Raw genomic sequence first — 222961 nt, 5'->3', positions numbered from 1 at the left:
TTAAAGGCTGTAGTGTGATTATCATAGACGGACAGACACATTTACATGGTTAAGTCATCTTTAGGTTTTATGACGATCAAATAGATATACTTTGTAGGCTCGAAAATGGATGTTTCGATGTATTGCAAACGGAATGACAAAATTAACATAAGCCTTACTTTGGTGGTGGGTATGGTTAAGTCATCTTTAGGTTTTATGACGATCAAATAGATATACTTTGTAGGCTCGAAAATGGATGTTTCGATGTATTGCAAACGGAATGACAAAATTAACATAAGCCTTACTTTGGTGGTGGGTATAAACATATTTTTTAACTTCAGCCGCCCTTTTCATTGATAGCGGAAAATAAGTACTTTTTGTTTCACCAACAATATCTATTTATACCTGTTTGGGCAGCCATAGAAAAATAAATATGTTACTCTCTTTTTTTCCTTATTCACTTTCACTTAATTTCTTTGAAAAATGCCAATACTCACTCGTTACAGAAACTGTTTCCTACTTATTTATACGCATTGAATGTTAAAAAACGACCAAATGGGTGCATTTAGTTGCAACTGTGCACGTCTTTAGTGTGGAGACAACAATATGCATTCTTTTTACGAATGGTTTCATAGGCAATGAAAATGAAAACCGTATATTAAATGTCTTTGTGCCTTTTTCTGTACACTCAGTGGTATGAGTGTTATTATTTCAATAAATTTTATATTCATTTTCACAAAATTCTTCCCAAATATTTGAAACTATTTGATATGGAAAATCAAAAAGCCTTTTTTAACTAAGATGGAATCATACTTTATAAATTATCTTTATTTACTCATGTGTGCATTGGTATGGCGATTATAAATGATAAAATGCCTATATGTTGTTTTTAGTTAAATATTATTTTCACTAACATTCTCATCGTTATAAAAACTATGGTACGGTATACATTTCAAAGAGGGAGTGTGAAATAAATATTGAGTTGATATATTTTTTATATAAAAAAACTGAAAAGTATAAATATTTTTTTTTAATAATATTTTTGTGTTACTAATGAACACTTAGAAATTGTATGCAATTAAACTCCAAGAGTAAAATCACAAGATGTGTTCATAAAACACAAATTTAAATTTATTTTCAACATTTATTTTTTTCTTTTTTCTCGAATATATTTCCATAGAGATTTTGTGTTTTTCTTTGAATTTTAAAAATCTTTTAACCCATAAGTCATCGTAACAGTTTTGTTGTGTTTTTTCATTTTATATGTTTTAGTTATATTTATTTGTTTTTATGTTTAATTATTCTTATAATTTTTTCAATTTCCAATGAGCAAATGTTTTTTTTTGTTTCCTTAAATTATATTTTCTTTTTAAATATTTACAGCTGTCTTTTTTAATATTTTCAGATTTTTGGAAGATTTTTTGTTTTTTTTTTTATTTATTCTTTTTAAATTCACCAGGACTTTATTGTTCCTTTATATCGTATTTTTTATATTTTTTGTATTTGTTTTTCTCGTTTAAGCTATAAAATAAATGCCAAGATTCTTGAAGTAAATGCAATTATTTTTTATCAAAAAATTAAATGCACATTTTCTTGGAATGGTTTGAATTGTGAATAATTTTTCGAATTGTTTTTTTTTTTAATAAGTGTCCTCTATTATCTATAAAATTTTTGTATAAGTAAAATTATTCGAAAATAATTTGAAAATAATTGTAAAACTTAACAACTATATCTGTGTAAGCATAAGTAAAAATGATGAAAAGTTGGTTAATAGAACAAAATTTCATAAAATTTGTTCTATTGAAAATTGTATGATTGATTTTAATTGTAATAAAATGAAACTTAACTTAATAATAATACGGAAAAAAACAACAACAACAGATTTTCTGTTGTTACAGATCACATTTTTGCTGGTTTACAAAAATGTTCTTCTCAGTGTAATAATGAAAAATGGTGCTCGCACGATCTTTCCCCGACACAATCTTAACGAACAAGCAAATTATGAGAAGCTTACCGCTAAAATACTCCCTCTCAATCTGATAAGTAAGGGAAATGGTGATATCGCAGCCTTATGTTCATGCAGGACACTGCTGGCGAGCTGTTGGAAATGCTAATGAAGCTACGACTCCAGGACGACATCTTTAAGGAAGGTAGACTTAAAGGGAGACAAAGCTGGAACTGATACCACGACCTCATCTTCATATAGGACAGCCTGTATGCTGGACACAGCAGGCTATCTGTTGGAGATAATCATTTAGCCACGACTCAAGTACGACATGTGACTTACACAGACGATATTATGCCAAGACTTCTTAACAAATAGTTTAATTTCGATCCTGATTGATGGTTTCGGTAATGATTTCGTGCCAATGAGCAATATTTCAATGTTACAATTTAAGTCGCCATATACTAATGGGCAAAAATTTTCATTTCGATCGCAGAAAAAACGTTAATTTGTGGAATGCTATGTATACGGAGTAGCAGAAACTGACGGTATCGAGTGCCTGTGATACTTGATATGACATTTAAATAACCGATAGCCATAACGTTCCCGTGGCAATCGGAACGGAACAAGCTATCTCTTCACATATATGTAGACATATGGCTACAACAACAATAACAACATCGCTGACTGACACTCATTTAATGACTCGTCAATTTCAGGATGTATTGGAGGTAGCATACCCTGTGAAGGCATATCAATTCTGGAATGTGGAAAATTGTCCAGTATGTGTGAAATTAAAAGAAGTTCATTATAATCGACATTTCGTAGTAGTAGCGGGTGTTGATAATAGTGTTTCCATCTCTCATTTCGGCCAAAAAATTGTGTCGGGCCTACAAAAGTTGGAATTATAACGTGTCCGTAAAACTACTGGTTTAACTAGTCTGAGAATAGGCTTTGAACGAAGTCAAAATTCCTGGAACATAGTATGGATTTGTAGATAGTAAACGGGAAACAAGGCATGTCTGAGATTGAAGGCAGCCCTTAGGCACCCAAGCCACCTGCTGTAAGTTCCACGGTGAATATTTCCGAACGATCAGTTTAGCTTATAATTATTATAAAAATTTTCATCTTTGTTGCTTTCCTTTTTTATTTAATGAATGAGCTCATCGAGGTCAACATTAGAACCTTGAACATTAGGATGTAATGCAAATTTTCCCATGAACATTCCACTAAGCAACTGGGCCGCAGTGCGATACCTCTTTGGGGAGAAGTTTTAACGCAGTACCTCACAAATGTTGCCAGCATATGGAGGGGATAATCACCGCATAAGGAGGGGATAACCATCCCAGGCGTTCAGCGTCATGTGCGGACACGATAATCTCTGCCCTACAGTGGCCTCCGACATTAGGATGAAGCTTGTAGCATATTTGTTATTTAATTGTAAATATAATGTTAATATATAATATTTATTTTATCTAGAAGGTTTAAAAAGTTAGTTTTATGGACTCCCGCTGTATTTAACAATGGGCCGTCTACCCCATAGATGCGCAAAAACACACATTCACACATAATTTCCTATTCCCGCGGGCACATGAACAGAGCACAGGGACAGTGTTATCAACTCGTTTGCCATCGTTCGGTCGGTGTAGTGTGCCCATCACTGGTCTTCTCCAAATTGAAGGCTGAAATCCATAATATCTATATATTGTAGTTGGCTCAATTTAAAAAAGAGTACTAAGGGTTTTATGAACATTATTTTTATAATGCTTAAAATAATTCATCATACGCAACCATGTTCATAAATGAGTGCAAAATCACTGCAATTCAGCATCGAAATTTATCCTCCAAAGATCAACATTTTAACATTTTAATTTTTGTAGCCAGTTTTTAGGTTTTCAAACTAGAGATGGCAAAATATCGATGACGCTATCGATATTATAGTTTTTGACTCAATATTTTTCCTATCGGTACTATTGCTAAAGTTCCACTATTTGCCAAATTGAATAAAAAAACAGTAAGGAAAGGCAAAAGTCGGGCGGCGCCGATTGTGTAATACCCTACACCTACCCTATAAGTGCAAAATGGGAGCTAAATCTAATTCTGAGCCAATTTTGATGGACCTCGCCGGATGTTTTCAAATGGGTTATTAAACAATCCTTATCAAATTTGGAGCAAATATGTCCAAACTGTAATAACTACAGACTGAAGGTTGCAAGCAACGACTTTTGCAGAAGCTGTGAGGACATCGAAGAAGAAGGGACCATAGAACACCTTCTGTGTGTGTGTCCCGCACCAACAGTCAGAAGGAGCTCCATATTAGATTCTCATTTCATCGAGAAACAGTCTGATTTAGCGGATGTGAGTTGGAGGCCACCGTAGCTCAGAGGTTAGCAAGTCCGCATATGACGCTGAACGCATGTGTTCGAATCCTGGCGATACCATCTGAAAAAATTTTCAGCGGTGGTTTTTCCCTCCTAATGCTGGCAACATTTGTGTGGTACAATGTCATGTAAAACTTTTCTCCAAAGAGGTGTCGCACTGCAGCACGCCGTTCGGACTCGACTTTAAAAAGGAGGCCCCTTATCATTGAGCTTATACTTGAATCGGACTGCACTCATTGATATGTGAGAAGTTTGCCCCTGTTTCTTAGTGGAATGTTCATGGGCAAAATTTTCATTTGCAATAAAAGAAACAGATTTGCAAAAGTTTAGCCAAATCGGCTGAGTATCGGGCCCTCTAGAGGCTCAAGAAGTGAAGATCGGTTTATATGAGGGGTTTGTAAAGATATATTTCGATTAGACGGCGATCAAGAATATATATAATCGAACTTGAATATTGCTTAATGTTATAAACGTAAGGGCAAAAATAATATGTATTTCTCTTGCCCTATGAAGCTGTGAAAAATAGTCAATATAATTATAAAGGAGCGGGAGCGGAGCAAAAAATAAATTGACGGAGCGGAAAAATTTTTGTCGCAGCGGGAGCGGAGCGAAAAAACGGTACACGCTCCGGATCCCTGTTTTGGATTATCGATTGTATTGTATCGATCTATTGTAAACCTCGAAGCATTTTTTTTGACGATGAAGACTCTGTTTTAGAAACAGTGGAAGATGGTTAAAAAATTGCTCAAAACTGAGCTCAAAATACAATTAATGTATATATTTTTAAATAAATTAAATATTTTTTTTTTTTGATAAAAAATATTGTTTTAATGTTTTATGACTATTGGAAGCCAAAGTGGGGAACTTTAAACCATGTTAAGGAGTTAAAAAACAATTCAAAATTTTAAATCCTGGAAGATTTGCTTAAAGTGGTTTCTCTTAGCTTTAAATTATTCTCAAATTATTTCCATATATTTTTTTTAAGGATTTTCTTATGTAAAATATCGTTTCTTTCGGGAATAATTTTTATTTTGAATTTCGTTTAAAAATTATCTCTTTCACTTTTTGTAATGTTTCAAGAAGTTTTCTCAACTTAATATTTCTTCTTTTTCTTATGTTATTATATCTGAATAACATAAAAACATAGATGTTTTGTTTTTCGTTTTTTTTTTTATTACAATAATAAACTAGCTTATAGTTTATTTTCCAGTTTGTTTCTTGTTTCTTTTTCCATTGAAAAACACTTACATAAAAACAAAATTAAATTTAATCCCTGTTTATAAATTAGGAATATTTTTTTGTTTTTAAAATTACAAAATTTATCCTTTGGTAAGATTTTTTTTATTATAATGTTTAATGTTTTTAGAAAACAAAAATTAAAATAAAAGTAAAAATAAAAACAGTTCACATACTGTTGCAGTTAGGAAAGAAAATACAATAGAAACTAAATTTAATAACTTTTAGTTTAATCACTTTTAATTAAATTATAGACAAACAAAGTTGATAGTTTTTTCTTAATTTAAGGTTAATGGAACCATAGAAAACCTTTAGGTATAGGTTATTGTTTTTCTCTTTGTATTTGTGTTTATTTTGTTTTTCGTGTTTTTTTTTTGTTTCTTCAGAGTTTCTCTAAGGGAAACCATTTAAAGCTGTTAAATGTTCTTTGAGACGCAAGTGTAAATTCAATAAACAAAAAGATTGGCAACACTGCTTGCTAGAAATTGTATATAGCGGTGCAGAGTAATGTGATTCTTCATTTTTTTCTTCATCTGCTTCTTCTTGTTCACAATTTACATATAATTGTAAACCGTTTGTTATGCTATATCCCTTACAATCTCGATTTTATCAAACATATCCGAATCGGGTGGTATAGTAGTGAAATGTGTTCGATCACTGCGAAATGTATTGCGTTCATTCGAACTCGTTTTCAGGGAACGCTCCGAGGGCGTTTCGGTGCCACTCAATTGTATGCGTTTTTGCAAAGCCGATACAAAATTCTATAAAAAAAACAAAAACCATAGGAATTCATTCACAAGACTTAAGCAATTTGTAAGTAGGTTTATTTATCAAATAAACCTTCCTTAAAGACGAATTAATTTTTGGAAATATGTCCTACAAAGAGTATAATTGTTGCTACACTTACCTGTGATATTATATCACCCCTGGCCGTACGCACTTGATAGAGATAACGGAATTTCCTTTGTCGTGCCTCTTCGCGTGTCTCTCTCGGTCTTGACTGCATGCGTGCCAATTGCTGATGACGTTTCTGAAAAACTCTCTTGCGATGATCAATGCCCCAGGCTGTGATGAAACTTTGTATCATTAGGCCTATTATAATGCTGACTGGCCAGGCGAATATCAATATGCCGCCATAGCAAGCTGGAGGATTGGGATGGGGTTTCATATTAAAAATCTGCCAAAAAGAGAATAAGGGAAAAGAATTAAAAAATTAAGAAAAATAATGAAATAAAAGTGCATTAACAGCTGATCAGAATTAATAGAGCTGCTTTTTTAGAAGTTATTAGCTCTGTTCGCGTACTTTTCCATTAAAAATTTGCAGGAGAGTTAGAGCTGCCGTTACTCTGTTTTACTATTCATTTGAATTAAACAGCTGGTTTTCTTAAAACAGACGTTCGATGCTGCAAATTGCTACTGGGAAAAGAATATCGAGCAGATATTTGCAAACTCTCAACATATTGTTTGCCCTCACACACTCTCCCGCTCTCTTCTACTGGCAAATAAAGTACGCGAACTATTTCCAATAAAAAAAATTGTGCAAATTTGCGCAAATATAAGTCTGTTCGCATACTTCCGATTTGCTAGTTAAAATTTGCAGCTGTTCGGTTGTACGTACCGGATAGACCCGATGGAGTCCTTCATTGGCAAGGGCTGGCATGTCAGTGTAAACTACACTGTTACAACAATAACAACACACTGGCGCTGCATAACTTACCACAGACCTGACAATTGCTTTGTACGTGGTCAACAAAGTTTCTTTGTCAGTACACCAAGTGCTGCCGACATGGTACTTGTGGACCTTGTTTCCGCTTTTGTTGTTGTTGTGTAATCACATTTGCATGTGGAGGACGCGCCCAGTAGCTCCCAGCTCTGCTTCCCGTGATAACGATGACACCACACAGATCGGAGCTCAAAGTTTCAGACCGTGTGGTGCTAATTGTTATTCGGTACCGGGCCCAACACTTTGGATGACTTGGCGCCATGGATGACTTCGTAAATTGTGATGGCTGTCCAGCGGCACGGAGATCACGGATACGATGAATGACTTCTCTTCTAGTCTTGTCACTCTCGGGTCAATAAATTGACGTTTATCTAAGGAAAATAACTCACAAGTATAGCCAGCACTTTTTATTTTAAAACAATTGTTTTCCTGGGCAAACAATTAAAAAAACAACCAAAACAGAAATCAGCTGTTGTTTTGCAAATTTGCACTGGAAGTTGTTCGCGTACTTTTGAAAAATTTTCAAAGGGAGTAAAATGGCTCTTACTCTCCTACAAATTTTTACTGGAAAAGTACGCAAACAGACCTATTACTTGTTGTGTTTTATTTCAATCCTATCCAGTGCAAGTCAGATGTTCTGGATAAAATATCAGTGCAAAGTTGTTATGGTAATTTATCGATAACATGCAATAACAAATAATAAGAAACGATGAATCGTGATTTGCACTACAAATAAAGCACTGTAAATGAACAGCTGATTATTGCGTAATATTGCCATATCATTTAAATTACCTTGAAAGTGTGCGAAAAAACCAAATTTGTTAACAGGAGACTTATCCCCTCAATAAATTAATGTACTGGTAAGTTATCAAAATTTTGCAAATTTAACTATAAACATGCCATTGAGGAACAGTGCTGTCCGATTAAGTTTATGTTCAATAATAAGGGGCCTCCTTTTTACGGGCGAGCTCAAACGGCGTGCCGCATTTCGACACTACTTTTGAGAGAAGTTTTAACATGGCATAGTACCTCCTAATGTCGCCAGCGTAACGAGGTGATAACCACCGCTGATATTTTTTTCTGATGCTCACGCCGGGATTCGAACCCGGCCGTTCAGCGTCATAGGAGGACATGCTAACCTCTGTGCTACGGTGGCCATCGATAATTTACCACTAACTTTATTTTTTCTATGAGTAACCGGTCCCTCGACAATTTAAGTCCATTGTGTTGCCACAGACCAAAGCCTCTGATGTGAATCGAGCTCACAACCCCCGCACTGGTAATCCGAGCATGCTATAAAATCGGCCACCAGGACGATCTCTATCTTGTTACAGCGGTCATATAAATCTACCCACTAATTCTGCATTAACTTAAGGAAAATCCATTGCGTTGGTTGTTCAAACTTCAGTCTGCTTGTTTTATAATACATTTTTGTTTTATTTCCTTACCCATGTGGTCAATTGTAGACCATGCAGAAAGAAATCCACCGAACAAATGATCATTGCCGAACCCACAACACTGGTAGTCAAAATCGTTACATATTTCGCACTGCACAGAGTGAGTACCGAACAGATGATAGCGCCACCAATCAAGGCTACCGCAATCTCTATTTGCTGCAATAAAACAAAAGGGGAAATATAATTAACACATAACATAACCAAGTACATATGTAATTTATTGAGGAGAAACCTCACAAGCACTTACCCCAAACTCATTGTCCGGCATGGTGGCCACACATACTGCCATGGCAGCCCCAGCTAATATTACACCAGCAAAGGCGCTAATGAAAAATGTAGCCACCGGATATGTGGAGCCCAGCACTGCACCCACCAAACCGCCCACCAAAGAGGAGGCGGCATCGGCTGGTTCCCCCAAATAGCCAGTGATATAGATACGCATCATGGCCACGGCCTTGATGCCAATAAATGCTCCCGTCAGAAAGCCAACGGCACGAAGGCAACGATAACCTGAAATAAGGAAAAAAAAACAAAAGACAAAGATTTATACAGATGTCACATAGCAAACAACAATGCTGCCATCATGTGCCTGCTTAATTAAATGTCCCACAGAACATAGGTGTACTCTCTAACCATTAAGGATTAAATTAAATCACGCCATTCTACTTTGGCTACACCACTTCATCATATACAAATATGGGCCAAAACATAATGTGGTGTATGTGGTTGATAATCCAACGACAAACCCTTTGTTCGTTTTGTGTGAGAAGAGGCTTGATGAACATCATAATGCTTGCCCAACTGCTAAGGTGTCAAGAAACGACCTTCAGGCAATTGTTTTTCGCTTTCCACTCCTTCCTAAGCCATGTTTATGGGAAATAGGTGACTTTCATGTGTATATGTGTGTGCGTGAGCACATCACATGTACATATGCATGAGCTGGGGAGCATGTTGTATGTGCCAAATTACTTACATAGATTACCTAGCCTGTATGTATGTAGCATACAGGCATGTTTCGAAAAAAAATCTATAGCACAGAAAATATGCTTATGATACAGAAAGTTGGTTTAAAAAACACATGCCTCAAGATTGGTTGCCCGATCTGTCCTTCAAACACCTTCCCAAAGCCCGTATCGACATGTGGTTATACCTCTATCAGCATATTTATCAGATATCGAAATCTTTGTGAAGAGACAACTTGGGTCCTCAAATTGGTTCACCTTTGTCTTCCTCGAAAACTGGCAGATCTCAGTATTCAGAGCAACAGTTGGCAAAGTGCTCCGGCTGTGTTACACAAGAAAGCCAATCGCCCGCCGTCCGCCAGACCACAACACCATATAGTAGTATAGGTCTGACAACTGCAGTACACAGCGAATACATGGAGCAGGTGTTAAGGCCAAAGATTGCATTTTCCGTTCTTTCCAAAAATGTTGAATTTGAAGTCCGGGGATAATCATCGCTGAGATTTTCTGGAATTACTCGCCAGGATTCGAACATAGGCATTCAGTGCAATAAACAGACATATGCCACCATGACCTACCAAGCAAACTTTGTTTTTGTCAACTCTATTAAATGAAGGAAGTTTTATTTTCTTTCCGTACATCCCAATACACCAACATCACTGGCAAACTTCCCAAACTACCCATGTTCTATGTTGAATTGAATTTATGAACCCCATTTATGTTCTGCGTTGCTTTGCGTTATAAATCCTATTTTCTTTTTTACTTACCTAGGAGCACAAAAACAATACCAAAGACCGCACACATAGACCATAGGAGTGCATACATGGTGTCTGGTGGTGCACTGGTGCAGGGATGATCATCAAGGAAACCCTAAAAAATATTAAAACAACATAGAGTGTAAATAAAAAGGTGTTATTATACATTTGTGAGTGTATGTGTGTAGATATGGGGTCTTTAACAGTCATAGCATGAACATCTTTTAAAGGCAAAAATAAAATCACATGGCAAAAGTGTCACTTGAAATTTCATCTAAATGTCCTAATTGGCATGCCTACGGGAAAATGACTCTAAGGCATCTTAAACAAAATTCGGTATGGTGTCTTTTTAAACTGCATTTTGTGCTAAAATATGGGCAAGGATTTTATTACGAATTAAATTTGAAAAAAATTTATGTAAAAATAAAATTTTGGTAAATGTTTATCCTCTTTAGCTAAAATTCTGTGCATGATGGCAAGACCTCCAACATACTTACCAGTTAAGGGTGGAATAAGTCTATAACCTGACAAAACTTTCTTAGAAATCGAAATTTCGATTCGACTCTTTGAGGCCTCCAAGAACTCAATTGTTATGTTATACATGTTCCCATATAGCTCCCATATATAAATCTATATACGATTTCGCGTTCTTTTATACCTAATGGTGCCATTTTCAAACGAATTGGGTGCAATTTTGCATATGGAGGATTGCTGTTCTAGCTTTCAACATCAACATCCTTCTCATACATTACTTATGATTCAGGCTATATAAGTTTCGACATGGCCAAACCTCAAGTGTTTTTACTTGTTTTTATTGCCTCTTTTACGCTAACAAATACTTTTTCCATATTCTAAAAATTCTCCAATCACCATTCTAAAATGCTTTTAATAGTTAATACAATGCAAAATAATGGCTTTGTCATCGAAAAACATATCAAAGTTAACTAACCATCAATTTTCCTTGGTTTCAATAGGTCAGGTCAAGCAGATTGTCATACTACACATGTAAGCGTAATACAAGGACCCACAAACATACAAAGCCTCTTGCCAGCAGTGCTCGTATGCGATGCCATCATAGCGATCAAGATTAAAAAAAAACTCGACAGCAGAATAAATAATCGCATAAATTTTTAGCCTGCTTTTTTATCATCATATCGTCATACAAGTGTGGCCTCAAACCAAAAACGATTACAATCGCAACTATTTTTTTATGAGTATGACAGCAACAAATTATGACACAATGCTTTCAAATTAAATTGCAACCCCAATAGAGCAAAGATAAAACAATATTTTTTGTATTAAAAAAATCTATACAAAAAGTAATCTAGCAACAACTTTTCTATAGCAAAAGTTGTCTAGCAACAAAAAAGTTTTCGACAACATATAGAAAAGATGTTGCTAAACAACTTTTCTTATCGAAAAATGTTTGCTTAACAACTTATAGAAAAGTTGTTGCTAAATAACTTTTCTTAATGAAAAGTTGTTGATAGATAATTTTTTTCAAAGAAAAGTTCTTGCTAGAAGTTTTTTTCTTTTAGAAAAGTTGTTGCTAGACAATTTTGCTTACAGAAAAGTTTTTGCTGGACAACATTTCTTATAGAAAAAATGATGCTAGGCAATATTTTGTATAGAAATGTTGTTGCTAGACAACTTTTCTTTTACAAAAATCATTGCTAGGCAACTTTTGTTATAGAAAAGTTGTTACAATGCAACTTCTCCTATAAAAATTTTGTTGGTAGACAAAGTTTTTTTATAGAAAAGTTGTGGGCAGACAACGTTTCTTTTGTAGGAAAGTTGTTGCTAGACAACTTTTCCTGTTGAAAAGTTTTTGCTAGATAACTTTTTCTCTATAGAAAATTTGATGCTAGGCAACTTTTCCTATAGAAAAATTGTTACTTTTCAACTTTTCCCATACAAAAATTATTGCTAAACAACTGTTTGCATAGAAAATTTGTTGGTAGACAATTTTCGTATGGAAAAGTTGTAACTTTTATAAAAAAATTTTATAAAAATTTTGTTGGTAGACAATGTTTTTTATAGAAAAGTTGTGGGCAGACAACGTTTTTTTGTAGGAAAGTTGTTGCTAGACAACTTTTCCTGTTGAAAAGTTTTTGCTAGATAACTTTTCCTTTAGAAAATTTTTTGCTAGGCAACTTTTCCTATAGAAAAATTGTTACTTTTCAACTTTTCCTATACAAAAATTATTGCTAGACAACTGTTCGCATAGAAAATTTGTTGGTAGACAATTTTCGTATGGAAAAGTTGTAACTTTTCGTAAAGAAATGTTGTTGCTAGACATTTCTTATAGAAAAGATGTTGCTAGACTTTTCTTATAGAAAAGTTGGTGGTAGACAGATTTTCCTTTAGAACAGTTTTTGCTAATTAACTTTTCTTATAGAAAAGTTGTACACAACGCTAGATATTTTTTCCCTGTTGAAAACTTGTTGCTAGACAACTTTTCCTATAGTAAACAAGATATAGAAAAGTTGTTGCTAGACAATTTTTCTTATCGAAAAGTTGTTGCTTGCTACTTTTCGTATAGAAAAGTTGTTGCTTGACAACTTTTCGTATAGAAAACTTGCTGCTAGACAAACTTGTTTCTAGACAACTTGTCCTATAGAAAAGTTGTTTGTAGACAACTTTTCCTATATAAAAGTTTTTATTCGACATCTTTTCCTGTGAAAGATTTGTTACTTTACAACTTCTCCTATACAAAATTTATTATTCGCATAGAAAATTTGTTGCTAGAGAATTTTCGTATGGAAAAGTTATTGCTTAACAACTTTTCCCATAGAAAAGTTGTGCTAGACAACTTTTACTATAGAATAGAGGTTGCTAGACAACTTTTCTTATAGAAAAGTTTTTTCTAGACAACTTCTTCCAGAAAGTTGTTGCTAGACCACTTTTTTAAAGAAAAATTGTTGCTAGAGTCTTTTCTTATAGAAAATGTTTTTCCAGGCAACTTTACGCAAAAAAAGTTGTTGGTAGGCAACTTTTCGCATAGAAAAGTTGGTATTTAGTTAGAACAACTTTTCTGAAAAAACTTTTCTAGCAACAACATTTCTGAAAAAACTTTTCTAGCAACGACTTTTCTATATGAAAAGTTGTCTAGCAACAACTTTTCTATATGAAAAGTTGTCTAGCAACAACTTTTCTATATGAAAAGTTGTCTAGCAACAACTTTTCTATATGAAAAGTTGTCTAGCAACAACTTTTTTATATGAAAAGTTGTCTAGCAACAACTTTTCTATATGAAAAGTTGTCTAGCAACAACTTTTCTATATGAAAAGTTGTCTAGCAACAACTTTTCTATATGAAAAGTTGTCTAGCAACAACTTTTCTATATGAAAAGTTGTCTAGCAACAACTTTTCTATATGAAAAGTTGTCTAGCAACAACTTTTCTATATGAAAAGTTGTCTAGCAACAACTTTTCTATATGAAAAGTTGTCTAGCAACAACTTTTCTATATGAAAAGTTGTCTAGCAGCAACTTTTCTATAAGAAAAGCTATCCAGCAACAACTCTTCGATACAAAAATTAATCGAGCAACAAAATTAATTTAGAAACAATTATGAAAGGTTGTCTAACAGCAACTTTTATTCACGAAAGTTTGTTAGCAACAACTTTAAAAAAAAGTTGTCTAGGAACAACAATTATTCACGAAAATTTGTTAGACAAATTTTCTATACGAAAACTTGTCTAGCAACAAACTTCCTATAAGAAAAGTTGTGTAACAACAAAACTTGTCTAGCAACAACTTTTCTGTACGAAATTGTTAGTTACAACTACTTTTCTATACGAAAAGTTGTCTAGCGACAAATTTTCTATAGGACAAGTTTTTAGCAACAACTTTTCTATAAGAAAATTTGTCTATCAACAACTTTTTTATAAGAAAAGTCACCTAGCTACTACTTTTTTTTAAAAAAGTTGTCTAGCAACAAATTTTCCATACGAAAAGTTATCTAGCGACAAGTTTTCTATACGAAAAAAAGCCTAGCAACATATCTCCAAAATACCATAAATGTTCTATAAGATAAGCTCTATAGCAACAATTTTTCTTTAAGATAATTTGTTCATAGCCACAAATTTCTATAAGAAAGATGTCTAACAACAACTTTTCTGTAAGAGAAGTTGGCTAGCAACAATTTTTCTTTAAGCAAAGTTGTCTAGCTACAATTTTTCTATAAGAAAAATTGTCTAGCAACACTTCTTCTATAAGAAATTTATCTATCAACAACTTTTCTATAATAAAAGTTGTCTAGCAGCAACTTTTCTATAAGAAAAGTTGTCCAGCAATATCTTCTCTATAAGAAAAGTTATCCAGCAACAACTTTTCTATACGAGAAGTTGTCTTGCAACAACTTACAACAATTTTTATACCCACCACCGAAGGATGGGGGTATATTCATGTTGTCATTCCGTTTGCAACACATCGAAATATCCCTTTCCGACCCTATAAAGTATATATTGTATATTCTTGATCAGCATAGAAATCTAAGACCATCTAGACATGTCCGTCCGTCTGTCCGTCTGTCTGTTGAAATCACGCTACAGTCTTTAAAAATAGAGATGGGCTATATCGGACTATATCTTGATATAGCCCCCATATAGACCGATCCGCCGATTTCGAGTCTTAGGCCCATAAAAGCCACATTTATTATCCGAACTTGCTGACATTAGGGACAGTGAGTTATGTTAGACCCTGTGACATTCTTCGTCAATTTGGCTAAGATCGGTCCAGATTTGGATATAGTTGCCATATAGATCGATGCTCCGATTTAGGGTCTTAGGCCCATAAAAGCCCCATTTATTATCCGATTTTGCTGAAATATGGCACAGTAAGTTGTGTTAGGCCCTTCGACATCCTTTGTCAATTTGGCCCAGTTCGGCTCGGATTTGGATATAGCTGCCATATAGACCAATCCTCCGATTTAGGGTCTTAGGCCGATAAAAGCCAAGTTTATTATCCGATTTTGCTTATATTTGGTACATTGAGTTGTCTTAGGCCCTTCCACATCCTTCTTTAGTTTGGCCCTGATCGGTTCAGATTTGGATTAATCTGTCATATAGACCGATCTCTAGGTTTAAGGTTTTGAGCCCATAATAGGCGCATTTATTGTGTGATCTCGCTGAAATTTGAGACAGTGAGTTAAGTTAAGCCCCTTGACATACTTCTGCAATATGGCACAGATCGGTAAAGATTTGGATATAGCTGCCATATAGACCAATCTATCGGTTTTAGGTTTTGGGGCCACAAAAGGCGCATTTATTGTCCGATGTCGCTGAAATTTGAGACAGTGAGTTGTGTTAGGCTCTTTGCAACTTGGCCCAAATCGGTCCAGATTTGGATATAGCTGCCATGTAGACCGATTAAAGGGAGAATTTATAATCCGATTTCACTGAAATTCAGATCGGTTTATTTTTTAACGCCTTTTTACTTGTTCTATACTAAAAGCTTTCTAGCAACAACTTTTCTATAAGGAAAGTTGTCCAGACCTTTTCTATACGAAAAGTTGTCTAGCAACAATTTGGCTATACGAAAAGTTGTCTAGCAAAAATTTTTCTATAAGAAAAGTTGTCTACCAAGAATTTTTTTATAAGAAAAATTGCCTAGCAACATCTTTTCTATAAGAAACGTTTTCCAGCGACAACTTTTCTGTAAGAAAAGTTTTCCAGCAACAGTTGCTCTATAAGAAACGTTGTCCAGCAACAACTTCTCCTTAAGAAAAGTTGTCCAGCAACAACTTCTCTATAAGAAAAGTTGTCCAGCAACAACTTCTCTATAAGAAAAGTTGTCCAGCAACAACTTTTCTATACAAAAAGTTGTCTTGCAACAATTTTTCTATACTAAAAGCTTTCTAGCAACAATTATTCTATAAGAAAAGTTGTCCAGACGTTTTCTATACGAAAATTTGTCTAGCAACAACGTTTCTATACGAAAATTTCTCTAGCAACAACGTATAGAGGAAAAGTTGTCTGCAAACTGGTTTCTATAGGCAAAGTTGACTAGCAACAACTTTTCTATACGAAAATTTCTCTAGGAACAAATTTTTATGGGAATTTTTTTTTTTTTTATTTTATTATTTTACTTTACAACATTTTTTTGTTAACTTTGCCTTATTAAAAACTTTTAAGCTCTTTATTTATTGCCAAGGTTGCTATTGAAAACAGGTCAACTTGTTTGTACCAATCGCAGAAGAAATTTTCTCCAAATTTCCATTTGAATAGTTGCAAAACACTTGAGGCTTGTTTTTTGCAGCAACAAAATGCTTTGCATGGAAATACCAAGTTTCAAGAGTGTTTGTTGTAAAAGGGTTGTTTGTAATTGAGTTTTCGCCCAATGCATTTCCTCCTACTTGTGATGCATTGGCATGATAAAACCATAGCTTTGACTTTTTGCTTTCGAATGCCACACAACGACAATAACGACATACATTAACTACTACCACAACAAAGTGGGTCAATCGCATAAAAAATGCCAGGCGATTTGTATTTTGTTGTTGGCGAAAGGAACTCTAATAGATGACTTACAGCTGAGAAAACAAAGCGTGTAAACTTGTACCTTCAATCTTTCCAATAACCAGAACAAACAAACCAACAAATAAAGAAAAAACAGCCAACTAACCCAAGACTTTCATGGTTGTTTGTTTCAAAGAAAGCTGGAGATTTTTTCTTTTGCCTTTTGCTAAGTTTGCCTGAAGGCTATCCTATGGTTTAAAGTGCATCTAGTGTTAGTTGCACCCCAAGGAAGATGGTCCTCTTTTTTGTGTATAGAAGTGCAAAGTTCTTTTCATCCTTGCTAGTTTCTTTAAAAACTCTTTGCTTTTTTTTGGCCTTTGCTAAAAGCACCTTGGGGAGAACGAGGAGAAGATGATTTAACAGCCATAGGCATTTGCGTTGTATGAGTAGAAAAGCATCGAAATGTTGAAAAGTGTATGGCAAACAATGATTTCAAAAAATTGATGGTGGGAAAGTGTTGTTGGATTTCCTGTATGTCATGTTTTATATAGAGGAACAAGGGGAATTTCTCTTCTTCTCAAAAAGGTCCGCCCTATTCATATGCTCGAATGCATATGAACATGATACTTTCCAAAAAATAAAGATAAGAGGGGTCTTGTGGTCTTCTCTTGCGATTTCTGACAAGTTTGAAGATGTCTGCCTTTTGCAGAATTTCCCCCACACACTCCCTATTAAGAAAATGCAGGGCGATTGCTTTCTCTCTCTCTCTTTTGACTAATGGAGATTGCTCTCTCTCTCTCCACTACTCTCTCTTTTGGCTAATGGAGTTCGAAAACCGTACCGCTGAGCGACTCTTCTTAGTAGAGTAGTTCTATGCAGACGTCGCCAGCTTAAGTGAGGGGATGATTATCTTATTTTCTAATTTTATCGTCAGTACTCGATTGCAGTCTTTCAGCGTTATAGCGTCTCTGTCTATGTGATCATCTTTGTCTATGTGTGGAATTCTAATTTACGAGGCAGCTTAGGGTGCTTAACTATTTAAGGAGCATAGAAGATATTAATGGCAAGGTCAACAGGATTACGGCTGCAATAGTGGAGGTGAAGATAGTTGTCCGCTTCGAAAAATTAAATCAGCCCAACAAAAACATTGGATGAAAGGTCCGCAGACTTTATTACAGCAAAAATCATAAAAGATGACTGACGCAAAGAATACATTAAGATGACCAGAACGGCGAAATATAACTCCTGGTAGGTTTTTAGCGAACAGTTCGATAGCGCTAATACGAGTTTCTTTTAAAAGCCCATGTCCAAACCAGAGAATGACAAAGTGTATGGATTTGGATACCACAAAAATATTTTGGTCAATGAGTATGGTTGCTAGTCTATTGTGCCGGCTCATACATATCATGAGGCATGTATTTGTAGACTTTGTAATTCTCTGGTTCAAACCGAGATCTTAGTAGACGACATGGGAATAAAAGTAGAGACCATGAAAGACATAATGAGGCTTTTGATCAAAACATGGATAAGGTTGTGTATAAAATAGAGGATCTTAAAAGGCCAAGATGTAGATGCTGGAGGTATGCTTTGACATCGAAGGGGCTTTTATAATTGCCGTGTTTGTTTTAGTACTATCCAGTGAATGTCAAATGTTCTGAATACAATTGCAGTGCAAAGTTGTCCTGGATAGTCATCGATATCAGATAGTTACAACCCATTTCTCTTTTTCTTTTTCTTTGCACTATATACCGATACAATGACCCAATTCTTAGCCCCGTACTAAGTGGACCGGGTCCTAAGAGACCGGGTAAGCCATGGGCTAAGTAAAAGGGGGACATGACATAACATGCAAGGTGGTAAGATTCTGAATTAACTATGGAAGAACGACGAAAGGCACTTGAAGATGGCATACGACTGGGCTAGATCTTGAAGCCTGAACGTTATCTGAGGAAAGGATAAAATCTGCTACGAGGAAAACCAATTTAAGAAGCAATTTCTTAACAGAATGGTCTCGATATCCAATAATATTTAGGAGTGATCTTGGACAAGAAATTGAGGTGGTAGAGTCATATTCGAGAGCGTACCGAGAAGGCTCACAGATGTTGGGCACTGTGTAGACGGGCCGGCTCGAAATGGGGTCTGAATCCGAGGATTGTCCACTAGCTCTACAGGAATGTCATTAAACCAGTAGTTTTGTGGTCTGCGATGGAGAATAGTGGAACGTAAGGTTCCGGTTCAAAGAGTATGTTGTATTGGCATGGGCGGGGAGATAAGGACTACACTAGGGCACTGAGACTATTTTAGATATCTGACCCATAGACATACAGATTTAGTGTGAGGCAGACACTGCGGCTATGAGACTTAAGGCAATGGCAAAATGAATAGAGGATAGGAGCAGGTCATACCATCACTGTAAAATCGAGGCGGCGATAGAACACTTTGATATATACAAGGAGGACGCCAGCGGCACAGTTATGTGTGGATGGAACTCTGGTAGAACATGCTTCGCGAACGGATCGAAGCTAGAGAACAGAAGCGGTCAGGGAAACTACATTAAAGACTGAATACTGTTAGTGGCTCCTTGAAATAGTTGATGTTGTAAAAATCTTTAGGGCTATACAAATTCGTCATTAGGGCTATAAAAACCAGGGTCACTGACGGTGTTGGAGTGTAAGAAGATAATAAACTTCTTCTATGAGGATGGCGGGATATAGCGGAGTATAGGGGAACAAGAACCAGAGGGTTGCCATCCGCTAAATTGCTAAATTCGAAAAATTCCAGGGTGTTGTACTGTGGGATGGAATCGAAAAAACTAGTAAAACATGTGCCGTTTGAGAACAGGTAGAGATATCTCTTTGAAATTTTTAATGGTTAAAGCTGAGGTGTAAACGAGTGGTTTGGGCACTACTTGGCAACACCATTTAATATTTCCCGTTCTCAAGCGGCAGATTTTTTAATAGCTATTTTCGATTCTATCTCACTGTGTGTTGGCATTCATCGCCTACGAAATTTCTATGGTGGAATCCGAATGGTGAGAAAATGAGTTTTAAACTGAGGTAAAGTAGTAAGAGTTGGGTTATTGATATCAGTACGGGGCACATCGGACTACCGTTGCACCTTTGCAGAATAGATGCGGCAAAAGACTACGTGTATATGGCATATGTAGAAGATGGTGAAATATTGGAGCATTTGCTTTGTCAATGTCCGATTTTTGCAGCTAACAGACTCTGGCACTTAGGTGACGATGCGGTACCAAACCTAAACCAACTTAGGATCCTAGAATGAAGAACGATTAAGGACTTTGTTAGCCGCATGGAATTTCTGACAAAGATTTTTTCCGGATAACTTTTCGGTATTTAGTGCGCAAAATAAGCCGATTGTTGGTATAAGCGTATATCCATAACGGCATGGGGCGGTTTTTAATTCACACACTTTTTCTTCAACCTTCCCTAACCTACGGCACTTCACAGCGTGTGTAGGAATTTTGTAAGCAACACGGAATTCCTAACATGGATTCGGTTTGCGGCGTTACTTTTCGATAATTAGAGAACACAACAAGCCGAATGCTGGCTTAAGTGTTTGCCCATTACCATTGTCCCACTCTGTAAGGAATTTTTATTTTGGAAATAGGAAAACGCATAGTTCTGAACCGACATGGATGAAATTTAGCAGAGGCTTTCAGATGGGTACTAAGACATTCCATACCAAATTCCGTGCAATTCGTTGAAAATCGTAGTAACTACGTCCTTATAGGTGTAAACCAGACGAATTATATGTATGGGAGCTATATCAAAATCTGAACCGATTTCTGCTATAATTCGTGGCGCTTGCGTGAGGTTTGGATAATAAATGCGATCTCCAACATGATTACAAAAAGCGACAGACAGTACAGAGACCCGGACATGGCTAAGCTGAATCAAGAAGAAATTCTGAGTGGAGCCGTATATTTTATCACATCCACAGTAGTGGCACAGCGTACAGTTGAATTTTTATTTGTTTGTTTGTTTGTGTAGGTAGGTCTGACAGGAGCAATGGGCTATATAATTTTTTGATATCGGAAGGAATCAACTCATATATTGGCATATTGGACGATCATGCCAATATGGGTCTCGAATGATTGGTAATCGCTAATAAATTACGAATATGGTATGGAGGGAGGAATATTTCATATAATTTGTTGATAGCGGAGGGGAGCGGACTCTCCCCCGTTATCTCAAAAAACACCACCAAATATCAAAAGAGGACCGATGGGATAATATGGGTATCAAATGAAAGGTATTGGAGAGTAGAATACAAATTTGATCGAAGTACCAAGGAGGCCGCCCCAGTTTGGCAAAAATAGGCTATTTAATTTAGTGATATCCTCGAGGGGGGGGGCGAACACTCCTCCTAACCCCAATTCTCAAAAACGTCATATCCATTTATGTAAGCGAAAATTTGTATGCCCCCTTATGGTAGCCCAAATTGACACAAAATTGATATAAAACTTTGGGGTCAAATAACCGTGGGGGACACCCTACTCCGAAACCCACTCAAAAAGACATGTTCACCGATTGGGAGAATATGGGTATCAAATGAAAGGTATTTAAGAGTAGAGTACGGAATTTATATAACAAATTGACCCCATGTGTCGATGCGGCCGATCCCCAAAAAAAGCTCGAAAATTACTTGTTTACCGATTGAGGCAATATGGGTATTAAATGAACCGTATTTAGATGTAGAATACGAAATTTATACAAAAATTTGGGGTTAAGTCCCAGGGGGCGCCCCCATCCAAATGGATATGTAAACCGTTCGAAATAGTAAGAAATTCAAACGAAAGGTACTTGAGAGTAGAATACGAAACTTGTGTATATACAAATTTGGGTCAATTCCAGAGGGGCACTCCAGTCCAAATTTATGCCCCAAATGCACATGTATACCAAACGGGACAATTAGGATATAGCGAAGAACACCGGGCCAGCTATTTTCATATAAATATGTACTTTGCTTACGTATTTCATGCTAGGGCCTAAAATCCTCAACTGGTTTCCTTAAAAAGTGAAAGGCACTGGTTATTGTAAGCCAATTGTCATAATAGTTTGTATTTTGCTTTTTGGGATCAAAAGAAAAAAAAATGGAGGGCAGGAGTTTAAAAAAAAAGTTTTTATGGACACTCTAAAGTTTACATTTGCATGGGTCGTATTATAAACCGCACTTTCTTTTTAACCTAACCTAACCTAGACAAATCAGCTTTTTTCACCACCATAGCGGTACTGATTTATTCCTTGGTTAGTGCCTAGACATGCAGACAAAAGCAAATTGTGCAAGACTTTTAGATCCTCCTCCAGTTTATACTTCCTTTTCACGTCTTCTAGGTAAAGCTCGGTACAATGTGTACTGTAGGTGAGTGTTTATAAAAATTTCACCCACTTTTGTCCCACTGTTCCTGAAGTTGTTGTGCACAAGTATTTGCTCATTTCTTGGTTTATTTTGGAAAAGAAAACAAGACGAGAAACCAAGAAAAACTTAATTTAGAACAGAAATGTGCACAAAAAGTCAACAACTCTGCAATGCATGAATAACTCATGTCCTTGGAAAAGTTGTGCTATGAGCAAATTCTTCTTACATGCACTTCCCCTTGCCAAGACCCTTCCACCACCAGTCCTTTATCAAAATGAGGAAAAATGCACTCAAATCATGTCGTCATACTCAATTTATTCATTTATACGTATGACAGCTTTAATATCCACTGAAGGACCTTTATCCTAAGCATTCGCAAGTTCCACAACAGAAAACGAATGCGGCAACAAACGCAAGCAAGCAGGCGGCAGAGGGCTGAATATCGAATTTCAAATAAAAAGGTAGACCAAGAACCATTTCGTAAGGAGCTGCTTTATGATAAACCACAAAAAGCTAAAAAAGAAAACCAAAGACCAGACAAGCATTTCATTTCCTCGCTGCTTCTAATACCTTCTTATTTGCTGGGCTGGCGGCTATCCCCCTCCAAACTCGCAACGGAAGTGGTCTAATGCATTTGTTGGGCTTGAACCAATGCTGCCCATTCCTTTTATCCTCACCATTCATTGCAACAACGAACCCAGTTTGAATTCACTTTGGAGGATATTTTTCTGACTGCTGTTTCACTTTGAATAGAATTCAAAAACAGAGCATGGCAAAAGTAGAATAAGGACATTCTGTTGCAATGTAAGTGACTGATAATTAGAAATCGTAGACAAATACACACAAACGCACATGCATACATACATTTACTTACAAACGTATGTAGGTGTGCGTGTGTAACTTTGTATTAATATGGGGAGTTTGATAAACTCACCCATCATCATAGTGCTCGTGCAATGGAAACATCCTGTGGTTAATGACAATGTGCTCGTTGCTCCTATTTTGCAAACATAGACTTTGGGGTTTGGTTTAGTTTGGAGACGAAAGTGAGATGGTCTTTGCTTAGAATGAAAACAAAATGGGACACTAGTACGAGTATATTAAAAATATAACGCAAAGCATGGATTTTAATTAAGCTTAATAGTCACTCAGGATAATACTAAATTGTTTATGGGTAGGGGCATAAAATAGGGACACATGCCATAGGTGGAAATATGTTACGATGAATTATGTCATGTGTCGTCCTTTAGATGGTTCGGACAGACAGACAGTATGGTGACAAATAGTGAAATGAAAAAAAAAAAAATTGCTGCACATATTTTGTCCCGAACGGGTACCGTAGGTACTAAGGAGAGAGAGCAGGAGGCATTTAATAAGACCAAGAGAGAACACGGCAGAGAGCTGTGACGAATATCGCGAAGACCTTGGCAAGTTCAAGAAGGAGAAGAGGAAGGCAAAAAGGAATCCGGGGCAAATTTCTGTGGAGAATTGGAAAGCAAAAGTGAATCATCTGAGTTGCGCAAAGTGCACTTGAAGGATCCTAGCATACCTAACTCCCTGAGGTGGGAGGACGGAACTTTAACCGAGAGTGGTCAGATGCAACTTCTGATGGAGACGAATTTTCCGCGCGACCAGGAAAAGATCAGCGATCAAGGTATCGCAACACCTTTATATGGGGGCTTGGTGGATGACCTCATCAGGGACATCATTGACGAGGACAGGGTAGTGTCCGCAGTCCGCACTTTTCGGCCACTGCCCCAGCAGTCCCTTGGAGTGACCCTACTCTGGCTAGAACGGATTTTCCGGGCGAGCCTGGCATGGTCCTACATACCAAGGGCATAGAGGGAACTTTAATGTTACCGACTATAACCCTAAGGCGGAAACAATAAACCACAATACGCCGAAGGATTATAGGCCCATTAGTCTGTCATCGTTTTTGCTCAAAACACTAGAAAGACTGATAGACATTAAGGTCAGAGAGAGGGACTGACGCCAGAGAACTTCAGTGGGACACAACACGCATACCTCAAAGGCAGGTTGGTGGTGACGTCCTTTCACGAAGTGGTACGAGAGGTCGAGACGCCCCTCTGAGAGAAGGAGATGACGGCATTCTTGCATATTTAGGGGGCCTTCAATTACTTGAAGATAGGATCAATAGTCGCCGTACTGGACCGCATTGGGGTTTACCCCATTATCTCCCACTGGACTAATAATATGCTGTGTGGCAGGATTATTAAGGCCAGCCTAGGAGATTGTATGGTCAGAAGACGGCTGAGAAGAGGAACGCCACAGGGTAGGTGTCCTCGCCGATATTGTGAAACCTCGTGATAAATGAAATCCTGTTGGATCCGGCGGAGACGGCTAGAAGATAATCGCTTATGAGGATGACGTCGTGTTGCTAGTCCAGGAAGTGCTATGGAGTGGACAGAAGTACACATTTTTGAGGCCGGAGCTGGAGTCGTAGTACGGTTCGGAATTTAGCATACTTGCCCTGATTTCAGAGTCTGACCCTCGAACGGAGTGTAGCCCTGGGTCCGAGGCAGTTTTCTGTCAACGATCAGCGAGAGAATGGAAGGGTCACTGAGGAAATTGTCGCGATAGGTTCCCTGCGTTCATCCCCTCCCCTCATCCTCCATTCCTTCTGCTTCTTTTATTCGTGTATAACCTCCGGATATGGTCTGAGGTCTTACATTTTCTTTCACTATCTCTATGGGACACTATGGGGCAACCCATTCAACTTAACCTTAGCTGTTTCAAATATGGTATCGTACCCGCACCTAAGTGCCAAAGTCTGTTAGCCGCAAGAGCCAGACTTTGACATAGTAAATGTTCAAAAGTTTATCATCTTCCCCATATGACCAATACACGCTGTATCTTGCTGAACCTATTCTGGAAATAAGTGCGTCCTATATATGATTTGAAAGCCATACAGAACTTGTCCCACTTCACATTCAGTAAGAGCCTCGTATTCTCACGATCATCTGGCCCCCATAGAATTTTGGACGTCCTGCCGACCGTTTTACTGCTCCGCAGTGTTACATGCGAGTTAGTCGCCAACATCTTTAATTCGGACAGCGTCACTTTAAAAGGCTTCGCATTCATCAAGTTTATTTATTACAGCGCTCTGGCCATTACAGCCAATTCGTTTGCCCTCTCGTTTCCCCCAACTATGCACTGGCCCGGCAACCACACGATATAGTTCGTGTCATTCTCAGAGAAGGCGTAAGTCTTCTTGACACACTCAAGACCGTCCTGTCACGTACATCATCCTCTAGGTCCTCAATGAAGATGCCCAGAACTATTCCGTCCTCTAGCTTTTATCATCCCTGTAACATGAATTACCAGATAGCAATATCAGAGTTCTGTCTTGTATTGATACGCAACCTCTTTTAATCCATCCAATTCAGATATCTAGAATTGTTTCCTTGTTCCCTTAACCTGTAGTAATGTCCGAAGGTTTCACTTCTTTTTCATCGCCGTCCACAAAACTACCGGGATGTATGTTAGTATTGGTGCCCCTGTGCCACATTATCCTTAGACGGATGGATCAAAGGTAAAGGAGAGAACGAGTTAGGGGTTCTACATTGGGAACCCACAGACCGAGTTCTGTTCCCGGCTGTCTGACCATAAAACGGTCCCGTGGCGAGCGGACACGGATCACGTCACCTGGTACAGTGTTAATGCGAAGACGTCGAGCAGGAACATATTTACGGACACTTACTTGGCAATTAGGGCAAAAACCCCATGTTATAAGATAACGAACGGTCTTGTAATGTAGGAAGGAGGTAAATACCCTATCTGAGTATGACACCATCCACATATAGCTTGAGTGCCAGCTTTGGCGGTGAAGCTCCATCAAGGACCAGTGTTTATCGGTGGTATGGTGAATTAAACCGAGGTCGTAGTTCAGTCCCAGACGAATTTCGTGAAGGTCGTCCAAAATCGGTTATTGTTCCTAAAACCATTGATGCTTTGCGCTAACTGATATTGCAAGATCGTCATGTGACCTTTCGTCAGATTGAGACAACCTTAGGGATTAGTGGGACCAGCATACATTCAATATTGCATGAACATTTGACCGTCAAAAAAATTTGTTCGCGTCGGATTCCATACAATTTGTCAATCACTCAAAAAAGGCTCGTGTCGATTGGTCGAAAGAAATGCTCCAAAAATACGAAACAACTGCATTTTTGGGCACTCAAATCGATCGATTTGATGAGTCATCCGCCGTATAGTCCTAACTTGGCCCCGAATGACTTCTTTTTATTCCTGTATGTAAAAAATAAAATGAGAGGTCTACGTTTTTCGACACCTGAAGATGCGTTCAGAATACACGTTTTGGAGATACCTCAGAGTGGCGGAGGCCACCATAGCGCAGAGATTAGCATGTCCACCAATGAAGCTGGGTTCGAATCCTGGCGAGACCATCAAAAACAATTTTTTTCAAATGTGGTTTTCCCTCCTAATGCTGGCAACATTTGTACTATGCCATGTACAATAAATCTTCTCTCCAAAGAGGTGTCGTACTGTGGTACGCCGTTCGGACTCGGCTATAAAAAGGAGGCTCCTTATCTTTGAGCTTAAACTTGAATCGGACTGCACTCATTGATATGTGAGAAGTTTGCCCATGTTCCTTAGTGGAAAAAGTGACAAAAGTGCTTCGACAATTGGTCCAAACGCATGGAAAATTGTATAGATTTTAATGAGGAATATTTTGAAAAACAAAAAATCGATTTTCAATGATTAATATTTGTTTTTGTGTTCTCTAATCCCGAAATATAAAAGGCAACCCTAGTATTATGTTTTTATTGAGATTTTTGTAGTGCTTCAAAAAAGTAAGCGTGAGAATATGTGTTTTCAACTGTGAAAAACGAATATAGTATTAGCCTTAATAGGGTTCCATATACGCAAGATCTCAGGGCGTATGTATAAATACGCTTTGCAACACCCTATAACCAATCCCCACTCACTTTTGCGCTATTTTTGTCTTATTATCCAATCTTATCCAATATTATTTCTAATTGAAACCATTTTGCTTATATTAGCAACCATTATTTAGGTGTAGCAAAGGGGAGTATGGGGGTTCCCCCGGTCCTTGTCCCAAAAAAAGAATTCATATTCGTGTTTTTGGGACATACAATTTAAGAGGGCTTGCAAAAAATTTTACTTTTTTGCAATTATTCTCATAAACTGTACTTTAGGCTAGTTCGGTGAAACTCCAAAATTTACGCTTTTGGACTAAAAAGAATGCTGGGTCCACTTCACTTAACCTATGTAGACAGATCGGAGCAAGTCAAACCTCCCATTTTCTTAAAATTTACTTTTTTGCTGTACCGATTTTTTTGTTGATTTTCTCTTATCACATAATTGTTTTTTTTTTTTTTTTTTGAAACCTTATCGAGTAACAAGAAAATATCATCCCTGTTTGCACTCAGGTGATTTGACTTCATATTTTGTTGTTATTTATGTAGTACATGTCAGCTGCTGTCAACCGTGTTGCCACTGTACATAAATTTTGTTTACGGATATATGAAATTATCCTTGACCCTGTTTTTATGGCATATTCTTGCTTGCATGCTCTCCGTCGTTTGCAGGCTTCTCTCCCAAGAGTAATAGACTAGCTGTCACTCGATAAGAATGACAATGATGATGATGAAGATGCTAATGATCATATATGTACATACATATACATATTGTGTCTTGTTGTTGTTGTTGTTCATATTTATGCTTACTTACCTTTATGAAAAATTGCCAATCCATTTTATGGATTTCAGGATATTCCGGGTGCTCGTAAACAAATACCGAATCCATAGTCATGTTGAAGGGTTGTTGGGAGTTGATTTTGCGTTTGATGTAGTATATTTCTTTGTTGCTATTTTGTTGTTTTCTTTTCAACTGCGAGTTCAAGTTTTCATTTATAAGGAACTTAAGACGTTATGCCCTTTGACATTTGCATTGCACTAGGATAAAGGGGATATATTACGCTTTACATTTCACATACTTATTTAAAGCTTTTCATTCTCTTTGAGGTTATATTTTGTTTTTTCACCGATTTTATTTAAGGTTTGTTGACTGCCACAATTATTTTTTATTTATTCACTAACACCATTGTTATTATTAAACATACTCCAGGAAATGGCAAAATGAAACGAAGGGACTAACACAACATGTAAAAAAATAACAACAACATTAGCAGGAGAACGGTGACGGAGTTATGCTGCTCCAGTGCTAGGCAGGAGTTTCAATGGGGGAGAATAAACAACAGCACTGATGGTAGTGGCAGCGTAGTGAGCATAGACAAGCCACAATTACTGTGGGTACGGTCAGTGGCACATTTTCACCCACCCTCTTTTCGGCGGCGGAGAGTGAACGAACAAACAAAAGCGAAAATGCAAAAACAAACTTAACGAAGGATTCGCATTCGAAAAATTCCTTTGTAACTCGTGCTCATCCTTTCATTGTTGTGTGTGGAGAAAAAAATTTGTTGACACCTTTTTTCCTTCTACTGCACACAAAAGAAGAAGTTTTTTTTATGAATTTTGGTTTTCACTTTAAATTATTTTCATCTCTTGCTATATGTTTCAATTCACTTCATTTGTATTTCTTTCAGCTTCAGTAGGATGTTTTAAGGAAAGTTTTATTTGTATGTGTTTTGTATTTTCTTACTAGGATATCTAAAATACACTTTGCCTTAAACAACACTCCGCTATATTTGGTTTGTATGTCCTTTCTCCATTGTTTGCTCAACATAACTGTGTATTTGGGAAAATGTTAGTATTGCTGTAAAGGATAAAGGATGTAAAGTATATCGAAAGAAGAGGTGTGCACGTGAGTTGTCGTGTCACGCGTTAGTCAAGCGATTCGTGAGCGAGATCGAAACCCAATCACAAGACCGTGCTAAAGGCGCTATTACGCTATTATGTCTTATGACATTTCACCTTTTGTATTCACGTGTAATTGAAAATGTTTGTCAAGATTGTCAATTTACATACGATTCATCATTTTTGCTATCATACCTGTATTTTATTTTCGCATGACATAAACAAAAAATTTAAGCTAACATGTCATAAGACAACTACATGCGTGTAATACAGCCTTAAAGCGTGCGTGTAATACAGCCTTAAAGCGGGAGATATTGAAACCATACTCACAATACTAATCACGACTCACAAAAATATCACGGCTCACGAGAAAATATATTGCACGACATTTTAACGTACGATTGGGAATGTATAAAACGTATCACATAGACACTTATTTGTATGTTTCCTTTCTCAAGAGTATCACTGTGCCTGAATGTATACCTTTATGTCTCGTGAGCTTGCCTGAACGTGAGTCAAAATGAAAATTCAGCGTTAGTGTGTGTGATAAGAATGTTTTTTGTCGTGAGTGAATTTTTCACTCACACTCACGTGCACATCTCTATTCAAAAGCTATGCAACAAAGGTAAATGTCGCCAAACGGATAAAGCTTCGTACTTATCGATAACATAACGAAGAGTTTGAAAAGAGTTATCAGCAGCTCTGGTGTTATCGATATTGTATATCGAAGTATAACTGACAAGCTAGATTTGAATTGTAATGATGGTTGGCTAGTATTATTTTTGCGCATGGCTCTATAATTTAAAGGCTATCTCACGCGAACAGCTGTTAACAGCCGACCATACTTGGCAGTATGTATTAAGATGTCAAAGATATCACTTGATTTGAGACAATCTCCACAACCCGTTTACATTACGATTCAAGTGATTTGAGAGAATCCTGTAATTCAGCCGTGATTTTTGCGCTACAAAGGGCAATTGAGATGTTCTATATTCACATCCAATATCATAGAATATACCAATATACCAGTCTGCTAGCTTATGGATTTAAACGTTGGCATAACTGATGCACATCCAAAATAATCAAATAACAATAAAACAAACAAAATAAGTCATCTTAAATTTTGTATAAATGTTTCTCGGAATATCATAAATGTAATTTAATTAAAATTATAAGCAGGTTTTGCATTCCAGAACGTGTAATCATTGAATAAATATGTTGCGTTCTTCCTCTTTTAGTTGTGCTAATCGGGGATAGCATTTTTTCCCGTACAAATTAAGCGAGAAAATCCGATTAATGGGTACATAAAACACAGCAAATAACCGAATAACTATATAATAATCGGTTATTTTTATCTGTTTCCACACGATAGCAATGCATAGCTAATATATATAATGCTATAACAGATAATTGCTGTTTTATTTTATTTCCTTCCAGTGCAAGTCAGATGTTCCATTTAAAATATCGGTGCAAGGTTGTACATGTAAGTTATCGATATCATGCAACAGGTAATCGTAATTTGCACTAAAATAAAACACATCAAATAATGACCTATAAATAGTGATTTTCACTAAAATCAAATCAAAATTAGGACTAAAATTAAACAAAAAATGCTGTGTTTTATTTTGCAAGTCATATATTCTGTATAAAATATCAATGCAAAGTAGTAGTGGAAGGTTATCGATATCATGCGTTGATAATAAGAAACGATATAACAAGGTTTCCGCAAATAGCACGTTTACATTGAAATTTGTATGATTTGGATTTAACTAAATCTAAAAACAAATCCTATCCGTTTACACTGCGTTTTTGGGCATTTAAGTGACACCCACAAGCGTATATGCGTGTGCACGAATGTGCATATCACACACATATGAAGTACATATTGGTACTTTTATCGATTATTCAGCCATGAAATCGGGTTTGTTTAACAATGAGGTCATTAGTCACTGCTTACACCTAATAATATTCGATTAGTCCTAATAACAACCCTGTTATTTTAGCATTTACATTTGCTGCAATGCCATCCCTGTTCAATCATATGTTTACCCAAATTTTAAAGTTCTATTTCTTTATGCAACTTCTTTAGGTTTTTGAGAAAAGTTAAATTCCAGCTAATTTATAAAAGAAATTTCAATTAATCACCATGAGCTTTCCCACCAAAGAGGAGCGAACACAATGCTGGAATAGTCGTGATGAATATTGGAAATGTCTTAGTGAAAATGCCCCAAATCACAGTTCAACTTCAGGTGAAAAGATTCCGGACGCCTGCAAAAAGCTGAGAAAACTATTCGAAACCAGCTGTCCCAAAACGTGGGTGAAACACTTCGATCGCAAAAGGACGTATGAGCAATTTAAACAAAAAATGGATCAGGGCATTGATCCACTGAATGAACCAAAGAAGTAACAAGGGAGGAAGAAAAGTCAATTGTACAAAATATAAAGCTTCTTTCTACATAGTGTTCATAGATTTTGTTAATGTACTCTTAATTAAAAAAAATATGTATGTATTTTGTTATTTTAAAATAAACTAAAAACTACTAAGACATGGGTTTTGATGCATATACCTTATCGGCGGGCATATCTACAGATACAGAGACTATATGTTTACCGGGAATCATAACATTTCCTAAAATACGGGCATCCTGACCCTCTTCCAAGTATTCGGCACACATGGACAATACTATATTAGAATCTTTGTCGGTGCAATTGAAGAAACCAACTAAAACTCGGCCATCCGTTATCACAACTCGAAAAGGTTTTCCCAGCCATTTTCTTAGATTTCGTATGCCAGGACTTAGATGTTCATCGTTGATTTTGGCATTGTTGGTAATGACATTATTGAGCAAAGGGTTCTGTAGAATATACGAAATGAAACTAAAGGCTTTGAGAATATGTTTGGAAATTTTAGTTCCTCACCTCATATTGTTTAGGATTTGTTAAATCGTTCATTTGTTAGTTTATTGAAGAGCTATAAGGGGACTTTGGTGGACTTTAGTTGTTGTATAGAAATTATAATTTGTGTATTCCTAAATAAAAACACAAAACAGCTGATTGTCATTATATGTCAAAGCCTATATGAATTAAAACAGGGTTGTTTTCCCGCATTTGAATAAAATTTGTCTCTGTTATCAGGTTTATTTTCAGCATCACATAAAGTAACAAGTTTGGAAGTTATCGCCAATTTATTTTAGTGCCTTTTCTTGTACTGCTGCATAAAGATGTCTGAAACTGTGTTTGCTGTTATAACAGGTAAGCTGGAAGCATGCTATGGCGAAGCCAAAGTGCCAATTATGAAGTTATGGTAGTTAGTGCTCAATTATTTCCAATTTTATTAAAGTATCTGTGTCAGTTAATTTGTTTAGTTTTGCAAATCATCCATAACATGCCGTTTGTGACCAAATTATTAGAAAATTTTAAATAGTTGAGCTCAGAGCGGAACAGAAGATCTATTTGTTTTCACAAAAACCCCATTTTTAATGTGTTCTACAAACGTTGGAGTTTACCGAGGAGATTACCATGTCCACTATAACGCAGAACGCATTGGTTCGAATCTTGGCCAGAACATCAGAAAATTTTTCAGCTATGGTTATCCCCTCCTAATTCTGGCGAAATTTTTAAGGTATCATGCCATGTAATTGACTAAGTAGCCTTCTAAATGAATTCTCCTCAAAAAGAGTTGTCCTCCTTCGGCACGCTGTTCGCACTCGGCCATTGAAGAGAGATCCATTGCCAAAGAGATAAACTTGAATCGGACAGCACTTATTAATATGTGAGAAGTTTGCCCCTCCGGTTTCTTAATTCAATGTTTCTAGGCATATGGCTGGTCTCACAATATTTGTTGGACAAGTTTCCCCAACGGGAGCGCAGGAGATTTAACATAGTATCGATCTATATATCCACCTTAGCACTGACATTGTAGGAGCGACTCAGTTCGACCTGTGATTTCGGCATCGGAAAATCGACCTAGGTTTTCACCCAGCACCCATAACGATGTACCGATGAAGTTTTTTGGTGAATCCTATATACCGTTATATCGGTATCGGCTATCATTTTTCTAGCAGTCAAACTATGCCAAAATTATGGAATTTTTGATTATTTTCCCCATTTTCTGTTTTTTTTTTCTATACAGCGAAACATTTTTTTTTAACATTTTCTCTCCTTACAGTAAGTGTTACCTTCCACAACAGATCTGGGTAGTTATGGCTCCATTAGGCTGGTATTGATTCCAATTTCGCATGTGTCTCGATTGTAACCAGGGACCTGGGAGACATGAGGATTCCTCCTGAATTAAGTTCATACGATGTTGATGCGTATTATAGCAATGGGCTCAAATAGGAATATTGTGATTAGAGCTCAATCACCTCAAGGACGGTGTTTGTATCCCTATTGAGGCTCTTGGATATTGGTGGGATTTTCAGGTCATTTGAAAAGGAAGGGTAAAGGTTGTTGGCTACGAGGATAACGTTTCCATCTTGGTGTGTGGCCGTTCAGTGTGCATATAGTATGCTGCCAAAATTGGCCAATGGGCTTAACGTAAAGATAAAGTAAGTGCTATTCGCCAATATGAGGTCACTTGTTGTTATCAGGGGACCTCCCATTGCAGATAGGATCCGGAAAAGCAATAACAAAGTGAGCACTTTAACGTCACGCTGGATATATTGACACATGACGCTTGATTTGTGAGGACGACGGTGGAGCACCTTTTCTGGCACTGCCCTGGAATTTTGGGGGGAGGTGCAGGTTTATGGCTTACCGAATACTATTTTTCCAGTCTAAATTATCTTCAGGCAAATAGCCATTTCGGCATTCTTGCCTTCAATAGGGGCTTGATATGGGAGATTAGGGGGAACTTCTCTAGCACGCCTGGTCCCCATTTTTGTCATGCATGTTGGCACTTTATCATTCTAATATCTGGCATTGTACTGCAGTCAATTTTGTGTGAGTCCTTCTGTGCTATTTGAATCACAAAATAGATCAAAGTTCCCCGAGTGAATTTTTTCGATTAAGGTTGCCAGACGCGTGCCATAATATAACCCAAGTTTAAGAACCATAACAGCAGTGAACACAAAAATCAATTTAGGTATTAAATATATTTTTAAAGTTTATATTTTTGTAAGGCGAATTCAAAAATGAATTGGCATATCAAGTTCCCTTATCTGTGCCGTTGCGGCAACCCTAATAAAACGGCTTGGGCAGGCATATCTACAGATACAGAGACTATATGTTTACCGGGAATCATTACATTTCCTAAAATACGGGCATCCTGACCTTCCTCCAAGTATTCGGCACACATGGACAATACAATATTAGAATCTTTGTCGGTACAGTTGAAGAAACCTACTAAAACTCGGCCATCCGTAATTACGATTCTAAAAGGTTTTCCCAGCCAGTTTCTTAGATTTCGTTTGCCTGGACTTAGATGTTCATCGCTGATATTGGAATTGTTGGTAATGACATTATTGAGCAAAGGGTTCTGTGGAATATACGAAAGGAAACTAAAGTCTTTGGGAATATGTTTGGATATTATAGTTCCTTACCTCATATTGTTTAGGATTTGTCAAATCGTTCATTTCTTAGTTTTTTTGTAAACTGTAAGGAGACCCGAATGCTTTTGTTGGATTTTGGTAATATAAAAACACAAAACATCTGATGGCCATTATATGTATGTCAAGCCTGTATGAACTAAAACAGGGTTGTTTCTCTGTTATCAGTGTATATTTTCAGCAACAAGTTTGGAAGCTACCGGCAGTTTTTTAGTTCCTCTTCGTATACTGCTCCATAAAGATGTCCGAAATAGTGTTTGCTGTTATTACAGGTAAGACGTGAGCCTAGGTATGGCTTAAAAGCAAGCCAAAGTTCCAAATGTTTCACCAGAAATTGAAGTTGCAATGTTCCAATTACAGTTCCAGTTAGTGCACAATAATTTTTCAATTTTATTAAAGTAACACGAATGTTAATTTGTTTAGTTTAGTCATAGCAAATCGTGCAAGTAATCCATAGTATGCCATTTGTGACCAAATTTTTGGAAAATTTTAAATAGTGGAGCATAAAGCGGCACAAAAGACCTATTTGTCTTCATAACAACCCCATTTTAAGTGCGTGTTCTACACCGTTGAAGGCCACCGAAGAGGTTAGCCTTTGCTTTTATTAAGCTGAAAGCCTTGGTTCGAATCCTGGCGAGATCATCAGAACAAATGTCAGCTGTGGTTATCCCATCCTAATGATGGCGAGATTTTTTAAGTATTATAGCTTCTCCTCGAAAAGAGTTGTCAACCTTTGGCACGCTGTCCGTACTCGGCCATTAAAGAAAGATCCATTGCTATAGAGATAAACTTGTATCAGACAGCACTTATTGATATGTGAAAAGATTGCTTCCAGTTTCCTTAATTCAACGCGCGTAGGCATAAGGCTTGTCACACAGTAGTTGTCTTGAAATTAAAGGACCGATTTCCTGGGCGGTGCAAGGACTACGGCCACTGTGTGGACAAGTTTCCCCCTATGGGGCGTAGGATTACCAAACTAGCAGATTTAAAGAAGTGTCGCGATAGATATCCACCGTAGCACTGAAATTGGGATACCGACTTAGTTCTACCTGTGATGGTTAGGTAGGTTAGGTAAGAGTGGCAGTCCTTTACAGACTCACTTAGACAATTTTAAGTCCATTGTGATATCACAGTTGCGACAGACCAAGGCTTCTGGCGGGAATCGAACCCATGACTCCTGAACTAGTAATCCAATCACGCTACCAACTCGGCAACCGGGGCGCCCACCTGTGATTCCGGCATCAAAAAATGGACCTAGGTTTTCACCCAGCACCCATAGTACCGATGAATGTTTTTTGTGAATCCTATAATATCCAATTCTTTTCATTGTTCGGGATCGAAGAATCGAGCCAGCCGTATTATCAGAATTTAAGATTTATCTATTGATCAAAATCTGACCAGCCAAAAATATGGTATTTTTACTTATTTTCCCTATTTTTAGTTTTTTCTATACAGCAAAATTTTTTCTTAATTTTTCCGATTTTCGTTTCTTACAGTTAGTGATACCTGCCACCAAGATGCTACACGCGATCGCAGTGGCCCTCGCCTTGTAGAACTTATCAATGAGAACTTTGAGAATTTTCGCGTACTGAAGGAAATACTGCCAGATGAAAAGGAGTTGATTAAGCAAAAGCTTTTGCAGTTATCCTCACCCGAAGTGGCTGTAGCTTGTATTTTGACTACCGGTGGCACAGGCTTTGCTCCACGTGATGTTACACCCGAGGCCACCAAAGAAATGTTGGACAAAGAATGTCCTCAACTTTCCCTGGCTATAGGCATGCATTCATTGCAGAAGACCAAGTTTGCTATTTTATCACGTGCCATTTGTGGCATAGCTGGACGCACTTTAATAATAAACTTCCCAGGCAGTGAAAAGGCGGTGACGGAGTGTTTTGAATACATCAAGGATTTGCTGCCTCATGCCTTACATTTAATCAACAATGATTTGGATTTGGTGCGTAAGACTCACGAGCAGCTGCAAAGTCCCAGAGTACCAGGGCCAACTCGTCACGTTTGTCCTCACAAGACGGGCAAAGGCGATGCCAATGATCGCAATTCTCCTTTTCCCATGTTGCCTGTCACTGAAACCTTAAATCTTATAATGCAAACTGTGAAACCTCAGGCAACTTTGCCTCATCTTTTGAAGAATTTCAAGTCACCAGTTGATATACCTCCCTTTAGGGCTTCCATTAAAGATGGTTATGCCATGAAATCTTCAGGATTTTCGGGTACCAAAAAAGTTATAGGCTTTATAGCCGCAGGAGATGCCATTATCTCAGAGGACTTTGAGGAAGATGAATGTTATAAAATCAATACGGGAGCACCGGTGCCTTTAAAGGCAGACTGTGTCATACAAGTGGAAGATACAAAATTATTGAAGACCAAAAAGAATGGTCTAGAAGATTTGGTGGAGATTTTAATAGAACCTACTAAAGATTTAGATATAAGGTAAGAAGTAAAGTAAAAAAATATCATATAATCTACAAAAATTCTTTGTTCTAGGCCAATTGGCTGTGATCTAGCCAAAAATTCTCCCTTGTTTCCTAGTATAGATCTCTCTCCTGTGGTTGTCAAATCCATAATGGCCTCTGTGGGGCATGCCGTGCCTTTGCATAAGCCTCTGGTGGCTATAATTTCTACAGGCAGCGAGCTGCTAGATCCTCAGGATTACCCTGTCGAAGGAAAGATCTATGATTCCAATACCACCATGTTAAGACAGCTTTTGCAATACTTTGGATTTGAGTGCTACGTAACAAAGGTCTTGTCCGATAAGTATGTTATAGGTGTGTGTGTGTGTGTGTGATGAGTCAAATATGATTTTTTTTGTTTTCGATTTTTTTAAGTTTTGATGAAATCACCCAAACATTAAGCTCCATTTACGATGAAGTTGATTTTGTTATATGCAGTGGTGGCGTTTCCATGGGGGATAAGGACTACATTAAGGGAGCCCTAGAGAAATTAGGTTTTAATTTGTTGGTGGGACGTGTCAACATGAAACCAGGGTGAGTTTTAAAAAACTTACGACCTTATTCACAAAACATAAAGAAGCCTTAATAGGAAATCTGTCAAATCAAATTTTTTCAAATCTACATTTAGTTTTGTGAATAAGTTTAAAATAACTTAATAAATATCATTCATATATTTATCTTTTATTAATCCTTTAAGCAAGCCTATGACTTTTGCCGCCAAAGATGATAAATACTTTTTTGGCTTGCCTGGAAATCCGGTATCTGCATTCGTTTGCTTCCACTTGTTTTCTTTGCCTGCCATAAGATGGTGCTCTGGCTGGAGTCAAGAGAAATGCACTTTGCCCATCATTCAAGTTACGGTATGTATCATTTGCATTTTTTTTTGAATATATGACAAACAAAGAACAATCAAATTAAGATACTATAGAAAAGTCCAACCTCATCTTTAGTCTGAACAAAAACAAGCCTTGAACTTTTGCTATTAGGTTTTGATAGAACCAAAACACGATTTTTTTGTAATTAATAATTTGCTTATCTTGTTCTGAGAAGTCGGCGCCAGCAAGGTTTTTGCAAAGCTATAAATCTGCTGCAATTTTCTGCAACAAAGTATGCCTTAATGGTTTTGCGGTTATCACAATGTTGTCAAATGATTCTGTAATTTTTTTTCTTTTTTTTTTTGACACATACAAAGACACACCAGTATCAATAATTCAGTCGAAATCAGTGCAAACCCAATGGGAACTGGTTCTATGTGTTGTTTGGAATCGAGGGAATTATCATAGGATAGGGGCTGTCACCTAAGTGTTGGTGTTTTATCCTCTTGTCTTATAAATATAATAGTAAATTTTTGTCTGGTACCTGTATTGAACTCCTGACCCTGATTTTATTCTATTAACCGGGAGATCGTTTTTTTTAGAAGCTATATCCAATAGGTTATCGACCTATTCGAACAATACATGGCACGAATGTTAGAGGTTATAGAAAAAGACACTGCAAAATTCAACCCAATCGGATCAAAATTACGCCCTCTAAAGGCTAAAGAAATAAAATCGGAAGATCGGTTTATATGGGAGGTAAAAAAAATGCACAACGAACTGATTACTGGCTTAGGTGTATGTCCATAGTGGCATGGGGCGATTTAATATCTGCACCCTCTTTTCAACCTCAACCTATATGGGAGCTATATCAGGTTATGGACCGCCTCATACCACCTTTGGCACACTAGTTGAAGACCATAGAAGAAGTCGAATCAGACAAAAAATGCGCCCTTAGGGGCTCAAGAAGTGCATTCGGAAGGTCGTTTTATGTAGGAGCTATATCAGGTTTTAAACCGATTCAAACCATAATTGACACGTACGTTAGAAGTCATAGAAATAGTCATAGTCATAGTCTCTGTGGAAAATTTCAGCCAAATCGGATAAGAATTACTCCCTCTAGAGTGTCAAGAAGTATATTCGGGTTTATATGGGAGCTATATCAAGTTTTACACCGCTCTCTAGAAACTCAAGAAGTGTAATCGGGAGATCGGTTTATATAGGAGCTATTACAACCAGTAAGCTCGAGATTAGTATAAACCCGACTTGACTTCTTCGATATAAACCCGATTTGACTTCTTGAGCCTCTAGAGGGCGCAGATTTCATCTGATTTTGTTAAAATTTTGCACATAGTACTTTGTTATGAATTTTGATTTGGAACAAAATTGCAATGGGGTTTTTTTCTGACTTTCAATATCTATGCCGAGTTTGGTTTAAATCAGCCCATACCCAGATATAGCTGCAATATAAGTCGATTTTTCGATTTGAATTCTTGATTCGCTAAAGGGCGCAATTATTGTCCAATTTAGATGAAACTTTGTACTTGGTGTATTGATATGATTTTCAATATTCACATCAAGTATGGTCCAAATTGGTCTTTAACCTGAAATAGCTTCGATCTCATGATTTGACTTCTTGAGCCTCTAGAGGGCGCAGTTTTCATTTGATGTTGCTGAAATTTTGCACATAGTACTTTGTTATGACTTCGAGTATCCATGCAGAGTTTGCTTAAAATCGGTCCATAACTTGATATAGCTTCCAATTAAACCGATCTCCCGATTTGACTTCTTTGGTTATTAGATGGCGCAATTATTGTCTTATTTGGATGAATTTTTGTGCGTGCCGCATTTGGTTTATAGATGCCGAGCTTGGTTTGAATCGATCCATAACCTGGTATATCTGCCATATTCGATCCGGCACGGGTTAGCTGTTAGCACCACACAGGCCGGAACATTGAGGTCCGGTCTGTGTGGTTTTTATTGCTGATTGTTGTCACGAGAAGCTTGGTTGAGAGCTAGCGGGGGCGTCCACAGTTTGGGGACAGTGGAATGCTCCATACGGAGTAGCTGCAGTCCCGGCCAATCAACGGTATAGAGCGGAGAGTCTCAGCAAGAGGTCGGGCGGAACCGGCTCTTGCACAAATACTGAGTGCCTATGATGCTTTATATGACAATGCGGTTTAATTGTGCTTTTAAATAACAAATGGCCACCCTGTTCCCGCGGCGATCGGTCCTTTGCACTGGAACGAGCTTACGCACCTACAGGAGCTTAACGAGGATCGCTAGCTCCACAGGAAACTGTGGCTACAATAACAACAATAACGTTATTGTTCGATTTGCAGCTTTGACATGGTGTTTTGTGACGACTTTTAACATCCACACCCATTACAATCTAGGTTGGGCTTTGCCCTTATAGAGCTTCCAAATAAACCGATTTCTCGATTTCACTTCTTGACCAGTTAAAGGCCAGAATTATTGTTTGATTCGGATAGTTTAGATATTGCTCCCCTATAAGCTGATTTTTCGATTTGAATTCTTGAGCCGCTAGAGGGAGCAATTTTTGTCCGATTTCAATGCAAATTTGTACATGGTGTTTGGTTATGACTTTAAATATGAATTTATTGCTAATTTGGCCCATGAACATTCCACTAAGGAACTGGGGTAAACTTCTCACATATCAATGAGTGCAGTCCGATTCAAGTTTAAGCTCAATGATAAGGGGCCTCCTTTTTATAACCGGGCCCGAACGGCGTGCCGCAGTGAGACACCTCTTTGGAGAGAAGTTTCACATGGCATAGTACCTTACAAATGTTGCCAGAATTAGAAGGGGAAAATCAACGCTGAAAATTTTTTCTGATGGTCTCGTTAGGATTCGAATCCAGGCGTTCAGCGTCATAGGCGGACATGCTTACCTCTGCGCTACGGTGGCCTCCATGAATTTAAGTAAGATCAAAATTAATCTTTTATGCGAAATAGTTCTCATATAAACTGATCTTCCGATTTGACTTCTTGAGTCGCTAGTGGATGCAGTTTAGCTCTGAATTCGTCAAATGCTGGTTGAGGGTTATTATTAATTTCGGTCCGGCCGAAATTAACGCACTATTTCTGTTTTTATACCCACCATAATAGGATGGGTGTTTTACTAATCTACCCATTCCATTTGTAACTCGAAATGTTGATCTATGATCCCCTAAAGTATATATATTCTGGATCGTCTGGACATTCAAAGTCGATCTAGTCATATGTGTGTCCTGTCTTTCGAAATCACGATAGCGTTTGAACGCGTCAAGCTAGCCGCTCAAAATTTTGCATAGATATTTGTTGTTGAAGTAGATCGTTGTGGATTGCAAATGGGCCATAATGGTTTAGATTTGGATATAGCTCCAATATAAAGAGGTCCTTCGATTGGATTTCTTAAGCCCCTAGTAGCTGGAATTTTTATCCAATTGTGCTGAAATTTTGCACATAATGTTGCTTTAGGACTTCCAAAGATCGCGCCTAGTATGATCCAAATCGGTGTATAAGCTGATAGATCTAACATATAAATTGTTATCCGATTGGTTCGAAGTTTTGCATGTAGGGTTCTGTTATGACTTGCAAGAATCATGACAAGTGTGGTCCCAATCAGTATATAATCTGATAGAGCTCCCATATAAATTAAATCCCAGAATTCACATCTCGAGACCTTTAAAGCCACATTTGTTATCCGATTGGTTTGAAATGTTGCATGTAGCGTTCTGTTATGAATTCGTGGGAAGTATGGTCTGAATCGGTGTATAACCTGATATAGTTACTATATAAACCGTTATCCAGATTTAACAATATCCAGATTTAACGAATGAGCTGAAATTTTTCTTGATTGATGTCTTTAAATTGTTTTTTATTTATATAATCGATTGCATATGACATGTTGAATCACACCTTTAGAGACTGTAATCTGAGGCTAATTAAGATGCAGCAATTCATTTGGAACAATATTTTATAGGCCTTTTACGCTGTTTCTTTATTTTTTTTTTTGGTATTGCAGTTGGAAAATCAAAGCATACCATTGGATCCACGGCCTGAATATATGCGTGCTGCAATCACCAGCAGAGATGGTCAACTTTACGCTTCAATTACAGGCAATCAGGTTTGTATTAAGTCTTGCCCCATCAGCCATACTAAAACCATAATAGTAGACTTGATGGAGTTTGAAGGTAGCTCTCTGGGCTCCCTTTCTGTTCATACACCTTTAATTAACTGCATATTTAACACTTTCGCTTTATGATATTTTTTTTGTAAACACATGCACTGCCACGTACCGGACAACAGATGAGTAGCCGTTTGCAAAGTATCGTTGGAGCCGATGTACTTGTGCATTTTCCAGCACGCAGTGAAAACAAAACTGAAGCCAAAGCTGGTGATATATTGCCAGCCAGTGTATTGCGTTACGATTTCATAACGAAATATGAATGAAAGTTATTTGCTGTCATCGTGGCCAAACCACCGCCCATGATCGGCACTTGATCAGCCAAGCATGGCTGAGGTCTGCCTCCCAACCCCACCCCCCAAAATGCAATGAGTAAAACATCACCAGGGTTTTGTTTTTCTATATCTTGTTAATTAGATTAAGTTTTAAAAAACAAAAAAGTTAATCATGTTCAATTTATTGTTCATTTGATTGGAAATTCACATCATCATTTTTCATCAAATTATTATAAATGTTATTACTACAAGAAATACAATTTCTTTTTAAGGTTCTTTTCACTTTTTTATAAACGAAACTTAAGTGTATGTACAGTAAAAACAGAAATGAAACAGTTGTTTAAAAGAAATAGAAAAAAGGGTTGTGGCCAATTTATAGAGCTTAGTTGTTGATAAAACAAATTATATATAAAAAAAAAATTAAAATCAATCTGTTAAACACAATACGATATATATATGATATTTGTTTATTTACAAATCTAAAAAAAAAGTATGTGAAAAAGAATTTGTTTGCTTTTGCATCGAAATCGCAAGCTTAAACGCCAACGCTTTCGCTACCTCTCATTACAACTAAGTTTTTCTGGTAACAAAATCCTTTTGTGCATTTTTTTGAATAGTTGTTTGTCTATCTTTGAAAAAACATAAAAGAAATTCAATCAATTCCTTGTTATTGCAGATGCAAACAGAAATTTCCACATTCTCTGTTTCGTTGGTTGATTGGTCGTTCAGACGCGTTGTACACCACCGATTGATTGATTTTCCAAAGGCTTCTTATTGACGTTGTTGTCGGAGTTGCTCTTGTTGGACAATGAACGCAATGAAGAACGGCATGGCAACGCGAATTGATATTTGTTGGAGGCCAATAACGAGTAACGCTCATGAGGTGATTGATCCCACAAAGCTCTCTCCACCACACTCAAAGCACTGGGACATAAAACATTGGCCGTGTAGGTTGTCGGGGCACCGCTGGAAACTGTATTTGAATGGAAAAAAAAACACATAGACACACAGAGCAAAAAAAGTCAAATTGATATAAAAAGAAAAACAAAATGCATTTTGGACCCATGGAGCCAGCCACATTTTCCTCTTCACCGGCCCATGCAATCTCACTTACTTTGTGCAGTTGGTGGTTTATAGAGCGTCTCGGCATGCAAACCACAAGTATCCAAACAGACCACACTTACGCCAAACGGTTGCAATTCACGACGTACTTCTTGTACACATTTATCTGTGGCCACACGCGATACATTGTAAGCGATCAAACCATCGCCATGACCTCCGCTGGCAGCACCCAAGTAAATCAAACGGCCACAAGTGGGTCTCAGGAAATCAACAAAAGCCTTGGCTATACGCAAAGATCCCAAAATATTTGTCTTAAACATCTGTTCCATTTGATAGAGTTCCTGGCTTTCAATGCGTCCCCGATAGAAAGTGCCACTGGTGTTGATGACAGCCGCTATGCCTTGTTCGCCAGCACTTAAATGCGAGCCTATAGTTTCAGTAGCCTCACGCAGAACATCATCCTTGGTAACATCCAAGAACATGGGTATTATGGTACCCGATACAGGGGCCTCGGTAAACTCACGCATTTTCAACCATCCAACAAGAAGTTTGGCAGGCAAGCTATCTACACCATCTTTCATGCCGGCCACTACCCGACAACCCTTGCTAGCCAAATGGGTGCACAATTGCAAGCCTAAAGCGGTATCGGCACTGGTGACCAAAACGGTATTGGATTTAGGATGTTCGGCCTTTTTGACATCGTCATCGCGAACTTTACAAATCAAATAGATAATAAGGGCACCAGCAATGGAGAATAGGGCCAATAGTTGAAAGGCCAATACTAGAGCTGTCATGGGTTCCATTATGGCATTGCTGAAAGAAGAGAAACAAAGAGATAACAGGAAACTTAAAAAAATGTCATGCAAGAATTCGTAACAAATATTTGAAAATTCATGGAAACACAATCAAAAGGCGAGTATTCTCTAAAACACGAATGTTGTTTGCTTTTTTTGGTCAATATTGATTAATTAAGTTTTTTTTATAATTTTTCTACATAAAAAAATTTAAAGAAAAAAAATTTAGACAAAATTTATGGTAAATGTTAAACTTTCACAAAATTTGGAAGGAAATTTAGTAATAACAAAATTTTTTTTCGAATGAACCTTCTTTTTCGTATAAATTTTGGTGTAAAAAATTTATACGAAATTAAAATAAAAATCTAACGAAATATATTAAAATAATATTTTGTAAAAATAACTTTTCGATGAAATTTTCTTTAAAAATACGATTTCAGTAAAACTTACCTAGAAAGTAAATTTTGATAAAAATTTTCAATAAATAATATTTAATAAATTTTTCCGCTTAAGGAAAGTTCGACTAAATTTTCTACAAAAATAAAAAAATTCAAATTTTGAACGAAATTTTTATAAAAATAAAATTTTAAAAAATTATAAAAATAAAATTTAGACTAAATATTAAAATAAAAATTAAATTTTCTACAAAACATGCTCTTATATAAAAAATTTTTCGGTAGAACTTTTTAAAAGGAAAGTTAATTTATATTAAAAGTAGTATGCCAAAAAATTTCTAAATTTTTTGTAAAAATTAAATTTAAAAAAAAAATTTTCCACAAACAAGTTTTGGCACAACAAAAATAAAATAAAAAAAAATAAATTTAAAAAAATTTTTCTATAAATATAAAATAACGGGCTTTTTTTGTAAAAATAAAGTTTCTACAAAATTTAATATAAAAAATCAAAATTTCGACAATATAAAAAAAAATTTTCCATAAAAATAAAATTTGTACATTTATTTATTTTTATAAAATAAAACCTTTAACAAAATTTTTTCTTTAAAATAAATTTTTATAAAAAATTTCCATGGATAATTTTTGATAAATTTTCCCATTAAAAGTTCGACAAAATAATTAAATAATTTAACCATGAATCTAATAACCGAACAACGCTTGCAAATTATTGAATTTTATTATAAAAATGCATGCTCTCTAAAGAAATTCATTGGGCGCTTCTTAAATTTAATGGGTAGTTTAATCGACCCACTGAAGCAGCTATTCGGGCTATTGTGACTAAATTTGGCACCAAATTTACATTGCTGGACATTAAAACCACCAACACGCTTATGTAGAATGCGAACTGAAGAAAATGTCGCAGCTGTATCGGCCAGTGTTAATGATGATCGTCAATTATCGATTCGTCGCCGTTCGCAGCTATTGGGCCTCTGTTGCTCAACAAGATTGAAAATTTTGCTGAAGGATTTAGGTGTAAAGCCTTTCAAAATACAGCTGGTGCAAGAATTGAAGCCGAATGACCTACCACAGCGCAGAATTTTTGGTGAATAAGTTCTTGGAAAGTTGGCCGAAGATTCACTTTTTTATGGAAAAATTGTGTTTATCGACAAAGTTAATTTTTAGCTCAATGGATTTTGGAGCGAAGATCAGCCAGAAGCATAGCAAGAGCTGCCAATGCATCCAGAAAAAGTCACAGTTTGGTGCGGTTTATGTGCTGGACGCATCATTGGACCGTACTTCTTTAATGATGATGCGTATCGTAACGTAACTGTGAATGGTGAGCGCTATCGTGAGAAGATAACCATTTTTTTTTTGCCAAAATGCATGAGCTTGATTTGCATGGCATGTGGTTTCAACAAGACGGTGCCATATGCCACAAAGCACGCGTAACAATGGACTTATTGAGAGGCCAAAATGCAAGAGCTTGATTTGCATGGCATATGATTTCAACAAGACGGTGCCACATGCCACATAGCATGCGTAACAATGGACTTATTGAGAGGCGAATTCGGTGAACATTTTATTTCATGTTCGGGACCTGACAATTGGCCTTTAGATTTTTTTTTGAGATACCGGCCGAAATGTTGGAAAGAGTGTGTAAAATTGGACTAAGCGGATGGACCATTTGAGGCTCAGTCACAGTCAACATTTGGATGATATAATCTTCAAACATTTAATTATATGGACGGTACTTTCGATTCAAATATGGTTAGGTTGGGTTAAAGTGGCAATCTGCCATCAGACTCACTTAGACGTTTTCTTTCATTTTGATACCACAGGAACCGATTCAAATAAACATTTCATGCATTTTTCTGAATTTTATGTGTTTTTCCTATAACTTTCACGAAATCACCCTTTATAAAAAACAATTTTTTTACTGATTTTTCTATAAAAATTGAATTTTGACAAAGATAGAAAATTTTGACGAAAAATTTTTTACGAAAATATTAGTCTACATTCATTCATACTTCTAATGAAAATTGCTGAAATTTGCAGACATTTTAATTTAATAGGAAGTTATGTTGACATTTTATTTTTAAAACTAAGTTTTAATAATATTTATCTTTTTTTTATTTTTTCAAACTGGTTTTTATAGAAAATTTCCAATAATTTTTATGGAAAAAATAAAAATTTGTTCTTATTTTTTTTAAAGAAAAACTTGCCAATTCTTTTCTATTATTAAAAGTGTAGAAAAGTTTGGCAACAATTTTGTTGTTGTTGTAGCAGTGTATTGCACTCTGAGGCGACAATCCTTGTCGAGGAAAGACCCGTGCCAGTCACATACAACCGGCCTCCATGGGATTGGAAAATAACAACAACAAATTAAAGCCAATAATTTATCGTATGGGGGTTTTTTTTTCAAAATATAATTTTTATGGAAAAATTTTGTCAACATTACTTTTTTTTGAGAAAATTTAGTCAAACTGTTAAATAAAAAAATGTTGTCAAAATTTTCTGTAAAATTAAAAATGTTAATAACATTTTAACAAAAATTTTTATAAAAATGGAATTTCTATGAAAATAATATCTGCATAATTTTATCAAATTAAAATTTCGACAAAATCTTCTACAATCCAACAAAATCTGTATGTACAAATAATTTCAAGGAAATTATCGATAAAAATTTTTCTTGAGCGACTGTTAAAAATTTTAATAACATTTTAACAATAATTTTTATAAAACTTGAATTTCTATGAAAATAAAATCTGCAAAATTTCGACAAAATCTTCTACAATCCAACAAAATTTGTATGTACAAATAATTTCAAGGAAATTATCGATAAAAAATTTTCGTGAGCGACTGTTAAAAATTTTAATAACATTTTAACAAAAATTTTTATAAAACTTGAATTTCTATGAAAATAAAATCTGCAAAATTTCCACAAAATCTTCTACAATCCAACAAAACTTGTATGTACAATAATGTACAAGGAAATTATCGATAAAAAATTTTCTTGAGCGACTGTTAGGCAAATTCTACGAAAAAATATTCGACGTAACTTTTACGAAACTAAAATTTAAATGAAGGGTTTTTATTTTGCTTTGTTATTCTAAATAGAAATAAATGCCATTGGTCTTAGCTCGACACTATTCCAAGCACAAAAATAATATGCCCTCGTGATTTGACCAAATTGGTATGAAAATGATTTTTAAACATGTTTTTTTACTTTTGTTTTTTTTTCCTTGAACATTTTTCTTCTAAACTACTACAACTTTGCCTTACTATGAAAAAATAACCCTTTAATGCTTTGCTACTGTATTTCCGTTTTACTATCTTCCAAAGTTTCACTAATCCATAAAGCCTTTTCCTTAAAAATTTCCGTTCCTCGACCAAAAAAAAAAGCAATTTTTCCTAGCAAAAATGAAAAAAGGCCCTCATTTATTATATTTGATTGTGCAAAACCATGCTATTTATGTGCAACGAACCAAGTTATGTTTCAAAAAGAAAACAGAAAAAGTATGTCTGTATGACGTTAAAAATTGCATAGGGGCTCCTCCATAAGAAATCAAGTGTCCATGCAAAGGCATGAAGCATGCCAGCAACACCAACTACAACAAGTCGGAAAGGTATGTGGCTACGCAATGCCAGCAAGTACTATGACGAAGTAAATTGAAAATGCAACAGAAGAGGCAAAACTTTCTTTTGTTGGCCAAAAAAGTTTAGAAAAAAAAAACAAGAAATGTGTTATACAAAACCAAAACAAAAAAAATGGTAGTTTGACGTATTACGCTGGAGTGAGTACAAGGTGGCTGTATAGTTTCAAATTAGATTTTTTTTCATTTAACCCGGAAAATGAAAAGCTAATTTTACAAAGCAGATGGTGACGCGATGGCATATTTAAAGGAAAAGTAATTTTTTAATCTGGGTTTAAACTTTGGTCTGGGGTCATCCCCCTAGGTAGCTCACTCAAGTTATTCGCTTAGGTTGATATATTTTTGAAAATACAGCTTGCATTAATGTTTCACATTCGATATGATCACTGAGTGGTGTAGGGTATTGTAATAGATAGGTGGGCGGTAAGCCCGATTTTTTTTTTGTTATAAGAAAAATTTTTTTTTTTCAAAATTTTCTTATTTTTTTAATTATATAAAATTTTTTACAATTCCCGTATGCCAATATGAATTTAAAAAATACTTAAGCAAGATATTGTTTTGTTAACCTATAGCAACCACAATAAACCATTAAACAACCCCTTTAATAGCACCCAAAACCCCCATAGCCGCAATCAATTTTAACAAATACTACCCGACTGTCTGTCTACTTTGGCCCTCTACCTCCTTCTCGATTGCTACCAATTAAGTAATGCAACCAAACGTAACGCTAATACTAATTAGCTAAAAAGACCAAGAAATAAATGTATATATCTAAAAAAAAACAACAATAACAACAACCTGTCTATAGTACATATAACTTAAATAAAAAAACACAAATACTAAGTTAAGCCAAGCCAAGCCATTCATATACCTTCAAAAAATTTATCAACTTTTGAAGGTGTTTAATAATTTATACCCAAATACTGCGCACCATTGTCGCTGGCATTGTTAGTGTGCGCATGCCTTATTGACTCTCTAGCTTTGGGTATTTAGAACGTGACTAAATTGTTGAAATATTTCTTGGCATAAGTTTAATTGAATTTTTTCTTTAAATACTTTAATTAACAAAACACAGGCCAAACAAAGGATTTTCAAGTAGGTCTAGTCAATAATTATCGGAATAATAATTTGTAGCAGAATTGAAACGAAGAAAAAAAAAACAAACAATGACAATGAATTGAATAAATTTTAATATTTTTAAAATTATTTTATATATTTTCATATGAAATTGCACCATTTTTTATAATTTTTAAAAATTTTTTTTTTAAATTTTTTTTTTAATTTTTTTTTTTAATTTTTTTTTAATTTTTTTATATTAGTATACCCTACAGAACTACTATGGTACAAGGTATTATAACTTAGTGAATTTGTTTGAAACACCTCAAAGGAAGAGAGATAGAGCCATAAGTATTCCGATCGACTCAGAATCACTATCTGATTCGATTTAGCCATGTCCGTCTGTCCGTCTCTCCATGTTAATTTGTGTACAAACTACAGGTCGCAATTTTAATCCGATCCTCTTCAAATTTGGTACAGGCATTCTTTTCGGCCTAGAGACGAAGCCTATTGAAATTGGAAAAAAATCGGTTCAGATTTGGATGTAGCTCCCATATATATGTTCGTCCGATTTGCAGTAAAAATGAAACAAAATGGTAATTTACTAACCGATTCTCTTGAAATGTGGTAGGAAGGATTTTCCTATAACTCTACACATTATTGGAGAATTTCATTGAAATCGGTTCAGATTTGGCTATAGCTTCCATGTATATTTTCGTCCGATTTTGCAATAAAATGGTAATTTGTTCGCTGATTCTTTTGACCCATTATAGTGTTGCTCATGGATCATCATCTTTAATAGATTTTATGCTCGTAAGTGATGGCTCAATGATCTGTTACTCTAATCAAGTTCAGTGTCCATCCATATCTCACCACGCACTTATTTTTTCATCTTTTAATATTATTTTGGCGGCTTTTGAGGACATAATAGAGTACCGGGACTATGGAAATATTGACTGGGACGGTTTGATGCAGTGTTTATCTGCCTTTGATTATGCAGCCTTCTTTAACACTTCTGAAGTCGATGATTTGGGTGCTCGTATCACCGTGCTTTTTGATTATCTTTTTGCGTTCGTGCCTGTTGTAAGAAAAAGGATTCATAATGACGGCGGTGATTGGGTGAAGTGCAGAAAGATTTTGTCTGCTCAGAATCTTAGAGATTTATCATATAGTGCATATCAAGAGCATCGTACTCCTGAGAATTGGAAGACTTTTTGTAAATATCGGAACAAGACCAAATCCGTTATACGGAAGGAAAGTAATAGATATTATTCTGAATCATTTGGTAGTTTAGATTCCAAGGGCTTTTGGCGTATTCTTAAGGGTTCTGGTTGCTTTGGCGATGACAGTCTAGTCTATGATGGTGATGTTGATACGGTTTTGGTTCCGGTGTTCGAGCTAACCGACCTATTAATGTTGATTTTGAATCATTTCCTGATATTGGAGACTCGGTTTCCTTTCCTTGTGTAAATATTGATGATGTTGTGGTAGCTTAAGGAAAAATTAAGGCTAAGTCTATTGGTGTTGATGGTATTCCTATCAAGTTTCTTAAACTTTTATTTCCCTACACTTCTGATTTGATTTCGCATTTATTTAATTCTATTTTGACTTCTTCTGTGTTTCCTGATGTATGGAAAATTTCGCGTGTAGTACCAATTCTTAAGTCTTCTATTATTCGTGGTCCTGATGATCTAAGACCTATTTCAATTCTTTCTTTCTAAAGTTTTCGAACATATTCTTAAAGACCAGATAATGTAAAGTGTTGGGCATAAAATAGTTGATTCCCAATATGCGTTTCGATCAGGTCACAGCACAACAAGATTGTGTTCTTTTGTCTCTTGACTTGACCAAGGCATTTAATTCTATTTGCTTTGGTACTATGGTTGAGAAATTAAGGGATAACTTTAAGTTTCTAGATCTGCTTGCAGGCTTATTATGTCGTATATGTGCGGTAGATCACAATTTGTTGATCGGTCTTAGAAACTCTTCTTTTTATACTCTACAATAATGATTTTTCTGAATTCCTTGGACCTAACTTGTGTGAAACTTCAATCCTTCAAAAACTAAGGCATTACAGTTTTGGATCCCAGATGCAGCCTGGATTTGATATTTTTTTTGGGAAATTCTAGAGTTAATTTCAATTTTTCGGATATTTTTGATATTTTTGTGGGAAATTCTAGAGTTCATTTTGTTGATAGGATTAAATGTTTGGGGATAGTGATTGATAAAGACCTTAATTTCGGTTGTCATATTGACTCTCTCCATTCTCGTGTATATGGTATTTTGCGTCGGTTGTATTCGGCAGGTATTTATTTCCCTTCGTGGGTGAAAGTCAGGCTTGCTCACGCTCTGTTAATGCCTCAACTTTTATATGGCTTGGAGATAACGTCAGGAACATTTGACAATAATCTTCTTAAACTGAAACGAGCTATGAATGCAGTAGCTAGGTTTGTATATAATGTACGTGTTCGTGACAACATTTCAGGGTATGTCAAAACCTTTTTGGGTACTTCTTTTGGCCGTTTTATTGATCTACGAAATATTTTATTATTTTTACAAAGTTATAAAAAGTGGAACACCGGCTACACTGCGTAGATACTTCAATTTTTCTCGCTCGAGTAGGAGTACTCAGATAAACTTGCCCCGTATATTTAGGTCTGTTTTCGAAAGATCATTCTGTATTCGTGTGACCAGGAGTTGGAATGTATTGCCCGCCGAGTTAAGAGTCTTTTCACACTCGAATAATGTATTTCGCTTAAAACTTATTAACTTCTTTTCTACAGATCAAACTTAGTGTTGTTGCTTGAATCTTTTTGTATTGCTAACATGGGACTTGTTAAAAAATCCAACAGTTTAAATTTTTGCATAATCTTGTTATGGCTGGGGAGCCGATTAAAATGAATTAGGCTAAGAATCTTACATCTTTATGTAACTGTGAAGTATTTTATTTTTTTCATGTTTATTTAGGAATATATATCGTTTTAATACGTTTTTTAGCCGAGGTGGCTTATGTATTACTATTAAGAAATAAATAAATAAAATAAAATAAAATAAATAAATAAATAAAATAAATTAAATAAATAAATATAAGTAGAAAGGATTTTCTTATGACTTTCGATAATACTGATGAATTTCATAGAAATCGGTTCAGTTTTAGGTATAGCTCCCATATAAATGTTGGTCGGATTTTGAGAAATGTTTCAATAAAGTGCTCATTTATTAATCGATTCTCTCAAATTTTAGCTGGGAAGATTTTCTTATGACTTTCGACATTACTGATGAATTTCATAGAAATCTGTTCAGATTAAGATATAGCTGTCATATATGTATATCGCCTGATTTTCTCTTCTCGAGCCATTACAAGCGCATTTATTGACCAATCTTGCCAAAATTTTGCATAACGCTTTCCTCGACGTTTGCCACAATATCTGAGTTTGCTCCACATCGGTTCAGATTTACATATAACTCTCATATATATGTTTGTCAGGTTTTGGTTAATTTGCATTTGTCAACAAATTGAACATACTTGCTACAAATTTGATACGAATTGTTTATTAACCCATCTGAAAGCATCCGCCGAGGTCCATCAAAATGGGTTCAGAATTGGATATAGCTCGCACATTGTATTTATAAGGTAGGTGTAGGGTATTATACAGTCGCCACTGCCCGACTTTTGCCCTTCCTTACTGGTTTAAATATTATTTTGATTTTATGGCAAATCGATTTAACAAAAAATGTTTTTAATCCAAATTTTATCTTCATTCTTTACTAAAAAAATCAGTTCTTCCTAACACTAATCCATATCTTCGAAATTCTCTCTTTATAAAACAAAAGACTTAAGACACAAACTCTCCAGTGTGTTAAAGCAGTCAATTGCAGATGCTAAAAAAACCACCATCACTGAATCGCTCGTTTGGCTTAAGGAAAATTTCATTGCAATTCTATTGACCCTAATCTTGTAAAAAATTCTGTATAGAATTTTAATTTAAATTATAGTGTTTTTCACACACGCGACATAATTTGACAGCATACAAGTGTGAATATGAAGAAAACATAGAGTTTTTTGTTTTGCTTTTTTTCCCATACGCTAAAATTGTTAATGATGCTGCTTGTTTTTTAAGCCTAATGCTGAGCTAAACACAAAAATTAGCTGTTAGCTAACAATACCTAAACAAAATTCTTTAAATACACCAAAACAATAGGGTATAGGTTGGATTTTAGTTTACACACTTAGCATAACATAAGATTCATTTAGAGAAAAAACCAAATAAAACAAACAAATTATTGATATTTTGTATGCTAATCCATCTTCCGTGTTTTGGTATGCTGATGCGTTGGTAGCAAGTTTCGAAAAAAACATGTTTATTCAGATTTCTTTTGGGGGCCAGTTGCGTCCCACTTTCAAGAATTGCTGAATTGTGGTTTATAATCAATCTTTATTCGATTTTTTTTGTTAGTTTAATCTTTAGAATTTTTGATATCATTAGCTAAAAAAGGGAGTTTGAAAAGCTACTTGACAAAGAACAATGACATTTAATTTATCTTTTGAAGATGAAAGTTAAAAGAAGAATAAAAAATCTAAAAAACTTGTAAAGATTCGTTAAGTTCTCATATTGTAATATTTTTATCTTTCAAACGACTCCAAATGAGGTTTTTTTTAGTCATGGGAAATGGGAAAAGGCTCCGAATACAAACTTTATGAACATGATGTCTTAAACCTGATTATGACTACGACATTTTGGGGCAAAAAAGCTAAGAAAAATCAATAATGGGTTAGAAAGTGCAGGGGCTAAATGGCAGTTTTGCGGGATAAAAGTCACAAACAACTATAAGGAACTATACTGGGACCCCAACTACCCTTGGTCCACCCTCATGATGTGGTGCCGAATATTGGTAATGTGATACTCACATTTTGAACTCATGTCAAACACAAATATGACAAAAATTGGACTTCAACGTGATGCGGAGAATCATTTAGAGAATTTTTAATCCTATTTTTGAACCCTTTTTCATCTTTCCGTAATAATGCTGGTTGAAGCAATACTTCAAAGTTTCTTAAGAAAAAATCATATAAAAATTGATTTATTTTTGGCCTAACATTTTCAAGGTCCTTCTTAAGTTCGAAAACGCTGTAACACCTTCATTTTTTCAAATTTTGAAAATTTTCAAGCATTCCGCAGTTCGAAATTCGAAGAAGAATCGTAAAATAATCAAATTTCCTTAAAATTTAACAATTTATTTTATTGGAAATTTTTTGGCAAAGTAACCTTGCTAAAATTTTCAATTTTTGATGTGAAAAAATTTTTTTAATTGAGTATGCAGCATTGAAGTTTAAAGCGAAAAAAGAGGTTTGTCGCAACTCCCGTGTTGTTTCCTCAAAAAACAACCTCAAAATCGCATAATTGAAAGTCTATGCTAGTTCGAAATTGCTGTAACTTCCTTAGCTTTTCGAACTCCGAAAATCTGAATACACCATTGGATTCGTGTCGCAAAGCTCTTTCCGTAATGATGCTGGTTGAATCAATACTTCAAAGTTTTTTATGAAAAAATCATAGAAATCGATTTATTTTGGGCCTAACATTTCAAGGTCCTTCTGAAGTTCGAAAACACTGTAACTCCTTCATTTTTTCGAATTTCGAAAATTTTTAAGCATTCCGCAGTTTGAAATTCGAAGAAGAATCGTAAAATAATCAAATTTCCTTAAAATTTAACAATTTATTTTTTTGGCTATTTTTTAGCAAAGGGGGTAACCTTGCCAAAATGTTAAATTTTTGATGTAAAAAAAAATTTTTAATTGAGTATGCAGCATCGAAGTTTATAGCGAAAAAAGAGGTTTGTCGCAACTCCCGTGTTGTTTCCTCAAAAAACAACCTCAAAATCGCATTATTGATATCCAATAACTACAAAAAAGTCTATGCTAGTTCGAAATTGCTGTAACTTCCTTAGATTTTCGAACTCTGAAAATCTGAATACACCATTGGATTCGTGTTGCAAAGCTCTTTCCGTAATGATGCTGGTTGAAGCAATACTTCAAAGTTTTTTATGAAAAAATCATAGAAATCGATTTATTTTGGGCCTAACATTTTCAAGCTCCTTCTTAAGTTCGAAAACGCTGTAACACCTGCATTTTTTGGAATTTCGAAAATTTTCAAGCATTCCGCAGTTCGAAATTCGAAGAAGAATCGTAAAATAATCAAATTTCCTTAAAATTTAACAATTTTTTTTGGCAATTTTTTAGCAAAGGGGGTAACCTTGCTAAAATTTTCAATTTTTGATGTGAAAAAAATTTTTTAATTGAGTATGCAGCATTGAAGTTTAAAGCGAAAAATGAGGTTTGTCGCAACTCCCGTGTTGTTTTCTCAAAAAACAACCTCAAAATCTCATTATTGATGTCCAATAACTACAAAAAAGTCTATGCTAGTTCGAAATTGCTGTAACTTCCTTAGGTTTTCGAACTCCGAAAATCTGAAAACACCATTGGATTCGTGTCGCAAAGCTCTTTCCGTAATGATGCTGGTTGAAGCAATACTTCAAAGTTTTTTATGAAAAAATCATAGAAATCGATTTATTTTGGGCCTAACATTTTCAAGCTCCTTCTTAAGTTCGAAAGCGCTGTAACTCCTTCATTTTTTGGAATTTCGAAAATTTGTAAGCATTCCGCAGTTCGAAATTCAAAAAAGAATCGTAAAATAATCAAATTTCCTTAAAATTTAACAATTAATTTTTTTGGCAATTTTTTAGCAAAGGGGGTAACCTTGCCAAAATTTTAAATTTTTGATGTGAAAAAAATTTTTAATTGAGTATGCAGCATCGAAGTTTATAGCGAAAAAAGAGGTTTGTCGCAACTCCCGTGTTGTTTCCTCAAAAAACAACCTCAAAATCGCATTATTGATATCCAATAACTACAAACAAAGTCTATGCTAGTTCGAAATTGCTGTAACTTCCTTAGATTTTCGAACTCCGAAAATCTGAATGCATCATTGGATTATCGTCGCAAAGCTCTTTCCGTAATGGTGCTGGTTGAAGCAATACTTCAAAGTTTTTTATGAAAAAAATCATAGAAATCGATTTATTTTGGGCCTAATATTTTCAAGGTTCTTTTTTAGTTCGAAAACGCTGTAACTCCTTCATTTTTTCGAATTTCGAAAATTTTCAAGCATTCCGCAGTTCGAAATTCGAAGAAGAATCGTAAAATAATCAAATTTCCTTAAAATTTAACAATTTATTTTTTTGGCAATTTTTTAGCAAGGGGGTAACCTTGCCAAAATTTTAAATTTTTGATGTGAAAAAAATTTTTAATTGAGTATGCAGCATCGAAGTTTGTAGCGAAAAAAGAGGTTTGTCGCAACTCCCGTGTTGTTTCCTCAAAAAACAACCTCAAAATCGCATTATTGATATCCAATAACTACAAAAAAAATCTATGCTAGTTCGAAATTGCTGTAACTTCCTTAGGTTTTCGAACTTCGAAAATCGGAATACACCATTGGATTCGTGTCGCAAAGCTCTTTCCGTAATGATGCTGGTTGAAGCAATACTTCAAAGTTTTTTATGAAAAAATCATAGAAATCGATTTATTTTGGGCCTAACATTTTCAAGGTCCTTCTTAAGTTCGAAAACGTTGTAACTCCTTCATTTTTTCGAATTTCGAAAATTTTTAAGCATTCCGCAGTTCGAAATTCGAAGAAGAATCGTAAAATAATCAAATTTCCTTAAAATTTAACAATTTATTTTTTTTGGCAATTTTTTAGCAAAGGGGGTAACCTTGCTAAAATTTTCAATTTTTGATGTGAAAAAAATTTTTAATTGAGTATGCAGCATTGAAGTTTAAAGCAAAAAAAGAGGTTTGTCGCAACTCCCGTGTTGTTTCCTCAAAAAACAACCTCAAAATCGCATAATTGAAAGTCTATGCTAGTTCGAAATTGCTGTAACTTCCTTAGATTTTCGAACTTCGAAAATCGGAATACACCATTGGATTCGTGTCGCAAAGCTCTTTCCGTAATGGTGCTGGTTGAAGCAATACTTCAAAGTTTTTTATGAAAAAATCATAGAAATCGATTTAATTTGGGCCTAACATTTTCAAGGTCCTTCTGAAGTTCGAAAACGCTGTAACTCCTTCATTTTTTCGAATTTCGAAAATTTTCAAGCATTCCGCAGTTCGAAATTCGAAGAAGAATCGTAAAATAATCAAATTTTCTTAAAATTTAACAATTTATTTTTTTGGCAATTTTTTAGCAAAAAAATTTTAAATTTTTGATGTGAAAAAATTTTTTTAATTGAGTATGCAGCATTGAAGTTTGTAGCGAAAAAAGAGGTTTGTCGCAACTCCCGTGTTGTTTCCTCAAAAAACAACCTCAAAATCGCATAAATTATATCCAATAAATACAAAAAAGTCTATGCTAGTTCGAAATTGCTGTAACTTCCTTAGATTTTCGAACTTCGAAAATCTGAATACACCATTGGATTCGTGTCGCAAAGCTCTTTCCGTAATGATGATTATTGAAGCAATACTTCAAAGTTTCTTAAGAAAAAATCATAGAAATCGATTTATTTTGGGCCTAACATTTTCAAGGTCCTTCTTAAGTTCGAAAACGCTGTAACTCCTTCATTTTTTCGAATTTCGAAAATTTTCAAGCATTCCGCAGTTCGAAATTCAAAGAAGAATCGTAAAATAATCAAATTTCCTTAAAATTTAACAATTTATTTTTTTGGCAATTTTTTAGCAAGGGGGTAACCTTGCCAAAATTTTCAATTTTTTATGTGAAAACAGTTTTTGAATTGAGTATGCAGCATTGAAGTTTATAGCGGAAAAAGAGGTTTGGCGCAACTCCCGTGTTGTTTCCTCAAAAAACAACCTCAAAATCGCATAATTGAAAGTCTATGCTAGTTCGAAATTGCTGTAACTTCCTTAGCTTTTCGAACTTCGTAAATCTGAATACACCATTGGATTCGTGTCGCAAAGCTCTTTCCGTAATGATGCTGGTTGAAGCAATACTTCAAAGTTTTTTATGAAAAAATCATAGAAATCGATTTATTTTGGGCCTAACATTTTCAAGGTCGTTCTTAAGTTCGAAAACGTTGTAACTTCTTCGAAGGGGCAACCTTCGAAATTGCTGTAACTTCCTTAGATTTTCGAACTCCGAAAATCAAAGGAAGTTACGGCAATTTACTAAAATTTCAAATTCAAACTTACAAAAATTTAAATCAACCAGCACTATTACGGAAGGAGGCCACTGCAGCACAGAGGTTAGCATGTCCGCCTATGACGCTGAACGCCTGGGTTCGAATCCTGGCGAGACCATCAGAAAAAAAAAATTTCAGCGGTGGTTTTCTCCTCCTGATGCTGGCAACATTTGTAAGGTACTATGCTGTCCGAGTCCGAACGGCGTGCCGCAGTGCCTCTTTGGAGTGAAGTTTTACACGGCATAGTACCTCACAAATGTTTTTTCAGGAGGAGAAAACCACCGCTGAAATTTTTTTTCTGATGGTCTCGCCAGGATTCGAACCCAGGCGTTCAGCGTCATAGGCGGACATGCTAACCTCTGTGCTGCAGTGGCCTCTTTCCGTAATGGTGCTGGTTTAAGCAATACTTCAAAGTTTCTTATGAAAAAAATCATGGAACTCGATTTAATTTGGGCCTAACATTTTCAAGGTCCTTATTAAGCTCGAAAATGCTGTAACTCCTTAATTTTGTTTAAATTTAGAAAATTTTTAAGCATTCCGCAGTTTGAAATTCGAAGAATAATCATAAAATAATCAAATTTTCTTAAAATTTAATAATATAATTTTTATTGGCATTTATTAGCATCTTTTCTATATTTTCAATTTTTGAAGCAATTTTTTTATGAGTTGAGTTCGCAGCATTAAAGTTTATGGCAAAAAATTAGGTTTGGCGCAATTCCTGTGTTGTTTTCTAAAAAAAAAGAAAATTTTTGCAAAATTTTATTTCTATAGAAAATTTTTTCAATTTTTTTCTTGCTACCCCTTAGTGAATATTTGTTGGGTAAAATTTTGAGTTTTTTTTTGACATTTGTTATGAAAATTTCATATGTAAAATTCAGATCTAAAATGCTAAAATGACTCACCAACGCTTTGTTTTTAGATTTTTTTTCTAAATATTTCTACGTAAATACTGCCATTGTCTTTTGGAAAAATTTATTATGAAATTATATGAATTTGCTTTGGATGACCATATTCACGTATGCCCATAACTATGCACATGTTTTTCTATGGCTAGGCTTATTTATGTTATTTTATTTAAAAATTATTATTATTGTTGTTGCTATTGCTGCTGCTGCTGCAGTTTCTCCTTATTATTCCTATGGCATTACCATAGCCTCCTTTCCTATGGCCACTTTGTCCATAATATCAAAACATCGTTTCCAATACACCAAAACAAAACTGACTGAATGCCTGACGCTTAATGGTCAACATTCGTTGCTCAGTTTGCAGCCATAGTGGCATTTGAAATAAGACACATGAAATGCTTCCGCTGTCAATGTTAGTTTTTTTATTTTTCACTTAAAACCTCTACTTGTCATAACAAAAAAAAAAACTTTTTTGCTATGGCTATATGGATTTCTGGACCTGAACATTGCCTTGTCTCATGGCAGTAAATACAACACATCGAATGAACAAACGAATGTTTGCTTGAATGCTATGGTATGCATTCATTGTATCCTCCAAATTTGGTTATTGAAATTGCTTTCGTTAATATGTCTACGTGTTTCTTGTTTTCAACTCCTTGCCACAACAAACAGTTTGTAAGTGAATTTGCCATAGCTTACCTAGCTTAAGCCGTAAAATGGTGTTTTGTATCCCCTTGCAATTGGTTTATTAAGGAAAATATGCGTGTAATAACCCTCCTTCTGGTTGTTTTACAATATATTAGCAGAAAAAAAAATTGTGAGGAAAAGAAATGTTCGGTTTGGCATTTTTAACTTTTTTTTCGTATATGAAATTTCACTTTCATGGCAGAGTCTTGGATTTTTTTTATACTTTGTTGGATGATGTTATCGATGAATGGTTTTATGTGCGATATTTAAAAAAAAAATTGCATTACCATTGTTTTTATACCCTCCACCATAGCATGGGGGTATACTAATTTCGTCATTCTGTTTGTAACACCTCGAAATAAGCGTCTAAGACCCCATAAAGTATATATAGCCATGTCCGTCCGTCTGTCTGTCGAAAGCACGCTAAGTTTCGAAGGAGTAAAGCTAGCCGCTTGAAATTTTGCACAAATACTTTTTATTAGTGTAGCTCGGTTGGTATTGTAATGGGCCAAATCGGTCCATGTTTTGATATAGCTGCCATATAAACCGATCTTGGGTCTTGACTTCTTGAGCCTCTAGAGTGCGCAATTCTTATCCGATTGGAAATATATTGTGCACGACGTGTTTTGTTATGATATACAAAAAACTGTGCCAAGTATGATTCAAATCGGTCCATAACCTGATATAGCTGTCATATAAACCGATCTTGGGTCTTGACTTCTTGAGCCTCTAGAGTGCGCAATTCTTATTCGATTGGAATGAAATTTTGCACGATGTGTTTTGTTACGATATCCAACAACTGTGCCATGCATGGTTCAAATCGGTTCATAACCTGATATAGCTGTCATATAAACCGATCTTGGGTCTTGACTTCTTGAGTCTCTAGAGGGCGCAATTCTCGTCCGATTTTACTGAAATTTTGCACGTGGTGTTTTGGTATCACTTTCAACAACTGTGCCAAGTATGGTTCAAATCGGTTCATAACCTGATATAGCTGCCATATAAACCGATCTGAGATCTTGACTTCTTGAGCCTCTAGAGGGCGCAATTATTATCCGATTTGCCTGAAATTTTGTACGACGGATCCTCTCATGATCATCATCATACGTGTTTATTATGGTCTGAATCGGTCTATAACCCGATACAGCTCCCATATAAATCGATCTCTCTATTTTACTTCTTGAGCCCCCAAAGGGCGCAATTCTTATTCGAATTGGCTGACATTTTGTGATTTTACACAGGTCTCCAACATATAATTTAATTGTGGTCCAAACCGGACCATATATTGATATCGCTCAAATAGCAGTGCAAATCTTTTCTTATATCCTTTTTTGCCTAAGAAGAGATGCCGGGAAAAGAACTCGACAAATGCGATCCATGGTGGAGGGTATATAAGATTCGGCCCGGCCGAACTTGTTTATACTTTGTTGGATGATGTTATCGATGAATGGTTTTATGTGCGATATTTAAAAAAAATTGCATTACCATTGTTTTTTAATTTGTTGTTTACTACTCTGTGTTTAACATACCATGTACATGTTGCTTTAAGACGGGTTTATCTTTCATTTGGCCTTTAAATATTTCTGCCAAGCTGTTATACTTGAAGCTATGTATAATGCCCCCTAGCGTTATGATTGATTGAATTTTTATATTGGACATAGTGTATAAAAGTTATTTGAGATTATCTGTTGAAAATATAACTAGCATATGATGATGACAAGAAAATTTTATATTGGGTTGCCCAAAAAGTAATTGCGGATTTTTCAAATGCATTTTTAATAAAACTTAGAATGAACTTTAATCAAATATACTTTTTTTACACTTTTTTTCCAAAGCAAGCTAAAAGTAACAGCTGATAACTGACAGAAGAAAAAATGGAATTACAGAGTCACAAGCTGTGAAAAAATTTGTCAACGCCGACTATATGAAAAAAAAAAAAATACTTTTTGGGCAACCCAATATATGAGCAGCAAAACTTTAATCGCATGTGAATGTCAAAGGGGAAGCAATCAATAAATGGCTCAGTTGCTAGAAAGACTATACAGCAAAACGGTTGTATAGTTTTAACCCATTGGCATCTAAAGGGCAGAAAAATACCCAAGAATAGAGCTCCAGTTAGAAAAAGAGATATCCTATAGAAATTTGTTCCTCCACATAAGGTCATGTTTCGGGGGAAAATTGCAAATGCAAATTTTGTCAAGGAACATTCCACTAAGGAACAGAGGCAAACTTCTCACATATCAATGAGTGCAGTCTGATTCAAGTTTAAGCTCAATGATAAGGGGCCTCCCTTTTATAGCCGAGTGCGAACGGCGTGCCGTAGTGCGACACCTCTTTGGAGAGAAGTTTTACATGGCATAGTACCTCACAAATGTTGCCAGCATTAGGAGGGGAAAATCACCACTGAAATTTTTTTCTGATGGTCTCGCCAGGATTCGAATCCAGGCGTTCAGCGTCATAGGCGGACATGCTAACCTCTGCGCTACGGTGGCCTCCTTCGGGGGAAAATTGGCTAGTCAAAAATTGAAAATTTTTTATATCCAAAAAAATTAAACAAAAATTTTTTTTCTCAAAATACTTAGGAGTAAGTTTTCTGGCAATCGTTTAAGTGTCTTGTTGCATTTGGTGGTTCCTATATTAAACCCAGTAAAGAAAGGCAAACGTTGAGCGGTGCCGACTTTATAATACCCTACACCTACCCTATAAGTACAAAGTGGGAGTTATATCTAATTCTGAATCAATTTTGATGTTCTAATTTTATTTTCTTTTTATTATGATATTTCGCAACTGTTCCGCTATTAAAACTACTTCAAAAGCCTCGAAAAGATTATGCTTATCGGAATGATGATGAAGTTTTGTTCAGCTTCAAAATCGCGATCTCCGTAGCTTGCCCAATGCATTTGCAGCACACCTCGTTTTGTCTTAACTTTTTAAGAAGTGTTTTTTTTTGGCTTTTCTATTCTAAATAGAAGCAAAATCAAAGTCTATTGGTTTTAGCTGAATAAGGAAATCCAACAAAATAAAGTTTTGACAAAATGTTCTATAGAAATAAAATTTTTGAATATTTTGCAAACTTTTCTAAACAAATAAAATGTTTAAAATTTCCACAATATTTTCCATAGAAATAAAATACTGTAAAAATATTCTAAAACATAAAATGTTTATAATATTTTCCAAAAAAATAGAATTTTGAAAAAAAAAATTCTATAGAGATTAAAAATAAGTTGGCAAATTTTTCTATATGCCAGGTGTTACAAACGAAATAAGTTAACGCCCCATCCTATGATGGGGAATATAAAATTAGTGAAGACTGACCCATAAGATGCTATCTGCTGAACTTTGCTATCTTTAATTAACAACATTTTTGGCAAATGATAAGTTCAAGTTTGTGTCTTAAGTCTTTTGTTTACTTTATATGATCACCATGCCTAAAGGAAAGTTCGTGTCTCAAATCTTTTGTTTTATATAAAGTTCCTTAGTCTTTAACAAATTCTGGAGTTATATGAACCATTCGATTTCCAATATTTTCCTTGTACTTTGATAAAGTTAAGCGTTTTTTTTTTGTTGTGTATTTACATTATTTTCATATTTAACATATTGCGACACAATTGTTTCTTCTTTGCAGTTATGACGACATTGTTCATACATCCTCCGATATAATATAATAATCAAACAAATGCTTTTACTTCCTTTGCTATTGTATTACCCAATTAAAGATAAAGTGTCACTCATACACACACATAATGTAACACAATGTGTCACAATTCCGTGTCAATAGATTACGGAACAGATCAATTACCTGTGCTGTTGCAAGAAATGCAAATGCAATTCAAAAAGCCTATCACATTACCCTCAATGCAGGGTAATTTATCAAAAGACACCTCTTGCCCACTTCGATATGGTCTTACAATGTTTGCAATCGCCAGACTATGTTCGTTGTCTGGCTAGCTGACTTGAAGTTAATTGGTGCTGGCCAATTTGCCCATAAAGTCATGCGTAAAATTTTAACCTACTAACCCAATTAGAAGAGGCTCATTCACCAGTTGCCATGCGCCATATATATGCAGCATAATAATGCCTTCACTTGGCATAGAAGAGAACACACCTTTTATGGATCACTGCCACAGCGAAAACAAAATGCATTCTAACGAATGCATTGTTAGAATGGTGCATATGAAATGGTCACTCCACAGAGACGAAACATGTTAGTTGGCTCTTGGGTGACTTGTCGTTTTTCTTCACTTCTTCTTCATCGTCTACTTGACGATCTCTTCCTTCATGGATCATAGCTTGTACAGCATGTTGCTTTGAAATGTTTTCTACTTTGGTCGGTTTGTTTTTCTTTGCATTGAAAGAAAATCTAGTTGGCCAACTAGTTTTCGATGCTGGGCATTTAAGTCTTAACTGCTTGGCTAAGAGAAATTCAGTGGCATTATCATATGTAGGCCAGGATGAAAGAATTTGTGTTATTACTTGTTGTAAACAAAATAATTTTTTTCCGCAAACTTTCAGCTTGATAGCATAAAAAAGTCTCAAAACTGAACTTTTAACGGATGGAGACAATAAAAAAAATATCTATCGAAAAATTTAAAAAAAAAAATAAAACAAAATATAAAAAAAAAAATAAAATTTTGAAAAAAATTTCCTATAGAAATAAATTTTTGATAAAATTTTGTATAAAACTAAAATTTTGCTAAATTTCTATAACAAGTAAAAAGGCGTTAAGTTCGGCCGGGCCGAACTTTGGATACCCACCACCTCGGGTATATATGTATACCACCTTTCATCAAAATTCGGTGAAACTTTCATACCTTATGCCCCATATCAGTTATTGGACCGATTTTGACCAAATACTAATAAGTACAGTAGCTATATTTAAAAATAAACCGATCTGAACCATATTCGACACGGATGTCGAAAGCCTATCATAAGTCACTGTGTCAAATTTCAGTGAAATCGGACAATAAATGCCTCTTTTATGGGCCCAAAACCTTAAATTGAGAGATCGGCCTATATCGCAGCTATATTCAAATCTGGACCGATCTGAGCTAATTGAAGAAGGACGTCGAAGAGCCTAACTTAACTCACTGTCTCAAATTTCAGCGTCATCGGACAATAAATGCGTCTTTTATGGCCCCAAAACCTAAAACCTAGATATCGGTCTATATGGCAGCTATATCCAAATCTGAACCGATCTGTGCGATATTGCAGAAGTGTTTTAAGGGGCTTAATTTAACTCACTGTCTCAAATTTCGGCGACATCGGACAATAAATGAGCATTTTATGGGCACAAAACCTTAAATCAAGAAATCGGTCTATATGGCAGCTATATCCAAATCTGAACCGATCTGAGCAAAATTAAAAATGGACGTCGAAGAGCCTAACTAAACTCACTATATCCGGCTATATCCAAATCTGGACCGATCTGGGCCAAATTGGCGATCGATGTCGATGGTCCTAACACAATTCACTGTCCCGAATTTCAGCAAAATCGGATAATAAATGTGGCTTTTGTAGGTCTAAGACCCTCCGATCCTCCGAGGATCGGTCTATATGGCAGCTATACCCAAATCTGAACCGATCTGAGCCAAATTAACGAAGGATGTCGAAGGGCCTAACACAACTCACTGTCCCAAATTTCAGCGAAATCGGATAATAAATGTGGCTTTTTTGGACCTTAGACCCTAAATCGGAGGATCGGTCTATATGGCAGCTATATCCAAATCTGAACCGATCTGAGCCAAATTAAGAAAGGATGTCGAAGGGCCTAACACAACTCACTGTCTAAAATTTCAGCAAAATCGGACAATAAATGTGGCTTTTATGGGCCTAAGACCCTAAATCGGCGGATAGGTCTATATGGGGGCTATATCAAGATATAGTCCGATATAGCCCATCTTCGAACTTAACCTGCTTATGAACAAAAAAAGAATCTGTGCAAAGTTTCAGCTCAATATCTCTATTTTTAAAGACTGTAGCGTGATTTCAACAGACAGACGGACATGTCTAGATCGTCCTAGATTTTTACGCTGATCAAGAATATACAATATATACTTTATAGGGTCGGAAATGGATATTTCGATGTGTTGCAAACGGAATGACAAAATGAATATACCCCCATCCTTCGGTGGTGGGTATAAAAATAAAAATTTTATTGTTTGTTCCGAATAGACTCAAAAACGACCGAACCGATATCCATGAATTTTTCACAGATAGTAGAGTTTGCTGACCGGTAAAAATAGGCGAGCCAAACTATATTTATGATAACTGGGAGGGGGTCGGACCCTCACCCTACCCCAATTTTCACAAACGCCACGAAACACACACAAAATTGGTTTTAAACTTTGGGATCAAATAACCGTGGGGGACGCTCTACTCCAAAACCCACCCAAACGGAAATGTTTACCGCTTGGGATAATAAAGGCATCAAATGAAAGGTAATTGGAAGTAGAATACGAAACTTATATAAAAATTTGGGGTCAAATCCCACGGGGGCCACCCAAACCCAAAAATTACTCCCAAATGGACATGAAGGCAGATCGGGACAATATGAGACTCAAACGAAAGATACTTGAGATTGGAATACGAAACTTATGAAAAAATTGAGATCTTTTTCGCTTGGGTCGCCCCAACTCAAAATTATGCACCAAATTTACATGTACTCTGAACGTAGGACTCAAACGAAAGGTATAGGATTGAAGAATACGAAAATTATAAAAAAAACCAGTAAGGAAAGGCAAAAGTCGTGCGGTGCCGACTTTACAATACCCTACACCTACCCTATAGGTACAAAGTGGGAGCGATGACTAATTCTGGACCAATTTCGATGGACCTTGCCGGTAGTTTTCAGATGGGTTACTAAGCAATCCGTATCCCATTTCGAGCAAATATATTAAACTGTAACAAAAACGGTTCACAAATATCAACATTATTGCAAATTACCCAAAATTTGACGATATGGGAGCTTTACCAAATTCTAAACCGATTTTGAGCAAACTTCTCAGATGATGTGGTACTCGTCGAGAAAAGCGTTGTGCAAAATTTTGGCAAAATTGGTCAAAAAATACGCTTGCAGTGGCTGTAGAAGTGAAAATCGGGCGATATACATATATGACAGCTATATCTAAATCTGAGCCAATTTCTATGAAATTTACCAGTGATTTCCAGAGTCTTAAGAAAATCCTTTCTGCCAAATTTTGAGTATACGGTTAACAAATGAGCGCTTCATTGGAATATTTCTCAAAATCGGACGAACATATACATGTGAGCTATACCTAAATCTGAACCGATTTCGACCAAACTTCTCAGATACTGTGGCTGTCGTTCAGGAAAGCGTTGTGCAAAATGTTGGCAAGATGGGTCAATAAATGTGCTTGATGTGATTCTAGAAGTTAAAATCGAGCGATATAAACCGATTTCTATGAAATTCATCTATTGTAGTTCATAATGTCAAGAGTCAAGAGAAAATCCTTCATGCAATATTTCCAGAGAATTCGATTAACAAATGACCATTTGATTGCAATATTACTGCAAATCGAACGAATATATATATGGGAGCTATGTCTAAGTCTGAACAGATTTCTAGCAAACTTTACAGACATTGTGAAAGTCGTCGAGGAAAGCTTTGTACAAAATTTTGGGAAGATTGGTCTAAAAATTCGCTTGCAGTGACTCTAGGAGTGAAAATCGTGCAATATATATATATATATATGAGAGCTATATCTAAATCTGAACCGATTTCCATGAAATTCACCAGTAGTGTAGAAGAATCGGTAAACAATTAACCATTTTTTTGCAGTATTACTGCAAATCGGACGAATATATATATGCGAGCTATATCCGAATCTGAATCGATTTCTATGACATTCACCTGGAATATCGGAAGTCAATCTTTTCTGCCAAATTTCGAGAGAATTATTTAAAAAATGGCTATTTTACTGTAGTATTACAGCAAATCGGACGAACATGTATATGGGAGCTATATCGAAATCTGAACCGATTTTTTCCAAATTCAATAAGCTTCGTTTCTAGGCCGATAAAATTGCGACCTGTAGTTTGTACACAAATTAACATGGACAGACGGACAGACAGACAGACGGACATAGCTAAATCGAATCAGAAAGTGATTTTGAGTCAATCAGTATTCCTATCAATGGATCTATCTCTCTTCCTTTTGAGTGTTACAAACAAATTCACTATCTTATAATACCCTGTAGCACAGTAGTGGTGTAGGGTATAAAAATTGGGTCATTTCCTCGCCTCATCCCAAAATTAAGGGCCAAATTATTTTTGACACAATATTTTATAAAAAAACTTATAAAATTTTCTATAGAAATAAAAATTTTGAAAAAATTTTCTATAGAATTAAAATATTGACAAAATTTTCTATAGAAATAGAATTTTGACAAAATTGTCAATAGAAATAAAATGTAGAGATTCCATTACAGGATATTGTCCGGCTTTAGACCATTGTTTAGTGCTTTCTATTCGAAGAATAGTTTCTAGCAACAACACACTTCTTGCTGACTTTTTATATGTTTTTTTTGCTATACTATACTGCAATGAAATTTCAATATGATTTTAAGACCAAAAAAGAAAGCGCCAACAGACGAATTAAAATTTTGACAAAATTTTCTATAGAAATAGAATTTTAACAAATTTTCTATAGAAATAAAATTTGACAAAATTTTCTATAGAAATAAATTTTGACAAAATTTTCTATAGAAATAAAATTTTGACAAAATTTTCTATAGAAATAAAATTTTGACAAAATTTTCTATAGAAATAAAATTTTGACAAAATTTTCTATAGAAATAAAATTTTGACAAAATTTTCTATAGAAATAAAATTTTGACAAAATTTTCTATAGAAATAAAATTTTGACAAAATTTTCTATAGAAATAAAATTTTGAAAATATTCTCTATAGAAATAAAATTTTGACAAAATTTTCTATATAAATATAATTTTAACAAAATTTTCTATAGAAATAAAATTTTGACAAAATTTTCTATAGAAATAAAATTTTGACAAAATTTTGTGTGGAAATAAAATTTTGACAAAATTTTCTATAGAAATAAAATTTGGACAAAATTTTCTATAGAAATAAAATTTTGACAAAATTTTCTAAAGAAATAAAATTTTGACAAAATTTTCTATAGAAATAAAATTTTGACAAAATTTTCTATAGAAATAAAATTTTGAAAAAATTTTTTATAGAAATATAATTTTGACAAAATTACATTCTAACAAAATGTTTTTAATCAAATATATATAACTAAATAGGAATCTATGTAGCGGGCTTACTTCTATTAAATCCATTTGTTCTCCATTCAAAAATCAAAGGCTTGTTATTGCTGTATCACTATAACCCTTACGTTTTTCTTTTGTAGTTAGGAGCTTTTTTGTGTTATATTACATTAATCCATGATACCTAGCAATATTTCATATTAGTTTCCCTTTTACTTTAACAACTTTGAGGTGGAGTTAATGTTATTAGCTTGATAAATAGTAGATCATTTGTAAACTACCAACTACCTGTAAATCGAATAGCACCTTACTCAACAGTGAATAGCATTTCAATTCAATTTCCTTGGTTAAAGTCCATTAAGTTTCTGCCTTCACTGTGGCTTATGCTTTGGTCGGTCTTAATTAAAGTTTAATTAACCAAAACGCCAATTCGCACCATAGGAACTTGGGGAATTGCTATTTGGCATTTTCGAATTTCAAATAAAATACTTTCAAAAAATCATGTAAAATATTTTGCCTGTAAATCTAACACTATGTGAGTTAAGGAAACCCGCTGAAAAATAAAAATCCATAGTTTTTATTCTGCTTTACGCTTATTTTGTTTTTACAAAGTGTGTTAACCATGCCATAGTTTAATTCCATAAAGTATTTTGATCTTATTTTTTGGCTTCAGTTTGCTCAAACACTAGCAAATCTTGTATAGACATTAATGACATTTGCTTTATTTGATAGTCTTGTTGCAAGGACAATTGCAAGCTATTTATTTTGAAAAAAAAAAGATTTTTAATTGAATTGGTCACACAAAATATAACATTTAATGACAACAAATAAAATGTTATAATTATTGTAAAACCAAATACACAAGAAACAAACAAAAGACTAGTGACAAAAAATTTTGCTGAAATTAGCAGGAGTGGCATTTTTCTAAATAAAAATTTTGCCAAAAATGTTTGTCGAAAATTTTATTTCTCTAGAAAATTTTATCAAAATTATATTTTTTAACAGAAAAATTTGTCAAAATTTTATTTCTATACAAAATTATATCAACACTTTCTTTCAAAAGAAAATGCTGTCAAATTTTCTTTAGAAAATCTTGTCAAAACTTCTATAGAAAATGTTGTCAGAATTTTATTTCTATAGAAAATTTTATCAAAATTTTATTTCTATAGAAAATTTTGTCAAAATTTTATTTCTATAGAAAATGTTGTCAAAGTTTTATTTTCATAGAAAATTTTGGCAAAATTTTATTTCTATGCAAAATTTTATTTCTATGCAAAATTTTATTTCAAAATAAAATTTTGTCAAAATTTTGTCAAAATTTTATTTCTATAGAAAATGTTGTCAAGGTTTTATTTTCATAGAAAATTTTGGCAAAATTTTATTTCTATGCAAAATTTTATTTCAAAGTAAAATTTTGTCAAAATTTTATTTCTATAGAAAATTTTGTCAAAATTTTATTTCCATTGAAAATGTTGTCAAAATTTTATTTCTATAGAAAATTTTGTCAAAATTTTATTTCTATAGAAAATTTTTCCAAAATTTTATTTCTATAGAAAATTTTTCCAAAATTTTATTTCTATAGAAAATTTTTCCAAAATTTTATTTCTATAGAAAAATTTTCCAAAATTTTATTTCTATAGAAAATCTTGTCAAAATTTATTTTCTATGGAAGTTTTGTCAAAATTTTATTTCTATAGCAAATTTTTCCAAAATTTTATTTCTATAGAAAATCTTGTCAAAATTTATTTTCTATGGAAATTTTGTCAAAATTTTATTTCTATAGAAAATTTGTCAAAATTTTATTTCTAAAGAAGAACTTGTCAAAATTTTATTTCCATAGAAAACTTTGTCAAAATTTTTTTTCCAAAGAAGATTTTGTCAAAATTTAATTTCTATAGAAAATTTTGCCAAAATTTTATTTCTATACAAAATTTTGTCAAAATTTTATTTCTATATAAAATTTTGTCAAAATTTTATTTCTATATAAAATTTTGTCAAAATTTTATTTCTATAGAAAATTTTGTCAAAATTTTATTTCTATAGAAAATTTTGTCAAAATTTTATTTCTATAGAAAATTTTGTCAAAATTTTATTTCTATAGAAAATTTTGTCAAAATTATATTTCTATGGAAAATTTTGTCAAAATTTTATTTCTATAGAAAATTTTGTCAAAATGTTATTTCTTAGAAAATTTTTCCAAAATTTTATTTCTATAGAACGTTTTTCCAAAATTTTATTTCTATAGAAAATTTTTCCAAAAATTTTATTTCTATACAAAATTTTGTCATCGTGAAATTTTTATTCCATTAAAATAATTGTTAACGAGTTCGTGTCTTAAGTCTTTTGTTTCCTCTAAATGTACATGCATTATTTTCAAGTTGCCTACCTCGCAACATGTTCGTATCTTAGGTCTTTGGTTTTATATAAACAAATAGTATTGCAATAACTTAGCCCTAAGCTAGTTCCTGTCTTAAGTCTTTCGTTTAGCTATTATTTACTTTCCTACACATAAATGAACATCAATTTGAAGTTAACTACACCAAGTTTGCAGTACTATTTCTAGTATTTATTGGGTTGCCCAAAAAGTAATTGCGGATTTTTCATATAGTCGGCGTTGACAAATTTTTTCACAGCTTGTGACTCTGTAATTGCATTCTTTCTTCTGTCAGTTATCAGCTGTTACTTTTAGCTTGCTTTAGAAAAAAAATGTAAAAAAAGTGTATTTGATTAAAGTTCATTCTAAGTTCTATTAAAAATGCATTTACTTTCTTTTAAAAAATCCGCAATTACTTTTTGGGCAACCCAATAGTTGGTAGCAGTTTCGTGTCCTAGCTTATCCCTTTCCTCCAAGTAAAAGTATTTATTCAAGTTTGTGTCTTAAGTCTTTCATATCCTTAAAACTAATTACCCTATTAATTTAATTCGTAGCAAGTTCGCGTCTTAAGTCTTTCGCTTTATAAAACAAAGTATTTATACACCATTTTCGAGTCTCCTAATACTTGATAGTCTATCGTTTCCTAACAACTAAAGGGTGATGTTTTAAGAGCTATAGGATAGTTTTTAAAAAAAAAAAAAACAAAAAATTCAGAATATTGCATGAAATCTTTATTTGAATTGATAGTACGGTTCATATAATTTAATGTTTGAAGATGCAAATGTTCACCGTGATTGCGCTTAGGCCGGTATCTCACGATTAAATGATTCAATGTTGTCTTCCAATGCGTTAATTGAAGCAGGCTTGTCTATTTAGACATGAGCTTTAACCTAGCCCCATAAGAAATAGTAGAAATAGTCTAAAGACGTTAAATCGCACGATCTAGGCGGCCAGTTGACCGGTCCCGAACGTGAAATAAAATGTTCACCGAATTCGCCCCTCAGTAAGTCCATTGTGTGTGCGTGCTGTGTGCCATATGGCACCGTTTTGTTGAAACCACATGTTGCACGGTTTCAACAAAACGGTCAAGCTCTTGCATTTTGAGCAAAAAAAAGTTGGATATCATCTCACAATAGGGCTCACCATTGACAGTTTCGTTACGATTGGCATCATCTTTGAGGAAGTACGGTCCAATGATGCCACCAGCCCATAAACTGTACCAAACTGCGACTTTTTCTGGATGCATTGGTAGCTCTTACAATGCTTCTGGCTGATTTTCACTCCAAAATCAACAATTATGCAAATTGGCGTATCCATTGAGACAAAAATGAGCTTCGTCGCTGAACTCAATTTTTCCATAAAAAAGCAGATCTTCGGCAAACTTTCCAAGAGCGCATTCACCAAAATTTCTGCGTTGCGATAGGTCCTTCGGCTTCAATTCTTGCACCAGCTGTATTTTGAAAGATTTTACACCTAAATCCTTCCGCAACATTTTCAAGGTTGTTGAGTAGCAGAGGCCCAATTGCTGCGAACGGCAACGAATCATCATCATCAACACAGGCCGATAAAATTGCGATATTTTCTTTAGTTCGCACTCTACGTAACCGTGTTGGTGGTTTAATGTCCAACCATATAAATTTGGTGCGAAATTTAGTCACAATAGCCCGAATAGCCGCATCAGTGGGTCGTTGAATTTATTCATAAATTGAAAAAAGCGCGCGATCAACTTTCTTAACAGAGCACGCATTTTGATAATAAAACTCAATAATTTGCAAGCGTTGTTTGTTTGTAAGACGATTCATGGTTAAATTATAGACCAAACTGAAGATGTTTGGCAGTGAAACAAAACACGAAACGTGCGTGAGCTATTTAAACCAGTGTTGCCAAAAAGATAATAGCTAAACAATCAGCCTTTATTAGATATCCTGCTTCATTGACATAATCTTTAGGAAGTTCGTGTCTTAAGTCTTTCGTTTTCAACAAACAAATTAACACAGTTTTCAAGTTTATTCCATCATAGCATTTTTGCATTCGAAATCTTTTGTTTGCAGTACTATTACCATAGTTCGCAATAGGTTCGGGTACTAAGTCATTATTTTCCTCCAAGGAAATATTCATCTTTACTAAGTACCTAATTCGTAGAATGTCCTACAATCTAATATACAGCCTGTTCCTCTAAGTTCGTTTCTTAAGTCTTTTGTTTCATGGAACGAAAAAAAATTATCTTTCAAAATTAACTTACTTTTCTAAGGTCTTTGGTTTCTTTTACTATTTTTTTTATTTTTTCATAACTTTTTTGGATCTTCAATCTATCGCTTGCCAACCATAAATATTCTTTTATCTCACTTTAACTAGGGTTGCCCAAAAAGTAATTGCGGATTTTTCATATAGTCGGCGTTGACACATTTTTTCACAGCTTGTGACTCTGTAATTGCATTCTTTCTTCTGTCAGTTATCAGCTGTTACTTTTAGCTTGCTTTAGAAAAAAATGTAAAAAAAGTATATTTGATTAAAGTTCATTCAAAGTTTTATTAAAAATGCATTTACTTTCTTTTAAAAAATCCGCAATTACTTTTTGGGCAACCCAATATTTAGAGTGTTGATGAACTCACCTTAGATTCCAAATTCCATTTTTCTTCTCTTTACCCAAAACGCTATTCATTTCGACCTAATAATCTCAATTTGCTTGCTTGCATAATAAAATTTGTTTACAAAATTTTTTAGCTGCTGTTTAAACTAAACGCTTAGGTAAGATTTTTGGAGAACAAATCATTTCTTTCGATTTTCTGTTAAGCTTTTGCCATTAACTCTTCGTCACCATAACAATATAACTAACAAATTATGGTAAGAGAAATTTTAGCTTTTGTCTTTTCTTTTTTGAGGATGTTTGTATTTACTCATTCACACCTCATCCAACCATAAATGTGAAAGATTTATGTACGCCGCTTTTGAGCACTCCCTCAATTTGAGACTATCAAAGACTTTCTTTAACGTGTCGTGCAAAAGAAATCCCAAACAGATGGCCAAATGGATGGTTAATGGAAAAAAAAAATGGCAAAATCAACTTGGCTAATAAAGAAATTGGCATTAAGCTGTAAACCACCAATCTGAATAACAACACGCACATTTGGATTTTTTTCTCTTTTCGAAAAAAAACAAAAACTATCGCCCAACTATAAAACAATAAAGCTTACAAAAACAACAATATAAAAAAAATTTAAACAACTGCTGCAAAATTTATGATTAGTTGTCGTTGTTGTTGTTGCTATTGGTTTAGCGTTTGTCTTTTTTGAACATTTCAATGACCTTTTTCTGGAGTAAATACTATTGAGTGCGGTATTTGGTTGCTGGCCAAGCCGTGATATACCTTCAACGGTATTGCTCCCAGCACTTGTTTAGCCTCATAAGCAGCTCCAAGTGTATGTATGTAAATGTAAAATTAAATGATATTGATGGCGGCTCTGGTGTTTTTTGTGTTTTGGGACATTTGCATTTTTATTGGTTTTTTCACTTTACGTTTCGAACTATTTTTACGCATATGAATATTTTGTTGTTGCCTGCCATTTCGAAATCTGTCTGTTAGCCAGTGCTGGTTTTAAATTCAAAATTGATTTTATTGAAAAAACTTTAAAGTGATTTGACATAAAAACCAGCAGAAGAAGTAGCGAACCATTAAAAAAATGTGAAATGTTTTTGATATACGATCGAATGTAAAATTGTTATGCAGAAATTTAAGTAAATCTAAGGTTGTCTATAAATCATTGTCGATAAATGCAATCAACCTACGCAAAATTATAAACAAAAAAAGACTAGCAGTCATTTCAACTTTGACTAATAAAAATGTCACAAAATGTTGTGTGAAAATTAATTAAAAAAATCGTTGATTAATTAATGTTTTTTTTTATATCTAAAACAGGGCTGATGTCGATGAGATTTAACACATAAACTAAGACGTAAAATCAAACACCTCATACAAAATTTGGTAAAGATCGGACTAAAATTGTGACTGCGGCAGCCATAATAGGCCATTTCGGATGTGAACATATATGGAAGCTATTTCTAAAATAGGGCCGAGTCTATAAGATTTTATGCGTAAATTGAGACGTAAAATCAAACACCTCATGTAAAATTTTGTAGAGATCCGACCAAAATTGTGACTATAGCAGCCATAATAGGCCATATGGCATGAAAGATATATAGGGGAGCTATATCTGAAACAGGGCCGATGTCGATGAGTTTTAACGCATAAATTGAGACGTGAAATCAAATACCTCATGCAAAAATTTTTAAAGATCGGACTAAAATTGTGGCTACTATAGCCATAATAGGTCATATCAGATGAAATATGTATATAGGAGCTATATCTAAAACTGGACCGATGTCGAAGAGATTTAACGGATAAATTGAGATGTAAAATCAAGCACCTTTTGCAAAAATTTGTAAAGATCGGACTAAAATTGTGGTTACCATAGATATAATAGGCCATATCGACTGAAAGATATATATGGGGGCTTTATCTTAAACTGTACCGATGTCGATGAGATTTTACGCATAAATAGAGCCGTAAAATCAAACACCTTTTGCAAAAATTTGTAAAGATCGGACCAAAATTGTGGCTACTGCAGCCATAATAGACCATATTGGGTTGCCCAAAAAGTAATTGCGGATTTTTTAAAATAAAGTAAATGCATTTTTAATAAAACTTTGAATGAACTTTAATCAAATATACTTTTTTTAAACTTTTTTTTCTAAAGCAAGCTAAAATTAACAGCCGATAACTGACAGAAGAAAGAATGCAATTACAGAGTCACAAGCTGTGAAAAAATTTGTCAACGCCCACTATATGAAAAATCCGCAATTACTTTTTGGGCAACGCAATATATATATATATGGGAGTTATATAAGGTTTTGAACCGATTTAGACAGTACTTGTCATAGTTGTTGGTAGTTACAACAAAACACTTCTTGCAAAGTTTCAGCAAAATTGAATAATAATAATGAACGACTCAAGAAGTCTAATCAGGTGATCCGTTTATATGGCAGCTACATCAGGTTATGAACCATATTTGGCACAGTTGTTGGAAATCATAACAAAACGCAACGTACAACATTTCAGCCAAATCGGATAAGAATTGCACCATCTAGGCCGTTGGGGATGGAAATGGGCCGTATAGGTTCGAATTTGGGTATAGTCCCCAAACAAAGCGATACCCGGATTTAACTTCTTGACTTCCTAGAAACAATTTTCATACGATATGGCTGAAGTTTGGCGCAAGAGATTGTGTTATGATTTCCAAAAGCCGTGCCAAGTATAATCCAAATCGGTTTCTAAACTTATATAGCCCCCATGCAAACCGATACCTGCATTTGACTTCTTCAGCTACTAGAGACCTAATTGTTCATCTGATTTGGCTGAAATTTGGCATAAGGACTTCTGTTCTGACTTTAAACATCATTGCCGAGTATGATACGATTATATAGCCGATCCCCGGAGTTGGCTTCTTGAACTCCAAGAGACCTCATCTGATTTGGCTGAAATTTGACACAAAGACTTCTGATATGACTTCCAGCGTCCCACAGCAGCGTCGGAACGAAAAACAACAGGGCTTTTGTGAACGGATGCAAATAACTCCCTGCAACGATCCCTGGATTTGACTTCGTGAGTTCCTAGAGACCTTAATTTTCATCCAAATTGGATGAAATTTGGCACAAATACTTCAGTTATGACTATAAGCATCCATGCCAAGTATGATCCGAATCGGTCTATATACTAATATAGCCCCCATATAAACGATTTGACTTCATGAGGCCCTAACAGCCTCAGTATTCAACCGATTTGAGTGAAACTTAGCACAAGGACCTATGTTCTGACTTCCAACATCATTGCCGAGTATCATGCGAGCCCCCATACAAACCGAATCCGAGAGCCCCTAGAGATCTCAATTTTATTCCAATTAGGCTTAAACTTTGTAGAAGGACTTCTGTTCTGTATTTCAACAGCAGTGCCGAGTATGATCCGAATAGGTCTATATAGCCCCTGTATAAACCGATCTCTAGTTTTGACTTCTTGAGCTTCTAAAGCCTCAGTTTTCATCCGATTTGGCTGAAATTTTGCACAAGGATTTCTGTTCTGACTTCCAACATCATTGTCGAGTATGATCCAAATCGTTCAATAAACTGGTGTATGGCCCTTATAAACCGATTCCGGAATTTGACTTCTTGAGCCCCTAAAAGCCTCAGTTTTCATCCGATTTGGCTGAAATTCGAAACAAGAACTTCTGCTATGACTTCAAACTTCCATGCCAAGTATTATTCGATTATATAACCGATCCCCGGAGTTGGCTGCTTGAGCTCCAAGAGACCTTATCTGATTTGGCTGAAATTTGGCACAAAGACTTCTGATATGACTTCCAGCGTCCCACAGCAGCGTCGGAACGGAAAAAACTGCGCTTTTGTGAACGGATGCAAATAACTCTTTGAAATTTGAAATCGTTAAAGCTGATCTGATAACACAGGATCATGTGATAATTAGAAAAAAATTGCAAGAAAGAAACGAATAGTGCTATCTTAAAATTCTTCTTGAAGTTTGCAAGTGTCTTTGAGAAACCAAAAATAAACGCAGTGCTAATATTTTCACAAAAATCTCTAATATCGCCTTTGGGGGAAAAGTTTGTTTCGAAATCGGCATTTTTTAGAAAATTTTCTGAGGAGGCTACAAATATTGTTTGGTGCAAAATACCCATGTAATGTATACATGGACTCAAATGAGAAATATGCGCTTTGCATTTTGACAACTCGCGGGGTTTTGCCAATATTTAGAAAAAATAGCCTATTTTGAAGTATATATTGCACCCGTTTAAATTGACATTTCCTGTTCAAACTTCACTTACTACGCATCTACAATATGTCCTCTTCATAAAAAAAGAAAAAGTTAAAGTTTGAAGTCAATGCACAAATTTCTTCGCAAATTGCAAACTAGGAAGCCAATATCGGCCAAAATTAAAAAAAAAAAATTAAAAGTCAAATATCCCCAAAACCAGTGGAGATAGAGTATAACATCAAGCAAACTTTTTTGTTCTTATTCATCTGAGAGAATTATTCTCTGTTCCCTAATCGAATGTTAATATGAAATGTAGTGTTGGTATACTGTTACAATCTCTTCATTATGTAATTCTATTCCTACCATGTTTGAGGACATCTTCTTAATTAATGACATGTTTCGGGACATTTTCTATATTATCAGCATTTTTAGGCATTTGTGACACTTTTGAGGATATTTCCTTTATTCACAACATGTTTGGAGACATTTCCATACTACAATTCTCTATTTATAAGCCCTTCATAATGTTTTTATACCGTTTCCTCAGATATTTTAACAAACCAAATACAATGCCTAATTCAAACTAGAGATTATAACTAATTTGATTTCTACCATCAGCTAATAGTAGTTGATCGTTTGTCGTTGTCTTTTTGTTTCACAAACAACATCTAAGCCATGCAAATTATTGTTGTGCCTTTTTTTGTATCTAGTCTAAGCCTGTTGTTGATAAAGTTAATAACAATGATTATATTGAAGTGCATTAACCTTTTCCATGCTTACAATGAAGTTGAAATTGTTGTTGATGTTGACGAAGAAGCCAGAGATACCATCCAAGGCATTACCCACCATACGAGTACCACCTGTATCAGTATCACACAATCAATTCAACACAATTTGCAACAAAAACAAAATCTATTCAAGGTAAAGAAAACAATATTGAAATGAGGCGCGCGTGGAAACGCATTGTTTTATTTAAAAAAAAAAAAACACTACAACACTAAAGCCGCCGCGGCAGTCAAAGAAGTTGGAAGAGCGAAGAAAAATAGACATTAACAATTTTCAAGTTCACCACAATTCAAAAAACACCAACAATTACATTTACATAATAAGAGATAATATGATGTATTTTGATTGGTGCGCCGGGCAAGAGTAGCAAATTAACGGAAATCTACGCTAAATTAAAGTGCTTCCAACTTTTATGTGATTGAAAGAGACTTTGACATCTTAGAAGTGGTATCTGATATAAAGAAAAAAATGTTGGCTAAGATAGTTTTTGATTGTTTGTAAAAGTTATCAAAGACAGAGAGTTTAAAATAAATTGTCTGAACCAAAATTGCGTTAGATGACAAAACCAGCTTTACGATTTGTAGATTTATGTTTGAGGACATTTTCATTTTTAAAGATATTTTTAATTTTATGACATATTTTTCTGTTAATGAGTTAAAAGTATGAACTAAAGTAACATAAGATACCAAAACCCAATTTACGATTTGTGAGATTAGGTTTGAGGACATTTTCATGTTTGAGGAAATGTTCCCAAATATGAAAATATCCCCAGGCATTAATGAAAATTTGCACAGGTGTGAAGAATCACCAAACTAAGCTCTAAAACAAAATAACGTGAAAATTTCCCCAAACAAGAAAATGTATTCATAAAATGAGGAAATTCTCCCAAAAATGAAAATGTTCCCAGAAATGTATGAAAATTTGCACAGGCGTGAAGGATCTCCCAACTAAACCCTAAAATTCCCCTAAACATACAAAACGTGAATAGGTTACCAAAACTTGAAAATTTCCTCAAACATGGGAATGTCCCCAAACAGGAAAATGTCCCAAAACAAGAAAATTTCTCTAATCTTGATTGCGAATGTTTCATGTTTGAGGATATTTTATGTTTGGGGATATTTTCAAGCTTGAGCACATTTTCAAATTTGGGAAATTTCGAGTTTAGGGAAATTTTCATGTTTGGGGACATTTTTATGTTTTGGGACGTTATCATGTTTGGGGACATTTTCTCGTTTGGGGAAATTTTCATGTTGGGGACATTTTCATATTTGGGGATATTTTCACATTTTTATGTTTGGAGGCATTTTAGAGTTATGATTGGGATCCTTCATGCCTGAGAAAATTTTCATAAATATTTTTACATTTTCATGTTAGAGTAAATGTTGCCAAGCATTAGAGAAAATTTGATCAGGCATCAAGGATCCCCAAACATAGCCTTGAAATGCCCACAAACATAAAAAATGTTTTTCCAAACATAAATTTCCCTAAACTCGAGTGAGAATGTTCTATATTCTGGGACATTTTGTGTTTGGGATCATTTTCACATTTTTAATGTTGGTGGGATTTTAGGGCTATGTTTGGGGATCATTTATGCCAGAGATAATTGTCATTATTGCTTGCCGATATTTTGATATCTGGGGACATTTTCATGTTTTGAGGAAATGTTCCGTATTAAATCCCCTCAAACACAAAAAACGTAAAAATGTCCCCAAATATGAAAATTATTCCAAACCTTAAAATTTTCCCAAACATATAAATGTAGCCAACGTCGATTGTGAATTTTCCATGTCTGAGGACATTGGGGGAAAATTGTCATTTTGGGGACATTTTGTATATGTAGGGAAATTTTCATGTGTGGGGACATTTTTACGATTTTTATGTCTGGAGGCATTTCATTCATTCCTCAGAAAATTTTAATTAATACTTGGGCATATTTTATGATTGGGGATATTTTCATATTTAAGCAGATGTTAATTTTTGAAGACTTTTTTGTGTTTAAGGACATTTTTAATGTTTAAGGGCACTCTATGTTTTGGGACAATTCCATGTTTGGAGTCATGTTCATGTTTGATGTCATTCCCAAATTTAGGGAAATCTTCATGAGGAAATGCTTCTGTTTGGAAAAATTTTCAAGTTTTTTAGTTTTAGATATATTTTAGGGTTACGTTTGGAGAGGCTTTACGCTTAAACCAATTTTCTTTTATGTTTAGAGTTTTGTTCATAATTGGGAAATCTTTCATGCTTGAGGAAATGTTCAAGTTTGAGAAAATTTTTGTTCAAGTTTGAGGAAATTTGCGTCAGGTTTCACACGTTTGAGCAAATTTCCCTGTATTCTTATACCGCTTATATTGTTGCTATACAGTTTCATCCGTTCTGTTATTCTGCCATTTTTGAGGACATATTCTTTTTACCCAAGAAAAGAGCTGTCTTAAAAAAAATCGAAATCGAGTTTCGAAAGAGGTACTATAATGAAATTTGGATTGGCGTAAAGTGGACAAAATTAGCCTATCGAAAGTCGGCAATTTTTTCTCAAAATTATTAGGAGTGCGATTTCTAGAAACCCTTTTAGTGTCTTGTTGCACTTGATTAAAAAAATAAACTTATTCCGATAAGCCTAGGACTTATAACAGCAGGTGCTATTTTTTGTAAAGTCATTGAAATTTAATTTTCTTCTCTAAATAGTCATAAAATATTAAGAAAAAGATTTATTTTGTTGTAAAAATACAGTTACCTAGGAAATAGAAATATTTTTTTTTTCTATTTTTTTTGCAAAAATTAATTTTTTTTTTCGTTCGACAAATTAATAAAAATATTACGTCAACACAAATGCTTTAAATAATGAAGAGATGACATTTTATCCAAATCGGACAAGGAAATCGGTGGTTAAGCGTCAAATGAAATTTTTGGGGAAATTTGCTATCGCTTGAGCAAAGCATTTATTCATGCTTAGGGATATTTTCATAATTGGGGATATTTTCAAATTAGAGGACATTTTCATATTGGTGGACATTCCATGGCTAATGTCATTTTCATATTTGAGGACATTTTCTTATTTGAGGTATGTTCTAAAATTTTTGAGGACATTTTCATATTTGAGGTATTTTTGAGGACATTTTCATATTTGAGAACATTTTCAAGTTTGAGGATATTTTTATATATAAGGATATTTTCATGTTTGGGGACATTTTCATATCTCTTGGTAATGCCATTTGAATGTATCAAAGTATAAGATTTTCATTGGCACCAAGAGAAGATATAACACTTCTCTCGAAGAACTGTTTAATGAACTTTTTTTGCTACAATATATGCGTGTTGCCATCTAGACAGAAGTTTCTGAAGAAAATCTGGCGTGAGATATGTACTGCTAAATAAAGACCATTAACAAAAATTATTTCATACCTTCCTCCAATGCACAATTCCACATTGTCTCCGTGCTTTTGCATTGTCGTGTTAAGTTCGTTAAAAAAAAAACTAAATTTTCTCAATTTGCTTTATAACACTTATAAAGTAATTTTTCATTTTTTCCATTGTTGGCAGCGTTACTATTTTTTGCTAAGCTTCATTATTGCATTGTCTTTGTTAGGCTCTGGCGGCTAAAAGCCAGCAAATTTCTGGGGGTTATTATCAATGTACATAGTTATTGTATGTATTAGTTTTTTGCATTTTTATACAGGTTTGTTGACTCTTTTTTTATGTAGCAAACTCACTTGTAGATTTTCGCTGGCCTGGCCAAAACAATAGTTTTTTGAATCAAAAGAAATGTGTCTTCTTCTTTGCTGCTAGGCCATAAGACAGTTATGTAATTAATAAACTACAACTACAACAATGGCAACAAGTATTGTTATATCATAATTTGTTAATAAATAAAAATTATGCATGTAAGCCTTAAGTCTGCTCTTTGCATATTTTTATTCATTTTTTTTACTACTGCTGCCACTTGGGCTTTGCTTTGATCTCACATTCGCATTCGCAAAATGTTAAATGATTAATTAGTTGAAATATTTAAAATTATAAACATAATTTATATACCACCTCTCTCTTCCTCTCTCTTGCAAGCTCTCTTATCTCTTCCATTGGTTTCATTCAACCAAGAGCTTTGTTTATTTGTTTTAAAGGGCATACAAGTATGCTTTGGCTTGTGTGCAATGGAATTACCTCAAAATTCATTAACATGATCGTTAATAAAGTTATTAAGTCATACATATGCATATCCATATGTTAACATATTTGTTTTGTTTGGTTTGGTTATTTTTGCTCCCCATTTGGACGATCAAAACAGCTCGCATCGTATTAAGTCGAATTTTAGGTATTGGTTCGTTAAATGGCAAAAATGCCTTAAAGCGCTATTGACCTCGATAATCATACTTTCGTTGAGCATTATACGAAAATAAAGTTTTTTTTTTAAATGATAGCAATAAATTGTGTCTGATAATGCATTAAATGAATTTAAAATTAAAGAAGTGAAGGGAACACTGCAAAAACAAAAAACATTGCCAAATACTTTGCGAGGTTCGGATTACTGCTTAAACTTTTCTCACCCTTAAGGCACATTGGAAGAAGTTAATAACATAAAAGTATTTTGATGTATTTATAAAATGTCTCCAAATATGAAAATAAAAAAAAAAGAAAGACATGTGCCCAAACATTGAAATGTTTGGCAAAATTCCTCTAGATATAAAAATGGCCCCAACAATAAGTTATTGCAAAGGTAAAACAATTCGCATGAAAAGTTGTATCCCCTAAGAAATATGTAAGTTGAAAAGGATTTATAACATGGTACAATTCCCAATCGTGGAATGTAATCAAACATGGAATAATTAAAGTCATGAAATGTTCTAAAACTTCGAAATGTGAGGATTAAATGTCCCCAAACAAAACTATGTCAAATTTAAGAACTTCTCAAAAAACATTAAAATTTTTGCAATTAGAAAAACTTCCACAAATTTGAAAAAATGCCGAAACAACATGAAAATATACAGAAATATGAAAATGTACTCAAAATTAACATGAGATGTCTATGTTTAGAATTTACCTTAAAAATTAAAAGGGTAACAATATGAAATATCCTAAAACATAAAATGTCCCGAAGGATTAAATGTCAGTAAATATGAAAAGTCCATAAATCCAAACTAACCTCAAAAAATGAAACATGAAATGTTATAAAACATAAAATGTTTCCACAACATGAAATTTCCCATACACGAAAGGTTCCCAAAACATAAAATGTCATCCCATATAAAATATCTCCAAACATTAAATTTTACCAAGATTAAACTGATACCAATCATGAAATGTTCCCAAACCTGAAATGTCCCTAGACCTGAAATGTCCCTAAACCTGAAATGTCCCTAAGCCTGAAATATCCCTAAACATGAAATGTCTTTAAACATGGAATGTCCCTAAACATGAAATGTTTCCAAAGCGGGAACATCCTTAAACATGAAAAGTCCTTATACATGAAATTAGAGCAAGCATGAAAATGTCTCCAAACATAAAAATGTCCCCAAACATAAAAATGTCCCCAAACTTTAAAATGTCCCCAACATGAATATGTTCTTAAATACGAAAATGTCCCTAAAAAGTTTTCCCAAATACGGTATATTTGCAATATAAAAAATAACCCCCAATATAGAAACAACTTACAAAAATATTTGAAAACATAAAAATGTCTCCAATTCGGAAATGTCATGATTACCCCCTATTCATAAAACGTCTCCATAAATAAAATGTCCCCAAACATGAAATGTTCCCCAAGATGAAATGTTCCCTGAAATGCCCTTATACCTAAAATGTGTCCAAGACATGAAAGTGCCTCAAACATGAAATGTTCCCAAACATGAAATGTCCCCAAACATAAAATACCACCAAACATGATATGTTACACAACATATAAATGTCCCCAAACTTGAAAATGTCCCCAAACTTGAAAATGTCCCCAGGCATGAAAAAGTCCCCAAAGACGAAAAAAAAGTTTTCCTAAATGTGGAATATTTGCAATAAAAATGGGAGTACAATCACAATATGATTACATCTCTAAAAAATATCCCATAATATTGAATCATAGTAAGCTATGAAAATATTTGAAAACATGAAAATGTCTACAATTACGAAATGTCGACAAATATAAAATGTACTCAAACATAAAATGCCCCTAAATATAAAATAGCACTGAACATGTAATGTCTCGAAATATCACATGGCCTTAAACATGAAATGTACCAAAACTTGATAACCCCTACTCATGAAATGTCTCCATAAATAAAATGTCCCCAAGCATGAAATGTTCCCTGAAATTTGCATAAACATAAAATGTCTTTATACCTGAAATGTGCCCAAAACATTAATGTGCCTCAAATATAAAATGTCCCAAACATGAAATCTCCCCAAACATAAAATATCACCAAACATGAACTGTTACCAAGCATGAAAATGTCCCCAAACATAAAAATGTCTTCAAAAATGACCTCAAACACGAAAACTCATCAAGATTTCACTTATGTGGAATATTTGCAATAAAAATGAGAGTACAATCAAAATATGATTACATCTTTAAAAAATATCCCTCAATATTGAAACATCGTAAGTTACGAAATTAGGATATGTTACCAAATATAAAATGTCCCAAAACATAAAATGTCGCTAAATATTAAATAGCACTAGACATGTAATGTCTAGAAATATGACATGACCCTAAACATGAAATGCATTAAAACATGATAACCCAATGTTTTCCCCATTGAAATGTTCACAAGCAAATTCGTATTTTGTAAACCCATTTTCTATTTTCATACCCTCCACCATAGGATGGGGGTATACCTATTTCGTCATTCTGTTTGTAACTACTCGAAATATTCGTCTGAGACCCCATAGAGTAGATATATTCTTGATCGTCGTGACATTTTATGTCGATCTAGCCATGTCCGTCCGTCTGTCCGTCCGTCCGTCTGTCTGTCGAAAGCACGCTAACTTTCGATGGAGTAAAGCTAGCCGCTTGAAATTTTGCACAAATACTTCTTATTAGTGTAGATAGGTTGGGATTGTAAATGGGCTATATCGGTCCAAGTTTTAACATAGCTGTCATATAAACCGATCTTGGGTCTTAACTTCTTGAGCCTCTAGAGGGCGCAATTCTTATACGATTGAAATGAAATTTTGCACGACGTGTTTTGCTGTGACTTCCAACAACTGTGCTAAATAAGGTTCAAATCGGTCAATAACCTGATATAGCTGCCATATAAACCGATCTTGGGTCTTGACTTCTTGAGCCTCTAGAGGGCGCAATTCTTATCCCATTGGAATGAAATTTTGCACGACATGTTTTGTTATGATATCCAACAACTGTGCCAAGTATGGTTCAAATCGGTTCATAACCTGATATAGCTGCCATATAAACCGATCTTGGGTCTTGACTTCTTGAGCCTCTAGAGGGCGCAATTGTTATCCGATTTGCCTGAAATTTTGTACAACGGATCCTCTCATGACCATCAACATATGTGTTTGTTATGGTCTAAATTGGTCTATAGCCTGATACAGCTCCCATATAAATCGATCTCTCTATTTTACTTCTTGTTTCTTACTTAAACTTTCGCATAATTTAAAGCTGATGCCAACATAAAAAATGTTTCTTACGCTTGTTGCAACGACAACTTCCAAACTTGCTTAAAATATTATTTAAGTCTGTATAACACACATTTCTCCTATCAACATAACATGCATTTACAACCCATACATTTTTTCTCTGATAAAAAAATACCCAAATTCACCCTAATCCATAATGTATGGGCATTATATTAGGCAGCTATGTTAGGAAAACACATATTGTGTAAACATATTCATAATATGTACAAACATGTGTCTCTCACAAACAAAAAAAAAAAAAAACAATAGCAGCAACAACAACATTGGTTCATAATGCAGTTTTGACCTAAATTACTTAATAAATTATTATTTTTTTAAGAGAAGAAAAAAAGCTAAGAAAAAGCCCCCATTGAAGTATTATGCTAGCTTAATCAGCAATTGTAGCAATAGCTATTTGAAAAACAAAGCAACGGACATTACAATTCAAAATGTTTTAATGTGAAACACAAACATATGAAAAGAGCTATAAGTTTAAAGTCATACTTCAAACAACACATTTTTTGTAATTAGTTTGTTTATAGCTAAAAAGTAAAAAACGAAAATTAAATCGTATGGAATTTTGTGTTCATTTGTTTTTATTTTTATTTTTCAACAAAATTTTATGCAAAAAAAATTCAATAAATTCGTTCAAATAGCTTATACGTTGGGGTGGGACGAATTCTAAGAAAATTTGCCCAAGGAACCATGGGTCTAAAATGAAAATCGAGCTTCCGGCTTTTAACGAAAAAGTCCGCCCATCGTCCATTTTAGCCCATCCTCACTTCTCTTTTAATCAAAGTTTCCAAATTAAATTTTATTAACAATTAACAACAACAACAACAACACACCTCAGAAGTCACTGTCCATTACAGCCACTTGAGTCACCAGGCAAATGCAATTAAGAATTTTTGTTATAATACTTAAAAAAGAGACAAAGCATTAAAAAATACAGCAACTGTAAACCTAAAGACCTTAAAATTCCACAACGAAAATGAAACTACAACAAAACTGTGTCACTTGAAACACACACTCTTGAAATGTTAAAGTGTTTGTTTTCATTTTTTGTTCGTGGTTGGTCTCTTAAAGACAAAAATTAACATAAAAATGTTAAAAATAAATGACAACAAAATTACAAAACCAAAATAAAAAAAAGAAACAGAATATTTTCAAACAATTGAAAAAAAAAATGTTAAAAAAAAACAGAATACTTGCAAACAATTGAAAACATTGTTAAAAAAAAACAATCAGAGACAGACATACAGCAAGTCAATCAGTTAAACAGAATTTCTGCTGCCATTCCAAATTCTTTCAATAAAGCCCCCTGCATGCCTTAGGCCATTAAAAATCACTTTCTTTGTCAGAGATTGACAAGGCGTTTCATTTTAAACGAATATCTATGAAAACATTAAGAGAGGGAGAAGTTAATGTAGCAAAATGAATAACAAACAAACTAAGCTTAATTGTATTCAATTTTTTGTTTTTTTTTTTTTTGTACAATAAAAACTTTAGTCTTTTTAATGAACTAACAACGTACAGCAGCCCCACACCACAAAACTAAAAATCCCATTAAAGCATAAAGCCACATTTGACAGCTCTCCACAAACTTGACATTTGATCTTCATTTAGCTCTTTGGAAGGTTGTATTGTATATTCTCGCTGATAATTCTTTGTTATACCCTACACCGTGGGATAAACTATGCCTCAATCGATGGTTTACCACAAATATGAAGTCTTTTTTTATTCTTAGTCTTCTTACAGCTTTTATTTACATGCAGATAAAAACATATGTATTAAACGCATTTAATTAAGGTCGCACGGTAAAAAGTAGTTGCTCATATGGAAAATTAAAGGATCAGTGAAAAGTACAACCATATTAAGAAATGGTCGTATGGACGATTAGGGAAATTGCCCAAAGTACTCTCGAAGGATCCCAACACGCCACGTTCTCTGAGAGGACGGAACTTGCATCGAGAACAACCAGGAGGTGGAACTACTGATGGAGACGCAATTTCCTGAAGGAGGTAAAACACCCCATCAATAAACCGTACAGAAATCCGAGGAAGTCTTATTGGGATGTTTCAGGGAACATATGCAGAGGTTTAGGTAACCTGGGAGATTGTATCGGACGCAAGGGTATGGAGTTGGTATTGTTTCTATACAATCGTTGTACAAACAAGTACTCAGGAGAAAACCAGAAGGCTCTTTAGCAAGGCGGAAAAAAAGAACACAACGGAGGGCTGGGACGAATATAGTGGAGAGCAAGGGGGGCGGAGTTTTAGAGAGAATTGGAACTCACAAGTGAGGTATCTAGGTTGCGCAAAGCTACTCAGGAGGAAAGCAAGAGCCTGGGATGAATATCGTGGCGCCAGCAAGTTCAAAAAGAAAAGAGTACTAAAACTAACCTTTCCAAAGGGAAAGGGTACTAAAACTACCTTATACCAAAGGAAAGGAACTAAAACTACCATTTCGCAAAGGAAATGGTATTAAAACAAGCCCTTCGTAAAGGAATTAGTATTAAAACTATCAATTCCCAAAGTAAAGGGTACCAAAAATACCCTTTCCCTTTCGCAAAGGAAACGGTACTAAAACTAGCCTTTTGTAAAGGAAAGGGTACTAAAACTACCCTTTGGAAAAAAAAGGGTACTAAAACTACCCTTTCCCAAAGGAAAGGGTACTAAAACCACTTATTCACAAAGAAAAGTGTACAAAAACTACCCTTTCCCAAAAGAAAGGGTACTAAACCCATACATTCCTTTTGTAAAGGAAAGGGTACTAAAACTACCCTTTTGCAAAGGAAAGGGTACAAAAACTACCCTTTCGCAAAGGAAAGGGTACTAAAATTACCCTTTTGCAAAGGAAAGGGTACTAAAACTACCCTTTCGCAAAGGAAAGGGTACTAAAACCACCCTTTCGTAAAGGCTAGGGTACCAAAAGTACCCTTTTCGCAAAGTTAAGGGCACTAAAACTACCCCTTCGTAAAAGCTAGGGTACCAAAAGTACCCTTTCGTAAAGTAAAGGGCACTAAAACTACCATTGCGCAAAGGAAAGGGTACTAAAACTACCCTTTCGCAAAGGAAAGGGTACTAAAACTACCCTTTCGCAAAGGAAAGGGTACTAAAACCACCATTTTGCAAAGGAAAGGATACGTAAACTACACTTTCGCAAAGGAAAGGGCACTAAAACTACCCTTTCGTTAAGGCTAGGGTACTTAAAGTACCCTCTCGCAAAGTAAAGGGCACGAAAACCACCATTTCGCAAAGCAAAGGGTACTAAAACTACCTTTTCGCTAAGGCTAGGGTACTAAAACTACCTTTTCGCAAAGGAAAGTGTACTATAACTACCCTTTCGCAAAGGAAAGAGTACTAAAACCACTGTTTTCCAAAGGAAAGTGTGCTACAAACACCCTTTCCCAAAAAGAAAGGGTACTAAAATCACACTTTCGCAAAGGAAAGGGTACTAAAACTAGCCTTTTGTAAAGGAAAGGGTACTAAAACTAGCCTTTTGTAAAGGAAAGGGTACTAAAACTACCCTTTGGAATAAGAAAGGGTACTAAAACTACCATTTCGTAAAGGAAAGGGTACTAAAACTTCCCTTTCCCAAAGGAAAGGATACCAAAACTACCCTTTCCTAAAGGAAAGGATACCAAAACTACCCTTTCCCAAAAGGAAAGGGTATTAAAACTACCCTTTCACAAAGGAAAGAGAACTAAAATTACCCCTTCCCAAAGGAAAGAGTACTAAAACTACCCTTTCCCAAATGAAAGGGTACTAAAACCACTGATTCACAAAGAAAAGTGTACAAGAACTACCCTTTCCCAAAAGAAAGGGTACTAAAACCACACTTTCGCAAAGGAAAGGGTATTAAAACTACCCTTTCGCAAAGGAAAGGGTACTAAAACTATGCTTTTACAAGGGAAAGGGCACTAAAACTACCCTTTCGTAAAGGCTAGGGTGCCAAAAGTACCCTTTCGCAAAGTAAAGGGCACTAAAACTACCATTTCGCAAAGCAAAGGGTACTAAAGCAACCCTTTTTCAAAGGAAAGGGTACTAAAACTTTCCTTTCCCAAAGGAAAGGATATCAAAATCACCCTTTCCCAAAAGGAAAGAGAACTATAATTACACCTTCTCAAAGGAAGGGGTACTAAAAACACTGATTCGCAAAGAAAAGTGTACAGGACCACCCTTTTCCAAAAGAAAGGGTACTAAAACCACACTTTCGCAAAGGAAAGGGTACTAAAACTACCCTTTGGAAAAAGAAAGGGTACTAAAACTACCATTTCGCAAAGGAAGGGTACTAAAACTACCCTTTCGCAAAGGAAAGGGCACTAAAACAACCCTTTCGTAAAGGCTAGGGTACGAAAAGTACCCTTTCGAAAAGAAAAGGGCAATAAAACTGCCATTTCGCAAAGCAAAGGGTACTAAAACAACCCTTTTCCAAAGGAAAGGGTACTAAAACTACTCTTTCGCAAAGGAAAGGGCACTAAAACTACCCTTCGCAAAGAAAAGGATACAAAAATTACACTTTCGCAAAAGAAGGGGCACTAAAACTACCCTTTCGCCAAGTCTTGGTTTAGTACCCTAGTGTCCTACGCGTTCCCAAAGGAAAGAGTACTAAAACTATCCTTTCCTACCCTTACTAAAACCACTCTTTCCCAAAGGAAAGCATACTAGAACTAACCTTTCCTAATGGAAAGGGTACTAAAACTACACTTTCGAAAAGGAAAGGGTACTAAAACTACACCTTCGAAAAGGAAAGGGTACTAAAACTACCCTTTGGCTAAGGAAAGGGTACCAAAACTTTGTCTCGCAAAGGAAAGGGGACTAAAACCACCCTTTCGCAAAGGAAAAGGTACTAAAACTACCCTTTCGCAAGGGAAAGGGTACTAAAACTTCTCTTTCGCAAAGGAAAGGGCACTAAAACTACCCTTTCGTTAAGGTTAGGGTACTTAAAGTACCCTCTCACAAAGTAAAGGGCACTAAAACTACCATTTCGCTAAGCAAAGGGTATTAAAACTACCTTTTCGCTAAGGCTAGGGTACTAAAACTACCTTTTCGCAAAGAAAAGTGTACTATAACTACCCTTTCCCAAAGGATAGGGTACTAAAACCACTGTTTTACAAAAGGAAAGGGTATTAAAACTACCTTTTCCCAAAGGAAAGGGTACTAAAACTACCCTTTCCCAAAAGAAAGGGTACTAAAACTAAACGTTCGCAAAGAAAAGGGTACTAAAACTAGCCTTTCGTAAAGGAAAGTGTACTAAAACTAGCCTTTCGCAAAGGGAAGGGTACAAAACCTACCCTTTCGCAAAGGAAAGTGCACTAAAACTACCCTTTCGCTAAGGATAGGGTACTAAAGGTGTCCTTTCGTAAGGGAAAGGGTACTAAAATTGCTATTTCGCAAAGGAAAGTGTATTAAAAATACCATTTTTCAAAGGAAAGTCTAATAAAAATACCCTTTCAAAAAGGAAAGGGTATTAAAATTACCCCTTCGCAATGAAAAGGGTACTAAAACTACCCTTTCCCAAAAGAAAGTGTGTTAAAACTATCTTTCCCAAAGGATATGATACAAAACCTATCCTTTCCCAACTGAAAGGGCGTTCAAAACTACCCTTTCCCAAAGGAAAAGACATTAAACTAACCCTTCCCAATAGAAAGGGTACTAAAGCTATCCTTTCAGAACGAAAAGGGTACTAAAACTACCCTTTCCCAAAGGAAACCTACCCTTTCCTAATTTGGGCAAATATTCTTAGTATTCTTCATATATTGGGTTGCCCAAAAAGTAATTGCGGATTTTTTAAAAGAAAGTAAATGCATTTTTAATAAAACTTAGAATGAACTTTAATCAAATATACTTTTTTACACTTTTTTTCTAAAGCAAACTAAAAGTAACAGCTGATAACTGACAGAAAAAAGAATGTAATTTCAGAGTCACAAGCTGTGAAAAAATTAGTCAACGCCGACTATATGAAAAATCCGCAATTACTTTTTGGGCAACCCAATATTTTAATTTTGATAACCGATTGGTGAGATTTTTGACTCACCCTATATGAAGGCGTATCTTGATAAGCGTATACTCCCTGCGATATATTAAAAGTCCATACAAGCTTTTGTTATATTCGTATACGAATCCCACCAGCCTTCAACTGTCCAAACCTTTTTTGACCAGTCTATTTATCTAATTAAGGGAGTCGGTTCTCAAAAATACCTAGGTCCAATTGTAGCGTATAAAAAATTCATTGTGACTCCAGGTTTTAGGAATATATCATTTGATACTTTTTAATTTTACATTTATTAAGATGAGAAAAAATTTAATTACACATTCAAAAACAACAAAAAAACAATGTATGGGAGGAAGTCAGCCTTCCTCCAGCCAGCATTATTAAAAATGAGTCAAGCTGAGTTTTTTTCCAGGGCAATCTTACTTTAAACTACAAACCATTGGCCATTATCATTCAAATGAAGATAGCTGGCGTTTTGTTTGTATTGTAGTTTTTTCTTCTTCAAATTAAAACTTTACACTCTGAAAGTGAATACAAAGAGACATACCTTTGTTTAATAGTCTTTCTCTTTTCCATACTTTTTTTATGTTTGCAATGATATTAAGGTTTTTAAGTTGACACCTTGTGCTGCGAACAGCAAAAATCAATGGCTTTGTTATTGATTATTTACAAGATAAATAAAAAGTTAATAAACAAAAACTGTATACAAAAAGAAAATAATTTTTTAATGCCTGTTGGCACTGCCAATGAACTTGTCAACTTGTATCTATCTCCACTATGCTCAAAGCAGAGGACAGTTGTAGACAGTAGTAAAAGCAGCAGTGTGATGGTAAATGGCCATTTATCTATTATGGCTATCATTACAAAGGCATTGATTGCCATTTTCATTATTTTTTTTTGTTATATTATTTAATTTTACGCCAATTGTTCACAGTTTTGTAAACTCTTTTTAATAAAAACGTTAGAGCACCATAAACACGCAATGCAACATCGCTTGCCTAAGCCAATGCAACAGGAAACGGAAATAAAACGGCATAGGAAAAATGACCCGAAAAAGAAATGGCTTATTGACCACTACATTATACACAAAAGAGGCCTGTTGTCTTTGGTTATCCATGATGTTATAACCCACTAATCTAAGCTGTTGATTTTGTTGCTCATCTAAATGCCCACTTTAACAGAAATTGCTCACAGAGAATTAATAGCTGTGACCATTGTTGTCATCACAAATGTTTTATGATAATACTGCTAATAATGACACCAAGATGACAGCTTTATGTCATAATTGCATTAGTAATAATATGACACACCAAAGTTGCCTCTTAAAACTTACTTTGTTGTTAATGACTTTTTAATTCTGTGATTAAAATTTTTCGGTGGACTTGAGAGGGAATTATTTTTATTGGGTGGTCAAAGAAATTAAGTAAAGGTGTGTTAAGCTCGGCCGGCCGAATCTTTTATACCCTCCACCATGGATCGCATTTGTCAAGTTCTTTAAATGACTTTTTCGAATAGAAAAACACCGGTCATAGAAAAACACCACCTCCAAAATTTCAAGCAAATCGAGTAATAATTTCGCCCTCCTGAGCCTCAAAATCAAACTGGGAAATCGGTTTATATGGCAGCTCTAATAGGTTATATGCCGACTTAGATCATACTTAGAACAGTTGTTGGAAGTCATACCAAAACGAAATATGCAAAATTCCAACCATATTGGATAAGAATTTCGCCCTCTAGAAACCCAAGAAGTCTAATCGGAAGAAGATCGGTTTATATGGCGGCTATATCAAGATGTAGACTGATTTAGACCATACTTAATACAGTTGTTGGAAGTCAAAATAAAACACTTCATGTAAAATTTCGGCCAAATCGGATAAGAGTTGCGTCCTCTAGAGAACGGTTTTTATGGCGGCTATACCAGGTTATGGACTGCTATAGACTATAAATTGGCACAAATGTTGGAAGTCATACCAGAACACTTCATGCAAAATTTCAGCCAAATCGGATAAGAATTGCGTCCTCTAGAAGCTCTAGAAGTCAAGACCCAAGGTCGGTTTGTATGGCAGCTATATAAGGTTTTGAACCGATTTGGACCGACCCACACTAATAAGAAGTATTTTTGCAAAATTTCAAGCGCCTAGCTTTACTTCTTCGAAAGTTAGCGTGCTTTCGACAGATGGATGGACGGACGGACGGACATGGCTAGATCGACTTAAAATGTCATGACGATCAAGAATATATACACCTTATGGGATCTTAGACGCACATTTCGAGGTTTTACAAACGGAATGACGAAATTGGTATACCCCCATCCTATGGTGGAGGGTATAAAAATAAGTAACAAAATAACCTTTAAGGAAAGAAGCCATTGATATTTTGGACTAAATTTTTATCAAAATTTTTCATAGAAATCAAAAATGGTGCGCATAAAATAAAGTAAAAAACTTAGTTCAAATTAGTTATTAGTTAATATGATTAAATTTTTTTAGAACAAGTAAAAATTGCACAATTTTAGTAAGTTTTACTCATCTGTAATATGTGGCAACCAGTTCATAAACTTGGTTTTGGGAAGTCATTTTACATAACCAAGTTTTTTCTCAATTAGTTTAATATTCCTACAGCAACCGACGTTTTTATTTACCCAAGATAAACATGTTGTTATTTTGAGTTCAAAATTTGCTACAAACTTATATTCTTCAAATTGAATAAATAATCGTTCAAAATAGTTTACGAAATTCCTAAATTTGAGTAGGATTGAATAAATTTAATAACTACAAGTTTTAACTTAAAATTTTATTAAAATTTGCTCAGAGGGTTTAGGCTAATTTAAATTTGGATGTTAGATGTACTCTACTCTTAAAAGACTATATTAGAGTCCGATATTTTCATGGGGATTTTGGGAGCGGGAAGGTTGTGGTAAGTGGGTTTAGGGGGGTGGTGTGGACCTCCAGAAATGTAGTCCTGATACTGGGTATCAATTTCGTGCTCTACTCCTAAAAACCTTTCATTTGAGCTCCATATTATCATGGTCGGTAAACATGTATTTCCGATTTAGGGGTGTTTTGGAGGGTGAGACGGTCCTCCAAACACTTGGCCCCAAAATCGGATATCCAATGCGTTTTTTTATCTCAAATACTTTCATTTGAGCCCTATATTGCCATGGTCGGCAAACTTGTCCTCTTTGGGGGTTGTTTTGTTGTTTGATGTTTTTCTACTCCCAAACGCCCTTTTATTTGAGCCCCATATTGTCATGGCCAGTAAATAAGTCTTGTTTGGGGGTGTTTTGCGGAAGGGGTGAACCCCTAGAAACTTGGTCTCGAAAGTGGGTATCAATTTCGCACTCTACTCCCAAGACCTATACTGACCATTCCAATGGTCAGTATAGTTTTCTTCTTTGGGTGTGTTTTGGAGGCGGGCCTGACAGTTTACGACCGCCTGTCTGTCTGTCTATCTATCTATCCGTCTCTCAATGCTTCTGTCAGCCTGTCTGTCTATCTATCCGTCTCTCAATGCTTCTGTCAGCCTGTCTATCTACCTATCGGCCTGTCTTTCTGTCTATGCATCTGTTTATCCATCTGTCTGTCTATCGGTCTATCTGTAAATTCTGTCGGTCTGTCAATTTCTGCCGGTCTGCCTAGCTGTCAGTCTATCTGTCCATTTGTCTGCCTTTCTATCTATGTATGGAAAGAACGAAGGAGTAAAGCTTGACCCCATATACCAACCGATCCCACGATTTGCTTTATTGACCCTCTAATATCATAAATGTTGGCCCTTTTAGGCAGATATTTCGTAGATGATAGTGCACTTTAATCTGCCAATACTAATACTAAATATTGTATTATGACTTCTTGAGCCTCAGAAGCCTCAAATAAGGGAAAGTCTATTTTATTTCTTCAAAATAAAACAAAAAGATATGAACACGCCGCAGTGCGACATCTCTTTGGAGAGAAGATTTTACATGGATTCTATGCACGGCGCAGTATCTCACCATCATAGGGTGACCGGTGAACTAAACTTCAGTACTGTAAATTTTTAGTAGAAAGCATGGTGGTGGGTACCCAAGACTTATCCCGGCCAAACTAAATCAGTGTTTTCTTGTGTCTTCTACTACCTACATTTTACATTAATTGGTCTATGTGTCCATGTTGGGATATTTTAGGATTTACATTTAACCACCCAAGCACTTGGCTCCAAATTAAGATGGCATATTATACTTTCGAATATTGTTATAATCGCTTTACATGTCCTCCCTTATGCGTTATTCTGTGTTATGATGATGATAAGGGACCTCCTTTTTATAGTCGAGCCCGAATGGTTTGCCGCAGTGCGAAACTTCTTTGGGGTGAAGATTTTACAAGGCATAAAATCTCACAAATGTCGCCAGCATTATGTGGGGGATAACCACTGCGGAATATCGTTCTGAAGTTTTCGCCAGGATTCAAACCCAGGCGCTCAACGTCATAGCCGGACATACTAACCGGACATACTAACTAAACATGAATCGAACAGCACTCATTGATATGTGAGAACTTTGTTCCTGTTCCTTAAGGCATTGTTCATAGGCAAATTTGCGATTTTCGCAGCTCCCAGACTTTGTTTTGACCTTAGGCAGATAACGTTCGAAGATGGGATATATATCCGACTATATCTTTATGCAAACCCCAAATAGACCGATTTCTCGATTTAAGGTCTTAGGCCCATAAAAGTTGCATTTATCAACCGATTTGGCTGAAATTTGTATCAAAAAGGGACCAAGCACGTAACATTTTAGTAAAATCGGATAATAAATACCCCTTCTATAGGCCGAATCCTTTAAATCGGGAAATCGGTGTATATGACAGCTATATCCAAATATGGATCCCCTTAAGGCATTCTTGCTGAGTATGTCCTAGGGGGATCCATATTTGGATACAGCTGTCATATATACCGATTTTCCGATTTAAAGGTTTCAGCCTATAGAAGGGGTATTTATTATCCGATTTTACTAAAATGTTACACAGTGAGCTGTGTTAAGTTTGGTTTGGATCAGACCGTTTTTGGTCATAGCCCCCATATAGATCGATCTCCCGATTTAAGGTCTTTAACCCAAAAATGGCGTATTTTTTTATCCAATTTTGATGAATTTTGACTAAATGTGATTAATATATATAACCGAGGTAGTGGGTATCCAAACTTCGGCCCTGCTGAACTTAATGCCTTTTGAATTATTCATTCCAAAATGAAATTTTTTTAAGTGCAGACTATGAATGTGTCTTTTCACATTTGTAAATTTTTGGAAATTTGGTGTTCAAAAATTTCTTTGAAGAGCTGGAATTTGGGCGGTACCACTATGTGAGGGCTATGTCAAAACATGGACCTATTTTGAGAATTTTTACATTGCACATTTTTTACTCTCTAAAAAGGAAAAAGGGCAAAATTTCAGCGGCTTTGTTGAAAAAGGCAGTCAAAACGTAAAAACAGGTGAAATCGAGCGGTATCGCAATATGGGGGCTATGCCAAAGCATGGAACAATCTTAATTTTTTTGTAATAGTGTTTTTTAATCACTAGAAGCCTACTAGGCAAATTTTAGAACTAAAGCTTTATTAGAAATATTTTTGTCACACCCTTCCACACCTTGTCACTCTAGACCACTGTGCATTGTCTGGAATACACAATTCTTGCCTGCAATTTCGCTTTTTGATACTTTTGAAGATTTCCACAACACATTTAAAATCATCTTCTGCACGATATATGGGGCATATAACTCTGCTAAACATTAATCCTATAAAATTGTTACTTAACTTGCAAGTATTTTTTTTAACTAAATTTAGCTTTGTTGTACTAAAGGCTAGTTAACTTGTTTTAGGAAAAAATATCTTCATAAAGTTGATGTCTCGTAATTTTCCGGTTTACTGAATGTATGGGAAGAGAGCAAATGCAGTGTTTAAAGTAAATGGCTTTGTAGGCGTTTTCTTCGACATAGTCACGTATTGATCAGAAGAAGAATTTACTTTGGCAACAATTCATTTCCGGAGTTTTTTGTACCCAAAAAAAAAAAATCTTTTTTTTTCAGTATGTTTCGTATGTTTAAAATAGCATTCAATTTTTTTTTTTTTTTGAGTAAAAAAGAAAAATTTTTAGCTAAAGTTTTTTAAAAAAATATTCTTTTTTTTTGTTTAGTATAAAAAGGGACCAAGATAAGAAAATCCCTTTTTCCCACCAAAATTTGGAGTGGAGTCTTTCGAGTCTAGTGGAGTCTTTCGAAGATAGTTGTCCTCTTCGAGAAAAGAAATCCGCCCAAGAAAAACCCTGGATGACCGGGAAGATTCGGAACAATGGGAAAAATTTCCGCAAACTTTTTAACAGAGCACATCGTAAAAAAGCGAAAGTTTATTGAGATGTGTATTACACACGGCTTAAGGAATACAATAAGATTACCAGAGTGGCAAAATGTGACTCCTGGAAGCTTTTCTGCGACCAGGTCGATAGCGTAAATGACGCCGCCAAGATGAAAAAGTTTCTCTCAAACACCCATGTCCAAACTGAAACGTTACTAGACGACATGGGAGTGAGATCACAAACAAAGGAGGACATATTGAGGCTTTTGATGAAAACCCATATTCCATAAGATATGACGGGTCTCACGGCGACACCGGAATCTTAAAAAAATTATGTGGATCGAAGGTTTATAATTACGGAATTTATGGTGAAGGAATCATTGGGGAGCTTCAAACCATTTAAGTCACCCGGGCCTGATGGAATATTTCCGGCATTACTACAGAAGGAGGCCGTCTATATGGCCACTATTTTCACAGCGTGCCAAGGACTTGCATATACTCCGAAAGCCTGGCAGGAGGTAAGGGTGGTGTTTATACCCAAGCCCGGCAAGGCAGGTTTTGCCACACCAAAGGCCTATAAGCCTTACGTCCTTTCTACTCAAATGCATGGAACGCATTGTGGATAGCATGATAAAGAGTAGAACATCCTGCGAACTGCTTAAAAACAAACAGCATACCTATGTCAAGGGAAGGTCGGTTGAGACTACCCTGCACGAGGTTGTGCATAAAATAGAATAATCCTTCGATGCCAAGACGTATACATTGGCGGTTCGCATTGACATCGAGGAGGCGTTTAATAATGTGCGGACCGACACATTTATCCATTCCTTAGACCAGTACTGGGTGCACCAGGTCCTTAAAGACTGGATAAACCATATGCGAAGGAACAGGTGGATAAATTCCGGGTCCCATGACATAAATATAAGCGAGAAAATTGCACAGGGCACGCCACACGGGGGCATTTTATTGCCACTTGGAAGTGTCACATTCAGGAGCGAACTGAGAAGGCTCACAGATGTTGGGCACTATGTGGACGGACCGTAGTCCACTGGCTTTACAGAAGCGTGATTAGGCCAATACTTACTTACGCCTCAGTAGTTTGGTGGACTGCTATGGAGAAAAAGTAGAACATAAGGACCATACAACAAGTTCAGAGAACATGTTGTCTTGGCATTTGCGGAGCGATGGAGACCACGCCCACTAGGGCACTGGAGACTATTCTAAATATCCGACCCGTTGACATACAGATTAAATATGAGGCAGTCACTTCGGCTATGAGACTTAAGGCGATGATAGAATGGATAGAGGATGGGAAGAGCTCATACCATCGCGGTATAATCGAAGCGACGATAGGCTACCTGGAAGGAAGGGAAATGGTTTCCGATCGGATACCTGAGACGATACTTAAGGGCGAGTGCGAGGCACTGCTGCCAGTGGCACAGTCTTGGACTGACGGAACCCTAGTATTGCCGTCTGCAAGATCATATTACATGGATGGTTCAAAGCTAGGCGACAGAGTGGGTCAGGAGGTCTACATTGAGAACCCAGGAACTGAGATCTGTTTTAGACTGACCTGACTGGGCGATCACGAACCGGTGAGTTGGTGTGGTACTATCGCAAGGACGTCAAGTGTGAACATCTTTACGGACAGTAAAATGGCCATAAGGGCAATAACAACCAGGACAGTAAAGTCACGAACAGTCTTGCAGTGTAAGAAGGAGTGTAACGCCTTCCCTGAAAATGGCACAATCCGCATCGTTTGGGTGCCGGGCCATAACGGAGTAAGGAGGAATGAAAGGGCAGACGATTTGGCAGTGAAGGCCAGAGAACTGCCGTCGATAAATTTGGTTAACCCAAAGCCTTTCGGGTCGACGCAATCCGATATAAGGGCGTGGGCGACAAACGCTCATGTAACACTGTGGAACAGTGAAACGGTCGGTGGGACGGCGTAAATGCCATGAGGTAATCCGGATCGTGAGAGGACGAGGCTATTACTGAAAAGAAGTAAGAATGAGGTCAGTTTTTTGGTGTTATAACGGGACACAAAGGACTACGAGCTCACTTATGCAGAATCGGTGAGGCAAGTGAAAGCATGTTTAGGACATGTGGGGAAGATTATAAGACGTTGGAGTATTTCCTATGCCCGGATTTCGCTGCTAACAAATTACGGTACTAAGGTAGGGACACGATACCAGACATGAACCAAATTAGGAGAGTGGTATGGAAAAAAATTAAGGATTTTGTAAGCAGCACGTAATTCCTAGTCAAAATGTTCTTCGTAAAATTCTAAAACGATTTAACGTTGTCCGTGCGTCTGTGCGTCGTTTGTAATCACTCTACAATCTTTAAAAAAATGAGATATTGAGTTGAAATTTTGCACAGACCCGTATTTTTTCTACACGCAGGTTAAGTTCTTGAATGGGCCAAATCGAAGTATATATAGATATAGCTTCAATATAGACCGATATGGCGGTTTAGGGTCTTAAGGCCGTAAAAGACGCATTTTAGTCCGATTTCGCCGAAATTTGAAACAAAAAGTTGTACTAGGGGCCCCGATATTCAAACCGAATATGGCCCATATCGAACCATATTTACATATAGCTGCCATATAGACCGATATGCCGGTATAGGGTCTTAAGCCCGTAACTGGCGGATTTATTATTCGATTTCGATGAAATTAGAAACAGTGAGCTTTATTAGGACTCCCGACATCCAACTCAAATATGGTTTAGATCGGTCAATATTTAGATATAGTTGCCATATAGAGCAATCTGCCGATTAAGGGTCTTAAGACCATAAAAGCCGCAATCATTATCCGATTTCGCAAAAATTTGATTCAGTGAGTTTTTTTTAGGTCTCCCGACATTTTAATCAAATATGGTCATGATCGGACTATATTTAGATATAGCTGTCATAGAGACCGATCTGTCGATTGAGGGTCTTAAGACCATAAAAGCCGCAATTACTATCCGAATTCGCTAAAATTTGAATCAGTGAGTTGTTTTAAGCCTCCCGACATTTGACTTAATTATGGTTCAGATCGTACCATATTTAGATATAGCTGTCATATAAGCCGATCTACTGATTTAGGGTCTTAAGCCCATAAAAGCCGCAATTATTACCCGATTTCCCTTGAAATTTGAAATAGTAAGTTGATTAAAGCCTCCCAATATTCGACTCAAATATGGTTCAGATTGGTCTTTATTCAGATAAAGCTGCCATATAGACCGATCTGCCGATTAAGGGTCTTAAACCCATAAAAGCTGCATTTATTACCCGATTTCGATTTGACACAGTGCCTTGTATTAAGCCTCTCGTCATCCGACCAGCATATGGTCCAGATCAGATTATATTTAGATATAGCTGCCATATAGACCGATCTTTCAATGCCATAAAAAGCTGTTTGGTTGCCCGACTTCGCTGAAACTGTGACTTTCTCGGTACCACAATGAAATATGATCCATATGATATGATAGTGCAGTTGCTTTAAAAAAGGATGGTTAATTTATACAACTTTACGCGTTTTTACTTGTTTTATTTGGATCAATTAAAAAATTAATTGAAAAATTCAAAAATTTTCAATAATTTTTTTAATTAAATATGCATTTTTTTAATTGAAAATTTTTGCAATCACCTTTTTCAAAAACTGTGAATGCGATTATCATTTTCGTGATTGAAGTTGTTTCAATTAAAAAATTTATTTGATCAATTAATTTCGTGATTGAAAACGACTTTTATATTTGTTTGTGTATCTAAGGCACCACCACCAACATCAACTGATTACTTCATAGTAAAAACCTGCCCCCATTTTTACTTTCTTTCTTAGCATTTCTCTCAAAACTTTAAACCTCAATAGCTTTTCTGAGATTATTGAACCCAAAACAATACAAATTTGTTGGGGTCATAATGCAATAACCAGCTCCTAAAAAAGAAGACTTGATTGATCTCAACGCCACAAAAATATCTGTTATTAAAAAACATAATTACAACAATTAAATTGATCGATGATGATACATGAGCGTATAAAAAATTGGATGATTTTTAACAAAGTTTCAAAATAACCACAAAAAAAAAACAAGAAGACAAAACCCAAAAACAACAACAACAAAAACTCCTACAAATACATATTACCCTTTTACAAGCAATAATTACAGCCCAGGGAAATCGGTTAACAAAAAGCCATAAACCATGACTGACCACAATGCAAGAGCCAATAGGCAACACAGACCTTACAACAAATAAATAAAAACCACTTTGTAGCAAATTATAATTTATGCTTAGATATTTAAATTTGATTTCGTATAAAAAAAACTGTTTTCTTGATTTCTAGCAGGTTTTTACTATCTGCTGCTGTTAGCAATAAAGTTTTTAGAAAAAAATTATAATTAAATTATGGACAAAAAAAGTGAAGATAGATGAAGTGGGGGAAATTATAAAGAAAGCAATAAATAACTCGAATAAATGACCCAATAAAAATGTTTTTTTTTGAGAAAAAATGTGCAAGATAATGTAGAGAAGATAGGTGGAGTGTGTGTTCAACATGACGAGCAAAACAATGGAATACAAAAAAAAAAAAGAGAAAAAAATTGAAAGTTTCAAGTCTTGTGAATGTATCAACAAATTGAAACAATTCAAAGACTCTGATAAAAAAAGATAAAAATAACAAATTGTTATGAAAATTAAAAATAAAAATGAAAATCTAATTCTTATATATAAAAATTAATTTGTGTTTGTTTGTTTGTTTCTCTGTTCCGCATAGACTGAAAAACGGTTTGAAATTTTCACAGATGGTGCTTAATGATCCCGATGGTGCATAATGATCCCGTGGGGGGAGGGGGTTAACCTCCCCCTTACCCTTACTTTCAGAAACTCCAGGTGCTAGAGATGGGTGGTATGATTTAAGCGAAATTTTATGTGCTCTCTTATAGTAACCTAAAAACAAAAAAATTGGTATCCAAATTTCGGAGGTGGTACCTAGGGGAACGCCCCACCCCAAAATCTACCAAATATATATATAGACCAATCACGACAATATGGGACTCAAATGAAAGGTATTTAAGAGTATAATACGAATCTGATACCCAAATGTAGGACCAAGGGTTTGGGGGACCACCCCAAGCCCCAAAATACCCCTAAATCGGCATATTTACCGACCATGGCAATATGGGACTCAACTGAAAGGTATTTACGAATAGAATACGAATCTGATAACAAAATGTGCAACCAAGTGTTGGGGGGGGGGGACCTCCTTAAAAACACTTCCAAACAGGACTTATTTATTGACCATCGCAATGTGGGGCTCAAATAGAAGGTATTTGAGTGTAGAATACGCATAAGATTACAAATGTGGAACCAAGTGTTTTGGGGGCCGCACCTCCCCAAAAACACCCCCCAAAGAGCACAAATTTACGAGCATAGCAATATGGGGCTCATATGAAAGGTCTTTGGAAATACCGCAAGAATCTTATATTAATATTCGGGAAAAAGTTTCCATGGGGCCAACACACCCCGTAACACCACCCAAATAGGAAGTATTTACTGACCATTGCAATATGGGGTTCAAATAAGAGGTACTCTAGAGTAGAATACGAAGCTGATATATATTTGCAGAGAAAGTCCCTGAATGGCCGCCCCATCCACCAAAACAACCCCAAACCTGACATGTTTGCTGACTATGCAAATATCGGGCGCAAATGAAAGTTATTTTGGAGTAGACCACGAATCTGACCAACTGTCTAGAGGACGTTCCACCCCCCCTAACAACCCCCAAATAGGACGTATTTGCTCACCATGGCAATTTGGGTCTTAAAGAGAGGGGAGCTCTCCACAAAGCGGACATATTTGCTAACTTTTGCAATAAGGAATTTAAATGAAAGGTATTTGAGACTAGAAACGGTTTGATATCCAATTTTGAGTCCAATGGCAATATGGGGTTCAAATAAATGATATTTGAGAATATATCACGATGCTCCCTAAAACACACCTAAATCGGACATATTTACCGACCAGGTCAATCTGGGGCTCAAATGAAAAGTATTGGGGAGTACGCCCCACAAACAGCAATTATCTATTGACCATCGTAATATGGAGCTCAATTTAGGAGTAGAATACGAATCTGATATCCAAATGTGGGACCATGTATTTGGGGGCACCGCCCCTTCCCCAAGAGTACAAATTTACCGATCAAATGAAAAGTATTTGAGATTAGAAAACGAATATGATAACCAATTTTGGGGCCTAGCGTTTGGGTTACGCCTCATCCCATAAACTTTCCTCTAACCAATGGCAATATGGGGTTAAAATAAATGGTTTTTGAGAGAATAGCACGATGCGAATATTTTTTTCAGGGCCAAGGGTTCGGAGACCAACTTACCCCGAAAACACCCATAAATCGGACAAACATATTTACAGGTCAAGGCAATATGAGTACGATTCGAATATTTTTTTCAGGGCCAAGGGTTCGGAGACCAACTTACCCCGAAAACACCCATATATCGGTCAAACATATTTACAGTTTAAGGCAATATGGGGCTCAAATGAAAGGTATTTGGGAGCAGATCACGAAATTCATACTCACTTTCGGGACTACGTTTCTGGGGGTCCACATCCCCGCTAAACCCACCAACCGCCACCCTGGGAGTCTTCTTACTCCCAAAATCCCCGTGAGAATATCGGGCTCAAATAAAGCCTCTTAAGAATGGAGTACATCTAACATCCAAACTCAAATGACCGTAAACCCTTTGAGCGAATTCATATAGGGATTTAGATAAAGGCATTTAAATCTTTTAACTGTTAGCCAGACGATATACATACAAAAACTATTTTCGTAGCATGGTATTTCACTAAAAGCTCTTTAATTGCCGAAAATAATTTTTTTTTATATATAAAGTAAAAGAAGGCGCAGCGGAGCGGCCCGCTTCGGCTGGTATTTTATACAACATATTTTTATTTTATTCTTTTCAACTTTTCGATATTTTAAATCTGAATATAAAAATTCCCCTCCTATTGTTTTACCTTGGTCGGATGGACATTAGCTCAGTTGTTTGTTTGGCCTATTAATGAATATTCAAATCTTCAAAAATCCATTACAAAATAAACAAAATTTCCCAAACCCCCATGTTTTAAATGGTTTAGCATTTTCAGTCGTTTTTTTCGTTTTCTTTTTTTTAGTATAGTGGCCTTGGCCATTGCATTTCAGTTTATTTTCTAATTTTTTTAAAAGTAAAGTAAAAAACAAAAAAAAAAACCCATAACCATAACACAAATTTAAAACTTATAGTTAAATGCAATTACCCAGCTAGTCTCATTTCTATTTCAAAGCAGTGCATAAAAACCATTACAAAAATAAACTTTAAAACAAAACATAGACAAATGAAAGCGTGAAAGTTTACGTGCTATGTGCAGTAGCAACTGTTGCAGCTGCTCTCTGGCACGAGAAGAAATCTGTCTGTTTTCTTCTTCTTTAACAAAAAACGTGATGGTTGCACATCATTGTTTTATTAGCCATTAACGCCCGCCAGCAAACGGCAGCAACAAACAAGTGCATCTTTTAAGCTATTGTTGTTGTTTTTGTTTTTTTTTTTAGTAAGTTTACATGCATCTGCCTGCTCATTCATTGGTGGTGTTGTCTGTTAAATCCCCCTTAAGCATAATTGGTCATAAGCTGCCGAAGATTCATAGAAAACAAACACGGGAAAAAAGGGGTGGTGGTTTTTTAAATGATGGAAATGAAACAGAGACTTACGAAAGATATGAGCAACATTGGGAAAGAGGTTCGCAGACTTTATAACATAGCGGGTCGTAAAAGAATGGCAGTTTATTGGGCTGTATATTACACACGGTTCAGAGCGGCAAAACGTACCTCCTGGAAACTTTACACCGAACAGGTTGATAACATGGACACCGCCAAGATGAAAAAGTTTCACTCAAAAACCCATGTCCTAATTGAAACGTTAGTAGACGACATACAGAACAAAAAACATGTAGAGCAGACAGACCAGAAGACATGTAGAGGCTTTTGATGAAAACACAGACTACAACAGGGTTTTTAAAATGTAAGAGGGGTTTTAATACGAGAATCGTGAGTCTCGTGAGTGTCTCGTGAGTCGTGATTTGTGTCGTGAGCGTGATTCCACTCACTCAAGCTTACGCTCGAAGAATTTTAGTTCAATAATGGTCATGCCCGATCACATGATTGGATTTGGATCTCATTCACGAATCACGCGTGACACGACAACTTGTCACGCAACTCCGTGTACTAGACTTAAGCGAAATCGGGCAATAAATGTGCTTTTTATGGACCCCAGATTAAATCGGGAGATTGGTATGCATGGCAGCTATATCCAAACAAATTCCGATCTGGATCATATTCGGCGCTGATACCTAGCGGACAAACACAGCTCACTGGGCCAAATTTAAGCTAAATCTGGCCATATTTACGGCTTTTATAGGCTCAAAGCCTTAAATCGGGAGGTCAGTCTATATGGGGGCTATATCAAGAACTCATCACAACTTTCTTTGCAAAATTTCAAAGAAACTCATTCTGCAAAATTTCAGTGAAATCGGGTAACATTTGCGCTTTTTATAGGCTCAAAAATGTTAATCGGAAAATAGGTCTATGCAGGGGCTATATCAAGATATAGTCCGATATAGACCATCTTCGTACTTAACCTGCCTATGGCAAAATTTCAGCCCATTATCTTCGTTTTTAAAGACTGTAGCCAGTTTTTAACAGACAGACGGACGGAAATGCCTAGATCGCCTTAAAGTTTTACCAGAGAACTGCAAGCGGTGGTATTTTTATACCCTACACCACTACTGTGGTACAGGGTATTATAACTTTGTGAATTAGTTTGTAAGACTCAAAAGGAAGAGAGATAGACCCATTGATAAGTATACCGATCGACTCAGAATCACTTTCTGATTCGAGTTAGCCATGTTCGTCTGTCTGTCTGTATGTGCGTCTGTCCATGTTAATTTGTGTACAATTTACAGGTCGCAGTTTCATCCGATCGCCTTCAAATTCGGTACAGGCATGTTTATCGGCCTAGAGACGAAGCCTAATGAAATTGGAAAAAAACGGTTCAGATCTGGATATAGCTCCCATGTATATGTTCGTCCGATTTTCAGTAATAACGCAATCAAATGGTCATTTGTTAGCCGATTCTCTCGAAATTTGGCAGGAAGGACTATCGACATAACTGGTGAATATCATGGAAATCGGTTCAGATTAAGATATAGCTCTCATAAATATATATCGCCCGGCTTTCACTCCTAGAGCCACTGCAAGCGCATTTATTGACGAATCTTGCCAAAATATTGCACAACGCTTTCCTCGACGACTACCACAATATACATAGAGATTGGTCAAAATCGGTTCAGATTTAGATATAGCTCCCATATATATGGTAGTCCGATTTGCAGTAATATTGGAATAAAATGGTCTTTTGTTAACCGATTTTCTCGAAATTTGGCAAGACGTGATTTAGATATAGCTGTCATATTTGATATAGCTTAGATATAGCTGTCATATTTGTATATCGCCAGATTTTCACCCCAAGAGCCACTGCAAGCGCATTGTTTGACCAATCTTGCCAAAATTTTGCACATCGCTTTCCTCGACGATTACCACATTATCTGAGAAGTTTGCTCGAAATCGGTTCAGAATTAGATACAGCTCCCATATATATGTTCGTCAGATTATGGGTAATTTGCCATAATGTTGTCATTTGTCAACTGTATTTTTTACAGTTTGAACATATTTGCTCGCCGAGGTCCATCAAAATTGGTTCAGAGTTGGATATAGGTCCCACATTGTACTTATAGGGTAGGTGTAGGGTATTATACAGTCGGCACCGCCCTACTTTTGTCCTTCCTCACAGGTTTTTATTTGCGGTATACTCATAAAAATGTGGTGTTAGTATCTATCGCCACTGCAATTGATGCGGTGTTATGCTCAGCATACTGATTTGAGTGACGATCGTATGAATACTCTTATATTCATTAACATGCCTATCACCGTTTTTAACATCGTCTCTGTCTGTGGTGGTGTTATGAGTGAATGTAAGAGGAGAATGGAAACTCTGCATCAACAAAATACATTGAATCGAATCATAAATGCGGTATTGCTTTTGCAGCGTTCGACCCTGAATACTAATTTTTATCGTTATTGAGATTTTTTAACTTTATTATGGTAAAAATAAAACTGCGGTGTTTGCGTTGATTAAAGTTAAATGCTATATGATATTTTTGAAGTGCATCGCAGATGCCATATATTTTTGATTTTTCCACAACCAAATACACATGTATTGGGTTGCCCAAAAAGTAATTGCGAATTTTTTAAAAGAAAGTAAATGCATTTTTAATAAAACTTAGAATGAACTTTAATAAAATATACTTTTTTATATTTTTTTTCTAAAGCAAGCTAAAAGTAACAGCTGATAACTGACAGAAGAAAGAATGCAATTACAGAGTCACAAGCTGTGAAAAAATTTGTCAACGCCGACTATATGAAAAATCCGCAATTACTTTTTGGGCAACCCAATATATAGGATCGAAAATGAATACTCGTATTTCAATGTGTTGCAAATGGACCGACAAAATTAATAAACACCCGTCCTTCCGTGGTGGGTATGTAAAATAAATTGGTACTCCATAGCTTTGGACACAGGTATAGGGAATGTTTCTACAAATTAAATATTAGATAAATACTTAAGTTTACATTATAACAATTTGTTATACAAAAATTCTGTCCTCCTTTCTAATAACACCCTTTTTATTAAACATGCAGCTTCAGCAGTTTGTGAAATGAAAACAAATTGTCGGTAATTAATTTTAATGTAAAAATAAACCCAAAACAAAGTCCACTATACTGCACTAAATTTCTTCAAAAAAAAACCCCAGCAAACACATTTTAAACAAAGAAAAGTAGAAAAATTCGGTCAAGTAAAAGTAAATTATTGGCCCATATCGATTTCCTCTTTCAACATTTCAAAAACTAAAGGGGGACACAAAGACCCAAGTTCTTCATGGTGTAACTTTACCCATTTTTGGTTTTTGTATGATAATGTTTTCCATTACATTTCGTAGCGGCCTGTTGTTCTAGCTATGCAAGCAATCGAGCATATCTTTTTTACACAATTTATGTATTTTTTTTTTACTTATAAATATAGCAAAAGTTGTTTGGTTTTGTTTAAGGTTTGGTTATTTGTTTGCTTTATGTATGTGGTTAACTTCCTTTTCCGCTCGATGACGACGACGACTCGACCTTATTAACAATGACAATTGAAAACTTTAACTTATGCAATTCTTGGGTTTCAATATTAGTGCTAAGACCCCCAGCTCTTACTCCAACCCTGATAATGTTTGGCTTTGTTATAACGAACTGAAAGACTATGAATGTTTTGGTGATGCCTCAATTGTTTAATAGGCCATTAAGAATTTTTTTTTTAATCATCATTGTATGTCTTTGGTTGTTGCTGTTTTGTTTTTGTAATTCATCATCATTGATGAGAATTTGAAAATTTTCTTCAAATTATTTCTGAGAGTTGTATGTTATGCGTGGATATTTCTGCTTGATTGAACAATTATTTCATTAAAGAACATTTACTGCTAAAATGCAAGGGGCAATAACACGAATACGCCCAAAGAAATGGGGTCATTGCAAATGGAAACTTTAATTGGTTTATTTATGAAACAAAAAAATTATAAGCAATTGAATGACCACTACACAGTTCAGAGTTAGATATTCTTTTTTATCATTGAAAAAAATTTTAATTCAAAGGTAGATAGGTATAGCAGTACAACTTGAATTGGCCACCAAGGCAAAGATTTAACAAGCTAGGATAAATTTAAATTTGCCCATGAACATTCCATTAAGGAATAGGGGCAAACTTCTCACATATCACTGAGTGCTGTCCTCCTCCTTTATAGCCGAGTCCGAACAGCGTGCCGCAGAATGACACCTCTTTGGGGAGAAGTTTTTATTGGGTTGCCCAAAAAGTAATTGCGGATTTTTCATATAGTCGGCGTTGACAAATTTTTTCACAGCTTGTGACTCTGTAACTGCATTCTTTCTTCTGTCAGTTATCAGCTGTTACTTTTAGCGTGTAAAAAAAGTATATTTGATTAAAGTTCATTCTAAGTTTTATTAAAAATGCATTTACTTTCTTTTAAAAAATCCGCAATTACTTTTTGGGCAACCCAATACATGGCAAAGTATCTCACAAATGTTCCCAGCATTAGAAGAGGATAACCACCGGTGAAAAATTGTTTCTGATGTTCTCGTCAGGATTCGAAACCAAACGTTTAGGGTCATAGGCGGACATACAAACCTCTGCTCTACGGTGGCCTCTTGCTGGCACAATAACGTTGCAAAATGAACTGAAAGTACCACATTACAATCTATCTGACAAGGTTTGTAAAAGCAAAGCTTTGAAAAGAGATATTCCCTTCCAGGCTGTAAATGGAATTTAGTTCTAGTATCTCACATTTGGTTAAAGAAAGCGTGGTTGCCTCAGTAAGAGGCTGGATATCAATCAAGAAGGCTGACGTTCTAAATTTACAGAAACCTTGAGGAAAACGGAACTATCAACGAAATCAATAAGGAAACGTAGAAACTACCAATAGATACGCAATTTCCGGGCAGTCAGTATTAGGTCGGCCATCAAGACATCGCAATACTCATAAGAGAGGCCTTTGTAGAAGACCTTATCAATAACATTGTCTATGAGCAATTCGCACTTTACAGCCATTTAAAATGGTCGGTCCCCACGAATTCATAAGGTACTACTTGGAATAACTCTGTCATGGCTGAGGCGGATTTTCAGGACAAGCCTGGCATGGTCCAATGTTTATACTGATGACATGGAGAGTAGTCAGGTTGGTCTTTATCTCCAAGTGATATCGGTATGTCGCTGAGACTGCCGGACGAGTGTTCGTTGATTCAGGCCGAAATTTGCAGTGATCGCAAGGGCAATACAACGAGGTTTTGACCGCCTTCCCAAATTCAACACTTATATGGACAGTATTGCAGCGCTCTTGGCCTTGAATTCGATGATAACTTAGTTGCGTTTTTTTTTTTTTTTTTGGTGGGTCGACTGAGGAAGAATTCATAGAACCTAGCACCGAGAGGTAGGATTTTCAGAATTCGTTTTCCCGATATACAGGTTTGAGAGACGGATGTTGTGTTTAAGTAAGATTAAACCTCTATTATCACTGATGACTTCAAAATTGAGTCAGGATAAGGGCACTATTCCGAGGCTCAACGTCGGCATGCCGGTGAGACTCCCTGAAGTATGTACGGTTTTTCAGACAAAGATATGCACCATTACGAAGGCCGCAAAAAAAATACAGGAAAACACAGTATTTATGTAGCGGCACTAAAGCCCAAGGATTCGATGGTGAGGTCGAGTGGGGTGGCAGAATGTTTGGAATCCAAAAAATGCACTTTGGGCTCATAACGTGGCACTGAATTTGGTTTCGGAACATCTAGGTATTTCGCCTACGCTGGGGTAGCTCAGTATGCTGAAGGAGGACTTGTACTGTCCATAATAGAACTACATTATTCGCTTCAACGAAAGAGAGGATTGTTGAGAATAAGACCTCTGTAGTCATTAATGGTTACAACAGGGATTGGGTGTCTACTCTAAGCCACTCGATATCGCTATGTGACTGAGACTGCCGGAGATCTGTGCCATTATGAGCCAGAGATATGTGACATTAAGATAGCCGAAATAGAAATCCGTAGAAGGATTTTTTTTTTCGAAACTCAGAACTTATGTGGACAGAATGCCGGCACTCAAGCGTCGGCGTAATCTTTGGAATCCTTAAATAAACTTCGGGCCCTGACATGAAGGTATTCCGGAAACGAGAAGGCGAATGAACAAACCTCGTCAAAGGACAATAGAACATGTCGCCGATCAAGCGGTTATCAAAACCGAAATCTATGACGAATCTATACAAGTAATCCGAAATGACAGAACTCTTTGGCTTACTGTTGACCGATGGAGAATGAAGGAAATGCTGGCTTTTCCTAAGAGGTCATTGAGCACTGTTTAGGGAGTTATAACCTGAAGGGCCATACGGCTGGACATATGGGATTCCCTCAAAAAATTAATACAGCGGAAGTTGTCTTCATGAGAATGACGATGAGAATATGATCGAACTTATGCTTTGTTTACGAAGTCCGATCAAAAACCGTTATTTTCAAATTTCGAAAGGTTCGTATGTTCGATTAGGTACACATGTCTGTTATATAAGTTGATAATATCAGCCATTTTGAAGTGTCTGTTTGTTTTTATACCCTATTTTGTCATTCTGTTTTTAACGCCTCGAAATATGCGTCTAAGACCCCATAATGTATATATATTCTTGATCGTCATGACATTTTAAGTCGATCTAACCATGCTCGTTCGCCTGTCCGTCCGTCTGTCTGTCGAAAGCACGCTAACTTTCAAAGGAGCAAAACTAGCTGTTTGAAATTTTGCCCAAATATTTTTCATTAGTGTAGATCGGTTGGGATTGTAAATGGACCATATCGGTCCATGTTTTGATATAGCTGCCATATTAACCGTTCTTGGATCTTGATTTCTTGAGCCACTAGAGGGCGCAATTCTTATCCGATTTGACTGAAATTTTGTATGGAGTGTTTTATTATGATTTTCAACAACTTTGCTAAGTATGAAATTGGTCCATCACCTGGTATAGCCGTCATATAATCCGATCTGGGGTCTTGACTTCTTGAGCCTCTTCCTATCCGATTTGGCTGAAATTTTGCAAGTGTTGTTTTGGTATCACTTCCAACAACTATGATAAGTATGGTTCAAATTGGTTCATAACCTGATGTAGCTGCAATATAAACCGATCTCCCGATTTGACTTCTTGAGATATAGCTGCCATATAAACCGATCTCCCGATATGACTTCTTGAGTTTCTTGAGGGCCCAATTCATATCCAAATTGGTTGGAATTTGCACAGGTCGTTTTAGTACGACTTCCAACCGCTATGCGAGGTATGGTCTAAACCAGTTCATAAGCTGATATAGCCGCCATATAAACCGATCTCCCGAATAGATTTCTTGAGCTTCTAGAGGGCGCAATTTTTATCCAATTTTGTTGAACTTTTTCACAGGTCATTTTTGTATGATTTCCAACCACTGTACCAAGTATGGTCTATATCGGTTGATAACCTGATATAAATGTCATATAAACCGTTGTCCCAATTTGACACTTTGAGCCACTAGAGGGCGCTATATTTACTCGATTTGCCTGAAATTTTCAAGGTGGTATGACGCAGCCCATCGTAACACAGAGGTTAACATGCCCGCTTTTGACGCTCAACGCCTGGATTCGAATCCTGGCGAGACCATCAGAAAAATTTTTCAGCGGTGGTTTTTCCCCTCCTAATGCTGGCAATGCCGTTCGGACTCGGCTATAATAAAGAGGCCCCTTATCATTGAGCATAAACTTGAATCGGACTGCACTCATTGATATGTGAGAAGTTTGTCCCTGTTCCTTAGTGGAATGTTCATGGTCAAAATTTGCAATTTTCAATTTAGCTATGACTTCTAACAGCCATGACAAGTACGGTCCATATCGGTCAATAACTTGACCGATATATATACATTGAAAAAGTCATTCAAAGAATATGGCAAATGCAATCCATGGTGGAGGGTATATAAGATTCGACCCGTCCGAACGATTTTATTTGTTGACAGATAAAAATGTTAGTCGTGTTTTGATTTGCTCTTCGATTTTTTACTATTCAAAAAAAAATGGATTAAAGCAACTGTATTAAGGTTTGTTTGGTACTGTTAAAGTGGTACTTTATCATCTGGCGAGAGTAGGACTGGCAACCAGCAGATGTTCTATTGTTTCCTCTTTCTTGATGTTCTCACAGATTCTGCAGCAAGCTTTAGTTATATCCTTTATTCTAACAGCATATTTTCCAATCAGACAGTGACCTGTTATGAGGACACAATGCTTGAGATATCTGTTTTTGCCAACGACTTTAGATTGGACCACCCTATCTTGAAGCGTTCACAATCCAGCATCCCCAATTGTTGACTATCTTCTTCCGTTGCCCTTTGGGCCTTATCTCGAAGAATAAGCTAACATGTCGCTTGAAGCATACCCATAGATTCCAGTTTCGCTGGAATTTAAAATGCACTTCTTAGTGCCTTTTTATATATGTTCACCGGTCAAAGATGGCTTTTGAATCCAGAATAACGTTCTCCGAAGATTTAATGGTGACCTATCAATTTATTTGAATATTTGAACTGTAGACTTTCTTTTGTTCGCACATGCTACTAAATATTTATATATTCTCTTAGTAGCATATATTAAAAATAGAGCATAAACCCATATTTCTCTATTAATTGCTAAAATATTTCATACAACTGATACAACTAAATAAAATATGCCTGAAAACTAGTTTGGTGTTCAATTCTATATTTTATCTGTTCCTGCTCTAGTTGTTCAATTCCATAGATATTTTAAAATATGTTTCCAGGTTTATAAGCTAGTACGCAAAAAGTTTATTGGTTTTTGTCAATGAAAACCGGCCAAGGGCACTTGTCATCAAACCAAATGGAAGTGGATTCATTTGATAAGATGACAAACCTCAAAATATTTCGTTGTTTGCTTGTTTTCGATATAAACAAGTACTTGCTAATAAATAATGATGAAAAAAAAAAATCCCGACACAAAATGAGATAATCACGTATAGAATTTGTTAATGAATTTTACAAAAAAGATGAGGTAATTAACACCAAGACTTTCTAAGAGATGGCTTATAGAGAAAGAATGAATCAAAAAAAAAAGATAACCTGAATATGTGTGAATATAAACTATCATAAACCCTTAATTAACCAAATTTACTACTACTTCCAATTTCTACCTTGGAGCAAATTGATTTTAAACTTTTAATTCACCTCCCACTTTTAGGTTGATGATGCCCCAAAGCTTTTCAATTCAAAATCATGTTTCTTTCTGCTTTAATCAAAATTCCCATTCACAAAATGCAACTAGCAATTATTTTCTTTTATTGTTATGGTGAACAAAATTCAAATATAATTCAAATCATTTAAAATAATTATGCGAAATTATATTTAGTTATTTGTAGCTGTTCCAGATAACAAAAAAACACAACTACAACAACTTTTAACCATACCAAGATCTCAACTCATTTCCTTTGAGACCATATGAAGTCATAGCCTGAGCCCGGGCTACACACTCAGCTGCACAGCAAGTGCCTGAGATCATTTTGTCGTTTTTAGCTTGACTGACTGGCTTACGCTGTTTTGAATTTGTGATTACCATTCCAAATTAAAAGTGGAAATATTCACTTGATGCATTTTAAAATTTTTCTCCTTAGCTATTTTGCAAATTAAAATTTTTACTCATAAGTGGCTCAAGAACAATAATGAAAATATTGTATATTGCACATAGCCCCCAAAAATTGTTGACAATGACAACAACCTGCTGCAATGGATGTCAAACAGAGCGAATGAGCCAGCTGGCAGAATTAATCAGTCAGTCTCATAATCTTAGTTGTGGGGCACAGTGATAACATATGGTTAACATTTTTAAATGGTTTGCGCAGTCTAGACGCTCAAGAAATCAAGACCCCAGATAGGTTTATATGACATCTATATCAGATTATCAATCGATTTCAACCATACTAAGCACAGGTGTTGAAAGTTCCAATAAAACACCTCATGCAAAATTTCAGCCAAATCGAATAAGAATTGTGCCCTCTAGTGGCTCAAGAAGTCAAAATCCAAGATAGGTTTATATGGCAGCTATATCAAAACATGGACCGATATAGCCCATTTACAATCCCAACTGACCTACACTTATAAGAAGTATCTGTTCAAAATTTTAAGCGGTTAGCTTTACTCGTTCGAAAGTTAGCGTGCTTTCGACAGACAGACGAGCCAACAGACGGACGGACGGACAGGGCTAGATCGACTTATAATGTCATGTCGATCAGGAATATATATACTTTATGGGGTCTTGGACGAATATTTCAAGGAGTTACAAACAGAATGACGAAATTAGTATACCCCCATCCTATGGTGGAGGGTATAACAAGGGATTGGTCTGTAGAAGATTTTCCATCTCAGGAGAGCCATTCCTCCCCCAAAAAAGGGTAAAGTAGAACTATGGAAACGAAATTGGACTAAAAAGAAAAGTATCTGAGAATAATGCAGGAATTCCATATCAAAATATAAGGGGGGCCACCATTGCCCATAAATCCTCCCTTCCCTAATGATCCCCTCGCTTAAAATTTAAAGTTATTCTGGTGTTGAGTAAATTTGAATTCCAATTTTGGCAGCAATCGTGGGTGAGAGGCCGCCAAATAACCCCCAAAAGTAAACTGTGAGCCGATCGAGATAATATGAGACTAAAAGAAAAGGTCATTGGAAGTGGAATACGAATCTGATCTGATATTAATTTTAGAACCCAAGTGTCGAAGGTAGCCGCCTGACTCAGAAAAAAACTCAAAAACTTATCTGCAGTTGAACCGGGACCATATGGAACTTAAATGAAAGGTCTTTGAGAGTAATGACCAAGTGTCGAATATTAAGAGCCAAGAGTCTGAGGTCTACCAAATATCTCCCAAACAATCATGCAGAATGATCGGGAAAGTATAGGATTTAAATGAAAGGACTTTGGGATTATTATGCAAATGCAAATTTGCCCATGAACATTTCGTTAAGGTGCAGGGCAAACTTCTCTTTATACGAATCTTATATTCGAATTTGGGGACAAGTAACCGGGGGTCGCCATAAAACTCCTCTAACGGACATGCATGCCGATCGTGACTATATGGGGCTCAAATTAAGGGACTTTGATATTGGAATACTGGCTCCGGGTTCATAATATTTGAAGAAACATTACATTTAAAAAAGTCGCTTTAGGGTGTAGCGAAGCGCACTGGGGCATCTAGTGTCATATATCAGACAAATGTTTCCTATTTAAACCGGTATTGGGGACCTAAGGGTCTAAATTTACGCCCAGAAAAGAGTGAGATCTACCTGGTTACGAAGAAGAAGAAGGTCGGCCAATTTGAGGCATCACATTTCTTCAACAAAGCGATTTCGTTAATCGACACGGTCCAATACTGTAGAGAATGATATCTTAGATACGAAATTGAACTGGAAGTGCCACCTCCAGGAACTTACTGAGATGGCTCATATATGTTGAGCACTACGTAAACGGGCCATAGGCACGATATGGGGTAAATCCTGAGAGTGAGGATAGTCTACTAGCTGTACAGAAGAGTGTTTACACCAATGCTAACTTACTCCTCAGCAGTTTGTTAGACTGCGATGGAGAAAAAGTGCAAAAAATTACATTACAACAGGGTCAGAGAACATGTTGTCTGGGACTGTTGGGGCAACAAGAACCATGCCTACTAGGGCACTGAAGACTATTTTAGATATGCAGCCCGTAGACAAACAGATTAAGTATGAACCAGCCACTGAGGCTATAAGACTTAAGGCATTGGGTGAATGGATAGAGGATAGGAGCCGGTCATACCATCGCGGAATAATAGAGGCGACGAAAGCAAACTTGGAAAAGGTTTCGTATGGGATACCTGAGACCAATCTTGTGTTCGAGTGCAAGGCACTGCTGGCAGCGGCACTGTCTTGGATTGAATGACCTCTGCAATTGGCATGTTACACGGTTGGATCAAAGTTAAAGAACAGATTGGTATGAGTTATGCATTGAAGACTCAGTGTCTGAGATCTTTTCCGACTGCCTGACCAAAACTCGGTCCTGAGGTGGTGGTGAAAAGTATTAGCCGATTTTTAAGGTATTACAACCATTTTAAGTTTTTTTCTGGGAAATTTTTTTGTTCTACGCAAAATTTAACAAGCGTACCAGCCAGAATACTTTTCAAAGACTAATAAGTTATGATGTTCGCATAAAATCCTTAAAGAAATAAGAACTTAAAGTGTAAATTCTGCATGTCAATGTAGGACATCCTCACAGCTTCTGTTGAAATCATTACTTGCAATCTTTAGTCTATCAGCATATGTTCAATCAGCGTACCAGCCAGAATACTTTAAAAGGCCTAATAAGATATGAATGTTCGCATAAAATCCTTAAAGAAATAACAACTTAAAGTATAAATTCTACTTGCCAGTGCAGGGCAAATATGTAAAAGATATTCTATGGTTCCCCCTTCCTCGACATCCTCACAGTTTCTGCTGAAATCATTACTTGCAATCTTTGGTCTATCAGCATATGTTCAATCAGACAATGACCTGTCATAACAAAAACAGTGAGTGAGACTAATGATCTAGCCCAGTACGGCAAAGCGGGACAACACTTCTAGTTTAGATTGGTCCTCATAATCTTGGGGCATTCACAGTCTCCAGTTTATAACCATGTGTAATCCGTAGCCCTTTGGTGTTATCTCGAAGATAAATTTTTTAAAGAGATGCAAGCATTTAAAGTTTTTTAGGAGAATTTAATTTTTCCTCGCAAATTTCATGAAGAATATCCCAATTTCGATGTTTGCAAACATCCAGATCGCTTTAAATAGCCCAAAAAGTTGCGCATGTTTACATCCCTTACTTCAGACCAATCCTAAAAATATAAGAACCTAAAGTGTAACTTATTCTTCTTCTTGCAAGTGTTGGGCAGACATATCGCACAAGTTCTTTTGTTTCCTCATCCTTGACATGCTCTTAGCTTCTGCTGAAATCGTTAGTCCGGAGGCATTAGTTGTAGCATTAAATTCATTACATCAGATGATGTCGCCTTTAAACGAAACTTATCCCTATCCTATTTTCTTATGTTAGTACTATACATATAGGTCTACAAATAAAACATCTCAATACGATTTTTGGAACTCTAGAAAACTCGTAAGGTTACCTTACTAAAACCACTGTGCTTGATTCGATTACATTTAACCGACATTGCAAACGTGCTGAGAATCTACATAATTTTTTTTTTGCAGCTTTTCAAAAAATTCTAATAAATGCTATTATTTGTCATTAATGCTGTTGCTTCTATCCTACTCATTACAATGCTATTTTTCAACTTAAAAAATGTTGTTTTTCATTCTTTATTTTTGCCAATCTATTAAAAACCTGCGGGTATGTTGTCATCGTCATCATCATCCTCATCAGTTGTAGTCTCAGCTACAATAAGGCGGCTTTTGGCAGAAAATCGTTTCTGTATGATAAATATTTAGCTGGGTAAGTAGGTAGATATTCATTATAAGCCCGCATTCATTCATTCCATACCATTCCATTCCATCTAGTATTCATAATAAATCTTCAGCACAAACGAAATATAACAAAGAAAGGAGATGGGGCTAAAGACCAAACCAAAAAAACCCACAAAACCTTAAGAATTATATTTTTAATTTGTATTTTACGACCTAAAGACTTTTTTGCTTTTATTGTGAATATACCAGATTAAGATATGGTGCTATTCTCAGACAATCATTACGATTTTGCGTCAAGATTAGTTGTTTTTGTATTTTTGGTGTGGATGTCAAATATAACTGACGCCTCTTGATGATGATGATTAAGTTACACACCTTATAAAAATATTTGCGTTTTCCAAAAAAATACCGGCGACATCATTTTAATATGAATTGCGATGGTCTGGCTCAAAAGGTAACAAGAAGACTTTAGGTGATTTAGTTACATTAAGAATTTAAAAAGTGCTTAAATGTCATTACTTTTCGAGGATAGACATAAACCTACTGTTTTAATGTGATTAGACACACTGAAGATAAACCATGGATCATGCTACAGCGCAATTTTATGTATGATAAAGTCGAAGGACCAAATTTAGTTATAGAATGATCAATCAATTTTATGTATGAATAAGTCGAAGGGCCGAATTTAGTTATACAATGATCAATCATTCTATAACTAAATTAAAATTTCATTTAAGACCGTTTGAGGTTAACCTGAAACCCTTAGAAACGAACGTGCGAATAGGTTGTTTGGCAATCGTAGTTGCGAACATCAAATATTAAGCCCAAGCAAACTCTAAATTAGACGCTAATTTAGGAGTTACAAGCATTTTAAGTTATATATGAAAGGAACATGCAATCCGGGTAGTGAAAAAACGAAAGTAGTAGACGGATCAGGATCCTCTTCGAATGACTTTTGGAGTCAAGTTACAAGCATATGGGGAGTTACAAGCATTTAAAGAAATGTCCATCATGAAAACCGGGAAATTAAAAAGCAAAAGAACTAACCGGATGGAGATTATCTTCGAAGGACCTATAGACGGCGATATCGGCAAGCGGCATACAATCCGGAAAGAAGAACGAATACTCGATAATTGATGGCATATTTAAGATTTATAATCATTTTAAGTTATGTTCGCAAGAATTTTGCAATCCACATAAAAGAACGCATGCCCAATAATTAAAACCTCAGTACTATGCCTGACCCTCTACAATCCGGAAAAAAGAACGAAGACTCGATGACTGTTAGCATATTTAGGAGCTACAAGCATATTAAGTAATGTTCGCAAGAAACTTGCAATCCAGATAGAGACTATCTTCGAACGGCGTAAGTCAAAGCTTCGAAGGTGGTGTTTAAAATGTTATATTTTCGCTTGCTAGATGTTGGCAGGCGGCATACAATCCAGAAAGAAGAACGAATACTCGATGTTTGATGGCATATTAGGGAGTGACTAGCATTTTACGTTATGTTCGCAAAAAACTTGCAATGCAGATAAAAGAACGCATGGCCTGTGATTGGAACCTCACTACTATGCCTAATCCTCTTCGAATGACCCCTCGACGTTGTAAGTCGAGTCTCAAGCATTAGATTATTAGTACTGTCAATGCAGACTAAAAAGCTTATAACCTCAATAATCCTCCCTCGTTGCAGATTTTTTTTTTTCGTAATTATGTATTGACATCATACTGGGAGGTATTTTAAAAGCAAAACTTGTATGTTATTTTATTTGAATATTAAAATATGACATGCCTTCGACGACGATTGAAGACAATTTAAAAGCAAATTTATTTTCACACAACACACAAAGCAGGTAGTAAATGCTAATTTCTTGTAGGCATGCATAACGCAGGCCTTCTGCCACACATACTGCCAGGCGATATTTGAAAGTCATTTGATTTATGTAAAAGAATAAAGCAAACTATTAAGCCAATATACAAGACGGACTATTAGGCTTACAACGCACCAACTTAAACTTAAAAGCTAAGAGATTTTCTTAGCCATGGCTAAAAGAGGAGTAAGTATGGGACAGGTTTTGTGGCTGCTGCAGCAGCTAAGGCTGCTGTTTTGCTGGCTGCTTGGCTAAAGTATTTTTATTTAACTGGTTTCGGTTGATATTTTAACAGTAAAGAAATATTGCAAAAATTTGCCAACAACAGGTGGAAACTGGATTTGGCTAATACCAGTACAAAATGGCTATATGGACATACTACATATGTTCATAACTAAGATAACTATTTTTCTCTCTAGCCTTTGTGGTTAGTTGTTTGGCATTTTTGCTTCTTTTTTGGATTTATTGGAAGCCTCGGAAGACACCTGATATATTATTTTGTTTGTTAGCATGAGAAAAAAGATGTGCAATATAATGAATGTGTCAGGAAGCAAACCGTTAGGGGATTATTTTCAAATCACACAAAAATATCTTTGAATCATTAATTTCAAAAAAAGAGACAATTTAAATAAGTATGAAGCAGAACCAAATGGTATATTGCAAACTAATTGAAGTTGGTTTAAGATTGTTTAAGAATAAGTTATTAAATAATTTTCTTCTTTTATTTCAATCAACAGGTAGATTGGAAAGGCCTGTGATGATTATAATAAAAGTAAGCCATTAAAAAATTCTTAAAAACAAATCTAAGGAAATTTGAATGCTATGACCACTTCAACAACGGCAAACTCTTTAGAGTAAACCCAAGCATTCGCTGAAGGAGGAGCTCAAAAACTAGTTGTACATTTAGGAGTTACAAGCATTTTAAGTTATGTTCCACCAATTATATCAACCAAAAACACATAACCAGTAGACGTAAACAGTATGTGGTAACTGAAAGGGAATAAGTCGCATAGAATCATTAATTTCGACAAAAAGAGACATTTCTGGTACTATAATATGCTTTGCCCCTGTTTCTTAATGGAATGTTCATGGGCAAATTTTCCATTTTCAATATGCTACATTGAAAAAGAAGTCTCATTTTGGTTACTGAATGTTTCGCCAAGAAACTACTTTAATCAACAGGTGGTTTTGTAAGATTTACGGCCTGTGATTATAACAAAACTAAAACTTAAATGAATTCCCAAAAACCAATGGCACTTAATTAGATAGAATTCAAAAAACTCAACACATAATTAATAGCTTCCTTGGAAAACAAATATCGATAGATAGAAAAGAGGAAATAAGACTAACAAAAAAAAACAAGTTGGGAATATTTAAAATTGGGTGGGGTACATCACATCATCAATATAGCCCAGAGATATTTAAGACACTAGAGAAAAAAATTAAACTTGTTGGAATTAAAGAGTGATGCTTAAAAACTTGCAAATTACGAAAAATATTTTATGAATAGTAAAATAAAGATGAAGAATAAACAGGAGACACTGAAAGTTCTAATAGAGCCACATTTGTGAGCAACTAAAATGATGTCATGTATGGAAATACTGCTCGACAGTTTTGCTCAGATTCAATCTGTTATCATTTTTACTCCAGCACTATGAGAAATTACTATATTAGGGAGGCACATCGTCCATACTTCAAAGGTAGAAAAATTCAAACACGCCCCCACTAAGTAATTTGTTGACGATACATTTCTTCAACAGAAATACACTACGAATACTATCCTGGATATTGAAAGGACATTTAGGCTAACAAATGGAGAAATTGTTGTTAATCCCTGTTCTAAACCCCTTGGGATCCACACTAATATTTCCCAATAGACAAAAAAAATAAATTTATAGCGGAATTGTTACTGCAAACTTGGGAGATAATCCGAAGGCGTGTGTCAAAACGAACACCTGTCTGTACGTCAACTATTAATGAGATTATACGCAGAGGTTAGCATGTCCGCCTATGACGCTGAACACCTGGGTTCGAATCGTGGCGAGACCATAAAAAAAATTTTTCAGCGCTGGCTTTCCACTTCTAATGCTGGAAACATTTGTGAGGTTCTATGTCATGCTTAACTTCTCTCCAAAGAGATGTCGCACTGCGGCACGCCGTTCGGTCTCGGCTATAAAACGGAGGCGCCTTTTCATTGAGCTTAAAAACTTAAATCGGACTGCACTCATTAATATGTGAAAAGTTTGCCCCTGTTCCTTAGTGGAATGTTCATGGGCAAATTTGCATTTGCAGCGGTGGTTTTCCCCTTACTAATGCTGGCTACATTTGTGAGGTATCCTGCCATGTTAAAACTCTTCTACCAAGTGGTGTCGCTACGCGACACCCCGTTCGTACTTGGCAATAAAAAAGAGACCCTTTATCATTGAGCTTAAACATTAATCGGACTTTACTTATTGATATGAGAGTAGTATTCCCTGTTTCTTAATGGAATGTTCACGGGAAATTTATCAGTATTTAGTAGGGTGCCGGACATATAACTTCGTCCCAAAAAACGCATGTCTCTAGGAAATTAACGGCAAAAGTAGATTATGGAGAAATGGAAAAAAAAATTGTGCCCAGGAAAACGATAACGAAGTTTTTTTTGTGTTCGGACCTGGGGGCCCTAAAACGCCACTTTGCCCTACCCAAGTTGAATAGTATGGAATATAGGCAATATGGTACTCAAATTAAAGGAAATATTGCGTAGAATATTGTGGAAAAAGTGGTAAGATTTAATCCAACGACAATAAAGTACTCAAATCGAAGGAAATTTTGCGTACCACACGAATATGGTGCGAAAAAGTCATAAGAGTTAATCCAGAGGCTCTCAGGCGTTGAGAATTTTGAACCCCTTTTGAAAAAATCGCGTAGCACCCTAAAATGAGCCCAGACACCCCCTGTCTCACTCAAGCAAAATTATACGGATACTGTAGGCAAGATGGTACTCAAATTAAAGCAAATCTTGCATAGAACACGAATATGACAAAAAGGGAAGAATAAACCCACCCAGAATTTTGCACCCTCTTGAAAAATTGCGAAAAAGTTCCAAAATGAGACCAGATCAGAAAGTTTTTTTGGGGCTCGGCTTGGGTTCTGTCTGAAGGCCTATCACCTCCTTACCCTCTCACCTCCCCATTGAATATCGTAGGAAAAATTAAACTCAAATTAAAGGAAATTTTTCGTACAACACTAATATGGTGAAAAGAAGAGTTAATGCAGCGGCTACTAGCTGTTGAGAATGTTGACCATATTTTGAAAAATTTGCGAAAAGTGAGCCCAGGATTATGAATTTCTTTTAGGAACTCGGGATACGTCCCTTGCTCTACCCAAGTGTAATTGTATGGAATATAGGCATTTTAGCCTTCCTTAAATGTGGAATCGATTTATAATATGTCGACGATATGTTCTAAGAATTGATAGAGTGTATACTATATACTCTATAGGCAATATGGTACTCAAATTAAAGGAAATTTTTCGCTGAAATCGAATATGAGGATTTAATCCAACGGCTTCTTCTTGAAATTGAAGGGAATATAGGCTATTCAGTGTTCCTTTATGACAGCGTTGCCCACATACCCTAATTGTAGGACCCCAAAAATTAATTGTAGCATATCGACGATATGACTATGAATCGGTAGTTTATAGGTAATCTAGTACTCAAATTAAGGTGTATTTTTCATAGAAAACAACCATGAGAAATTTGTGAAAAGGGTTTTAAGTGAATAGAAAATTTGTGTAAGTCAATACGTGAATTTTTTTTTTTAACAATTACAATTTTACAACAGGAGAAGAGGATTGATTTTAGTATTGTAAAACTGCCTTAACGTGATTTTTTTTTTAATTTTCATTAAAATTCTTCCAAAAAGGCTCTAATTTTTTAAAGCCCCTCCTGTAGGCGAAATTTTCTTTAATTTGAGTACCATACTCCCAATATTTGGTGTAATTTCGCTTGGATAGGGCCATGGCGTTCCCAGCACAACAATCGAACTTCATATTAGTGTTCCTGGGATCATTTTAGGAGGTTTGCTTATTTGTGGTTAATATTTTATTGTTTTACAAAACCTTTGTTTTTACAACTTACCTTTTTAAACAATCAGCCTTATATGAATTTTTTCGTTGTTAATCCAAAAATTATTAAGGCAATTTTCTAAGCTGACAATAAATAAGCGCCAACAAATAATCCTTTCGTTGTAAACTGCAATAAATCCAAAATCAGTTTTCTTTTCTAAATTGAGACTTTTTAACACAAGTGGAATTAAATTCGAATTTTGCCACAATTAAAAATAAAAAAATTTTATATACAAAATTTCAAGTATTTTGTTTACTCTCAGAGGTTTAATAACAAATTTTGTAAGCTAGTTTTCAAGTGTTTAAACAAATAATTGAAAACGTTTTGATTTTTTTCAAGATGGATAAACAATCGATTTTGCTTCGTTTTTTCAAAACTTTTTCCTATATGGTAATCACTTGTTTGGGAAATCACTTAAAATCTTTCACTTTTTCCAATAAAACTCAAAATTTATGGTTATTGTTGTTGTTTTTTTTTTCAATTAACTAAGGGAAACCTTTTGAAAGTTGTGTTTGTTTTTATTTTTATTTCCAAAGATGCATCACTGTTAACTGCAGCAATGCAGATGATCACACAGATACCAACTAACCAAAATGTCTTCGTTGTCAATGAAGTTGAAAAAAGTCGAAAAACCGGAATTACAAAAAACGCTCCAAAATGACAATGGCTAGTCAAAAAACTTCAGTTTTTTTCTTCTTTTTAAGATTAGTTTTCTGCTGTTTTCTTCTTAAATAAACACTCTGTTTCTTTTGCTTGCTTTATTTTTTTTTTTTTGTTGTTATTTAACCGATCGATCCGATATTGAACACCGCCCGGTGAGATGTATGCGCGCGAATGCGACCAAAGTTCTGCGTTGTTACATTGACAAGTTGCAATCAACCACAAGCAGCAGTGTAACTCAAACTTCAGATACCTTTAGATAAAAACCAAACAGAAAAAACTTTAACCAACTAAGCGCGTCGTGCACAGTCATACAACTCAAGACTCTACTCAGTGAACTGAAAAACAGAAGGAGAAAAATAATAACAAACAAATGAAACTACTTTAGCGCGTGCGTTTGTTGTATGGAGACCGAGACCGACAAACACATATACAGACCTCCGAAAGAAAAAAGAAAAACGTGTTGTTCGTGCGTAGCTTAACAAACGAAGACTATCTCTCTCTTAAAGACGTTGACTGAGTCCAAGCCAAGATAAATTCTGTTGCACCGCACTTAAGCTTTTTTTGGTCTTGAGAGTAGTTTCGTTAACAATGGCAAAAGCTTAGTGTGTGCTAATAGATAAAAACCGAAGCTACAAATATTTATTGACGAAGTCAAACGAAGACCAATTGTACACTCAAAGATAAATGGAGAAGAAAACACAAAACAACACTAAAATGATGAAGGTGGGAGGAGGCATGCTAATCTCGTTATTCGTTTGTAACACATTGTTAACGATTTCCTTATACAGCAAATAAAAGATATAAGCACATCTTATATGTAAAACTCAATTTGTGTTTGTTTGTAGGTTTGTTTGTTTGTATGCTTGTGTGTTCCTTATAGACTAAAAAACGGCTGAATCGATTTTCTTGAAATTTTCAAAGATGGTGCATAATGACCCCGTGTTGAAAATAGGGTACTACCTATCCCTCCCCCTTACCCTAATTTTCAGAAACGCCAGATCTCGGAGATGGGTGGTGCGATTTAAGCGAAATTTTGTGTGCTCTCATATAGTACCCTAAAAATAAAAATTTGGTATCCAAATTTCGGATGGGGTACCTAGGGGGCTACCCCACCATAAAACCTACCAAACATATATTTAGATCAATCACGACAATATGGGACTCAAATAAAAGGTATTTATGATAAAAAAAGGTATCTGATATCCAATCGGCGAACCAAGTGTTAGTGGGACCACCCCAACCCCAAACACCCCTAAATCGGACACATTTTCCAACCACGCCAATATGGAACTCAAATGAAAGGTATTTGAGAGTAGAATACGAATCTAATATCCAAATGTGGGACAACGTTTCTGGGAATTCACCCCTTCCCCAAAACACCTCCCAAACAGGACTTATTTACTGACCATGGGAATATGGTCAGTATTTGAATGTAGAATACGAATCTGATATCCAAATATTGCACCAAGTGTTTAAGGGGACGACTCTCACCAAAAACATCCCCCATAGGGGACAAATTTACGACCATAGCAATATGGGGCTCAAATGGAAGGTCTTTGGGAGTAAAGCACGAATTTGATATCAATATTCTGGAAAAGTGTCCATGGGGCCACCCCACCCCCACAGCACCACCCAAATAGTAGGTATTTTTTGACTTTTGCAATATGAGGCTCAAATAATAGGGTTTTTAAGTGCAACACGAATCCGATATATATTTGCAAGGCCAACTCACTGAGTGGCCGCCCTTCCCCAAAACACCCCCAAGCCGGTCATGTTTGCCGACTATGGAAATATGGGGCTCAAATTAAAGGTATGTGGGAGTAGACCACGTATCTGATAACAACATTAGGGGCCAACTGTCTCGCGGACGTCCCACCACCATAACAACCCCCAAATAGGACGTATTTGCTCACCAAGACAATTTGGGTCTTAAAGAGAGTGGAACTAAATAGTCATAGTGTTTAGGGTCAAAACCCCAAACCGGACATATTTGCTGACTTTTGCAATAAGGAGTTTAAATGAGATTAGAAAACGAATTTGATATCCAATTTTGAGGGCAATGGCAATATGGGGTTCAAATAAATGATATATAGATATATGAGAATAGAGTTCGTTGGTGATATGTATATTTTCCGGGCTAAGTGTTTGGGCGACCACCCCAATCCCCAAAACACCCCTAAACCGGGCATATTTACCCACCATGTCAATGTGGAGCTAAAATGAAAGGTATTGGGGGGTAGATCAAGAATTGATACCTATTTTCGGGACCAATTTTCCGGGGGTCTACCCACACAAACAGCACATTTAAAAATTTCTCCTCGAAAAGTTGTGGCGGCACGCCATTCGGACACGGATATAAAAAGGAGAACAGTTCTAATTGAGCTTAAAACTTGAATCAGACAGCACTCATCAATATGTGAGAAGATTGTCCCTGTTCTTAATGGAATGTTCATGGGTAAATTTGCATTTGCAAATAAAAACCTGTAAGGAAAGGCAAACTTCGAGCGGAGCCTACTCTATAATACCCTACACCTTTACCTACCCTATAAGTACACAGACTGAACCAATTGATGGACCTCGCCGGATGTTTTTAGACGGCAAATATATTCAAACAAATAAAATGACAAAATTATTGCAAATTACCCAAAATCTGATGAACTTATATATGGAAGCTATATCTAAATCTAAACCGAGTTCGACCAAACTATAGATATTGTAGTAGTCGTCGAAGAAAGTGTTGTACCAAATATTGGTAAGATGGGTCAATAAATGCGGCTGCAGTGGCTCTAAAAGTGAAAATTGGGCGATATACATATATGGCAGCTAATTCTATACCGATTTCTATGAAATTCCCCAGTAATGTCGAGAGTCAAGAGAAAACTCTTCATGCCAAATTTCGAAAGAATCGGTTAACAAATGACAACATTATTGCTATATTAGTCCAAATCGGACGAACATACATATGGTAACTATATCTGAATCTGAACCGATTTTTTCCAATTTCAATAGGTTTCGTCTCTAGGCTAAAAAATCTTGCCTGTACTAAATTTTAAGACGATCGGACGTAAATTGCGACCTATACTTTGTACACAAATTAACATGCACAGAAGGACATAGCTAAATAGAGTTAGATAATGATTCTGAGTCGATTGGTATACCTATCAATGGGTCAATTTCTCTTCTTTATGGGTGTTACAAACAAATGCACTAACTTATAATACCCTGTACCACAGTAGTGGTGTAGGTTATAAATACTTAAGTAACTTAAAATGTCTATAACTCCTTAATTATATCTGACGCGCCATTTTAAAATAAGACTTAAACAAATGAAACTAATTTAAATATGAGCTCTTAACGTGTGTTTCCAAATTTTACTTGACCTTAAAATTAATTAAAGTTTATTTTGCATTGTAGTAACTGCCATTTAAATCCATACCTTAATACTTAAAAACGACCATCTTTACATTTTTATGTGAGCGTCCAATTGTATTGTAAAGATGAATGTAATCCAACAACAACAATTTCAACTAACCTTAATCATCTCACGCGCCAAAACAAGTTTTACTTCTTTGACCGTTGCTGTAGCTGAAATATCCCACAATCCCTTGGAAACATTCCATCGCGATTACAGGTTTAACTCTCTAGTATTTTGTTTTCTTTTATTTATTTTTTTTTTTTTGTAACATAGGATACTGAATACACTATTGGGAAGGTGGGTATGTAAGTGGCATTGCTTTCTAGCTCCAAACCTAGTTTTAACAGTTTTTGGCTCATACAACAGTGGTGTCATTTAAGTCTTACAGGTGATATTGACAATTGATATGTTGCGTTAAACGCTTTACAAATCTAAACGTGATAGCATTTTTTGTTTTTGCCAACAATAATGGATGGAAGAATGGACGCAGTCATGGGGACCCAATTTACACGGGATATGTGAACATTGCATTTTTGTATGCAGATGGAGTAAATTGCAACGGTAAATGTCATAGAAAAAGATTTGTGCATAACTTAAGACGTTACATTTGGAATAACACACTTGCATACTAATTAAACCAATTATTAAAGTGCCTATCATAAAATAGCGGATTATATGCCATCTTAACAAATAAGAGGCTTTAAAGGGGAGACTAACAAAAACTAAGTAACAAATTGAAACTTTGAAGAAATGAAATAAAGAAATAGATTTATTATTTACTTAATGGATGAATTAGAACTTATTCTTGGCCATCAATAGGTTAAATTAATAAAAAATCGGAATAAGGGAAACTTATAACTTAAAATGCATGTATCTCCTTAACAATAAATTTATTTGGAAATAATATCTTGGTGCCAACCCTTATATGAGCAAAATACATGCGACATGTCGCTGTAGTATAAATTTCGCTTCAATTAATTGCAAATGGATACCAATCAACTCTGTTTCAAACCTGTTCTCTCTGTTGTATGTTATTGTTTGTGTTCTGGCAAAGAATTTCCACTGCGAATGAAATCAGTACTAGGCTTTAACACGAAGCTTATTTTTATAATTCTCATTTCATTTCTCTTTTCGTTTAATTGTTTTTGTACTGTTCCAACGATGGTGATGTGGACAAACGGAGTGCCGAAAGAAAAATACTACTCCAATTCCACCCGTTGTGTGCTGAATAAGGAGAGTGATGTAGCTATAGAAGCCAGGTAAGAATATAAGTTAAGGAATATTGTACAGATTCTCAAACATCGGTAAAAAGTCCGCAATCACTTTTGCCGACATTACAAAGACTGATCCGAAGACATGCGCCGGGCTGAGAGTCTTTAATTTTTGTAGCACCGCAAGAAAGATAGAGCGAGGAGTCATTCGTCGCATCCTTCTTTTCCGAGGCGATGATCACCACAACAAAATGTAGTGCAGAAGAAGTTACAAATCATACCAATCGTCAAATGATAGGTTGAAAAGAGGGAGCGCATATTAATCCGCCCCATGCCACTATGGACATACATCTTAGCCAGTAATAGGCTTGTTGTGCGCTCTAAAAACTAAAAATTAATCTCGAAAAATAAAATTTTAAGGAATTCCGTGCTACTAACAAAATCCTAAATTGTTTTCGATACCACTGCCCTAAGATGGTTCATGTCTGGTATTGTGTCCCCACCTTAGTACCGATGTCTTTTAGCCTTGAAAGCCGGGGAATGATATAGCACATGTTCCAATGTCTTATCATCTTCCCCGCATGCCCTACACTCTTTCCGCAATGATTTCGCATACGAGAGCTCGTAGTCCTATGTGTCCCGTTATGATACCAAAAGCTATGCTGACCTCCTTCTTACTTCCTTTTAGAAATAGCATCGTCCTCTCACGATCCAGATCACCCCATAGGATTTCGCCAAATGATAAAGGACCATATTTCATAACCGAATAATATTCTCACGTATGTCATCAGCATAAGAAATTAGGGAAAAAGGTGCAGTTAAGGATTATAGAAGCATTTTAAGTTAAGCCAGTCAAAGTTTTTTGAATAATAACACACACCTGCTCAACTTTTATAAGTTCTTTGCTATGCTATTCTTTGAATAGAAAGCATTGAATATGATCTCGAGTAAAGATCAAAATAAAAACACAAAATAAACAGTTTGCATTTCCTATGCCAATGCCCAACTCTATTCCAAAGTACAAATTTTTCTCGTAGTTGTTTGTTTTCTTTCAGACACAAGATAAACTCAGAGCCCAAATACATGACCTTTATCAAAGCGGCAAAGTGCATTGAAACCTGTCTTCTTCGGGCGGGTGTTACTGATCAGAGAAGAGGAACAGTCCAGGAGGAATCACAATTGCCTACGCATACCCTCAGGCATAAATCTTGGCGTAATCCTCTTCTAACCTAACCTAGGGAGCAAAGGGCAAACTTTTCACATATTAACAAGTGCTATCAGCTTTAAGTCATTGCTCAATAGGCAATTTTACACAGCGGAAGGCACAATGACAACGCTTGTGCACAAGACAATCAAAAAAATTTTGACATCATTAATGTGGCAAAAAAAAACCAAAAGGACAAAAAATTGAAGATTTATAGGAATTTTAAGTTTCTAAGTTTTGTCATATAAGTAAGAACAAAAATTGAGGTTTTAGAAAGATTTTTAGTTTTTGTATAATTTTCTTGAGTGGAGTTAATACAATTTTAAAACCTAAGACACTCTGTGATTACTCAATTGTAAAATTTATATATTTCCCAGTTAAGGAGATATTAACATCAATTAAATAAAAATACTATAGAGATTTCAATTAAATTCTCAATTTAATTTTTGACCAAAAACAATTATTCAAGCCAGATAAAATTAAAAAAATTGGTTTTCGCAGGAATGTGAGCAGGGGCAGGTATATTCAGTTGCATATATTCGATGTGGTGTTTCATTGCTGTTCTTTCCCATATTGAAGGCGCAGATTGATTTATTTATGCCCACAACCGAAGGATGGGGGTATATTAACTTTTTCACGCTGTTTGCAACACATCGAAATATCCATTTCCGGCCCTATAAAGTATATATATTCTTGATCATCGTAAAAATGTAAGACGATATAGTCATGTCCGTTAAAATAAAGATATTGAGCTGGAATTTTGTACGGATTCTTTGTGTTCATAGGCAGGTTAAGTTGAAAGATGGGCTATATTGGACTATATCTTTATATGGCATCCATATAGACCCATCTGTTGATTTATGGTCTTAGACCCATTTAAGCCACATTTGTTATCCAATTTCGCTGAAATTATGAGTACAGTGACCTATGTAAGGCTAAACGACACACGTGCCCTATATGGTTCAGATCGGTCTAAATTTAGATATTCTGCCACATTTACATATCGATTTCACGGCTTAAGTTCTTGGGCCTACAAAAGGAGCATTTTTTAACCGATTTCGATATTTGGAACATTGGGTTGTATTAGACCCTTATACATCCTTCCAGAATATGGTGGAGATCGGACTTTATTTAGATATAGCTGCCACATAGACCTATTCCATTTTACCGTCTTTAACAGTGTATTAGACCCCACGACGTCAGTAAGGAGTTTCGTCCAAATGCGACCATATTTCGTAAGTAATGAATTTTTCACTGTATTATGACGAAATATGGTTAATATACATATCCAAGGTATTTGATGGGTATCCAAAATTCGTTCCGGCCGAACTTAATACCTTTTTACTTGTTTTGATTTACATTTATCAAAAAAAAAAAATATATATATACATACAACATCAATTCTGAACCACATCTAAAAACGAAATTTTTATATCCACTTATTGTTGACTGAGGAGATGAATTCGGGTAATTTCTTTTAAAGCCATTTTATTATATGATTCTTCTTAGAAATTGACTATATATTTAACTTAAAATGTCTGTAACACCTTAACTATGTTACACCAATTGGTAAAGAGAACCATTTCCTCATAAAATAATTGTAGTTTTCTGGGAAATTGTAATATAATATCATGTAAAGCAGTGGAAAAATCATAATTTCTAATTGGTTTGCAAGTGGTGTAAACAAGTGTCCATACACAAAATCGCATTTAATAGTTTTCGATGCGGAAATTTTTATTAGGTTTAGGTAGTTTTTCATGCCTTTAGGTTGTTGGCAAATGGCGTTGCAATTTCAAATATTTCTGGTAAATGTGTAATTTTTTATTGTTCATTTTTGTTTTCTCTAAATTGAATTGAATATTATTTAGAAATCGTTGTGCAAAAAAACTGCAACAAAACCCGTATAAGTTAGCAGTTACAATTGCGTGGAAATGTACAAAAAGTACTTGCAATTTTTTCAATTCATCCAACCATCAGTCACTGGCAGCCTTTTTCTACGTATGTCTTCCCCCTTTACCTTTGGCAAAAACTTTTTTACCCTCTTCCCTCTTGAACGTTGCTGTGCGCATTTTGGTTAGCTAGATATCAATTTTGTGGTTTCTTGCAGTGCCATTCATTTTGTGGTCACAAATTGAAAACTGTAAATAAATGTTGGTGTAAAAAGGCATCACAAATAATTTTCCCCCTTCCACCATACTCTTCCACACGTTTTTCTTTAAAACTAGGTAATACCTATGTTGGTATCATTATTGGAGAATGCTACTTTTATGCATCTTTCGGGAAACTTCACTAATAGGGTATGAAATTAATATTTTTACCTTATTTCTCATGGTCTACATAAAATTTTGTTTGAGGTTTAGTAAATTACGCTTTTTTATATGAGCATTTTACAAGGCTGAAGATCTCATAAATGTCGCCAGCATTAGTGAGGGACATTTTTTTCTGATGTGCTCGACAGTATTGCAATCCAGGTGTTAGCTTCATAGGCGGGCATGCAAAGCTCTGGTCAAAGACTCGTACAAAAGATGCGCTTAAAAAGGAAGGTGTCAATAAAAGCTCATCTCTTAAACTTTATTTGACCTATTTAATTTTTCTCTTCTGTCTCTAGGTCCAGAATTAACAAATAGAAGGTTAAGTTACTTACGTAAACATAAAGTGGATAGGCCCCATAAACATCATTAAAATTGTCAAAATGTGCCTATTGTGAATGTTAACAAATGTCAGTGTAAATTCTTTCTCTGACAAAATGCTGCATATTGCAAATCCGCGCATTATTTTTTTCTTTTTATTTAACATCTTTTGAAAAAAAAATTAAATAAACTTGATTTTGAATTTGAACAACGCTCATTGCAAACAAGTAAGAAAAACCTTAACAATAAAAATTTTAACAAGCTTGATCTTGGCTTGGCGTAAACTTGTTAATTGAATCCTGCTCAAGACCAAAGACAATACTTTCTTACATTGGTCGTTAGGATTTCCTACACGCAATTGCATGAAGTTATTGGCTATAACTTTTTTGGTAAATGGAATTGCCCTGCCGCTTTCATTAAACAGAAAGTACTCACTGAACTTTCTTCATATTCAATTAAGGATTTATAAGCATTTTAAGTTAATTTGTAAATCATTGACGGAAGTTTTAAATTAAATGTTTCCTACATTGGTCGTTGGGATTTCCAACATTTCCTACATTGGTCGTAGTGGCTTCTACACGCCTCTGCATAAAATTATAGACTACAACTTCCACCTTTTTTTTTTTGGTAAATGAAAGTGCCCTGCCGCTTTCTGCAAAGTAAAGATTTTGTTAAACAGAAAGTTACCACTCAACTTTCTTCACAATCAATTGAGGATTTAAAAGCATTCTAAGTTAATTTGTAAACCATACCTGAAGTTTTAATCAAATGTTGATTCTCAAAAAAAGTATAAAAGTATTCTCATTGAAGAAACTGTAAAGGCTACCAAATTTTACTCAAGTAATTGGCATATTTGGTAGTCAGAATCATTACGTCATTGGCTCTCCCATTCAGCTACCAACATTCATCCGCTGTCCATGTAGTAAGTAAAGTGGTAGAAGATATGGTGGTCGATATCTTAAAATTTCTTGCAGCGAAATAAGTGGAAAGATTGACAGACGTCTTCTCTAGGGGTCAGAGAGTTGTTGGACGATCTGTAGATATACAGGTCAACTGCAAAAAATAAGCACGAGCGACAAATACAGATACAAAAAGGCGACGTGATTCTTTGAGATATGGCCAAAAAATGCCACCAATTACCTTAGTATCCACTTACAAGGGATGCTCTATAGATAGATGCAGTTTGAAGAGGGTTGCCATCGAGGACTCCCATTTCAAAAACACCTTGACCGTACACTTGAATAGGATTTTGGTAACGGATTTGGATTGATTTTACGAGCTGACAGCTGTGGTATTCTATTACGTGAGAATGAGGGAGTGATGTTCCTCACGAAATGGGTTTCAGGCTAATGCCGCCTCTGCATTCGTCCGGTAAACCCCTAGCGGAGCTTAGACAACGCTCTGTTGCTCGTAACCATTAAGTTGGCAATGTAGGTGCTATTGATTTCACATCCAGTTTAATGCCCGACCTGGATTTAATGACCGACCTGGCTCTGAACTTGTTGTTGTAAACACTCGAGAGAACTTCATTGCATGCAAATGCGCCATGTGGTGTCCGACTACATTTTCGAACACAGATAACGGGCCTAATTAAACTGAAGACACCAAAAAACACTGCAGCATAGGGATATGGATTTTATCTTTGGAAGGAGAAATAAAGTACTCGGAGATGCAATAATCAGAAGAATAAGAGCTCGGAAAAACAAGAAAGTCGTTGGCCAAATGAAACTCGTCATAGGCAGGCAGAAGAAATTAGCAAGGATATCCAAAATGAAATTAGAAATTTGCAAGGATATCCAAAATGGCGTATTAGAGATAAAAGAACTCTAGAATGGATAATTGTAATGAAGTTAAAGGCAATTTAACGCTGGGTTAAAAGGCACAGGGAACTGGAAACTGCGATTGGCGAACTTACACCAAAGACAATAGTTCAGACGATGACGAAGAAGGAGAGGAACTAGAGGGCGTCAATGAGATACCCCGAACAAGCACTGCACAAGAAGAAGATGGACTTGGACGCAACGGCGTACACTGTAAATGCGGAGGTCTGAACGCCGGTAAATTAAATATATATGTGGATAATCACCATCTATGGGGTCCACCTCGAATTTAAGCGAAGCGGTTCCGAGTTGGAATTAATTCCGCGGGATAACACAGGGTGGGCTTTTAGCCGGTACCGTTGATACGGAGCCCAGCATACGGCGACAGACTTACTCGTCAGTTGCTTAATGCATTTTCCCATCCTGGACGACAAAAAAAAGAATAAATAAATAAATACGAACCCGATGCAGAATGGAGGGTGTAGATTATAGAATTGGAAGAAGTTAAACAGTGGCGAAAATATCATCCCACTTTGGGGAACTCTGTTTTACTTTTTATCCCTAAATTCCATTTATGACAGGCGGCTACAAAACAATTCACGATTCAACCTTTTTAGGCTTGACCGGAGGGAAATGTTGGCGATGTCCTCAAAAAGCGTGACACCGTTCATGGCAGGGCATCAATTAATTGAGAGCTCGCTCGGCTTTTTGTTCATTAATGACGTGCAAAGTAGTCGTCGTTGTAAATTATGTACGAAAACCATACTGATACTCAACACATGACAATTCTTTAAAAAGGCTAGGGAGAAGTAGTGTCTCAAGTTTGTTACTTAATGGCGAGTGAAGGGAATTCTTCTTGCTCGAATCCTTTTCTGATTTCATTAGCTGGGATCACTCTGCCCATTTTTCAGACATTACCAACTGTGAGACACAGTTTGAAAACTTCGTATATGGGGAATTAGTGCTCAAGACTCTTGGCTACTAGCGAGAAAAGGGAAATCATACAGACATATGATCCTCCCTTGCTCGAATTCTTTCCGGACTTCAGTAGTAAAGAACACTCTGTCTATTTTCCAGACATCGAAACCCGTAAGAGTGTCCAGATTTTTGGATATGGAGAAGTAGCAAAAGAATTGTCTTGGTACCAGCGAGAGGAGGGAAATCGGGCCTTCATCCTTTTCCCTTACTATATTTCATTATGGGCTTCAGTAGTAGGAAAAACTCAGGCAAGATATCAGAGACAGGTTGAGGATCTAAGCCGGGATCGGGGGATGGATTTTTGTGGCACCTATATCCTGTTATTGACTGTTATAGCCCATTTGCAGTGGAAAATTTTAAGCGGATTGCGTGATGTTAATGCTACAGTGATTTTGAGATACGAAAGGACTTAGCAGATCGACAAAGAATGTTAAGGCATTCCCAAATAAATATACCTTAAAGGGTCAAAGATTAGTGTACTCTCCATACGAAGATAGTGGAGAATAAAAGGGACCTTTTATATTTTAAAGTTAAGCAATTACAGCCATTTTAAGTTATTCATACAAAATTTCAAAAAAATTTAATTTTTTGTCGTCGAAATTTTCATTTTTTGAAAAATTTTAACCAAATTTTAGTTTTTTTGAAATTTTCGTTTATAAAAAATGTTGTCAAAATCAGTTTTTTTACAAAATGTCACTAATTATTTTCTATTTTTAATTTTAGTTTTGTCAATTTTTTTTTTTTTATTTTTAGGATAATTAAATTTTCAAAATTTCTTGTCATAAAATTTTCAAAATTTGATTTATAAAAAATGCTGTAAAAACTGAATTTAAAAAAAAAAATTAAATATAAATAAACTTTTTAAATTTTCTTTTTACATTTACTTTTTTGTCCAAATTAATTTTTAAAATTTTGCGGAAACGTGTTTCTCTTAATTTATTCGGTCTTCGGTTAAACAAATTAAAATTTTTTGTTAAAATCATTTTAATATTTGAATTTAAAAAAAAAAAATAAGATTTTATTTATTTAAAAAAAAAAATTTTAAAACTGTTTTTTTTTATTTAAGTTTTTCAAAATTTAATTTAATTTTTTAAATTAAATTTAATTTTTTAAATTTAATTTAATTTTTTAAATTTAATTTTTAAAATTTTGGAGAAAAATTCCATTTTTTTAAAAAATAATTTTGTCACCTTTTATTTAAAAAAAAATCGGATTTATTCACAAAACTTAATGTAGATTTGAAAAAGGGTTTATTTGACCTATTTCCTTTATAGAACTGTCGAATAAACCTACATGTTTTTAGGTTTTATAAAGTTTTGTGATTAATTTTTATTTATTATTTTTTGTTTTTGAAGTCATATTTATGAATCCATGTCAGTTTTAAACTTTAAGCATTTTTTTTTATCCTTAAACATTTTTTTAGCTTTTTAAATTAACAACAACTGTTAAGATTAGATTAGAGTGGCAGTCTGAAAACAGATTTACCTTGACAATTTTGATCCATTTTGATGCCACAGGAACTAGGAATTTTTGCATAGACCGTTTTAAATGTGGTCGCTTTCATTTAAATCCTTGCACAACTCATTTAAAGATAATATGGTGGCTCCCAGAAGATGTATGGAACCCGTAACTAAAATATCCAAATCTTGCATATTATCAGAATACACCTCACGTATATGTTGAAAGCAGGCTAGAACTGATGTATAGGTTTTGGCTGTGCCAGATTTATCTCCTGATTCTTGACATAACTCCTGCCAGCATTCTAAATGCAATTGCCCCCGTTTCAATTGTTCGATTTGGGTATATAACACAGATTGGGTATCCTGATTTTGTATTGCTGAACTTGTGGCTATATTGGGTACAAAACACACCATATCGAAGTGACAAAATTTATGTAATACAGTGAGAAGGTGTTTCGCATCTCGATCTCCGGTGGTGTTGAACATAAGAACCTTGGGGTTTGTACTAAGATTAGTGACTTTGGCAAACCATTCGCCACATACCTGCATGCTTTCCACAGTATGGGCACCATCCAAATGCATGCTGAAAGCGAAAAAGGGTTATTTTTTAATAGAAAATTTTTAGTTTTTTAGTTTTGCTTACTTGAAATTAAAAATTTTGGCTATTTGACATCTTCCCGGCCAATTGCAGTTTAACAAACCCAATATTGCCTCTTCGCTTAGTATAGGTTTATTACATTTTTGGCGTAGGAACAAATCGCTGCGATTCCTCCTCAACCAATCATAGGCTAACTGCATGGCCAATGAGCCATTTAGCAAAATAATTTGATTTAAGGAATCCTTTAAATTTTGTCCATGGCCCCCTGGGCCAAAATAGCTTTGAAATTCTGGTACCATATACAAAGTGGCATTTTTTTCCTTGCATCTCTCTTTTAAAACCTGCAAACATTCTGCTTGACTTGCCGAGGTATAAACTGTCGAATTAGGCTTTATAATGCCCGCTTTTTGCCAAGCGATTTGCTTAAGGGTATTACCCAATAGCTTTGTATGCTCCAAACCCAATGAGGTAATGCCTACAGTTTTGGTATGAGGCACCACGTTAGTGCAATCCAATTCGCCTCCTATGCCAACTTCTAATATGGCCACGTCCACCTTTTCAGCCAAGTAAACGTGAAAACACATTACTGTCAAAAATTGAAAATAGGCAGGCATATCGCTGGGATCATCTTGCTGCGATTTAAGGGCATTGTAGACGGGCCAGAAATATTTGGCAAATTTCTGTTTCGGTATGGGCTGACCATTGAGACGTATGCGTTCAGTCAGAGACACCAAATGGGGTGAACTAAAGAAGCCTGTCCTAATGCCATATTGTCTGAGGATTGATTCCGTTAAGGCGCAGGTTGAACCCTGTAAGACAAAGATACAAATTTTGTTAATGTTATAAAAAATAAATTTATAAGAACAAAACTTTTATGTATTACAAATGTCAATGTGATTGTATCACAATGGACAAAAAGGTCAAATGGAGTCTGAGGGCAGACTGCCAGTAAAACTTTTCTACCTACATATCGTTTCTAACCACTGTCCTCTAACAATTTTAATACTCTGAGCATTAGAATGTTTACATTATGCACAAAAATGTATTATGCACGGAAAAAACAAATCGCGAGTACACTTGGTAAGTTAATTGATTCACTATCTCGAGTTTTTGGTTGGTGAGAGAGATAATAATGAAATCAATCATATGCGAAGCAAAAAACATTAAGCAGTTCACCTTGACCCCTACACTTCACTGTAGCCGGTAATTGCAATAGAATTTTTTGTTTCAGTGTTTTGGCTTACGCTTCCGCACATACTTATGATCCCATATAGATTAGGCCTATAGTCCATACTTGTTTGACAGTTAATTGTTCTAAAGCCGTAATGCTTTTGATACGCTATAATTTCAAATTAAATATGTTTTTGTTTTCAAGGGCATAGTGCAAGGTGGGCCATTAGTCATACCCAGATTAAAGTGAGGCAAAAATTGTTTAAGCTATAGTTTTTACACGAATTTAATTGAGATCGGGACACCCGCACTTAGAACATACAATATACTCGTTGCCATAAGCCAATATTCTAATACAATATAGTCGCCGGAGATGGCAAGTGATGATAAAGCAGAGAAAAATTGAGCGTTCCCTGTACAGACACCAAAGCCAAGTATACAGCAGACCAATCTAGCTACTAGTTCTATGCGCCGTTTGACCCTATCGAGTCCTCATCGGACAGAGGCTGCTGCATTAGTATCTAATGATGTTTTTCGCCTTTTTAACGTGCCACTTATCCAACTTGCTTTTTTAATGCGCCTAAAATAACGGTATGTACTTAGCTGCTTTTAGCATACAAACTAGGTGTTGCCAGATTAGAAAAAAAACAAAGGGCAAAAGTTGATACATAAATAAATGTCAACAGCCGGCCCAATTTGACGATATTAAGATGTCAGATTTTTGTTTGCGTTCTATTTGTTGTTATCTTCTTTCTTAATAGGTGATTGGTGGGGTCCAGTGCTGCATACAGGGCAGATGTAAGGGAAAATATCGTCAAACCTTTAGCGTTACGAGTCCAGTCTGTTGCAACCTCCAGATTTCAGTTGGGCCAGAGTAGTGCTGTTCCTCGAGAACAAGTCTTTCTCATCATCAACAATAGGTTGTGGGCACCCACCAAGGACTATATTCGGTCGGTATGGTAAGGTCACACTAGTTACTGCCTCTTGGTGGATATCCTGCGAACCCGCCTTCTATGAGGAAGTTGTGAGCGGAACTGTGTTGACGGATAGTGATCTTAAGCATTCAAATATTGTTCTTCTTGTTCCTGGAAGCCAAAAAAACTGTTCTGATAGAAGTTCATAGTGGTGCTTAAGCCGCTATTACACGGCATGTAGTTGTTTGATGACATGCCACTTTTTGTATTCACATCTAATTTGATATAATTGTCAAAATTGAAAATTTACCTAAGATTCATCAGTGGTTGTATCGTTGATTTCGCTGTTTTTGGGCAAGTGACGCTAACTTCTATTTGTACAATGCGATTCACACCTGTATGTTATAATCTAAAAATGGGTGCAAATCAAATTTTTTATTAAGATATTTGGTTTGACATATTTGTTTAAATCATAAAATTTGGGCAAACAATTTAAGTTGGGGTTGCTTTCCTACAACTGAGAGCAAAAAAAGCTAATTTCTTTATGTTTACCATCGGTTGGGCTATCGTCTTATAGGTTTTCAACAGGGTTTCCTTATACATTCCTCAGGTGCTGCTTGCCATAGATCTGAGGACTCTGCTCTTGCTCCTAGCTCATATTCTGCCCTTTTTTGTCATGGGAGAGGCAAATCAGGTGTCAGTAAGGTGTAACTGATGCTTTGGCATTGAGTCGTCCTATGTTGCAACGTGGTCAGCTAGGTCTTGGTCGTCAACAGTGGGTCACAAGCTTGACCCGCTTGGTAATATGTTCAGCAGTAGCATACAACCCTATAAATATTGCCGCATCAGTGTATGGGAATGCATCGTTCTTGCAATTTAATTGTCTGCAAGACAACATCCACTTTGATGCGGTAGATAAAGCTGAAACAGAGCAATTTAACTGTCTGTTAAATGAAATATCCTGCCAATGCCTCATTTCATTAGGAGCAGACCACCTCCCCACAATTCTCCATTGACCAACTGACCTTTTAGCATCTGAACGCCGACCATTTTACATTTCATTAGGATCAGACAACCTTCCAATAATACTCGCCATTGACAGACCATCCCACTTCATAAGCTTTGAAAGCCGGTTGTTTATCAATTAAAATAAACTCGATTGGGATGGGTGCATAGAATACACCAATCGCGGAAACTGTGAACTACCGTCAATTTATTCAACATCCTCTGAGGGGTCTCCAAGCCGATAAAAAATATTACAATTTACTGTGGACAAAGTTATTAAGGTCATCCGCAACTTCATATCGTCCAAGCTGCTGAGCCCCGACAAAATTTCTACACTAATGATAAAGAATGGATGTACGTTTTGTCGAGTGCCTGGCAAGGGTCCTTAAGCATTCTTTAAATGTTCCAGCATGTTTGGAAAATGGGCAGAGCTATCCCACTACTAAACCCAAGAAAGAATTCAAGTACATTCTCTCGCCGGTACTGAAGATACTTGAGCAACTAGTCCTTCTAAACCTTACACTACAACAACTAATTAATGTCTAAAATACGCTGAGTGATCCATCGTGAACTTGAACTGCACAATTCATGACATTACACATAATAGTTCGATTAAAAAGTGAGAAGTAACTGCAACCTTTTCAAGAATCTGCAATGAGTCAGTATAATGCGAAAGAAATTAAAAAAATTTAACAAAAACTTACATAACTAAATCTGCTTTATGAATTACGTACAAACCAGGGCGGATGTATAAATTAAACGCATCTGCCTTGGCTCAAGCAGTTAAAAGATAATACTGCTATCTGGTTCGAATGTTATTATTGAAGTAATCTCAGTATTAATATAATAGTTGATGCAAAATCCCAGCCCTAGAAATATTTCCATTGAATTCATATTTCACCAACAAACTGTCGTCATACCTAATCATTGCCAGGGCTTATCATTAAATGCAAATAGACGTAATTAGCAAATCTTTACGGGGAATTCAGACGTAATTTTAATCGTAAAAGTTACTTTAATGAATCACAAGACATAAAAGAAACTTAAAATACACAGAGAGAATTTTCCTTCATAAATGTTATGATCGGGTTTCATTACCCTTCATTACATAAATATTAACGAAAAATTCATAAAGATTTAGTATATTCTTAATGAAAGAAAATGTATGTAAAAAGTTCTTATATGAGGGTTTGTCGAATGATAGCAATTTTCTATGGTGAGATGTAAAAATGACGTGGGGGTTGTTTTTTACACTGGTGAGAAAAAAAATTAATTTTGCTGTGCCAATCGACCATTTTTTCTAACACTGACTAATTTTGGCGTTTATCAAAAATCAAATAATACAGAAAAAAGTCAGAAAATAATTATTATTTGCGTAATGAATATTTTTCAACAATATTTTCTATTACTGCTAGCTGCTATTGGGTTCCCCAAAAAGTAATTGCGGATTTTTTAAAAGAAAGTAAATACCTTTTTAATAAAACTTAAAATGAACTTTAATCAAATATACTTTTTTTTCTAAAGCAAGCTAAAAGTAGCAGCTGATAACTGACAGAAGAAAGAATGCAATTACAGAGTCACAAGCTGTGAAAAAATTTGTCAACGCCGACTATATGAAAAATCCGCAATTACTTTTTGGGCAACCCAATATGAAATTTTGTTTCATACATGTAAAGAAAATGTTCATATTTAAAGTTTTGTGAATGCCGGTGTTAATGTATACGTGAAAGAGGGTCAGCATTTTGCCACAATTTCTCGTTTGTTTATTTGTTGGACATGTTTACTCCCATGATTTTGTTGTGTGCAAAAGCAATAATGAAAAACACACACACACACATGACCCCATGCACAGGTGCAATCCCAAGGCAGTCGGTTGTACGTACCGGATTGACCCGATGAAGTCCTTCGTCGGCAAGGGCTGCCACCTCAGTGTACAACACACTGCTACAACAACAAAAACAACCATACGTCATTTATTCTGCGTAAAATCTTAAAGCAATTGGGTGTTTTTAACTTTGCAGTGAAGACCATCAAAATTTACACAATAAAGGTAACCGTGAAGTAAAATTTGTTCGACTTTGGAACACTTGGTTTCGAGTACAGCGTCGGTTCCATGTGTCGGAAAAATCCAGCCTTCCCAGAGGCTGGTCAAGAATCGCTTCCCCCTTCCACATGCAAGTGTGACTTATGTATAAATTTTATCTCGATAAATTTAACTTAATATCAAAGCTTTTGGTTTTTTTTCTTTTTTATAGATGTAATGAAAACATTTTATTAAACAGTAGAACAGGGTTCCATGAATATAAAAATATTTTTATTAATTTTAGGAAATTTTTTCTTAAATTTTATGAAAAATACCCACAAATGTTGTGAAAGTTTTTCATAAATCTTATGACAACTTTTCATAACCTATATGTTTGATTTTCATAAATATTATGACATGTTTCTTTGAATTGAGATTTATGAAATGTGTTTCATAAATGTTGTGAAAAGTTTCATTGGGACGTATTTAAACATTCTTTTCTTTAATATCATGAACATTTTTCTTTCTGTGTAGATTTCGTTTAGTATTATTTAATGCTTATGCAATTTTAATTTAATAAAAAAAAACTATCTCAATTGGTTAAGCCCCCTTTTTAGAACCTGCATGCTTTTGCCCTAGCTCCTGCCGTTATACTTTCTAAGGAAACCGGATCACTTACTTGATCTTTGAACTTTTTGAAATCTAAACAAAAGGAATGAAATGTGTTTTTAGCAGGTCATCACAATTTGATAAGGAATAGAAATGAGCTCATTAGTCTATTGTATCGTTATATGATTAGACTAACTTTTGCTCTTTATGACAATAAACATATACCAAACGATTTAAAATACTTGGTTCCTTTATAATTCCTTTTCCCTTTACCTACCTTTCCTTTGGTACCAGCCACATGTATAATTGACAAAGATCTTAAATCATCCAAGTTCAAGCCACTGCGTTTTAGATACTTTTCGGTTTCTTGCAAAGAATTCAAACGTTTTTGCTGATGTAATGAAGAACGCAAAGCCTCAGCATTGGATTGCAATGAGTTGAGAGCCTTCACAGCTTCCTAAAACAACACCCAAAATTTATAAATGAATTGATAAGTAAAATTAAAACAACAAAATATAATGTAATAGCTCACCTCATATTCTCGCCCACCTTGTTGTTCTACTCTAAAATCATCAATGCTATTATTGAGACTAAAGCCATTGCTCTCCCCAGAAGCGGCCTTGCTGAGTGGATACTGCCTTGGCCTCGTCGCCACCTTCCCCTTGTTGCCCTTTTCGAATCCATCGTAAGACGATACCAATTCTGGTGTTGTTTTTCTAATATCTACAGCCTGTTGTGTTGTCATCGATTTACCGCCTTTACTCTCATAGTCGTTTTTTTTCGAGGAGATCAATTTCTTACCATTTCTTTGGATGTTCGGTGTACTTTCTTCCTGTGTTTGCAACATTTTATAGCCACTTTTCCTTCTCCTAATGGTGGTGGTGGTCTGATAGTATATTTGTTCGTTTGTTAGGATTATTGACGACGATGCGAGACCAGCGACGCATACGTTCTGGTTTAAGGTACAACAGCGTCTAATGAGTGGTGATCGAAATAAAACATGTGTTGTGGCCAGCATTTTGTTTTTTGTTGTTGTTGTTGGTTGTCTACCCTCCCCGAGTAATTTTTATTAATTAAGGTATGCTTTATATAGAGAACGATAGTTTCCAATGTATGATTTGCCAGAGGTTTTCTAAAAAGAGAGCGCGAGAATACCTTTCAGAGAGTTTGATTTGAGCTATTTGAAATCTGTTTACCAATGAAAGAAGATAAGGTGGTGTTATGATGGTGTGGTATATTTCATATAAATAAATGAAAGAGTATTGATGACGACTATCGTCATTCATGAAATCAAAGCGGCAGACCGAAGTGAAACAAATAATTGATTTAACTATCTAATTCTTGACTTAAGGGTTTACAAAGGCGCCAAACTCACTTTAAAAACTCTTGAAAAGAGAGGCATTAGAAGTCAAGGATCAAGGCAAATGTTTTCACATTGAAAACTAATTCTTGACTTAAGGGTTTACAAAGGCGCCAAACTCACTTTAAAAACTCTTGAAAAGAGAGGCATGAGCTAACGGGTGAATGTGGTCCTCCCATTGCACCTGAAGAAATTGACCTCCTTCGACAAACCAGAGTAGTTCTGGTTCAATTACAATGCGGTAGATGCAGCCGTCTTAACTTCTACAGAGAAAGGATTGATAGCAACCTGCAGGATGTGTGTCCCGATTGTGACCTGGGACCATACGACACACGTTACTTGTTTAACTGCCCACTCGACTCAGACTCAGATCCCTCTGGACGCAGCCCACCTTATCCGCAGAGTTCTGGGATCTGGATATTTAATGGAACCAAGCAGACGAAAGAAACACAACAACACCAACAACATATTGCGTATAATGGAAAGCTCCATACGAAGTAACTGTAATTGAAGTCGCGGACAATCAGCGGCATCGAGTGGCAGTCTCAGTAAGCGGCGGGGCTGCACCGGGGAGTCATGATTAAATGCCTATAAAACTCGATATGACAATGTGCCTTCAAATAACTAAAGGCCATCATGAGCAACTTGGGGGCAGATATTGAAATCGTTCTGTTGAGTAAACGTGGCAATTCGAATTGAACAACCTTCGTAATTCTCGTAAAAAGGCGTTTGTCAGTCCGTTTTTCAGAGTACCGTTCAGATCCGTAGGTAAAGACCCTCACGCTAAGGTTGATCTGGATTTCTGCTCCTTAAAAATCGCAAAATCCTCTTCAGTTTGAATATTTAGAAAAGTATTTATGGGATTACACATAGGAGTGGTATCGCTTATTCTTTTGTCATGGGGCTTACAATTTTAGCATTTGGCCTTCTAATCTCTAATGTAAGGTCAATCATAGCTCCGAACTTTTGCGTCATACTTGAAGGTCCTCTAAATTTTTTTGAATTTAAATGCATAAGTATGGACCCAGCAGTAGCGCTTCTTTTCATGGACCAGCCTATAAAAGCCGTAACAAGGTTTCCATCCAGAGAGGTCTTCTCCAAAGTAACATTTATGCGTAACGAATATTTCACAAAATCGTAAACAATCTTTAACACAAGATCCCATTTTTTGAGCCGTTTTTTCGAATCTATTTCCATCCATTGATTTTATAACTTAATGCCTTACTGTGTCCAGGGAGAGACGATCTTCTATAGGACTTGGAGGAATGAGGAGGAGTTGAAGGTGGTTAATCACCTCTTGTGTCACTGCCTTCTAACTGCAAGGAAACGGCATAGCCCTAGGGTTTAAAACCTGTATTCGCTTCTAGATTCTGTTCAGGTGCATAGTCCATTGACACTCTGGACTTTTGCATGTGCCAAAATGGGAGAAGCTCTCACCAATGAGAACTACGGTTCACCTGGCTCGATTAAGGGAGTCTAGAAACTGTTGAAAAGCAATATTATCCTAGGATCTAAAATTATTCTGGGTTGGGCTAATCTACCTCCAAGACGTTTATCAAAGCTTACGCCTTTAACTTCTGTTTTTATTATACTATCTTGCACCACATTGCAGTGGAAATCTATATTCTTCTGCGTTTTTCTGAAACTTACTTCTCTTCTAGGGCGAATGCAAAATATAGTTCTATGATCTTGCATTGAAGGCGAAGTAGCAACATTTGCATCTGCTTAATCCAATCCAACTTAACACAATGATAAGGTCTGGTCACCCGAGCAGCAATGGACACTATTCTAGGCTCTAGTGGATTACTTATTTTTCAATGGCAAATTATTTAATTGTCCTTTGCTTCAATCTATTTCATAGTGGAAACACGCTCATACCTTTCGCTGCACAATACAGCGGATTTCTTTACAAAAAACGCTAGTTGTCAACACTGAAAATAAGCACGTTTAACGTTTCCATTTATTTTCTTTTTTATACATTTGTTTGTGAACATCTTTAAATTTTGTAGTTTGAAAAATAAAAAAAAACTAACAACAACAAAGGTATTGTCTTTGGCAGCACAATTAAAGATAAATAAAAATTTTAGGTAAGTGGAGGGCCATAAATTATGCAACAACAACTAAATTCATTAAAAATTGGTGTATGAGTTTGGTTGTTTTTTGGGTTTCTATAGCAATAACGTGCCTTATTTTATTACTTACATGTTTTATTGTTTATATGTCTTCCACATTGATAATATTTCACAAATTTTTGCATTTATTTTTTAATTAATGGCCACTTTTCACTGCTAAAGCAAATTGTTCCATTCAAAAAACTCATTTTCTTGGTATACACTAAACAGCTGTTTACACTTTGCACATTGCGCCAACGCTGTAAGCAGTGCTGCGGCAGCTTGCCAAATGACCTATCTCAACACTGTATTAACGTATATTTAAATTTACATAGAAAATGTGTAGAAAATATATTTTTAAAATTAAATTTGCGCCTTTTTTTAGCGTGTGAGATTAATAATTAGACTATTTGATGTAATGTTCTATAGATGATTGCCTGTCAAATATACGAATCAGACTGTTTACGTTAAAATGCTGATAAGAACTGTTTTTCCAATTCAGATTTTCAGCTATCATTAGTAGCAGAGTATGAGTATTGAGCGATGAAACGTCTGTGTTCCCCTCCGTATAACACTCAAGAGCCAGTGGTGCTTAAAAAAATTGCCCATGATAACAATAATGAGGATGAGACAGATGATCATTCTAATACGACCAATGATCCCATAAGTGATGTTGATGAAGATGATTTAGTTACTGGACAAAAAGAAAGGTAAGAAACAATTTTTTTTTGTTTGTATTAAAACTATCTAACCTCTTAACCCTTAGCATTGATTTTCCCACCCGCCTGGGTAAATGTGAAGTATGCGCAGCCCTAGAAGCACGCTACACCTGCCCCAAATGTGAAGTGAAAACCTGCTGCCTTAACTGTGTTCGCATACACAAAAAGGAACTCGAATGTGATGGCATACGAGATCGCACCAAATTCATTCCGCTCAAAGATATGACAAAAATGGATTTTATGAGTGACTACTATTTCCTGGAAGAATGCACTCGCTATGTAGAAGATCGTAAAGGAGATCGAGTTAAACGTTACACACGCTACAATTGTGAATTGCCCATACATTTGTATCGCTTGAGGCAAGCGGCCAAGGATAGGAAATGCACTTTGAAAATATTGGTGCAGAATTTTGAACGCCATAAAGAAAATACCACCTATTATGATTGGAAAACCAAAAAAATCTGGTGGCGCATTAAATGGATTTTTGTCAACGCTGGCAGTTTGTGCTATGTGGATGAGAAATGTTTGGAGGATAGATATCTAAGAGACTTGCTGGAGAAATATGTGAATAAAGAAAGCGAGGAAGAGGTCCCAGAAAAAAGAAAATTAGAATACTATCAAAGCAAAGGTGTGCAAAGACTGAAGGTAGGTGGGGGCATGGTGAAAAAAGAAATAGAAACGAAACTCTTTACCTTCTTTTCTTTATCTGTTGGCAGGTCTTATTGAAATCTGAAGGTATTAAAAAATGCAAAGATCGTTTTTACCTTTTGGATGTTAATAAAACTTTGAAAGAGAACTTGAGAGGAAAAACTCTGGTGGAATATCCCTGCATTTATATAAGCTATGAGGAAGATGCTAGTGGTTTTGACGTCATCGATAGTGGTAATATTAGACATGTCGAAAAATGTTTCGAAAATTAATTTTGTTTTTTCCCACCAGATGAAGATGTAGAGGCAGTTACCAAACAACATTTGGATAATTTGGAAACTTATCGCCAGGCCGTTCTGGAAAAACAACGTAGAGAAAAAGATAAATCATCTTCCACAGATGAAGAGGAGGATGCCAATGATATTATTGCCATGCAAAAGTTGCAAAAAGAAACCCGACGCAAAGAAAGACAACGCAAGCGTGAGGAATATGAGAGTAAACAAAACAACAATTTCCTTTTTACTGATGAGCAATTAATGGAGGTCTTATCTTCCACCACAGAAGATGAAGAAGACCAAGATCAGTGATTGAGTGAAATGTGATTCATTTTTTATTAAATAAAAATAAACAATTTATGTTATATGGAACAATTCGTTTAATAGTTTTTTTCTATTTTTTTCGTACTTCACCTAAATTAATAAATGTAATTAAATTGTCTTAATTTTCATCATCACTTATAAAAAAAGAAAAAAGTTATAGTTAAACCGACTCAAAAAAATTTTCCTTTCTTAAAAAAAAAACCAAAAACAATACAACATTCATTTATATATAGAGAGAGGGAGAGTGTGTGTATGGAATTAGGTATGATGGTATGCAAAAAAACATATTTTTCTATTTTGTGTGAATAAATTATAAGTGTTTGCTTTCATTTTAGCCTAAATACATAAAACATAAACTTTTTTAATTGGTTGGTGTCTGTATTCTCTGCCTCTGTTTGAACATACCACTATTACAAAACCCAAAAGTATAAAATAAATACTATAACAACAATACCCGCAGCTGCGGCTTTTACATACATCGATTTACGATTTAAATAGGTGGCATCTTTTTTATATTTCTGTGACATCATGGACAGATTTTGGGTTTTGGTATCAAGTTCTATAAAGGTAAAAAAAATTGTTGAAAAAATTTTAAAAACATACAAATTAATGCTATATACCTGATAGAACAGTGCCACGTTGCAGGACATCGTCAATATTTTGAACCTAGAAGGAAACATTAAATCAGTTTACTAATGAAAGATTAATAAACGATTTTTGTCTGGAATGCTGAAGTTTATGGGTAACATTTTTATCTCTATTTTCGACAAATTGGGGCAACTGCAGACCTCCACCACAACAAATTTTGGGGAATGTGTCCAATATGGAACTTAATTGGTATGCAGATTGAGCAAAAGTTGGTGCAGGAGAGTTGGGATCTTGAGAATTTTGATCCCTTCTGACAAATTCGCCAAATGGCTAACACAACTCTTGTAAAAGATGAAAAATATTCACTGACCCGGTTCATAAGGCTAAGCAAATGCCTGAAATGTTACCGAGGAAAGAATACAATCAGCCCCTGTGATTGAAAACATATCGAGTCGATGCCAACCCCGAGTCCTTTAGAAATTTACCTAAAGCTATCCCAACTGTTATAAAATATGACCAAATAATCACTGATTTGGTTAATAAGGCTAGGCAACTGTCTGAAAATGTTCGGTGTAATCATCCACTTTCTGCGATTAAAAATGTTTCGTAGGTGTTCCTCGGCCAACCTTTAAGAAAATTTTGGCTAGGATACGATAATGTCTGCTAACATAACAAACGCTAAACCATAAGTTCTAATGAAAAGCAGTCCTTGGCCTTTAATGATGATGGATCGATTCCTTTATGTAAATCGGAATGCAGTGCAGATTGAATCTTCAAGATCGCTATGATTTACGTCTGAAAGACGCTGCAAACCTCCAGAAGACAATATGATCACCAACCTCTTAGGAATTTAAAAATATTTTGCCCGCGGTGCCACCAACCTATCAGTGCCACACATCCGTATATTGCCGAAGGGCGGGGTAAGCCCAGAGTAAAATCCAGATTCTTGTCTTCTTCTTTTGATGCAAGGGCGTCTTATCGGGGATCTGCGGCGTTTTTAGTTCTCGGTTTATTAAAGTTGAAGCCTTGGGCCATATGAGATGGAAACTTGTTGACAGACAGAGAATGTTATTTAGTTGAAATTTATCTAGTGGCATCCTTTGGGCACTTTTTCTCGCTCACAAAATCGTAAGCGACATTCTCTTTCCTATGGAGTTAAGACAAGAGTAGAGCGCATTCTGGCCCATTTTTTGACCCTCATTTTCCAGTTCAGTTTCTTATCAAGAATCACGACCAGATACTTGGCCTCCTGAGTGATCGAAAGCTCTAGTCCCGAAAACACCAAGCTTCCGCCATCTGGTATTATTTCGGGTCCGTAATAGTAAGGAGAATACGGTCAATTACTCCATGCAACTTCATCCATGTAGGCAAAAAAATTTAAACTTTCTTCATCAAAAGTCCTGAGAATCCCATTAATAACCAATAGTCACAAGAGGGCTCAATACCCCTTCATGTGGTTTTTCTAAAAGAACGGGTACATAAAATCAAACTTCCGAAAGAAGGGTGCACCACATTGCATTTTTTTTCGAGAAAAGTAATAAATAACGTTGGCTCATAAACCACTTTGTTGTATAAAAGACATCGTTACCAACCGAATGCATCGACACACTGGCTACGTCTAAGCACCTAGAAGTGAAGAAGCCTCCCATTATAAACTGCTTTTGCAGCGCTTTTCCCAACACGATTCATTGCATACTTTTTGAGAATATCTGGTCAGCAATCGAACATCTTCGCCAATTGATACTTACCATAATCCTCTGCACATCTTGTAGCTGTGTATTGATTGTGTTTATATTGCGTCTTCGATCGGTCAATTGCTTCTTAGCTTTTTGTATATAAACATCGAATTCTATAAAAGCATAAGGTCTTGTCACTGAATTCACTTTGCGGCCATAGTTTGTATGGAACTCCTGGGCTAAGTCTTCTAAATAATTGAAGGCCAAACGTTTAGAGTACATTTTGTCTACCATCACCAGATAACAAACATCATTCTCTATTAAATAACTACAAAAAAGAAAAGTAAATTAAAAACCAATATAAAATAAGAGATCGAAAGGCACAACAAAAGGGGACAATAAAGAATATGAAAGTCAAAACTTATGCCTTATTTAGATTTCGATCATTGCTTTGATTAGAAAACAAAAAGGAGTTTCCAACGACATAGCTGTTCAGTGTACAATTTATTTGTTTTTGTGATGAAAGGGGAACATATGTAAATATCTCTGATACATAAGTTCACATGTACCCTGAACACAGCCAACGCACCATATTCATTAAGCACCATACATACTAGTTTTTTCAAGTTGTCATAGGTATAAACTATCAAAGTCCACGAGTCATTTCTTTTCATTTTCATGATACCCCAAAAGTGCCAAACAATCTCTCACCACTTAACTTATAAAAAGATTATGTTTGAAACTTACTGGAAAAGATAGGGACCGGTTTCGATACTACATCTGGCTGGTGAATGTGAACCCAATTTGCGGAATAACATTTTTGCTTGATTCTGATATTCCATAATGCTGCGTCCAGTCTATATGAGTATCGAGAGGAAAAAGGGACAACCAAAAAATTCCCGAATATATAAATATTGAAATCATTACTACTTTTTATGATGAAATGCCTCATCCCTTACCTGTTCATCATCTTGCATGGTGCCCACCAGCGGAAGCCCATCGATGACTCGTGCTATCATAGTCAACAAAGCCATTGCTTTGTATTGTTATTTTAAAATGTATAAACGTATCCCTTCGTTGAATTATGAAATTTATCTGGCAAACAAAAACAGGGAATTAATTCCTTTCCCGGACCCCAACACGTCAGCCGTTTATCGATAATTTTAGTCTGATGGTGACACAAAATGACAGCAGCCTACGGCGTCAAATATTAGCAAGACGCGGCATTGGTGTAATCAAATAATAGACCTATTAATTTTGGCGTAACCTCTAGATACAGCAGCCACTTCTTTTTATGAATGTTTCTTCTTTTAGAGAGAATTATATACAAAGTGAAATAATATTAACAATATTTGCATTTTATTGGGATTTGCAGATCGGCGAGATAATTTTCCACTTGTGAGTTGCACTCGACTTCATGCGATTAAGGTTCCTGTGTACTGTATAGTACTTAAATAAATCTGTTGCACGTAGTACGGGTAAATTATGAAAAACTTTTCACATACCAATAAGTGCTGTCAGATTCAATTCACTGTTGATAAAATCACAATTTTATTAAAATTTTACCGTAAGTAATGAGGGAATGTCCTACTGAATGAAATCAGCAAACTTTTTTGCTTTAAAGTCTATCTATTATTTAAATAAAGTAATCGGGTAAAAATATCGCGAAAAGCAAATGTAGTAACAGGTTTAACACTAAAATTAAACACAGCAATTACATGATATAAAAGATTCCCAAAGTATCAACTTATCATAAATCTGTTTTCCTACTAAGCGCCAACAATGTTCATTGTGCTTTCTCACCCAATCGCATATATCCTCATCGCACTCATTTTTTCCAAACGGCGCCACTAATTTTTCAGTCGACTTAGTTGCCTGTTCGCAAAGAGAGCTAAAGTTTTTTTTTAAAGTTTTTACCTGCAAATTAACTGGAATATTGTCGAAATTCTTAACAAAATTTAGCAAAAACAAAAAGAATAATGTGTATGCTTTCGAAATTGCTAAAAATTCCATAAAATAAAAGTGTTTATAAGCAGAAAAACGTAAAAAAATCAAAGGTAAAAAACTGCCGAAGAAAAATTTTCCCATCCACTTGCCTTGTAATAATAAGGTGCCAACGTATAACATATGTATATATGGCTCTGTGTATGGGATGTGTGTTTGCGCGAGTGTGTGTGTAAAGTTTTCATATTGTGTCGTGTTGTGCAAACAGAGAGCAAAGTCAGTTGAGTGGCGTGTCATCGGCGTCATATTTTCTTTTTTAATTTGGCAGCAACCGTCAATAATAAAATTGTCACAAGAATTGAAGAAGTGGGTAGTAATTAATCAAAATTTATTGATTTGTTTTATTTGTTAGCTAATAAGCTTTTTAAAGTCATGAACCAATTGAGTATTTAGTTTTGGAGCTACATTGAAAAAAAAGCTTACAATAATGTACGGGACACGACGATTTTGGGTTTTATGGTACTACTATTAACCATGACTTGAACCAGATATTTAAAGGTTTGTAAGCAATAAGTGTAAAAGTAAATCAAAAGAAGTTTTGTGAATAATACGGCGACAATAGGGCCAGCCCCCAACGGATCATCTTAACAATTTTACCGAAAAATCTGTCTACGGGTCGCTTGTCCCATTTCAAAAATATTTGGTACACAAAATAGTTTTGACAATCCTCAAAACTCCACAATTGTTATAGTGATTTTGAGGAGAAATTATGGAGCATTCGAGAGATCCCTCACGATTTTCCGGATTTTCCGAGAGCTACGGGAAGTGGTGAAGCCACCCCTCGGTGCTGCCTGTTTGCTTTTATAAAGTCTCTACAGACATTCGACCGCCTTTTCCTTCAGGACATTAGTAGAGGCCTGTGTTGGCAGACGGGTCGGATCTCTGGTCGGTGAGAATTTTTTGGTCTCTATGCGGGCCTTTCGTTTTCTCTCTCTTTTGTATTCAGGCACATATGCTCGAAACTCTTCGCTAGCTTAACCAGTTCTGTCGCCCTTCAGGCAGTCCTTATTTGCCCCTCAGTTTGGTTGTAGGTTCTGGGTCTAGGTTCATGCGATTCGCGTTTCGTTTGCATGTAATTCGCTTAACTCTCATATCAATGTCCTCCATAGTCCCCATTAATTGCCAATGACACGATGATCATTTGCTTCTACCCAATTTTGGATTCGTTGTTTTGTATAACAATGGGTATGCAAACAAAAATTCACTAAAATCGGCCCACCCACCTCCGAAATGGTAAGGATCAATTCAAACTTTTTTATGCAAACAAATGCAGAAATAAACAATCACATATTGACTATTACTTTTAATATTGTAAGGTATTGAATTTTTATTTATTTGGTAATATAGAGGAGAAAATGTCAATGACCAGAATATTTTTTTTCATTTATTATTTTCTTTTCTGATTATTTAACTTAAATTTAAATAAAAATTTTATTTCCCTGTTTAAAAAAAAATGCATCCCGGCTGTGTAAACAAACAGCTGGCATGTGAATAACAAATAACGGTAATATTTGATGTTGGCTCAAATGCCGCCGTTGAAAATTTTTCTAGACGCCGCCGACACCGACATTAAAAGAACATTCACAACGGCTTTGTTCTGTGAGAGCATAGAGTGGAACAAGAAAAAGGTCCACGTAAACTTAAGTTTTGCACAACACCAACAACGAAACGCAAGGGGTACAAACAAAAACAAGAGAAAGGAATTATTTAATATTTTCTTTTTTTTTTGTGTATGGGGAGACAGACTAACTACAAGTAAATACAAATGAAAGTAAATCTGATGTTCGTAATCATCATTATTTTGCAAAGAGTATATATTTTGTTTTTAAATGAAATGCTTTATCATGCTTTTGTTTTCTATTCGTTTTTATATATTTTTTTTTGTTTTCTGTGGTTGTTTTGTTTTGGGGGTTTTTGTATGCCCATTATTCCTTAACAACGACAATGACGGCTACGCTACGCTACACTTACATATGCTCAGGGGGTGCATTCAACTTTTGAGCTAATTTAGGAATCCGGTTTATGTTACTAAAAATCAATAATTTTTTATTTTTTCTTTTAGTTTTTTACATAACACCTGGTTTGTTTAGTGGCTTTGTATGTGTGTATTCTAGTTTGTCCATTGGCAATCATTTAATATTTTTGTAAATACCTATTTTTTTAACTTTAAACTATCAGGGGCTTTTAATAGAACAGCACTTTGATTTTGAATAAGGCCAACATGTCTTGGGTACATCATCACAAACCATCTACATCATCAACAAACAACACATCATCACTTTTAACATCATCATCATCATTATCCTCTTTAGCGAAAACTGCAAATCCTTGTTCAACAGCTCAGCAAAATTTCAATATTAATGCCTCAACCATGCCTACTTCTCCCATGGCTGCTGCAAATGTAGCCCAGAAACAGGTGTTGCCGCCACCAACGCGTCCACCTTTTTCCTCGTCGTCATCTGCATCATCATTAACAGCAACATCTGTACTGAGGTCTCAGGCTACTTCGAATAATTCTTCTCTCTTGATGACGTCACAACAATATCCAAATAAAACGAATTTACATACGACCACAAATAGCACCATGCCGTCAATGCGTTTAAGTAATACTTCAAATGCTCCTTATACGCTGGCACAACAACCGCAACAGCAGCAGCGTCAACAGTATATACCACCCACTGCTACACCACAATATGGTACTCCCAATAACAATACCAGCACAACCAACAATCATCTGGTACAAGGGCCATTTAATAATAATCAACAGGTAAAGTTTCAATGTTTCATCTCGGTGTCTTTGTTTTCATATTTCATTGTGGGTATTTTAATATTTAGTTATTGTATATATACAATTCATTTGGTCCTAAGATGATCATGGTGACCCCCTTCTATTTTATCACATTCATTTGGCTAGGATTTGTTAATAGCATTGTTTTATTGGTTTCTTCTTTGGCATACTCTATTCTTTATCAAAATATAATTTACTGGTCTTTGTGTTTGTATTTTATATTTTTTTATCACAAATTATTTTCTCTTAGACTTGTTTGGTTTTTATTGTTTTTTTTTTATCATCATATTTTGGCACTCTTCTAATTTTTTTGTTTATATGTTTTTTTAGATATTATACAGGCATAGAGTTTGGGTTTGGGAGGGATTGCTATATTTAGAAACAGATTCTATGACTTAAGTGGAAAATCGCACAAGCAAATGATTTTTTACCTGTTATGATGATGTCAGTTTATGGGGAAAAGGGGGATTTTTTGAAAAAGTGTCACTACTATTAGTTTTGGGAAAAGAGAAAACCAAATAAATAAAAAAAGAAAATAGTTTTGAGTTCAAATAAAAGAAAATTATTTATAAATATAAAAAATTACATACATATTGTAAGATAATAAAACTATGACCAATTTTTCCAAATTTTGTGAAAAAATCTGAAGAAACAAAATTTTGAAAAAAAAAATTTGTTAAAAAAATTGGCACAAATAAAAAGTCCAATTTTTTAAATTTGATGCTTTGGTGAAAAACTTATAAAATTCAAAATTGTTGTTTTAAATCCTACAAAATCCATCAAAAAATTTATATTTTTAAAAAAGAATTACTTCATTTTAATTCAAAAGGGCTCTAACCTAACATTCTTGAGCGTCTAGAGGGCGCAATTCTCATCCGATTTGGCTGATTTTTGAACGTGATGTTTTGATATTACTTCCAAAAATTGTGCTAAGTATGGTTCAAATCGGTTCAAATCGGTTCATAACCTGATATAGCTGCCATATAAACCGATCTTGGATCTTGGCTTCATGAGCCACTAGAGGGCGCAATTTTCATCCGATTTGCCTGAAATTTTGCATGAAGTGTTTTGTTATGACTTCCAACAACCGTGCTAAGTATGGTTGAAATCGGTCCATAACCTGATATAGTTGCCATATATACCGATCTTGGATCTTGACTTCTTGAGTAAATAGAGGTTGCATTTCTCATCCGATTTGGCTGAAATTTTGTATGAAGTTTTTTGTTATGAATTTCAATTTTTATCCGATTGGGCTGAGATTTTGCACGTGGTGTTTTGGTATTACTTCCGACAACTGTGCAAATTATGGTTGAAATCGGTTCATAACCCGATATAGCTGCCATATAAACCGATCTTGGGTCTTGCCTTCTTGAGTCAATAGAAAAAAAATATAAATTGACAATTTTTTGGCCAAAATAATAAATAAATAATAAATTTTATTGTAAAGTATTTTTTTTTTTTCGAAAATCAAACAAAATTTTTCCCCATATAAAAATTTAATAAAACTTTGTAGTATTTTCATTAAAATAAAGTCTTTTTAAGAAAATTTTGGAAATATATAATTTCCTCTTTTTTGAAAAAAATCTGGGTAAATATTTTATGTCAATTTTGTAAAGCAATTTGATTTTTTTGCCATAAACATACAATTTTCCAACCATAATAAAGAAAACGTTGAACAACAAAAAATATGTAACCCAGACATAATTCGGTAGAATTTTTTAAAAAGATTTTCTCATAAAATTAAAAAAAAAATTAAGAAAATTTTTTAAAATTAAAAGAATAAAAAGTTTTGATTAATGTTTTATAAAATACATTTTGTTTGTTAGTGTTTACTCAGCTTGAGGTCATTTGTGTAAAATTAAAAAAAAATCTGATGTTTTGTTTTTTTTTAATACTTTATTATTTCTTTTGATTTTCCAATATTTTGAAATATCGACGATGTTTGTCCTAAGGGTTTTGTTTTTGCGAGGATGACAATTGACTGGTTCCCCACGGAGTTACTCCATAAATTTTGAAAAAATGTTCTAATAACATAGTATTTTTGTACGGTTTTCTTAAAATTAAAAATCTTGAGCAATGTTTTGTTTTTATAAAAATAAAATATAAAAATTGTTTTGTAAAAATAAAATTAAAAAAAAAAAAATTTTTTAAAACATTCCTGTTAAAATAAAGTTAAACGATGTAAACCGAAAAATCGGAAATAAACTAAAAGAACACCCTAAAACACTTCGTTTTAACTGACCTGAAGCCGACACCATTAAGTAAGCCATTAAGATACCAAAAGGTCAACTATACGCCAAGAAATCAATAAAAATTTTGGAAAAATTTTCTTATAATAAATTTTTGATAAATTTATTTTTGGTAATGTTAAAAGTGTGACATTTTTTAAAATACATTTTTTGACAAATATAAATAAAACTTTTGAAACAATATTTGACCAAAAATTAAAAACTTATAACATTTAAAAAAAATTATTATATAAATTATAAAAGTTTTATAAAAGCAAAAATTTTATTAAAAATTATAAATTTGCTGTATTTTTTTATAAAACTTTGACCATTTTTTGTTTTCTACAGAAACAAAATTGTGTGATAAAAAATATATTTTTAGAAAATTTTGTGTTAAAATAAAATTTCGTCACAAAAAATTTTAATAATTTTTTATTAATATTTAATCAATATTTTTTTAAACACAATTTTTGTAAAAAAAATTTTCTTAAACAAAATTTTTAAAAAATATTCTTAAAATACAATTTTTGAAATAATTTTCCAAAACAAAACGATATTCTTACTTACTTTAATTGGCTATGACAGAACAATTTTTTAAGAAAATACAAGGTCGAGCTGAAAAGCCAGTACAAATAATGGATGGAAGTTTGCGGCTTCGTGGAAGAGACATGCGAGGCCTCAAGGCTACAGAAACTCCCAGTTGAACCTTTTACCATAGGGTTCAATCAGAAGTCAGAGAATTATTTTTTGGATACACAGTAGGGAACCTGACGTACATGGGAGAAACTTTCATTGTCATTTTAGCCAATTCAGGCCTCTATAGAACTTCAAAATGAGTGAGAGGTGTAAGCGCCTGGAGGGAGTGTACACATTATTCTGTGTCTCTCCTTGCAATTGCAATTAGTGACGTAAAAAATGTGCACATCATCATCACACCCCTAGAGAAGTACGCCTAACCCTGTGTCCCTCGCCACATTTTAGATCTGTTGTTGCAATGCCAAGTCAGGACTCTTATCAGCAGTCATGACTTGGCAAAATTTCCCTACTAAGCTGTTGCTGTTGTTGTATCAGTGTGCTGTATGTACACTGAGGCGGCAGCCCTTGCCGATGAAGGAATTCATCGGGTCAATCCGGCACCTACAATCGGCTGCCATGGAATTGTTCTCTACTAAGTGACATCGCTTTGTGGCACGTTGTTCGGAATCGTCAATAAAAAAGATGTTCCTTATCATAGAGCTTAAACATTAATCGGACAACACTCCTTATTTTTTTATAATTTATTTATTTTTTATTGGTATAAAATTATTTACAATAGATTGTTCATAGTCAAATTTGCAAAATTTGGCTTTTGATCATCCATGGCCTTATACATAGATGTGATGAATTACTCGCCTCTTTCTATCTATCGTTTTAGCATTGCTTAATAAACTGGCGGCTGAAAGCCGCGCCGTATCTCTCCGTAACGTTCACTACCTTCAAATTTTTAAAATTTTGTTACTTAGAAAGATTTTCCACTTTGAAATTTTACTTCATAAATTTGTTACATGCGTAAAAATAATTGAATTTTAATGTTTCTTTAAATCTTCCAACAGAATTCGTGGCAAACACATTCTGTAACTTCACAAAATTATTTGCCAACATCAAAAATGATGCCACAAATGCAACCTCCATTGCCAACAGTGGGAGCAACAAATGCTGGGGCAAATAACAATTGGCAAAGTGGACAGCAAAATTATCAGAGCAGTAATATGATGTATCAACAGCATGCAGGTGGTGTAGCGCCACAACAACACCAGCAACATCAACAGCAACAATGGCCGCAGCAAAATTCGGCTGTCAATCAGCAGATGTATGATAATTCATTCAATCATCAGCAGCAACAGGTCAGCAATAATGCGTATCAACAACAACAACAGCAACAAGCAGCTGCAGCCTCATATTTTCAACAAGCTGCAGCACCACAACCCCAACAACAGCAACAACCACTACAAACATCATTAACCAACATGTCACAAACAACAACAACAAATGCAGTCAATTTCTTTGACAATGCCAATAATAACAACAACAACAACCAATCTACCGGTGATGGTTGGGGTGATTGGGATTGGAATGATAACTCTACTATAGAAGCCAATGAGAGCGCTATTCAACATCAGCAGCAGCAGCAGCAGCAGCAAATCTCTACTCAAATGCATCATCCACCACAATCACAGCAACAAACTCAACCACCACCCCCAACAGCAGTAGCCGCACCACCACCACTACCTGCTGTTGCTAACGACCACAATCAGGCATTTAATTCTTCTAACATTATTGCTGATAGTTTTAATCAGCAATCAAATGATACTTGGAATTGGAATGCTACCAATGCTGCAGTTGAGAATGTGCCAGCTCATGTTGAGAATAAAACGGCACTGGCAAAGGTAGAGCAGCAGCATAATGACAATTGGAATTGGACAACCACGAACGAGGAGGACACTCAGCCTCAGCAGCAACAACAACAACAACAAACAGTTGTTACGAACGATCACGCCAGCAACGATAATTGGAATTGGTCATCGAACGAAACGAATCAGCAACAAATTGCACAAACAACATCTACGGTGCAGGATATCAAGCAAGCTGTTCAGCCAGCTTCAAAATCTGTAGAAGCCGCCGCCATCATGCCCTTAGCACCACCTCCAACGGAATTTTCTTCGAGTGCTGTATCGGAAAATCACAACTATAACACAAATGCAGCACCTCAAACATCGACATCAACTAACATTCCAAACACAGTATTTGTGTCGCAAGCCAAACCGGTGACCTTGCCCTCTCGGCAATATGCCTCGCCTCCCATGGGCAATACTCCGGTCAGTGAAAACCCTCCCACAGAGGGTACTGCATTAATGCCTCCCCAGGCCTTCCAAAATGCCGAGGAGGCAGCTGTTAGCAGACCAACTAATTTGCAATCACCTGCTTTGCCGCCACCAACAACCACTGTTCCTCCACCCGCCGGTTTGCCTCCTGCAGCAACAGCGGCTGCAGCTGGAAATCCATTTAAACGTTCGGGTTTGGCTCAACATCATCGTGCTACTGCTTTAATGCCCACTATGCCACAAGCTAGTCCTGCTGTTTTTAATATGCCGCCGCCACCGCCAGCAGATTTTGCGAATCCCTCATCATCGTCCAATGTAACACTGATGGAGCCCGAAAACAATGAAATTCCCTCACAAGAAAATCAAGAAATTTTGGCTCCCCCTGCAGCCATAATGCAACCGTCATTGCAACCACCAACCTCCACCATTAGTTTGCCAAATGCTGCTACAGTGGCACAGCCTCCTAATGATGAACGCAATCAATATCTGCAGACCAGTCATCTATCGGAAAATTCCGAAGATCAACAGCCTGAAGCGGATGGCCTTTTACCACCTCCAGGTTTATCGCGTTTGGTTTTGGGCGAACCAGAATTGGAGGCCTCACAAAGGATGGTTATGGGTACTGATGCGCCTGTGCTGGGTAGTAATGCCACCGTGGCAGATGTTATGCATTTGGAAGAGCGTCATGCAGATGGCGAGGATACAGCTTCAGAAAATGCAGTGCCTGTTATAAGTGGTGCGATGGGTGGTGTTGGCGGACAAGGTTGTAAGTGAATTTATTGATTTTTTTCCTTTAATCAGACATTAACGAATTTATTTTGTATATTTTTATATAGCTCCCCCCTCCACATCCGATCGTAATCTGTATTTGGTCCCTGGCGAAAGCAATGTCAATAACCAACAACGAGTTGTCACTGGAGTGGAGTTGCAAGAGCAAAGAGAAATCGAAATGGATGGTGAAAATCTTGAAGATCAGCAACAACAACAACAACAACAGCAGCAGCAAAACCATCATCATCAGCAGCCGCAACAACAGCAGCATCATAACCATCATCAGCCATCTCCCCAAACTCATCAAACTCTATCGCCTGAAGCTCGCAATGAACCTCCTGTTGAGGGAGCCGCTGACATTATTGAGCCTTCTGTGCCTGCACCTAGCGTAAGTCAACCTTTGGAGCAAGCCTCCGATGCACATCATCATCCCCATCAGCCCTCAAAAACCAAGGAATCGCATAATAATATTTCTTCGCCCAATGATGACGATGACAGCGATGAGCGCCTTCTCAATGAACGAGCCATGGACCATAGCACTGCCGGTTCTTCAAAGTCTCGCACGAAATATGACAATGAACGCTACGGGGGTCGCGTTAGACGTTCCTTGAATCGTTATGCAGCTTATGCATCTGACGAATATGTGAATAGCGATGGTGATGGTGACTATTCCAGTGACCGCGAAGAACGTGAACGTAGGGAAAGAAATGATCGTCGTCGTAATTATCGTGAGGGTAGTGTACGCAGTGATCGCGGCGGAGACGAAGACGAGAGCAAACGTAATCGCCGTCAGCAACGTGATAAACGTGACAAATACTATTACGAAGGCGAGGAACGCCCAAGGGCAGGCGAACGTTCCAAGACCGACTCCAGACGTTCCCAACGGCAGCGGGGCTATGAGAATGATTCACGCTATGAAACCGAAGAGTCTACACGTTTTGATGCGCGCAAAGAATCATCTCGCCGCAGCATGCGTCATTCGGAGGCCGCGGAGCGTAATCGTCGTGGTGATCGCAGTGATCAAGGTGGCGAATATGAGGATTATCCTCGCAAAGGACAAGGCTATCGTTCTTCTAAGCGTTCTGGCGAAAACTATGAATCTGATCGTAGGGACAGAAGACGCGGCGGCGATGACTATGACAATACAATCGAAAGACGGCGTCGCAGCGATAAACATCGTGACCGTGATCCCCGTTACAATGATCCTCGCTATGATCCACGCGAATATGAAGAATATCGCAAACATAGTTCGCGTAATGCTCGTGACAGTGATTTGGAGAAAGAAGGTGGCGGCGGTGGAGGACCACCACGTTCTGGCAGAATGCATCATGATGGCCGTCATGCTGCTGCCATGTATGGTGGTTACCCTGGCGGAGGATACTATGATCCATATACCGCCTACTACTATCAACAAATGGCACGCAACAATCCCCAAGCCTATGCCGAATGGTATAAGAAATACTATGGCCAACATGCTGCTGCCGTGACAGCTGGTTCTACGCAGGCAATGCCAGCCAGCGCAGACACCTCATTGACCGCTGCAGCCAATGATGGACGTGAATCGGTGCACTCTGGACGCAGTTCAGCTCATAATGATTTAAAAGATAGGTAAGTTGTAAAAGTCTCCAAGAGTTATGAAGGAAAATGCCTTTAAGCTGTTTTTGCAAAAAAGAAATTTATTTTTTTTTTAATTTCTTTGCATTAATTGATTTTTTTCCTTTATTATTTTGAAAATTTTTATTATTAATTATTTCAAATGCTCAAAAATCTTCCGTTATCCTTTGTTTTTTTTTTATTAATATGTTTGTGTAGTTGGTCATGTGCCTAATTTTCCGCCAACTAACCAGTGTAACCATTGTTTGTAAATTTTCTGTTGTTACCTTACCTGTTGCTTCTGTTTTAAGCTGTTATACTAGTTGCCTTTCCCTTTCCCATTTTTAACAAACCTGTAGAACATTGGAAACTGTTTTAGCTCGTTAAATTAGGTGCTAGAATTTAGAGATTTTTTTACTTTGTAGCTTTAAACTTGAACTTTATAAAACAAAACAAAGAAAACCAAATTCTTTTACATATCTGTGATAGTGGATAAACAGAATTTTTTTCAAAAATTCCGTGATTTCGTAATTTAAAGTTAGTTTTGGTGTTGCATTATAAGTTATTTACCCTATAACAAAAGGTTACGTTGAAGGACTCGCGGCTAGCAACCTGGGTTCCTAGTGAGAGCTTCTGTAAACCAAAACACCATCAGCTCGGCACGGGATAACTATGAGCGCCGCACAGGCTGGAACTTTGAGCTTATATCTGTGTGGTGTTTATCGTAGTCAGGAGAAGCTCACCTGAGAGCTGAGACTCTCCACTCGATATATGGCCAAGACGTTGCCGCGGTTCCCATGGCAGCCGGTTGCGCACCGGATTGATCTGATGGATTCCTTCATCGGCAAGGGCTGCAGCTTTAGTGTACAACACACTGCTACAACAACAACACCGACAACGTTGCCGCGGTGATTGGTCCGATGGACCGGAAAATGATGGCTTATCTATTGAGCTAAACGAGGATCGGCGATGAGCAGGTTTTCGCTTCATTCGTGCGCTGATCATAGAAAATGCCTACTATCAAAAAGCTCGCACTGAGAGGGGTCCACTGATTCCGTAGCACGATCTTAGGAGCAATCCATTACCGTCCAGATCGTCGAGTTCATCGTTCTCCTCTAACCATTGATGGCCCGGGACCCAGCAGATATCCCCATAGTTAGAAAAACTCCTCGCATCTTCTACGCAATCTCGACTTCAAATCCTTCTGTGTCGCTAGAGTGTCCTCGAATATTTTGACAGTCCGATAAAACAGCTGTTTCTGAATTGAAATTTTCTCCAGTACCTTCAAACCGAAGAAGATCTTCGCCTGAAATACGCTGCACTCGTCCAGAATTCTATATGGTTTTCTGATTTCAAGTACCTCAATAAATTCGCCTGCCCTGTGCCCCCATCCTATACCCATCTGAGTACACAAATGATAACGTGCATGACGCCCAGAGATCCCTTTTCGTGAAAATGACGTCCAACGCCTTAACAAAGGTGGACTGCTCTGGTAATTAATGCCTCGCGCGGCATATATCATGCCGCCACGCCGTGCCCCATCAGAACAGAAGAATGTGCAGCCTGAGGGGCGGCAGGTTCCTGATTTCCTCAATCAAAGGGCCACACACTTAACATACAAGTGCAGAGGCTATAGACCGAGCTTTGCATTCAGTCATCTCAGGGTGCACTTCTTCTTGCTCCCAAGGTCAGCACCACCGCTATACCCTGTAGCTTCTCGATCATCCTGTGGAGAACACAGTTGTCTAGAGGCCAATGCCTTATCAGACATTCATAGATAAGAGTCGACTTAACCACCGCTCTTAACATTCAGTGTACCGTCCCAGGTCTAGGCCCGAAGCACTTTAAGTCTCCTTTTATCCTTTCCTTGACGTTCCTTCTCCAGCCTAGTCTCTATTAACAATGGATCGAAATTGTCTAAATCAAACTGTTTAGAGCATCTGTCGCTCTAAATTAAAACTAAGCCCATCTCATGTAACCTTTATGAAAGAAAAGAAGGTTTCGGTATTTTACGTATTTTTTATTATTTGTAAAATCCTTGATATTAAAAATGGGTCATATCGGTCCACGTTTCAGTATAGCCTTCATATATGAAAATTGCATATTTACCCACGAACGTTCCATAAAGGACAAACTTCTTACGCATCAATGAATGCTGTCCGATTTAAGGTTAAACTCAATGATAAGGGGCTTCCTTTGGAGAAACCGAACGGCGTCCGACACCTCTTTGGGAAGAAGATTTTACATGGCAAAGTACCTCACAAATGTAGCCAGCATTAGCGGGGGATAACCACTGCTGAAATTTTTTTCAGATCTTCTCGCCAGAATTCGAAGCGGGCATTCAGCGCATTAAACGGACATGCTAAACTCTGCGCTACGATGGCCTCCTTATTTAGGAAGCCTATTTCAGGTATTTCCCTGCTTATTTGGTTGAAATTCCGTATTTGGGGTTGCATCTTTGTTATACCCTACAACACCTTTTCTTAGGAGCCAAAATGAACCTTAACTCTCCAACAAATGTGATTGCCCAACCCCGTGTCCTTCAACATAAACTTGCTTGTAGTCTACTGAAAATACTGGATTTGTCTAAACCTACGGGCTGACTACTAAATCATAGCCTAATTAATGTCTTGTTATATGCCAGTAATAATGTGTTGCCTATTCTATGCATTTGCTGTATGGCGGTTATAGCGGCCTTGTAATTATTTTGTAAAGGGTGATTTTTAGGCATAGTTATGTTTTTAGAAAAACTAATAAAACACACAATCTTTTATTGGAATCGATAAATTGATCTTGAGCCACGTGATCTTTGAAATGTACTGTTTTAAAAATAACTTCCTGCTCCGTTTCAAATAGTCCATTCGTAAGGCTCAATTTTGCACCGTTTTCGACTATTTTGGCATGTGTCCCCGAATTTAAGTTATATATTATACTCTAAGACTTCAATCGTCTTTTGGTCTGTCCACATAGACCAATGACTTCACATAACCCCACAAGAAATAGTCAAGAGGCATCAAATCATATGATTTTGGCGGTTTACACACAGATCCATTTTGGGAGATACACTGTTCACCAAATTCATATTTCAATAAGTCCATTGTTTGACAGGCTGTATGGTGTTTGGCCACCACATATCAACCAAGTCCAAAATTGTCAATTGCCGGGTATCATGCCTTCTTTCTTGTCATCAGGCAATAAACCACACCAAACTTTCGTTTTTTCGGGATGCATCGGTAATTCTTGTACGGAATGTGGCTGTTATTCACCCCAAGAGGCGATATTTTTGCTGTTTAGAGGAAGGAATGAATTTTTCGATAAAACAGTGGATTTCTACCGACAAATATTTTGATAACAAGTTTCAACTATTTGCTATCGTTACCGAGATAAAATGGCAGATTATACTAAGCACTATTATTTTTTTTTTTTTTTGGGTTGTGGGTTGAGTTATGGCGATGCTTATAAGGCACCAAAAGCCAGGTTATTAACTACTGCATGTAGACCCAGTCTACATCAGATGAACAGCTTCTCCTATACCCCTCCCTCAGGGGCGTGTAGATAAAACGATGTTGGACCAAGCAGCAGTGTGAGACAGCTCCAAGACCCAGTGTGAGTGGTATAATAGTGTTTGATTAAAAACGAAGCAGGCCCGCTGACCACAAAACACCAAAAACACTTTTTCCAGTTAAAATTGATAAAAAATACAGCTTCCAGTAAATCTAGGAGCTCCACAGGAGTCCAATAATATGTGTAACACGTATTAACAGGTTAGAACAAACACGATGCTTCACGATAAAATTTTTTCTTCACAGCCAGACAACATACACAGCCAAACGTCAAACGATTAAATTTATAATTTTGTAAAATGTACTTCCGAAGTTGGTGTCCCCACCAACTGTAAATTACAACACGTGTATTAAAAATACAGAATTAAAACCAATGTACAGTTATAACTGTACTGTGTATAACGATGACTAAGCATCGAATCCCGAAGCGTCCGCTTCAGACGAATTCTAAATGCAAAGTGTAAGCACTATTAACGTTCACAGATTATGTTTGTTATTATCAAACAGTGCTGCCAACCCTGAAAAACAAAATTCACAAAAAAAAATTCACCATTTACATTCACCACTACATAAACTGCTCAAGTCGTTGTGCTTAAAACGTGTTTAGCTTTACGGAGATCCGTTTTTCGATGCCACAATCTTTTATTGCATTATTATTATTAAAGTAAGCAATCTTTAATTGAGGATGCCAATTCCTCTTGGAAGTTTTTCAACACACATAAGTTACCAGTGTTTTCTTTATTTAAGCTTGGAAGTAGTAGACTACTTTGCAACTTCGCTTCTAAACATTTCAATGTTTATGACGAACAGATAGCTTCTCATAACGAAGTAAACGTCTGCTAAATTCACCAACTCATTACAAAATCAATAAAGAAAAAAACCATTTAGGCGTAATAATCGAGTCAATTTCTTAGGTGCTTATTGTATTACAGTTCATTTAATTTCTTTATCGATGATCTATTAAAGCATTTAGTTAAAATTTTGATGATTATAAGTTTGTAGTTTAAGCCCAAAAAGGTTATACGAAAGATTTTACATTACTCAAATTATAGCCATTTGTTTGTAAACTGTTTTTAAGTTTCGATTTGTTCATGCCTATTTGATCCCATTTCCCTTACTTACCATAGTTTGCTGTTTCCAATTTGAGTGTGTTATGTTGCTAGTTACTAAGTTTCTTTTAACTTCTAACTTATAGACAAAAATAGTTCCCAATACTTAACTAAACATAACTGTAAAAAAAATAACAAAAATTCTGTGAAAATTGCCAATGATTAAAAAATAAAAAGAATGACTCCACCACATATCCATTCACCGTGACCCCCAACCAACACACACCAGCCCAACCAAAGTCCCACCTTAAAAACCAAATCAAATGTTCTATACACTCCAATTTCTATCTTCTGTCTCTCTCTCTATAAAACCAAAGACATCCAAATGAATTTCCAACAACTGCATAGTGGCTAACTCTATTCATATCACTTTTAGTTCTAAATGATCTCTCTACTCAGTGTAATAGTGAATTAATAAATAAACTGTAATTAATCATTCTAAAACTATTAGAAAATACAAACAACTACACTTTGCATTTAGAAGATTTAGTGTAAACGAAAGAAATGTTGTAGTAAAAAAAAACAACAACAATAAAAAAACATTGTGTACTTTTGTTTGCAATACCTCATTTGTCATTTGTGTTATGAGTGTTATACATTTCCTACTACTCCTCCCTTGAACTACAGGTATACCCATGCCTACATAACACAAGCCAATGAATATCATCGCCATTACCACCATCACCAACAACAACAACAGCATCATCATCAACAATTGCAACAACATCATCACCACCAACACCATCTCCAACAAATGGCATTCAATCAGACACACAATTCGACCATGTTGGTGGATGAGGACTCATTGAATCAAAGCACTAGTTTATATAGTGGCATTGGCGGCGGTGGTGGCCTTTCACAGGCCCATTCCCAAACGAATCTTTCGCAAATTCATGGCGGTTACTATGTAACGCCCTCGGTCCTACAAACAGCAGCAGCAGCAGGAGCTCATGCAACGCCATCTCTCTATTATGCACGTTCTGATTATGCGGAATCAAGGTGCTTTTAAATTAATTTCTTAATTAATTTTCTTAAACCAAAAAAAAACAATGAAACTTTTATCAATGTGGTATTGCTAGAAATTTGAAAACAAAACCTAAACATACCTTTAAACATAACATCAACATACAACTATACATTTACATACATATCTCATATATGGTTGTCCTTTGGTTTTTTATGTACTCTCTCTCTCTCTCTCTCTATACATCACAAAGGCAAATATTTATTTTTTAAGGCTTTTAATTGTGGATCGCTAATTATTTATATATTTTATTTGTGGACACTACCGGCATCTTCCTTCTATAGTCAAAAAGCAGTTTGTGAGGAAATTTGTTAAAAAATTCAAGTCTTAATTTACATTTTGTAGAAGAGAGATGTGTCATAGTTTGCCTCTTCATTCTTTTTGCCACTCTCTACTATAGAAACTGACAGTTGCCGCAAGTAAAATACAAAAGACATACAATTTATAAAGATTCGCAAATGATGAAGTCGATTAGGGATTATATTGGCCATGTATTCTTTGGGCTGGACACAATACCAAGTGCATATAAAGGGTGATTTTTTTGAGGTTAGGATTTTCATGCATTAGTATTTGACAGCTCACGTGGGATTTCAGACATGGTGTCAAAGAGAAAGATGCTCAGTATGCTTTGACATTTCATCATGAATAGACTTACTAACGAGCAACGCTTGCAAATCATTGAATTTTATTACCAAAATCAGTGTTCGGTTCGAAATGTGTTCATTCACCGTAACGTTGCGTCCAACAACATCTTTGAAAAAATACGGTCCAATGATTCCACCAGCGTACAAACCACACCAAACAGTGCATTTTTCGGGATGCATGGGCAGTTCTTGAACGGCTTCTGGTTGCTCTTCACTCCAAATGCGGCAATTTTGCTTATTTACGTAGCCATTCAACCAGAAATGAGCCTCATCGCTGAACAAAATTTGTCAAAATTTGAACACATTTCGAACCGAACACTGATTTTGGTAATAAAATTCAATGATTTGCAAGCGTTGCTCGTTAGTAAGTCTATTCATGATGAAATGTCAAAGCATACTGAGCATCTTTCTCTTTGACACCATGTCTGAAATCCCACGTGATCTGTCAAATACTAATGCATGAAAATCCTAACCTCAAAAAAATCACCCTTTATATGTGGGTTAATTTAACCAAAAAAAATTTAATTAAGGGCTCACTTATGCAACAATTAAACTTTGAGAACCCAATTTTTAGGCAAATTGCTAAAAAAAAGATAAGACCAATTTTGACAGACCACGACAAGTTTTGACCTCTTCATGTAACAAAAATTTAACTGAAAGATGGCAAAGGCGTACAATATGGAAAGATTGTGTATATCAACTGTGCTTTACCAGATGTCGTTAGTAAAAATGGGGCCCATCTTTCAGTTATATATTAGTTACATGTAGTGATCAACAGGTGTCGTTGGTCTAAAGAGACCCAATCTTTTTAGCGATTTTCCTTAAATTGGATTGCCTTTAAATAAATATATTTATAGATTAAAGTAATTAGCACATGCGCTGGACTAGTATATACATATGTACTTTTTTTATAATATGTGATAGTGGATCCATTCAAAATAGAATGTCATCTATGTGTTAAAATGATCCCTAATATACTTTTTCAAATGCCGTATCTTTACGTATTGTATGTCTTTGAAGATAGGACCAATATTTTTTTTAACGAAATCTGATATGGATAAATCACAATTGAAATCCAATATCTTTAGATATTGTATGTCTTTGACAAGTACAATTTTCAACTGTGGTAACCCTGTATCTCATTGATACCGTTATGTTTGCTTAGTTTGTATGAACGTCAAATGAAGGCATTTTTTATATTCTTTCGTGATTTTTTTTTATATTGATTGAAATAATAAATTTTTGGGCTAATTTATGAATATTTCAAACAATAAGAACACAAAAAAACTTTAACAAAAAGTGGGTATAAAATTTACCAACAAGTAGAGGGAGATAAAAGTATCAACAAAAACAACAACAAAGCATGAAATTGCTGCATCAAACAGTAAAAATATTCTCTTTACAAATACATATGTAAATATTTTATGACGCCAAAGTTATGGAGTAAAGAATCCCTCCAAACATTTGGTAGTCAATTTCTTTCTCACTTCCTCTCTGAAGTGACACTTTTTAGGTACTTTTTAAAGATAATTTGTTGAGATTTCATGAGAGAACACTAATTAGACTAAAAATGGTAACGCCTGAGATGGGTTTCCACTTCCTTGAGTGCAGATTTAGTGACTCGTACGATAATTAATGTTTGCAGGGATGCCCTACAAAACCCTAGGCTTATTTATATTCTCTCAGTGTAACGGTAATGATGAACTTAAACTTGAGACTAAATCCATACTCTTAATTGTTGTTCTTGGTACTGTAAATAAAAAAATCGATTGAAATAATCTCTTCAAAACATCTTAGGCTGCATTGAGATAAGCTCAAGTATGTACCAACATCTTGGTACAACAAAAAAAAAATAGAGAGCAAGAACAACAACGTAGTCAAAACCTCTTAACATCAGCAAATTTAAGAATACTCTTTATGCGGATTTGTTTTGGCGCCGGGAAAGCAAAGAAATTTGGCTAAGAAAAGAAAAAAAAATCGAAATAATTTTTTGCAGCTTAACACTATCAATTATTTATCTTTTCGTCCAAGGCAACAGTGCTGCAAAAGAGAGTTTTGGAAAAGAATTAACTTTCGCTGGGTTAATTTTTTCTGTTATATCCGATTTTTCCATGGATTTTTTTTTTTGGTTTTAGACTCCATATGAGTATTTCGCATATACGCGTTTTTATTAGGAGATAATGTGTAAATCCCAAATGGAGTTCTTAATTCCTAGGAACTTTTTATGTGTTTGGGAAAAATGTTTATCACAAACTGCACTTTTGACTTTTCTCTCTATGATAGCGATTTTACTAATTGTGTTCGTACCTATGTCCTTTTCTATAATATGTATACATTTTTTCCGAATACTACTTCACTTTAATTTCTCTCCTTTTCTCTGTGTGTGTGTTTTTTCAAAAAACATTCTTGTTATTCAAAATAATGCATGTATTAGCCTTGATAATAAGCAAAAAAAAAATAGCTACATTGTCCTTATATAACTGTTAAGGCGGCCACTCACTTGTAGTGAAAACAGTGGGGATTTGTTTACTTTCATGTTATCATACTCTGATAAAGCTATATTTATTGTATAAAAGCTCGTTTATACTGATCATTGCTGTTTTCCTTTATAAAATCAGCTGACGTGAGCAGTAAATTCGGATTTAACTATCACACAAGCCAAATTAGTTGCCCCAAATGATTTTTACAACTCATTTCTTGCAGTTTGCGATGTCGTCGCTATCTGAAGTTTAGACCCTGAACGACTACTCATTAAACTGGCATCATGTCAACTTTTATCAATGATTGCATAATGGGCTGTGCACCACTTGTTAAATGCTCTTGTTGTATATTTTCTCCACAAAATGGCTTTTCTCAATTTCTTACTTTATCTAGTTTTCAAAGCATCGATCACATAACCAGTGTTGCCCACTCAAGATGATTTTTCCCATCAACATAAAAAAATGTCTTGCCAAAACTAAGCGAATGCTTTTTTTTTAAACCACGATATGTTTCATAGGCGAATAGACGTTCTTATAATGTTGTTGTAGTAGCCACATTTGCATATGGAACGCCGTATTTAAGCAAGAGCCGATGCCGCCCGTGCTCCCACTGAGAGTCCACTCGATAACGTATGAAGCAATTCTCTAAGAAAACAGCATCATAGAACTTACAAAATAAAAATGAGAAATCATCATCATGTATGGTGTCTATATCATATCGGACTGTTTGATTAGAAGATCAGTTAAAATTTTAGCGAAATCAAATAAAACCTTGAACTCGGCAATAACTCTACTTTGGCTATATAAAAATGTGAGCCTATGTTAGGCTTGGATATCACATCGACTTTATTGGCTTGGCATAAACCCCAGAAAGTTTGAGCTGGTATTTATCACAGGTAGCGAGTACTGAATATTTTAAGGAAACCTGTCCTGAATGGGAAGAGCTGCAATTCTATTCCAAGGCCAAGTACATGGGGGATGATTCATGATCAGAGAAATCTTATATGGGGTCTATATCACATTGGTGAACTTTATTATCTATTGCCGTGTTTTATTTTACTACTGGATAGACAATCCTTGAAGTGCATAAGTAAAACACAAATAAAATTTCCAGTGCGAGTCTGTTTGCTTGCCATGAGGTGGTAACGCTATTTGCCAATCCGTCAAAACAATACGATAAAAAGGGGAAAATAATTCTAATATTTATAAATAATTTTGCGAAACGTGTGTGGGCATAGAAGTCAAATAAAATGTATTAAGGTTTGTGCACGCAATTTTGAAAAAAAAAAATTGGTGTAATTTTATTTTGTCATTCACAATAGAGGATTTCTACGGGTGGCTATACTTATTTGTGCAAAACATATCATGACAATCCTGATGGCAGATGTTTTATATATCCAGGGGCCGAATTACCTCACACATTTCATCTCAAATTTAATGGATGTTATACCATTTGTATACACATATAACATTGAATTTGTTATAAATTATGATCGATTTAGACATTTGCGTTCAAAAATTCACGTTCAATAAAGAAATACGTAATTCACAATAGAGATATTTCAAACGATTTTACTCGTTCACGTATGCGGTAGGTAATTCGGCCCAGAACTTCCTTGTCCCGGATGTATGTCTTTTTCATACAAATTTCATTGCACTGCACTTTGCAGTACTAAAATAAAACACAGCTTGTATTTGTTATTATGTCTAGGGATTTGCCAGGGATGTCTCTTATAGTTGTATTAAAAAGTGCCCCGATATTTCTCATGATTTTTGGCTTTATATTAAGTTGTCAAATGGCAATCGACAATTTAAAATTTAATGACATCATTCGAAAAACTTGGTGTTGGATAATTATTAAGTAAAACATTTTTAAATTTAGTTGCCTATACAGAGTGTAATTCAATTCCTACTAAAGTTATTTTCTTTTGAATTTTGACTTTACATGAAATTATCACCATAACTGCATGAAGGCATTTCAAGAAAAATATTTTAAACGCCTTACAATTCTTTATTTATGAAAAATTTAATCTTTAAGTTTAGCATGCGAAAAACGATTTTCTTTTAATTGAAAAGCATGTAAATATTTCAGATATGTTTTTTTTTACATTTACATAAATATTTATTTTTTCTTACATATATACACTTTTAAGTTTACTTTTGCATGAGCTTTTCAGTTCCTTTCAACGAAATCGGATTTTAATCTTTATAATTTATAGAAGAAAAATAACCAAAATAAATTTTTCTTTTACTTATATTTTAATTTTGCTATATTTTGTTAGATCTGGTGCTATATCCGTGCGCGATCCAGATCCCATAGCATCGGAGCCACAACGTTTAACACCTTGCAAATTTATCAATGAGCATGCAGTGGTGAGTTTTGGCTCAGGCATTTTGGTAACGGTCAAACCAAAATACACACCACATGGTCAGATCAGTAACATAGTGAAGCTGTTGAAGTTTAAGCCCAATGATGAGACCAGAAAATTATTCAAAGTCTTCCCAGGACCTTTGGTCAGAGGTTTAACACACAAGAAAACGGTTATAGAATTTTGCCAGGAGCAAATACGTTTGGGACCCATGGAGACAACCATATATGCCAAACAATTGATTAGCAATAATGCAGAGAAATATAGGGCCTCCTATACCTTAATGTGGAATCTATTGATATTGCTGTTGAAACAGAATGGGGTGAGTAGCAAGGGGAGAGGAGAAAAACAAACAAAAATGAAGATAAAAATAATAATAAATTTGTGTCCCTTATTTTATTTGCAGATGGTTGTGGGCACTGACATTGCTGAATTGCTATTGAAAAATCAACAACAATTTGCCTATCAAACACCCAACAATTCTATGAACAATTCTCTAAAATCTAAATCGGGTAGCACTTCCCCTGTGGCGGAGGACAATGAGGCAATCAAAGATGATGCTGATATTGCAAATAATGAAGAGTCTAAAGAAGATAAAGACCAAGAGTTACGAGAATCCTCGGAAGAAAAAATGCCCTCCTCCAGCTCAAACGCTTTGAGTGAAACAGAAATTACCGAGAAATTTAGAAACTATTTGTTGTATGGCAATGTCAATGAGGCCTTGGAATGGGCCACCGATAATAATTTGTGGGGTCATGCATTATTCTTGGCCTCTAAATTGGATCGTCGTTCGCATGCCAATGTTATGATGAAGTTTGCCAATAAATTGGCTTTAAATGACCCTCTGCAGACGCTCTATCAATTGATGAGTGGTCGTTCACCTTCAAGTGTGACCTGTGTACAGGATGAAAAATGGGGTGATTGGCGTCCTCATCTATCCATGATTTTATCGAATACTTCACAAAAACCAGAATTGGATCGTAAGGCCATTACGACTTTGGGTGATTCCCTATTCAATCGTGGCGATTTGTATGCAGCCCATTTTTGTTATCTAATGGCGCAAGTTGGTTTTGGACGCTATCAGGAGTCGGCAACACAGGAGAATACATTGCAACAGCATTTGCCAAAGTAAGAAGAAGAAAGAGAAAAAAAGAAACTAAATTATTTGTTTTTTTTTTTGATAATTTTTTACAGATTGGTTTTGTTGGGCTCCTCTCACTACAAACAATTCCAAGAGTTTGCTCACAACGAAGCGATTGTCATGACTGAAATCTATGAATATGCCTGTTCCTTGAATGATGATAAATTTTCAATTGTAGAGTTTCAGGTCTGTAGAAAAAAAGAGCACAACTTTTTTTCCAAAAGTTCTAAAATACCTCTTTTTTGCCTTTACAGCCTTATAAATTCATTTTGGCCACACGTTTATTGGACTATGGTTTCCATTTGAAGAGTTTAATGTATTTGGAACAAATTTCTGTACACATTGCACGGGATCCAACGAAATATGAGAGTAGTTTCATCAACAAGGTAAGTCTGGAAAAGAAAACAAATGGTTTCCTATGTTCCTTGGATTTCAATAAAAAATGAAAGAGCAATATGCGGAACTAAAATTCTTGTCATATTTTTTATCACGTGTTCATACAATCCCATGGCAGCCAGTTGTATGTATCGGATCGACCCGATGAAGTCCTTCATCGCCAAGGGCTGCCGTACAACACACTGCTACAATAACAACAACGTGTTTACCTGTTTTTATCATCCCTTTCTTCTTGTTGTTCCCTACAGGTCTATGAAATGGCAGATCGTTTGAAGTACTACGATCCAGTCTTAGAAAAAACCATAGATGATCAGCAACAACTAGGCAACGAGGAAGGAGATAATGCCCTAAACACCTCACAACAACAATTGGAGGAACAAAAATGGTTGCAAAGTCTAAGGCAAATGGCTCAACAATATAAAATTGATTATGCTGTGCCAGCGAACTCGGCTGTGGACAGTCAGCAGCAACAAGTGATGGATCCCAGTTTTGGTTATCAACAACAACATATAGATCAACAATTTATGGAAATCAATAAACAATTCAGTGAATTGAATCTGCAATATCAAGATCAGCAGCAGCAACAACCACAACCACAACAACAGCCAACATTTTACAATCCAGACTTAATGCAACAACAACCGCAGCAAACCCAAAATAGCATGTTGGCCACGGATGCCCAACAACAACCATTATCTTTGGATCCCTATCAGACACAAAACGAAATGCCTGCCATGCAGGCCAATGAACAGCAACAGACATTAGATGCCAACCAATCATCAACAACGGCTCAAACTGATGTTTATCATCAGCAGACGGCCGCCTATATGCAGCCCGATATGACAAGCTATGGTCAAAATTATTATGATCCCACTCAGCAGCAGCAAGGACTACAAAACTACAATAATGAAGGCGGCCATATGGATGCAACACAAACGACTGATAGTGGCTCTTATGATTATTGGGCTCAACAGCAACAACAAGTTACTACAGCACAGCCTTACGGCTTGGATGAGGTAAGTCTGGGTGGAGTTCTCCAGTCAATAGCAATGTGTCCTTTATTCTTTTTCTTTTGATTTCTTTTTTATTCCTTATTTGTTGTTACGTTTATGATTTTTTTACCATTTTTGTGAAAACAAATCAAAATTTTTAGGCTGCGACTACCGTGTCGCCTACATTTCGTGATATGTTTATGTGGCTTTGGTTAAGAGATGATGAATAATTTAATTTTTTTTCAATTTTCGTTTTTGATTTTAAAAGGTTTTTATACCCACCACCATGTGAAGCTGGGGGGATATATTAATATCGTTTTTGTAAAGATGTAGGTGGCAGTACTGACATCTGCCATAATGAAAGTAATACAAGAGATACATTTGAAAGTTTAATGTACAGTCTCTTGAATTTTCCTTAGATTGAGGGAGCCAAGAACTTTACGCTCCTCAAAATTCATTCTTTAGTGACGACTTGTATGTAAACAGCTTTAGGGGGATCGATTTTTAGTCATACTCGTCTGGTTTGCTATAGGGATCTGAAGAGGGAGAGTCTAAGATTGACTGGAAAGATGCAGGTTGGCTATACTGATTATTAGGATAATACATACATAGTATCCCGAAAGATTTATTTAATATTATCATAATCGGTCTGATGTTGTTCCTCAGTTAGTGTTAGATTGTAAGACAGAGAAAGCGAACATTGGCGTTACTTAGAGTATAGACAATCCCGTATTCGGCTACAAACGGTTACCTAATATGAGTGATACGGCAGGACACATGCCGAAAAGATATGAAACCTTCCTAGCTCGCCTTCGCAATAGTTGTATGTTTCCAAGGCGATTTTTATGTTAAATTTAAGGGCACGTGCCAGGCTTCACTAACAGAAGTTTAAATAATTTGCGAAAACACAAAGTGGATAGGCACCATGAACATCATCAAGTTTGTCAAAATCTGCCTATTGTGAATGTTAACAAATGTCAGTCGAATTTGTTTTCAGAAATATTTCAATTTTGTGTATTTGTAATATATTATATTTTATTAATTCAATTTAAATTGGAATGTGAACCAACCCACATTGCAAACAAGTAAAAAAAGTTTCACAAGCCTAAGGACGATAATTCAAAAAATTTTATGATCGCTTGACTTAATCTTGTCAAGTGAATCCTTGCTATATGCAATAGTGGCCTTATTTTCCACCACTCAGTCCGAGACCTAGCAAATGCTAATAGTATTTTCCATGTTTCGAAATCCAAAGAGCATGGATCTCAAAACAAACCTAGACCTCATACTGCCCGACGCCCGAGCCTACAGCGCCACTGAGTGAAGCTTTTAACGATTTTATGCTCTTGTTGAAGTTTCTAAAGCTAGGGCGGTCATCCTTAGGATCGTATTTGTCAATTTTTTTTAAATTCCTGTTATGGGACTTTTGGCTCATAATGTTTAAACTTTAAATGAAATGAAATAGGTTTCCAAATTTCTAAAGGCCCCCCTCTCCCTCGCATGGGGGTCCAATTTTTTTCATGTTCTACTACTCGCTACTTCATTTGGGTGGTGGTTGTTGTTGTTGTATCAGTAAGTTGTACACTGTGGCGGCATCCTTTGCCGATGAAGTACTCCTTTGGGTTCATCTGGTACGTACGACCGTCTGCCATGGGATTACCACTTGGTTGGTGGCGGAAGGGAGCGTTCGGAGGCCTCATGTCCTACCCCAAAATAGAAAAAAAATTCCGGTTATGTTGTGCGTACTTTTTTAGTAAAAAATTGGCAGTCAAAAATTTGCAAGAGAGTAAGTACAGCTAATAGTCTCTTTTTGATATTTATTTGAATTAAACTGCTGGTTTTCACAAAAAACCTGAGGATGCAAATTGCTGTTATGAAAAAATCTCCAGTAAAATTGCACACATTTTTGGGTACGCGAAAACTTTTTATGGTTGCCGTTTTTTTTTGTGAATTCTAGTAAATTGACACAAAAACCAAAGCTGTCCAGAAACTATTCACAATAGAACATTTCGTTATAAACCAAACAGTCAAATTATAAGTTCGGCCCATATTGCTGTTTAAGTGAACTTTGCTTAACACCTAAGCAACATTTTTATGCCTAGAACATTTTGTCAAAAATTTTTATATTAAGAAAATTATGTCAAAATGGTTACATCTTTACCAAGTTTTACTTCTTCCCAAAATATCGCCAACATTTCTTAAGGTCCCTTCCATAATCATCAATTGTTGTTGTTGTTATCATCGTGTTCAATTCACAATTTCCTTTAATTTGATTATCATATTGCCCCTATTCGATGCCTTTTCATTTGGGTGAGAAAAGGGAGCGTTTGGGGGCCCAAGATCCGAGCACCAAAACGGACTTCATTTTCGTGACTTGAAGGGCATGCGACCAGCAACCTTGATAGCCCACCACGCTGAGTTGCCAAAAAACACCATTTCATTTTTTTTTTAATATTTTTTAGTTTGCGATATGCTGGTAAATTCTCGTAAATTGTCACAAAAATAAGAGCTGCCCATAAACAATCCACATAAGATCATTTTGTGATGCTTTAAACAGATGCATTATAAGTGTGGTCCATAATGCTGTTTAAGTGAAAGTCGATTATCAACACCTAAGCCAAATTCTATCGGTCATATCGATACAGACAAGAAGTACAGCCCCTATAGGAACCTTTAAACTTTTTTAGAAACAGGCGTAGCCAAGCGGCCTCTTTGAAATTTTTTCATTAAGCTTAAGAAGGTGCCTTGAATGGTATAGCACTCATTTAAATATGAGTGGTATCCCAGCTATACTTTAAAGCAATGTCTATGCCAATTTTGGATTTTTTTCTAAACACACTTTTTGATTTGGTTTTTTTTCGTTTTTCTGCCGGTTTATGGTGGTGGGTACCTAAATTTCGGATCGTTTTAACTTAACGTACTTTTCGTTATTTGTTTTTTATTTTAATTTTTTAAGTTTATGCAATTTTTCTATGTGTGCTATGTGTGTGAGTCCTTTATCTATTATTTACTTTCCTGCCCCACAATACCCCCTCTGCCCCACTCCATAAGGAACCTTTTTAAATTAAAACCATTTTTCCATTTTTATCAAAAATTTGTGTACATACATGCCTTTGCGCGCCCTGCGGAAACATTTTTTTCACCAGCAGCATGAATCACCTCCTCATGCACAAACCCAAGCTTTGGAAGGCCAAAAGTCAGCTGCCACCCCCAAAAACAGCACCAACAACAGCCAAGGGGAGGCGGTAAGGGCAGCAGCTGCAACACCTAAAGCCACTTTACTTTTGAATAATAAAAAATCCCAATTGAAAATGAAAACTAACCATAATATGATGATGCATGCCTCACCCGGTCATTTGAGTTCCCAATATAATAAGGCCAAATTGGAAAAGGTCTCGAAATTAACAACGACGATATTGGCCAACACCAACAGCTCTAAAACTAATTTCCCTGTTAAGAAATCCCCAGAGGTGTCAACCAAACAAGCATTTAATAAATTATTAGAATATGAAACCTCCTCAACCCCCTCCAACACACAGACCACCTTGGCAGCAACAGCAACGACTACAACTCCTTTTTCCATAAACAATGTAAGTAGCAATTTCCAGTCAAAACAACAGCAAAACACAGCTTTTAATGCAGCCCACAGCCAGAAAGAAACCCCCTACTTAAGCCAGGCTACAAGTTTAACAGCGACAGCTAGCGCTAACTCTAAGACTTCCTTAAAATTTCCTCAAAAAGCTTATAATACCACTACTACTACTACTACTACTCAGCATCACAATACAATTTTAAAGAGCAACCAATATTCTCATCACAACGTTAATAGCAGCCTGAATGATTTGTCGGCCAAGGCAAAAAAACAGCTCAGCATTAACCCGGCCAATGCCACCTCTCATCATCAAAATCAAACGAAAAAAGTGAATTTTCTAATACCAGAATGTGAAGAGAAATTAGAAAATAAAAAAGAAGATAGTACCTTTGCTGGCTTCTCAGGCTCGTCCATGTCTTCTCAAGCTTCCTGCTCTCCCACCTCAAACTCCTCTCCCTCCAATTCTATAGATGATAATAATCTTGATCTTAATCATCATCATCAAATGCCTAGAAAAGCCTATGGCAAAAAGTCTTTCTATCATCAAAGTCAAGTCAACTCTAAATCCTTGGTGCACTCTGCGGCTTTTGGCCACGACAAGTTGCTTAACAAGAATATTGTCTTCAATGGCACCTATCCCATTGATATGCCTTTGCAGACCAGATTTAACAATTATGATCCTGAAGCCAATTGTGGTGGCCTTGATGAGTTGTTATATGAGGCTTATATATCCTCCAATGAAGATTATGATGATGAAGAGGACGATGATGATGAGGATGACGATGATGTTGATAATGATGAGCAGGTTAATTTTCTTATGTATGAACCCAACAGTCAAGATTTAGAGTCGGAAAATTTGCCTTTTCTTCATCATCGGCAACAGCGGCGTCATAAAGCTTTGTCATCCTATGGTATTATAAGAGCACAAACCAACTCCAACCTCAACCCCTCAGCCTCAGCCTCAAACTCCCACCCCCAGCACAATCAAGTCCTGGCACAAAAAGCCCCCCAGGTATGGTCTATGCAAGAATTAATACATGATCGTTCCATACCTTTGAACTATAAGAAAATGTGTCATGAGGTTGAACATTCTTTGCAACAATTTGAAAAGTATATCGACTCAAAAAGTGGCTCATCGTATGACTCACACCAAAAGCAGCAAAATGTGGAACAACAAAAATCTCTAGCGCCTGAGGTCAAAACTTTCAATATAGATGATCCCATAGATTTTAAAAAGAACAAATAAAAATTATATATAAACATTTTAAGTAGTCATTAAGTGGTGTATTTACGAAGTATTTATATAAAGTGATGATGTTTACAAAAAAAAGATTTTTTGTCTAAATTAAGTCAACAACAAAAAAAAACCAACCGCACTTGGTTTATGTTTTTCTTTTGTTTTAAAGGTTTTTGTTTTGTTATTATTTTCTATTTGTTTATAATGTCATATACACATATTTTTTGTTAATTAAAAAGCATTTCTTATATCCTATGTGTTGTAATTGTTTCTGTGTGTGTGTCCCACTCACTTTTTGGGTAGAATTATTAGCTTTCAACAAAAATGAACTAATTAGTTGTGAATTTTAAAACACAGCTGGTAAGTTTTGGTTAATTAGAAGCTTTTAAACGATACAAAGCTAAGAGTATACTAATGATTTGCTTATTAATCTATAAGTTCATGAAATAGGAACAGTATAGCAAAAAATAGAAAAGAAAATCATTTTCCCCTAGGCGTTCCCATATCGTCGTTTGGGCTTCATAAACATTAAATTACCCACAAATATATGGAACAGTGTACAGTTTTTTTCAATTAACTATTGCCTAAAAAAAACGCATCTCAATCAGTCGGTAGTTCTTGAGTGTTAATATATTAAGAAAATTTATGTATTTTTTTTTATAAATTGTTGTTGTTATTTTTGTAAAGGATTTTTATATCTTCTTACATCATTCGTTTGTTAAGTGTCGTGCTCAATAAATTGAAATCTGGCAACTCTGAGATTTGAAGAGTAGCCATTTGTGTTGAACATTAACCCAAGTCAATCTCAATAGTTATAATTGTTTACAGTTATTGTGACCAGTGTTGCCTTTTTGCGACTAAATGCACAAGTAGCGAGCTTTTTGCGACATTTTTATCTCTGCCAATTTGCGACTTTTTGCTTTGTTCTACAACGAATAGCTCACAGCTATTCCGTGCCGGGTGCTTTGTACACCGAGGCGGCAGCCCTTGCTGATGAAGCATATAATCCGGTACATTCAACCGGATGCCATGGGATTGCCGGGTACGTGAAGTGGTATGGTGTTAACGGGAGGGCGATGAGTTTGAGCATCTCTACGAACAGTCAACTAGCAAGCATGTAAGAAGTAGATTAGCGCCCTATTTGAGAATGGCACGATCCGCATCGTTTGGCTGCCATGCCATTGCGGAGTAAGGGGGAACGAAAGGCAGAAGAATTGACCGGAGTGGAAAGAGCTGACATTAGTAAACTTGCTAGATGCAAAGCCCTTTCGGTCGACGCAGTCCTTGTAAAGGCGTGAGCGGTAAACGAGCTTGTAGCACTGTGCAACAGTAAAACGTTCGGTTAGGCGACAAAATTCTATGGGGAGATCTGGATTGTGAGAAAGGAAGTAAGAAGAAGATTGCCGCACCGGATAAGTAGGGAGCATGAAATTGAGAACAATTGGGGGTTTTGTGATTGTGATTTTGTGTGCACGGAATTCCTGACAAAGATTTTTTCGAGGTTACTTTTTAGTATTTAGAGCGCAAAACAAGCAGGTTACTTAGATGTATGCCCACTGTGGCATGGGGCGGATTAATATTCGCACCCTTTTTTCAACCTAACCGCTCGTCGCTGCAATTAATTTGAAGGTAGTCAACACAAAATCTTCAGCCGAACTGTTCACTACATAGACATGGGAAGTGCGTCGACAGTGGAATGTGAGAATTGGTGGTGTTAGAATTCCGACCATTTATAGCCAGCTTCTATGCTAGGTCATTTTATTAAAGTGCCAATGGCGACATTTGTGAGATATTAATCCATATTAAAACTTCTCCTCAAAGTGTGTCGGTTATAAAAAGGAGTTCCCCTATCATTGACCTTATATTTGAATTGGACAGTACTCATTGCTCTGTACAGTGGCACAGAAATGTCTAAAAACCCCATTCGAGAGTCACGGTTTGTACAAAACAGTTTTTCAGCAAAATATTGAATGTTGCTAAAATTGTTTTCTGCTATAATTAGTTGTACTATTGTTATAATTAGTTAAAATGTATTGAGCAAAATCATATCCTAACGTTACTGTCAGTTAACTGTGCTACTGTATGTGTTAATGAAATATTTGTGGTCAAGTTTGTAATTTTTACTATACAGTGCAGTGAAAATTCTATGGAAATTACATTTATCCAGTCTAGCAAAGTTCTTAATAGGCATCCAGTGCAAACTTATATAGTACATCCATACATAAATAATAAATAGATAAAGAATTTGAAGTTCGCACATAGACAACATGCCACATGCAGAATTCTGCTCTCAATGTCATGCTGTTTGCGTTGTTCACATTTTCTAAATATCCATTATTTTCTTTCCCGTGAAAGAAACTATGGCGTAATGCACGTATATAGAGTTTCGGCAATCTTAGCTTCCAATGCGTGTATCTTTCTTTGTTTTCTTTTTGCTTTAGATTTGTTTTTGTTTTTTTAATTTTAGGCAGAGCTGTTCGCTTTAAAGAAAAATAAAATTAATAACGACATTGCTGTAAATTTTTGAGAGAAGTTAGTTTTCTCTGTTATTTTTATGCTCTTTGGTACATTTGTCTAAAGAGTTGCCATGATAGGTTTTTTACAAATAAGTGTGGCCAACTGAAGAAATAGAACTATTGTGAATGACAGTGTAAAGTTTAAAGCAACGGAGACGAACACTTCGATACATGGTAGAGTGTATGACAAAATTTGTGTAACCAAACTATTAACTTGCTGTGCTGCTCAGAGATTTTCTTACATGAGGGCTCTCATTGTCTAAGCGAACATTTTACTAAATTTTAGCTTAAATAATTACATTTTAAAGAACATTTTTTTTGTATTTTTCTTAATATTTTAGTAATTCATTAGATTGGATCTTCAAAAATAACATATAAATTAAATTCCAATAATACTTTTTTTATAAGAATTCAATGAAAATCGAAAAAATAACTTAAAAAACATAAAAATAGTTTCAATATAACTAACTATTGGTTAAGTTTAGCTATAAGAATGAATTCTTCGCATAATTCAAATAAACTGTGTAAAAATTTTTGTTTTTTAACTTCTACTTCTATTTCTATAAACTTTTAATACTTTTCCCCCTATTCTCTATTATGACTTCTGTCAACTTCTCATATCAAAAGAAAAATTCAAGAGCCATTGCTTATCTCTATATTCAAAATTTCCTATTCCCCACATTATTTTTTCAATTTAAATTTATGATTTTGCAAAAAAAAACCTTAAAAATTTTGAACTTCCATTGTAAAATATTTAGAATGCAAGACCAACAATATCGATGCCAAAATCCAAAACCTACGATACAGATGATGAAAGTTCGGGCAAAAAGCAGCAAGCAATTGGTGGGGGCCAAAAATCAACAACGGGCAGTGAAGGTAAAATAATGCAACAACAAACAGCGCAAAAGAATAAGGAAAATAAAAAGTGAGTTTTTAAACTGTTGAGAGGTTTATCCTTTTTTATAATTTAAAAAATTTCCCTCTTAGTAATGCTGCTGGAAACCAAAATTCTGGCTGGTTTGGTGGCATTTGGAATAAGTTTTCCTTGAAACCCAAAAATCAAATGATTTTGCCTGATGATAAGAATCCCTCTATTGTCTGGGATCCTGAGAAAAAGAAATGGGTCAACACTGATGGTGATGAGCAAGAGGAGGAATCGTTTAAGCCTCCTCCCAAAATGGGTGATATGATGATGATGTCACAAGCAAATCTTGCGCCACCACAAAGTCAACCTCAACAGAATCAAATGCCAAGCTTCATGGATCCTCAACAACAACAGCAGCAACAATATGTGCCTACATCCCTACCTAATTCAGCGTCATCACCGAATCCCATGCAACAACAACAACAACAGCAAACATCAGCACAATCCAATGTGACGGCGGCGACGAATCCAAATGCCCCAGGACCTACGAAAACTCCCACATTACAGTCAAATATGTTTAAAATGCAAAGAAATCGAAGTAAGTTATAATCTAACTGTAAGTTTTATTTTAGTACTGGGGACACACAAGCCGTGAAGGACAAAAATAAAACGCAAAAATTCCATCCAGTGCAAGTCTATTTGTTTGACATCAGATAACAACACTAAACAAAAACAAAACAAATGCAAAACACATGCGAGCATCGAAGTCAAATAAAATTTATTACGATTTGTACACGTAATTGTATAAGTTATTGGTATATATTCTATTTTGCCATTCACAATAGAGGTATTTCTACAGGTGGCAACATCTAAATATGAAAAACATATCATGTTGTTGTTGGTGTTGTTGACAATCTTGAACACAGATGTATGTTCTACATAAGCTTGCACTGTTAATTTATCCAAAACTTTGTCGTAATGGATAGATGTAATTTCCATAAACTTTATGCTACACTGCACAATATAATACTTAAATAAAACAGTGCTATTATCGGGGAGGGTGTGTAGAAGTTGAGAAAGAGTATCGAGTCAAGTTCCTCAAAGCACTGTATGTAATCGGGTTTTTTCTAGAATTCACTTTCCCATGGAGTGACCCTGTTCATTGCCACGCGAGTAAAATGTCAATAAGTCATAAATTTTCATCATAAGAATTTTTTAGATAAAACTAATTTTACCAATAAAATTAACATTGGTTTTTTGTTAACGGGATAGTTACAAATTGTTTTTAGTAACAGTGATACTCAGAACACACCCGAATTATACACTTTATGGCTTCCGGCACGGGACCCTGTTCCCGGCGATCGGACTGGAACGAACTTGATCGCCACCTCCACATGAAAATGGGGCTACAACAACAACAACACTTCATGGCCACAGGGCAACGTTGACAAAAATCCACTTCTATATCACTATTTCTTTACCTCTTTACTGCCTATTCATTCTTTATTTTTAATTTTTTGTTTAATCTTTCTTTTTCGTTTTTAGCTTTAAAAAACGCTTACGTTGACGTTTTTAATCCCTCTGGTGCTCCTGTAAATAAGGCTGCTGAAAATGTTCTCGCTCCTGCTTTACCTCCTGCCGCAGTGCCTCAAAGTGGATTTTTCATACCAGGCGGCTCAGGGTCAACAGCTGGTGGTGTTAGTCAAGATAATAATGGCTATCAGCAGCAACAACAACCACAAGATGTAAGATAAAAGCAAATAAAAAAATTTCATAAAAAAATTTAATAAAATTTTAAGTTGAGAAAAAAAATTCTATAAAATACAATTGTTGACGAAATTTTTCACAATATTTTCTATAGAAATAAAATTTAACACATTTCTTTATAGAAATAAAATTTTAATGCCTTAGCGCTTCATTAGTTTGGTCACAAAAATTATTTCATTTTGTTGTTGGCTTTGACCAATGTGTTTTTTTTTTCTTGGTTCTATTTCAAAACAAAACAACAAAAACCCTTTTAAGATTCTTAGGATTTGTGCATGCTGCTACCATTGCACTGCTCACTAATTAGTGAGTAGGTGGAAGCATGTAAACTTTTGGTGGCATAGCAGTCTGACGAAGCCTCTGGCAAATGCCGAAATCGCGATCATTGCATTCCGCCCTTGATACATTTAACACACCACAAATGTTGAGACTCTGTAAAGTGTTTTTGTTGTTTTGTTTTGAAATAGCAGCAAGAAATAAAAACACATTGGTCTAAGCTGGTTAAAACAACAACAAAATGAAATCAAATTTTGACAAAATTTGTTATTTAATTGTTTGGATTTGTTGGAAATAATTTTTTTAACTTTTTTTTAAATAATACTTTTAAAAACAATTTCTTAAAAACAAAATTTCTAAAAAATCGTTTTTAAGTAATAAAATTTAAAAACAATTAATAGAATTAATATTTGAAAAAATTTTTAAAAAAATAAAATTTGAAAAATTTTTTATTACAATAAAATTTTGAAAATAATAAATTTAAAATAATTTTTTTAATAAAGCCTTTTAAAATAATATTTGAAAAAATTTTCATAAAAATAAAATTTTGCGAATGTTTTTTTTTTTGCAATAAAAAAATCAAAAACAAAACTTTTTTTTAAATTAAAAGTTGTAAATTTTTTAAAAATATTTTCTATAGAAATTGGCAATTTTTTAAAAAATCAAATTTTGTCGGTTGGGGAAAAATTTTGAAAATTTTTAAAATTAAAATAATAAAATTTAAACCAAACATTTGAAATATTTAAACACAATTGCCAACATTTTCCGTAAAATTTAATATTTTGGAACAATATATTCTTTTTAACAAAAATTGTAAAAAAAAAAAAATAAAAAAATTAAATTTCAAACAGTTTTAAGTTTTAAAAATAAATAAATAAAATTTTAGAAAAATTTGTCTAAAAACTAAATTTTGAATATTTATTTTAATATCGAATTACTTTTTTAATAATATTTAAAACTTATTGTTAAAGTAAAATTTGGACAAAATTTTAAATAATTAAAATGTTGAAAAATGGTTTGAAAAGAAATTGTAAAAAAAATAATCTAAAATAATTCTGAAAATTTAAATTTTTTTTTTTATAAAATTATTTTTTGATTTTTCAAGTTTTTTGCCTGTTAGGGCGAAGATTATTAAATTTTACAATTTTTGTTTGTTTCTCTTTCGAGACGAGCTCAATGATCGGAAATTGCAAATGGAAAATGAAAGCCAAAGATGGACCAAAAATTCGGCAGAGCCCGGCCAGGATTCGACCTGGGCACACGGGGCAACAGCGAGAGCCTTTGCCATTGTCTAGCGTTTGAAGCCATCAATACAACTTCCAACAGATGCACAGAATCATGTGAAGTACGGAAGAAGTGTAATAGCCATAGAAAAAAAGTCTGTCATTACACTTAAATACATGCATTGGGAAAAAGTACAGCTAATAGACGCGTTTTCGTAATTAATACGATTCAAATACAACATACCAGCGGATGGCCCGTGAAGCCATCACACCTAATATGGTTGAAACGTCTTCTAACCAAAGACGAAATGGGTCCCATAGTGTTTGGTTTGTGTTGCTATCTTTGGCTTTCCTTTTCCATTTGCAATCTCCGATCATTGAGCTCGTCTCGAAAAAGAAACAAACAAAAATTGTAAAATTATTTTTTTTTAATTTTTTTTTAAATAATTTTTTTTAATTTTTTTTTTAATAAAATTAATTTTTTTTTTAATTAAATTATTTTTTTTTTTAAATGAAATGAAATTATTTTTTTTTTAATAAAATTTAAAAATGCTTGTAAAAGTAATATTTGTAAAAACTATTTTTAGTTAATAAAATTAAAAAAAAATAATTACAATTAACAAATACAATAAAATTTAACAAATTTCTTTGTCTGAAAAATTGAATTTAAAAATTAAATAAAATTTTAATTTATTTAAATTAATTAGAAAAAATAAAATTTCAAAGAAATTTTTTATATAATAAAATTAAATAAATTTTATACAACAGATTTTTGAAAAAAAAATATGTTAAAAAATAAATATAAATAAACTTATGAAATGTAAAAAAAAATTAAAATTTCATAAAAAGAAAATTAAAAAAATAAAATAAAAAATATATAAAATAAAATAAAAATTCTAAATAAAGCAAATTTCTGAAAAATACAAAAAATTTTTTGAAAAAAAAATATGTTAAAAAATAAATATAAATAAATTTATGAAATTTAAAAAAAAAATTAAAAAAATTTTAAAAATTTCATAAAAAGAAAATTAAAAAATTTAAAAAATAAAGGGTGATTTTTTTGAGGTTAGGATTTTCATGCATTAGTATTTGACAGATCACGTGGGATTTCAGACATGGTGTCAAAGAGAAAGATGCTCAGTATGCTTTGACATTTCATCATGAATAGACTTACTAACGAGCAACGCTTGCAAATCATTGAATTTTATTACCAAAATCAGTGTTCGGTTCGAAATGTGTTCATTCACCGTAACGTTGCGTCCAACAGCATCTTTGAAAAAATACGGTCCAATGATTCCACCAGCGTACAAACCACACCAAACAGTGCAGTTTTCGGGATGCATGGGCAGTTCTTGAACGGCTTCTGGTTGCTCTTCACTCCAAATGCGTCAATTTTGCTTATTTACGTAGCCATTCAACCAGAAATGAGCCTCATCGCTGAACAAAATTTGTCAAAATTTGAACACATTTCGAACCGAACACTGATTTTGGTAATAAAATTCAATGATTTGCAAGCGTTGCTCGTTAGTAAGTCTATTCATGATGAAATGTCAAAGCATACTGAGCATCTTTCTCTTTGACACCATGTCTGAAATCCCATTTATATAAAATAAATAAAATGAAAATTCTAAATAAAGTAAAATTCTGAAAAATAAAATGAAAAAAAAAATTCTAAATAAAATAAAATTCTAATAAAATTAAATTTTAAATAAAATAAAACTCTAAATAAGAAAAAGACGGGCGGCTGCTTACATTCATCAACAGCCATCTTCCAACATCGAGATGACTTTTGGGGGCCACAGTCTTCCTTCAAGAGGCTGGGGACACGCATCCCTTGTTCGTAACTTTTTCAACATTGTCTCCCTTCGTCGGATGCTAAATGGTGTATGGATGCCTAGGGACGTCCCTCGCTCCTTCCCGATTGTTTTGCCTGTACGTCTTTTGCTGTTTCCCTTTTTGTGCCTTGGATAGCCTTTTCAGACATTTTGGCTATCTGTTTTTTTTTTTGTTCATTTTTTCGACTGTTGTACTATTGGTTGCCCAAAAAGTAATTGCGGATTTTTCATATAGTCGGAGTTGACAAATTTTTTCAACGGCTTGTGACTCTGTAATTGCATTCTTTCTTCTGTCAGTTATCAGCTGTTATTTTTAGCTTGCTTTAGAAAAAAAGTGTAAAAAAAAGTATATTTGATTAAAGTTCATTCTAAGTTTTATTAAAAATGCATTTACTTTCTTTTAAAAAATCTGCAATTACTTTTTGGGCAACCCAATATTTCATTGACATTGTCGTTGTTCGGAGTCCGAATTGGAAACTCCAGATATACACAAAGGTTGGGTGTGTATTACACTCTTCATCATTTGTTTGTTTGGCAACTGATAGTGCACTTGAAGCCTTACTCTCGCCTACAGGTATCAAGAAACCAAAAGCTGGAAAATGAGGTCCACGACTGAATCTCGTTTTTTCAATAAATTTGGGTTTACATGATTCCCTAAGGGGGCAAATGCGTCACTCCATTTCCGCTAAGGTATGCATTAAAAGAGTTAATGTAAAGCCTCTCTGCAATTCCATTTTTAAAATTTTTATGATTTTTTTATAAAAAATTTCCTATCGAAATAAAATATTGCCGAAAGTTGCCTATAGAAATAAAATTTAGTTAAAACTTTTCTATGCAATACACATTTACTAAAAATTTTCTACACAAATTATTGTATTTTGAGAAAAATTTAAAATAAAATTGTAATTTTTTTTTTTAAATTTATATAATTTTTTTTATATTTATCTTGTAATTAATCTTTTTTCCCTCTTCTCTCTCCCTTTCTTTTCATTATATTCTTTCTCTTTGCAGACGCCACAGTTTTACAATCCCAATCAATATGGGACCGGTACTGGTTATTAAAACAAAGGAGTTTTATAACATTTTGTTTGTTTGTTAAAGACTCTGATTTTTTTTTTATGTTTATGTGCAAATGCTTGTTTTAGTGGATGTCTGTCTAAGTTGTTTATAGTTTAAATATATTTATAACAAAAAAAGCTGAAGAAAAAGAAGAAAAAATAGAAAACGGAAACTAAACGATATAGCAAATTTATATATATTTAAATACATAATAATAGAAATGAAATAAAAACAAATGTTGAACGAAACTAAATAGAAACAAAAACCAATACCCTGAAAAACGTTAACGACAACAAAAAAAGCAAAACGAGAAAAAAAGACATACATGCATAGAAACGAATGAATGAAGAAAAAGAATAACAGATAGCAAAAAAAAAAAAGGAAACACATACATAAATTTTTAAGAAGTATAATAGTTAAGTGATGAATGAATGATAAAACAATGTATATGCAACAATCACAAAAACACAATTGGATTTTTTTTTTGAAGAAAAAAATTATTTTTTTTGTAATTATTTTAAAAATTTTTTTCAAACTAATTTTTATATTTTTTTATAAATTTTTATTTTAGATTTTTTTTAAATTTTAGAATTGAAAGAAATCTGAAAAATTTCTAACTAAAATTTACCTTTTTTAATTTTTTTTAAATTTGTTTAATTTTTTTAAGGTTTATACAAATTAAAAAAATCTAACAAATTTTGAATATTTTTTTTTTAAATTAAAAAAACTATTTTGCAAAAAAATATAATTAAAAAAAAAATTTTTAAAAAATTATAATTTTTGTTAACAAAACATTGGGACAAATTTTCGAGACGAGCTGAATGATCGAAGATGCAAATGGAAAAGGAAAGCCAAAGGTAGCAACACCCACCAACCACTATGGGACGCGTTTCGTCTTTGGTTAGAGGACTTTTCAACCATATTAGGTGTGATGGCTTCAAGGGCCCTGCGTTGGTATGTTGTATTTAAATCGTACTTAATTGCGAAAAAGCATCTATGATACAATTACCACATTAACCAAGCTCGGCAACCCTGCTTATTAGCTGTACCTTTTCCAATGCACTTTCTTCGGTACCACACATGATTTTGTGCATCTGTTGGAAGTTGTTTTGATGGCTTCGAACGCTAAGACAACGGCAATGGCCCTCGCCGTTGCTCCGTGGTCCCAGGTTCAAATTCTGGCCATGCTCTGCCGAATTTTTAATTTTTTAAGCCTTTTTGTCTGCTAGGGCGAGATTATTAAATTTTACAATTTTTGTTTGTTTCTCTTTCGAGACGAGCTGAATGATTGAAGATGCAAATGGAAAAGGAAAGTCAAAGGTAGAAACACACACCAACCACTATGGGGACAAATATTTCAAAATTTTTTTTTTTCGAAAATAGGGAAACATTTAATTTTTTAAATATAAATGAAAAAAATTTGTTAATTTTTTTAAGTTTTTCTGACTTTTTTTGAAGAATATAAATCTTTTTTCAAAAACCAAAAATGTTGAATATTTATTTTTTTTAAATGTTTCAAATTCTTTGCCTGTTAGGACGAAGATCACATACATTTCACAATTTTTGTTTGTCTATCTTTAGAGACGTCGGAGATTTGCTGGTTGATATGTTGTATTTATATCGTATTTATTCTAATACAAGGCCCTTGAAGCCATCACACCTAATATGGTTGAAAAGTCTTCTAACCAAAGACGAAACGCGTCCCATATTGGTTGGTGTTTATTGCGATCTCTGGCTTTCCTTTTCCATTTGCAAAGAAAATCTCCAACGTCTCGAAAGAGAAACAAGCAAAAATTTATATTAAATATTAATTTTTTTCCCAAACATTTTTTAAGGAAAAATTAAAAATGTTTTAAATATAAATGAACAAATTTAAAAAATATTTTTTTTGAAAAGTTTTTCAGACTTTTTGAAAGAAAATAAATTTTTTTCAAGAAAATGTTTTTTTTTCTATTTATTTTTTTCTCCTTTTTCAAAAGATTTACATTTTTTTTTGTATTTTGAAAAATTCTTTAAATTTTTTTTTTATTTTTGAAATATTTTTTAAAGCATTTTCGGGAAAATGTTAGATTTTTTCTTGAAAAAAGAATTAAGGCAGAAATTAAATGTAAAACTTAAAAGAATGTTTTAAAATTGTTTTTTAAATATAAATTTTTTTCAAACATTTTTTTTTTAATTTTTTTCAAACTTTTTTAAATTTTTTCCAAATATTTTTTGTATCTTTTTCCAAACATTTTTTTAAATGTTTTCCAAACTTTTTTAAATTTTTTCCAAATATTTTTTGTTTTTTTTTTCCAAACACTTTTTTTAATTATTATTATTATTTTTTTTTTTTTTTTTTTGAAAAAAAAAGAATCCTTCGAAACATTTTTAAACAATAAAAAAATTAAAGGTTTGAGTCCAAAATTATTTTTAAACAATAAAAAAATTAAAGGTTTGAGTTTAAAATTATTTTTTTTATTGTTTTTCAAAAATTAAATTTTTTTGATAAAATATAAAATTTTTTCTTGAAAACATTTTTTCAGACTAAAATTAAATTTGTTTCTTTAAAAATGTTTTAAATTTTTTCAATTTCAATTTTAAACAATAAAAGAATTAAAGGTTTGAGAACAAATTTTTTTTTATTGTTTTTCAAAAATTAAATTTTTTTTTGATAAAATATAAAATTTTTTCTTGAAGACATTTTTTTAGACTAAAATTAAAGTTGTTTCTTTAAAAATGTTTTGCATTTTTTTACATTTTTTCAACTTCAATTTTAAACAATCAAAAAATTAAAGTTTTGAGTTCAAAATTATTTTTTTATTGTTTTTCAAAAATTAATTTTTTTTATAAAATATAAAATTTTTTCTTGATAACATTTTTTCAGACTAAAATTAAATTTGTTTCTTTAAAAGTGTTTTGCATTTTTTCAATTTTATTTTTTAACACTAAAAAAATTAAGATTCAAGTTTTTTTATCTGTTTATTGAAAAAAACAAATTTTTCTTCAAAATTATTTTTTGTTATTGTTTTTTAAAACAAAATTTTTTTTAACAAAATATTAATTTTTTTTCTTGAAAACATTTTTTTAGACTAAAATTAGATTTGTTGCTTTAAAAAATGTTTTTATTCTTTTTTTACATTTTTTAATTTTTTCTTTTTTTTCATAATTTTTATTTATTATTTTTTTTAAATGAATGTTTTTCAAAACAATTTTAAATATTACAAGAAATTTAAAATTTATAGTATTTTTTTATCTTTGAATCTTGAAAACATTTTTTCGGACTAAAATTAGATTTGTTACTTTAAATAATGTTTTTAATCTTTTTTTACATCTTTTCATTTTTTTTTTTAATTTTTTTTAAATTTTTTTTTTATAATTTTTATTTATTTATTTATTTTTTTTGAAAAATATGAATGTTTTTCAAAACAATTTTAAATATTGCAAGAAATTTAAAATTTATAGTATTTATTGTCTGTTTTTGGGAACAAAAATTCTTTAAAAATCATTTTTGTTTTTGTTTTTGAAATAATTTTGTTTTTTTTATTTTTTTAACATTTTTTCCATTTATATTTATCTCTTTAATTTTACCTAATTTTCGAAAAAAAAATTTAATGCTTTTTATTTTTTGTTTTGTAAATTAGTATTTTAATTTTTTTTTCAAAAAAAATTTTTTTTTCCGGAAGAATTTGTTCATGTATTTTTAAATTTTCTTTTGCAAAAATAGTTTTTTAATTTTTTGAAAATAATGCAAAATTTGTTTTTTTTTTTTAATTTTTAAAAATCTTGAAAAAAAATCCATTAAAAAAAATTTTTGGATTTTTTTTAACTCGACCTTATTTATTCAATATTCTTGTTTTTAATTCAAGCTCGAGGTATTTCGATATTTTTTATTTCTATGAAATGCATTCTCAAGATATGCTGTATTTAAATGGGAAGCAAAACACAACAAAAACTTTATAGTTATGGGAGACAACGACTGTTGAAGACGTCGCATGACTATAAAGTTTTTGTTTGTGTTTTGTTAAAGAAAAGAGAAAGACCAGAAAGACATATTCATAAAAAAATTAAAAAAACAATTTTTTGAGAAAAGGATTTAAATTTTTTTTCCAAAATTTTGTTTTCAATTTTTTGTTTTGTTTTTTCTTTAAATTATTTTCGTACCTTTCAATTTTTTTTCTTTAAATTTTCCTATTGTTTTTATTTTTTTTTTTTTTGAGATTTTTTTTGTTGTATGTATGGTGTGTACAGAAAATCACAAAATAACTACTCTTGTAATTTTGAAATATTTGAAAAAGAAAATGTTTGTAGTAATTATACAATGACTAGTATACAATTTATAAATATTATTATTATTATTATTATATATATATAACCTAATTTTTATGATAACTATTATTTAAATACTATTATTAACAAGATGTAATATTTTGTGTGTGTGTATTTTTTCCAAACTTTTTGTTAAATAGTTTATTATTAGATGATTTATTGGTTTTCATTTTAAAATTTAGCCCCCATAAAGGAAAAACAATAGCAAAGATTTTTTTTTGTCAAAAACAAGAATAAGGGAATAAGGATTTTTTTTGGACATGTTATGTTCACCAAGATTAAAGAATAGCCAACTACCAATAAATGTTTTTATTTAAATGTTGATGATGAGAAAAATTGCACGGTTTGATTTCAAAATTTAATTTTGTTTATCACATTTTGCATTTCCCCCCGTTGTTTTGCTTTCTTTCCATAATGGCTGATAGTTTTAATTTTATGTTAAATTTTGTATAAATGTTTATATGTATGTTTAATTTTTTTTACAAATGCTATAGCTATTTAATTTTTACCATTTACTTGTTCTGCACAAGCATTGCTTTGTGATTTTTTGATTTGTTTGTTTTTCATAGAATATCAGCTGCTTTTAAAAAGTATTTTCTTTAAAAAAAAATCTTGTTAAAAATATTCCTCTGCATTTATCTTTTTTTTGTATATTAAAAATATTACAAAAATGCCCTTTTCTCTTCTTTATTATTTTTTTTAATTATCTCTTTTTTTATAAGTTTTTGTTCATTTAAATGACAAAAAAACCAGGTGCGGGTTATATTTCATTTAATTTTAGTCCTAAACAAACAAAAAAAAAATTCTGAAAAATAATGAAAATCTATTATAAAACAAAATACAAAATGTATAACTTGTTGTTTAATTTATATGTATTTTTGTTGTTGCAAAGAAAGCAAACAGCTCTATTTACAAGCACAAATGCGAGGGCAATAGGTTTGTATAAAGAAAAAAAAAATAATAAAATAACTTTGGCACAAAGTGATTTTTTGTACCATTTTTAAATGGATTTTTTTTTTTGTTAAAAAAAAAAAGTTTAAAAATTTGCTTTAATTTCATATCACTTTTCGAATTTGAATTTTTAAAGATAATATGGCCCAGATTTAATTTTGAAAAAAAAAATCGGTTTATTCTGTAAATAGAATTTCGTGAAAATTTAAAAAAATAAGAAAAATGTGGTGTCTAAATTGTTAAAGAAAATTTCGTTTAGTTATTTTTAAAAGGAAATTCATGTCGCAATAGATTTATTTCTGTGAGCATTTTAGAATTTTTGAACAAAGTTCCGACTTATGTGGAAAACTCTATTTGCGCTTTCTTTTTTCGGTCTTATTGAGATTCCATTGCAGGATTGTGATTTTTGGTGAAAAAATTGGTCAACATTTTAAACCTTTTTTTTTCTCAATTATTGACAGGAAATTTCCTTACGATTTTAAAAGTTGCTACATGTCCGCTGTGCATTGCTATACCTTAAAATTATTCTCGGGCGGACTATATGATTGTTTGCTGGTTCTATGGGGTGTGGAGCAGTCTCCCAAAAAACATGCTCCCGAATATTAAAACTCAAAGACTTACCATTTAAGCTCTATATTGGATTATGTCAGCTTAGGGGTTTTGTTAGGGTGGGCGGCCACCATATGATGCTAAATTTGTATGAGGTTTGGAGCAGCCCTCCAAAACTGGGCCCAATGACATTTCATTTAATGTCAGTTTAGAGGGTTTTTTTAGGTTGGACGGCCACAAAACGTGGCTAAATTTTTGGATCAGATTCGTATACTACTTTCAAGTGCTTTTAATTTAGTAGCCAATCAGCGTAATTGTCCGTTTTGGTTGAAATTTCCTTAATATTTTATTAGTTTCTAGTTGTCCACCTTAAAATGGCACCCGAACGGCCTATTGATCGCTTGGGAATTTTATGGGGGGTGGTACAGTCCCCCAAATACCTGTTCCCCAATATTAATAACCGATTTGTACTCTACTTCCATAGAGCTTTGAGTAAAGTTCCACATACTTATCCATGTCTTTTCAGAGAGTTTTTTTTGGGGAGTGGGGAGACAGCAGGACACTAGATTTGTACTCCATTCCCAAATACCTTCCATTTGAGACCCATACTAATCCATTCGGTCTGCTTGTCCGCTTGGGTGGTTTTTGGAGGCCTTCCCCTAAGAATGCTTGACCTCTCCACCACATCAGGGGCCGAATTACGCATACGTGATCGAAAGCGCTTTCGTATCGAATAAACTTTCATTTCGTGTTCAATGGATGTTATACCACTTTTACGCGCACTTTACTGTAACAGTTTTTATAAACCATTATCGATTTTAACATTTGCGTACCTAAATATTAAAAATTCTGTTTCAATAATAGAGAGATTTCGAACGGTTTTACTCGTTCCCGTATGCGGCAATTCGGCCCCAGATACTTTTTACATCAAACTCGTCCCAACTACCTTTTATTTGAGATTCATATTAAACCAAAGGTTCTACTGGTCCGTTTGGGTATTTTTTTTTTTTTGTGGGGGACTTTCCTCTAGATTGCTTTTGAGTTACCTTAAAAATGCAAAGAACATGTCGATTAATTTGGTATACCCATTGCCAAGATTTGGCGTTTTCGAAAATTCGAATAAAGGGGAGCATCCGCCCTATTCTCCATTCATATACCTATCTGTCATTCGAGACTTACATTGCTCAGATCGGTACATCAAAAATAAGAACAATGGAGTTTTTTGTGATAGGGAGACCCCCACCCACTTGATTCTAGACTTGGAAGCGAATATTAATTGTAATCTACTCTCCAATACCTTTTGTTTCCCATATTGTTCAGATCGGCTATATGTCCGTTCGGTTGGAGAATTTGGGGTGGATCGGCTACATGCACATTTGAGACCTATTCCTCTGGCATTTTTTTTTCAAATTTTGATATAAGATTCGTATTATACTTCAAAATTCCCTTCATTTGAGTCCCATAATGTGCCGATCGAACCACTTTTCTATTTGGGAGTGCTTTTGTGATAAGAGGTAGGACCGCCCCCTCTCTCCCTCGCATTTTTGGGCCAACACCGACCAAACAAACCAACAACCAAGATTTGCAATGATAACAAACTGGCTTAAAAAGTCCTTTGGAATGTATGGAACAATCGAAACCTTAAATTTGCATTACGGACAGATGGACGTACCAACAAAAGGACGTACGGACAGAAGGATTTACGGAAAGAATGACGTACGGACACATGAACGTACGGACAGAATCACATACTGAAAGAAGGACGGACAGACAGAAGAGCGTACGAGCAGAAGGACGTACGGACCATAAAATTGGCTTGCTACACCATCTAGATCTTAATTGGGTCAGAATATCACTCGTTCTCCCTGCTATGTCTTCTACATCATCTGCAATTGGTGGTGGGTGTCCAAGATTTCCAAGACAAAAGGACGTACGGACTGAAAGACAAACGTACAGAAGGGCTTATGACTGAAGGACGTACGGACGATAGGACGGACAGACAAAAGAACGAAAGTACGCGAAGATGAATGGACGGACTGACAGACTAAAAGTCGTACGGACAAAAAAACCAAAGGTCGCAAGGATGGATGGACAGAAGGACGTACGAATAAAAATTCGAAGGGCGTACGAACAATAAAATTAGTTTGCTACACCATCCAGATCTTAATTGAATCAGAGTAGCTCTGGTTCTCGCTGCTATGTCTTCTACGTCAGCTGCAATTGGTGGTGGGTGTCCAAGACATCCAAAACAGAAGGACGTACGAACAAGCGTACAGAAGGACATACGTACAGAATGACGTACAGACAGAAGGGCGTACGGACTGAAGTACGTACGGACAGACAAAAGAACGCGAGCATGGATGGATGGACGGATGGACAGAAGCGCGTACGGACAAAACAACGAAAAGTCACAAGGATGGATAGACAGAAGGACGTACGGATAAAAAGTTGAAGGGCGTACGGACAATAAAATTGGTTTGCTAGACCATTAAGATCTTAATTGGACCAGAGTAGTTCTTGTTCTCCCTATGCTATGTCTTCTACATCATCTGCAATTGGTGGTGGGTGTCCAAGACTTCCAAGACAGAAGGACGTACGGATAGAAGGACATACGTACAGAAGGACATACGTACAGAAGGACATACGTACAGCAGGACGTACGGACAGAAAGACGGACAGACAGAAGGGCGTACAGACAGAAGGTCTTACGTATTGAAGGACGTACGGACAAAAGGACGGATAGAATGGATAGAAGGACGTACGGACAATAAAATTGTTTTGCCAGATCTTAATTGGACCAGATAGCTCTGCTTCTCCCAGCTATTACTTCTACGTCATCTGCAATTGGCGGTGGGTATCCAAGACTTCTATTTGACTGATAAGATGATGTTGCATTGCATACAGTATCGTGGTGAATATTCTGTAGTCCTGTTCTTGTACATATATCCGGTTATGGAACAATTCGAATCATGCTTGATATAGCTGTTGGAGGTCATAGGTGAAATCATCGTGCAAAATTTCAGCCAATACGGACAAGAATTAAGCGCTCTAGAAGCTTAATAAGTTAAAACGGAAGATTTGGTTTATATGGGAGCTAGAGTAGGCTGTGGGCCGATTCATGTTAAATTTCAGCCAAGATTTGCCCTCTCTAGAGGCTGTGGTGGTAAAAACCGGAGATATGTTTATATGGAAGCTGTATTAAGTTATGGACCGATTCGGACCATACCATAGACAAAGGAAATGTATAGACTCTTCAAATTCGTTAAAAAAAAGCTCTAACAGATAGAAGAAATGTCAACTTCTCAATCGCTTTATGTGAGTGCGCAAGTAACAAAGGCAATATAAAACGGAGAACTTTTGAGTTGTGATTTATAGTTTTTTTTTATCTATGACCATTCTTGGTATAGCTGTTGAAAGTTATAATTAAAGTCCCTCTAGAGGCTTAAAAAATACTCGAAAATAAAATAATGAAAAAATCGGTTCATATGGAAGCTATAACCTGTTACAAAACGATTCAGATCACCCTGACAATCGTCATTAAAAATTCTGAGTCAGTACGGAAAAGAAATGCGCCTTAAGAAATAAAAAACGAAGATTTGTTTATGTAGGAGCTATATTAGGTCACGCACCGATTTGGACGATATTTTGAACAACTTTTCAAGATCATAGGGAATATTGTCGAACACAATTTCATTAAAATCGGATAAGAATTGCGCTCTCGAGAGGCTCAAGAAATATAATCGGGGATTCGGTTCATATGGCAGATCTATTTGGTTATGTACCGAATCGGATGGTACTTGGTAAAGATGTTCAAGGTCATTGGAGAAGGCTTCGTGAATAAATTCTGTTCAATCGGATTAAAATTGCGCTGTTTAGAGGCATAAGAAGTATATGCGGGACATCGGAGGTCGTGGACGAAGCCAAATCTAATAATAATTGCTCCCTCTAGAGGCTCAAGAAGTATAATCGGGAGATCGGTTTATATGGATACTACAATATATGTGGTTATCATCCGATTTCTACCATACTTGGCATAACTGTTGGAAATCATAGTTAAACACTACGTGCAAAATTTCAAACAAATATGATACAAATTGCGACCTCTAGAGACTCAAAAATTCAAATCGGACGATCAGTTATATGAACACTATATCAGGTTATAGACGGATTTGGACCATACTTGGCACGGCTTTTTGCAACACTGCGTGCAAATTTTCATCTCAATGGGTTAAAATCGTGCAAAGTTTCAGCCAAATCGGATAATAATTACGTCTTCTAGAGGCTCAATAAATGAAATCGGGAGTTCGGTTTATACGGCAGCTATATCTGTTTATGAACCGATTTCGACCATACTTGACACAGCTGTTTGCAACACTACATGCAAATTTTCATCTCAATGGGATACCATTTGCGACCTCTAGAGGAACAAAATGTGAAATCGGGTCATCAGTTTATGGACCGATTCAAACTATTGACTTTCTTTTAAAAATCCGCAATTACTTTTTGGGCAACCCAATATATTTGGCATTGAAAGTCATAGCAGAAGTCATTGTGCAAAATCGGATAAGAATGTGTCTTCTAGGGGCTCAAGAAGTATAATCGGGAGCTGGTTTATATGAAAGCTATATAAGGATAAGCACCGATTTGAATCATACTTGGCGTGAATTTTGTAAGTCACAATTTCAGTTTCTGTGTTAAATTTTAGCCAATTCGGGGAAAAATTGCGCCTTCTAGAAGATCAGATCGGCAGACATGGAACGATTTCATCCATTTACATTTCCAACCGACCTACATCGAGAATAAGTATTTGTGAAATTTTTCGGGCAACTTGCTTAACCCGTTCGAAAGCAATCGTTCTTTGATAGATGGAAGGACAGACGGACGAACATGATTAAATCGACTTAAAATGTCATAACAATGAGGAATAAACGTTATGGGGTCTCAGACCAGTAATTCCAGATGCTATAAATGGAGTAACGCACATTTTTTACTATGAATTAATTTTGTTTCAAATTTGATTGATTTTGATTTTTAAGTTCCCTTTCTACTTTTTTCTACTACATCATGATGCAAGAGCTATTTGTTTGTTCCTCCAACAAAAAGAACTATAAATTCCTGATATCGAACTAATTTTACAAAAAAATATCAAAAACAAAATTTTTATTAATAATAAAATTCATAAATAAAAATATGTTTATATATATTTCATATTAAAATAAAAAAAAAACATCATATGCCCATTCTTAAATTAAACATTCATATAAAATTTAGCAATTTTTTTTTAAATTTTGTTTCAGTCTTTTTACCCAAGTAAAAATATTTATTAAAGAATTAATTAAAAAAGCCTAAAAAGTTCTTGAAGACGGATTTAATAAATAAAATCATATGTGTATATTTATATATTTGAATGTAAAATAAAAATAAATTTAAAAAAAGAAATATACAAATTATAAAAATATTTGAATTTTTTTTTAATGAAAAAGGAAAGGGGATGGTTTTGTTTGCTAAATCAGATAATAAATCTTGATGGTTGTTGTTGTAGTCACATTTGCATGTGGAGGTGGCGATCCTCATCAAGCTCCTGTACAAGAGCAAGCTCGTTCCGGTCCAAAGGACCGATCGGCGCTGGAAAATGGTGGTCTTTGGTTATTTAAAGCCGCCAGTGACTCGCCTTGTTATATCATAGGCACTCAGTATTTATGCAAAAGTCGGTGCCGACCGTGCTCTCATTGAGATTCTTCACTCGTTACCGCTGATTATCCGTGATTGCGTCTGCAGCAACTCCGTATGCAGCATTCCACTATTTACAAGCTTCTCGTGCCAGCTATGAGCACCACACAGATCAGACCTCAAATTTCCTGTCTGTGTAGTGTTCACAGCTATCCCGTGCCAAAGTAATAATAATAATGGTAATAAATAGTAATGACAATATTGTTAGGGTTGTCTCTTAAGTCTTTTGTTTTTAAAATATTGGGTTGCCCAAAAAGTAATTGCGGATTTTTTAAAAGAAAGTAAATGCATTTTTAATAAAACTTAGAATGAACTTTAATCAAATATACTTTTTTTACACTTTTTTCCTAAAGCAAGCTAAAAGTAACAGCTGATAACTGACAGAAGAAAGAATGCAATTACAGAGTCACAAGCTGTGGAAAATTTTGTTAACACCGACTATATGAAAAATCCGCAATTACTTTTTGGGCAACCCAATAAAATTATTTCGATATTTTTTTTTTTTGAAGATTTTTTTATATATAATACATATTTGCTTTACAAGTTTTCCTTTTTCTAACCAGCAAAAAATAAATTTATTCCAAACTAAATAATATTTATTTATGTTCCAAAGTGCGTCATAATTAAAAATTAATTAATTAAATTAATTAATTAATTTATCGAAAATTATACTCAAACTGTTTCACAATTCACACAATTATCGTTGAAAAGAAGAAATTTCTTTAAAGGCATTCAAAGACTAAGGACACTTATATGAAAGACTTAAGACACAAACCTTCGGAATAGTCTGTGCTTTGAATAGTTCATGTTTGTGTCTTAAGTCTTTAGTGGTAAGCTTTAGCGTTTGTGTCTTAAGTCTTTAAAGTCAACTTTAATGTTTGTGTCTTAAATCTTTAAAGATGTGTTAAAGACAGCAAAAAAAAAATTAAATTAAAAAACAATTGAATTATTTTCTAAACAATGGTGATTTTTACAAAAACAAAGAGCAGTAAAAAACGAAAAAAACATTATTAAATAAAAACAAGTAAAAAGGCGTTAAGTTTGGCCGGGCCGAACTTTGGATACCCGCCACCTCGGGTATATATGTGAACAATCTTTAGTCAAAACCCAGTGAAAAATGCATACCTTATGCCCCATAGCAGCTATATAGACATATCAAACGATTTAGACCAAATGCATATAAGTACAAGTCATTGTTCAACCGAGAGATCGGTCTATATGGCAGCTATATCCAAATCTGGTTCGATGTGAGCCAAATTGAAGACCAACATCGAAGAGCCCAACAGACCTCACTGTCCCAAATTTCGGCGACATCGGACAATAAATGTGCTTTTTATGAGCCCAAAACCTTAAATCGAGAGATCGGTCTATATGGCAGCTATTGGGTTGCCCAAAAAGTAATTACGGATTTTTTAAAAGAAACTAAATGCATTTTTAATAAAACTTGGAATGAACTTGAATCAAATATACTTTTTTACACTTTTTTTCTAAAGCAAGCTAAAAGTAACAGCTGATAACTGACAGAAGAAAGAATGCAATTACAGAGTCACAAGCTGTGAACAAATTTGTCAACGCCGACTATATGAAAAATCCGCAATTACTTTTTGGGCAACCCAAAATATATCCAAATCTGAACCGATCAGTGCCAAATTGAAGAAAGACGTCGAAGGGCCTAAGGCAACTCACTAACCCAAATTTCAGCAAAATCGGATAAAAAATGCGGCTTTATTGGGCCTAAGACCCTAAATCTGAGGATCGGTCTATATGGCAGCTATATCCAAATCTGGACCGATCTGGGCCAAAATGACGGAAGATGTCGAAGGGCTCATTACAACTCACTGTCCTAAATTTCAGCAAAATCGAATAAGAAATGTGGCTTTTATGGGCCTAAGACCTTAAATCGGAGGATCGTTCTATATGGCAGCTATATCCAAATTTGGACCGATCTGGGCCAAATTGACTTAACCTGCTTATGGACAAAAAAAGAATCTGTGCAAAGTTTCAGCTCAATATCTCTATTTTTTAAGACTGTAGCGTGATTTCAACAGACAGACGGATAGACGGACGGACATGTTTTGGACTTAGATTAGATAAGGTTGGACAACGCTCGACTAGCTACCTCAGTTACTAATTGCTTGACGGACTCCATCGGGTCAATCGGGTACGTACAACTGGCTGTCATAGGATTGATTTGGACCATAATTGGCACGGTTGTTGCAAGTCATAATAAAACATAGCCAAATTTAACAAGAGTTGTGGCTTCCAGGGGCACAAAATGTCAAATCGGAAGGTTTGTTCTAGGGGTGCTGTATTAGACTTTACACCGATTTGAACTATATTTGGCACGGTTGTTGGAAGTCATAGTAAAACATTTTGTGCAAACCCGTGGCGCAGGGGAACGCTAAATGCCTGGGTTCGTATCCTGGCGATAACATCAACGAAAAGTTTTCAGCGGTGGTTATCGCCTCCTAATGCTGACGACATTTGTGAGGTACTGTGTCATGCATAGAAGCCTTGTTAAAACTTCTCTCCAAAAAGGTGTCGCATATTGCAACTGGCCTTTCCGACTCAGCTATAAAAAGGATTATAGCAAAATGCGTTTTGACAGTTGTGCGGGCGAAAAATCGAAATCGAATTTTGATGGAACCTTAGAGAGGCTTCTCTTAAAATAATTTTAAAATCATTTTTTTGAAACAACACCAAATCAAACGCTGTTTCCTATCAATATCAAAAAGGCGCCAATTTATGATTTGACTGCATGAAACAAAAAACCACAGGTGGTACAAGTAAAGACAACAGAAATGATACAGCGGCGCAATTGATTTCGGTAACACAAGGCATATGAAACACAAAAACTGTCCATTTTTGGTTATTATCATTGCACAAGAAGGTGTGGAGAAAATCCTAAGTTGCAGACAATATCTGCCAACCAGCCAAGCAGACAGAAAACCGGCAATCGAGCATAGCAGCACACAGATTGTGAAAAGGAGTTTCAATAATCAACAATAACGCCTTCAAGAAGGAACAATCAAAGGTAAAATCTAGGCGTAAGACGGCTATGGCGGCAATGGCAATTGATTGCCTTGACTATTTGATTGTTTCCAGACATACCGACAGACATGCATGCACAAATGGTTGCTTCAGAGGAAAAACGCTTAACATGTTAAAGGATAAGCCTCAATGGCCAAGCATATACATTTTGTGCGTGTCTGTCTATTCAGAACAATTGAAAATGGATGCCTATGTCAAATGAGGAAAATTTATGAAGGCATCTTAATGAGTTGCTACAAGCAGGTAGATTTTTCCAAGGATTAAAAACAACCATTGAATACTTTTCTATACTGATATTTGAAAAAAAGCAGCTAAGAATTGATAGCTCAGCAAATAGACATAAATTTCACCTGGCTTTGTGGCGGCTGGACATTGTTAAGTGACAAGTACCATGTTTGGTTTTTTTTGTCTATTGCCTTTGAAATCCTTCGTCATCTCAGATACTACAGCTAGACTAGTCTAGCCCAGTTGGAAGATAGATGTGACTGGAGAAAAGCATATTGGATTGTAAATTAAATGACCCTAAAACGCTGGTAGTGTAGTTCAAAGCATTTTACATTCGATAATATTTTTTCTTTAATGACTTTGTTAAAGTGTTGCTTTTATAGTGGGGCCCCACATCGAATCAATGTTTATAACTTTAAATTTCATTTAAAACAAAATTATGATAAATATCTTAGATTAATGGATATGAATAAGCAAAATTTGTTAAAGAAGTTGTATTGCCATTTTAAAAAGGACATAACCTAAAAAATCTTAACCAAGCTAACACAATAGTCTACAAGTCTTTCCTACTAGATAATGTATTAACCGAAGATTTTTACTAACGAAATTTCCTAAAAGAATTTTACGAAACTTTTAAAGTAGAAATTAAAAAAAAACTATTCATTATATACTAAAATACTGACAACTTTTTTAAAGTAACTTAAAATGATTGTAGCTCCTTAGATTTAGGTTGAACATTTTCTAAAGAAACTAAATTTTCTATTTTCTAAATATTTGTTTATTGAGATAAAGTGTTGATAAATTTTTCATAAAAATAAAAATAACCAAAAAAAAAAAAAATAACAAATAACAAATTTCAAAGAAATTTTATATAAAGGGTGATTTTTTTGAGGTTAGGATTTTCATGCATTAGTATTTGACAGATCACGTGGGATTTCAGACATGGTGTCAAAGAGAAAGATGCTCAGTATGCTTTGACATTTCATCATGAATAGACTTACTAACGAGCAACGCTTGCAAATCATTGAATTTTATTACCAAAATCAGTGTTCGGTTCGAAATGTGTTCATTCACCGTAACGTTGCGTCCAACAGCATCTTTGAAAAAATACGGTCCAATGATTCCACCAGCGTACAAACCACACCAAACAGTGCATTTTTCGGGATGCATGGGCAGTTCTTGAACGGCTTCTGGTTGCTCTTCACTCCAAATGCGGCAATTTTGCTTATTTACGTAGCCATTCAACCAGAAATGAGCCTCATCGCTGAACAAAATTTGTCAAAATTTGAACACATTTCGAACCGAACACTGATTTTGGTAATAAAATTCAATGATTTGCAAGCGTTGCTCGTTAGTAAGTCTATTCATGATGAAATGTCAAAGCATACTGAGCATCTTTCTCTTTGACACCATGTCTGAAATCCCACGTGATCTGTCAAATACTAATGCATGAAAATCCTAACCTCAAAAAAATCACCCTTTAGAAATAAAGTTGTTTTTCATACAATCGGATATTGTCCGGCTGCAGACCACACAATTCCTACTTATGAGTTTGGGTGGTAGCAAACGAAATCGCGATCTAGGAAACCAGTCAAATGCTATTGTATTACAAAGCAAAAACACATTTCCAAACTAACTTTAAAAACCAAGGGTTTTTTGGTTTCTATTTGTAATCGAAACAGATTTCGATTTTTTTACAATTTTTCGAATAATAATTACGCGATTTATAGTTTTTTTTTTGAAGAAAAAACATAGAAGTTGCACTGATCCAATTTTTTTTTTGCCATAATCTTCAATACTGTATATTCAATTCGAAAAATTTTTTCGCATCAAAAATTCAAAAATTTCATAAGGGGTTAGCCTTTGCTAAAAAAAATGCAAAAAAAATAAAATGTGAAATTTCACGTAATTTTGGTTATTGTTCGAATCGTTTTCGAATTTCGAACTGCGAAATGCTGGAAAATGATCGAAATTCGAAAAAATGAAGGAGTCACAGCGTTATTGACCTTGAAAATGACCTTGAATTTTTACGCCAAAATAGATTTGGTTTTTGCGATGTTTTTCATAGAAAACTTTACACTATTGCTTTATCCAGCACCACTACGGAAAGAGATTTTCCCTACGAATCCAACGGTGTCTGAAAAATTGTGAAGTTTGCAAAACTAAGGAAGTTACAGCAATTGCAAACTCACGTTGGTTTTTTTGAATTTTTTGGATATTAATTATGCGATTTTGAAGCAATACTCTAAAGTTTTCAAGGAAATAGGAAAGATTATTGCCTCGTCCAGCACCATTACAGAAAGGGATTTTCCTGAAGAATCCAACGGTGTCCTCAGAATTTTGAAATTCGCAAAACTAACAATGTTACAGCAATTTCGAACTCACCTTTATTTTTTTACGATTTTTCGAATACTAATTATGCGATTTTGAGCTTGTTTTTTGAAGAAAAAACATAAGAGTTGCACTTATCCAGTTTTTTTGCCATAATCTTCAATACTGTATACTCAACTCGAAAAATTTTTTCACATCAAAAATTAAAAAATTTCATAAGGGGTAGCCTTTGCTAAAAAAATGCAAAAAAAAATAAAATGTGAAATTTCACGTAATTTTGGTTATTGTTCGAATCGTTTTCGAATTTCGAACTGCGGAATGCTGGAAAATGATCGAAATTCGAAAAAATGAAGGAGTTACAGCGTTATTGACCTTGAAAATGACCTTGAATTTTTACGCCAAAATAGAATGGGTTTTTGCGATGTTTTTCATAGAAAACTTTACACTATTGCTTCATCCAGCACCACTACGGAAAGAGATTTTCCCCACGAATCCAACGGTGTCTGAAAAATTGTGAAGTTTGCAAAACTAAGGAAGTTACAGCAATTGCAAACTCACGTTGGTTTTTTTTGAATTTTTTGGATATTAATTATGCGATTTTGAAGCAATACTCTAAAGTTTTCAAGCAAATAGGAAAGACTATTGCTTCGTCCAGCACCATTACAGAAAGGGATTTTCCTGACGAATCCAACGGTGTCCTCAGAATTTTGAAATTCGCAAAACTAACAATGTTACAGCAATTTCAAACTCACCTCGATTTTTTTACCATTTTTCCAATATTAATTATGCGATTTTGAGCTTATTTTTTGGAGAAAAACATGGGACTTGCACTAATCCGATTTTTTTGCAATAATCTACAATACTGTATACTCAACTCGAAAAATTTTTTCGCATCAAAAATTGAAAATTTTCATAAGGGGTTAGCCTTTGCTAAAAAAATGCAAAAAAAATAAAATGTGAAATTTCACGTAATTCTGTTTATTGTTCGAATCGTTTTCGAATTTCGAACTGCGGAATGCTGGAAAATGATCGAAATTCGAAAAAATGAAGGAGTCACAGCGTTATTGACCTTGAAAATGACCTTGAATTTTTACGCCAAAATAGATTTGTTTTTTGCGATGTTTTTCATAGAAAACTTTACACTATTGCTTTATCCAGCACCACTACGGAAAGAGATTTTCCCTACGAATCCAACGGTGTCCGAAAAATTGTGAAGTTTGCAAACCTAATGAAGTGACAGCAACTGCAAACTCACATTGGTTTTTTTGAATTATTTGTTTATGATTACTACGATTATTATGCGTTTTTGAAGCAATACTCTAAAGTTTTCAAGGAAATGGGAAAGAGTATTGCGTCGTCCAGCACCATTACAGAAAGGGATTTTCCTGACGAATCCAATGGTGTCCTCAGAATTTTGAAATTCGCAAAACTAACAATGTTACAGCAATTTCAAACTCACCTCGATTTTTTTACCATTTTTCCAATATTAATTATGCGATTTTGAGCTTATTTTTTGGAGAAAAACATGGGACTTGCACTAATCCGATTTTTTTGCAATATTCTACAATACTGTATACTCAACTCGAAAAATTTTTTCGCATCAAAAATTGAAAAATTTCCTTTGGTAAAAAAATGCAAAAAAAATAAATTGCGAAATTTTACGTAATTTTGTTTATTCTACGAATCGTTTTCGAATTTCAAACTGCGGAATGCTGGAAAATTATCGAAATTCGAAAAAATGGGGGAGTTACAGCGTTTTTGACCATGATTTTTTACGCCAAAATAGATTTGGTTTTTGCGATGTTATTCATAGAATACTTTACACTATTCCTTCATCCAGCACCACTACATAAAGAGATTTTCCCCACGAATCCAACGGTGTCTGAATAATTGTGTAGTTAGCAAAACTAAGGAAGTTACAGCAATTGCAAACTCACCTTGGTTTTTTTTGAATTTTTTGGATATTAATTATGCGATTTTGAAGCAATACTCTAAAGATTTCAAGGAAATAGGAAAGAGTATTGCTTCGTTCAGCACCATTACCGAAAGGGATTTTCTTGACGAATCCAACGGCGTCCTCAGAATTTTGAAATTCGCAAAACTAACAATGTTACAGCAATTTCAAACTCACCTCGATTTTTTACCATTTTTCCAATATTAATTATGCGATTTTGAGCTTGTTTTTTGGAGAAAAACATGGGACTTGCACTAATCCGATTTTTTTGCCATAATCTTCAATACTGTATACTCAACTCAAAAAATTTTTTCGCATCAAAAATTGAGAAATTTCATAAGGGGTTAGTTAGCCTTTGCTAAAAAAATGCAAAAAAAATAAAATGTGAAATTTTACGTAATTTTGTTTATTGTACGAATCGTTTTCGAATTTCGAACTGCGGAATGCTGGAAAATTATCGAAATTCGAAAAAATGAAGGAGTTACAGCCGTTTTTGACCTTTAAAATGCCCTTGAATTTTTACGCCAAAATAGATTTGGTTTTTGCGATGTTTTTCATAGAAAACTTTACACTTTTCCTTGATCCAGCACCACAACAGAAAGAGATTTTCCCCACAAATCCAACGGTGTCTGAAAAATTGTGAAGTTTGCAAAACTAAGGAAGTTACAGCAATTGCAAACTCACGTTGGTTTTTTTGAATTTTTTTGGATATTAATTATGCGATTTTGAAGCAATACTCTAAAGTTTTCAAGGAAATAGGAAAGAGAATTGCGTCGTCCAGCACCATTACAGAAAGGGATTTTCTTCACGAATCCAACGGTGTCCTCAGAAGATTTGAGATTTAAACTCACCTCGGTTATTTTTTGCATTTTTCTTATGCTTAACTCTGCGACATTGTGCCCCCTGCTGCTTTTCTAGAATTCTAATCCTATTGAAAATAATTTATTCGAAAGTTAGAGGTTCCACAGGAATGACTTAAATTGCTTGTAGCTCCTTAACTAATGTCATCTCTTTAAAGTCAAGCCTCTTAAGCAAACATTTCTTGTTTTGATTATTTTACTCTTATGTCGACTTTGCTTGACTTGTAAAATTAAGATTTTTTTACTTTAAACCCCTGTTTTGTATTGTCGTAAAAAATCAAAGATAGTGCTTTATAACGTTTTTATAGGAAAACTATATAGCATACACGCAATAATTTTCTACAAAAGTTGTAAACTCTATTGGGTCTATAGTTTGGCATTTTCATTTCAAATTTTAAACCAAAGCCACTAATAACACGACATAAATGTTATATCAAATGTTAATTAATGTTATTCCAAAAAGGGGTAGGTTGAGTGAGGTAGTGGCAGAGAGAGAGAGGGAAGTCGTAAGAAACCATACCATGTGACTTTGGCCTGCCACTAGACATACCCATAGCTGAACAAAACGATTTATTCACCAACTGGGCAAGTTTTGTAATTTATCCTTTGGCTGGCCATGAAGGCAAAAGAAGGGGATGAAAGGGGAAGAAAGACAGACATACCAACATTCTCACTATGTGTATAAAACAAAAGAGATTGTTGAATGAGAAAGACAGACACACAATGTATATAGCAATAAGGATTATTATTAGTTTTAAAGTGATTTAAAACTTGAAACGAAATAGTAATTTGTAATGAAAAACTTTAATATTATCCTGCCGAAGGCTTTGCCGTTTAAAAGGATGTTACACATAAACCAAAAGGATATAATAACTTCAATAAATACTAAAGTTTATGTCCCAGTTACTGCTGCCCACATAAATTTCAAGCTGTGAAAATGTATTGTCTTCAAAGAAGGCCAGAATGTGTGTTACCCTGCAGTGTGGTGGGCTAATAAGAAGCACCTGATGTTTTAAATGGGGTTTCTTAGTTTCAAAACTTCAATTTAAAGTTTTAAATTTAACTTAAAATGTTATTAGATTCTTAGGTTTGAGTTTAGTTTGAATGGATAGTACACCATCAATGTAAATTCAGTCGAAGTTTAATGTGATTCCATTATGATTTGGTGTCACCCGTAGCGCAAAGGTTAGCCCGTCCATCTATGGCGCTAAACGCCTGAATTCGAATCCTGGTGAGAGCATCAGCGGTGGCTACCTCTCCTAATGATGGCGGAATTTGTGAAGAACTATGCTATGTACAACTCTCCCCACCGGGGTGTCACATTGCGGTAACTACATGCTGGCTAAGCAATGAGGTTCAGCGCTACAAGAGAGAACCTCTAGATCAAGCGGGTCCAGACAACATTCATGCAGACACGGTAGCAGATGCGGCAAATAGCTACCGGGTGAATGTAGTTCTTGGAGAACGACAGCCTCCCAGTGCACCTGAAGAAATTGACCTCTCCCGGGCAAACCAGAGTAGTTCTGGCTCAATTACGTTCCGGCAGATGCAGCCGCCTCAAATACTACAGAGCAAGGATTGATGCCGACGTGCAAGATGTGACCAGGGACCACACGTCACCTGTTTAACTGCCCAGCCAGACCCGCTCGACTCAGATCCTTCTGGACGCACCCCATCTTAGTCGCAGAGTTCTGGGATCTGGACACTCAACAGAATCAAGCAGACGAAAGATAGAACACAACAAACTGCCACAACAACAACTCGTCTATAAAAAGGAGGTTCCTTATCATTGAGCTGAAACAAGAATAGGATAGCACGCATTGATATGTGAGAAGTTTACCCTGTTCTTTAATGGTCTGTTCATAGGCAAATTTGTTTTGATTCCATAATGAAAAGTATAAGTGAAAACTATATTGTCTGATCTAGAGTTCCTAGTGATCCTAGTTCATATCTAGAGATAGGAGAAAGAAAGAAAAGCATAGGGTAGGGTAAAAAAGGGCAGTATAGAGAATGCATTAAAAGTTCATGCTGTGAAAACGTATTGTCTTCAAAGAAGTTTACGATGTATATTTCCCTGCATCGTGAAGTATATTTCCCTGCTTTGAATGGATTTTTAAATTTAACTTAAAATGTTTGTAGCTCCTTAGGTTTAGATTTACTTCCAATAGTTAGCCCACCATCAAGTTGAGTTCACTCAGAGGCCAATTTGGAACATTTTGATTCGCCCGGGAGAAGAAGTAAATGTGAAAAAGTAAATAGTTTTGATCTCGTAGATCATATCAGAAGAAGACTGAAGAAAGAAAGGGAGGTGATAGGGTTTAAAAGAAGAGATCAGTGAAGAAAAGAAAGATGTACATAGATTTAAAGTAGATATGACCTGCTGCGTGGTGGACTTCGTGGCATCCATTGTGAAACTTCTGGAACAGGAGAAGGAAGATGGATTCTAGTTCCTACCGTTGTACCATTCAGATAGCTTTAAGAAGTCCAACAACTTGCGAATTTTCACATCTGCAAATTTTGTCCTTTCGCTCGAGAAACATTTAAAAATTTCCGCCGCTATTCCGAAAGCAGAATAGAATATCAAATCTAAATAAGAAAAGTCCTCATAATAAACAATGTCCAGATTTAACTTCTTGAAGCAAAAGATCCCTTATTATACATCAAGCCTCCCATCAATACCGCTAATTTTACTCCTTGGAGTTTAATATAACCTTCTATGGGTTTCGTTTTTCTTTTGAGTATAAAGGGTATATTTACCAATTTTCCTAGTTTTCGCACATAAACTCTTAATTTATTGAATTATTCATATGGAAAATGTCCACACACATACGCATGAAAGAACAAATATCCATATCCTAGCTACAAACAATTGTCTTAAAAGTCCCTTGCCTTGGCAATCAACGAGCAAAGTCAAATAATGGCCATTTGAACATTACAACCCTCCCTAACATGTTATGAGATTGTGAGGGTAATATACACTCATTCATACTTGGTATGTGGTCCTTATTGCTGCTACGGCTATTGTTGTTGGTGGTCCTAGTCTGCCTTGCCATCAAAGAAAATTCAATGAAGCCATAACCAAGTCAAATCAAGAAACTGGCTACCAAAACATTGAGAATTCCATGTTGAAATTGTTAAGCCCCTTTGCAATCAAGCGTAGCAATTGAACAAACTAAGCAACAATTTATGCGTAAAGTATTTTTGACTTGGCAAACGTCCAATCAAAAGATCTAACCCTTTTTGGTTTGATGTTCAAAACCCCCTCAACCCCACGCATAAATGTTACAGCCAGAGAGTAATTTGAAAGCCGAAAAACAAATACGAAAAATTATGACTTCAGGTCATAAATGATACACAATCAGAATATCTATGTGTTTTCACACCTAAACTCTTCATTTGGACAAACTGTGGTGAGAGAAAATTGTATGGAAGAATGTAATGGTTGGAGATGATATTTCATAAGGAATAGTTTAATGCAATCAATATTCCATACTTGCAAGAACACCAGATAAAATTTTCGATGGTGGTTATCCCCTCCTAATGTTGGCGAAATTTGTAAGGTACTATGACAAGCATAAAAGTCATGTAAAAAAAATCCACAAAAGTAAAAACTTTCATTCTAATAAACTAAATATATGGTAGCTCCTTAACTTGAGGTGTAATAAAGAAAATTTTAATACGTTATGGCACATGGAAGTAACAATGACACTCGATTAACTTAAAATGCTTGCAGGTCCCTAACTTTAGATCTGCAAAACAATCTTCATTTCACTCGAATAAGTTTTAGGTTTTTGTTAGTGTTTTGTTTCTCATTTAGATATGTAAGTCAATTAAAAATTGGAAACAGTGATGCCAATAGTGTTAAAATAAATTTTAATTATTGTAGATCATACCTTGAAAATGCATTTCATTAAATGCGAAATCGATGAATAAATAAAGACATAAGAAATCCAAGACCTCGAGCGTGAATGAAATAATAACAAAAGTCGAATAACTTTATAGATTTGTAACTCCTTTCCCAAATTTGTCAACGAATACTCCATTAAGGGAATGTATGTAGGTGATGTTTCCCACATATCAAAGAGTACAGTCCCAATCCGAAGGGTCCGAAAAAATCCGGACTCAGGATATAGCATGTCAATCAAATATCCCAGCACGCATAGCTTTCAAATCAAGTAGTACGGGTTATACACCAAGAGCAACCAAGAAGCTGAAGAACCTCTGATAAAGACCCTTTGTACAAGTAGCCAGGAGGATCAATATATCATAACAAATGCAGAAGCTGTCGCTACAGAAGATTTCATCGGTAACATATTCCATGAGAAGCGGATATTTCTGGAAACTGTTCCTTCAAAAATGATATGGAGGAAGAATCAGAAAGGCACTGGTCACCCTCTTCTCCTGTAAGTGCGTATTCGGATGGAAATGTGTAGTTAACCCAGCTGTTGTAAGACTAGTTAGGCCACTTGTATGATAGAAGGCCATAGAAAGTAGTATTTCTATTAAAGTGTTAGAGAATGTCCAGGTACAGAACAGTATGGGAATATTGGGAGCTTTGAGTTCTTCACCGTAAAAAGTTTTGAATGAGATGCTAAATATGCAGCCTATTGAGATCAATATTGGAAACAGTGTCACCAAGGTTAAAATAAGGCAGAGGGAGCTCGTCACCCCACAACAGCAGGACGAATACGGCAACAGCTCCTTTCTGCATGCTACAGAAACACAAGGGAAAACTGAGGAAGGTCACAGATTACCTGTTACGGAGACAAGATTTGCTTTCCCGAAGGCGAATGATCGTTCTTTATAATGGCTATCTATGGGATTAGGGGATAGTTTCAATGCAGTTGATACGAAGCTGAAGCAGCTGGACAAATTTAAGACCTTTAAGGCAGAAGTATGAGCCATTACTATAGCCACAAGTAAAATCCTGGGAAGGTATTACGATTCTCAAACTCGAGGACAGTTTGGCTGCACTCCAGAGGCTCAATTCGCTTTCTATGAAACACACAAAACGAAAGTTTTTTTACATTTTCATAGCATTTATGATTCTAGTTTTGGGTTAACACAAAAACAAAAAGGCATTTTGTCAGCGTGTTTACATTTGAAAACAAAAATTAAAGTATTTATTTCATTTCATGTTTTCAGAATTGAGCCCCGGGCCTTGGATTTGAGGGCAGGGATGTGGAATGGCCGAATGTTTAGAAACCCAGAATAAATTGAAGGGTCGTGACATATCGCAAACTTCTTTTCCCGGACACTATGGCATTTCGGTAAATGATTGGGCGAAAATATGTCAGGAACCACAAACTAGTTTTCGGTTTTATAAATGCGATATTTGTCTAGTGATATAGTGAGGGATCGGCCAGTGCGTAGTTGGTGGCGAGATGGTATGCCAATTTGCCAGAACTCTCTGGGCTACCATCGACCAATTAAATCAAAGGAGTTATTGGCTTCAACAAGACAGTGATAACTTGTTCACTGTGACAGGACTTATAATAATGGCTCCCGCGATAGGCCCGCGTAATGGCTCTCTTAACGAGAATGAAACGATAGAGCACATGCTTTGTTCGTTTTCGAATCTACTGTAGCACAGGCTTTCCATCTCGATGATCTTGCAAAAGTATCTACGTGAGATCTCATCCAATACGTGGAGATGGTATGAGATATTTTGACAGGGGACCCATGATGTCATGATGCGGTCATGTGTGTGCAGAAGCGCAGGACCACTGGTTCCCACACACCGAATAGGCACTTAGGTAGACGAGGGCCGGTCACCTCCAGGGGTACACATATATTTAGACGTGTCGGATAAAAGCTTGCTTACTAGTCTCGTTTCTAGGAGCAATGTGAGTTCTCTCACTTGTTTTCACTTTCTCACCTACACTTTTCTCTCTGGATTACAGGATTCTCTAGTAAGAGTTTAGGTCATGGTAAAAACTTAAAGTGGATAGGCCCCATGAACATCATTATGATTGACAAAATCTACCTATTGTGAATGTAAACAAATGTCAGTAAATTTTTTTCTTCCACAAAATACAGCATATTGCACACTCACGCTTTTTTGTTCATTTTATTTCACATCTTTTTAAAATACGTCTTGAAATACTTCAATTTTTTATATTTTATTGATTCAATTTGAAAATGAATGTTAACAAATGCATATTGACAAGTATAACAAGCTTAATAACGGTAGTTGAAAAAAATGTATGTAGCTTGGCTTAACCTTGTTAAGTGATTCCTGTCTATAATAGTTCAATAGACAAAACTGGCCTCCAAGTGTTATATAACAGATTAATAACTCGAGGTCTAAGTTAACTCACCTTTATGGTGGTTACCTTTTTTTCGTAAAAAACATATACAACAAAACCTTGTGGCACCCAACAACCCCATCAAATGCTTTGGAGATATCCAGAGTCATGGCCTTATTCTGATACAACTGGTGGCCTTAAAGCGGGAGACGTAATTAAATTTCTTCATAACCTTTAAGAGAGCGGAGCATATTGCATTTGGCCGTAATACGCAGCGTTGTTCGCCGTTTCTGGAGATCGGCGAAACGTTCGCAACGTTCCACATGCTGGTAATACTCCGGCGCGGTAAGCAAGATTGAAAAGGATGCGAAATGGACGTGCAAGCGACGGAAAACACTTTCAAAGGAGAAGTATTCATATGTTATCCCAGCCAGGAGAATAGAGAAGCAGAGAAGACAACATTTCACTTGAATAACTTAAAATTACTGTAGCTCCTTCATTTAAGGTCCGCTGGAGAATTGGGTATATCTTTAAGGTAGATTTGAATCCATAGAAGATCCAGTCAAAAAAGAAACATTACACTCAAATAATTTAAAACGCTTGTAGCTCCATAGCCAGAAGAATAATGGAATAAAAAGTAGAATCCTCCGATGCCGTTTGGGGTTGTTGGATCCAAGCTTAGACAACTGAAAGCTCAATGTGGAATAAAATGTAATGCGATTTTACTTGGTGGCGCTGCTTTGTGCCACACAGGCATCTTTATTTTTTTATTAATTTATGAAGCGATTTGAATTTAACTTCGATCAATTAGAATTCGTCAATCTTGGCTAGAATCTTTTACGGCTTTGAAATGTCTTCTTTTATGAGCGGTTAAATAAGCGCTATATTTAAACGATCTGGAACAAATATCGCAAGGGAAAACCCCTTGATCTGCTTTCTCTAAGGATAGAGATTCTATACTTTCTTGTTGCTGGCTACCTTCTTCCCTGCCTTCCTGTTCCATGCTCTGGTATTCCTGTTCCTGGCTTTCACTTCTACTGTTTTCCTCTTCCTTGCTTTCCTGTTGACTGCTTTCTTGTTTCTTATTTTCCTCTTCATCGGATTTTTCTTGCCTACTGCTGCTCTTTTTCTTATAGACTCTTTTTCTATTTCTGCGATACTCCATTCTTATCCTGGCTTTCTCCAACCACTCTGTAAAATGATGCTTTTTCATGTGACGAATCAAATCCGTGTAATACAAATATGTCTTGGGGCAATGCTGACACACCGCAGTGCGTTCCTTGGTGTGACTGTTCATGTGCTCCCGCAAATGCATGGCAGCTATAAAAGTCTTATCACAAATTTGGCATTTAATCTCTGGAGGTTTCTTTAAACCCAAATGAACAACTTTGTGGTGGTTGTCCAAAGTACTGCGAAGTTTATAGGATTTGCCACATATTTTGCAATGGTGAGTACGTTCCTTGTTTCTTTGGCCATTATCACAGGAATACTTTAAATGTCTGACCAAACCACATTTCTCAATAAAAGAGGCATCACATTTATGACAATTAAATTTCGAAGTTGGAGGTTTAACCGAATGTTTCACCTTCATGTGGTCTCTAAGGTAACAATTCTTTCTGAAACTACGGTAACATAGTTCACATTTATATGTATACAAGCTATGATCATTGTGATATTGAATGTGTCTGGCAATTTCGTAGCGATAGAACAATTTATGCTGACAACAAAGTATGTAACATTTCTTCGTAGGATGTTTCTCCTTAAAATGTTGCAGCAATAGAGAGAATTTGGTTTTCATTTCTGGACAAAGGACACATTGCAGATGTGGCCTCCAGTCGGCTATAAGTTGGTCATAATCATCAATGGTTTTGGGAGGCCCAAATTCTGTTATTCTTTTATAAGATATGGTTTTTCGAGCTACTTGCTTTCTTTGAGTTGTTTTGCGATCAGGCGACTCTTGCCAATCATCATCATCATCATCTGAACTTTGATTTTCATTAAAGTCTTCCCAATCACTATTATCTGTCTGATGATCTGTTTGGAGTAGACCATTAGAGTTGTTGCTGTCATCCGATATATATTCCCTTTCCATCAATAGTTCATCTTGCTCTGGGGGCTGATTGAAATTTGAATTTGACTCTTCTTGCTCCCCATCTAAAAATGATTTATTGGCAATGCTTGTAGTTTCAATCCAATTTGTTTTCGAATAAGACACGGTCTTGATTTGTTTCAATCTTCTTTCAAAAGTTTTAAGGTTTGAGGATGAGTATTTGGTTGCCATGTTTTCTGCTCCTTCTTCCATAATTAAGGGTTGTTGTTTTGCAGCATTCGGAAGGACTTCTGTCCTAAGTGGTTTTGAGGAATCAGTAAGCATTAACAAATTACCCTTCTGCTGATTGCTAGCTGTCGTAGGAACTGTTACATTTCTGCTTTCCAAATTTTGTTTACTGGTAGATTTGGCTATTTGAATTTGTCTTATCAAATCATTTTCCAACATTATAACTTCAGCGTCGGAAAGGTTAAAGCTTTCCTCCTCTTCGAGCTTAATTGATATGGTTTCCGGTTCTTGGGAAATCT

The 222961-nt window shown here is 35.2% G+C and overlaps 11 protein-coding genes and 1 long non-coding RNA gene across 32 annotated transcripts in view; 5 read left to right on the top strand and 7 right to left on the bottom strand.

Moving 5' to 3' along the window:
* Positions 1-4990: 4990 nt before the first annotated feature.
* On the bottom strand, positions 4991-29006 carry LOC106085941 (transmembrane protein 198). The gene is made up of 6 exons (XM_013250431.2): positions 28016-29006; positions 10451-10553; positions 8969-9231; positions 8713-8877; positions 6449-6718; positions 4991-6302 (listed from the first exon to the last, which is right to left on the bottom strand). Exons 1-6 carry the CDS (start codon positions 28094-28096, stop codon positions 6120-6122), a joined length of 1065 nt encoding a protein of 354 aa, XP_013105885.1. The 5' UTR covers positions 28097-29006; the 3' UTR covers positions 4991-6119.
* A 2131-nt stretch (positions 29007-31137) lies between these two features.
* Positions 31138-31644, top strand: LOC106085534 (cytochrome c oxidase assembly factor 6 homolog). The gene has a single exon (XM_013249838.2). The coding sequence runs from the start codon at positions 31247-31249 to the stop codon at positions 31505-31507; it is 261 nt and encodes an 86-aa protein (XP_013105292.1). The 5' UTR covers positions 31138-31246; the 3' UTR covers positions 31508-31644.
* Positions 31582-32153, bottom strand: LOC106085522 (N-alpha-acetyltransferase 38, NatC auxiliary subunit). Its single transcript, XM_013249817.2, has 2 exons — positions 32020-32153; positions 31582-31955 (listed from the first exon to the last, which is right to left on the bottom strand). The coding sequence occupies exons 1-2, from the start codon at positions 32050-32052 to the stop codon at positions 31641-31643; spliced, it is 348 nt and encodes a 115-aa protein (XP_013105271.1). The 5' UTR covers positions 32053-32153; the 3' UTR covers positions 31582-31640.
* A 72-nt stretch (positions 32154-32225) lies between these two features.
* Positions 32226-42844, top strand: LOC106085479 (molybdenum cofactor synthesis protein cinnamon). Of its 2 annotated transcripts, none has more exons than XM_013249747.2 (7): positions 32226-32352; positions 36143-37094; positions 37149-37418; positions 37490-37648; positions 37812-37974; positions 41957-42058; positions 42241-42844. In XM_013249747.2, exons 1-7 carry the CDS (start codon positions 32322-32324, stop codon positions 42382-42384), a joined length of 1821 nt encoding a protein of 606 aa, XP_013105201.1. In that variant the 5' UTR covers positions 32226-32321; the 3' UTR covers positions 42385-42844. The 2 variants fall into 2 exon arrangements, with proteins under 2 accessions (XP_013105201.1, XP_013105208.1); XM_013249754.2 differs by lacking the exon at positions 32226-32352 and adding an exon at positions 34811-34918.
* Positions 34179-34748, bottom strand: LOC131993963 (N-alpha-acetyltransferase 38, NatC auxiliary subunit-like). The gene is made up of 2 exons (XM_013249809.2): positions 34641-34748; positions 34179-34576 (listed from the first exon to the last, which is right to left on the bottom strand). Exons 1-2 carry the CDS (start codon positions 34671-34673, stop codon positions 34256-34258), a joined length of 354 nt encoding a protein of 117 aa, XP_013105263.1. The 5' UTR covers positions 34674-34748; the 3' UTR covers positions 34179-34255.
* Positions 42845-42895: 51 nt separating the features above from the next.
* On the bottom strand, positions 42896-127631 carry LOC106085492 (uncharacterized). 5 transcript variants are annotated; one of them, XM_013249775.2, is made up of 5 exons: positions 127545-127631; positions 127036-127444; positions 126459-126572; positions 43508-44268; positions 42896-43366 (listed from the first exon to the last, which is right to left on the bottom strand). In XM_013249775.2, the coding sequence occupies exons 4-5, from the start codon at positions 44256-44258 to the stop codon at positions 43119-43121; spliced, it is 999 nt and encodes a 332-aa protein (XP_013105229.2). In that variant the 5' UTR covers positions 44259-44268; positions 126459-126572; positions 127036-127444; positions 127545-127631; the 3' UTR covers positions 42896-43118. The 5 variants fall into 5 exon arrangements, with proteins under 5 accessions (XP_013105229.2, XP_013105236.2, XP_013105244.2 ...); XM_013249782.2 differs by having other exon boundaries at positions 127036-127359; positions 127545-127612; XM_013249790.2 differs by having other exon boundaries at positions 127036-127359; positions 127490-127582.
* Positions 127632-139545: 11914 nt separating this feature from the next.
* On the bottom strand, positions 139546-149990 carry LOC106085609 (folylpolyglutamate synthase, mitochondrial). 3 transcript variants are annotated; one of them, XM_013249927.2, is made up of 5 exons: positions 149709-149990; positions 146679-147278; positions 146424-146603; positions 140471-141234; positions 139546-140410 (listed from the first exon to the last, which is right to left on the bottom strand). In XM_013249927.2, exons 2-5 carry the CDS (start codon positions 147162-147164, stop codon positions 139912-139914), a joined length of 1929 nt encoding a protein of 642 aa, XP_013105381.2. In that variant the 5' UTR covers positions 147165-147278; positions 149709-149990; the 3' UTR covers positions 139546-139911. The 3 variants fall into 3 exon arrangements, with proteins under 3 accessions (XP_013105381.2, XP_059222815.1, XP_013105389.2); XM_059366832.1 differs by lacking the exon at positions 149709-149990 and having other exon boundaries at positions 146679-146876; positions 146948-147031; XM_013249935.2 differs by lacking the exon at positions 149709-149990 and having other exon boundaries at positions 146679-147287.
* Positions 149445-151643, top strand: LOC106085632 (box C/D snoRNA protein 1). 4 transcript variants are annotated; one of them, XM_013249952.2, is made up of 5 exons: positions 149445-149593; positions 150120-150327; positions 150384-150981; positions 151053-151218; positions 151276-151643. In XM_013249952.2, the coding sequence occupies exons 2-5, from the start codon at positions 150161-150163 to the stop codon at positions 151569-151571; spliced, it is 1227 nt and encodes a 408-aa protein (XP_013105406.2). In that variant the 5' UTR covers positions 149445-149593; positions 150120-150160; the 3' UTR covers positions 151572-151643. The 4 variants fall into 4 exon arrangements, with proteins under 4 accessions (XP_013105406.2, XP_013105431.2, XP_013105424.2 ...); XM_013249977.2 differs by having other exon boundaries at positions 149454-149549; XM_013249970.2 differs by lacking the exon at positions 149445-149593 and adding an exon at positions 149745-149833.
* Positions 151496-155022, bottom strand: LOC106085659 (vesicle-trafficking protein SEC22b-B). The gene is made up of 5 exons (XM_013249989.2): positions 154807-155022; positions 154595-154704; positions 153920-154175; positions 152204-152249; positions 151496-152142 (listed from the first exon to the last, which is right to left on the bottom strand). The coding sequence occupies exons 1-5, from the start codon at positions 154879-154881 to the stop codon at positions 151994-151996; spliced, it is 636 nt and encodes a 211-aa protein (XP_013105443.1). The 5' UTR covers positions 154882-155022; the 3' UTR covers positions 151496-151993.
* Positions 155023-155714: 692 nt separating this feature from the next.
* On the top strand, positions 155715-194234 carry LOC106085249 (uncharacterized). Of its 11 annotated transcripts, XM_013249427.2 has the most exons (15): positions 155715-155904; positions 158257-158618; positions 162460-164494; positions 164565-166107; positions 171392-171763; positions 177195-177603; positions 177688-178409; positions 178476-178608; positions 178677-178808; positions 179067-179834; positions 182957-183400; positions 187914-188080; positions 188143-188618; positions 189566-189765; positions 194130-194234. In XM_013249427.2, the coding sequence occupies exons 2-15, from the start codon at positions 158379-158381 to the stop codon at positions 194178-194180; spliced, it is 7692 nt and encodes a 2563-aa protein (XP_013104881.2). In that variant the 5' UTR covers positions 155715-155904; positions 158257-158378; the 3' UTR covers positions 194181-194234. The 11 variants fall into 11 exon arrangements, with proteins under 11 accessions (XP_013104881.2, XP_013104917.2, XP_013104926.2 ...); XM_013249463.2 differs by lacking the exon at positions 158257-158618; XM_013249472.2 differs by lacking the exons at positions 155715-155904; positions 158257-158618 and adding an exon at positions 156189-156349.
* A 25975-nt stretch (positions 194235-220209) lies between these two features.
* On the top strand, positions 220210-221076 carry LOC131996792 (uncharacterized). The gene is made up of 2 exons (XR_009398002.1): positions 220210-220919; positions 220991-221076. It is a non-coding gene; the product is annotated as an uncharacterized LOC131996792 (long non-coding RNA).
* LOC106084568 (zinc finger protein 816) overlaps positions 220908-222961 on the bottom strand; it is a 28858-nt gene continuing 26804 nt past the window's right edge. The window contains exon 3 of the mRNA XM_059366732.1: positions 220908-222961. This exon is cut by the window's right edge and continues 1306 nt beyond it. Within this exon, the coding sequence (XP_059222715.1) occupies positions 221202-222961 (1760 nt within the window). The 3' untranslated portion in view covers positions 220908-221201.

The sequence above is a fragment of the Stomoxys calcitrans genome, chromosome 4 (assembly GCF_963082655.1).
Source record: "Stomoxys calcitrans chromosome 4, idStoCalc2.1, whole genome shotgun sequence".
NCBI classification, from domain to species: Eukaryota; Metazoa; Arthropoda; class Insecta; order Diptera; family Muscidae; genus Stomoxys; species Stomoxys calcitrans.
This window is presented reverse-complemented; position numbering and strand designations above follow the sequence as displayed.

Bases quoted from the DNA above. Each gene is read 5' to 3' on its own strand.
- LOC106085479 (XM_013249747.2), top strand. From the start codon at position 32,322: ATGTCTGAAACTGTGTTTGCTGTTATAACAG. The intron at 32,353-36,142 runs GTAAGCTGGAAG...CGTTTCTTACAG, and splicing joins TGTGTTTGCTGTTATAACAG to TTAGTGATACCTGCCACCAA. The intron at 37,419-37,489 runs GTATGTTATAGG...GATTTTTTTAAG, and splicing joins ACAAAGGTCTTGTCCGATAA to TTTTGATGAAATCACCCAAA.
- LOC131993963 (XM_013249809.2), bottom strand. From the start codon at position 34,673: ATGAACGATTTGACAAATCCTAAACAATATGAG. The intron at 34,577-34,640 runs GTAAGGAACTAT...TATATTCCACAG, and splicing joins CAAATCCTAAACAATATGAG to AACCCTTTGCTCAATAATGT.
- LOC106085534 (XM_013249838.2), top strand. From the start codon at position 31,247: ATGAGCTTTCCCACCAAAGAGGAGCGAACACAATGCTGGAATAGTCGT.
- LOC106085632 (XM_013249952.2), top strand. From the start codon at position 150,161: ATGAAACGTCTGTGTTCCCCTCCGTATAACACTCAAGAGCCAGTGGTG. The intron at 150,328-150,383 runs GTAAGAAACAAT...CTTAACCCTTAG, and splicing joins GTTACTGGACAAAAAGAAAG to CATTGATTTTCCCACCCGCC. The intron at 150,982-151,052 runs GTAGGTGGGGGC...ATCTGTTGGCAG, and splicing joins AAGGTGTGCAAAGACTGAAG to GTCTTATTGAAATCTGAAGG.
- LOC106085492 (XM_013249775.2), bottom strand. From the start codon at position 44,258: ATGGAACCCATGACAGCTCTAGTATTGGCCTTTCAACTATTGGCCCTA. The intron at 43,367-43,507 runs GTAAGTGAGATT...ATTCAAATACAG, and splicing joins TAAACCACCAACTGCACAAA to TTTCCAGCGGTGCCCCGACA.
- LOC106085609 (XM_013249927.2), bottom strand. From the start codon at position 147,164: ATGCTGGCCACAACACATGTTTTATTTCGATCACCACTCATTAGACGC. The intron at 146,604-146,678 runs GTGAGCTATTAC...GTGTTGTTTTAG, and splicing joins AAGGTGGGCGAGAATATGAG to GAAGCTGTGAAGGCTCTCAA. The intron at 141,235-146,423 runs GTAGGTAAAGGG...TTTGTCTTACAG, and splicing joins TGGCTGGTACCAAAGGAAAG to GGTTCAACCTGCGCCTTAAC.
- LOC106085522 (XM_013249817.2), bottom strand. From the start codon at position 32,052: ATGAACGATTTAACAAATCCTAAACAATATGAG. The intron at 31,956-32,019 runs GTGAGGAACTAA...TATATTCTACAG, and splicing joins CAAATCCTAAACAATATGAG to AACCCTTTGCTCAATAATGT.
- LOC106085941 (XM_013250431.2), bottom strand. From the start codon at position 28,096: ATGACTATGGATTCGGTATTTGTTTACGAGCACCCGGAATATCCTGAA. The intron at 6,719-8,712 runs GTAAGGAAATAA...TCTTTTTGGCAG, and splicing joins GTCTACAATTGACCACATGG to ATTTTTAATATGAAACCCCA. The intron at 6,303-6,448 runs GTAAGTGTAGCA...TTTTTTTTATAG, and splicing joins GGGGTGATATAATATCACAG to AATTTTGTATCGGCTTTGCA.
- LOC106085659 (XM_013249989.2), bottom strand. From the start codon at position 154,881: ATGGCTTTGTTGACTATGATAGCACGAGTCATCGATGGGCTTCCGCTG. The intron at 154,176-154,594 runs GTAAGTTTCAAA...TCTTTTTTGTAG, and splicing joins ACCGGTCCCTATCTTTTCCA to TTATTTAATAGAGAATGATG. The intron at 152,250-153,919 runs GTAAGTATCAAT...GTTTCCTTCTAG, and splicing joins AAGATGTGCAGAGGATTATG to GTTCAAAATATTGACGATGT.
- LOC106085249 (XM_013249403.2), top strand. From the start codon at position 158,073: ATGTCTTGGGTACATCATCACAAACCATCTACATCATCAACAAACAAC. The intron at 178,410-178,475 runs GTAAGAAGAAGA...AATTTTTTACAG, and splicing joins TTGCAACAGCATTTGCCAAA to ATTGGTTTTGTTGGGCTCCT. The intron at 183,401-187,913 runs GTAAGTAGCAAT...TAAAATATTTAG, and splicing joins CTCCTTTTTCCATAAACAAT to AATGCAAGACCAACAATATC.